Source organism: Drosophila simulans, chromosome X, assembly GCF_016746395.2.
Source record: "Drosophila simulans strain w501 chromosome X, Prin_Dsim_3.1, whole genome shotgun sequence".
Classification (NCBI taxonomy): Eukaryota; Metazoa; Arthropoda; class Insecta; order Diptera; family Drosophilidae; genus Drosophila; species Drosophila simulans.
The window spans coordinates 11,604,107-11,886,205 of record NC_052525.2 but is presented as its reverse complement, the minus strand read 5'-3'; the positions used below and the strand labels follow the sequence as shown (position 1 = coordinate 11,886,205).

Sequence of the window (282,099 nt, the reverse complement as noted above, 5' to 3'; positions counted from 1 at the left end):
CCATCCGCCACTTGCCAAAAACGTCAGTGTCAAAAGAGGTTGCCGTTCTCGGCAAACTTTGTTGGCCCGGCTAAAATAGTTGTATTAACTGCCAATGCAGCTGTAGTTCCTACGATTTCACTAACTGAGCTAGCATAATTCATGAGCCAATTATTAAAATGCGAATATATCCTGGAGGCTTCGAAATGGCCTTACTGTCCTAAATAGTATAAATAGGAAGGCGAAATTTAATAAAGCTGTCAAATAAAGTTTAATCTCGTATTTATTTATGTTTTTCAGTCACAAAATGCAATGCAGAAACGTTGTAAACGAAAAATAAACATGTAGCAATAACTTTAGTCAATGTAGGTATTTTTAAACTGGATATGTTTGTTTTATGCAGTCAAGGATACTCTTTAATTGCTTTGGGTTCCAAGTGAGTACCCGCTGGACTCATGATTTTGAGTTTGAGTGTGGGCGGGAGTGAATGAATGCACTCATGTGGCACTCACTTGGTACTGGAAAGTGTTGTGCTCGACTTAAGAGCATCGTTAAATGTCGCTTTAAAAAGTTTTGTCCCCGTGCCGCGTTTTCACGCCTCTTCCCCAAACCACGCCCCAAAATTTCCTCGACGATTTTTTTTTTTAACATTTTCCACACCCTTTTCCCCATTTCCGCCCTTCTTATCCACCTTTTGCTCACCAACCAGTTACGGCACATAAACAAACAGTGCCAAACAAACAACTCCGATGTACGGTTCCACCTTTCTACCCCCTCTCTCCCCTTCTCCGTAGAATGGCAAATAAAAAGCACTGAGCGAAAATCGATGTGCATAAAAGAGTAGCCAACAAGTGAACAAAACAAAACAAGCAAAAAAAAAAGTTGAAAAAAAATTGCCGAGGAACAGGATGAAGGAAACTTGGACCAGTCCACATTAGCGCTGAACACTCCCCTTCCGTAAATAAAAAAGAAAAATGTCACACTGTTAAAAACCCGAGCAATTTATGGGAGAGCTCGACGGATTGAATACCCATTCTTTCTTTTCCTTCATTATGCTGATGTTATTTATGTACTTTTAATTTTTAAATAGGTCTTAAAGTTATATAAACCAGTTATCTTTCTAAATAATAATTGTACTTAAGCTATTTTTAAGTACGATTTTTTTCTTATTTATAATATATTACATTACATACGACTGATATACCCAAATGATTTTGGCTCGACAGGGTATAAAAAGGCAGGAGAGGAGAAACAATTTGTAGGGCCGCGTTTTGGCGACCAACGCAAACACTTGGCACTTGGCACTTTTTGATGTTGTTAGTGGCCATGTCTGCTCTCCAGTCTGGTTCTGGATGGGATTGGTTTGTGGGGCAACCGGGGGGAGTGGTGTGCTGTAGCGGGGTTACTGGAGGATCCGGATCCGGGCAGGACGCCCAGCTTGGGGTGACCATTCCTGCAGGTGTCGCCGCGCAGACTTGCAAACTATGCACATGGCGGTAAATACTCCGCTCGCCACGTGGCCAAAACCGCGTTCCATTGCCGTTTCCGCTGGCCAAACTGGTCGGCTCCTCAACTTTCAACATCCAACTGGCAACAAGGAGCAACTCCTGCCGGGCGCTTAAATTTACTGCCCTCAGGCATTTCATTTGGTTTCCCTACTAAATGGGGGAGGAGTGTCTGCCATTTGACACAAAAAAGAAAAAAAAATACAAATAAAAAATGGAAAGAAATGGTAGCAACAGCAGCTACAGATAGGTTAGCATTTTTTGGCATTGGCACTGGCTTAAAATTTGTGGAAAAAAACATTTGTTTGGACTGGCAGTTAAGCCTTATAAAAGATTACATTTAAATCTATAAATTGCTTATTTATACTTACGACTACAACGTTTGTTAAGTTAAGTGTGACACAAATATGGTTCATATTTAAAAAGCAATAAAAATCAAAAGTACTCGATTCAATAGATTTCGATTCGATTAATTTGGTTTATGGCATTCATTCGATTTATTCGACAGACGCAAAATAGCGACATCGACGTCGAAGTGCTGGCATTTCAAATTGCAACGCTCATAATAAATTGAATCAACCTTAATTCGATGCTCCAACTATGGGGCCTCCGGATAGTGAGTTTTGCCCAGAACTTGGATATTTCACCGCCACCCACATCATTTCACGCGGAAATCAAAGACGCTTCCTTATTTTTCTTTAGTTTAAATTGCAGGAAATTACTTTCCAGTGGCAGAGTGGCACTGAAGGAGGTCTTGTCTCGTTCCCCTTGCCCATTTTCCCCATCATCTTTTCCCTGATATTAAACTCAAAGGTAAGCCGGTGAAAATCGGGCGAACAACATGGAGGAGGGGTGGAAGCTCTCGCCTCCCTTTTGACCATGCGGATATTGAGAAGAGCAGCGAAATCTTAACTGCTACTTATCGAGTCGCGCTTTCATTTTGGCCCCGTTGCCACGGAAATTCATCAAAATCATATAAACTTGTTCCCTGTTTGCTTGACTGCCCCGCCCACTTTGCCGCCTTTCCGCCCCGCACGAAACTCATCTCTCGAATCTGAAGTCTCTGGCTCTGGCAGCATTGCGGTCTATCGTTGGCCAAAAACTTTCCTTTGGACCATCTGCATGTTTTCTTACACGGTTTTCCACGATAATCGGCTTGTTGTTGTTGTTGTTGCGGTTGCTGGTGGGTGCGGCTGCCAGTGGCACTTGAGCAATATTTGATTTTCCTCTTTGATGCCATTAGTTTTTCTTTTATTCGCTTTCCCATACCCTTCGAGAGAGAGCCACTCTTCTCTCTGCGGCAGTTTTATCTTCTATAGGATGAGTTCCTTTGAGGCATCAATGGCATCAACATAGTATATTTAATGTTAAAATCTTGATTGAAGAATATCATTTAAATGTATATGCATAAAAAAAGCAGTTTTTTTAAATTTTAATTTCACTTTTAGGACATTGTCTTTTGTTTACATACGAATTATATATACGTTTAATGCATGTTTACTTTTCCTTGATAAAAATGTTCTGCTAAAAATACTTTTAAATAATGCCACTTTAATCTTTTGATTCCAAAACGCAACTTTTGAATATTCCCACTCGCAAAGTAAGGGTATCCCAAGTCTCGACCTCTTGAGTTTGACATTTGATGGCTTGATATTTTTCGTCCTGAGCCTCGTCCTGGTCCCGATCCTGGCCGTGGTCCTCCACCTGAATCTGGGCCTCCTCCACCTGGTTCCACCTGGTCGCAGTCGCAGTCCGTTTCCTGGCGCAAAACGCGCACTCCAAGATAAACTTTTGTAAATGAAATTGCAAAATATATTTCTTTAGCTTCGCTTTGCGCTCTCCACTTGCCGCATTTCCCGCATTTTCCCCGATTTTCCAGCCCGATTTTCCCCCGATTCACAACCGAATCTCCACCCCGCCACTTGCCACTTTCCACTTGACAGCTGAAGCAGATAATGCGTTTTGCCACTGTTGCATTGCCCCAGAATGGAACCAAACGGAATGATGAGGGGACTGACTGCTTGTAAAAGGATGGGCTGTTCAGGACGAGATGATGGGCGGCTTGGGTGGTGAGTGGTCGGGGTCCCCTTTTGGTGCTTAGAAACCGTTCGAGTAATCAAAGCTCGACTACTTGCAATGCCAAAGCAATCAGCTGTCGGGCCCAGGGAGCACCTGGAATAACAGTTTCCGCAGCCCCACGCGCACCTTTCCCCATCTATATCCCCCAAATATGTATGTGTATATATATTAATATGTGAGTTGGCAAAAACACTCACGACAACAATCTGATGTGTGTGCTAGTGATGTGCAGCGCCTCGTGACACGCAAATATAATATAATTATTATAATAATTAAAATTATGTAAAAATTGCTATGTTTTGTTAAAAAAAGATGTCCTAAATGGATCTAGCGCTTGAAACGCAAGAAAATATATATAGTTTTATATAATATTCAAAATATTTCGGTGGCAATATTTATACTAGCTTAAACTTGCATTTATTCATTATAATAATTTAATCTACAGTTTTAAAAATTACAACGCTGTAACAAAGCTGTCATATGTAAGCTTAAATTTGAGTTGTTTGTTTCAGCAGCACGAAACTAATATAGTGATGTAGTGGCACCACAAGAATAAGTGAACGAAAAAATGGAAGCAATCTTCAGATTTATGCACCTCAACTAGGCAAAAACATCGTCAAGTTTTCCACGTCTGCCGCCATATGAGAAAAATGTTCGTTGGCTGCACAAATACAAATATGTGCGAGCGTGGGTGTTTGCAGGATTTTCACCCAAAAAGCAGCTAACACACGTGGAGCAGCGCGCAATCTCAGTTGCATTTTAATTACCGAATCAAAAATCAGGCAAGCGGAAATACTTATGAATTTCTTATGAAGGAGACGACGACCAAGAAGGCGTCGCAGTCGCAGTTGCAGTCGACGTCCGCGTCGACGTCGCAGCCAGCGTTAATATCAAAAAGATGGCCAAAAAGAGCAGCAAGACTTTTAGCAGGAAAAGCGAAAGAAAAAGGCAGCAGCTGCTCGCATTAAATTCCCCAACCCGCCCACGAAACTGCTTTAGTTTTTGGCTGAAAACGCAGGGAGGAGATCGAAAAGTTACGGGATATTCAGAGAATATTTCTCCTAGATGTAATAATAAAGAAATAAAATAACAGTTGTCTTTTGGTTTTTGGTTTTTAAAAGATCTTAAAATATATCTGTTTATATCTAATTCATTTAATAGCTGTTTTTTTAGCATATACTAAACGCTAGAGTTGTTTTTCATTCCTATGTTTTAGAACATTATTTAATGAAACATTCAAACTTTTGCTTATATTGCTTTATGTTTTGCTTTCAGTTAGTTAATCTTAATAATTAATAATAATAAATTAATAATATTTTGTAACTGCTTGATCTCCCCTCGATGGGAGAGCCAAAAACAAGAACTACAGCAGGCTCACCAACACATCTGCAGGCAGTCAGACAAATTGGTTTAACACACACATATCTACACTCGCACACACATGCAGGACGTGTGTGTGTGCGAGTGTGTGGGTGCATATGAAAGCAGGACTCAACGTACAATTGCGAAATGTGAAAGATGTTTAATTCAAGTGCGGGCGTTTTTGGGCCAGCTTCTGTATTTGTATAGGTATCTGTGTTTGTGTCTGTGTCTGCCACCGAAAACATGTGCTTGTGTGTGTGTGTGTGTACTGTCTGTGTGTTTGTCTGGGGGTCTGGGTCTAGGCCACGCCCCCCCTCTCTTCGGCCGCCCCTTTGCGGCTGCTGCGGTTGCACTTCACTAAAAAATGATATACTACTGACATTTCGCATGTCTACTGGCCGGGACTTTGGCTGCTTGTTGGATATCCTTGTTGGATACTCTTTAGGATCCTTTGCATTTGAGATACTTTCGCCACATCTGCAAGACTCACTCGCATTCACATTGCCACTTGGGCGTCCATTTGGGTGGAGCCCATTCCTTTTCGTCCTTTTGCGCCTTTAAGAGCTTGATGAGCCGTGACAGGCGGTTTTGGATTCAGTTCGATTTGGTCTGTCTTCATGGCTGCTCAATTACGATATCCTTTGTGTTCGGTGGCATGCAATCAAGTGCACTGAAGATGCTCCACTTGGGAGCTAAATATCAAAGCAAGAGGCTATAATAAATTGGGGAAAAACTGGTCTTAAACTTTCCAAGACATTTTAACACCAGCTCTGTCCGGCTGAAGTAGTTTTCACTGTGGCTGCCTTAGTGAAACTTGCCTGTGGCTGTTGCAACACCTGTAATACATACATAAAGATTTGCCAGTGTGTGGGTAGAATTTTACATTCGTAGACCGCGTTTTTGTTTTAATTTTTGTACTTTTTTATTTCGTATATTTTTTTTTTTTTCGGAACGAAGAACTTTTGGCAACATTTTGAACCGTTGGTAATTTGTCTGCTGCTGCCAGTGAAGCTACACACATTTGTGCTTAACAATTATTTATTTATGAGGTAAACATCATTCAGATGCAGCGACGGTGGCTGCTTTATGAATACATAAATGACACGCCCCCATTAGATTGGCTGGCTGGCCAAATGACCGTTGCGAATTTGATTGCATTTACATATGCAGATACAGATACTCGTGCACTTTCGGGTCATTAGGGTTGGGGGGTAAATAGGATAAAGCCGACGTCATTATTTTCGCTGACATGGCGGGTTTATCCGCGTTACCTCATAAACAAGTGGGCTAAATCAAATTAACATGGTTCGCAAAAAAGTACTTGGGTAGAAGTAAGCCAGAACACATATTGATATGCCAAGGTAGCAAACAAATAGATATGATTTACTTAACAAAAGCTAGTAAGAATATATATTGTAATAATACAAAATTAAAGCTATATTTAAGTATAATAGGCATTATATTCTCCTCATTTACTGGCCCGCTGATAAAGTCCGATTTTTGAAGCCCCTAAATGTACGAAATATACTATCTTTACCTTAATCCAGCTTAAGCCTAGCCCCACACTCTATCCATAAGTCCAACGACTCCAAACGGAAACATATTTGAGTGGGCCAGCGCAATATGTGGATTTTATTGTGCTGGGCGGGATAATTGCTTCGGAGGCAACACCATCCGCCATCCCATCAACCCTAGCCAACCGATTCGATTCCATCTCAACGCGAATCTGCGCTCGTCTCCAAAACGCTTTTGGCCCGTGGCCCAAAACATATCGAGTGGGATATCCGGATGGATATATAGGGACTTGGCCATTGTTTGGCTGCTGCTCATTTGGTTTTGGCTTATTGGAATGGCGAATTGGCAATTTGCTGCACTTGCCGCGCGTAACAACTGAATATTGAATATGAAGCGATTGCTTGGCGGCTTCCCCTGGCACGTCCATAAATATTTGATGCCGCCCACTTCAGCCCCGCCCATTTCGCACACAGTTGCAGGGAAAGCTATACAGACACATGCGAATGCAGGAGGAAAAATGTGTGTAATTGTGCACTACTCATATGCGAAGATACGGATCGTTAGGGGAGGCATTTCATAAAGAAGAGCAGCGCCTAAATTCAGAAATTCATTGCGAAGCCCCAACCCACCTATGATTATGCAGAAGCAGCACCACTTCTTACACTGCAAGAAATGCACTTCAATTTAAAAAAAATTCGAGGAATTACTTAAATACAAACAGCTAAAGAAACCAATGACATTTGGTAAATTATTATCGAAATTGGTAAGGAGTTGTATGGTTGAAAAAGCTTAAATACACTTTTAGAGAGTAATGTAGAGAAAAGCTTATATTATATATATTTTATACTAAATAACATTTCTTTTCAGTGTCTATGTTTTATTCAGCGGATTGGGCTGTGGGAGTCTGTTATTGTATATCGCAATATTCTTATTTAGTTTCATTGTATTTTCTTCGGTTATCCACCACAAGGGGCATAAATATTTGAGCACCTTTAGTGCCCAACATCCTGCGAATTCCCATCATCCTGTTTTCCCTGCCCATTCCCAATTCACCGTACCACTTTCCCCCTTTCCCCTTTCACCTTGCCTTTTTCCGTTTGGCGCCAGGAAAATATTTTGAAATTGAATCAAGTGCGAGTGCGAAAGAAGATTAGGAATTGGCTTAGGCCAAATCAAATCGGCTAAGAAACATCATTATTTTGTGCAGAGTTTCAAGAACGTTTAAATTGTTATTTTCCATGGCAGGACTTCAATAAAAAATGATTTTTTAAGCTAAAAATATAAATGTTTCTTTAGACCACACACATGCAAACTTCTAAAAGTTGTGCGCCCTTTGAAACGTATGAACAACTGCTTTAAATACCTAAATAGCGGCAAAGTTGATGGAAACTACTCCGATGTAACTCTCGAATGCGAAAGGATATTTTGGCTTGAAGCGAGTCAAAGCCAAACCGAAATCGTTTAAAAGTTAAGGCCAAGTTTCTGCTCTTTCAAGGCTCTGCGTCTTTTGACTGGAGACTAATATCCCTAACGAGATTTTTGCGATGATGGCAAAATGGTTGCCTCGACTTTGGGGTCATTAAATCGCTGGAATGCGTGGCTGGCATTTCTTTTTTTTCTTTTGGTTTTTGGGAAAGGTTGCGGGAAATGGGAAATGGGAAATGCGTTTGCCAAAAATGCCGACCGACTCATAAAATGCAATGCTGGAATAAAAACAAATTCACGCGGGTGCGACAAACCAAATGACAAGCCCATTAAGGACTTACCAACAAACACACACACGTGTGCAAACAAAGCTCACCTAGCCATACACATAGGACGAGAGAGGGAGGGGGATGGAAAGAGAGAGACAGAGAGAGAGATACCCACGCACACAGGCACATGAGGCAGGAGCACGTCTGTATTCGTAACTTTTGCAATGATTTCGCCATTAGATTTTATTTGCACTTTCGTTGACATTTTGCGCAGCCCAAAACAACACAAAAACAAACAACCCAAAAAGGATATGGGAATGGGATTTTCCGAGGGTTGGGGCCCAAAGTGGGCTGTCCTGTGGTGCATAACGTTTTAAAGCGGCTACAAAATCTCCAAAGCACACTTGAGTTAAATCCAAGGAATATGCCACGACCTGAGACAGGTGCTCCGGCAACATCGAAGGATGTCGAGGTGGAGTACTCCTGCCCGGACAAATACGGAGCAGTGGATGTGCCATTGCCACAGTCAGACAGATGGAGATACATCCAGCAACCACATATGACACTTGTTAACCCGGCAACAACAAGGGACTCCAAAGTGGGTGGTCGGGTTGGGTTTTAAGGACGAGTGGAGTGCGCATCCTTGAGGGGGCCGCTGAAAATGATATGACAGTGCTGGCACTTAGCTAAAGAAAATTAAGAATAAGCTGTTTATATAAAATAAATGTATAAAATTTAGAAGAAAGAGCTACTCTAAGTTAAATCAGTACTAAAGGCCTGCTGCATATTTGTAAACAGTAATATATTTAGAGAACTTGTTCATACTTTTAGTCAAAATTATTTAGTATTGACCTTGCTTCTTCGGACATCCTTGCTTTTAATAAGGATCACAAGCAATAAGATAAGTGTAAGCTACAAAATAGCTAAGCTAACAACACGAATTCGAGAAGAGGTTTATAGAACAGGGCTTCTAGAAAGGCGGATGGTAAAGGGAAGCCAGGGGACCAAAGGACATTACATATGGAACTGGACTAGTTCAAGACGATTCTCGTCAGGATTTTGGACAAACATCAGCCAGGAAAGAGACGACGGAGGGGTTGCAAGAGGGAGACGGACTGAGTGATAGGGGGCTGCGACACACGCACACCAATAAAAACAAACGAAACGATAGGACATTTGGAATCCTCATTGCAACGAAAGTGATTTTAATAATAAATGAAATTTTTCCCTCTCACAGGAGGGGCCGCAAATGGGGGCGTGGCCTTAACCTCAGCCCTGTTTCGTGGCCAACTATCCCCCTGGACACCCGCTGAATCCACGCGATTTTTAGGACTCTTTTGGGCCAAATCAGGCGACTGCCGCATCAGCATCGAAATATTGGATGGCTTGGTGGTACAAAAATGAGCATCAGACATTTGGAAGTCAATGAGGACACTTTTGGTATTCCGCAGAGCCGCAAAATTGTAATATACGATATGAAATTCATAGGAGAAAACAACATAAGAACAAAGATCTTTATTGAACTGGCCAGTAAATTGGACTTTAACTCTAGAAGTGGGATTAATTCATTGAATCTACTAACCCATCTGTCAATTGCCGGCCACATTACTCATTCGCCTGTTGGCCAATGTTCATCCAATTACTCGAAAGTTTCCCCGCAACTCGACGCCTTCGAAATGGACTGTAAACTAATCCGAGACCGCGAAACGAAGTGCTCAAAAATTAATAGCCTGCCAGCGAGCATAACCTCAAAGAGCCTAGACTAGAAGCTCATAATTATGAGTGGGCGGGTGGGAAGAAGGGGGCGGGGCTCCCTGGCTCGGCCATAACTCATAAACATAAATTTAAATTAGAAAACAAATGAAAACCGCGCCGTGTCGTTAATTTTCTCAGCCATCCCTTACCCATTTTTTGTCCACCCCTTTCGTTTCCATCCCCCGCTTTTACATTTTCCTTCCTTTTTTATGCCACTCACCGCAGGAAAATCCGCCAAATCGGACTATATAGAAATGAATCGGTGAAAGTCAGCGAATCGGGTCAGCGGGTCAAGGTATTCGATGGGTAGATGCTTTAAAGTAAATCAATGGCTCGAAATTATTGAATTTCTGACTGGTCAAATGCTTTTTGACTAGTTATTTGTATAATATACATAATGCATTTTTAGACCAACTATTAAGCTGAATATATATTGCTTAAAATGCTTCTCTTTTTCATCGTTTAGCTATGAACCAAGAGTAAATACTTCTTTTCTCTCTCTTACCATTTTATTTATGCACTTACTTCTAAATAGTGCTCATATCGAGGATATATTAAAACCACAAACGGAGCTAAGCGGATGATGAAAGTTTCAGCAGACCGAAATGGCATACAACACAAACAGCAAAATGCGACCACAATCGATGATTAAGGATGGGTTTGGTGTCCGGCGAGGAGGTGTGGAGGTGCGGAGGGGGAACGGTGGCGACGCTGGGGAGATGCTGAAATAGGAGCTGGAGTGGCCTTGCCTTTGATGTGGCCAAAAAGCAGGACGAACAACTTTTTATTCCATTCCAATTGACTCGACTCCACTTTGCTACGCTTTTTGTTGGCAGATCTTGATTATAAGCCACATTAATGCACAGACATGCCTCGAGTAGTGGGAAATCGGGGGGCAAGAAATGCGGTCGGTGTCTGAAAATGGGAAAACGGGAAAATGGGTAGTAGGGTTCGCACTAAGAGTACCCACAGAACGGAAAACGCGCGGGAAAAACTAGGTACAGCTCTTTGTCGGTCAGCACTTTTAATTAAAACAAAACAAAACAGGACCAAATACGGCAGAGAATGGAGGACAGAAAATAGTTAAATAATGCATGAAGTGCGTGCGACAGGGACGGCACGACCCTAACAGAGAGAGAGAGAGACGGAAGTGCCCAAGAAGACAGAGGCAGTCAGAGTCAAATAAAGAAGTTCCAAGTTCACAGTCCGCAATAAAATGTGGACGCAAAATGTGCGGAAAATGTGATGGTCAACAAATTATCAACAACAATAACCCCGAAAAGAAAAGCAGGAAGTCGCAACAGAATACAGAAATGGGTAAAAATATAAAAAGGGAACGGCGAAAACGAAACAGAAGCGGAAGTGGAACGGAAAAACTGGACGGGTCACAAAACAAGTGGCCGAAAAAAGGCACTACGAATGAACAGCTGTGAACTATGACCCCAGTTTTTTCCCCTTTTCTTTTTAGACATTTAGCAATGCCAAAAAGAAAAGAATTTATTATATGTGCACTGAAACTTATGGTAAATGAAGGCAATTACGATTTTATTTTGCTGTATTTTGTCAAGTTTTGAATAAAGCAGGGTATAATTCTGCGAAGAAATGCAAATGTTTTTCATCAAACTGAACTATTTGCTGTTGTTGTTCGTTCAGTTTTTCGCAGTGTATTTATATCAACATATAAATAAAAGTGGCCCACAAAACGAACGCGAAACAGAGAGCAACCAACTTTTTTGCCCGTTATTTAAGGCGCTTGCCTTGGCAGCTTGAGTTCCTTTTCCCCTCGCGGGTCTTCTAAATTGGTATTATACGGCTTAAGTGGGCGTTGGAAAAATGAGGGGAGGGAGGGGGGAGGCTAGGGTCAAGGGTAACTAACAAAGAGACACCTGATGATAGTTCTTAATAGGGCTTAAGGGAAATGAGCACGGTGCTTTTAGCTAATTTCGAGTAGAGTGTTCTGTTATATTTGATTTTTTTAAGTATTGGGGTTTTGCTATGTACATATTTATAGTCAAATTCAATATAGACTTGTATTCTTTATTCCATTATTGAATACGTCAACCGACTTTGGTTCCCAGAATTCCATCAATGGTTAACTTTTCGGCTTAATTTGATGTTCCTTTCTTCCAATTAGTTGGCCAAAAACCACTAAATTGGCATAGAAAATGTGACGTTATTATAACGAAACGCTTACAGAAATAATTTCAAAGAAAAGACATTTCGAAAAGTCTTGAACTTTGTGAAAAGCGCCAATCATCTGGTAGTTCCATCTATTTCTGCCTCCCTGATTGATGGACTACGTTTCAATATTTCAATGGATTGCCAATGAGGCCAGTATGAATTCAAAAGGGTAACCAAGCTGCAAGCTGTGGAAAGAGGCAGTTGAAATTAAGTTGTTACTTTTGTGGAGCTCCTCTTTCTGAGTTTTTCGTGTGTTTTTTTCCTTTTTTATTACTCCATCATATTGTCCCAGCGACGAATGGAAGACATTGAAGTGTTGTGCATGGAAAGAAATTAACATAGTTTCGGTTTTAATTTTAACAAAAAAGATTATGATTCAATAGTAGCTAAATTACATCATTTTTATAAATGTTAACTGCAGTAATTTAATTAAAAATGCCAAGATGCCTGATAAAAAACTGAACTTGAAAATTAAAGCTTGGATAAATCGCAGGTTTAAATATTACAAGAAAATATATGTAGCAATTTTTTTATTGTAGATTAAATTGTAAAGATCTCGAGATGTCAGTAAAGTCTATAAATCATGGACTGGTTCAGTATTATCTCAGCATTTTGTTGCCGTGTGAAAATAGAGTTTTCCCTGGGCCAAGTCCTTTTTGGCCTGGTCTTTTTAGTCTCGTTTTGCTACCCGTTGACTGTTTTTGCCCCTTGGCCCGGCGAAAAACCTTTTGGCCTTTCATTTCGGTCAGCTTGCACTTGGCCAGCCAGTCGCTGGGAATGTTTATTGTTGCTGCCGTTGTTCTTCGCCTTCGACCCCTCATTCTTTTGCTTTCCCAGCCTTTTTTGTGGCTAAATACAAAAGGCAGCTGGTTTTCATGCCTACCTCCCCATTCTACGCCCCCCTTCTGGCCGCCTCCGAGTAGAAAATGTCTGGCTTTCTGGGCGGTTTGGGCTGGCCGGTGCCCTTTTTTGTGCCGGCTCGGTCGGTTGTTAGTTGCATGAATATGAAGTGGTCTTATAATCCACACCAAACAACAAAATGACCCAAGTGCGAAATTAAAAGGCGAAAATGTGCCATGGGCGGAGTAAAACGGGGTGTGGGCTAGGGTTGGTGAAATGGCAAAGAGGAAAAGGAAGCGGGCTGAAACGTGATGACTGCAAAATGAAGACGTTGGAACCGGAAGCCTCGAAATGAATGCGACACAAAAACAAAACTCCCTCCCACGCCGAACAACAAACAAAAAAGCCGAAACAATATAGTTGATGTTCCGGCTATAAGATAGCTGCTACTCAGGTTGATTTATTGTCTGTGGATTCTCGCCAATTAATAAAACAAGGGCACGGAAACTGTGAATCTCCTACTCCTCAATGCCTAAGCAATACAACAAAATTTGATTCGGTTTTTGGGTAATTAAAATTATTAAATTTTGTTATTAATGTATATTTTTAAGTAACAGTTTCTGAACTGCATGGGAGATCTTAAACCATTTTAAAACACCAAATGGTCATCACCTTTTCACGGCTACAAAATTCTGAAATATTTTTGAATGCTTCAATGTTAAAAACCATTTCTTAATAGCTTGCCATTTTATTCATTTATTGATTGATTTATCGAGTTGTATAGTTTGCAGGCAGAAAGGCAGAATAAATATTTTGTTTGCCCATCTTTTCGAATCATTTGATAAAATGAAAACAAATACTTCACGCTAAGCTTTTGGAAAATCGTAAAGAATTTTTATTGTGTTTTACATACATTAGCACTGCCAGTGATTTGTTGCCACAGGTAATTGAGATTTATATGAATACCTCGAGGATATGGACAGAACGAAGGGTTAAATGTGTTTTGCTGCGACTCAAAATTCAGCTGATATTTCAGATGAAATACCCCTCCTGTCCAAAATAAAATCCGGCAAAATTCTTGCTGTTAACCAATTTTTTTTTTACCAGCGATTTCCCAATTTCTCTCGGATTCTGCGCAATGGAAGAGAAAGAGATTTCTGTTTATGGTTATGGTTATGGTTGGGTGTGAAACTCGGCTAACTGTAGTGCTTGAAATATTGAGAGCTCCTTTCTAAAAATTGAACTGCGCTCTTCACCGCTGTTAATCCTTGAGCCATGCGCTGTTTTGACCTTTTGAACTCTTTATATATTTCTTATATATTTTTTTCTCTTAAATAGCTCTAATAACAACTCAAGGACTGTGTCTCCGCTAATCTATCCTTTGCAGGCATTTTTATTCGGAGTCTTTCATACTTGTTGCTAATCTCATGTGGGATTGAATTTAATTCACCTCAAACATTTCCAGCATTTAATTGGCAAGGTATTTTGATGTGCTGATTAAATTAATTAGGGAATGGCAGCTTCTATCAACATTAAGATTATTGATGACTGTTAGGTATGTCTAAGTAAATTTATACAAGTCTAGACTAAATCAAAATGAATATATGATAAATGATATTTGATATAACATATTTTTTTTATAACAAATGCAAAGTTTTTAAAGGTATTTTGGTTTGCCGTTTACTTTTTAACTTTTGAATTCTTTGCTGTTTGACTGTCTAAAAGAAGTTTATATCAAATTTTATGGCTTATTGGTTTATTTTTATTAAAAGTTGTATTTATTATTATTTTTTTAATAATCAACTTGTATAAATATTACTTATATTAGAATCAATCAATTTTCTGTAAGTATACCTTTACATTTGTAGAAAAATTGAATTAAATTCTATTTTTTTTTTTTTTTTGAAACAACATGATATATTTGTATAAGTCACAAGATACCCATAATCATAAAATTTTTATATGCTAAGAAGTCATTGTAAAATTCATAGTATAAATGAAATTGTATATCTTCTGTTGGTTGTGTAACTGAACTCTACTAGCTTTGGTTACAGACAAATAGAAACTGAAATTGTTTATTGCATAAATATTTTAAACATAAGCTAACTTTAAGGATACTTTATTCATTGTAAAGGTTTTTCATATTTTCCCAATTTAATTTTATTTCAAATTAGAATTCAAGTCATGTACATATACATACATATATAAACATTTTCTGGTGTATTGCATGAACATAAATTCAATGAAAGATAAGACAAAAAAGTTTGAAGATGTAAAGCTAGTGTAAGAGCAATAACAGTCATTTAGCTTAAAGCAAATGTTACTGATCAAATAGTAAATGTTTAACAACGTTGTTTTAGCTTTTATCAACAGAAGTCTGATTACAGAATGAGTGTTTCGAAAAACATCGCTCAGCGAATGCGAAAGCTTTTGGGACACAATAGCTTTCCATTTGAAAATATTCCAGATACCCCCTTTTGCCAGCAAGGTACTTTTTGTTCTTGGCTGGGATTTTCATGAGGTTTTCCCACCCGCAATTGACCACCCAATAAAACCAACCACCCACCGCCCACTGCCCACCACGCCCACAGCCGACCAATCTCTTGGGCATAAGTGCTTGCGTTTCATAATTGCCCTTGTTTGTGGCCGCGTATTAAGTTGTTCTTGTTCCTGTTTCTGTTGCTGATTGTCCGCATTGCGTATACGCCACGTGGCCGCAGAGAGAGATGCAAGAACTTAATAGACAGAGCGAACGACGAGGTCCGAGGGAGACGGAGAGAGATGGCAACACAATTGCATATTGATTACAGCAAAACTCCCCTGTCGACAACTCCGCGGTGGATAATAAATTTCCAATTATGATCGGTCGGCGGAGGAAGAGGAGCAGGAGGCCAACAGAGAAAAGTGAACAAAATGAGGAAAGAGTACGAGACAGCGAAATTTATATGTTGAACAAATTGGATTAATTATGAAACCATGAAAATGAGGTTAATTCCTTGTGGTTAAATAATCGTTAACTATTCGACCCGGCCTTTAACCAAATCCAATCGCAGACCTCCCGCTGCACTTCCATATGGCTGGACACGTGCAACATGCAAAGTGCAATGTGCAACTGCATCGGTTGCAATTACATGTGGCGTTAATAAAAACAAATGAGTTTCGGCCAGAGAGATCGGCTGCCATTAAATGTAATTATTTTAATACGATTTACAGTTCGGTCCACTATACCCATTCCCACTCACAAAACACTGCAATGCGCTCAACGGGCGTTTATGTTTTGATTTTCAATATCTGCAATTAAATCTGTTGTTTGGTGGCGTCTTCCTACAGAGGAAAATATTATAAATAAATATAAGTGGAAAGGTTGAAACAAAAATAGTAATTTGCAAGTTGCATATATTTACAAGATCATTTACAAATAATAAACTTCATTAGGTGTATGCACTACTAAAGTTTACAAATTTGCAAGAATTTCCTATCCACTCGCGTTCAGCCCAACATTTTCGCGCAGTGCACCGTCGATGCTTCTGTAATTAGTATTGTTGCTATCCTGTCTTAACTGATTTCGTGTTACTGTCATTACCGCTATTGCAGCTCCATTGCATTTCGGTGCATTTCGGTGGAGTTTCGTAGGTACTTACAGCTTAGTTGCATATACCAGCTTAAATGCATTTATATTTACAGATTGCTGCCGATTCGGCTGTCATCGACGTTGTTCAACATGCTTTATAACTACTTATCGGCTAGCGACTGTACTTGCTAGGCATTTAAAATATATTGTTATATGTAATTATTAAGAGTGCATTTTCTTACATATGTTGCATTCTGTACCTACTTCTCTAAGCTATATTTTTTTTTGTCGAGCCATTTTAAAAGAGATATATGATTGAGAATTATTTATTTTCACAATATTTATTTCTGTAAAAAGATATTATTATATTATTATTAATATTTAGGCAATTACTTTATATAAATATCTTGTATTATTTATATCTATTTATTTCCTTTTAATAAAAACCCCATATCATTAAAAAGTATTCTTAGCTTGGCATAGCGCCATCTGTTGTCTGAAAAATCATGTTTTCCTCTTTGTACGCTAGGGGGCGTCTTACAAAGCTCTCAATACTTCAAGGTGTTTGAAAGTGCAACATAATTTAAAAATGACAGCCAACTTTCCAAAAGCTATTTACACAAATAATTTCAATCTTGCTGCGTAAATACCACCAAAACTCAACTATCTCTTTACTTATTATTTAATAGTCCCATTCTGTGGAATATTCACACTTTTTGCATTCCAAATTACACCGCATGACTAAACCCGTTGACGGTTTCCCAATTTTTGCATAATTTTCTGGTAGCTAATCAACTGGTAAAAATCCATGCACGAGGATTTTCGGGCGCTTTTCGCTGGGGGCATTGTTATTTATTTGAATGCCTTCAATAAATAATTGTGTCCAACGATGAGGCAGCGGCATGCATAATTTTGCGATGATTGTGTTTTAATTAATGCAACACACAAAAAAGAGAGACGCACTGAGTGGCGGGAAAGAGAGAGGTAAGGGGTTAAAGATCGGGCCGTAATAGTTGCAAAAAAAAAAAAAGGAAATCAACTGGCCAGCAAACTAACTAGCGGCTATTGTTTGGCCACGGCGCCAACATTTACATGCACTTGCATTTAACCCATTCACACATATACACATGTAAACGGCAACAAACACGTATGGGGGTGCACTGCAATAAATAATTAATATTAATAAATATATGTATTTCACTATAATGGTTTCTCGTGCCTTATTAAAAAGGCTAAGTAGGTATATTTGTTTGTTGTCAATATTAGTTGTTTTTCTAGACAAGCTTTTTGCTAATGCTAATCCAGGACTATTTGACATCCTAGCACAATTTTCAGCCCATTTATTAGAAATTATTTAGAATTAATCTGCATGGATTTACTATCTCAAATTGATATAATTTTATTTATTTCCTTGGTACATTTTCAGGTATTATTGTGTTTTCAGTGCACTCGCCTTAGAACAATGGCCTCAAATTAAAAGCTGAAATCAATGGGCCCTCATCGACCCCTCACAAAATCTGTGTGGCTCTTTATCCCCTTACCCCTTAGCCCCTACCCCTCCCCCCTCCAATTTATTCAGTTTGTTCATCGCTTGCATTAAACATAATGCACGTAATTATTATCATTTTGCGGCAGCTTCTACATGCAGTCACACACACACTTTTGGCTTCCACCAACCGAACCGAACCGAAAATACAGAAATCCTCACTTTTCGGTTGAAACTGCCAATTTATACCCCATTGTGAACTATTTATTAGCGCATAACTTTATAAATGAGCGGTATTGGACAGGAGTTTTTGAATTAAAGGGGACATCGCCTGCACATATGTATGTATATATTCCATGGATTTTACCATGATAATATGCGGACCAAGTTAAGTCCGATGGCAACAGCCATCCAGAGTTTGAGGTTTCGAGATCGGATCATTAGCCCTTGAAAGCCACCGAGTGGTGTGGGCGATGTGTAGTGATTATTTTCATAGATTTCTAATTTGTTGCACAATTAGCGGCATTGAATTTTACATTGAATACGAAGCCATTAATCAATGCCTCGATACTCGGACTGGATTGGATGGCCATTGGTTCGATCAAAGTATTGGTTGATTGATTGAGGTTCTGGTTAATTGAATTACTCGTACTGTGTTTACATTTCCGAAAGCTGAGGTAAGTTTTCCTTACTTCTCCATTGCAGTACAATTTATTGCCAATTGAAGGATTAATTGTCTGCTATCTGGCACTTGAATTAACTGAACAGCTCGATTTAACAAAGCCAAATTTGAGTTTCATTTACTAATGAATATGAAATCATTTCTTGGTCCAATTTGACTGTGTTGGTATTCATTTTTCAAGATATGTGGAAGGCTCGTTTGATTTTCTTGGTTCTTAATAAATTCTTTTTTTGTATTTTATTGGCCTTATATTTATTGCATTAGTCTTATGAAAATTGTTTTATTTGAGCATTGAATTTGGTATTTTTTTGGACCTTGGAATCACAGAAAGTTTAAGCTATTCACCTGGCTAAAAAACCAAACCCCAAGGGTTCGGATAATCCAGAGTCAGTGGATCTCGGTGGGGAATAGCCGCCTCAATTGCCGCTGTCCCCGGGAGAAAATAAAGAAAGTCCCTAATCGCATTTGACTTTACCAATGTTCCCAGCTGGCATGCGAGCTGCTTGGCTCGCCCCAGTTTTCCTTTGGATTTTCCATGGGCTTTTCCTGTTTGTAGTTGGGTTTCGTACTGACAAATATGTGTGTGTAGCCGGCAGAATGCCAACAATATGCAGGTGCATATTGTGAAGGCAGATTGTGGCTTGTCGTTCCGAGTGCCTAACAAGTGCCAGCAAATGTACCGTGAAGAAACCATTTAGGATTAGTTTAATATGATACACAGGGATCCAGGACGAGGGGGCTGCAGATGGAGGCGGTGCCTAGATAACGCTCCTGGAATAAGCAAACAGTACTTAAAACTGCCGGGGCAGGACTACTTAAGATGGGGGTGGTCCGGATTCCCGGATTCTACGGCACAAGAAAAAAAAGTTGGGCGAAAAAATAGAAAAAGCCACAAGGAAACGGACAGACAGACTCTGGCAAAATATTGGTGAGATAAAGCCAAGGCTCAGCCCGAGCTGCACAAAGGAAAAAAATGACAAATTTGCAAATGTTAAGACGGAAAGAAAACATCAACATAAGTTATAGGCTTAGTGCGTAATCGTTTTTCGCAAAAGGACCAAGGACTCTCCACGACTCGGCAGGCAAAAGCCGAAAAACTGGAGGCAAAGAAGTCGGTGGTTGTCGGTTGGTGGGCATGTTGGTGGGCATGTGGCAACATGGATATGTATGTCATGCCACCAGCGGTTTTTTCGAGAAGGGACACTTTTAAAACTGGAGCACAGCTATCCAAGGGGCAGGACCAAACAAAGTCGTTAACTCCAAGTATATTGATATCGATGGCATGTAATTGATGCGTGCTGAATGACTTGGTAAATGCATAACAATATAATATCGCAGCAGATATTATTGTATTTTTGCATCAGCTACTTGTGTTTAGAGTGCCAAGTATATTATTACCCGCAGTTGTTATCATATCATGCTATAAATCACGATTCCTCCTCCTGCTCAAGCAATTGACAATCGAAAAATGGCAGCTCCTTTTAGATCACCGACTTATCTCCAGTCCGCCTCCATTAGACATTAGACATGCGGATTTCCCTGACTGTTCAAATTAAAAATTCATAAAAGCAGAAATGCGAAATTATGATGATAAAATAAACACAGAAAAGAAGCCGCAGACGAGGCGACGACCAACGACAGGCTAAAGAATCAGAAAAATGCACTGGGAGAAATGAGCTTTATAAATGTGGCAAATCTATTAAAAATATTAAGAATCATTAAGCTATAATAAGCTATAATTTATAAATAATATAATAATAATAGTATTTCCTCCTTTCTTCAAACACATTTTTTAAAAATATGAATAGCAAATGAAATGTTTAATTAATAAATTATTATAATAGTAAAATTGTTGAATTTATTTTATATTGCACTTTTAAAAATAGTAGTAATGTAATATGAATTTTCCGGCAGTGCACATCCAGATGGTGGGTGGCGAATTGGGTGGCAAGTGGGGGGCGGTGGGTGGCCCTCTGAACGTGACATTGGCCGGCTACTGTGAGAAAAAGCCAGCCGCAGATTCGGACCCTGCTCCGGAGACTTGAGCGCTGATGATGTGGATAAAATAAACATGGGACATTGGTTTGGCCGGGCAGCGTTTACGGTGGGCTGGGAGAGGGGGCGGCGGTGGGCGGTGATGGGCGGTGGGTGGCTGGCCGAGGACGAAAGCGTGTTTAAACATTAAAAGGACCATTAGATACGCCTTAAAGTATGCTTCAAGTAGATTATCTTCCATCAGTTTTGTTTGCTTACTTGGAATTGTTTCGCTTCATTTTTCTCGTTTGCAAACACACACATACACCCACACACCCAAAGCTTGGTTTACTTAGTCAGTGAGTGAGAGTGGGTGTGTGTATGTGTGGGTGCGTTTTCCTTTTGGCCAAGCGAAAGCGTCTTTCGGAGTAGAAAGCCAAAGCCAACGACGAAGACGAAGAAAAGCCCGAGACGAAGACGACGTTATTATAAATTGTGCGCGTGTCCTTGTAAAATAACATCTAGTGAACCCAAAAGGCGCCCTGCACCACTCTAAGCCACCCCGGACCACATTCTGGTCAAGTCGTGGCCTCGGCAATGCTTCTTAAATTACCAAGAAGTGCGCTCTCGGTGGCGCTGCTGCCTCTGCTCCAGCCTTTCGCTTTTGGCCATGGCTCACGGCTCATGGCTCATGACTGATGGCCAAGACGGTGGATGGGGGTGGTGGCAAGTGGGTGGCGACGCCGCCAGCCTTGACTCAATTTAAAGCCCGCCCAATTGGTCGTAAATTTCTATTTCTGTCCCTGGCGCCTCGGATGCTCGGAGATCGAGAGTCCTATCTTGAAAGGACATCGTGGTCTTTATACCTGGCGAAATGCTTAAGCTTCTTGAATCGTATTCTATTTAATAACATTTTAGGAATTGCTATAATGTAAAAAACCTCACCCGATAATCATAATCATGAGCTTTTTTATTAGTTAATTTTATATTTCCCGAAAGAGTATATATATTTCTGATTTATTTGTAAAGCCCTAAAGGTGATTATATGTTTATAAAACCTCAAAATTCTCACTTTAGTAGGAATATCGAACATGGTCAATCAATATTGGAGTCTTGGCAATTAATTAATCATATCAGCCAAGTGCTATCGCCAATTACATTAGCACCGTGGCTCAGATGTCCTGGCTACCAGAGCGTCCTGTCGCGGTTTCCACAAAGGCCATTCAGTCATGCGCCTCGCTATCCTGTGGCTGTTCTCCGGCTGCCTTCTGCCGGGGATTCAGGATGGGATGTGGGCTTCGGTGCGGGCACAACAAACTGGTCGAGATGTGCTCCTCTCGCGGATGGGGAATCCGCAGAACGAGCTCAACACCAGACGACTGGCTAACGCCTCGAGTTATCTGACTAGGAACTACATTGCTAATAGAATCAATACGCTGGTAGTTCGAGAGAACTGTGTGGAGTGTCGATATGAGCTGACCGACCGCCAGCGACAGCTGGTAGACCAGATCCTGGCCAGCCTCGCTCCGGACCTCAGTGTCCTGCTCCACAAGGGCACTGCAGAGGAGACTACCTGGGAGTACACACTCTTCGTGGTCAACGACCACACCGCTTTCACGTGAGGCACACTCCGGTTTTCAGTTTAGCAGAGAAAATATCTATTCAATATTTTTGAGAGCTTAAAATAGTTGTAGGTTTCATTTAATTGTTTAATGCCCTTTTGCAGAGGTCAGGTCTTCATCTTTCCCGACGAGCTGCTGGAGCGCGAGTTCTTCTGCATAGTGGTGGTGTCGGAAATCCAGAGTCCCCAATTTGTTAGGCAGACCGTTGGATCGATTGTGAAATCCAATCTGCGGATGCATTTCGTCAATGTGGTGGTGGTGGCCCAACTGGAGGACGGAACGGTGGGCACCTACAGCTACAAGCTCTTCAAGGCCAACTGCACGCCGGGCATCACGGTGCGGCAAATCAATCACTTCGACAGGATCACCGGAGAGCCGCAACAGAGTATGCCGGACTTGTATCCCGTGCGGAATGGCCACTTGGGCGATTGTCCGTTCAACGTGGGCGCCACCCACCTGCCGCCCCACTTGATCTACAAGCGGTACAAGGATCCACCTCCGGCCAGCAATGAGTCCATTCCGGCTGAGGATCTCTCCGGCGTCGACTGGGATCTGCTCCAGCTGCTGGCCAAGGCGCTAAAGTTTCGCATCCAGCTTTATATGCCCCAAGAACCCAGCCAGATCTTTGGAGAGGGAAACGTGTCCGGCTGCTTCAGGCAGGTAATTTGAAATAAAGTATATCAGTGTCACAACTTTCTGAAATTTTTGAAATTTCAGCTGGCAGATGGCACCGTGTCGATAGCCATCGGCGGCTTGAGTGGCTCGGACAAGCGTCGCTCCCTGTTCTCCAAGTCCACCGTGTACCACCAGAGCCACTTTGTGATGGTGGTGCGCAGGGATCGGTATTTGGGTCGCTTTGGCCCGCTGATCCTGCCGTTTCGCGGCAAAGTGTGGGGCATGATCATCATGATCCTGGTGCTGGCTGTGCTGAGCACCTGTTGGCTCAGATCCCGTTTGGGCCTGAGTCATCCAATGGAGGATCTGTTTACGGTGATTGTGGGCAATCCGATACCCAATCCAAGGCTGCCGGGCAAGGGATTCCTTCGATACTTACTGGCCAGTTGGATGCTACTCACTCTGGTCCTGAGGTGTGCCTATCAGGCGCGACTCTTCGACGTTCTTCGCCTCTCGCGCCACCGCCCGCTGCCCGAGGATCTCAGTGGTTTGATTAAGGACAACTACACCATGGTGGCGAATGGGTACCATGACTTCTATCCCTTGGAGCTCACCTGCCGGCAGCCCCTAGACTTTTCGGCACGATTCGAGCGGGTTCAGAGGGCAGCTCCGGACGAAAGGCTAACCACAATCGCGCTGATCAGTAACTTGGCCTACTGGAATCACAAGCACCCGAACATCAGCCGTCTGACCTTTGTTCGCCAGCCGATCTACATGTATCACCTCGTCATCTACTTTCCCAGAAGATTCTTTCTCCGGCCAGCCATCGATCGGAAGATCAAACAGCTGCTGAGCGCCGGGGTGATGGCCCACATCGAAAGGAGGTACATGCAGTACGAGAAGAAACATAAGGTGGCTTCTAACGATCCAGTTCTCCTGCGCAGGATCACCAAAAGTATAATGAACGGGGCGTACCGTATCCACGGTCTGGTGATTGTTCTGGCCACAGGGATGTTCATCCTGGAATTGCTGGCGGGGCGCAGCAATGGCAGACTAAGGCGATGGATGGAGTGGGTGCATGAATAAATAAATTTGATGACTGTTCAAAATGATATATAATAATAATAAGCTTAATCTTTATAATAAGCTTAAAGCTATACAAAAAATAGAATATAATAAAATAAAGGAGAGTAACTGCTTTGTTTTTAGAGCCAGTTCGTTAATGGCCAACCACCCCTCTTGCTAATTTGTTAATCCTCGGAGTGAAGGAACCACAAATCAGCCAGATGTTCCTACTGTTCAATATCCTTCTTTGCGTGTCCTTGGGCGATGGTGGAACCTAAGTGCTTGGCGCCTAAGCCAGACATGCTGCACTTAGATGGATTTTTGTGCGGTGGCCGGCTGGCCTTAAAAATTGATTTAAGACTTGTAATGCAGCTACTGGATGGGTTGGGGCTTACTTCTGTTCCTTTTTTTTGGTTTTTTTTTTTTTTGGTTTCCCCCCTCTGCCGATGGCTGCACCACTCTTTGCCACTCGGCACCACTCTTAGCCATGTGTGAGCAGCGGCAACTGGCCAACTGGCCGAGCGGCACGGAGCGGCACTTGAGTTAAGCTGTGCAAACGTTTGCATAATCACGTTCCAATTTAAATTGCTCTATTTGCCGGGATGCCACCCACTCAGCACCCATCGACTATCCTCCATCGTCCATCCTTGGCCAGTGGGCGTGGCCCATCGTTGTCGCCTCTTTCGAATTGGAAAATCCGAACCACTTTTATTAGCCGTGGGTGTGCGTACACATGTATGTATGTAGGTGGGCATCTGAACCATCTGTTTGCGGAGTCGAAGCAAAAATGGGATTCCGTTTTTACTTGGTCGCTATCCATCTGTGTGTCCACTCTTCAAATCACTGTTTCCTGTATCGGTGCGTAAACAAAGGGCAACAGTTGATAGTTGCTGGGAAAAAAGCCCATCGGTTCGATTTACATAGAATGCATATGGCCAGCAAGGAATTGTAATGTTGGGGATTAGGGCGAGGTGAAGACTTTCTTTGCTCCAGATGGGGCTAAAAATACGAATATTTATTTTTGATCCAATTAAACTTTGCTCAGGGAAACAAATATTCAAATATTTAAGATATAAAGGTGCAGCTTATTTATGTATGTATACAGTAATCGAAGCAAGTGCCGCTTTGGTTAAATGTTCGACTTAAATAGACAAGGGCTTACAATTGAAATTTTAATACTTTATTTAACTTTTCGTTATACTTTATACTTCCACTTATTATTTATGCATGCAATTTATAAATGGTATTTGTGAGTGACTATTCCAGTAATTCTAGTTACAGGTTACTAATTAATTTAGTCCGACTATTGATTTACATAATGCAAGCTGGAAACTTGACGATTTCTAAGGATTTTTCACGGCCAGTAGTTGCACTTCTCATCTTTGACGATCGGCTCACCGCTGATACCGTCATCTTCCTTCTGTTTGGGTGGAAATACACGCATTCCAATGCCAGGATTTTTCTGAGTATTGTGGAACTTCATCATCAGCATGTCCCAGTCGTAGATGAGACCTGGTCGAAGATTGAGACCATTCCGCAGCATCCGAAACATGCGGCAGATGAAGTCGTAGTTGGGCTTATCGTAGAATCCCATGCCACGGCAGTAGTTTAAGTACATGGTGAACTCGCAGGGAAATCCCTCGCAAAGGACCTCAATGCTCACCGAGATCTTTTTCTCATGTATGCGTTCATACTTCTGCTGCTTGGTGGACGCCTTCAAATCCTGCCACGGCAGTGAACCCCGATTGAAGTACATAAGGACATAGCCAACGGCCACCATGTCATCCCTTCTGGCGGATTCGACACCCGCATGGGCGCCAATCGAGGCGTACCTGGCTGTTCCCGTCAAGGAACGCTCCTCGCGATATGGTATATGCACACCAGTGGTTATGTCAAGGTACTTCTTGGACAGCCCGAAATCGATCAGGTACACTTGCTTGGACATGGTACCCAGACCCATCAGGAAGTTGTCCGGCTTGATGTCGCGGTGCAGGAATCCCCGGTTATGGACGTACTCCACCCGGCGAAGCATCTGTTCGGCCAGGAGCAGAACGGTCTTGATGGTGAATGCCCTCTCGCAGAACTGAAAGAGTCTCTCCAGAGAGGGTCCGAGCAGATCCATCACCATCGCCTGGTAGTGCTCCTCCTTGTGGAAGTACCTAATCCTTGGCAAACCGGGTGCGGGCCTCAGGGCCCTGTAGATTCGCCTCTCGTAGTTGAGCTGCGGATGGCGCACCTTGCTGCTCTCCACCTTGATGGCCACCCGCTCCCCACTGTGGATATAGATGCCCAGATATATATCGCCAAAGGATCCGCAGCCGATCTTGCGCACCACCTTATAGTTGCCGATTCGCACTTCGCGGTTGTGGGAGGAGCGCAGTCGTTCCATTGCGCTGCTTTCTTCCCGGGCTCGGTTTTCTGTCTAATTTAATAAAAAAATAGCTTCTAAAGTTAAATATGTCAGGAATGAACAACTCAAATCCCGAGAGCCCGTAACTGTTTAAAACTAAAGAAAAATTTTGACGACGATTAAAAAGGTAAATCTTTTCCAGATCAGCTACCAACCATACTTAAATCAAACCAAAGCTATCTATTGGCTATTTAATAGAACCGTTATAGTTTGTCTCGTCTAAAGAGACGTACTGCGCGATATTAAGTATCCGCCACGTTGATCTCATCCAGGGTCTGCACTTTAACTGCGATTTAACGAAATGCCTGGCTACGGGCGAGCCCAATCCAATCCTTTAATGTGCCATCCTGCCCGGGCTGTTAGTGGCGTATGTGTGTGAGTGTGTACTTGTGCGTATCGATTATCCTGGCAGACGGCGGCATCCGTAGACGGAGACACAAATGCACAAATGAGAAGCAGACGGCTGAGGAACTCGGGGTTTGGGGCCAAGTGGAGGCGACGAGGACGGATCAACTAGCCAGTAATAATGTCTTTCGCTGACATTTGACATTTTGGCTATATATCACTCACATTGTGACAACTGGCAACTTGGCATTCAAATATAGCAGGAGCACCAGGACCCGGGCTCTCAGATGTTTAAGAACAATAAATTTGTGGGTCTTCGGCCCGTGCGTGTGCCATCTCCTTCTTCCATACCCCCTTAAATGCCACCCGACATGTCCGCCATATCGTCCGATTTTCCTATGCCCCGTAATACACCCATATGTATGTATATGTATATCCCCCTGGCAAATTTCAGTTCGGCAGCAGCCTTACTGGCAGCCTGCAAACCCAATGACAAGACGGAAGCGACATATTTGAACTGGAATGAAGCGGGATTGAGGCTGCAGCCGGGTCCATTATCATCATCGTACAGTGAGAAAAATTAATACAAAATTTCTGGACAAAATATGTACGTCTCAAGGTTATAATTCATCATAACTTAACATAACTTAATGGTCATACAGCTAAAAGAATAACTGTTTTGTAAAGCCAATTGGCATCGCTAATGGCCCATCTCATACAGACTATTATTTTTATAGTTTTGGGCAACAGAAATGAATATTTTATGACAGGAATTCGAAAAACCGGCTTTTGGCAATACGAGGAGGAGCTAAATGCCGCTCGCTACCAGGCCAACATGTACTTTGCCGAGAACATTCGTCTAACTAAGGAGCTGGAGACAGTACGTCAGCAGTTATTAGTCGAAAAACAGCGTGCAGATGCGGCGCAAGATTCCCAAGATTTGTCGGAACTATTGCATTTACCTGGCGACATAATAATAACATAAAATAACATTTACACCCGATACATGAGATTAGGTATCTTAAAGCTTACTCTCGCTCAATCGCACTATAAATGAACATACCATCTATACCATTTTTCGGGTTTATTTAACATAAATGGTTACAAAGTTTCTGATCTCCCCTCGTGGATCATTTGGTTGTGATCGACGTTCCGTTGCTGCTTAAACGAAGAATGCGAGTTCCGTCTGCGGTGTTTACTTCTTGTCGCTGGAGACGGAGTTCATGGACTCGCGATTGGAGGCAGAACGGCGGCGCTTGGCCTTGGACCCCTTCTTCTTCTTCTGCACCAACAGCGTGGCGTATTCGCCGGCAGCCTCCTTGGAAGCGGTCTGGCTCTTCTTCTTGTGCTTGCGCTGCATCACAGCAGGAAGGATCAGACGCACATCCTTTATCTTGCTTATTTGGTATTGCTTCCTGATAATGCTGGAACGCATGGGTCCCGGGCGACGTGGTATACGATCCTTCTCAATCACGATCAGAGTCTGCACGGAAATTTTGGAGTCCATAATGCATCTACGCGTAGTCTTGCACTTGCGCACGCAGCAGCGGCGTGGATGGAAGCACGAGTGTCTCTTCAGGACACGTATACGGCCTGCTGGAAAAGAGGATTGTCTTTTTAGCAGTTTCTTGAGAGCAGTACATGGTTATGATGGTGCTTGGAGAGTTATTAGCTTGAAATGTGCTTGCAATAAATACTTAAGGAAATTTATCCTACTAATTGGATGCACAACTTTGGAACGTACTCCAATCACATAAAGTTCATTACTAGCATTCAGCAACATTACAACTAAATTGTTAGAAATATTCGCTTTGCAGTACTCAGAATAGAGGAACTTACGACGAATGTACACCCAAGAGTTCACAAACTTTTTCATATTTACGTTATGTTCTCTAGATATATTATCACAAGACTGACACAGGTTGCTAGGCTTATGGCAGAAGATACCCAGGTTGCTTGGCTTATTACAGAAGTTTCAAGTTGGTTTTTTTGGCTATAGCTTGACTAAAAATGGTCTCACAGCAAAAAGTAGTACCGTTTTATACTCCTTATAACCAATACTAACAACCCCTTTCACTGTTAGACTGATTTTGTAAAATAAAATGTTGGCCAAATTTTTGCCAAGTTTTTTTTTTTTGGTGTAGAAGCGGTAAGTAGAGGATGAGCTGGCAGCCGAGCATTTACATCATAACATGGCCGCCTGATGGACAGACAGATAGTCAGGCATTACCATTAGCGGCCACCACAATGGGTATTTCGATGATGATGATCATGATGAGAATTGGCTGCGATGATGAAGACGATTTGGATGATTACGATGATGGGCAGATGATGATGAAGATGATGATGATGACGGCAGAAGCTCCTGTTCCTATCTCCTGGATTTGTATTCGGCTTCGGATTCAGATTCAGTAAGCGATTCGCAGACTCAAAGCTAGAAACTCCGTCTGGGCGTGCGGTTTTTGGGTGGGCGTGGCCGGACCTGATGTTGAAACATGCGGGTAAATTATCTTTTCATTTCCATCAACGTCGTCGTTGTCGTGGCTTTTCTGTGCCTGTAACTGTTGTTGTCGTAGAAATCGCCACTTCCACTCGCCCTGCCTACTCCAACTTTCATTCCCACAGACCTTCTCCCCCCATTTCTTCTCCTGCCCTCCTCCAACTTGTAGTTACAATGGCAACACATTCGGGAAATCGGGGGATTGAAAATCGCCATTGGCTGTGTGTTCTTCTATTCGCCACGCCCCCGTCCACCTCCTGCGACGTTTTGAGGCTCATTAAAATGGAATTGGAGGCCATTTAAGAGACGGCATGACACTTGTCCGCCACTAATTAGATAATTAAGATCTAGAAACTGAAATTTAGTAATAATGAGCTAAAAGTGCCAAAACTATTTAAATTTCCGTACCATGGATATGTCGTAGCACACTATTAGAAACGTTTACAAGTGATGCCAGGACTTGTTATTTCTGGCACCAATATCTTTAGGTGGTATTATATAATTGCGATTGCTTTGATTGATGCCGTTAACCTCTGTCGTGGGTCCAGTTCAATATCCGTCGTGAACGATAGCATGCCCGGGTGCAAATGAGTATTAATGAATATGAAAGTTATCCTCTCGCCGGACGAACTAACTTGCCAACGTGTCTAGAACAAACGTGACAAAAGTTTATGTACAGCCGGCAATTGCAGAGGCAGTGAAAGAGACGGATTGCACTGACGTGAAAGAGAGAGGGCATTGGCGGGGCTGATAGAGACGGAAAGATGGCGCTGAAGTTGGATGAACAACAAACAGCAAAATATAAATGACTTTAATAGCTCATCAATGATTCAGGCGGAAATCCGGGCTGTCCAAGTGCAGTCGGTTTATTGGATACCGGAAAGGCATTATGTTGCTCTCTCTATTGCCCACTCTGGCCCTCTCGCTCTATCTTTACAGCCCGTCCCGCTCTATTTGTGTATTTGTTTGATTGTGCTGACTGGAGTAGTCTGTCTGACTTTCTGGTCTGGGGTTTTTGGATCGAAATTGTCGTGGTACGGGGTCTTCTGTCTGCTTAGCTGCAATGATTTTCACGCTGCCTCCGAAAAGTATGCAACAAAATTTGCATATTGTTTTGCTCCTGCATTTTGCCCCTGCAATTTGTCCCGCTCCCTGTTTTCGACACCCCTTCCAACAGCTCATCATCTGCTGTTGCACCTGGAAAAAAATTTGGCAAGTTCAGTGGAAAAATTTGGTCTGAAAGTTTAGTCAGATGATTTAAAATCACGTAACGTGCGCAAAAATATAAATCATATCAGTATTTTCGACGATTTCCCCCCTTTTCACTGCATAATTGTTCATGTTACTGTATAACGTTAGCTTTTGTTTCGCACAGTGCTCTTTGGGCATATGCCGACCATTTGCATTTGTGTCCAAGTCAACTCTCACTTCAATTGCCCCCACACCTTTTACACCTGTTTTCGAGGAGTGTGCATGCAGTGTGTGCAGTGTGTGCATTTGCATCATTATTATCATCATTATAGATGGCACATGGCCAGTTTCCCCCATTGGCCATGTGACAGTAGCCGCTTGGCTTTTGTGTCTCATTTATTATGCAAATCCGAGCCAGGGGTCGAAAACGAGGCGTGTGGCAGGAGTGGGGTTAAGACCGGATGAAGGGTGGCCAGCGGGCTGTGCGGCGATGCGCAGATGTGTGGATGTGAGTGGAAATGGGGACAGTGTCCTTTATTCCTTGGCCGATTGTCCGATGGACCGGACGGTCAAAGAGTTCAAGTTTTGCAACAATTATGCCGCAATAATCATCGATGTGTTGCAGTCTTGCAATCGTGTATGAGCTGTGCCATTTGCCCAGAAACAATAATGCTTATCGCATATTAATGAAACGACAGCAAATATTACAAATCAACGCAATTGGAAAATTTATTCAGCTCCCTTCTCCTTTATGGCAAATGTTATTTAAAGTTTCGACAAACACAAATCGAATCTGACAAGAGGGCTTTCTATAAAATCGAAGCACTAAATACACTTTAAGTATTCTTTTCAAATTGTTTTCATAAAAATAAACAGGCCTTAGTGTAGCAAAGCCCTAGTCAAGAGCATTTGAAATAGTTATGTACTTTAGAGCCCATTGCCAATGTTTACTCACTAACAATTTATCTAGCATTTTAGAGATCCAAGCAAATAAATTCAAGGCCCCCAATGAAAGGCAGTGTATGCATTTGCTGCGAAGCTTATGGAAATCGAATATAGAGGTGGGATTGGGTGGACAATAATAAAAAGTAAATATAATTTCAATTTTTATTCTCGCTTCAATGTTAATCAATTACGTGCTTTAATTGAAATCGCCAAAGTCAATAGCGAGCATCAAGTAAAACCAAAAACAAAAACCATTTTGGCACATATACCCGTATTTATATAGGCGAAACACACATATTATTGTGCGTTATTTGTCTATGAATTTTTAAGCGGCCAAAAGATCCCGGCTGGCCACTCATTTTCACTCCGGAAAATCGACTGTCCGCCGATTGCTGTTTGCCTACGAATTGCTTTTCAATTAACTCTAAGCCGTAAAAACATAATTGAAATGCGGCTGCCCCTTCTCCATTCTGCATTCTCAATTCTCCATTTGCCAGGCCAACGCGCAATAAACCAGTGAGATTGGTCGAGGACCTCGACTTTGAGGTACCCAGTAGTGGAGGTTAATCATATCCATAGGTATACAACTTGCACAAGATATATTTCCAATTTAATTAAAGCTTATTATTATTTTAATTTACTTGAAGATTACATCAGACTAATTGAATAAGTGTAGTTAAGTTTAAAGGATCCATATAGTTTTATACAGTCTCCTCAAGCCTGGAAGGCATTATCAGGGTCTTAATGACCAAGCCTGGAGAAAAGAGGTCAGAAGTGTACGAACCATCGAGTTTATGGAGGCTATAGCATTGAAACTGGAGCCTGGAGAGCTATGCCCCACTCTATGGTTGAACCTCTGGCTGGTGTCCTGGCGCCTAGCATCCTGCTGTCCCTAATGTCCCACTCCCATATCATCGTAGCATCGTAGTGCCTCCACTGAACTAAACCAGAACAGGACTGAACTGAACCGAACCGAACCGAACTCGACGTAACTCGACTCGAATGGGCCTCCTGTCGTCTGCGGCTGTAAATGAAGTTGTGTTTTAATTAAAATTCCAGACTTTATTTCTGTAATTATATTAACTCGCTGTTCGAATTCGTTTGCCGGGCCTTCGCTTTCGCTCTCTCGATCGATCTATGGGGTGTGCATGCTGGTTGTTCGGAAGCGGGGAAAGTAAGGAAAAGATAAAACCATTAACGGCAAAGTGGAGAAATGTGGAAAACGTGGCAAAGGCATGCGGTGTTCTCGGCCCAGAGTGTTTGCTCCTGGTTGCTGGGTCGGGGGTCCTGAGTCCCGTGTCCTGTGTCCTGTGTCCTGGCTCCTGGCTCCTCGGTTCCGAGCCGTGAGTCCTGAATATCCTGCTGTGTCGTCATTGGCATCGGCATCGGCATTGGCATCTTCGGCGGGGTCAGCTCACCCCTTGGCGCGTCCTGCCGAGTCCTTCGTCCTCCGACTATCGTCCTGCTGCCCTGCCAGCTGCCCGACTGCAAATGGTGTTAAAATTAATTTAATTGAATGTGAAATGAAATTTGTTTTGACACACACCGGCACTAGCACTTCGAGTCCAACGAAACCAACCACCCACCCACACCCATTTAAACCCACAAGAGCAACATCAATGCCAACTCGAACTCAAACCCCTGCTGCTACACTGGTAAAATAAATGATGAAGCATTTTGACACTCCAAATGAAAATATCCGAAAGATCGAAACATCTATATTCCTGTTATTCAACAATGGTTAATTTAGCCACTTTCTTGTTTGGTTCATTAAATTATGGTCGGTGTCTATCCCGCTTTTTCGCCCAGTGCAGCATCCCAAGCCGGTCGTGGATTGCTCTGGATTCCTTTTGGCCTCTGCTCCCATTGTTTTCCTATCGCTGCATCGTCGCATTGTCGCACAATACAAATGCCCGCCATTGCATCCTGAGGAATTGCGTCCCGCCGTCGGAATATCGGAATGCGAAAGCCTTGCATAAGTGGGAGCTTATTGGGTGTTTTCCGGAAATGGCAAAAGGGTTAAGTTAAGGGCTAAAGCGCTAGGTGGCAGGGGTGTGGCGGGGAGGGAAAGGATATCGCCATACAAAAAATTAAGTTAATGAACTCTATGAAGTGGGTTCATCTGCAAGATAACACAGATACTATAAATTGTATGGAAACTTTAGAGTCATAGCTTAAAGTCAAGCTTCATGTTCTAAGGATACATCATTATCTGTAATACTAACCAGTCGGGAGAGACATGTCCTTATGTTTCGAGCCGATCTCATTGGGTTTTCCCATGCGATTCCACTAATAGAAGCATATAGATAGTATCCCTTGGCACCCAAAACTCTTGCCACATATGACCGTGTGTGTTTGGCATTGTCGTGTTGTTGGTTGCCTAATCAAAAACAGAAGCTACGAAAGCCGCAAATTTTGGCCAGCGGATGCTGTCAAGTGCATGTGTATGGGTGCCAGTGAATGTGCGTGTGTGTGTGCGGGTGCTGGTGCGGGTGTGTGTGGGTGTGCACGTCCATTTTGTGGCGGCACACGTTGCGTATGCGCAACGCATTTCTATCGGCAGCAGCGCTGAAACAACTAAAAGCAACAATTTTTGTTAAAATTTGCTAAATTTGCATTTTTTGACGTTTTTGCGGTGAGGAGCGTTGTAGCAGCTAGAGCAAATGCCTATGCCTCATAGCCTCCTTCCGTCCATCCGCTCGTCCGTCCATCTGTTTGTGTTGCAAATATAATTTTTAATTTAAATGCAAATTTTGGAAATCATTTTCGAAGCATTATGTGCCCATATTGATACGCAAATTGCTGTCAGCACACGCACACTGTCGCCGCCATAGAGACACACACTCACATATACTCGTACAAACGTATACATGTGTAGGATGCGAGTACGCACACACATGCAGATTTAATAACGCATACGCGTCAGTCAACCGCCGGCAAAAGCCGCAGAGCCAACAGTTTTGGGAGTTTCGGGAGTTACGGGTGGCACTATGTACTCCTCCTTGGGGCACTGTGACCACCACCGAGGAGCTGACAGCGTCAGACTCCGTTTTCCCAGCCAGTTTTCAGTTCAGTTTTCCCGCACCGTGTACCCATGTTCAGTTTTCAGTTTCAGTCGCCGCCCATCGATTTTTGAAGAATCCGCTAGGTGGATTTTAGCCAGATTGCCCAAATGCAGGTTGTCGACGCCTGTTTTTAATGTTTATTGGCGGTGGCAGCAGAAGCAACTGAAATGCGATTAAGGTGCTGTCCGGAGAATCCTTTTAGTTTCTTGGGCAGTTAAGAATAGCAACGAAAAAATGTCTTAAAAATTGCACTTCATCTACAAAAATGGTATTTGCTAAATTTATGGAATAAATTCATAGATTATGGCACAGTATAAATAGGCTAAACATAAAACAATGAGAATTGAAACAAAGTTGCCAAATGAAATCCACTAATGCGGCAATGAAAAGGCGTAACATTTTACCTTGCATCGAAGGGAGTAATTTAGCTGGACACCCCTTTAAATGCCCCACTCCCACCTTCCCTGTGCACCATCGCACATCCCGCAAATCAACCAATCGGTGTGAGTTAGTTTTTTGCTCGGCTTTTGCTCTAATGATTATAATTCCATCGGACTGAACGCCACTGAACACTGGCGCATTTAAAACCATTTCACAAGTCGTCAAATCCGATTATGAACTCATTTCACTATACCACTCTGCTCTCTGTCCGCCAAGTGACTTTGATGTTTAATTTGCAATTTCATTTTAATGTGCCTACCGCGTGCCACGCCCCCCGCAGGGCGGCCAACGCCTTCCTTCCTTCCTTCCGCCATTAACCACCGCCCACGTCGCGTTTTCCGGTTGTGTCCACCTGGGCGTATGAGCAATTCATAAAGGCCGTGCTCCCTTTTCCCCTTTCGGCGATAATTTTATTATTGCCGCCAATGTTGCCGTTGTATTTGCCATTTTGCTATTAGTTGGTTGCCAGCAGCTGGCCATTAACGTCCATTTAGCCAGGCGCCACGCATTTCTAAGTCGGTAACATTTTCTAATTGCCGCAGATGGCCAAAACAGCGGAGGTAAAGCAAATAGCACCATTGTGGTTTGTTACCACAGAATAACTTTCCCAATTCTATATTACATCAAATAAAAACAACTATTGCTGTTTTATTGTTTCACTTTAATTAATGCTTAAATCAGTATATAAATAAAATAAAATAATATAGCTGCTACAAAGTTGCAAACTTATAAACATATTGAAATTATGAATTGATAATTTCCCAGACCTATTATTTTGAGCTCGATAGTTGCTGGTGAGTGGATGGGGTGTGACTTGAACGTTGATTACAACTGACAGCGACAACAGCAACATTACGGGAAAACCGGGTGAAAAGCGGGAGAAAAGCGAGCGAAATGTGGGGGAAAAGCGAGTGAAAAGTGGAGTGAGCGTGGAACTAGAGCGTTTTGCATGCGATGGATGCGATGGCTTTGTTGCCTCTGCCAGTTGCCATTGATTTCACCCACTTTGCCCGCCAGCAATTAGTGCAACTCCAGCAGCAACATCAGCACACCAGCAATGTAAACCTTCAACCTCAATAAGTGCGAGGTACAACGTGAAAGGGTGATCCAGGGGCTATAGAACCCCACCTTATCCCATTAGCACCCGACAAACTCTTTTTGCATTCATTTATGAATATTTTAAAATTCATTGCTGATGTTGCTGCCGTGCAAGTTGTTGCCGCTGCTCCTGCTGTTGTTGTTATTATTGAAATCTAGTCGGAAATTAAGTTGTCCCGCTCGACCGTGTGGCAATAATGGAGTGTGGAACTCCCCGCAAAAGCCAACCGAATGCCATTCCCACCAACGTACTCGTACTAGGGGACTTCCCCATTTTGTTAGTTACCTGAGACATCTTAATGGACATGCAAGACCAAAGTTCGGCCTGGATGCAAGTTGATGTACGAGTATGTACATATATGGTGCTCCGAAAGATGGAGGTGAGTGTAATGGCTTGGCTGGGCACAAAGGTTTTACATTACATTAGTCTGACATTCGAGCCAAAGGTCGAATGGCATTTTTGGCCCAGTTTAGCACGATTTTTTGTGATTTTAACTGAAAATCTTCGACTTCATATGTTGTCCAAGCGTATGTAGCAATTAGTTGAATCATTTAGTGTTTTTCTTATGTTTCATTATATTTTAAATAATATATTACTCTGAGACTTAATGTCGTAATCATTTGAATGCTTCAAAGGAACTCCCAGTGTATGTGTGTAAGGAGCGACAGCATGTCCTTATATCTGGTGCCCGTTTGGGGTGGCGGTCCTTGGATTCTGGCTACTGGTTGGAGGTTCGAGGTTCCTGCTTCCTGGTTCCAGGTCACGTGCAGGATGCTGACGCTCCTCGGGTTAACAAGTAACAAGTAAGGACCTTCGAGGCCAAAGGACGATGGTAACAGAATGGTGTCCCCGACAAGGAAGAGAGAGAGAGAGAGCGAGCAAGCGGGCGAGCGAGATGGCGCGTTAATGTTTCTTTTACGTGCCCACAGTGGCTCCCTTCCCCCTTTTAAGTCATAGCCAGGCACTTCTTAGGTTCTTAGGTAATGTAAGTTAATAGCCATTGTTGTGCCCGTGCCCCTCGACCTTCCACCTTCCACCTTCCACCTGTCACCCCGTGACCCACCACCACCGCCCTTCTGCATCTCCGTTCGCTGCTCAAAAAAATAAAAAAGAAAACGAAAAGGTGGAACGGTCAGGTTTATTGATAATTATTGTGCCCGGCTTCCTTTTGGCGTTCACTCGCCTCCCTCTCCCTTGCTGTTGTTGTGCATAAATTTAATTTGGTTAATTAATTAAGAAAAGCTGCAAGTGCGGGAGCGGGAGGGCAAGTCGCTGGGCGAACGGGATGGGGATAGTGGGTGGGTCACTTTGCGAGCCACTAATTGAAAATAAAGACCAATTTTTTAATTAAACTTTAAATTAATTTATTGAAGTGCTCCTGGAGGGCAGGCAAAGGTAGGGGCGCAAAAAAAAGTGAGGGGATTGTCGGGGATTATGAACTTTGACCCGCGGTCACTTCACTTCCAGATCAAAGTGCTCACTAATTAACTGAAATAAAGCGCGAATCATTCAAACATTCATTAAAATGCACGAATTGCGCAACGGATTTTAGGTTTATCACTCATACGCAGCGTTGCCGTCGCTCAATTAATTCATTTTTCAAACAAAATGGAGTAGATAAGAAGTGAAAAGCTTTATTCATGTTTTCAACGTTGAGATGCTGTTATTACCGAGTTGTTGAATATTTAATTTAAAACTTATGAAATTATGGAATAAACTCTATTAAAATTCCCTCTAAAATCGGTACATGTTTACCCAAAGAAACTTTATTATTCTGGCGCTCTTGGAAGCCATAAAGTATTTCAATTCCTGGAAATATCTACTGTTCACGGATGAAGCCTCTCATCCTAATGGCGGAGCTTAAATTCCGGCTTTAATTTAGCCCGTTTAAGGGGCGTTGATGGCCCGGTCGTTCAGGGGGCGTGGCACAGGGCTCGCTGCACTAAACCAACAATGCGCTAATGCTCATTTAATGCGATTTCGCACGTTTGCATTTTCTATTAGACGCACACACACACACCAACTCACTGGCACAGGACCCCCCACACACACATATGCACTGGAAAGTGGACATATGTGATGAGTTTATGGCAGGTTGAAAGTTGTGAATACATAATTCGATCGATTACCATTAAACTTAAACTTTACTAAACGCGATTAATTAAATTTATTGGCCAACATGCACCAAAATATTTTTCTTGCTGAAATGGCATTAATTTTGTTGCAATATATTGGATAAAACTTTAACGAATCATCTGTTTTACGATCGTAAGTGTAAAGCTAATCCCGAATTTAGTTAGCCCATAAACGGATTTGAACCCATCTGCTGGCCATGCGAGTCTATTGCTAAAACGTATTTATCTAAGTTTTACGCAATATTTGCACTATATTACATAGCCGCATTGTTCCCACCGCCAATGAAGCTCGAAATGAAAAGCCAGCCCATGCAAAAAACGGCAAGGGGGCGTGGTCGTGGGCGAATGTGGGGGCGGGTGGGTGCGGCAGGTTGGCTGCCGTGCAAAAGGTAAACACAAATTGTTGCATGGAAGCGCTGAAGCGATGGCTTACAGTGCGGCAAAAATCGTTGGTAATAAAAAGGAAGTGGTCGGTCAACTTATTAATGTCTCTTGCTGTATAAAACTTTTTATTTTTATTTTCCAAATACGTAAGGCTTTAGAAATGTACAGCTAACTATCTCAATTAAATTGAACACATACTTTTGGGATTATATAAAAATATTTGAATACTTCTATAATTTTGGAAATAATTTATCCTCGCAATCCATAAACTACTGCTGTTTGATAAGAGATATTTCCACGGTCCCTTAACATATTGAAATATATCGCATTAAATATCAAAAAGGGCCGAGAATAGACAGAGTTGCGAGCTAAAAATCTGTGCTGGCCAACCAAAGTACACGTGGAGAAAAAAGGGTGAAAATATTAATTAAATTAAAACCACAAAACCAAGCCCGCAAATATCCGCACACACAAAATGTTGTAATCACGATTTATGCTGAGTTGGTTATTTACACTTTGCACTTAATACACACACTACACACCTACACACACACCCATATCTCGTCCTGGGAGAGGGGGAAGGGGGGATGTGCATACATGAGTGCATGTTGCACACGTTGCGCGAAGCTTTTTGCATGTTTAGCAGAAAATAATATGCAAATTATGCAATTATTTTAGCTTCGTCTGTGTGCGTCCTTATCGCCCACTATCCCACCTGTCCCACCTATCCCACCTATCCCAGCTATCCCTGCTATCCCAGCTATCCTACCCATCCTGCCATCTACCCACCCAACTATCCAGCTATCCAGCTTTCCAGCCACATATCCCGCCCATTTGGCAGGTGACCATCGCCGGACACTGGAGCAACATAACCAGAAGGCGCAGCAGAGTGCAGCAGCAACATGGAGGCACTTTGCCTGATTGCACCCGTCTGCTGGGTGTCCAATTCCATAGTCTAGTGTCTTGCAGCATGGCTCTAATCGCTTTGGAGACGGAACGAGCCGAGCGGCGGTTAAGGATACTTTTTAACCTTCCCGATTTCTGGCAGATCATTTGCCAACTTTGCCAGCCTTCCAGCCAGCTAGCCAGCCAGTCAGCCACCTCAGGACTCACATCCTGTGCAAATTTTTGCCATCCCATTTTTTGGCCAGACAACCGCACTCGTTTTGCCTTTGTTTTTGCGCCTTTGTCCCGTTCAGTTTGGCACGGCACATTGTTTCCCAGCACTTTTGCCAGGACTCGGCCGATCATCCAGCACCAGCTCCGACTCCTTGTCGTGGCTTGCAGGTTTGTCCTGTCGGCGCCAGAAATTTATGACAGCATTTGGCCAAAACATATGCCGGCAGACGGGCATTAGCTGCCTTTGCCATTGCCTTTGCCTGCCGCCGCCGTCGTCAACTTAACCTCAAGCTGGAAAATCGTCGAAGAAGGACGAGGTTGGTCCGCCACTTTGGGCACAAAATGTCACTCGTCCTGTGGGTTTTAATAATGCGAAAATCATCAAATAAATGGCAGTATAGAATTTGCATAAATCGGTTAAAGTTTAAGCAGCTGCATTTTGGTAAACACTTCAATGTATATTTTATATATTATTCATTTCTTAAAGAAAAGAAATTATTTATTTGAATTTCATTTTACATAAATAATACAGTAAATTATTTTTAAACATTCTTTGATTATTTCTTGGATTAATTAGAGATTGGCATTATGCATATTGATCTCGATCTCCACCCATCTCGAGATTCCCCCAAGGAGAACTCTTCCGCTCGAATGGCGAAATCAAAATTCACTTATCGAACTGCCAGCGGAATGGGAGGACACTTCGTTTATTAAGGCGACTCCTTGAATGCCTAATGAGCAGGATGAAATAACGAGGGGAGTGTGGCAAAAATCCATGTGTGTGCGTGGAAATTATTTATTGACTTTCATATGCAATTTGGCAGGCCGGCGAGCAAACAGACAAATAAACGCTAAATTATGCACCCCGCCATCCATCGACGATTTCTCCCCGACTTCGGGCAACACATAACCATAACAAAGTCACTTGTCAAATGCAGCTAAAGTGAAAGCAAAAGCCAATCTCCATCCGAATCCATGTCCAAATCCGAATAATGCTGCCAGAAATTAAAAGACCCGGCAGCGGCAGCAAACACTTAATGCCAAAAATATGGATAATGTCATTTTTCTATCGAATGCCCCACATCCACATTTATTGGGCCTGTCGCTTTCCGCTTCCTGATGTGATTATGATAAAATATCCTCGAGCCGTTCTTCGCTCCTTTTTTTATGATTTATGACTTTGAATATGGCAAACAAAACGGCTTCGATTTGTGTATTGGCAGAGGGGGCGGAACTGGGCCAGTAGCTGAGGAGCTGGGGGCGTGGCAGGACAATAAGCACTCGAGTGCGTCGGCATAATTTATCCTTGTTTGCCCGCCGAGCCGCAATTTCGCATTGGTAAAACTTTTCCCAGCTCTGTTCTTTCTCTTCTCCGCCCCCCTATATGTACATATTTTTTTATATTTCCTCGACCAGCAGCAGTACGATTGCCACCACCTGAAATGGGGGTGTCTGGCCATCCTGGCTGAGTAGCGAGTCCTTCGGAAACAAAACCCCATCGATACACCCGTCTGGCCATCATTTTTCGCGCATAATTTGCTCTATTACGGGTCTCGAGTTCCACTTCCACTTCGGTGTCCTGCGTGTCCTTGTTTCCCCGTATCCTTGGCGGGGCGCCTTCAATTTTCATAATTTGCGACTTTTTGGGGTTGCCACGAGGTCAACTCACTTAGCACTGTCACGCCCAGCAAAAAAGGAAAAAAAAATACAATAAAATCTAAAAGGAGAGGAAGGAGCAAGGAAAAAAGGAAGTTGTGGAAAAAAAGGGAGTTCGAATACTCTTGATCGCAATAAGGGGTGAAATCGTGTACATTGTGTTGGCATATTTGCTTAAAGTAGTAAGCGAAAGAACATCCCAAATATGCTTGAATATAATTAAATTATTTATTAGTTAGTCGTTCTTTTGGAATTTTCAAATATTATTAAATTATCATTAATTCGCTTTAGAATTAAAAATAGTATATTATTAGTTGGATTCCTGTCAAAAATCAAATCATACGAACAATAAAGAAAATTGTCCGTGATCTACTCTAATTCCGAATATATGTAAGATTCAAGTTACAGGGTAGCTTTTCCACCTTCCTTGAAGATTTTCCCCATTGCAAGGTGAGAGGACGCAGTGCATGAATACTTCTAATCAAGCAAATGCAATCAGTTTTCCATCGAAGAGAAAGGCCAAATCAAATCAGGGCAGCACACTCAATTACCATATGAGCCAAGGCGAGTGTATTCATTGCATTCATTTCTGGCGTACGCTCACGTATATATTCCTTTCTCGATTTGTTTGCGTCCTTCAATCTGCTTCAATCTTGGGCCACTGACTTTGCATCCACGCCGGACATGGCGTATACGCCATGTGCAACAAGCCCAGACTGTAACCCACTCCCTCACTGATTTTTCCGTGGATCTAGACGGCTTCGCCCCCACTCCCGCCTCCAACAAAAACTGGCCATGGTCAAGAGCGGCTGGCCTCGAGGGTTGTAAAGTGGTGTTCTGGTTTTGGGTGGTTGGGTCGCATTTGGGCGGATTGGTGGGTGGGCATCTCGTCCGCGATAGCCAACATTGCTGAGTCCCCTTCACGTCACAGCTGACCAAAATTCCTTGTCAACAAGCGTCGAAAGGAGCTGTGTTTTAAAGGCCTTTCTGGCCATCATTGCAACTGCTTTGCTACGCAGTAAAATCATTCAAATTGACAGTAGAATACAAAACATTTATAAGTAAATCTTCTTAGAAACGCAACTTCTTGGAAATAGGAATTCGATGTCAATTGGCTTAATCCTTTTTATATCGATTCTGATTTTGTGGCTGATAATAGGAGAGCATGTCATATTAATATGTCATTATTTTCGTCTATTGAATTCGGCTTTTTAGATGAGGTCGCTGCATTGGTCACGCACAGATGTCAGCCTCCAAAAACCAACACACCCACTCACTCCACCCACCAAATGGCAGACGAAAGGTGCACAAATGAGGACACCGCACACCAGACCAGACATACATACATATGTGCGGAATGAAACGTAATGAATTTGATGATCTATTGTCAAAGTGGGCTGGCACTTCTGGGGGGCCTCGGATTGGACTTCTCGGTGGGGGATGCTGCTCCTCGTAGGCCTCTTTTAAAGTCACTTCGTTGGGCTTACTTTGTATGCGTGTCTCGCAGAATGCCAGAGAGTGTGCGTGTGTGTGTGGAGTGTGTGCATCCTTAGCATCTATCAGTCTGTAGAGCTTCCTTCCTTCCTTCCTGTCCTCCAGAAGCGAACGTGCGGCAATGCGTGTGTCTGCCCCCTTATTCAGCCCCTTACCATCCATCGTTCAGTGTTATTTCGGAATGCGTCGACTGATATGCATATGTGGATGTGCACAGGGAGAAAAGAAGTGTATCAAACGGAATCAAGAGAAATATCATGTGCTATATGTGCTACAGCTCTGCATATGGAGTGAAGAATGATAGAACTTGCTATTGACCACTAGCTTGACATTTTCTATATATATATATATATTTTTTTTTTTTGGTTTTAATCAAAGATATAGGGTAACGTTTTTCGCAGTGCCCGGGTATGCGGATTCAAGCAGGGACAACACGACACAACCACGGCCTCATCGCATCCACACCCACATGTGTGCTCATTCATTCATTCATTCATTTCGGAACCCGGGAACCCAGCAACCCAGCCCTGGAACATCCCGGATTTGGATCTCGGGATCTGCTCTGCTCTGCTCAACTCAGATAGCGGTGGACTGAAAAAGGAGCGCCGCAGAGGCATATATATGAATGGGAGGGGGGCATATTCAATTTAGCAACACACGAGAAGATGACAAAACGATTGCTTTCGACTGCTTGTCATATGGATGATGAATTGTTCCTGTTCCGACCGACCGTCGGACTAGCCAACCAGCTAACCATACAACCAACCAACCAACCAACCAAGCGACCAACTCCCGTCCTCATTCTTATCTTGGCCACCATCCTTACAAAACATCCTTTTGTTTTTGCTGCTGCTGCTGCCACTGCTGCATATTAATGCCCAGTGTGTGTGTGACAAACTTAAAGCGGAAATTAAATTTGGGGCAATTAAGGTGTCTGCCCACCATTCCATTCGAAAGTGAAATGGCAACAGCTTGCTCCTTCAAAGGTGTGACTTGCATAGTTTCCACATCACTTTTTGTGGTGACTGTCTTAAAATGTGTTGGCAATTTTCAGCAGAAGGAATTCATACAATCCAGTGTCTTGGGGCCACACAATCATTTTGTTTTCAATTTCGAAATTGCAAAATATTTTATACGAAATATATTTAATAAATGAATGCGCAATATTTTGAGGTCATTATTTGCCTAAGTTCTTTTCCTTTACGAATTTGGCCGTGTGAAGTAATTGATAAGTTCTTTCGGCCAAGCGTAGCCAACAACTTTTATTATTATTATTAGACCTTGGCTTTAGAATAAGGCTATTTGGAACCATCGAATTAAACCGCTCCACTTCAAAGTGCTTGGGGTTTGTCATTAAAAGTGACAGCCCGCAGCAGCTTTAGCAACTCCTATGGCTTCGGGGCTCTAGCTGAAGTCCTGGTAGCGGTGTGACCCCCTGAACCGGAAGTCCTGGATCCTCTATACACGGGCACTAGCGAATCAATTAGTTCAGTGCATGTGAAGAGCGCAGCGTCGGCTTTATTTGCTCTGGAGCACTTCCGCCGCTCGCTGCCAACAAACAAAACTAATTACAAGCATTTTCATTAACGCCTACGAGTGAGCAACTCCCTCGCATTTGCCCCCACTCCTCGCACCCACCGCCGATGCACTTGCATTTGGCTGGGAAAATGGAAAATGGGGAATGGAAAGTGGGCGGGGAAAGTGCTCGGGTTTCGGCGGGGATGGGGCAACTACTTAAAAGTCGATGCGCAAGCAAGGCTAAAACACTTTTGCAGTCACTCAAGTGACAATGCAGACGGCCAGTGGGAAATTGGGGGCAGGGAAAAGTGGGCGAGCGATGGAGATACCAAGTGTGGATCACAACAAGTAGTCAGTCGGGGACTTGGAAAATATTGAAAAGTAGCTAGGTGTGAGCAATAACAAACTAAAGATCTCAAATATGTTATTAGTTATATGATATTATATATAAACCGCAAATCTACAAGAATAAACACCTTAAGATGCTTGAAAAAATAGCTTACTAGTAGTCCTGGTATTTGATTTGCCTCGGTATAAGCAATATATTCATTTATTATCTGAGCATTGCACTTCGAATTTGAGTTGTCTCTTGGCTAACAACATGCCAATGTCGCAGCACTGAAATTGGGCGGAAAATCGGGGGGTTGGGAAAATGGTAGAGTCACCGGAGACGACGACAAAGTTCGGTGGCGCAAACTTTACCGCCAATGCGGCGCATCCCGAATCTGTGCCGTCAACAAAAAATATTCGACGCGGCGAGCGGCGGCGAGTGTGGCCAAAAAACGTGGGGTGGGCCATCCAAGTCCGAGACCTGGGGTCCAGGAAAGTGGAAAATCTGAAGAAATGGTGTGGAGGGGGCGGACGGACTGGCGGACCGTGTGGAAGGGGCGTGGTAAAAGGGCGAGTGAATTGTCTAATTACAGCTGCCAGCTGCAGGGGAAAACAAAAGGCGGCGCTGTCAGGAGCAGCGGGAAAATCCGAGGCCAACTACTGCGCCTTTTGTCGCCGCATCGTCGCCAAAGCGAGTCGAAAACATCTTAAGCACATTTTTAATTAATTTAAATGCGTTAAGTTGCCTGTCACTTCATTTGGCGCCCCAGTCTCTCAAGGACCCGCCACTCGAGTCCACGTTTCGGCACTTCAGCACTTTGGTTCGTTTCAGTTTGGTTTGGTTTGGCTGGCCCCGGGTTCTGGTGCGAAGGGTCTGTTCGGCGGACAGGTGTCCTGCGGCCAGGACATAGCCGGGAAATTCTGATTCGGGATCCAAAAGGCTCTGCAATCGGATCCGGGACCAACTCCAGTCAGTCTGGATGACGCTGATTTGTCCAAGCAGCCAAAGGGTCACTTGCGTCCTGAAACTTATAAAAATTAATGGATGGGCAATATATATATATTTGCATTTGCATATTTAAGTAAAATGCACCAACTATCTTTGTAACCACTGACCAGAAGGGAATTTCCAACCAACTGATTAAGATGTTCAATTTTTGTTCAGCGACTCGGTGACATTCATCCCCTAACCAACTGAAATCTAAGCCAGGATATGTCGTTTATAGACTTTTGCACACACAGGCATATGGCCAATGGCCAACAGATATCGAGGACTCCATCAAATGGACCAAAAACGCCATTATTTCATTCCATTCGCAACGACTGGCTACAAATTGTCCAACTCAATTAAAGAAACGCTGTCTTACTTTGTAATTGAGCGGCCGCCGCACACGACAGCGCCATCTACCGGTCAACAGAGGCATACATATATAAGTACATATGTACGAATGTATATATGTGCGGTTTGTACATAATGCACACACAGTTACGGCCACTAATATATTTCTATGGGAAATCGACATGAAGACTTTAGCAAATGGTAATACTATTAAATTGTATTTATGGCTATCCGTCTACCAGAAAACAATAGCTACTTTGCACACTCTAAAAATAAAAAGGTTTTTTTTTTGCAAATAAATATATACCGACCGCTTGCTTTTAACATTTCATTAAGCACGAAAATACAAATATTTTTGTGGCGAAATCTAGAGATAACAGCTGTGATTTCCAGGTCAGCCAATTTGCCCGCGGCTGTTTCGTTTTGCCGGCGAGAAGGAGACACGAACAGCTGGCTGTCTCGCTCACGCCTGCAACATTGGATCTACTTCATAAGCTGGCAGAAAAAAAGCGAAATACATATAAAAAACAGGCCGAAAAACAAAAACCAAGTCGCACACTCAAAGTGAAGTGAAAAAAGCGGGGCAATTTCCGTGTGTGTTGACGGCGACAACATCGTAGCAGCAACAGCAGCAACAGCAACTGCAACAAATATTGCAGCTGGGAGGAAAACAAGGGGGCGTGGCAGTGACATGAAATTGTATCTGCACAAAAAAGTGCACCGTTGCTTTTAATTGAAAACGCAAATTGGTCATCAATTAATTTGACATACATATAGACGTTGACATTGCCCGACGGTTCTCTCAGAAGCAAAACAAAAAAAAAAAAAAAGAAATATATATAAAAAAAGTGTGTGGAAAACACTCGGCAAAACCTCCACTTGCCGTCTCTTTCGCTTGCCACGCTGCCCGTCTCTTTCTTGGCGGGTCATTATCCTCCAACGGCTGCGATCAAAGTTACCGCCACTTTTCTGCTTTATTTTTTTGTTTTTTTTTTGCCAGCGAAAGGAAATGCAAATCCCCGAAATTCGTTTAAATGGTTTTGATAACTTCAAAATGCAGCCGCAAATTAAATGGCGGAGAAAAGCGGAAAAGCGCTGCACAAATAAATAAATATATATATGAAAATAAATAAGATGCTAGCCGCGGCTCCCCCAATGATTATCATTACCATTTCTGGCGCTTCCTTTGTCCTTCGCTTGTCTGATGATGGTGGTACCCTGTAATTTGAAAGTGGCATTGATCCTCTAAATGCAGCCTAACATTAATCATACGCCCAGTGAGCTTAAAAGTATGCTACCATCTTATGATTTTATAAGATAAATGTAAAATAAATATGTAAAATCATGCATAAACGTCTTTCTCAATATTTGATATATATATATTGATGATACTTCAAACAAGTACTTATTTATAGAAAGGGTACCACATAGTCTATATATTCGTTTGGCACTTATCACTTGCTGTTGCAACTGCTGTTACTGTTGCAGCTTATGTTGCTGCTGCTGTTGCAAGTATTGCTGCCGTCGCCCCTGGCGCTGCATTTGCAATGGAAATGGGCATGAGAATAGCTCCCATCGTCGCCGTCATCATCATCGCATGCGAAATGCATTTTAAACGCGACTCCAGCCGAAAAAACGGATCGCATCGGTCCGTTTCGCTTTCCCAAAAAGTCGTTGACAATTTGGCGACGATGAAAATAAATAAATAGGCGGAGGCGGAGGCGGCAGCAGGCAAAGTTATATCCCCCGACTTTTCCGTTCCCCCACCCCCCTTCACACCAGCGACGAGGCAACGTAAGCATGCAAATATTTAGATTAATGCAAGACTTTTGCAACAAAATACGCGGCGCGCATATTGCCAAACGAATTTTTATTTATGCCAAGGGATGGAGCTGCGAGTCCAAGTCACTTGTCAGTCGCAACGCCAACGTCGCTGACGAAATTAGTTTTGGTTTTGTTTTTTGCTCGGTTTTTTGTTTTTGGCGTGTGCTTTTCATTTTGTTCCCATTTCCCTTGCCAGGAATTACTTTATATTACATATATATATATATATGTATATGTATATATAAAATATGTATGTCTTATAAATATAATCTAAATTTCCTTATCAAGGAAACTATTTATGTCACAAGCCTAAAAATGCAGAAGTCGTAATTTCAAACGCTGAATTTCCAAATGTTTATGTTTACTATATAGCTGGTATTCCCTCTAAGATGAGCTACTCACACTGCCCCCCACATTCTCCTTTTATTTGAGCATTCGGCTAGTGCTCTCTTTTACTCTCTTTTTTCATCTTTCTCTGCTTTCTCCTGCTGCTGCTTCTCTCTGGAGCTGCCATAATCTCGCTTGAAGTTGCTATAAATGATTCTGTCGCGGGTTCGAAACCTGGCTAAACGTCGATTGAGAAAATGTAATTAGGAACCTAATTTAAAAAAAACTGAGCCCCTGTAATTTGTCTTCAGGATATAATAATGCGTTAAAAGATTAAGCAGGGAAAGCAAATGAATTTAAATTAAATCTCCGTTAATGAAATATATGAATGTTTTCAGTTCCAGTTGGCAGTGATTTTATTAGTTTGCACAACCAAAAATATTAATTTTAATAGTAAATACTCCATGCTAAGAGTCCATTTTATGATAAATTGTTTTGATGTAATGTCGTTTTAGCTCAAGGTTTTAATTTAGAAAAAAAGAACGATTTCTACTAAGTTAAAACAGTACAAATGAATGACAGTTCCCGCGAATCGCATGTTATGTTCCCCCATGTCTATTTTGTCAGTGCCAGGATACTGACGTGGTGATACAGCGATGCATATGTGAATTCGGTTAGCCGATAAACTGGAATTGCACTTGAAACTTAATTACGAACTCGTGGCCGACTGGCAAGCAGCAAAATGCAAATGCAGATGCAGATGCAAATGCCACTGCCAATGTGAATGTGAATGTGAAATCGGAATACCTGACAGCCGGGGAGCTAAGGCTGAAAGCCGAAACTAAGTGCCACTCGCCCCTAAAATTCGCCCCACTCCGAATTCCGTTCCCCCAAGCATCTCTCTACTGCTCCGTCATACATGGCGTATGAGCAATGTGCAATGGGCAAACGACTGGCTGCCAAACTAAATGTGTCCATAATGCCCCATAAACTCAGTCCACGGCACAGCCAGCACATATATTCTGACACACTTATGTAATTAAGTGTCTTGTTAAAACGGAAATGGAATTCGGTTTCGGGTTTTGATTTTAATTTACATTAATTGCAGCTGCAACAGCACAAGCACTTGGATTCGGGGGCCGAGGCGGTTGAATCGAAAACAAATACGGCCAACAGGTAACAATAACAATAGCTTCCAAGCGCTGGCCGAGGTGCTCGGATGATGTCTTTCAGTGTCCTGCTTTCCCTTAACATCTTAAAAATGCATGAAACGAAAGTGGATATTCGGTATTTTGATCATGCCGTTAATCGGCCGCACTCGACGTGAAAGGATTTTGGATGATGCGTCCAGGGGATTCAACTGGATGCGCAAATGCAGCATGCTAAATATTCCATTGTCGTTGGATTCTCACTAATTCATAGGCCAAAGGAAATCAAATCGAATGAATTTAATGCAAGTGTGAGCTTAGAGAAATTTGCATCCGGCCCGGATTATAATGGTTCACACATGGGAGATGATTTTGAGAGGTAATGCCAGGTAAACAGACGAAATTTACCAGCTGCACTGGGCGACAATTGTAATCATGTCCGAATGGATAATACAATTCAATATTAATTCAATATGTGGCACAGGACGAGGATTAGAATGGAAACAGGCCAAGATGCGGATACTTCAACTGCAAGCTGCTAAAGATTCGTGTCACTGGCTGGTCACCAATGCCAATTCATATTTACCGAATTTAATTAACTAATTTATATCATTATACATTATTAAATAGATTTAATGGGACCTTTGTAGTGCTGCACTTTGCTTTTTTAAAAACTGTATATAAACTGGCTAAAATGTAACAGAATTTAATTAACTAATGCAATGTAATGGGAATTTAAGAATTTATGCTGCACTTTTTTCCATCAAGTATGTGGTTAGAATTATGCGGCGGTCATTGAATGGATCCTTAATTGCCATTAATGTTTGGGTTTGGATATTTTCATTGCCTGGCCTCATTTCGGATATTTCCCATATTAACCCTTAGTTGGTCCAGACACAAATAAAACAGGCAACTCACCTGGCTTTGAAGGCCTTTTGCGATTGGGGTGTGTGCCGACCACCGAAACCCCCCTTCGCCACGCCCACCCCCCACAACCACTTCCCTTTAGCCAAGCAGCTTCACATCATTTGTTTGCATATGCATTGACGTATTTGCCGAGGCCAGCGAAGCGTGTGATTAAATTTAAAATATTTAAGCATATTTTACGCGTTGGCCAAAATAAAAAAAAGAGCAACAAAAACGTAAAGAAGGCAGGGAAAAAAATGGAAATCACACAAAAAGCGAGCCATTGACCAGTTGCATGAGAAGAGGGGTAAAACCAGCAACAATGAGCGCGAAAATAATAACAATAAAAAAATTAACTGCAAGTGCAAAAAATGGCGCGCAAATTAAAAAGAATAAAAATCCAATGGAAATTGCTCTCTATAAAAATGTAAAAATGCGCGAAGCATGGAAAAAAAAATAAACGCGAAAAATACAACAAAAATGGAAACAACAAGATACAAATAAAACAACAACAAAAAAGCGCAGTACAGTGAAGCCAAATAAAAGGAAACTGTAAGCAAACGGCGCTGAAAATGCGCAATTGTTTATGGCATGGTTGGGGAAAAATGAGGGGGGTGGCACCGAAAAGGGGGACACTGATGCCCGCCGGCGCCTCTGGCGTGGTGTGCGTGTATTTGAGTGACTGCAAAAGCAGGGGGGGGGGGGGTGGACTGAAAGCGGGTGGAGCGGATAGGTTCATGGGTGGTAATGGCTGCAGGGTCGCAGTGAAAAGGGGGGCCGTCGGTAGGGGGGTGGCCGCCCTTGTTGTCTGCTAGGCATGTGGAAAATCAGCGCCAGCCAAGCGGAGACGGCAAGGGGGGTTCGTCAAAAAGGGGCGCAGGGGGTGTAGCCAGGAGGGGGGGTGCAAAAAAATGGGTAGAAAGAAGAAAACCAAACGAGAACGAGATACCGAAGCCAGCACACACACAATATGTTTCCAATGTAGCACATTTAATATTAACTTTTCGAATTTATTTTTATTTCCGCTCGGCGCGAAATATATTTGTGTGCGTGCGTGTGTGCGAGATCGTGTGTGTGCGTATGTGTGTGTATCTGTGTGTGCCACATTCATTTCGCTTCATTTCTTGCTTTCTTGCAGGAAATTACAGCATGTAATTTGCATTCAGTTGTAAAGTGAAATGGAATAATTTCACGAAGCTGCCGCCGTTGATGGTTTCTTCTGCATGCCCGTCTGCGTATGCCTGTGTGTGTGTGTGTGCCATATATGCGTATGTGTATTAATTTCTCAATCATTCAATCATGCATTCTCGCAGGCATTTCGCACTCCCCATCCAACCGCCCATCTCATCGATTCCCATCTCTCGATGTGCAAAAATTTGACATGCTTTTAGTCAAGACGACATTACATCTTTATCTTTATGAGTGTGCGCCTGTGTGTGTGTGTATGTGCGCTAGTGTGCGTCTGCGGAAGTTGACACTTTCGCGTCTAATGGCGGCGGAAGGAAGAGGAAGGCCAACACCAAAGGCCAACCCAGCAAACCAAAATCCCTGTTGCCTAAAGTCTTGGTTTTCGTAGCCTAATTTTCAGGGACATTCATTCATATCTTTATTCTGTATATAATGTATTAAACTATTTATGAAAGCATAATTCCCTAAACTAGATATTTATTAACTAACTAAATATATGGCCGAGTTAAACACAATTTACTTAAATGGGAATTAGAGGGAAATGCATTTTTAATTAAATGCCAAAATTTTTAGTCTGAAATTCACTATTGAACGGACACTTTACTCCCCTTGACACCGTCTTGTAAACCAATTTCCAGTCGAATCGAAGTCTTATTCAAAAATATTAACTTACTGCCAAAAGCAAAGGGTCAGGAATAAAAAGTGGGACAGTAACCCAATTTGCACTCCCAGTTGGCTTAAATGCTTGGAAAACTTGCGCCTTTAACAGAAAGTTTTTATATCCCCCCTCATCCACCACCACACTCTCCCGTCATCGACCTCTCTTTTCAACTTTCTTTTCTCTCCCTTTCTTTCTGTATCTCCGTGGTCAGGATATATATGTATATTTACATAAAGAAAGCCATTTTGCGAAAGAAATCAAATTAAGTGCTTGGGGCAGCCATTTTGAGCATACGCTATATCAAATTATGGCCACATATATGTACGAGTATATGGTTATATAATGAACGTATAAGTAAATCAAAGGGAGTGTGTGCGAGAGGACCAAGAAATGCATATCCTTTCTACCGTTAAACGGTCAACAGTCGCGGCCGTGCCAGCGAATGTTCATTCGCCGTTTAAATTTTTAATTGAAATTACAAATTGATGTCAGCAATCCACTCTCCCCTTTTCACCTTTCACCTGTCAAAAGGACATGCCCGCTAAAAGGACACCGCGCAAGGGATGGTAAGCTGGACAGAGCGGGACGGTGACAAAGGACACACATGGGCACGCTTTTTGCTTTTGTGTCGCTGGCCACTTGAAAAGGTAAACGGAACAAGATCAGCCGCCATTGCCATTGCCAGCTCAGCCGGATCCGGAATGCGGAATCCGAAATTCGAAATACGCAGTCCGGCAATACAGCGGTGCTACACAGAGAAAAATTCCACACTAATGACACCTATTAAAGCTGTTTACTATGTATAATATTGCGCGATAAGATTACTTTCCGAATGATATACATCACTTCAAGCAATATATGTGCTACATTCAAAACAAAGAGAAGCAGTAAGCAAAGTTTCACCAAAATAAACTCTGCTATTAAACTATTAGTATAATAACCAACCTATTGCATACTCCAATCTAATTCTTTTCAGTGTCGCTACAGCTGCAGCTACAGCAACAACCGAAAGAAACCGCTCTTATTTTTTGTTGTTGAGGTCAGAGCCGCATTTAATACCAACACGCCTCGTTCATTATTAACAGCTGACGCCAACGCTACCCACTGTGCTAAGGATTGAGAAGGATACAGGACGATTGCAGGAGTCCAGGAGGAGCGAGTGGACAGCATGGCCAGAGCGGTCCAGAAAAACAGGACAATAGTGGCTGGCCACGTCATGGCATTGACAGTTATGCCTGCCTTTCGGAAAAATTAAAACCTCCCGATTCAAATGTCAATTTTAGCATGGCAAAAAGGTAAAATTCGAAGAATTGGACGCTATTTATTTAAAATTTAGACGACAAGATACGAACATTTTTGGTAAATTCCCCTGAAACTGAACAGTGATGTCATTTATTGTACAAATTATTAAATAACTATCATTTTAAATTTGGACCTAAGCAGTTTAAAGTGCCACCTGTTGCCCCAGGGGAAATCCGTTTTTCAATTACGCCTCTCGCCCACTCAGATCCATCTTTTTATTTCACACACTTTTCTCGGCCAGGGGAAGTCGGCTGTTTCGGGCATGAATGTTTTGTTTAACACCTTCACGTGATTCCGGCATTTATTAAATTGCTTTGTACTTTGTTGCCATTTCCGTTTCGCTGCACGACAGAAGCCAAACATGCGACGTGACGAATGCGAATGCTAATGCCGCGATCCCTTTTCCAGAGGCGGGGGTTGGATTCATTTTCCTTTTTTTTAAGAGGGATGGGGAAGTCCTCTTCGCGGAGAGGTGGCTTCCAGGTGAGTTAGGCCACCGCAAGGAGCGGCACAATAACAATAATGAGGTGTACTTACAAATGCATCTCTGTCGCTGAGCTCGAGTGTCCCCTTCCATTGATTGTAATGATACACTGGGGAAAATAGTTGGGATTTAGCAACATAATGTTTCAATGAAAGGAAAATATTGTATACACATATTGGATATATAGAAACTATATCCTGAATCACCGCTTTATTTAAATGATATACTTCATGACAAATGTTGCAATGTAAATACATATTTTTTTCAGGTGCACAGGCACCTATTCGGCACCTTTTTCATCGCCATACCCTTGCCATCTTCATCAGAGTCCCGCGAGACGCAAATTTGTCTTTTAAATTATGCCCATCTCTGGGAATATGGGCATGGGTGTACTATCATGGGTGGGTACTACGTCCATGGACCAACGGTGGCAAAGGTTGGTGCAGGAGGGCGAAGGGAGGGGTTTACCACGTCCTGGGACACCGGCGCGTTTTAAAATGCGACGCATGACTTTCATTTCACGTTGTTTACTTCGCATGCGGTCGCGTGATTTTCATACGGCGGCGTCTCAGATCGTTTCAAAGGGGTGGGGGGGGGGTAGGTTTTTAAGAGAGGTTTCAGCCGGGAACGGGGTGGTGGTGCAAGGAGGGCGAAGGGGGCGGCGTTAAGGCCGCGGCACGATGCGGCACGTGTCAACAGTTGGAAATGGGTTTTTAAGGCGCCGCAACGTATGCTACAGTTTCTTTGGCTACAACTTTTGTTTCAATTACGATTACCTGTTACCGCCCCCAGCCCCTCGAGCCTTAACCCCCTGAACCGCCCTTAACCCCCAGCATCTCGCACTGCATTTGCATGGATTGTCACGCTCCATGATACCACCCCCTCGCGCACCAGGCCCACTCCACAATAAGTTTGTTGATGTATTTTGATGATTATCTGTGCTGCTAATACGTGGCCAGTGTTGGTAAGCAACTGCGACGGCGATGGGGTGGTGGGGGGATAGATCCTGCGGAGTCCTTAGACTTGATTAATATATATAAGAGACTTTATGTGGGTGGGGATTTTGTACCAAACTGTTGGTGTGCCTAGACTTCGGGGATTTAACTTTTGATTCTTTTTAATGGCGTTAAAGTTTTCGATTTCATGCAAGTTTTGTAAAGGCGAATAGTTTTGTTTAGTTGAATGCAAAACTAATTGATCACTAAAATGCAAAGCAATACTATCAGGTTTTTTGCAAAGCCAGACAAATATGAGGAGCAGTAACAAATTTCTAAACTACAGATTGCAACTTCGTTGGGGAAGCCACAAACATTTGTGAGGTATAAATCACCTTGGCTTTGCATTCTTTCGGCACTTCCTTTTGCATCGGCAAGGATAACTCTGTTGACTCCGTTTAATGGGTGTGGCAACCCTGAAATTGGATACTATTTCAGTTTGCCAAAATCTGTGCAGCCTTCGTTTATGTCACCAATTGCCACCAAAAATGCTGGAGCACCGAAATAATTCTTTGTCATATTTTTCGAAATCCCCCTCAGCAATACGTGTGAGTGTGACTGTGATTGTTAGTGTGTTAGTGCCAGTGCACGTGGCATATTATACACCTAAATGCCGCCAGAGCCATTTGACTCCGATTTCGGTCTGTGGCCAAGTGAAATTTATATGGCCAGACATAATGAACTTGAGGCACCGGCACGTACACCCCTTCCCCGGCTCTTCCGCAAGCCCCCCTACCCCTTTCCACGCCCATGTACTCCGGCAAGTTTGGTAACATTTCACTTCAGCCCAAAGTGCAGTTTGGCTGGTTGACTGCCTGGATTGTTTGGTCCTTTTGGTTCTTTAGGCATTTCGTCCTGTCTGGGGAGAAATGGAGGTCTTGGCAACCCTTGTGACAATACAGAGAACGATACCAAAATCGGTTCTATAGTCAATGAAAATTCATGGATAAATTTTCTAAGCTTACATAAACTTATTGAAACGGCATAGAAATTCGGAATATTTCGATTTCTCTTTCTTATTCCACATACGCTCTTAGCAAAAAATATACTGGCAACATAGCTTAGAGCACTATACTTAGGAATGAAAAATAATATAAGAAATACAAATTTTACAGTTTAAATTATTTTTATTATTATTTTGTGGTTTTTGAAGATTTAATTAGCTCGTGATTTATACCGCACAATGAACCATTCCATTTGTAGACATATTTTGCCAGTGCATTCATTCCTGTTCGTGTGGTGCAGCAGCTCGAACGGCAGTTGCCAATGCATTTGGAACATAAACTAAACTGCGCTGTGAGGATTCCCTATCATGCTGCTGTCCTGTTCCTTTCCTCAATCCCCACTCGATCTATCTCCCTCTCTCTTCAGCTTCTGCCCCATCTCTACACCCATTTCTTTGGCTGTTCCCAGGGAAAACAGCATGAAAATCATATTATAAATAAATTATGCAATTATAATTACACAAGAAAACTACTTGGGGCGAAACACGTTACGAAGAGGGACCGAAAGAGACTGAAGCATTTTGCTGGAAAGAGACAGGTAGCGCTGGGCAGAAAGAGAAAGATAGAGAGTGTTGAAGACTGGAACACACACACACACACATGGACATTCAACGCCAGAAGCCATATGTATACGTGTGAGAGTCCTGGCTTGGGCTAAAAATCCTCAATGTTGTCATGCCAGGCGCGTGAAGCTTTCCCATTTCCCAAACTTTCTCTACTTTCCCACCCCCTCTCCTATCAACACAGTGCATGTGTGTGTATGTGTACCAGTGTGTGAGTGTGTGAGTGTGTACATGTGTGCGAGTGCCGGGCACAAATAGCACAAGTACAGGAAAATAATTACATTTTACGTGTTCCTATTAATCTTGCTGAGTTTTTAGTTTCAGTTTTAGTTTTGCCCACTAATTCACTTGCCTTCCATCCCTTTTACTCCCTTTTCAGGACCTTTCTGCACCCTTTCTCGAATTCAATTTTCTTGGTTGAGTTTGCTTTTTACTTTAGTTCACTTTTCCCCCCATTTTCTCTGAAATTCTTTGGCAGTCCAGTGACAAACAGCTCGAAGTGAGTCATTTTCAGGGGGTTACTTCAAGGGGGAGTTTTCCGATGGGAGGAAGGTCATTCGGTGGTTTACGAAAGAATCATATATAGCACACACACACACACTCGCACAAAACAGTGGTAATCACTTAGACAGCTAGCAAATCAAATTAATTTGTCCCTGCCTAGCGAAAAATTTACAAAATCATTTACCGTAATGACAAGTCATAGTTTATGCCGAATATCTCAGGCAATTGATTAATTACTTGACTGGCAAATAATTAAATGCACAAGTCGTTCATTAATAAAACTTAGAGACAGAAATACAAAGGAAACGTATATGCCAAGCATGTAATAGTCATGCTAGGAAAACGATTTTAAAATTGAAATCAGAAGATTTTAGTAAAAATATTGATAGCTGTATATGAAATGATTCATAAGGATGATTGCCAAACTATTCGGCTGTATTACATCTTAATAAGTATTATTATATAAGTATTATATTGAAACGAATTAAATTCCATTGACACGGATTTTATTTTGTAGAATATTTTATTTTATATATGACTTTCAATCAGAATAAATGCTTTCTTCAATACAAAAAAAAAAACAAGAAGCGAAATGAGGTGGAAAAGCTGCACAAAACCATTTTCAGCTTTCGGCTTTAATGGGTTTCCGGAAAAGTCCTTTTCCCTTTGATAAGGGGTGGGCGGCGCCGAGGCAAGGGGGCGTGGCGTGGTGTGTGTGTGTCAGTAGCCATGATGTTGCATGCAACTAATTATGCTTTTTACCATTCGGTGGTTTGCTCTTTTGCCACTTAGCAACAACATAAGCCGCTTAACCCACTAAAGCCGCAGAATACACGAACACACATACACACACTTATATTATACACACTTATGCACCCACACACACACACATTGAGAGGGAAACACACACGCAAATCTCATTAAAGTTGCGAACATGTTTCAAAATTAATTTCAGTAATTCTCCACTTGACTGCGGCTCTCGGCGAATGTGTTCACCGCTCATCGCATTTGATGTATCCCATCGCCCTCCATCTCGCTCTCTCCGGCCATGTGGCGACTCTTTCTCGGCTGTCCAGGAACCCGATCCTTCAGCCGTGCTCCGCCATTCGGGCTCGAGGACATGAGCCGGACCCAGGGCAACCGCAGTTCGAATGCAGCACTCGCAGGATAATCGCATCACTCGAAAGTTTCACCAAAACGGCAGCAAACGAAATTGGATTGCAATTTCTGGATGGTGAAGGGGATACAAATGGCCCATACACATATCTGCAATCCGGATGAATATACGAAATACTTTGGAGCGCCAATTAATAAGTGATATTAACTGATATCTGGCAGAAAGCTTTCAATAGGATGTGGGCAATTTTATCCAGAATCTTCGGGTTTCAACTGAAAACTTCGCTTAATAATAATTTATTAAGTAATTGCTTTATACTGTGGCCTTTCAATTAATAAATACTATTATGTCATCGAAGCTATTGTCGAGCTAGTATCAAGACTTTCCTTTACTTAAATAAACTCTAAGGAATAGTTGAAAATAATAGCAAATTGTCCTTTTAGAGCATCAATAGGGATTCAGGCTTAGCCGCCGACTGAGTGGTGACCCCGATGCCCGCAAAATGGCTGCTCCGTGCGGAAAGTGCCCTTTTAGATCCCATTACCACTGCAGGCATCCAGAAATGGGTGGCCATGGTCGGAGAACACACATAGAATGACATGTGGTGGCTGCGGAGTGGATGCGGTGACCTCCAAGGTGGACCAAAAGCCAGGAGACTGCATCCAGCATCCAACAGCATGGATCCAGGAGCCAGCAGCCAGCAGGGCGAACTTCACTTAATGTCAACTTAATTGCATTGTTTCAGCCACAAATTACAAAACGAGTTTTGCACAAGGCAGCAAACATGTCGTCACTGGCTCCAGTTTCCAGTTTCCAGCTCCACCCGCTCCCGCTGCAGATCCCGCTTCTCCCCTTGATTCTCCACACTATTCTCTATTTTACCTAGTCCTGCACTGGGAGAAATGTACTATCCCACAGCGGGTATATCGGGAAAACATGCATTAATGAATTTAGATAGTACCGAAGAGGAAAACGTTTTTTCTCGCTGTGCAGCTGCAACAATGGCATCCTGTGTGTGTCTGTCTGTGGGAGGTGGCCCGGTTGCCAGCACCTGTAAAAAGAATCAATTGTGTGTGACCAAATTAAGTTCACTGACTCGCGGGAAGGGGCAGGAAGGAAGGGGCACGCTGCCATTGTCAAGTGGAAGCCAAATGGGGATTCATTTGAATAGAGTGGCGGCCAATGCGGGATGTTGACGGGAACGGGAATGGAAGTGGGTATGCAGAAATGACTGCAGGTCGTCCTGCCGGGCTCTGCGAAACTCCTCTCTCTCTAAAAAGCGGGGGCTGCCGTGTAAATGGAGAATGTAACCAAATTGAAAACAGAACAGAGCATCACTTTGAATGCACTCCCACGGGAGGAAGGAAAAAAGTGTTGGGAGGAGAGGCTGAAACACAGGACTCGGAAGAGTGGAGGTCCTGGCTCATCCATTATCAGACCAGGTCAGAAGCGTCCGACAGGCAAACGCTAATTGAGGCTGCACTTTAAACGGCTTTCGATCTCAAAGAACACAGCTTGATCAGCCTGAAATCAAAAGGACTTACTACATATTCTAAAAACTAATACACGCCGGGTTTTCCGTTTTCGTAAAACCGCAAAACAAAACTGCTAATGAAAACTTCAGAAGTAAGTGTTCATCATATGTAACTGAAAGCAATGTATTTTCTGTACAATTAAAAAAACATTGATATTATTAATTACAAATATTTCTTACAAGCATGTTAATCTTCCACATCTATCTAGGTTTAATTTAAATTATTTTAGCTTGGAATTCAGGTAGGTTTCTTTGGAAGAGGACAACTCTTTGACCAGATTTAGAGTCCACATTCTCGGCAGCCTTGGATTCCTGGTCTCGAAAGGATTCCTGGTGGGCTAAGGTAGGAGGGAGGGAGGTGGCTCGGATTTCTCAGCTTGAAAAGGTGAGGATGGTAGGTGGCAGGTCGGTTGTTGGGTGGCTGTGGGGCAGCACTCTGGTATCTGGGCCTTGGCAAAGTAGAGGTCGTGTGCATATGACAAAAGCATCTGCCTTTTGTTTGGTTGGCGCGCCCTTGGCTTTTTCCTTCTCTTCCCCCCATTGCCAACCCATTTTTCCGCCCACCCGTAAGTCTGTGTGTGTGTGTGCTAGCTGAAGCATTCAAATAATTAAACTCATCAAGCCGGCTTCTTCTTGGCCTCCGCTCCGTTTAGTCTAATCTTCTTTGTTTTCTTTTTATTACAGGCCCGAGTCCTAGGAGCGCTTTTCCTCCTCTTTCGCCGCATCCGGAAAATACACACTAGCAAACTCACACACGTACACGCTTACATGCCCATGGACTGAGCACGCATAATCCTTGATCTTTTGTTAGTTGTTTGCTCAACTTCTGGGTTTTCCCCCGGCTCACCCTGTTTGTAAGAGGACTTCTAACCACCCTGCTGCTCCTGCTCTAAATTATTAATTAAAGTATTTAACAAATATGCTAAAGTTTGCCATGGCTCATGAGTCTGTCATATGGTTTCCCGGCCTCATCGTAATCCTGGTCTCGCCCAGGAGTTCATTTCTTCCGAGTTAATAATGTGGCCAGTGCGTGTGTGTGTGTGTGTGTTGACATTGCATCTTTTTGATGTCCCGCTGCCGCATCAAAGACGAAAACCAAAATAGTTGACATTTCGTTCCTTTTGTGCCAGATCGCCTGGGAATTCCAGGGCTTTCAAATCCCTTTTCCTTTTTCTCAGTTTGTCACAAGAGAAAAGTGCTTTAACACCGGAACAACGCAAGTGGATAGAAAATTAAGTTACATATTCAACGACATTCCAGTTTTGGACAACTATTTTAAATGCTATTAAAAAAACTAGATATTAAAAAAAAAGAAACGAACAAAAAATGTTGTCAAAATTCGTATATTTACAAACGGGGTTTTCTCCATAACTTGGCCACAAAAGGAGGTAAAGCTAAAATAAAGACAGTTTTGTGCTGCTAATAAACATGCCTAACTATCCCTATCGCAATTTTTATGATTTTCGAAAATCAAAATTTTTACAAATTTTCGCGTTTTTTATAAGGGGTACCATCATCAAAATTTGCGAAAAATGGCAAAAAATTTTATTTTCCAATTTGGAATACAGGTCGATAGGGAATTTTGCTACGAATTCAAAGAGGTATGACATTCCACTTTTGGACAGCTAGTTTTATTGCTATTGGGAAAATACTGATTATTTTTTAGCAACAAAAAACAAAATAATAATATTGCCAAAATTTGAATATTTACATACGGGGTTATCTCTATAACTTTGCCAAAAAAGGAGGTAAAGCTAAAATAAAGACACTTTTGTGCTGCTAATAAACATGCCTAACTATCCCTATCGCAATTTTTATGATTTTCGAAAATCAAAATTTTTACAAATTTTCGCGTTTTTTATAAGGGGTACCATCATCAAAATTTGCGAAAAATGGCAAAAAATTGTATTTTCCAATTTGGAATACAGGTCGATAGGGAATTTTGCTACGAATTCAAAGAGGTATGACATTCCACTTTTGGACAGCTAGTTTTATTGCTATTGGGAAAATACTGATTATTTTTTAGCAACAAAAAAACAAAATAATAATATTGCCAAAATTTGAATATTTACATACGGGGTTATCTCTATAACTTTGCCAAAAAAGGAGGTAAAGCTAAAATAAAGACACTTTTGTGCTGCTAATAAACATGCCTAACTATCCCTATCGCAATTTTTATGATTTTCGAAAATCAAAATTTTTACAAATTTTCGCGTTTTTTATAAGGGGTACCATCATCAAAATTTGCGAAAAATGGCAAAAAATTGTATTTTCCAATTTGGAATACAGGTCGATAGGGAATTTTGCTACGAATTCAAAGAGGTATGACATTCCACTTTTGGACAGCTAGTTTTATTGCTATTGGGAAAATACTGATTATTTTTTAGCAACAAAAAAACAAAATAATAATATTGCCAAAATTTGAATATTTACATACGGGGTTTTCTCTATAACTTTGCCAAAAAAGGAAGTAAAGCTAAAATAAAGACAGTTTTGTGGTGCTAATAAACATGCCTAACTATCCCTATCGCAATTTTTATGATTTTCGAAAATCAAAATTTTTACAAATTTTCGCGTTTTTTATAAGGGGTACCATCATCAAAATTTGCGAAAAATGGCAAAAAATTGTATTTTCCAATTTGGAATACAGGTCGATAGGGAATTTTGCTACGAATTCAAAGAGGTATGACATTCCACTTTTGGACAGCCAGTTTTATTGCTGTTGAAAAAAAGCTCGTTATTAAAAAAAAAAAGAAACGAAAAAAATGTTGACAAAAATGTTGGTAATGCTAAAATAAAGACAGTTTTGTACTACCCTAATTTTCGCATTTTAAAAGAAGACTTGTCTGAATCTGGATCTTCAAATTGGCATAACTTTCGGCATGTTTAAATTCTGGATAGCAATAACTTGGGGACTTTGACTATGCCACTTCATTTGCGCCGGTTTCGTGCCATTTATGTGTTTTTTTCGTGTCAGATTTTTTGTTTTTGGCTGAGTGTCAGGTCTAGGCTAGAAAACAGCTCTCGAGGCAGAGGTGCATACTGATGATGCAGATGATGGCAATGGAAATGGGGTGATGGGGGTTGCCAGCAAGTCTGTAATTGAAATGCAGAAAATGGAGAGCAGCCTCGACCTGGGAAAGGTGAGTACCGTCCCCTTTCTGCCGGGGATAAATAATGCAGCAGGTCTGCACAATTGTGAGGTGCAGGAAGTGGATGCTTTCTTCATCTGTCTCGGCCTGAGCCGCTGTTGACACATAGTTTGTAGTTGGTAAACAGGCAACACAAAACTGCTCAACGAGCACCTGAAGATGCTTTGTATAAATTTGAATATTTAACTGCAGCTGCAGTTGCAGATGGAGATGGAGATTGGAACGGTGGTGGGGGGATGGGGGCTGTGGTGATGCACTGGCTTTGGCTGTGGCAGTCGTAGCAGTTACAGGACCCACGAAACCCACCCACAAGTAGCAACATTTCACTCAAATCTAGTACAGCTGCTGGCTCCGGCAACGTGGCCTGGCCAAATCTTTTGGCAAAAGCCGGAGCGACCCCCAGGCCCCTCAGCCCCCGCAAAACGCATTTGGCATGCATGTGTGTCAACGCTCTGGCCAAAACAGCAGCAACGTCGCAGCAGCAACACCAACTGAGTTGATTATTATGTATGCATTTTGGGGCTTAACTTCCTTGGGGGCCAAATGGTTCAACTGACATTCACCCGCTGCTTCAATGATCACGTTTCCAGGGTATTTAAGCAACGCTATTCATGAGCATAGTTGCAATATGTACATATATGCACAGCTGCAGGATCAAATTGGGTGTAACTTTCAAACCGCATCATCAAATTATTACAAGTTTTATTTCAGGCGAAAATAACTCTTAGCATACTCAGAAATAGTTATTTGTTATAATAATCAGCTTGAACAATTTGAATACTTACTTTTCAAATATAATCCGCATTCGGTGGCTGAGATAAGTGAAGTTCAATAAAAACACAGGGGTATAGCTTCACATTTAGTTTTCATATTCATTTATTTATTTTTAATTAATTCATTAGTTTTATTTATTCTTAGACCCTTGATATCCTCAGAAGTTGTGTTGTGTGGTTTTCTTTTTTTTTTTGTTTTGGTTTATCTTTACCGCTTGTCGCATGTTTTTTGTTTTGTTTTTTATCCATTTATATATTTTCATATATAATATAGTTCAACTTAATACGCTTAAAATATTCTCGTTTCGCGTTGAAATCATTACATATATGGTATATCATTATCATTATTGCAATAATTATCGTAATTACCTTTAGTTTATGTCATTTTAGTTTACTGTTCTGCTGTGGTAATATAATGCCATATATAATTGTTCATTTACCGATAGATACATATATGCATATGCCTAGGGGGTTCTAGGTGATGAATGGGGGTTATCGTTTATCGTTTGCATTGACAATGCGGGGGTTGCAGAGGGGGCTGTCCGCCCCGCCGACCCTTGAATTCTCCACTAAGCTTACACAGACAAAAAAAAGTTGGGATGTTTTCTGTTCGTTTCTCAATTAGTTTGAATTTGCCCTACAATATTCCTTAGGTTTGCTTGGTTTGCCTCGGTTTATTTACTATTTGTGAATTACATAGTTCGATATACTACAGATTCATCTTCTCTGCTATTTTGTCTAATAAATATAATTTGTTCTTCTTTTTTTTTAAATTGTTCTCCTCTGCGTTTATTTGTTTATAATAAGTATTTCAACTTTTCTTGTTGCGTCGCTGCCTTTTGGTTGGTTTGTTTATATTATTTTGTTTATTTGTTTATTATATCTCATAAATTCTTGTTGTTGCTAAATTTTGTTGTTTGCTTTGCTGTCGAGTGTATATGTACTTGCATCTGTATTATGTCGGTGTATGTGGGAGGGTGTGTTTGTATCTGTGTGAGCTCTGTTATAGTTGTTGTTTAGCTTGTTTATTTTGTTTGTGGTGTGCAAAACGTTTAAATGTTAATTTATCTCAATTGTTTCCCTGTTTCTTTATTTGCTAAGTATTTCTCATCGTTTTTTCGCCTTTCAACTTTAGCATTATTTTAGTATTAAGTTTAGGTTTAGTTGTAAGTTAGTCCTTCGGTTTAAGTTGAAGTTTGTGTAGCTCTAACATAAATATCCTAAAATACTTGGGTTTTCAGTTATGTACACATAAATATTTCTTGCTGCGTCTGCTTTTTGTTTTATATTTTACTTTTACTTTATTTTATTTCGGTTTCTCCGTTCTCAAGCCATTTCATAGTTTGCTCTAATCAATAATATTTATTTTAGTGTGCCATTTGTTTATCTTTTTTTGTTTGCTTTTGAAGCAATTTCATTTCGTTTTTTTTTGTTTGTTTTCATTTTGTTGCTTGTTTGCTTTTTATGCTTGCCAAATTCTAATAGGTAACTGACTCCTGCTCTTTTTCGAATTGTTTTGGTTTGCCAATCAACGAAACGGAAATGGAAACGAATCAAAAACCAGATGGGAGAAATTCGAGCGGGAAGTACAGTGGTACCCCGCACACGTACAACTAACATGTAGACTCCTATACATATTACATATATTTATTTATATTTATATATGCCATTTATCCAATAGTTTGTCTCGTTTATTTTACATCTAGTTAGGCGCGACAACGATGGAGAAAAAAAAGCCAAAAAAAATGTTCGCACACTTCTGTGTGAGCTTGTATATTTTGTTTTTTCTTGTATATAACTAGAGATTACGATGCACGGTGCCATATACGATATAACACTAGTTTACCTTGATTAGCCTTAATATATATACACAGATACTCCGGCAAATGTCGGGCGACACCGAATTTCCATTCATATTTTTTGATATAACGCTATCGCACGCACGCGGACTCTTTCTCTCTACCTGATGTACGGACAATATTTCTTTCTTGAGCGGACATTGTCTTCTTGAGCGGACATTTAGCAATATACCTGTCGCTCTTCGGCGGACAACACTCGCCTCCATGAACGGACACTCATACGGACACTCATTCTGCTCTAAGCTGCGTTCTACTTGGCTGGCTCCCCATGCTCCCTTCTTGTCCAATTGATCGATCGTTTTGGCCTCGTTTTGTGGTCTGGTTTTCGAGTTGGTAATTTTTATAAAATTTCGTTTTCTTGCTTGCTCGCAACTAATTCAGCAATCTTTTGTTTTCCTTTTCTACGGTATTTTGTTATTAGCAATGTTTTCCTTAGTTTCTAGGAGGCAAGGAAACGATCAACTCACACACGCAATTATTTAACTATACCTACACATATAGTTGTGGCAATAAATTCGATAAGCACCAATTCATGGAAAATAAGTGAAATTCGAGCTGCAAAAAGTGGGGTTTTTCTAAAGCGAAGCAAAATTGGTCAACTAATCCGGTCAAATTCTACTTTAATTGGCATCTAATATCTGTCTGGATCCCTGGCAATCTCAATCAAATTGGACGGAAAGCTCAACGATCTCGATCTGGGTTCCAAAGCTGAAATCATATATCTATTTCGTGTTTGTGTTGTTTTTAATACTGTTTTTAAGCTTTATTTATTTCGATTCGTTTTATGGTTTTGAGTTTATTTGGGCCGCATTGAGCTGAGTTCGAGAAAAGCAGACTTACAAATAATAACAAAACATTTCACTTTCCACATAATAATAGCATTAATATGTATAATTAAAATTAGTTCGATATAAACTTTTTAATATTTTTTTTTTCTTTTTTTTTGGATTGTGGATGTGTTTGCCCTTGCCTCGGCCATATATGTATGTATGAACAATAATAATGAATAAATTAATTAATTAAGTAGGACGAAACTTAAACTTATCTATAAGAACATTACAGCTATAGGTTTCTCGCTATAAATATGTGTGTGTGTGTGTGTTCTATATTTAATATATATCATTTTATATTTTATTAAAAAAAAAACACTTTACCTAACAGCTACATTTTCTTGTTCGATCTCTATAATTACGTTTCTTATTTTCTTGTTATCCATTTAATTTTCAAAGCTGACACTGTGCAAAGCAAACGAGAGAAAGCTTTCGCTAAGCAAAAATCTCCCACAACCCCAAAACCGGTTGTCTAGTGTAGTGAGTCCGTCGGTGTGTCTATGTGTGTGTGTGTGAGTTTTGGTCTGGGCCTGTCCTTCAAAATGTCCACTTCCGTTTCCGTTCCCGCCACCTCTCTCTCCATTTCCGCTTATGTACATTGGATGGTTGGTATCAAATGGAAGATCCAAGGGATCACCTCCTGAAGGTCCGTCGGTCAGTTGCCGTTCAATTGGTTTTGTTTAAAACTATGCCAGTCTCAAAAAGCTCGAGTACCACGAAAAAAATTAGATACGCCCATTCCCATAAATTTCCCGCCCCGCTAATTTTCCTCCTGCGCCCCTTATTGTGGTGAGTATGCATGTACATATGTTCTGTATGTATGGTACGCTTTATGCTCGTATGACTACTACACTATACTATCCATTATCTTTATATATATATACTATATATATATATATATATAAATATATATATATATATGATGAATATATATATATGATGTATATATATATATGTATCTGTATATCTATAACTTCGTCTATATCCGCGGCTGTATCTGTAATCTGTATCTGTACTGTAAATGTATCTGCGGCTTAGCTGACGTCACACACACACACATATATAAACGTACATGCAGCTACATGGGATTATGTTGGCATGTCGCTTTCTTAATTTTCATTAATTTTCTTTCTTTACTTTTCTCTAGTGGCTAACAATAAAAAAAAATATTTTATGTATACGTGTATATATATATATATATAATGTTCCTTGACATCAAAAAACTGGTTCGATAACATAGATTTATGTACTATATATATATATATATATGTTTATATATATATATGTATAAATATAAATAATTATGTCTCCTGTTCTTCGGTTTTCACTGCGCTCCTCGCGATTTAGTGGCTGGTTTTTAGGGGTTTCCTACGGAGCTAACAGTCGGCTTCGCGGTGGAGCTCCTCCTCGTCCTCCTGGATTAGATCGGTGGATCTGCGGCGTCGACGTCGCGAATTGGGCACTCCCGCCGCACCGCCGGTGGCGCCCTTCTTCTTCACGAACTTGATGTTGTACGGATCCTCCGCCAGTTCCGGATAAAGATTCACATCGTGGATGTACTCACCCTCGTAGTTATTGGCATAGCTCTGCTTCAGGATCTCGTCGGTCTCCTGCTGGCTCCACTCGAGAGCCGTGGTCAGTCCGCTGCGGAGTGCCTCCTTTTCGCGGTGCCACGCCTTTCGCACCGCCGTCAGCTTGGCGTGGTGCATCAGTCGCTGCTGCTCCTTGGCTACGGTGGTGCCGTAGCGCAGATTAATGATGGCGTGTGCCCCGTGAATCTTAACGTCCAGATAGTTGCCCGTATTTGAGGACGAGCCACCACCGGATGATGACGACGAGGAAGATGAGGAGCCGGCACCACCACTGGCTGCTCCCGCTGGTCCACTGCCCACAGTCGCCTCCCTTGTGATCTCATGGAACGTGGTGTTCACCTGACCCTGCAGACGCTTCAGCTGCTGCCGGTCCTCGGTGGCCCGCCAGGCATCCTCCTTCACGAAGAAGAACGAGTCCTGCTGTGCATTGTGAACCACAAAGGTGAATGGCAGTAGTTTGGAACGATTGAATACACTAGTGTAGACATCCCGGTAGATGGCGTTCGCCGCTGGTACACTGGACACTATGGCTTGGCCATCGGCGGTACGGGAGACGACAATGCCCTTGCCAAACGGTGGCTCCGTATCGGATCCGATTGTCTTGGGCGATGGATCCATCACATCGCACTTGAGGGCGGAACGCGGTGGTGCCGACAGCTGTTCGAAGTCCGACATTCGGCGCACGTTTAGGTGAGCCAGGAAACCGCTCTCCACCGCCATGGTGGGAATGTTATCGAAGGGTCGCCGCAGATTCAGGGCCACCGGATTGGCGGGTGGTCGGCCCCAAAGTGCTGGCGGTTGCCACAGATCCCGGGCCAATTGAGGCACCAGATTGCCCACATTGTAGCCCAGGGTGCGCATCCAGGCGGCAAAGTCCTCTGGATAGTGACGTTCGTGGCCGACATTAATGGGATCGTTGCCATTGAATCGGTACAGATGCAGGCGCGTCGGTGTGATGATCCTCTCGGCAACACGCTGCCAGTCCGGCGACATCCACTGGCCAATCAATGGATCATATACTCGACCATCGCCCATGTGCACCAGCGTGGTCACCTGATCCAGAATGCCGCCGCAGAAATCGATGGGCAGATAGAGATATGGATTTGAATCGTAGACAATGTGGCCGAATGGTGAACGCATTATCTCCCGAATGCCCTCACCGTACTGGTTGAAGAGCATCAATGGTGTGCCACTCTGATCCGTGGCCACATAGTACTTGTGCCGGTACACCTGTGCGTAGATAAGATGACCCACATCGTCGTAGGTCAGCGACATTAGCTTGCCATCCCGCGGCGAGTATATCTGGCTGACCTCGTAAGGTCGTTGCTGGTTGGTGTAGAAGAACTGTGTGACATTGCCAAAGTTATCCTTTCGCGTCGTCAGACGCTTCAGATGATCGTAGTAGTAGCGTACATCGAAGCGACCCCGCTTGGAGGCCCGGACGAGCAGACCCTGGGTATTGTAGTGGAACCGCTCTTCTCTGGCATTTTGGGCCACCAGACCCCTCGCATCGTACTTATACTGCCCCTCGCCGAACTTCACAATCCTGTCCTGGGCATTGTACTCCATTGGTATCGTGTTGCCTCTGTAAGTGAGCGACAGCAGATTGCCATTGTCGTCGTACCGGAAGCCCCACGGTTCCTGGGCCTCCACGCCCACCAACTGGCCATCGCAGTCCCATGTGTAGTTTTTCACATTCGTATAGCTGTTTACCGCCATGTTCCGCGTGTAGGTGCGCGTCTGCGAGATCCTGCCGTGCACTCCATACGAGAACTCCATGCGGAACACCTCCAACCGATGGATGGCTAGGGCCATTCGCTGCGTCTGGAAGCGTCCATCGACCGTCCGTGTGAAGCTGGCGGTTCCGTCATGCAATTGGGTTTGATTCTGGGCCGGCTGCGAGAATCGGAACTGGCCAATCAGGCTGGGTCTTCCCGTGCGCGGATCGTAGGCAAAGGCCTGTGTCGGCAAACTCTGACCACCGATCCTGCCCTGCAGGGCCACCACTCGCAGCTGGGAATCGTACTCGTAGCTAAACTTGGCATTGCTCAGGCCCGTTTTGGCCACATAATCGATCCTCTCCTCGGCGAGCAAGCCGGCGGCATACTCGAAGTCCCATCGGTATTCCAATTCCCGTTCCGTGTGCGAAACGGTGCTTGGCATTCCGGTGGCCTCGTTGTACTGGAATTCACTCCTTCCATCTCCATGGACCACCTCCGTCAACTGGCCAGCGGCATTGTAGCGGTATACGATGCGGGCCCCATCGCCCGGTAGGATCGTCTGGAGCAGGGCTCCCGCATGGCTGTAGTGCTGCAGATAGGCCCTTGTGCTGCCCGGCGGCGTGTAGGTGCAGCGGATGAATCCAATCGAGGTCTGCATGCTGAAGCTGTGGCGAGTCCCGGAGGGCAGGACCACATGCCTCAAACCGCCGGCATCATCGTACTGCAGCACAAACTTTCGCTGGCTGGCCAATCCGATCTCAGAGACCAGATTCCAGTCATTGTACACGAAGGACACGATGCCATCCTGCTGCGAGGTGATCTCCGAGAGCAAACCATGTCGGTCATAGCTGTACTTGAGCTCCGCTGGACCCCAGGCCCAGCCCTCGACGCGATTGAATCGATCGTAGGTGATGTTTACCGGATAGCCATTGGTGGGGTAATAGGATTTGGGCAGACCAGACTGATCGTAGGCCACTATCAGGATCGGGGTGCGTCGGGCATCGTAGAAGGTCTCCCGGTTGGTGAACTGATCGAACTCCACGCCAATCACCCGCGACTGGTTAACCCAAATCTCACGGTTGAGCGTCTGCTGCGGATTCCTAACATCGCCCACCAAACTGTAGACGGAGTACATTGAGTTGGTCAGTCCCTCGCCCATGGTGACACTTTGATGTGACCACATGGCCAGCATTTCCGCCTCCACGGGCAGAGCTGCCTCCAGAAGGGGGTGCCTGGCCACGGCAGAGGCCTCCACCACCACGCCATTATCGCCATGGATCACCAGGGTGTTGTTAGCCTTCAGTTCCGCATCGGCGTGGGCTTGTCCGCGCTTCAGAAAAGTGGATCGCACTCCGCCCAGAACCAGCAGCTCATTGGCCTCGCCGGCGATCCGTTCCCTCGAGAAAAGGGACTCCACGGAGGCATGGACGTACACTGTGAGACCCTGGCTATCGGCCAGCTGGGAGGTGATTCTCACGATCTCACCGCTGGGCAGTATCATGCCAGTGACCCGTCCAAACTCATCGTACTGGTAGATGTATGTCTCACCGCCAGAGGATCGCGAATTCAGCAGACCCGTGTTACTATCGTAGTCCAGCTCGATCTCCTGGCGACCCTTCTCGCTCAGCTTGGTCATGATGCCAATGCCATTGATCTGGATCTCCGATTTGTGATCCTGCGTGTTCTCAATGGAACTCACCACATTGCTGTAGTCGCGCAGGAACTGGATCTTATTGCCGGAAGCATCCGTTACCGTTGACAATCGGCCGAAACTGGTGTTCTTCGAGTACAGGAAGCTATAGCGCGTCTTACCGGAGGTCAGATCCTTGGTGGCCACGTGCTGGCCATATCGGTTGAACACGTATATCTCACTGGACGGCGGGAAGGGAATGTGGAACTCGCCGTTCTCATCGTGCGAGGGCAAATAGTGCTCCAAGGCCAAAACGTGCAGAGATCCTGAAAAATTATGGGTAAAAAAAAAACATGACGATGTAATCATAGAAAAGTAAAATATAGTATGCATTCGGACTATTTGATCTTTATATTTATTAGGTATATTTTGTTTACATTGACAGTATTGGAATAACTTTTAGCACCTTACGAATTAATTACGAAGAAAGAGTTGCCAATTTGATGGGTCGAGTTAATTTTGAATGTGCGCCGAGTTAAAGGAGCACTTTACTGGAAGTTAAAGGCAACTTTTTCTTTACAAGCGTAGCTTATCAACTTTATTTACTACCTAATGGGTGGCTGGAAATGCTGGAAAAACATCTGCTCGGCATTTGATTACCTTTTCCCTCGAACGCTGGGAAAAGTCGTAAAAAAAAAGTCGCACACTCGTTGTCCTTGCCAGATAATTGACTCATTTATTCATTCCCAGCTCCTTGGGCCATTCCTTTTAACTGGTCATCAAATTTATTCGCACTTCCTTAACGGTCCATTCCCATTCCAAACTCGATTTTCCCTTGGTTTGTTGATCATTTGCTTAAGCTAAACGCCAAGTTCCTGCAGCTGTTTGTTTTTACTGCTCTGGATTTTCCCTTCCTCAGTTTTCACTGCACTTTCCCCTCCCCACCTACCATTGAATATTACCCAACACCCCCCGTTTTTCAGTTTTTGAATCACTGCAAATGCACAAATACAAAATGGCATAGGTAAGTTCTGTCTGCAAGCGAGTGTCTTAAGTATTTTTGTGCAATTTGCTACTACTACTGCTACTACTAGTCATCCTGCCTCCACCAGCCACGCCCCCATTTTGTGCGCCCCTGCGAAGCGTTTCATTTTAGTTAGTGTTGAAAATCGCTTTGGATTTGCATAAATTTGCTTGCCTTACGCCTCACAGCTCCCTGGTATCATCCCCTTTTATTTCAACACCTCCCAACCCCCTTTTTCCTACGGCTTTGCATTGCAAACAGACAACAACAAAAGACGATGATGACAGCGTTTTGTATAAGAAACTAAGTGGAAAAGCGGAGAAAAGTGGGCGATGTCTAGGTGGGGTTGGGGTCTGTGGAACACATTAACTTTACATCATTGCCCGCAACTGCATTCATCTTAAAATGCCACAAAACTTGGTCATTCAAGCTGCTTAAAATGTTGATTTTTAAAGCAAACGAGTGCCACAATCATTGGAACGACTATATAAAATAGTATATTTACGCTTTATACGCAACTGCCGCGTTAACCACACACTCTCCACAGCTCCAAAATCATTGCGCAGCAAGGACCTTTTCAAAATCCACCCCACCATAAACCTCCGTTTCACGCAATTATTGCATGCAACAATTCACCGCTGATTGCGATTTATTTGCCAGTGTGTTGCTATTTGCACATATCACAATAAAAATATTAAATACATTGTGGCTTCTGGCTTCTTCTTATTGCGGTTCGGGCAGTGTTGATTTGATTTGATTGCGTTACAGTTCATTTACCCGAACCCGAATCCGAATCCGAGGACCCAAAAGCACAGCGGCAGCGAGGCAGGATCCTTTCCAGCCAAAGACACATGACCCAGACCACCGCCACCACCACCACCGCCCACAACTCCACACAAAATCCGCATCCACCCCCATCTGTGACCTCGTGTAGTTGGAGCGTAAGCCATTATGGTCTCATTTTAGAGGAGCTTTTCGGTTTCGGGTTCGGCGTGTTGTACTGTACAAAATATTACGAAAAAAGTGCATCGCATTTTGACCGCTTCAATTTGATTGATTTTAATCGGAAATAAAATGTTTGTCTTCCAATTGTTGAACTATTTATTTATCTAATTAAGTATTGATAGTCAAATTCTTGACTTATTTCCATTCAAGGCGGTTTTTTCCACAGTGTAGTCGTCTCGTTTTCCCAACTGAAGCTGGGGCATTGGCATTCGAATTGGCAAAGCGCCAGGCCAGCGATTGAGCGAATTTCAATGCAATAAATGTGTGACGCTCAGCTGGAGGTTACCACCCACCGCCTCCCCCCGCTAAATACATACGTGTGTGTGTGTGTGTGTGTGTGTGTGCGTGGGTGAATTGTAATGTAATGGTAATGACCCCATAAACTGAACAACTTGTTTGTGCCCAGTGCAAAGGGTTGTTGCCATTGTGTCGCCGAATGTTTGTTGCTCCACCGGCCCCACAATCTGCTAGGTCTTTAAACCATCCTTAGTGGGTTTGTTTTACACACACACTCACACTCAGATCCCGGGGTGTCCTGCAATTGTCCTGAGCGTTAAACAGTCGCCATGGCCAGCTGGCATATGTCCAAATCGCTGGCGAAATTGATATCGACGGGGATTGAGGATGTTTAATGGAGAGCTCCACGGTGTTCCCGATTTGCCAATGTCGATATGAGCATGTTTCTGCACAGAACTTTTCCTAATTTTCCCACAATTATGAAATGGTTCAACTTGCTCTAAATTCTGATGACAAAAGTCGAATTTGTTGTCCAAAACGATAGAAATATTGGCCTAAAATAGGATTGTCATACCTCGTTGAGCTCGTAACTTAATTTTCAATCAAAAATTTTTGGAAAAATTGGATGGAACGTATCCCTCAAAAAAGATCGAAAAAATGTTGAAAATCTTAATGTTTCTAAATCGTTTAGAAAGTGGGTGTGGTTGTTAGCCAAGGTTGTTAGCCGTAATGAGCAGTCGCGCTTTTTGCTGTGCGTCTCATTTTGACAAAGTTAGAACTAGAACAAACCGATATCTTTAACAGTCTCAGTTTTTCTACTCATTGCTGCTGTCACTCTTCGATTCCATCGATATTTCTTTATTTTTAGCTCGATTTTCCTTCATTTTTTTCCGTGGCAGGGCAATTAATGCAATAATTTTTCACATGCTCGCCGGGGAAAAAGGCCACTTAAGCTTGCGAGCTGCTAATGAAGCTTATTTACGTTTTTCCTTGGCCGGCAGCTACATTTGTATGTGTCTTGTCTGCCGCCACGGATGCGAAACCACCCACACACCAACGCATATTTCTACATTTATATGTAATATATATAAATGCGTGTGTGTGTCTGTATGTATTCCTGATTAATGCTGTGTAGGGGCAGCGCGTTTTTTGTTTGGAAGGGGGCGAAAAGTTTTGCCAATTCAATGCCGCGTAGGTAATAAGATTGATTTTCACTTTTTCGCTTTTCACACTCACACAGCAATCACTCACACGTGTGCACACAGCCCACACCACCACCAATGCAGACTAAAACTTGATTAATTATAGCCATTGATTTGCTTTCCACGGCTTCGGCTACAACAACTCGCCCAGCCTTTTCATTAATTTCCGCGCCGAGTTGATGATGATCCATCCAGCCAGGAAGGAAATCCAAAAAAGGAAACGACGCCACCCGAAAATCCACCCTTTTGTCCATCGTTAGGGGAGTCATACACATCCGAGGCACCCCATCCCATTGCTTTTGTGGAAATTTATTAATTACGTTTTTGGTCTTATCAAATTACGCTCTGCTAATGCACTCAAATTTATACCTTCCGTGCTTTTTTGAGCTTTAGCTTCTGCAGAGGACTCTCTAGTTGTACACTGAGAAAAAGCGATTAGGGTTCATGTTTTCAACTGCCTTTCGATGCTTTAAAAATTTAATTTAAGGCCATTTTATATTGCATATAAATTAAATTCAAATTCAATTCAATATAATTTGTGTACTCATTTTCTTTAAATTATTAGGATATTGAATATTTTAAAATATACAATTTTCCCCTGTGCGTCTTTTCCCCCATTTTTCTTGGCTCTTCCGTTTCCCCAAAATTTATTGGCGGCCATTTTGTTTTGGGTTTTTCTTCAGTTACCTGAGAGAATGCGAGTGTGTGTGAGTGAGTGTGAGTGTGTGTGTGCGTGTGAGAGTGGGTCCTAATTTGTCGTCGTTCGAATGGTAACGGAAATTGGTTTCGCTCTTTCCTCTTTGGCCTGCCCTCCTTGGCCCCGCCCACTTTTCCACGGCTCCCCAGCCCCCTTTGGGCATAATGGCCAATTACAACAACAATTGCTTGTTCCTACGCAGCTTGTTCATTGTTCAAGTTTTGTTGCCATTTCCGTGGCTGTTGCTGCTGTTGTTGCTGTCATTATTATTATTGTATTTGCTGTGGTTGTGTTTTGCAATATGTCGAAATTCAACTTCCGGGTTTCCCGTATTTTTCCGTTTGTTTCCTTCTTTTTTATACGATACTCTACCATCCCAGCAGCAGTTAACATTTTCTATTTTTGTTCCCTTTGCCGCTTGTTAACACAATAACATGGCGAAAGAAAAGCAGAAATAAGAAGAAGTGCGAGTTGAAGAAAATTTGCCAAAGGAAATGTTCCATTTTCCATGCTGTTGTGTTTGTGTTGGCGCGTGTGTGTGTGTGTGTGGGAGTATGCAATACAAAAGTAAATTGCCGGGCCCACCCACTCACACACACACCCACACACACATAAGCCCACACACATGTGGGAAAACACAACCAAGGAAGATGACAAATTTGCTGTATCAGATGACAGTTGTTGTGCCCCTCTGTCAGGATACTGGAAAAGCAATATGTTTTGAGGGGAACCCTTAAAAATCCCCCGAAAAACGGCTAAAAATGCATCGCAAGTAATGTGAACTTTGAACTGAAATGCCTGTTTACTTTATGCCTTGACTGCAGTACCAATGTTCTAAAGATCTTCCTAAAAAGTGAACCATGTTTTGTAATTTGTCTTAAATTCGTACTGTGTTGGTCAATAAATATATTGATAATTATACCAGGTAAGCCAAATAATTGTTATAAATTATAGAAGGCACTTACCTTGATCGGCCACATTGATGACTCCATCCTGCGCCACCGCAATGGCGGATATGGCCTGGAATCGGGCATTGGAAGACAGCAGCGTCTCCGCATTGCTGAGCGTTCCGTCGTCGTTCAAGGTGGCCGCTCCTATGCCCGCCGCCGTCGTCTTGGCGCCCAGTAGCACCGTGGTGGTGGTGGTGGGTCCGGTGGACATTAAACCGCCGCTGCCGACGATGCTGGCCAGGGTGCCGGCGCCGTTGCTGCCGGAGCTCGATCCGGAACCAGTGGACAGGGCGATGCCGCCCGCACAGATGCAGGCACCTCCGTTTGCACCACCACCGCTGCCGTTTGAGCCTCCCACTGAGCCACCGGCCGAGGTCGCCGACGAACCGTTGCCATTTCCGCTTCCGTTTCCGCCCGACGGGGTGGTGGGCGTGGTGCCGCCATTCGGACGCGTTGGATTGACGGTCGTCGAGTAGGCGCCGCCGCTGGCCCCGCCCACTCCTGAGTTGGCAGCGCTGCCATTGCTGCCGCTTCCAATCGCACAGTCGCACGTCTGAGATCTGGTGGGGAAAAGGTGGAAAATTGAGGGAAATGCGTGTTAGATGATATATAATTGAAAATACACTAAGCGAGCATAAATATAAGTTGCATTTAAATTCAATTAATTAATTCTATTCTACTTCCAAGATAAAGCGACTGTATAGGCTGTTCCTGGCCAACTTCCAGTGTGCTTCTGCAGCAGATGTGGTTCATATTGTACGAAGGGTTGAGAGCCATCAACCCATTGCTGTCATCCTTATTCTTCCTATCTCTGGCCGCACCCTTTCTTCGGGTCTTCCTGCAGGATTTCCCCTTCTTTTCTGGCTGCTCGGGACGCATATTTATGATGACATTGTTTGTTCGATAAACAGTCTAAAGTAAAGCGAACTCCGGGTGCCGCTTATCGCAGCCACGCCCACGCAACAGACACGGACACAGACCGCCCCCATCCACCTAGCCCGCCGCCCTTAACCCTTAACAGCCCCGCGAGCTACCCCTCGGGCGCTTAACCCTCTTTGGCCACCTCTCGAAAGATATAGCTCCACACAAAAGACGCCGGGGGAAGAAGCGAAAAAACGAGTGAAAAGTTGATTTATAGTTTCTGTCTGTGGCGCGACGGCCGCTAATTACTTTGCCACGTCTGCCGGCCACGCCCACTTCAATCGTCCGCCGCCCGTATCTACGCTTTAACCCCCTGACACCTGACGCCATTCGCATGACCCCACAAAATTCAGAGCGAATAAAGTTGAGCAATATATCCTTACTATGGATTTGGTAGGTATTTTAGATTTAGATTAGGTTAAACGTACGATTATTCCAAAAACTTCTTTAAAAGTTTATTTACAAATACTTTGTCGTGAATTTAAGCAATTTTATACGAAGAAATATGTGCGAAGGACTGTTTCTTTTTTACCCCAGCCATAAAAAGTTATATTCCTCTTTCTTTGTACTTAATGCTGAAATTAAACTGACCAACACTAAAGACCCATTTTACAACACTATGTAGCACTACGTTTTTGCGCTTGGCAACGTGGCATAAAATTATTCCGTTGGCGTCAGGAATTTAAGTTCATTGACTGCTGTTTCCGTTTCCGTTTTCTGCCCCGCTTTAATCAATGCACAAAATGCAAATGGCTTTAGTGCCTCTGGTACACGAACACATTTATAGAAACACATGTATGCATACACACAGTCACACATACGTATATGTTGTGTACTGGGGCAATGAAAAATCAGACAATGAAATTCCCCAATGTGAGAATTCCAATTAATTTTTGGTCACCGTTTTCGATGCCTTCAAAATGGGTTAATAAAGTCAAATAAAGTTAACATGACTGTGGATGGCTAAAAGAGCAGAAAGAGCTGAAAAGAGATGGATATTTTTGCATACCGGTACTATTGCATTTATATGGAATAGAATGGAAGCAAGAGAGAGACGGGGATATGGTACACTAGGGGGTATTGCCTAGTTGGCCTGACATTTATGGCCGTTTTGGTGCATTGGCAATTTTGTGCTGCTCTTGCTGAATTTTTATTATTTATGCCCCACTCTACGGTCGAGTATCCTTTCCCCGTCCCGCTCTTGCTCTCACTCCATCCTACTCTATCTCCCTCTCTCGCTCTTTCGTCCTGTGTGCGTTTTGTCCCGTGTGTCGTTTGGTAGACATTTTGAAAAATTGGCTGATATCGCTCGGCAATATGCAAATAGCCCGGAGCTCACTTAATTGGGTCAAGTATGCGCATAAACAAGTCCGAGTGGAGTCAATCTACCCACCCAGCCAACCCATTTTCCTGCATGCCCTTTACACCATCCACATCCACACCCATTTCATTCGTTCGTTCCATTCGATTTTTGGCCAGCGGCCTGCTGACCAAATTCCCTGTAATGTTGACCCAGTAGCCAGTCAATATTTGAGGGCATAAAACAACTAAGAATGCAATAGTCGGGTATTCCAACTACATATGCCATACCCACACATACTCGTATACATAAGTACCCAAGGGAGCACAGCTAACTATTGGGAATTATTTATTTTCAGTGCACTTTGATAACTCGGCAAAGTGCAAATAAGCAGCCCCCCAATGACAGCGAATTGGGAACCCTTTGAATTATAATTTTCCAGCTAAGCGCACTCAAACTGCATGAATTATTGGTTATTCAACTTTGGAACAATATTCATATTTTAGATTTAGGATAAAACTAATGGAAAATAATTAATGTTTCCCATTGTTGTTAAATGGATGTGGCGTAATATTTTAAATTAGCAAAATATGGCAGCGAACCTAATCGAGTGACCCAAAATATTATTTAGTACGCATAAAAATTATACGTATTTTAACTTAAATGCAACTTTATCTATGGAACTAACGATCTATGGAATGGCTTCTAAACAGTTTTAAGTATCTACTTACCCCGTGCCCTCTTGTTTTCCGGCAAAGTATCGCATATTGCCGGCCGTGTCCACTACGCGAATGGAATTGACCCTCCTCGAATCGCTGTCCGCAATATAGAGATTGCCGAAGGGCGAGAAGGCCATGGCAAGAACGGTGCCCAGGACATTGTCCGTTCCCGTCTTGTTCACCCGGCCATCCTGTCCGCCATTGCTGCAGTGCAGCGGTGTGCCGGCCACCACGCGGATCTTCATGTCCGAGGTGAGTCGCAGGACCAGTCGATCGTCGATGAAGTGCAGGGATCCGTCCAGAGGACTAAGGGCCAGGCCGGTGGGCCATTGCAATTGCGCCTGATTGGCCATCAGGGTGCCGCTGCAGGGAGCCGGACTCCAGTGATTGTGATGGCCATGGTGTCCGATCAGAGTGTGAATGACGCCCTTGGGATCCACGGCGCGTATATTGGTGCCATCAGCAATGTACATGGTGCGATCGGCTGCGATTGCCAGGCCCTTGGGATGCGAGAGTCGGGCCAATAGGGCCGGTCCTCCATCGCCGCAGTTGCCCTCGTCACCAGGAATGCAACGCTGGCCACTGCCCACCACGGGATCACTGTTGATACTGGGATCCTTGACCTTCTCCAGTCGCACGAGTCTCAGGATCTGATGCCTCTCCGGATCCGATATGTATAGATGGCCATCGGCTGGCGAAACAGCCAGGTAATACTGATACGACACCTGGGTGGCGCTCAACTGCAGAATGGTGTACACCTTGCCGTCGGGCGTGATGCGACGCACCAGATTGAAGTCGCCCACATAGAGACTGCCGTCGGGTCCGGTGGCCAGGGCGATGGGCGTCAGCAGCTTGGCATCCTTGGCCACACCATTGCAGTAATCCGGGCAGGTGAGTGGTCGCTGCAGTCCGGTGCCCATGACCACCTTGACGGTTCTCGGGTACTCCTTCATGTGCAGCGTACTGCCGTCGCCCTTCTGCAGTATGCCCTCGTGGAAGTTGTAGTGGTGGTGTATGTCCAGTCCCCAGCCTCCGATATCGGATATATCCACATCGTAGCCCTGCAGCTTGGCCGTCTGGGCAATCCAAACGGGCGATTGGCAGGTGCTGTGCTGATAGCCCACCGAAATGCGTGCCACAGTCACTCCGTACACCTTTTGCCGATAGACATTGCGCTTGTTCCACGCGAAGGTGTGCACCAAACTGGGATCTGCCTCGTAGGTCTTCACATGTAGGGCTCCCTCGATCTCCACACCCACATGCACGTGGGTCAGAGTGGGCGGAATCGTTTCGCCGGTTAGGCGCATGCGCACTATGCTCAGATAGCCACTGGCCTGCGAGGACTGATAGGTCAGATGGAGGTCCGAGCCCGGAATCTGGATGGATTCTTGGACGATCTGTGGATGGAGAGAGGAAGAACTTGGTTAGCTAACAGTGGTTTAAGCAAAATTATTGGCTTGTTTTCTTGTTTCCAAGACCCTAGTCACTTTTATCATCGGCCTCAGGTGACAGTTAACTGCGGGAAAAGTTTATCTAGACCTGGAGAAATTACCCTCGGACCTAAGTTGGGAAATAGCGCCTGTGGAAAGGTAATGGCAAGCAGACATCGGTGGAGGCAAACCAAGTGTCTGCTGGTCTGCTGGTGACCGCAGCTGGACAGGTTCGAGTGGTGCAATTAAACGCATTGCGAATCCGACGAGGGCCAGACCTTCGAGGAGGGCTTCCACGCTCTCGGCCAGAATTAATGTCCACCTCACTGGCCCTTTCACCCAAACGCACCCAACACCACTGCCACTGCCCCTGCCCCGGCCACCAACACCAGTCTCCACCTCCCCCCCTTTTCAGCGGGCAGATGCAAAGTTATAATGTCATTAAGGCAAACTTTAAATTAATTAAAACTGCGCTGCGTCCAGCATCTGCTGCCCGGACTGCTAATTAGGAATGGCATTAGGGACGGGCCATGCTATAGTAAATGGTAAATGAGGGGCACTCCCGCCACTCCCCCGACCTGGTTGTCCACCCACCTGAGTCTCGGCAAAGATGACCCTTTTGCCGGGCATGGCGCCCACTCCGTTGGGCATCCAGGTGCTGATCAGCTGGGGACGCAGCTTCTCGTGGTCGTGATCCATGCACACCTTGCTGGCATCGTTGGCCTCGTCCGCCGTGTGGTAGTGGATCGAGTTGAGGAACGTCAGGGCGGGATTCAGTGGAGCCACTCTGGAAGTAGAAGCATGGGTATTAGTAGGGATATTTATACAAAACATTTATAACGCATGTTTCCGAGAGTTACTATAGCTAAGAAACAATGATTAGAACCATTATATTATTATGATGTTGTGATTAGATATATTTTCTGAAATGAAAACAATGGATTGGAGACTTTCCGTCGAGTCCCAAGATTAAAGGGTTTTGAGTCTCAGGTGATGTGATTAAGACTATTTGAACTGCAGACAAGCTGCAGGATAATTTCAGGTGTTCAGGTATGAAAAGCTGAAAAACTCACTTGATATTCCTGCTGGTCGTCTCGTCGTCGTCGCTGAGCTGCATTTGCACGGGCGGCAGGACCACGATCCGGTTCCAGGGCACAAAGACGGTGCGGGTCAGAGGTCGGAAGGGGGAGCGCTGGAATTGCAAGGTCACCGCCCCGCCGCCATTCACCAGCACATCGAACCTGCAAGTGGAGTAAGTGAGTGAGTGGTTGGCATGAGAAATATGAAACGGAATACGAAATTAGTGCAAAAGTTGCTGGCAAACATGCAAATTAATATTTTAATGAACTTGAAGCGAAGGGAATTGCGCGAGAGATTCCCACCCCGCAACCTAATGCCAAGGTGGAGCCTCAGATAATACCTCAATTGTTTGTGGGAAATTGAAAAACTTTGGATGCTGCAGAAGGTATAGAGCACAAGTTAAGATCCATCCATGCAGCCCCCTTCCAATCCCCTTCCCTTCCCTTATCATGCGTTAGCCGCATTAAATATAATGATGGCGATTGCGAGCCGCCGCCATTATTACACGAGAAAATTCGCATTGCAGCTACGGGAAAGTTGCACAAACTTCTGCCAAGAGGACGAAGATGTTGGAAAACAAAGGGACAGAACAACAACTGGGGGAAAACGAAACTTGGGGGGTGGGGGTGTGTGGGGCGAGAAAATCCAGGAGCATGAGTTCGAAAAAGCACGGAGTGGGTGGTGGGGGGTTGCTTTACAAAGCCAAGTCGCGTTGGAAACTCAAGAAATGGCAAAAACTTTTACTTTTGAAATATTTAATTAATGCGATTTTTAATTGTGTTTTGCGCGTGCGACAGGGATAGCAGCTAGCGAGTGAGATAGCCTGCATCTGGAAAATGTTTCAATGCCCCAGTCGCATTTTCCGCCGAATCAAATGACAAAACATTCAATTGAATTGCCTCGTAAACCAGACGACCAAAGCTGCCCATAAACATGTCCATAAACAAGGACATGCATTTCATTAAAAATAAAGTGGTTACAAAAAATAGCGGAAAAAAGCGACAAATATATAAGGGCATTTTGTGAAATTGGTTACAATTTTTGCTAATTTAATTTAACTGTTTTTGCCACTGCAGCTGTTAGCCGTTGCTGTTGTTTTTGGCTGCTTTTATGGCCTGCATAAAGTAGTGACACACATGTGCATACGCAATCCGATGTAATCGGGCTAAAAGTTCAAATGCTACGCAGTATTCTTTTCAATTTTCCAATTTTTTATGTATTTTTACTCGTTGGTATCAAGCCAAAATAAAGGCCAACAGAATCTGTTCTTTTGTGTCCACTAGTAGTTCCTGGCCCTATTATATTGTCCGCAGCTGTGTGAAGGCCAAAGTCCGTCGTGGCATTGCATTTATTCATTTGTAATTGAATTGGATTTTATGAACACGAGCAGAGCGAAAATCCGGAGAAATGCGAGGAGTGGCCAGTGGTGCGGTGGGTGGTTTAGTGGGTGTTTTTGTGGCTGCTTTTGTGGGTGGTGTAGCATTTAGCGGAGGCATCAACCCAAAAACATATACCCACCAGAGAACTGCAGCCCGCCACTCGCACTCTACGTCCACCCGATAAACACTCGGTACTCTAGGCACCCCGTTTTTTTTGACACCCTACTTGCGGCAACACAAAATACTCGAGTGTTTTACCGACGTTGTGTTTTTGTTACGAGTAAAAAAACCACCCGAGGCCTGCTGCGCAATAACTATTTGGGTGAGTGGACGCACAGTCAACGATCGGCCGCACGTCATTTTTTGTATGCGGGCTGCAGTTCTCTGGTCATTTTTTGTACGCCTAAAATTTGTATGGGAGGAAGCGTGACGGGTATAAGAAATGAAGGGTAAAAGGGAATACCCAAGAAAAATTTCGTGCTCACGTCTTTGATGGACTCAATGGGTGCCACCCGTTTCGAATCATTCCGTTATTAATTTTTCACACGTCGCTACCTGAATACTCTAATGACAAATATTCTTATATAAAGTTATTTTTGAAATGAATTTTGTGACATTATGACTATAATCTATATTTAAATAATAATAACGTAAATAATATATATAATATATAATAATATATAATATAATATATAATAATATATAATATAATATATATATATATATATATATATTATATTAATAATATATAATATAATAAAATATAATATAATATATATAATTATAATAATATATAATAATAAGATGAAGGGCATATTTTACAAAGTATTCGACAAAGTCTAGAGTCACGCCGAAAGAATAGTGTGTAAACGTATGGAGTGTAAAACGCATGGAGTTACGCATCTTGTCTGTGACTCGATTACCTACGAGACCACTCGAGTATTTTTGGAAACACCCGAGTATTTTTGGAAACACCCATGTGTTTAACGGTATACCCACAAGTGTTTTTCTCACTCATCCCTTTTTAGGCAGTGTGTGATCGGCACCCGCGACGCGGAGCACCGTATTGATTCGGGTGCGCGCACAACGGGGTGTCTTGTCTACATGTTCAGATTTATACTGTGTGTTTGTAAGTACCCGCGATGTGCGTGGCGGGTAGCACCCGCACACAAAATTGTAGGGTGTGAGTCGAGTGGTAAAAAAGTGCCACCCTTGCAGTTCTCTGATACCCACACACACATACACACACACACGCACACATAAGGACATACGTTTCGCTGGGCCAACTCTAATAATACTTATGCAATAAAAAATGCCAACAATAATCCCCTGCAGCACAATATAATGACTTTTATTACCTTTATTACTATGACAACAACAACCAACAATGCATGTCAGCCAGCCAGAGCAACAACTACAGCGCAAAAAAAAAAACATAATAAAAAATAAAAAAAAATGAAAAAAAAATTAAGCAGGACAACAAATGGCGGCAGCCAAAAGAGCAACAGAGAAAAGAGCAAAGTCGGTGCGAAAGGAAAACGGAAAATGCGGGGGGTAGCTAATAAAAGCATAGAATTGAAATAAACATTATAAATACAAAACCATAAAATCCTGCAACAGACCCAAGAAGCACCAGCCAGCTACAACAATCTGAGGCCAAAAGTAAGAGGATACACATATGTGTGCAAAGTCCCGGGAAAGCCAGCCAGTGGCTGGGCGGAAAATGAGGGGGCGGCGACCCGCTAACAACACACTGTTGCTTATTGGGCCGCATAACATGGCACAGCAACAGCAGCAGCAGCAGCATTAGCAACAGCAGTAGCTACAGCATTTTCAGCATTTTCAGCTGCAAAAGGCAGCATGCCATAAACCAAAATGAATTCAGGAAAATAACTCCTATTTAGCTACACAGAGAAAAAGAGTTTCAAGAACGTTTCTGAATACGAAAGAGCACAGGAAATTCCGATCAATATTGTTTCCAGATTAGTTACTGTAGTGTAACTGCAGTTTTCAAGCCAATTTCGCAACATGTGGCCTAACAAACAAATCAATAGCAGTTGTGCAAAAGCGTCACTAATTCCCTGGCTGGCAGTGTATAAAAAAGCCAAAAAAATAAGGCGAACATAAACAGGAATTATTGCGAGGCAAAGAGCGAGAATAAGAGAATAAGGCGAGCAGCAGGGATATAAAAATAACAAGGACATTTTTAAAGACCCCTTAAAGGACCGAAAAATAAACAACGACACATATTGTCATAATAAAAATGCATAAATAAGAGCTGAGGTATTTATGCCGGGCCAGGCAGGACCTCCTTTTTTGTGGCCCAGTAAGTAGTTGCAGTTGCGACATTTGGCAGCAACATGCAACACATCGCTTACTTGGCCATTGGCCTAATGAGAAATTATGGCCAACACACACACACAGGCCCAACTGTGTGGGCCACAGTCTCGTTTCCTTTTTATTTTCGGAGCTCAGCACATGGCCCAGAAAGATATGCTATGCTATACACCTGCATATTTGTCTAGGCTAATGTGCGAGTGTGTGCGAGATTGAAATAAACAAAGCGTGAGTATGTGTGTGCCTGTGTGTGTGTGTGTGTGGAAAGTAAACACAAATAATCATCAGACAGTCGGAGTTTTGTCTGTCTGCTGCACAGATTCTGTTTGTATTTCTACGCTTGGCCATAATAAAATCAGGCAGAGTCGGGTGCGAAATGTTTATTTAAATTGGCCAACACACACACACACACACACACACACATGGAGTAAAAGAAAATGGCAAAACAACAAGGACAGCAAACAATGTTGCTGATGGCAGCAAACGGAAATCCTTTTTACAAAAAAGAAAAACAACTGCAAAAATATTTATATTAGATATATTGGATTGCCGGCACTTTTCCTCCACTCAGCTCCTCACCGAATTTTGCCATCCGTTCACAGTTGAGAAAATATTCTGATTTTGATTCAGATTTCGGTTCCGTCCTTGCATCTTTGATGGGCTCAATTAGAGCAAAAGTTCTCCGAGCATTTGTGCTTAAAAAGCAATTCGAATGAAATGTCAAATAATTGAAACTAATGTCCATCCCATTTCCCCTTGAAAGAATGACAAGAAACTGAACCACTCAACCACTCCTGCGGCTTTTGGCCAATTGTGGCCTGTCTGCTCTAATTATGCTAACCACTTGTGTAAGCTCGAGAACTTGGCGACAGAGGACAGAGCATGGAGGATGGAGGATGGAGGATGGAGGACCTCCAAGAAGTTGGCCGCACATCAAAGCGAGAGATTTAATTAAAAATATGATAACTTGGCCTCGCCGGCGCATCTTCACCTTCTATGTTCTCACATTTTTATTTTATTTTTTTATATTTTGTTGGCCTTAATTTTGGACTGCGCAACTGTGCTTCTGGCCATCGGCGGATGGCGGATTCCATCAGCAGAATTTAATCAACGAAAAAAGCTACCCCTCGATGGAGCAACTCAACCATACGTAAGTAATTTGCATTTGCCGCACACAAGTACAGTGGAGCATCGGAGGAGGGGACCACTAATGTTATCTTCAGTGAATGTAATGTATCTTCAAGTTCAAAATATTTTGTAGTGTTACCTCTTGAAATCGCACTTTTAAGATAATAAGAAATATAAGGGTTACTACTCACCAGCCTCCTTGACGAGTTAGTGTGAATCCAAATCGGGAATCGCGATCCACGGATACCCGAATGCCAACAATTCCGAGTCCTTGGGGAGTGATCACCTGTCCACGCATTACGGATACACGGCTATTTGGTTATCCAATCGAAAGGAATCCACGTCGAATTTCGATGGGGTGGGGTTTTTTGATTTGGTAATTGGGATTATTGCAAAAGACAAAAATATATATGTTAGTTACTTGGCAAATTTGCGTTCGAGTTTTTGCTTTTGTTTAATCTTTTTCTTTCTTTTCTTTTCTTTTCTTTTCCGTTTGTTTCTAATTTAGTTTTGTGGTTGAAATCATACGTTTTAAAAAGGTGAAGAAAACATTGAGCAATTGTCTGTATTGATGGTATGGGAAAACTGAAAAGCGACTCGATTGTTTTCTCAGCACTTGGCTCTAAGGACAAACCGAAAAAAGTTATGCAATAATTTGAGAAAATATTTATATAAATGTATATATATATATAATATATATGTAATATAGCTATGTTTCGTATGCATATGTATAAGTATTTGTATTTCAACTAGAATTGTATGTATAAAGATAGGGAGAGAGAGACGGAAAGAGCGAGCGAGCGAGACGGAGAATGAGAATGTAATGGGATGAGTTTCTAAGAGTTTTGTCACCAGGAATGCGTTTTCTACTTTGTATCTGTATCTGTATCTTTTGTATATTTGTATATATATATTTCTGCAACTGCAGTGTGTCTATATCTTTTGTGAGCGTGTGTTTCTGTGTTCTGGGAAATTCTTTGCGGGACAATCTCAAAGTGTTTGCCTGGCTTTGGGTAATTCAATTATTGGAACTGGGTGTGAATGTGTATCTTTGAGTGTGTGGAATGAATCGAATGAATGTCCAACAATGAGCTACGGAAAAAAGAGAGCGAGGGAAGAGGAGGAGATGGATTTCCCCCATTTTCCTACTTTTCCCGGGGTGCAAGTGCAAATGGCATTTGGCACGCAGCTTGGATGGGGAAAATGTGAGGTGGAATGGCGGATAAGGGGTATATTCTAGACCCGACTTTGGAATGCCAATATATATCGAATCCTTCAACATTTCTCAGTGAGTTCATCAGAATTTCAAGTTGGTTTCGGTATTAAATGGAAGCTGCGACCAAATGAAGGGAATGGGAGAGTGCAACGGTTGATGGTCTATCGATCGGTGGGTGAATGTTATCGAAGGCATTCGGCCTCAGTTTCCTTTGGAGAGTCAAGCGTGAAAAGGAATTAAAATTAATAAACATTGTTGCGAAAACAAGTGAAGTATATATAAGAGCGTTGGAAACATACCCTTTAATTTGTAAGAAACTGTAAAATCATTAGAAATTATGTGCCTTCATAAGTCGCGGTTAATTTGCTTAACCACAGATTACATACTATCGATAACTTTCCCCACCGACTTTGGCACCACCAAACGTATTTAACAAAATACATGCAATAACTGACAATAAGTAGTATTAGAGAAAAAACTATTTTAAAATTGATTTCGATATATAACGCATTCGCTGCGATTTTCAACGATATTCGATAAATGCGACTAACGGCTAACCAGGCCAAAACGATCAACTTAAAAAACAACGAAAGTCAAACCAACAACACAAAAGGGCCCAAAGCTGTAGGAAATCAAGAAAACATTTGACCCGATAACGAAAATCGATTGGCGTTCGGCTGCGAAATGCGATACTTTCCACGGGTCGAAATGCAAACCAGTCAGTTGCCCTTGCAGTGTCCTCTGGCAGTGTTTAACCCTCCACGAGTCGCCCCCCTTTCGCCATATCTATTGATGAGGGACGCAGCTGCGCGGCCCAAAATCATTTTCATTTTCATTTTCATTTACATTTCCATTTAATGAGAAGAAACTATGGCAACCCGCTTTCTTTGTCACTTTCTTCGAGGAGACGGGGTCGTGCACCGATATCCGATTTCAAGTTTGCCAATTTATTATGACAAAAGAGCGCACAAAATATGCTTTATATTTCCAATAAATGGAATACAGCAGCGGTCCCTTCTGTCTATATACATATATATGTATGTATATGCATATACAAATTCTTCTGAGCTGGTTCTTCAGAGCAGCCAGCAGACGCCCCTTGAAACAAAATGCCGCAGTGAGGCTTAAAAGGCAGGGGCGTGCGCCGAATGGGGGTTTCCTTTTTCCTTTTTTTTTTTTGGGCAAAGTTACCAAGGATATCGGAAACGAGCGCAATTGTTTGCACTAATTACTGCTGCAGAGTTGGGGGTTTTCGAGGGGCTTCCCAGGGGGCGTCCTGTCCCCCCGTCATCAGGTGCAGCCTCCCATACCCCCCTTATGCCCCTCCATTTCCAGAGTCCGAGGACTGCAGTTGGCCTCTTTTAACTTTTGTGCCAGCAGCGCAAGTTCTCGAAAACATTTTCAAGTTTTCAAGTGTTGCAATTTCTCAGCCCCCATTCCCCCCACAACCAGCCCCCTTTTTACTGTTGTTCGGCCGCCCTCTCATCTTTTTCCGCAAAACCCCCCGTTTCACCACTCTGCTTTTTACTTCTAACAGACATAAACACATAATGTACAGTATTTGGGTCAGAGTTTTATGTGCCCAGTTGCATTTTTATTAGGAAGGAAAAGAGAGCGGAGGAACGCTGGGGGCGTGAGAGTAAGAGGAGTTCCCACCAGTGGGTGGGCCAAAGGTCGCCAGGGAGTGGGCGAGGGGGGATGGCTGGGGCGAAGGCCCATTGGAATTCTTGGAGAGCAGCGCACTTCTTCACTGACTTCTAATTGCAATTGACCAAAGTCCGAGGTTCCGTGCTCAAAAGTCATGCCCAACTAGCTCTTTTTTTTCCGAGATTGCTTGTGTGTGTGTGCCACGCCTATTCCGCCCACAGAAGTGGGCGTTTTAGCAACGGTATTTTACCCACAATTTCATTTTTCTGCCTCAATTCGATGCAATGAAGCAACATTTTATTTGAAATCAAGCCGAAAAGCAAATTGCATGGGTATAAGTACATTTTTTATGCCACATGTGTGTGTTCGTTGAGTAGGTATATATATGTCTATATATTATACATTTATAATATATATACATACATATATAGGTGTATCACGAGTCATTGAAGTGGTGAGTGCCATTGATTTTTATTCCGCATTTGATTCGTTTCGTTTCATTTATTATTTATTTGATTTATTTGCACTGCTGTAGCGAAGAAGGAACCTTTTTGGCCTGCTCCTTCGTCTGCTGGCCAGGTAAATCACTCATACGCCACCGACACTTGAATGTCTTCAGCACATTTCGTTTTGTTTGCTCTGCCCCGCTTTCCTTGCGTTTCGTCTCGCTGCCATTCAATTCAATTCGGTTTGATTTGGTTATGAGAACAGTTTTCACTTTGATTTTGTTACCATCGAAATGGAAATGCTGCACTTAGTGGACGAAAGCGGAAGGGCTTGTGGGGAAACGCCTCAGCCGTCGCCTCAAGGACTCACATTACGTATACGCAACACTTTGCGCTAGGAATTTGTTTTGTAAGCAGAGCTTCGGTGATTTCGTGTCTAGTAGTTTTTCATTTAATTTGGAAATTTAAAAATTCGAAAGCAAATTAATTCAGAAAGTTAATAATTTAGCATGGCTCAAAAACTCTATATAAGATAGCTTATAGAAAACTATAAGCTATTTATAGTAAAAACTTTAAACATGAGTGCCACACATTTTTAAAGCTCTGTAAGCCAGTGAGTTACTCAGCAAGTTTGTTGACATGTTCTTGAACCCGCCTCCTTTTTCAATCTTTTCAATCAGCTAAGCATAATCATCATTATCAGTAAAAGCCACTCAAAATTATGAGGCAATAAAGGCATTTAGCCAGCGAAAGGAAATGGATAAGCCAGACTGAAAGAGATCGGGATATATATGTGTGAGTGTATATATATAGGAGAAGCAATCTCGTCCGATGAAGTGAAAGCAATGCCACAAAAATGTTCTAATCTCGAAAGATGCGCGCCCTTTGCGCCGCCTTTACCCAATTTTACCCCATTTCCCCAACCATTTTCTTTCGCCCACCACCCACCGACTAATCGCCCTTGCAGCGAATGAGCAATAGAAGGCAACAATGGCGAGGGGGTTATGGGTGTGGGTGTGGATGTGGGTATGGGTAGCCTAGAAAGCTAGAAAGGACCAAAAACCAGGAGCCAGCATTGTCGCCACTGCACCTTTTGTGTCAAAAGTGCACTTCCATTATTAGCGCATTGTGTGGGCGCGAGGGGGTGGAAAATGGTGAAAAGCCGGCGGGGAAGAGCCGGGCTGGAAAATATGAGAAGCCCGCGCATAAAGGAAGTGCATTTAATTTCTTTTCTTTTTGCCATTTTTTGTGCCTTTCTGCGAAAGGCGGAGTGTGGAGTGCAGCGGGAAAACTCTGCCAGACAGCAAGAGTTTCAGAATGGGTGGCTGGTTGCTTTTTTTTTTTTATTTTTTTGTGGCCATTCATAAAGCGGCAGGCTGCCATTCATTTGCACCACCGCCATACCCCCTACCCTTCGCCACCTTTTGCTAACTTGGCTTACCACGGCACACAAAGTGGCGACGGCAGCGTCGTCTTGCCATCATAAAAATTGAGCACGACTTAGTTGACTTTTGTGCATACAAAAGGACATTCGCACTCCACACACACACACACCGAGAGAAAAAGGATATAATTTTAATTTGGCTTTATTTTCATGACGCCCACGAGGATGCAGCTTTAGAGGAAGCTGGCAAGAAAAACAAAGCCAGGACTGCAGGCGATTCGGTTCGGTTGGGTTTGCTTGGTGGGTGGATGGTGGGTTGGTTATTCAAGGAGATGGTGGTTCGGCTCATGCCATCGGTGGCACAGTCGGTGGTGCTGGAGGTGGTGGCCCCGCTTTATGTTCATTTAGCCTGAAACAGTTTTTGAAACATTTTTCAGGCGAAAACCCTGGGCCACACTTTTCTTTTACGCTTTTGTAACCACGATAAATGTGCTTTATGTAGCGAGATGCCAGAGATGAGACCATTTCCATGGCCACCGAGGGGTTAAGGAGGCGTTTGTGTGCCTGTGTGTGTTTGGCTGCCTGATGAAATGTTTCCTGCACTTTCGCCATTTCTTTTGCTCGCTTCTGTTTGCATCTTGCATCTTTTTCATTACAGCAAGAAAGATCGCACTGAAAAGGACGAAAGCGAAAAGCGAAGAAAGTGGCGAGAAGGCAGGCTAAAAAAAAGGGCTAAAATGAGAAGTAGTTTAGGCGGAAAACCCACGACAAAGGACTCATTACAATTGCATCTTTTCTTGAAACAAAAGTTTTAAGTAACATTGTTTTCTAATCGTAAACTGTTGAACTGTTTTGATTTGTTTAATATTTTAAAATATTATGTTTCTTATACTTAATAATAAATAGTCTTGCTTTATCGATATCAAACGAATTTCCTTGCTTTAATTGAAACCGAAACTGATTACCCTTACATTTCTGCCATCGTTCAGCAGGCGAAGATGAAAGCTAAGGAAAATCCCTACACATTATAAATAAATAGCAGCTGCAGGGCGATTCTACGGCAAATTGCAAGGAGTGTGTAAAAAGGTGTGTGTGGAGTGGAGAGTTGAAGCTGAAATAGGGACACAACATACAACATACAACACACCACACACACACACACAGGCAGAGGCGTGTATAGAAAAAGTTTGAATAGCATTTTTAAGTTTGCCATTTACCAACACACAGACACCGTCCGATAGGAGAGCAAAGAAAACCTTTAGTAGCGTGTAATTTGCACTTTGTAAATTTGCATAAAAGCTGCACACAAACAGCGGGGAAACGCGGGCAGAGGGGAGTGGGGAGGGGGTTGGCGTTTGGGAAAACTAAGGGGAAAACTGGCATAAGTCCAAGATAGAGACGATATGTAAATGCCATGCCATGTGTCGTCGCTTTAAGTAAGCAACTCTGGCAAAATTAGGGGGTGGTGACCGGGTGGTGGTGGGTGCTTGGGAAAACACGCCTGCATAAAATGCCATTCATTGGCTCCAACATTTCCATTTAGTTTCGGGGTTTTTCCTTCCATTCCGTTCAGTTTTTCATTACAGATTAGCTGGCGCCACCTGGCGGCTAATGCTGCCAGCTCACCAACACAGGCGCACCGGGAAAACTCGCACACACACACACACACACACATGCATGGATGCCGGAAAAGCATATCTACGCTTTCCACATTTTGGCTGTTCAATTTGATGCACACAAAACAAATTTCATTTGGCAGCATTTCACTGGGAAACTCCCTGGTCACCGGGTGAATCGAAGGAGGCGGTGGTAAGGGGTAAACCAAGGGGCTGGGAAAAACCGAGGACAGGCGGAGCAGTGGATTGCATGACACTTTTGTCCCTAAGAAGATTACACTTGGCACCTTTTGCCACCTGGCTTTAAAGGCAATGCAATGGCAATGGATCGAATGTTTTTCCCATTCGAAAAAACGCTGTCAGAAAAAAGCTAAAAAAGAAAGGGTTAAGAAAACGTTCACTTAGGGGCTTTTGCACTCAACAAAATGTGCGCAAGGATTAAATGAATTTATTGTTCATTACAACATGCATAAATTGATGAAAGGTGAGGTTTCTGAAGTCGCTAAATTCCAAAGGCCAGTGGAATAGATTTCTCCCTCTGTACAAGAAAAACGCTATTGTGGCTAAAATAAAATATTTCCAAGAATCGCCTGCAACTCCTTTCGATGCCCACCTATGTATTCATTCCATTTCCGCTCATAATCATTCGGGATCTTGGTGGGCGGACTGCACTGGGTGGATCGCCTTCATTTTATACCGCAATCAAAACAGTTTTCATCAACTTTTGCCGCAATGGCCGCATGCAACCACCAGCCACCAGCCATGAGGCACAACCCACCGCCCACTCATTTCTCATGTCGCCGCCACAATGGCACACGGCTTATACATTTTATAGTTATATGAAGCCATTACAGTGGTCTGTCCGTACAACAACCGCCCATTTTTCAGCCGGAGTGGCACGAAATCCAGTTTTGTAGCTCTGCAGTTTGCACTTCACTTAAATGCGCCGCACGACGACCGTCAAAAGAATAACAATAACAAAAATGTAAGCTCACCAAGCCATCCAACCCAACCACCCACTCAATGGAAACTTATGACCGACCGACGATGGGCGTCATTTGGCGGGGGGTTGGCTTGGTTTTCCAGGCGTTTTACGTTGGGGCTCCACTGCCACTCCGCCGCAGGCCATTAAAAATTTTGTGCTGATGTCGAATTAGCGAGCGCGGAGCGTAGACTGCAACTGCAACTGGCTTTATACTGGCCGCTTGCCCACCAACAAACACATAAATATATCTAATCTCACATAAAAGTAATTACTTTCAGCTGCCGTCGTTGTTGCTATCGAAAAATATTAAATTATATTGAGTGCACACACACACACACACAGGCTGGCGGCAGGACATGGGATATAGGATATGCGATATGGATACACCGATATGGATACGGACCACGGCCACGGATTGTAGAAGCCGTCGACCGCAGACCATAACTATGGCAAACTACTATCCCCAATGTTTCCCTTTTGGCCCCGTCGACATATTTGCTTTTTTCTCCACATTTTTTGTGCGACTGCAGCGAAAATTCCGCGAATTTCTCGTCGCTTTTTTCCAACATTTTCCCTTTTTCACTGGATGCCAAAAAAAAAAAAAAAGAAGAGGAAAAAATGAACAGAAATCGCGCGAGAGAAAAAACGGCATGGTAGTGGGGGACTCTTGGATATATGGACTTTGGCATAAAGTTGGCAGCGATCAAGCGATGTATACATATATGGCTTATGAGAATATATATGTTGTATACGAGTTCAGAATATTTACAAAGGAATCGGTTGACAGAAAAGTTCTGCGAAATTAACTGAAAAGCGTTACCATCGTACGCGTAATCCGGTCATTCTGATTTCGAATCAAAATATCGAGAATATTGTAACTTTAATTAGAAAGAATCATAGACATGTACTACAATCCAGAATAATTCACTTCTGAATATTGTTATTATTTTTTTTTACAATATGATATGGTAGTATACGCATCAAAACAGCCATTCATTCAATTGCTACTTGATGTTATATCACCTTTTTATATAACTCAATCAAAAAGCCTGTTTTAAAACCCAGTGCTGTGAAGTGCATTCTCTGTTCGAATTAAATCTTTCCCTCTTGATTTTCACTTTGTTTTCATGGCGTTTTTTACGGGGCCTTCTCGTTTGGCCAGTTGTGTTTTGCCCATTTCTATTGGCCACGTTGACTGGAAAAGGCTGTTGGCTGAAAGCGGGCTAACTATCCTTGCTCTTATCCGTATCCGTGCAGCTTTTTACTTTTTTTTTGCACTATCACATACTCGTACACCTCGTACACTCAAACTGTTTGTAACTTATATGGGTATTAATTTTGGTTTATGTGCAACTTGTACGCTGTAAATTCCTCCTCCCTTTTTTTCTAAAGCGGATTTTTCTCCTTTTTTGCCCTCTGAGCAAACGGATGGCGATAAGAGCGGCTGCCGCTCTGCCAGCACCACCAACAATAACAATTCCGGTGGAGCTATAGTCCAGGCAATGGCCCCGTTGATAAGACCAGAAAATCACAACAAGGACAACGACAACTGCCTGTGAAAACATTCGGACTGGCGCCTTTTTAATTTATATATACACTATATCTGCATTCGAATGCATGGCACAAGCACATGCGGAAAATAAACAGATATATATGTATATATATGTGGCACATATTCAGGATGTATCTCTACCCATAAGTCTTGGCAACTTGAAGTTAAAAAAGAACGGATTGCAGTCGGAAAATATACGGCAAACGAGAAAGATTCAGAAATGTGAGATAATTTTGCAAGCAGAATTTTCACAGACTCAAATATTTCGAAAATAATCGTTTGATATCTCATATTTCACAATGAAATGTTGAAAATATCTACCGGAAATTCGGCTTTGTAGCCATCTAATCCATTTGTATATACATTTATATATCCTCATTTCCCTTTTTTAGCGCACAAGATCAAGGATCAAACGCTTACGACACTTGACAGCCAGCAGGAACCGCAAAAAGCAGCTTAGGAAGGCGGTTGGGAAAAGGGGTTGCCACCGAGCAACTCTGTTGGCGACAACAACCTTGCATCCATCCCTGCACCACCCACAATAATCCAGCGACTTTCTCCAGTAGCCACTTGATGACTGCCAGCAAGTTGACACTAATCAGTTTAGCTACAGCCCGACGCAGACAACTTGATTTGCATACACAACTGTGCATGGCCGGGGGCGGGGCGATTTTTCCAAGGGGTCGGCGTGGAAAATATGGTGGAGAAATGGTGGGCTGGTGGGAAAACCACTTAAGCGGGCAACTAGCCACACCTAAACAGGCCGTCAGTCAGTTGGGACAGCAACAAAAAAAGAAGAAAATAACGAAAAAAACCGAGAAGAGAAGAGAAGAGAAGTCGGGGGCTTTCCCTTAGCCAAGCTCACACTTAACCCCCTTTTTTGAGCGCCCTTCCTGGCTCCATTTTATCCCCTTTATTTTCGCAGCACCCCCACAAAATGGCAGCCAAAACAGGAAGTAATCTATAGTCGCTCCGCCATTGTTTATTGTTTAATTTTTAGTCAACGTTGTTGCTGTTGCTCAACTTTTGACTCCGGCCAAGTCTCCGTTCTGGTTATGCCTGCTTCCTGTTCGTCCTGCGTCCCACGTCCTTCTTCCTACCCCAATCTCCCCTCCCCCTTAACCATCCACCCACCTAGCTCGGCGTTTTCTTTGCCCGTTTCTTCTTGTATTATTTCTATTGTTAACAGTTTTTGCATTTGCCGCTGCAAGTAGCGAAAACTTTTCACAATGGACCTTTGTTCCATACCCGCTCCACCGCTACCCCCTGGCTCCACCTCTCCAACTTAACTGCCCTGCCTTTCAACGATGCCACTTGAGCACTACAAAGCCAAAAAAAAAAGCGAGTGGAAAAGAGGACACTGAATGGAGGAACTGAGGGGCAGAGGAACGCAACAGCAGGAACAGACAAAGACGGCCCGAAATGCCAAAGACGAAGACGTTGACAACGGCGGCAGTCTTGCACCCCCAACAGCCCCAAGCCACCCATAGCTACCCATGGCTACCCATGGCCACCCGTTGCCACCCACTAAACAACGCCTCCCTGAAGTCATGACACGCCCGTATCGCATTTACTTGGATTTCGCTTTATCGGAGCGGCAAGGAAAACAGCAACCCGCCGACGACGACAACAACGTCACCCAGTTTCCATGGCATCGTCATCATCATCTGGTTCTTTCCGCTCACCCAACACTGAAAACAAATAAGTAGCTCTCAACTTTGGGGTAGGGAACTCTAGTTCCTATCTACACGATCCTTTCAATTTTAAATTTTTTACTCTGATTTTCTAGCCCAGTGTTGTTAAGTTCTTTTCAATCGAATACTTTCATTAACTTATGTCTCTTCTTTTTGGTGCTTAAAAAATTGCGAAAGTGCGGAAGAAGAAATGTTTTCTTGGTGTCTTGGGTAAATTTCTTCTTATTTTTTAAACTGATATTCCAGCAATTTTCTCTGGCCAAGGCAAATGACTTATAATTGCGTGGCGGTGTCTACAACAGCAATATTCCAGATATAATGGCAATTTTACCAGGCAACGCGTTTCCCATTTACCAGTTATTAACTTTAGTCCCTTTTTTTGTATATGAGGGAAATAGTTTGACTAATCCCTCGGCCGATGAAACCACTTAATTAATGCAGTGAAAATCAGTTCATTACGATGATCGGATGGCTGTCAGTGCAACCCGTTCATTAACTTAATAAGCACACTTTTTTGCCATTAATACCCACACTTTTTACACTTTTGCACAATTAATGACCATGGTTGCTGACACATTATATAATATTTTCTTTTTTTTTTTTGGGCCCATTAATAAAATTACTCTTGTGACTTATTTTAATAGCATTTTTTAGCTCAAACCATAGAAATACCCAATATTCACACTGCGTTACTCGTATTAGATACCCACACACTTTATTTCATTTGAAGGAACTTCTGCAAGGGCATTTTATAGAACTTCGGTATGCCGAAGAAATTATTATTGCATTGACAGTTTGAAAATATATATATACATACATATATCAACCGAAAAAAAAAGAATAATTTAAATGCGGAAAACGTAAAAAGAAACGCAAAAACCTGATGGAAAAATTTGCATTAAGAATTGTTTGTAAAGAATTTTCTGTTTTTCCTTAATTATTATTTTTTTTTATAAAACTTTGATATTTTTCTTCTTTTTTCTGGTGAAGAATTTTCTGTGTTGGAACGGATGTATGCGTGTGGTTGTGTGTGTGTGTGTGTGATTGGGTGAGTTTTATTGTATTTGGAAAACATATAAACAAATGGCTTAGACGCAGACAATTAGGACATTTAGGGATACGTTTGGGGGTTTTGTAGGGATGTTTTTTTTTCGTTGTTATTTTTTTGAGTGATAACATATAAGGATATACAGATATTTTCTTTCGTTTTACTTGCATTTTTATTAGCTTTGATTGGTTCTTTCTTTGTCTTTGTTCTGCTGCTGACCTTTGGGTTTTCATTTCATTTTATTGGATGGGAAACCTATCGAGTTTCTGTTTTTTGTATACATAATTCCTTCGTTTGGTTAACAAAACATCAACAGAGATATTAATCGATACGAAAACTCATAAAGTGATTTATATTTGATGAGATTTGTTTACCATAAAAAGCTTTGATTAAAATTCAAACGAATACAACCGAAAAACGTAAAGAGATCAAGAGTTTGAGAGAGATGAGGGAAGAAATTGGTGGAGTTTCGTTGATGGAAATCAAAACATAAACGATTTAATAACGATCGGGGGCAATTTGTGATGGGCAGACATATATAGAGAATGTGAGAAAGGGTGATTTGGAGAAACGGAGAACCTCGGGAGAAATCAAACAAAATTCTGCTCGAAATGCTCACATGCCAAACTATGAGTAGAGTAGAGTAGAGTAGAGTAAATAATAATAACAATAATATTTCGATGACTTTCGTGGGTAAATGGTAAATGGGTTAGTATGAGTGTTAAAATCGCTGGCTGATTGGCAAAAGGAACAAACACAAATCGGAAATCAAACTAAATACACATATAGACACGGTACACATAACACATACAATTATTTATCTATATATATATATATGTGGATATATATATCGAGATTCTTTCATCTTGCCCTATAAAGTATGCCAACGAAAAACGATAAAAAAATAATGAATATGGAAAACATACTCATGATATGCATGTGTTTATTTTTATTTTTATTATTTTTTTTTTTTGCGAGTGTGCGTGCTGGTGTGTTGGTGAGATAAAAAATTATGAATGCATTTTTTCCGTTGTTAATTTATATTTTGTACTTTTTGTTGTCTTCACTCCTCTTGTTGTCGTGTTTTATTTACATGAATGATTTGTTGACTTTTCGATCTCTGGGTTTTGCGGTTCTCAGTTTTTGTGTGTGTGTTCAAATGTAATTTAAAATCAACAAAATGGCAATATATGCAAGCGAATGGTGCGAATGGGATAGGTGCTGGTACAATTATAATGCAATTACAGCCGTGGGGCATTTAAATGTTGATCAGCAATTTGGAAAAAATGCAAAAGTCAATTGCAGGCGTTTCAAACGTATTTCCTTTTCTCTGCTCAATATGTCAGCACTTTGGGGTATTCAAAATGGAGGTTTTGGTTGAATTTAAATATTAGCTGATACAATTGATAGCTCTGCTCTTTAGATCTAATCTAAGTTCTTCATTTACTTCAAAGAAGATTTGACTTGAGTGACTAAAGACTGCATTGACTTATAGAATTTAGAAAGGTACATTTATTTCTTAACTGGGAAGAGGAAGTGAGTGATCGAAAAAGAAGTGATGAGAGATGCCGCCTACATTTGTGAACCAAAGAATCTCGTGTGTGATTTTATGGATGCATATATTAAAAAAAAAAACCGAAGGCAAACAAAACTCGATGCTTTTTGTGGATGGACAAGTGGATGCGATGGATCAATGGATCAATTGGATGCTTGGATGAGGTGAACATAAAATTCAGAATCAACTGAAGAAGATGCGACTGTAACAAAGATATTCGTTTTGTTTTGGTTTTCTTTTTTTCTTTCTGGTTTGGAGTACCCAAAAAATTGTACGTCTGTGTTTCCTTTTTTTCTTTAGGTGTTTTGTTTTCGACTTACCAAGGTGTGAACGAGCTCCAGAAGAGACTACAAGTTCACGGGTTGAAACGTAGGATTTTTTGTATATTTTTTGATTTTTTTTCGATTTTGATTTGCATATGGGAAATGCATTTTGATTTGGTGTTGAAATTTGATTTGGATTTGATTTTTTTTTTTTTGGTATTTGGTTTTGGTTTAGCACACAACATGAAGGTATCGAGCCACAGCAACAGAGTAGGACAGTACACAATTAATTGACAGGACAATAAAAAAGAAATTAAAAGACAAAAATGCGTTTCGTTAACGAATTGATCAAACTTTGATATTGCTTAACAATTGGTAATAATTTTTTTGTTTAGATTTACTTTTAGCATACCTAAGGTGGAGATTTGTACTTTCATAGCTTAGTGAACCAAAGACAAATCAAACGGAAATGGAAACAAAACGGAAATGGAACGAAAACGACACGCTGAGAAACAAGTAACGCAAAATAACACATTTGACGAACACACTTAGTCGGATGATGAGACGAAGACGAAGACAGAGACGGAGGCGGAGATCGGCAGACATCTTCGGGGCTTGACTGACATATCATCTTGGTTGGTTTAGTATGGTTAGTTGGTTAAATGCGGAACGGAACGAAACGGAACGAAATGATAACGAAACGATTGGGGGAACGGGGGAATCATCGGAACGGAAACGGAAACGAAAGAGAAACTCAAAATCAATTTCGCTCCTCGGTCATCCTCAGTTTTGGGGAATCCTCTCCTCTTGGTCTTGGCATCGGCGCAGTTCTCTTTTTTGTTTTTACTTTTTTGGGGGGTCTTCAAATCAGAATCGAAATCATAGCAACAACTAAAGAGACACGCTATATAGGTAATATATAGATACAATGACAGACTGTACTTCGCTTAAGAAACCAAACGAAAGCAAATTAAATTTAAAGTTAACTATCGGTAATGTAACTAGGTCTGTTCTTAGTTATACACTCGATCTGATCGATCACTTACTTATCGATGGAGGCCTAACTTTGAGAGATTTTTTATATCATTTGTTTTTGGTTATATTTTATATTTTGTATATATTTCTTTTTTTGGGGTAAGACGAACACAAGGAGGTTTAACACTAGACAACACACATACTCAATGAAGTGCTATCATTATATATTCGCTTTTCTCATAATGTTCTCATCAAATAGTTCTGATTTTTCTTTGCTCCATGTAGAGTTCGAGAGAATGAGAGAAATGAGGCGGCAAGAAAGGAATGGAAATGAAAAGGACAGCAGGATCAAGGATCCCACGACTCCAAAACTCAGGAGAATCAACCAAAGGAAAAAAGTATGGTTTTTTTAGTCGAAAAAAAAAAAACAAACAATGGAAATAGATATTATTTTCGGGTTTCTTTCTTTTGCGCTGGAAGTAGTCATCATCAGCGTCTGATTCTTCGCATTGGCTTGGCATTTCCCAGGCGGGCAAGAAAAGAAAAAGCTCAAACTAGGAAAATGTCATTTCGTTTTCCTCCTCTTTTTTTTTTTTTTTGTTTTGGGAGAAATCAGGAGAAATAAGGATCCACAAAACTGATATATAACATAACGAATCGATATGGAAACGGAACGGTTGGGAAGAGAACTCAGAGGAACGAGAAAAAAGAAAACTTTGAAAATTCAACATTTTCACTTGAGATTCTCACATTCTCATCTCAATATTATTTTTTAGTGTTTTTTTCTTTTTTGTTTTCAGCGCATAAATGATAGACTCATTGAGGGGAGAGAGGCGTTCGGGATTGTGGGAATGTGAATGGGTTTAGATTTTCATTTCTTTTGCTTCTTCTTGATTTTTCTTTTTTCGACTGATTGATTGATTGAGACTACTGGCAGTGTGTTTAGTTGAAGTTGGTATAAAACATAAACAGATTCTTTTTTTCATTTTCTTTTCGTTTTGTAAAGCATAAAGTAAAAATATTTGCATATATGTATATATAGGTGGTCAGATAGGCCATGGGTATCTAGTATCTGGTATCTGGTTATATACACATATATACGCTTCATATAGAATAAATTTGAGCTTTTTCCCTTCATTGCACCCGTAAAGCTTAAAGAATAATCACACAGAACCGAAAACGGAAAAAGTTCAAACGCAATTCCAATGAAAAATTTCTCAATCGCAGATCGAAACGTCCCCGTATATACATAGATACATATATATTCAAGATATACGCGGGACACTCGCTGTCTGCAACTCAAAAACGAAACTCAAAAGATCAAACTGGAAACGAAAAAGATTTGAACTCAGGTAGGAAACTCAAGAGTCGCTCAATGGCAGGCCCTCTCATTTTAAATATATATATATATATGGTATATATATGGTCATTTTGGAATCCCTGCGCACTAAGAGTCAGACGCATACGTATATGTATATATAGGCTATACAGATATAGGGGCGCTACGAGATAGTTCTTAATTCTAGGGCGAATCACTTACTTCTCGCTGTACTCGTCCATGTGGGCGTATGACTGCACCGAGTTCTCCTCGATCAAAAATTTGACCCTCTGGTAGAAGGATGCGGTCACCGAGGGCGGTTGTTTTCGCAGCAGGACCTCCACGGGATCGTTGGACGATAGGCACATTATGTGCTCCGAGCAGGCGGGATGTGAGCAGCACTCGCTGTCCGAGCAATCGGTCATTCCATCTATATAAAATACAACATTATCAGGATCAGGATATTGAGGATTTGAAAGAATGACACCTCTGTGGGTTACGACTAATTGCTATGCTTTTTAAACCAGATTTCTATACTTCTTTTTCCAACTTACCGCCATCATTGTCGATATTATCCTTGCAGTTCAGCTCCAGTGCGATGGAGCAATCACTTCCGGCCCATCCTTCAATGCAATCGCAGCGATATTCGCCATTTTCCAGGGTACACTGCCCATGTCGAGAGCAACCATTTTCGCAGCCAGCTGGAGGTATTTAAGTGGTTTGTAAATTAATATGGTTAAGTCGCATATCGATGTTGTATCGTTGTGATACCGGATGCTCTAAGTCTTGTATTTCTATTACTGAACAATATGATTTCGAGCGACTTGACACGCAATCGAATTGGCTTTTGTATGCCATTTTATTTAACGGTCTGGTATTTTTGTGCCAATGCCTTGCTGTAATTAAGAGTAAACTGTCCGGATCGAGTGGCGCTTCAAATTGAATGATAACACCCTGCCCATTGCCATTTGCACGGGTATTTCCATTTAAAAACCCAAACCCAAGCCCCAGCTACGTTGGATTCCCGTGCTCGGCGAGTCAACATCATGAATATAAAAATAATGTTGATGTTTGCTCTCACTCTCAGTGGCAGTTAACCTTTGGCAGAACACTCGGCGAAATGTTGGGCAAACATAAAAACCCAACGAAACGTAACCTAACGATAGATGATTTGGCCCCATTTTTACGTTTTCTGCCTTCCTTCTACTTCTTTTTTTTTGGCTTTATTTGTTTGTGCCACGACAGCATTTGACGCAAAGTTAATGTCACTTGACATGTGTCATTTGCGAAATGGGGTAAGGTAGCAGCAACGCCCTCCTTCCTTTTTGGCCCTTACACACCATTTCGATGGTAAAAAAAGAAGAAAGGGGCCTGCTAACTCAGCTTCCGGCATGTTAAAAAGTTTGCGGCGCATAAAATGACTTCCCTGGTTGTTACTGCCTTCCTGTTTACGAGTAGCCCCCTCTCTTTCCGCCACCATCGTGCCGTCTCTTTCCGTTCGAGTGCGTGTTTGTGTGCACATATTGGCAATAACTTCAAGTGTTCTTGCAAATATTGAACTCCCGGGACGGCAGAAACGGGGGAATATGTCAAATCTGTTGACTGGATTAGACCTCGAACTTTGGAGAACTATAAAAACCCCGGCGAAATTGCCAACTTTACTGCATACAAACCTGATTTTAGTTGAACGAAAACCGAATAAACGGCACAAAGTTGTACTTAATATTTAAAACCACCAAAATCAATCAAAACAACTGTCTGGACATTTTTAATGCAAAATAAAAAAAAAAAAACACTAAGTGTTTGTTTTTTAAAAACAGTTTTACAACTGAAAAATATAAAATATCTGCTACTCCCTTCGAAAATTCCGCAATATGAATGTCCAACATCGCTTTGGAAAATATTTATATAAATATAAACCGATTTACCAACCGAAATGAAATGTGAATTCATTATTAACCTTGTATTTTTTGCCATTCATATTCCCATTACATGTTTTTTTTATTTTAGAGTTCAAGCTGCACTATTTTCTTTCTTTATTGTATTTAACACAGCAATGTCTGCCATTGGCTTTTTACCAACCATTTACAGGAACCTCCCTGTTTGGCTTTTTCGCCCTCTGCGCAGCTTATTTCCCCTCTATTTTATCACTTTCGGCGTACAAATCCCTCGTTTTTTATGCCTGGCCATTCAAAAAATTGTTGTAATCTCCCCAAACACACTTCTGCACATATTTTACAATCCATAATAAAACCCCAGCTAGCAAGAAAAAAAAAGAAAATGCCGGGGCAGAAAAAAAGAGAATCGGCGATGGGAAAAACATTGTAAATATTTGAATGAGACGACGGGTTATAGAAAAGGGAATAGAACTGGATGGCACGGGGTTTGGGCAACTAAATGTAACTACTACTATCAACTATGCATGGGGCTTTCGGGTGTCTGTGCACCTAGAAACTCCCCATTTTGCCCCCCGAGGAGGGCCAATCGAGTGGAGCTTTCGGTGGCGCGTAATTCGCTGGAAATCTCTGTTTCGAATTCAATCAACTATGCCGCATTGAAGTCGCCGTCTGAAAGGTCTAATCTGTGCAGAGACCCTCCTTTTGTATGCACCCCGCCCAGTTTTTCGTCTAATCTGCACTGTCTTCTTTTTGGCAAATTTCTAGCTAAAAATATGAAGGTAAAAATGAGACTATCAACCAATAACTATATATAGTTGAGCAGGAAAGAAAGCTTAAAAATCTGTTGTATCTTTACGAAATATATACATTTTGTATATATAAAGCTAATCTAAAAAGTGAGGTTATATTGAAATATGCCTGTTTGTTACTTATAGGCGACAACTCTGCGGCAAAGTCGTTAAGTACTTTCTAAAAATACGAGGCCCTCAGCCAGACACAGATACCATATAGTATAGCAGATAGCCCCCCTTTTCACTCGAATCGATTGAAAGAGTGTTTCCCAGGGGACAAAAGCAGGGAGGGGGGAGGGGACCACCAAGATTGCTTGTGACTCTGAATGACGTCGGAAGTTTTATTGGTTTTGCACACGTCAACGAAATGCTGATCGCGGGTAGGGGGTGGTTTTAGCCCCCCCCAAAAAGGGGGCTTGTAATGGCATTACATGCATGCCTGCGCTGCCGCCGCCGCCGCCAGGGGGCGCCACACGTTTGAATGTTTTTGTAACATGACTGTTTGTTTTTAAAGTTTTAATCACTGTCAATCGATAGCTACTTATCATGCTGCAGTGCCGGCTTTTCGTTCTAGGGAAAAGTCGTATCCTGCTGCTGCTCCCTGTCATTGGTGTTGTTTTTTGGTTGCGTTGCCTTAAACAACATGGTTAAGTCATGGCGGCAAAACTGTCAAACGCACTTCCAGCCAAAAAAAAAAATAAAAGCTGGGGATATAGTAAGCAACAAATAAAGCAGGAAAATCGCAAAAGAGGGGGAAATCAAAGGGTTTGGAACGTTGCAAAACTGAAGTGGGTAGCAAATGGCGTAAACATGTACAAAATACTTTGGTGCATCGACTCCTGCCAGCGAAGAAAAAAGCCCGAAAAAAAATCGGGATTGATTAAAAGCACGCCAGCAACGTTGGCAAAAAAAAAAAAGGAACTTAAAAACAGCCACGACAGCAGCTACATTGACAGTGGGCGGGGGCGGTACCGGGGGCGTGGCAGCTGCAGAAAACACCGCAATGTTGCTGTTGTAAAGTAACTGTCTGTACTGCCTAGAATTCGGCAACTGCCAAAAAGGAAATTGCTAAGATTTTGAAGTTGAGCTTTAATTTAACGTTTTATCATGCTATCATGATGAGTTACTGATTCTAAAAGTGACCCTACTATAAGTACATATTTTCTTTTGAGTTTTAACACACTTTTTGTGTCAGTGTACAAATCTCGATTCTAAATTCCAGTGAACTTACGCAGTGTGCAGTGACGACCATTCCATCCTTGGGAGCAAACGCAGGTGCCATTTTTGCATTGTCCGTGTTCCGAGCAGCGGGAATCGCAGGGCAGCTGGTCACACAGGTTGCCCGTCCATCCGGAATTGCAGCGGCATTTTCCGGACTCACACACTCCGTTCCGGCCGCAATCCAAACTGCAGACGGCTGAAAAAAAAGCAAAATACAAATATTGAATCAGACATGGTTGTATTATTTTAGGAACTTTAGGTGAATACTATTAAAGTGTTTGTTTAAATATGACATTTGTCATCGGTTTCCGTATTTCTTTTTTTTCTCTTCTAGTTCTCTACCATCCAATTTTCATAATTTTCCATGTGCGCATTTAAATTCATTAAAGCTTCTGCTCCGCTGGCTCCTTCACGTAAAGTGGCCGGAGTGAAAGGCGTTGGGGTGTTGGTAGCCATAAAAACAGCATTATAAATGTTACATTTACGTGGTGGCACACTTTGCTAACAAGACCCATACCATTTCCATCGAGCATCCCCTCGTCGCTTTTCCGTTTTTCTCCTAAAGATGTCGCTTTTTCTCGACTCGACTGCGGAATTTTCGACTGGGAATGGTCAACGGTTCTGGTTCATAAGTTGGTTCATAGGTTGCTTGTACGATTTCTTCATGGATATTGATTCAGCGAACATGACTTGGTTGGCTTAATAATATGAAAAGGTCCTGGCACTTTAAGGATTGAACAAGGAAAGCTGGTAACTGAAAAGCTCGCTTTAAAGTCAGTCAGCCAAAAATAACTTCATGTTTTATTTAAGCTTTATCTTGGCCAAAATTTTGAATTATTAATTTTTCATTGCATTGGTTCGGGCTTTTCTTGTTTTTCCGCTTTCCCCCCAACCAGCTTTAATTTATGGTTTAGTTCATAATCTCGTTTTTCGGGGGTTGCTTTACAAACCCATGACTTTTGTTAGCAAGCGTAAATTTATTTTATTTGCTAAAAGAAAGAGAGAGATAGAGACAGAGAGGGCGGTCGGTGGCAAAGCCAACCTGCGTATTAAATAAATAATGAATTTTTATGAGACTCTGCTTCATTACGCCGGGAGGAGTCGTCAACTTGGTTTCCCGACTGAGGTACTATATACATATATATATATGTATCCGATATAGTATGCACCCCAGTCCGCTCATTTTCCTCCTTCTGGTGCTAAAAAGTTAAGCAAATTAGGAGTACGTGTCCTTTGGCCTTCGGTGGCATCGTAAGCCGCTTGTTTTATTGAGCCCCTGCCCCGAAATTTTCCACCGATTCTCTGCTGATTTCCCTGCTCTCAACCACGCCGGATGATTATGGACCTCGGCCGTGGGCCTAATTGGAAGCTCCGGCTTTATGGCTCAGCATTCCATTCTAATTTCGGGTTTAGTTGTGGCCATAAAACATCATCATATTCGGTGGAGTGGCACCGGCGGAGTCTGGCTCCATATCAACTGACAGATCTCGTGAGTGATTGCCCTTCTATGTGTACCTGATTTTCCGACCGCCACTTTATGGCCACTACATAAAATACCCTGTATATTAGGGGTAGACCATAAGGCTACCGCTTGCTAATCAGGACTTGGTGACCCAAAATATCTGTTGTGAAGCTCATAGTTTGCTAATTTAAAAGTGGAATTTTTTCTTAGGTTAACCCTTCAACATTGTAACAATATATATCTAAATGAAATAATATCGTGGCCCAACACTAAGTAGCGGGGTTTTCTTCATAACTTGGCCAAAAAAGGAGGTAAAGCTAAAGTAAAGACAGTTTTGTGCTGCTAATAAACATGCCTAACTATCCCTATCGCAATTTTTATGATTTTCGAAAATCAAAATTTTTACAAATTTTCGCGTTTTTTATAAGGGGTACCATCATCAAAATTTGCAAAAAATGGGAACCTTGTGTATCTTCCAGGTTTTAACACAGGTGGATAGGGAATTTCGTTACGACTTCAACGAGGTATCGCATTCCAGTTTTGGACAACTATTTGTTATTATTTCAGCACAAAGTCTAGATAGTTTGTATCAAATATTTTCAGTTTTCAGTTCAACATTTTCTTTAATATTTTGTAGTGTATGGAAACAATGAGGGCAAACATTTTAAACACAGTTACTAGCGACTGTTAAGGACATATTTGGGTTTAAGGATTACAACTCACCTTGGGAGCAATCGGGGCCCGTCCAGTGGCGCTCGCACACACATTGTCCCGTTTCCAGATCGTAGGTTCCGTGCTCGGAGCAGCCGGGCAGGCACTGGTACACCTGCTGGTCGATCGTGCCGCAATCCTCGCCCTGCCATCCGGCCTTGCAATAGCATTGTCCGGCGACGCAGGTGCCGTGTCCGGAGCACAATGGATCCAGGCAGTCGTCTTCATATCCATCATCATCATCATCAGTGGGTGCGGAAGTGGGTGGTTGTGGTGGTGGTCAGAGGTCACAGGTCAGCATTTGGTGGTTTTGGGGAAGAGAGCACAAAACGATTGTTAGTCAACACACAAAACAGACGAGTGGCATATGGGTACAGTGAATAATGCGTAGGATGGACATGTGTAGGCAATCTCTATCACTTTATACTGACTATTTATAGTGGAAATGTATTTATATTATGTTTAAGTAATATATTCTCTAACAATAATTCTTAGCCCTGTTTCTATCAGCGAGTTTCTACTGTTTTTAACGAAAAAAAAGAGTTCAGGGGCAGTAAGAGCGGAAATGTATATGTATATATATTTGGAGGGGCAGTGAAATCGTGACAGTCGTGGCTAAACAAAAAGCTTTCCGCCATGAAGGACTCTTCCCCTCTCGCTCCATCTCTTTCTGGGCGCCTCCCTCTCGCTCCCGCCGGCACGCATACATGCACACATGACATGATTAGTATGTTGGACACGTACAAAAGTGGTCATTAAAATGAAATTCCAGTTTAGTTCAAGTTGGTAATTTTGCGCAGTTGTTGCAATTTTTCTTTTGGCCCGCTTTGTTCAGCTTTTGTTTGTTTTTTTCCCGTTCGTAATTTTTTTTTGGTTGGCTTTTGGCCATGCTTTTCCGCCCACTTTTCCTGTGGCCTCCTGGTATTTTACTTTTCCCTGCATGTGTATGAGAAATATGCTTCCAACATATAAATTCGATTTTATACGTTTTATGTTTGCTCAACGGGCTTTCGTTCTTTTTTTCCCCTGTGTCTTGGTTTATTTTTTGTTTGTTTGGTCCTGTTTCTGTTTCGGATTCTGTTTGTTGTTTGTCCTTGTTTGTTATCACATGCCAAGAGTCCGATGCACACATACACAGGCACACTCAGTGCGTTGTTGCATGTTGCATATTTCATAAGTCATTTTTTGAGCCATTCTGCCATGGGGTATATTGCTTTTATGGAATTTACTTTCAGATCCATAATTCAAATTCATCAATACTTTTAAAATGCCGGTTTGCGATTTCTTTAACTTAAATATATTTGTGCCTTGTTCGTACAATATTCGACAACTTTTGGCTGCATCCTAAAATTCGTTTCGATTTCAGTGTCTGCTTTAAGGCTAATTCAAAGTTATTTGACCAAAAAAATAAAATATGTATAAATAAAATGAAAAACAAGGCAAAAATTGTTGGCATTTCTTTGCCTTTCCCTTTGTCAATTTAAGGCCCACACACAAAAAGCGAGGACAGAATATTTTTGGCCAAAAGAAGTGCAGACGACGGTGTCGTCGGCATAATAACTGAAATATTTTGGCATCCACTTTGGGGCAGCCACCCGCTCATCCGCCCATCCGCCCATCTCCGCCCACTTGTCCTTGTCCGCTGGCCTTATCGGCCAGTGTCAACATGGCCCGGAACCGAGAGGCTGGCTCCAAATTGCAAACAAGGCAAATAAATAATTTTAGCATTTTTATGCCAAGTCAGCAGAAAGCTCACACTCGCCAGACATCAAAAAAAAGTGTGTCCCTTATCTTTCAATTCCACCTATAGTTTAAAAGTTTTCAGCAAATACATTATCTATTCCAAATTTTTTGCACAAGGCCCTAAAAAGTAAGCTGAGTCTTTAAGAGTGAACCAATGCAATAATATCTTTAGATATTTCGGATATCCCGGTATATTCAAGGCATTTTCCATTAGTTTATTATTATTTTTTTTAAGTGTATTTGTGGGCTAGTCCTTGACACTTACGTTGATCGCAGTAGGGTCCTTTCCAGCCGCGCTCGCAGTGGCACTCGCCCTCGATGCAGCGTCCGTGGCTGGAGCAGTTGGGCACCTCGCACTCGCCCACCGGAATGTCGCACTCGGCGCCCTTCCAGCCCTCCTCGCAGTGGCACACTCCTCCGCCGTAGTGTCCATGAGCCGAGCACAGAACCGGACAGACGCCTGGAAGAGCAGAATGGAAAATGCGGTGAGAACAAGGGGAATGAATAAGGGAACAGTGGTTCAAGGGCCAAAAGCTGAACCCAAGTGATATTTGAAAAGTATTTTCTTGGCCAAATTAGTATGCTCTTAAGCATTACTTACTCTTGGAGCAGTCCACGCCCTGGTAGCCATCGATGCAATCGCACTTGCCCAGATAGCAGCTTCCCCTGCCGGAGCAATCGTTGGGGCATGTGGTACTGACGCCCTCGGCCTCCTCGGCCAGCAATGATACGGAATGGGCCACCAGTTCGTCATTGTAGACGGATATGAACCACAGGCCGGTGTCCAAGTACTGCAGCAGGGATACGTTCACCGTCATGGCATCGACATCCAGAGCGGGCAGGCCATCGCCAGCGGATCGTTTGTTCACCCAGTGGCTCTGGGGCTTGCCAATCCGCTGCAGATGCTGTTTGGCCGTATCGAGGGGTGTCTCCACATCGTACGACTCGCTGGAGTCGAAGCTGCGGCTCTCGTCCTGTTCCGAGTCCTGATCCTGAGCCGATTCCGCACTCTGGTCCTTGTCCTGGCGATACAGCTCCACATCTTGCCCAGTTGTGGTGGCATTCGCGGAGCTGCGTCGATGTCTCAGGTGGCTATCCAGTCGTCCGCCCTTGATGAACTCCACAAAATCGTGTTGCGTCACCGAAGGCGCCACATTGCGGCGCGAATAGACCGCAAAGTGTGCGCCCCAGGGCAAAGTGAAATTGAAGCGAATGAATGCGGGATGTTTGTTGCGGAATTCCAAGGTCCAGAACTGGTAGGCGGGTATGGTGGCATGGTAGGCCTCGTTGAACTCCTTCAGCTCCACCACACCGCCCAGTTGCGGCTGCAGCGCCTGATGGTGGTGTCCATTCAAGCCGCCACCCGGTTGCTGCATCAACTGGCCACCCAGTCCGCCATTCAGTCCACCATTCATCATGCCACCGCCGCTCAGGCCAATCCCGCCAACACCACCGGGCAGTGCGCCACCGTAGGTCAGCTGGTGGTGATCCTGCAGATGGGTATTGGTCGCGTCCAGCGGTGTCAGCGGCTGGTTGATCGAGTGCGGCTGCTGCTGCTGCAGCAGCAACTGCTGCTGGATGCCCGAGTTGCTGCCTCCGCTGCCCGCCGACGGGTTCATCAGTCCGTGTCCATTCTGGCCGTGGTCCGAGGTGCTGGTCTGGATCGATTCCTCCGTGGGGAAGGCCGTGGCCACGCCCTTCTCATTGGACTTGGCCAGTCCGCCGCGCAGATCGTGGGGCTGTGACTTGACGTCCTGGACTAGGATGCAATTGGTGCTGTCCATGTTGGGTTTCATCGAGCTGACAGCTGCAAGAGGCAAAGAAAATTTCATTATTTTTATTGTTTAGTTTATTGAATATCTAACGTGCTCAATTAGTCAGATCTTACAGATACAACTTATTGAGTATATGTAGGTGTTGTTTCATCTTATCTGCCGACAGAAAGTGCAATTAAAGCTTTTGAGATTATGAGACACATCGCTCGTTCGGAATACCCAAGCAAACTATATCCTTCTGTTTTTGGCTGTGCCCCTTGGCTGGATTTTCGATTCGGCTTGGCCAAATGTGCGCCCATAAATCGACAGACAGAGAGGGATATAGCCAGCCGGTTAGCAGGCTGAGCGGGGAGAGGGAAGGGTAAGCGAGATGGCCACAGTGCTGGCCATAAATCTGGTCCTCATGCTGCCATTTTGGCCAAGAGAATCGCAATAATGTCTTCTGTGGTGCTGTAGTTGGTGGCTTCAGCTGCTGCACCGCCCTGTTTTTCACACATAAATTTTGGCATCATATTTTAACGCCATATTAATATGCACACGAGTATAAATCAAAAACTACTGCCGCCCTCTCCGCTGACCCCTTGACCCTTGCTCACACACGCACACGCTCAGACACTTACACACTAACATACACACACAGACACAAAGTGGCCGTTGTTAACACGTTTGCATTTTGCTGCTGGAAAACGGAGCGGAAAAAAAGGACCCCTCCCGGCTATCGTTTATCGATAACTATGGCCGGCGATTTATGGCCATTGGCAGTGGGAATGCGGCGCCAGCAGGTCCTGGCCACCAGGACATCGAGAAAGGAGGGCTGGCGAATGATTGAAGGACTCGCTGGAACGCACAGCTTGGGCGAACAAGGGTTAAACAAGTCTGGAATGAGCGCTTCCCACGGTAGAAGGATAAGTCTACGCCTTTCTTTAATCTTGCCTTAAACTATTATTTCGTTAAACGATATAAGATTCTAGATTAAATGTGCTACTTAATTTTTCTAACATTTTAACAGATCCAAAAATAAGTTCTAACATAAATAGCCGGAACTTGCAATAATCACTTTGCACATTAGAGCGGAATTCCGTAGAAACTAAATCCCGTGCGAGCAATTAACCTTGCCACATTTATATCGATTGAAATTATGTTAATGGGGCGCATTATATGGACGCCACATATACGAGCATTAGTGTGTGTACAGTGCGGACTGCCACAAGCAAACGTTTTGGGGACGAGAGAGCGTGTGGATCATAAATATATGAGTAATGGCTGCAAATGCTGTCGGTTTGCTGGCTTGTTGTTTATTCTTAGCCCAATTCCAATTCGGGACACTTGACAGGACACACAAAACATTTCGTTGACATGTAAACTAATGCACCCCATTCCCATCGATAAACTGGTCAGAGTCCTCTGAAAAGGAACAATGTATACTTATATATATGGCGGGTATCATTAATAAATTAAGAGCTCGGCCCAGTTGGTTCTATTAAGTTAACAAGCTTTTCATTCGAGTGTCCTGTCAGCCCGCACCATCGCCAAATACAAGACCCTTGATGGTGGGAAGCTTCCTTGAAATTGGTTGGGTTTCCCTTCCGCTCGATTCTAGTCGATTCGATTCGATTCGATTCGGGTTTCCTTCACTTCGCGTTGTTTTTCGTTCACCAATTAAATTTGATTACAATTTGTTGCCCCATACCGAGACACCCACCCGACTTACATCCATCACCACCCCCACGCTTTACTCACGCTAATGGTTATTTAGTTGGTTTTTATATTCCTCAAGAGGAAGCCAAGTAAACGTGGTATAGATTTTATTTCAGCTCTGTAAGTCAAGTAGCATACACGGAGAAAATGTTGGGAACAATATAAAAAAAACCTTATGATGTGATGTGCATAAATCTATACTTTCGATAGAGAATCAAAGTATTATAGTATTATAGACATTTTGCCAACTTGCAAGCTGACACTCTAGGTGGGCAAATCTTGTTTAGAAATCACACTTGATATGATCAAAAATTAATTACCAGCTGATAGTTTTTTTTTTTTTTTTTGTTTCCTGCTCATCAACATTTGTGCTGCACATCATTAGTGTGACACATGTCGCCCAGGTTTTTCCTCAATATTCATGCCCTCACTAATTTATTTTTTTAAGCATTTTCCTAATAAACCCCATCCATGTGGGTGGGCGGGTGTTGTGGGTGTTGTGGCACTCCCTTGGCTTTATTTTTAGACCCACTCGAGTTCTGCTCCAGTTGCTGCTGGCTCAAAGGGTGTGCAACGGATGTGTTCGATTAATTATTTCCGCCCTTCGTCCGGGAAGTGGGCAATAAACTTTAGAAGGAGCAGAAGCTCCACTTTCGAATCCTGGGCGTCGTCATGAATAAAAGAGTTCTTGTCCTCGTTCTCGTTCTCGTCCACTTTCTTCTGTCCTCCCGCCTAATGAGACACATCGTCAGGCGTTTTGGACCAGGACCAGGACTAGGACGACTAGCACTAATTGCTCCTGCCGGGCTGGAAAACTGAGAGAGGAGAAGCGCCGAAAAACCATGTCCAAACGTCCAGTGTCAGGGTCAGGCAAAAGTTACAACCGGCTGGGAAATTTATGAAACATTTTCTTAATTGCACTTCCTTAAGGAAAATAATTTATTTAAACGACATGCGCACACCTTTTTCGGAGAAAGGCGAATGGAGCACGCCCAGCGGCCATTACAGTTGAAAGTGACAAATGTCCTTTTGCGTTTTGCGTGTGTGTGTGTGTGTGCGTGAGTGTGTGTGTGCCGGCGCTTGTATGCGATGTAATTTAAATTGAAATGTCTTTCGATATGCTTGTTTTGATGGCGATTTTAGGCAAATTGTTTGCGGCCTACGCATTAATTGAAACCATCTAGCTTGTTGTTTTCCTCCTATTTTTCCGCCAACATTGTTCTTCGGTCTTTTCCTCTGCTAATTGACTTTCTTTGTTGCGGTTGTGCGTGACGTTCGCATTTCCGGTTGATTGGCCTACCCGACGCCCTCTTCCTGCCACGCCCAGCCGCCCAGTGTCCAGTATGTTTTTACCATGTTTTTGCAGCCCTGAAAAGGAAACACGAAATGCGAGCAGGACAATTTCCGAGTGCTTTGCATAATTCGTTAGGCGCAAAAGGAAACCGCAGAAAAATGAACAATTCCATTCACTAATTGGCAGCTCGGTACAGTGAAGCCCCCCATCGATCGAACGATTCTAGTGCATTTGACAGGACACATTGCGGTTGACAAGGGGGGCTTTGGCATTTGTCTATCCCGAAATTGAAAAATAGCCAGGGCAAAAGTCAATTACTGCGAAAGAAGTCATGGAAGTTCATGTGCCCACAAAGCAAAGAAATGTGCGAGTAAATTGATTCAAAATCATGCAAGAGAAAAGCATTTGCTCCAGCATGAATATTTTCCGAATTCATTTTAATTGTGGAGCATATCCAACTAATATTCTGCAAAGCTAAAATATAAAGGTGAAGTTTCATTTTATATACTTCATACTTTTCGACAACTTTTGCAGCTAAGTTGCACTGGATTTTCTTCGATTTTCCCTCGCAAAAAGCCCGAAATGTATTTTCAAATCAGATGCAACTCCAACTATTTGGCCGCACCTTCCGTTGACCCTCGACTACTTAAGTGCATCCCGGTAATTAGGCGCCCACTCGGTCGGTTAGTTACCTTTCCAGCGGCTAAGACGACATCCTAGTGGCCATAATAACAGCTGGCATAATCCGATTACAGTTGGCTGGGCTAAGGAAACCGGCTGAATATTCCATTGGCATATGCATTTCGATACACTGCATTTTGCGGGATGGGGCAATGGGACTTTGCCCACTGTGCGCATCTAGTTCGCATTTTCCGTTTGGGTTCGGAAAATGTGGGCGTGGCTCTGGCTGGGATAACCGCAACACAGAGCCAAAGGCAGCAACAAATTAAATTTCCAGCAAACCGCAACGCAAAGTGAAATGAAAATAAAATCGCATAAACTACAAGGCCAGCTGCTGTAAATGACAACGCCGATAAGATGTTAAAGGGGGTCAGTTGGTGGGTTTTTCTACGGATTTTCCAGGGTGGTCAGGCCAATATATATGTATGTATGTATATCCAAGTATATATAGAACGGAATGGCAAATAAAAGCTGTACGGAATAAGCCCCATGGGGTCATTGCAGCAGTTATATATAGCACAGTAAGTGCAATAGCAAAGGCAAAAGCAAAACCAGGAGCAAAGGCAGTAAGGCATGCAACCACACACAGCTGGTGGTGCATGGACGTAGCCAGGGGGGTTTGCAGCAGAGCAGGTTGGACGCGTCCAGGGGAAGGGAGGGGAGTTTGGAGCACTGGAGTTTCAACACAGATGGATGCACGAACGCACTTGGCCAGTTGGCGTGGCCAGGAGCACAGTGAGAAACAAGTGGCACTCAATGGAAAGCATATTTCTTTATATTAGGTATCTAAGATATACTTAATCTTATTTAAATTTTGTTTTAATTTTAATAATAATTTTTTAAGGTTAAAATCGAGTGAAGTATAAAATCTCTTTCAGTTCCTTCTTTTTCTGACCGTGTATTCTTGAGGGGGGAAACAAGCCATCGGAACGGGGGGCGTGGCCGGCCTCCATCTGTCTGTGAAACAGTGCATATCGAATGAGTTTCCGATAGTTATCTGCTTAAAAATCGATTAACCTATTTCCGATAACTACTGCAATGCGCATCCTGAAAGGGCCAGCTGCCAGTCAAGCATATTAACTGTTGTCCGTCTGTCGGTCGGTCTGTCTGTCTGGTCCGCTGTCTCTTTCGCACTGGGACTTGCTGTCCTGCTTCGATGCTCCTGCTGCTCCTGCTGCTTTTGTTGTGATAGAAAGTGGCACATTTGTAAATCGCTGGGCAAACATTTATGCAACTTTATGGGCGGCGAATGCTGATGCTTTTGCTTTTGCTGCTGCTGATGCGGTTGCACTTGTCACCGGCTCTCCCCTCTCTTTCCCGCCCGCCCCAGCCTCTCGCTCGCACTCGGCTGACACTGCGGTCGATTATCGGAACAGATATGACAGCTGCATGCAGATCGCTATGTGTGCCTCATACGCAAATGTGCAAATGTGCACTTAAAGCTGCTGTCAGTCGTCATCACTTTTCACAGCCAAAAGTGGATAAGTTTAAAGCATAATACTCGTGACATAAAAAGTTTGCTTTAAAATCTGTAATTATCGGCATTAAAATATTCATAAAATTGTGCACCTCGAGATTTATTTCTTAAATAACTATAAACTATTAAGGCCTTGCATTGATAAGTTTATTGGTTCGTCTGTATCAGAATACAATACAAATTATACAAATTACTCTTGCACGCAATCGCCGCAAACATCTTCCGTTGCGCTGCGCTCATAAGTAGGCAACGAAAAATATTCATTTTATTTTCCCAGCTTTTTGTGCTTATTTGCTCGAAGCCTGAAATCTTCCATCATCATTTGGGGCGGTGGGCGGTGGGAGGCGTGGCAAATGGAGACAGTATGTAAATCAAATTAAAGAGAACAACTCGTGAGGCTGACAAGGCAAACAAGCAAACGCAAGCTGTCTGCCTGTTAATTAACTGACAATGGGCCGCACATATTTGTATATAATTATACAGTTTCCTGAGTGTGCTTGCACATACACACATACATACATATATGCATACATATACGCATGCATATACAAGTGTATATATATTTTAAAATACCCAAACAGCTGGCGCCCCTCAAACCGCAATTGCTGGCTAATTTTATGGCGAAACCCTTAATTAATAGAAAATTATTAAGCAAACACGAAGGGCGAAAAGTTTGACTGCAAAACCAAAATATATACGTATATAAAAATGAGGTAAATTAATTTTTGGTTCACCTGTTCCCCAGTCGGTATCTTAACCCCACAGTTTCTAAAACTATTCAACCATAAAGCGACCCCCAAGCACCCAAACACACACACACACACACACACCCACACACACGCACACAAAAAGCTTTTTACACAAATGAGTTTATGGCGGTTAAGAAACGAGGGGCGCCACAAAAATTAATACATTATTTTTAAAAGATAAATTTCAAGCATGTGCTACTGCTGCTGCCACTGGCTGCCAACAATTAAATCAGTGAAATCCACACGCAGCAGCAGCTCCCCAAAAATGCCAACCACCCCCCCACCCGAATCCACAAAATGTTCACAACTTTTCAACTTAAATTCATTTTGTGCCAAAAAAGGCGAGGGGCGTGGAGTGCGGAGTGTGGAGTGCGGCGGAGGGGAGCGATTGAGAGGGGGCTGCCATGTGCCAAGTGGCATCACATATATTTTTCCCGTGGTTTGTTGTAAATTTGTTTTCGTTCACTTGCAATCCTGTGACACCGCAGCCCCATCAGCAACAACAACAGCAGGAACAACAGCGGCACCAACAACCTTGCCGCCCAAAAACCACCCACCAGCCACCCAAAAAGCACCCACCAAACAAGCCGCAGCTTTTAGCCAACTGTAAATCAGTGCCGCCGTCTCACGAGCAGCTGCTGCTGCTTCTTCTGCGTAGATAATAAATTAAACGCAGGGAGAAAGTGCGAAAATGGAGAGGGAGAGAGAGAGGGGGGCGGCCCGCGGAGAAAGTGCGCAGAGGAGCAGGCAAATAGGGGAAGAAATGAGTGGCTCGAATTGGTAATGAATGGCACTAGCAAAACAATCCGGGAAAAGTCGTGGATGATGATGGAGCAGGAATAAATAATGTTACTAAATAAAAAAAAAATAAGTTATTTGGGCTAATTCTTGGTTTCACAACAGCTTTGATTAGAGCTTTACAATTTAATATAATATATATACTATAGAAGAGATAAATTCTATTAAAGGCATCGCAGAATTTCCGCACTGGTTCGATTTTTGTATGACAATTGTTTAGTGATTTCCGGCCAACTTGTTTACCTGAAAATGTCATGGGAAAACAACGCAAATCACTCACAAAATCCCCTAACAAATTTCGGCACACGGACACAAAAAGGCTTCTTTTTGGTCGCTAAAGTTCAGCCACATAAATTTGAATGCCTTCGCGTAAGATTTATCAAAAAAAAAGAAAAAAACAAGAAAACAACAGAAAAAAAACAGTTGGCAGTTGGAAAACCCCCATCGGAAAAAGTGAGAAGAACCTGGCAGCCCAGATGTCGACGCACAGACGCTAAAAGTGTCCAAAAAGTTGTGCCAATGTTTCACTAGATAAAATGCCGGGGCACAGAGGCCACCACAGGAAAATTTACAGGAAGGGGGGTTTCAGCATGGCCGAAAGGTTGGGGCCAAAAATGGGTGAAAAAAGGGGGTGGTGACTCAGTTTTCCGAGCGGTTTTCTGGGGGATTTTAAGGTGGCTGAGGAGGCGTCGTCATCGTCGCCATTGCCGTCAACGGTTGGCGAGGGCTGACTGCCTGCCAACCGTCAACCCTTTTGTTTCAAATTAAAATTTACATATTTTAATGTGCAAAGTTTTTGCCAGGGCAAAACAACAGCAACAGCAACAACAACGATGTTGTTGGGTGGCCAAAAAGTGATGGTGGACGGGGGGGAAGGGGCATGGAAAGCCAAAGGTTCGCCAGAGCAGAAAAGAGAAATGGGCAAAAAGAATTAAATTGACCTGTAAATATAATTTGGAAGGCAGCACAGCCAGGGACGGCACAAAACGTGTTTAATTATCAAGTTGTAAACAAAAAGCAAAATATATATATATAAAAAAAAAAGAGGAAAACATCAGGAAAAACAGGAATATAAAAGGACGAGCAAAAAACACGAGGGGAAAAAGCATCCTTCGGATGTGGCAAGTGCAACTTGCAAAAAAAGGGGAAAACATTAAAAAGCCATTTTAATATCTGTTGCCAATTCAGGTGAGATTTGCCAGGAAAAGCATAACTTTTGTCATAACTCGTACACGAGGAAATTGTTTTATTTTTCACCAAGCATTAGTTGGAAATTTATCAAAAATTATCTCGAAATGCAATTATACGCGTTTTTAAAGGTTCTTAAGAAGTGCCCACTTCAACTAATGCGAATTAAATCTGTTTGCCGCTAAATCAGCAATAGCTAATTAAATTTTGGGAGCTTCCCAAGATTGTGGGCATATCCTTCAATCATGGATTTTCAATCGATCTGGCGGTTTTTCCGATGCCATCGAACTTTGGGGACTTGCGGATTCTAATTTGCTTGTCAATTGTGCAGGATGCACCACCAGCAGTTGGCACATTTATCAATTAACATTTAGAGCCAGCCGAAGAATTTATACACATATATCATGTGCATACACTGAGAAAAATAATGAAAGGCACTCAGTAAATCTATATTTAATAAATTAATAAATATTGAAGCAGTAAGAATTGAAAACTTTAAAAGCTATCGAAGTCTTGTAATTTAACAAGTTTCGATGGATCATATTGTCAATTGTTTTCTCAGTGTATGGACATGTACGTATGTGTTTACCTAGGCCAATGCTCCGTGTTTCTTAGCTGGCCAAAGTGTGTGTGTGTGTGTGTAAGTTAACACCATTTAACGCTAATGTAATGCAAACACCTTGATGTATTTGCCTTGTTATAGCTTGTTTGTAGTTTGCACTTATGTATACACTGAACGAATATTTGCAAAGGTACGCGCATGTTTGTGTGCGTGTGTGTGTGTGTGCGAATGGGCTTGTGTATTTTTCATTAACTGTGTTGGCATTATCACAATGTCCGATGTTTTTAGCCAGAAGTTCTTACCTGCAAAGTACGCCAACATGGCGGTTAGGACGACGGATACGAATATTAAGGCGATGCTCAAGCATTTCCAGGAACATCGGTGCTGACAGCGTTTATCTATGTGAAACCTGTAAAAATACACATGGAGAAAAGAGTATGATGATGAGATAGCAGCGTTAAGCAAACTGAGCAATGCATTTGTAATTAACAAAAGGGGTGGGGTGGTGCGGGGCGGGGCATTGAGACCGCAAGACAGGAGTAAAGCCACTCGCCTCCATCGCCTCCATGTCCTTTTTGTCCCCCACATATCCCGTACTCTGTCCTGCGGCTTTAGTCGCTTGACATATCACAAGGACCACAGAAACCATCCAACCAAACAAACACGTTTCGCATAGAGCAAGTAAAATCAACGGAGAGCACGGAGAAAAATATACTAGTTTCGCAACAGAAAGGAAATTTAAGCTACAAAATAATAAGAAATAATGAGCTATAGTTTTAATTTGATCATTTGATCTTAATTTATCAGTGAGACCAATGGATGCGCATAAGGCAAGCAGCCAGTGTGAACTGATCGTACAATGACTATTTTTTAATAATAAGCAACTTGAAAATAAGTTAAATTTTCATATTTTTCCCAATGCAAAAAACAAAAACGCTGCGTGGCGCAGAGTTAGTACGCCAATGAGTTTGTCAACTGCTGGCAACAGCTGGCAACTTTTTTAATAAAGCCCCCCAACCGAAAAGGCAACGCATGCAAAATGATGCACAAGACCGAGGACAAGGACCACTGCTCCCAGCTTCCAGGCCAGCGTGCCCCAATCTCGACCCAAAAAAAGGGTGTTAATCACACATACAGCCAGCCAACAAGTCTAAGCCGCCGCAGGCAGAGCTGTCAAGTCTTTCGGCGTGGTCGCCTCTAATTGCGTAAAAGTTGAACGAAACGCTGACGGAGGGAGTTACGAAATTTCAATGGGGGAAATATGGGCAAAATGAAGAGGGGTAAGTGCTGGCGAAGGGGGCGTGGTCCCAGCTTAAAGAGAATTAACAATTCTTGAGTTGGCAACTTTCGAAAGTTGGCCCAGAATTGGGTTAGACTCAAAAGTGTCCGAGAGTCAGGCCTTCAAAGGTGATTCAACTCGGTGAAGGGGAAAAATAAAAAGCAACAGGGAAAAGAGTGGAAATCTCCCTGGGGGGAAAATTCCTTATGGAGTTAGGCACTAACTAGGGAACTCTGAACTGCACAAAAAAGTTTCTGCATCACTTTGAAATACTAACTAGACGAGTCTTTAAGGTCGTAAGTATCTCACAAGAAAACATCAACAAGATGTAAGATATTTAAAAGGAACAGAAAATGATAAAAACTATACGAATTATAGTTCGTATAAATTATACGAAAACATTTATATAAAATGTTATATTTTCATGATTAATGCCAAATGATCATGAATTACAGAGGCTTTAAAATCAAAATCTGTTCTACTCAACAGAAGATCAGAGCATCCCCAATCATCCTTGGCATCCACAGCTACTTGACGGACGTGTCGAGTTTTCGATAATCAGAGGAAGCTTCTGTCGGATGTCGTTGCAGACATTCAATGGCCACCAATATCTGAATAGGCGGTTATATTTCTGCGCTTGTGGAATAGACCCCACGGATTCCAGATATTTGACGGATGTCGTGGTCCTATCATCGACATCGCTGCGACCGGAATTGGAATCGTGTCCTGTAAACTGGATCTCCTGTCGGCGATGCAATCCCGGAATGTGATCATCCGCTGTCTCACGTCGCCAGCGGGCAACGCACACAATGTGGATCATATGAGCGGTTGCTAAAACGCCCATTACTATATTTAGATATTCCAAAACTTAAATCGATTTTCTTGTGTTAACAATTTTGATGTAGAAAAGTGGGAAGTTAACCAATTACTGTTCTAACATGAAAGTCAGCGGCAACTTCGATGTGTTTGCTAAGCTACTTGGTTCACAAAAAGTTTTCTGAATAATAAAATAATATCAAATAAATGTGAGAATTAACCTTAAATGTGCAGCACATCCTCGATTGCTGCGCGAGCGAAAAAGCCGCCTTCTCTTGAACAAAATCAGTTGACTGGAAAGTCATAACCAGTGCACCACCACTGTTCTCACTCAATTTAACGCTCATTCACTCGAGGAGTGTTCACTGTGACCCCCGGGGCGAAAGGTCCAGATATACACCATATTTTGGGGGGCACCCCTTGTTCCGCAGCTCCCACCACCACCACCAATGCCACTATCACTATCACTGGTACTACCAATACTACTACACATCCGAATGGATGTCAACTTACCTGGATGGCGAATATGGCGAATAGTGCGGTGCATGCGCTGAGTGGGAATTACGCAACGGGAATCCGGGCATGACCAGCGGCTGTGAGCCGCTTATCTGGCAATTGCCACCGTTACCGCTCCCGGGCGGACCGACGCCCACCTGGGGTCCTCCACCGGCCACGCCCCCCGGTCCACCGCCCACACCGCCGGGCATCGTGCCAGCGCCCATCGGCAGTCCAACGCCGCCGCGATCGATGCCACCATGGCCGATTGTGTTGCTGCCAGTTGACATACTCTGCGGCATCTGTTGTGGATGGCCGCCCAGTCTGCAAAGAGGAGAAAATGCAAGGAAACTGGGTTATCCACTGGCTGTCAATTTTTGGGATGCACTCGAACCGAATTGTGCATGACACTTGATTACTTATGAATATAAATATAACTCCTAATTTTAAGGTTTACAATTCTAAGTTAACATACTAACTTAACTTTAGAAAAATCCACTGTTTTAGTCTGCACCACTAAAATATTATACAACTAAATTTCTAACTTTTACTTAAGTCATTACATTTAATTTCAGCTGAATACTTAATTTTGTTATGTGTGTTTTTAGTTTATGCATTGGGTTCCACATTTTTCGCTCAGTGCACTTTGGCTTGTAATGCGGAAATTAAAACATGTGCAAAAGTTTTCGCCGCTCGCTGCTGCTTCTTCTACGCGTTTGGCAATGTTACAATATTTAAATCGCATCCTCGTGGACAATGGCTTATTGTTGTTGCCGCGGCCCGCTGTTATTGTTATTATTATTTTTAACGGTTAAGTGATGCGGAAATTTTAAATTAAAAAACATAAATCAATGCATGTGTGCACGCCGGCCATTGTATGGCGAATTGTGAATGGAGAATGGCGAATGGCGAAGGGCGAATGGGTTGCACGAAAAGCAACAATAAAAAAAAGAGAAAAAAAAATAGCAACCAACCAATGTAAAAATAAAAATTACAACAAAAAATAACGACGAGTTTCATTATCCCCGACCGGCAGTCGGGCGATTTTTGTTGCTGTTTGTGTTTTATTATCGCTCAACATTAAGCGGAAATGCAGTCGCTGCTGCCATTTCTCGATAACTGCCGCCATTGTTGTAAATTCCTGTGCGCGCGTGTGTGTGTGTGTCGTCTGTGTGTGGTTCAGAGAACTGCAGCCCGCCACTGGCACTCTACGTCCACCCGATAAACACTCGGTCTCTAGGCACCCCGTCTTTTTTGACACCCTACTTGCGGCAACAGAAAATATTCGGGTGTTTTACCAACGTTGTGTTTTTGTTACGAGTAAAAAAACCACCCGAGGCCTGCTGCGCAAGAGCCGTATGGGTGAGTGGACGCACAGTCAACGATCGGCCGCAGGTCATTTTTTGTATGCCTAAAATTTGTATGGGTGGAAGCGCGACGGGTATAAGAAATGAAGGGTAAAAGGGAATACCCAAGAAAAATTTCGTGCTCATGTCGGGTGCCACTCGTTTCGAATCATTGCCTTACTAATTTTTCACAAGTCGCTAGCTGAATACTCTAATGACGAATATTCCTACATAAATTCATTTTTGAAATGAATTTCGTGACATTATGTACATAGATTCAGCTATTAGCATTATTACTATTACTATTATTTTTAATATAATTTACATTTTAATAATACAAACGTTAATAATATATATAATATATAATAATATATAATATAATATATATATATATATATATATATATATATATATATACATATATAAGAATTAAATTACATATATATATATATTTATAATATATAATATAATAAAATATAATATAATATATATAATTATAATAATATATAATGAAGATGAAGGGCATATTTTACATAGTATTCGACAAAGTCTAGAGCCACGCCGAAAGAATAGTGTATAAACGTATGGAGTGTAAAACGTATGGAGTTACGCATCTCGTCTGTGTCTCGACTATCTACAAGAGTAGATAGACTGATAGAGACTATTACCCGAGTATTTTTCGAAACACCCGAGTATTTTTGGAAACACCCATGTGTTTAACGGTAAACCCACAAGTGTTTTTGTCACTCATCCCTTTTTAGGCATTTGTCTTTTTCTGACTGTTTGCCTTCTCTACCCTCCGTTATGGGTGCCGAGTATGATCGGCACCCGCGACGCAGGGCACCGTATTGATTCGGGTGCGCGCACAACGGGGTGTCTTGTCTGCAGGTGCAGACGTATACTGTGTGTTTGTAAGTACCCGCGATGTGCGTGGCGGGTAGCACCCGCACACAAAATTGTTGGATGTGAGTCGAGTGGCTAAAAATGCCACCCTTGCAGTTCTCTGGTGTGGTTGCCATTTTCAGCAGCCGCCCGCAAGTATGCAACAGAAATTACAACCTTTTCCAGCCGCCAAAGCAGAAACGCATTTTTGTGAACCCTCGCGATAGATTTACACACACTGGCAAAGATAAAGCCACTCTCCACTAATTTCCTTCAACAGATTTAAAATTATTATTTTATGGCTTCGATATCTTTTCGTTTTTCTTTTGGTCAATAAATGCCACGTTGTTGTTGGCCAAGCAAATACCTTAAAGGCATAAAATGTTGTCTTTTCGGAAAAATGCCCTCAGGCCGCAATGTATTGTCTTTGGACAAATATTTTGATTTTCTGAGAGCTTATTCTTCACATTTGTTTTGTTTTCCTAACGAAAGACGAAGTCAATTATAGAAAGTCTTTGGACTTGAACTACATGGCCTGTAATTGGAACATCTTGTTTGAGTACAAAATTAAATATATATTGCTTAGATTTTAAACGAATTGTTTTAAATATTTTAACATTCTAACTTGCCCCACTTGCTTTAATTTGATTTGATGCATTCAACGTAATGGCACTGTCTAAACCGCATTTTAACCCATTTCGAGGAGCTTTTCGCTGACCCACGATTATTTTTATAAATTCCCCGTCCAACCAACTTCATTGCCATTGTACCGAGCTCATCGTCACTTGCTGTTGCGTGTATTTGACATATCACATTTGGCCCTATTCGTATCTCTTCGTTTTGCTTTTGGTTTGGCCCGCTTTGCTTTTTCAGAATCAGTTCATTTTTTTTTTCATTTTTTTTTTTTTTTTGGTTTTTTGGCTGCGGCTCTCTGTCGTTTTGGTCGCCATTTTGGCTTTGTTATTTATGGCCATGTCAAGCGGTCGCCGGCTGGTCAAGCGTGTGCCACGCCCCCAGCCCCTAGCCCTCGTTCGCGGCGATTTGGCCTGCATTTGACATGCGGTTCCTGTGTGCGGGCTTCGTTTATTTGTATTTTATCTTTCCCCCTTTTTTTTTTCTCTCATTTCTCAATTGAAATTTTAACTCAGTCGAGTGAGATGGCCTTATGAATAGTACACAAAGTTCTGTATGATATTTCATATTCAAAATTTTAGAAAACGAAGTCAAAAATAAAAAAACGAAATCAAAAATCAAGCTGCAAATTTACGAGTTTTTGCCACAAAAGTTACTAGATCAGTGTAATTTATAGCGGGAAAGGGACGGCACGAATGCAAAACAGAACAATGAATGGCACCCTGGGGTCGCCGGAGCGAAAGAGATGGCTGTGCCTGCCGGAAAAGAGACGGGAACAGAAAGCCGCTTACACCAGCAGGCACAAGACAAATGTGCCTCTCACTCTGTGCGTGTGTGTGTGTGTGTGTGTATTTGCGTGTGTATCTATGTGAGTTTGGGACAGCTTAGCAAATACTAAGCCAGCCAGCGAGCAGCGCAAGCTGTGCCTGTGATTTATTAGCAACAATAATAGAATTAAACAATTTAAATTAAGTTGTAGCCAAAAACCATAAACAGTCTGGCAGGCGGGCCTGCGGACTGTGCCCCACCATCCCCCCCACCATCCCCCCCACTCACTCAACACTCTCGCACACACGCAACGTTTTGTTCCCACTAAGTTTGATACCCTCGAAAGTCAGGGTTATATAGTTGACAAGGCAATACGTCTGAGTCAGTTGCAAGTTATTGTTTAGTTATAAAAATTCTAAGGTATTTAAAGAAATACAGCCAAAGGTAAAAAAGTAGGACTTGATGACGTCTATAATGGATATATATTTATATACAATTGTAGACAGCGAGAATTTTATTTATTTATTTAATGATTAAAAGCAAACAGACTAGGACATATATTTTTATGAGCTTTATTTATTTGGGAAATAATATAATTTCCAACAGTAACCTTCTAGCCGAAGTAATATCATGTTCGTGGTGCCAAATTCGACTGAAATTCCTTGACCAGCAGGCGACTGAGCAGCAGCGGAAGCTCAGCTGGGGGGAAAGTTGGGAAAGCGGTGGCCAAATGGAGGGGGGCATGGCCGAGGGGGGTGGGGGGAGCCAACTTGGTCGCGCTGCTGGCGGGGCATTACAAATGCTTCCTGTGCATACATTTGGCAGCAGTTTGTGTGTGCCCATTCCGCTTTTCCACATCGTGTGTATATTGTTGCCATTATTATTGCCGTTGACCAGCCGCAGCAGCAGTTCCACTTTCGCCCCACTTTTCTCCATTTCAGCTACACCCCCGTCCCCCCCAAGCAACGCTACTTTCCACCACCACTACCATGACACTCGACGAAAGTTGTGCACACGCAATATGGAGTGGTGCAAAAAGAGCGCACAAAAAATGTTGCATACTTTTAAGTGCAGCGCATTTTGTAACTCAAAATGGCAGTTCGTTGCTGAATGCATGTGAGTTTGCGAGTGTGAGTGTGAGTGTGTGCGTGTGTGTGTGCCAGCGCGTGTGCTTGATTGTTTAATTTAATTTGGATTTAAAAGCAACGCATAACAAAGATTGCTAGCAATTATTTTTTGCCCGACGCTCTTGTTATTCAATCAAATAATATTCATTTCATTTGCAATCAACAACAGCAGCAGAAGCAGCTGCAGAAAAACTTTTGCTTTTATTAAATTTTGTTTCTGTTTATTCCGCTTTGTGATAATAAATACTGTTTTTGCACTGTCCGTGGGGAAAACAACTGAGAGATGGCGATAGTTTGCGTGAAAGGGACATAAATCCAATGGGGACAAACTGAGCAGAAAAAAAACAAAAAAGTATATATAAATGCAGTTGGGAACAGCGTTTGAGAATGAATTGAAGGACTGACTACTTTATGCTATCGTCATAAAGTGAAAACCTGCCATTAATGGTATTGTATTGGAACATTTCGTATTTTATAGAAGTATCAGTATCACTGATTAAACCATCAAAGCCAACAGTGCGAAACATAGTAGTTTTCCTCCAAAGGATTTTTAAACGTAAGAATAAATAACTGGCATGAATATTTTATTACTTTTTGCAATTTTAAAAATTGTTGTCTTAGATCTGCCAACATTAAGTGGAATATTTCCCCTGGACGGAAGCTGTTAAATAAATTTGTTTAATTTCCCTCGTTTTCCCATGACTTTTTTCCAATTTTTCTAGTATTTTCCGTCATTCGACTTTTCGTCCATTTTAGTTGGTTTTCTCCTACAAAAACGATCGAGCCTCGAGGCTATTGAACATTTTGTGCAAAGTTTTCAATGGGCCATCCACACACACACACACAAATACATTCATTTATAGAGTGGAAGTGGAACAAAACTATGAATTTAGTTTTTCTGGCATTGTTGGGTTAACGCTGCCCCTTTAACCCTTGGCTGCCCCGCCATCGGATTCGTGCCGCACAAAGCGAAAACTAACAAAAACGCCCACCAAAAACGTGATTTTCGCCAAATTTCACAAAAACACACACACACACAGTACCGCACAGAATATTGAAGAGGCGAAAGAGAGGGCACGAGAGGTGCAGAACGAGATAGCAAGAGGCGGCACCGAAGAAAAATCCCAACGAAATTACACGCTGTGTGTGAAGCGCTGAAAACGTGCTAGAAAAATGAAGCGCGAAATCAATAATAACACACAATAAAAAGGGACAGCATCGGCGTGAAAGAGATAGCCCTACTGCTAGCGAAAGAGACAGAGAGCTGGGGGAAAAAAATAGGTGAACAACAAACTGTGGCAAAAGGCTACGGCAACATTATCATCGGCAACTGCAACCAAATCAGAGCAATTGCATTGTCCTGTCACGCATGCGAAAATAGCTAGAATTTGCCAAGGCAAAAACACAGATTTCTTCCAGCGAAAAGTGTCAAATAATTGTTGGAAATAATGGATTCGATTTGTTGAAGTTTAAGTAGGGTATAAAAAGAAAAACACAGCACAGAAAAATTTGCAAGCAAATCATAAGAAAATGCAAATTCATATATAAACCTAAATTGTAATATTGAAATAATATTCGTTTTTATTCAAAAGGTTTTTAGTTTTTTGTACCTCAAACTGCCTTTTCGGACATTTATCCATCTAGTTTTATGGAAAAACAATTTTGCCGACTTAATACCAATACCGCTCGACTTTAAAATGTTTTCAACAACATTTTTTTTTTCTAGCCTCAACCGCTTTTTCTTTGAGCATAATTTTCTTTTCTTCCTGTCTGAGACAAAAGGCAGCGAGATGAAAAACAAAGGGAAAATCGCAACGATGGAGCAGACAAAGAAAGTTTTGGGGGAACATTTTGCGGCGGTGCGCGGAAAAGCGGGAAAGTGTGGGCGGTGGCAGGGGGGGTGGGGCAAATCAATTTAATTAGTTTCTGACTTTCATTTACAAATTATGCATAAATCTGTAGACAGCGCCCCAGAGACCATAAATTAAGCGCCAGCGCCAAACTCAAACTCTTGGTCAAAAATAAAAGAAGCAGAGAAAGAAGAAGCAGAAGCCGGCGAAAAAAAAGGCGAACGGGCGAAAGAAAGAGAAAAACTTTTACGGAAAACACAACACAAACAACAACAAAACTTGTATCTAACTACAGCAGACGAAGAAAATGGGAGGAAAAACGAGGGTTGGACGCAAAATTAATTTGCGCTTTTATTAAATTTTCTTTTGCCGCTCTTCGCAGGACGCGAAGGACGTCGCAGGGATCGGTGGGCGGTGGGCTGCAGGGAGGCAGGTAATCACGCCCACAGGGGAAAATACACACACACACCCACACTCGCACGCGTATGAGCAATTTTTATCGAGCGTAAGAGCAACAAGCGAATAAAGGAGCAAAAGGATATCCAAAGCGCAGGAGATACAGGGGCGGAGGAAAAGTGGCCGAGAGGGGTGGAAAATGCGGGCCAGGATGGGGGTGGTGCTGCTGCTGCTGCCGTCAAACAAAAATGCAACCCCTTGAACAATTTTTTATACACGATTTATTTCCATTTTCTGCTATCCCTTTTTTTTTTGCACAATTTTCTTTTGAGCAGTGTTTTGGAGGGCAAAATGCCCCTCAAATTTTCCATGCTCCAATGCACGCAATATTATCAAGGGGGGGCACATGGAAATTATTACACAGAAATCTCCCCAAAGATCAATCACTAAAATGATTGATTAAAAACTATATTGAAAGCACAGCTTCTATGAGTTTTAGTATAAATTCTAATTATTAGAATGTAACAAGAAAATATTATTTCCCCTTTTTACCAATTTCTTGCCATTTATTTTAGGGGTAAAATCTCAGCTTGCAGCTAATATTTAATTAACAATCTCATAAATCCCCACCGGCAAAGTCTTGTGCATTTTCCCCCATTTTATTGCCACATTTCTCTCCCACTTAAGACCCTCAACAAATTGCAAGTTCGCGACTAAGCCGTAAGGTAAATGATCTAAAAATGGCAACTAAGTGGGGTGTGTGTTGCCCCACCCCCGCCCCCTTTTTTTGTTTCACCGTCGAGTGGGAATATATATCAGTTACGCGCTCTCATGGCAGATGATTCTGCAAAATACGAAAATAAAAAAAAAGTGAAATGGTAAAGAGAAAACCCCGGCCTTAACCCTCCGCTGGCCCCATGGGTGAAGTCGGGCGACTAATAACACCCCGAGGGAGCAGCCAGTCGCCTGGGGGCGTGGCCATGGACGTGGGCGTACGGGGCGGCGACGGCCAATGATCAAAGAATTTTTTCCACTGCGCTCTGGTTCATCCTTTTGATTCTTTTTTTTTTCCTTCTGGTTTGCCCGCGAGTTGCCATGCTAAATTTTTGTTATGACGGCGGAATTAATATTATTAAGGGTCGCGCAGACCGCTTGGTCCTTTTCCCCTCTGTACGTGTGTGTGTGTGTGTGTCTGTTTTCTTTTTTGCAGCCGTTGAGTTGATAATTTCGCGATGGCACACCAGCAAGGAAGGAAAAAAAAAGAAGGGGGGACATTTTCCACGACGTCATTATCAGCAAATGCCGCACGCCGCTTTGTTTGACAAAGGCGGCACCACCCACCCAGCCAACTGCCCAACCCACCCATCATTTTCGCTGTTTATGGGCCCTTATTAAATATTTACAGTTTTGGCAAGTTTGAAAAGCGCCTTTAATTGCTGTCACTTCTAGATTAATTATTTACACAACCCACAGACATAGACACACACACACATTGCCGCTTGTTTATACCCTGTGAGAATAAATTGAATGAATTTAATTAGAGTTTGCGGTTTCGTGCAGTTTAACTAGGGAATAAATAATCCATTAAAGTGTCGTATTTTTTGTGAATATTTTAGAAAAAGCTTAGCTGGCTAAACAAATTATATGTGTGTTGGTTAAATTCCAAATGTTTACTACAATCCTGCATTTTTAATATCAACGCAATAATCGATATCAAAATATCGTTTTCAAATGATGTATTTAATTTCGATTGTATGCGTATCATGTGTATCACATCTTCCTCCTGCACACAATCATTCACTTTTTGTAGCATAAACTAAAGGTAGTTAGAAACAAACTAAATTAAAGTTTCCTGCTGCACGAACTCCTATGCAATTTCCTCCTCCATCCGAGAGCATTCTCGAGTCGACGTTTTCCAATTTCCCCTATTTTCCCTTTTGCCGGCTCTGCATTTGTCTGTCAGCGAGTGAAAATCGGGAAAGCGAAAAGTGTGGGTAAAAATGAGGAATGGAAATGGGGGAAAAACGGCCTGAAAAGCGTCGCGCGATAAGCGCCTCAAACATTTTTCCAAGCGCTTATTAATTGTGTTTGTCGAGTGACGACGGCTGCTTGAGCCTGTGCAAAAAGGATACGTAGGTAACGAGGGTGTTTGCCAAAGGATTATGCAGCGATGTCGCCGACGCGGCGCTCCAAGGCAAACACACTTCACGCCGGCGGAAGGAATGGAATGGAAATGAAAAGGAGCGGAGAGGAGAGGCAAGCAAAAGAGAAAAACCTTGGGAAAAGCGGCTGGAATTTAGTTGAGCTCTGCCATACTGCCACCTGCTGGGCGGCAGGCGAGAAAGATTTTTAATATTTGCCAGAAGTGTGGCAATAAAATCAATCGAGCTAATAACGGATATTGCCGCAGGAAGAAAGGCGGAAAAAACGCAGGACACAAATTCGGGAAATCGAAAAACGCAGCGGGTCATCGGCCGGCGAGCACGTGGCCTCCTCCCTCCCCCTTCTATAAAATGTATATATATATATATATATAAATATATATAGACGCTATGCCTGAATTGCGATTTGAAATGGCATAAATTGAATTAGACGGCATGTCCCCGGTTTTCGGGGATTCCTGCAGCTGCAAGTGCAGCGAAAAGTCACCACCACCAGCAGCAGCATCCCCGATATTTCGCAACACCCTCACATTTTGACCATAAAGCAAAGTAATATGCTCGCCCATCTGGCTAATAATCAAATCAATGGGCGTGGTCATATTTTTCGATTGCCAACACAGCCCGCTTTTTTATTTCCGGTCCATCAACTATCGAAGGAGAGATTTCTTTCAAGAGATATCGAAATGGTTACAAGTCAACCAATTGTAGTTATATTAGCCATATGAGTTCATATAGTCGCTATGGGATAGGCGAACCTTTTATCGCGACGAGCAACGTGCAATTAAATAATCTGGAAACTGCCCTTCGTAAGCATATTAATTTTCTGCCATTTCATAACGCCGCTGATGATCTTCTGGGGTCCAGTGACCGCCCTCAAGTTAATTTGCAACATAATCTTTTAATCTGGTTTTTGTGTCAAGCGCAGACCAATGAACATTGCCAGGGCTATAACGGTTGGTGGGTGGGTTGCTGACGGGATGGCTTTCCCATTTCCCACTTACCATTTCCCATTCACCATTTCCCCCGAAAAGGAAAACCCACCCCATATCGACTGGGCCATTCAACCCTTGATGATGGCGAACGGTGGATGGGATTTATGAAAAATTCATTAGTTCCGTGTGCGCTTCGCATCTATGGGATGACATATGAACCTAATGACGCCCCAGGCACCCACACACACACGCACACACACACAGCTCGCAGGACATTGTCCACTTGATGGTCGAGAACAACAACAACAGCAATAAGAAAAAGAAAAAATCGGAAATATGAGCAATGCATTAGCCAATAAATACATCCGCCGTAGACCATTAATCCGATCCAAAAATCGCATTGTCTGCTAACGACTGGTAACTTTTTTTAGATTTTTGCATTTCCTGGTTTTTCCATTTCTGGAGGCCAACAGGAAGAACCCTTGACTTGTGTAACAATCCTTTAAAGAATTTATTGCTTTAAAACTATGAGTAACTGAGCTGCCATAAGTAATTATAATGTATAGCGTTACTTCAAAATGAAATACAGCTGTATATATTGGGTTTCAATCTACAGAATGATTGTGTTACTTTGCTAAAAATAGGCCTACACAAAGTTCAGTATTCCTTGCCGAATTAACACATTTTGCAAACTCGATTCGAACGGATGATATATTGTTGTTTGTTTCTATGCTTTTTCCGGTTTTTTTTTTTTTTTTTTGTTCAACCTGAATTACTTTAATCTCAATGTAATTTTTGTGTGCGCAATTTTCTTCTTTTTGCGGCCTTTTTTCGGCGGGTCGCTTATCAATGAGCAACAAAAACGAGCTCAGGAGCATCAAAAAGGAAGAAAAATTGATGTGTGTGTGTGTGTGTGTGTGTGTGCGGCACACATATCAGCATAAGTCAGGCAGGATGCGGATATACATGTGTACATGTGAGTATCAGTGTGTAGCCGAAATTCATCAAAATCCAATCAATCTTTCATTTAAACATTTTCATTTCGGCTCGTTGCGTTGCGCTGCATTCGCATTGAATGGAAATCCATACAAAGGGCCACGAGGAGCGGTCCAAAAAAAATAAAAAAAAAGCTGGGAAAATGGCAAAACAAAGGGTGCGGGGGAGTGGGGTGGCGGTAAGGAGGAAAATCCGCAGTAAAGCGCAAATATTTGCGCGTATAAATGGGGATGATGATAGATGGAAAACCAAAAGGCAGGAAGAGTAAAAAAAATGTAAGAAAAACAAAAAAAAGGAAACCGCAAAATAGGGACAAAAAATCAGTTCTGCCGAAGCCGGGATATTTTCCAATCAGATAAAACTGTTGAAATCCAAACTGAAGAAAAACATATTTCCCAGCTGCTTTAAACTTTGATCCACAGATCTTGTCAATTAGAAAGCTCAAATATTACACACACATATTATATATATACGGAAACGGAAGTGAAAATTAGCAAACGAGGAAAATGTTTTGCCGAAACTAATAGAGAGGCCAGATGGTTTCGGGTCAAAAGGAAAAGTGGGTGGCCCACTTCTGCCCACAATCATCTAAATTAGTTGGCAAAGGCGAAGGGAAACGCTATAAATAAACAAAAGCCACAAACAACAGAGCGAACTGAAAGCGAAACTTGAAATTAATTCCGAACGGGAGCTGAGGACCATGCTCATCTGCAAGTTGGTATTTGGAATTTGGAATCTGGGCGCAAGTGGCCGCCCACTGAAGCGAATGATGAGCCTGTATAAATATCCGGGTACAGGCCAACTGGAGGGGCATAAATCATATGGCCCAAATACAAATTTTATGACGCATCCCCAAACAATTTCCTCCGCTTTTCGCCGCCGCCATCTCCTTGTGCCTTTTTTCATTTCTCATTTGAGAAATGCCAAGGCAAACAGGCAGCGCGTTGGGAGCTGGTAGCTGGGTGTTTTCAGGAGAAAGTCCTGCGAGAAAAGCGGGCGGCCAAGGCTCTCTGCTTGCCGCCTTTGCATTTAAAGCTTAATCCCAGCCAAGGAAAGCATGAATTTATAATTAAAAGTAAATTAAAAGTAAATAAAACCGAAGAACCCACGAACAACAAGAACAACCAGAACAGAACCCCAAAAACCTTATCCCAGGAAACCAGCAAATTGGTTTGGGTTCGTATAGCCCTCTGCAGCCCTTCAGATACAAGATACAAGATACAAAATAATATTTGACCAAGACGAGAAACGAAGGCAGCGCGCCGAGCACAAAGCCAACCGTCTAAAAATAGGCTTTTATGTTTAATAAATAGCTAAATACTAAAGTATGCTGTAAGCCAGTGAAAGTCTTAGTAAGGCTGAAAAACTTAGAAATCTATACAATGGTCTTTACCTATATGAAACTTTCAACTGATATATATTTTAAATACTTTATCCTATGCTGGAAAATACGAACTTTTTTGCAAGTAAAAAGGGGAGAAAACCTAAAAAGTTTCCTCGAGCACACTAAAAGCAAGTTGAAGTACAATCCCACAATCTCTCCCCAAAATCAAATTGGTGTCAACGCATAATCAGATGCTGACCCCCCTTGCAGCTGACACATCCCCCCCCCCCATCTCTCTGCCACCCCCTCTACTACCATGTCTTTCGACAAATTTGAATATCTAACAAGGATGAGGAGCAACATTAGCAAAAGACGAGAAAAGAAGCCGGAGGAAAATGGCGCCCAAAGTAGGTTAATGTGCGTCGATGTCGATAAAAATATATATTGACTGTAGGACATCTACATACACTGTTTTATTTTCTATTTTTGCATACATAAAATACGAAAATAAAACTGAATCAATATCAGTTTTGAAAGCCCGTTTCAAAATCTGGTCTTTAGATTTTATTTAAGCTTTTACTAAAATTTATTGTTGAAACAATATCAGCTAGAATTTTATTATTTTACGCAAATTTTATTGTAATTTGCTATTTTTTTCTCAGTGCCTTTGCATATTTATCAAATAGTAAGCTTCAATCTGCCGATGTCTAGGCAGGCGAAATTTAAAATTCTAATTGCTCAACTGGGATGTGTGTGCGTGTCGTCTCCTTTCCAGACGGAATGAATAAAACATTAAATCGGATTATAGAATTTTTGCATTTCTTGAAATTAACATGTTTATCCTGGCCCAGAAAAACGAGTGATTCAGGGGGGGTATGAATACAGACAGAATTTCCCATTGAACTGCCATTCAAAAGCCCCCGCCCCCTCCACAGAAAAACCGCACTCAAAGTGTTCGGCAAACATTTCCACTTGGCAACTTCTTGGCATTTCCCATCGACACATCGCATGCAAATTGCACAAAACCAACAAAAAAAAAAAATAAAGAAAAAAATCGAGTGAGAATCGGGTTGGGAAAAGTGGGTGGGCCACTCAACGGTAGCAATTAAGACAGACATTCGGAGCAAGTGGGCGTGGCCTAATAGGGTTAAGCATTATCTCGAGGTGTGGGAAAAAGTTTTTGGCAAGGCGATAAGAGATCGATGAGAATGCAATCAGCCCGAAGAGAAGAACGTTGGCAAATCGGGCAAGTGCAATAAACTTTTACGACGAGTGGCAAGTGTCAATCTAAATGCTGTGCAAGAATTAGAAGTTTGCGAAATCTTTAAGGCGCTAACTGCACTGAGATACATTGCGATTAGATATATCTTATATGTGCAAATCTCAGTTTAAAATCAAATCTTCAGCTTTGATTTCGAGCAGATAATATCTGACCTACCTCGAATTTCAAAAGAACTCCCCCAAATATACATCCCTTCATCATCATCATCATCATCGTCGTGGGTTTGACGTAATCGTGCAACGAACGCCTGACTGGCATCCATTTGAAGTGCCATAATGGGATTAGTGTCTTAGCTATAGGGTTTTCGATTCGGCATTTTCAGATTCCAGATTGGGCTGATAATATGCTGGCTTGGAGGGTTCCGGTTTTTTTTGTATCTTTGTATCTTTGAGTTGAGCGCCCAGCTGTCGTTATGCGAAGTATGATATTGTGATGAGGGTGCAACAGTTGCCGGGATCGCGGCCCGTAATTAAGTTGAAAGACTTTCGGGCGATAATTACAGGTTGAGCGCGCTGCACGCACAACAATACACGGCGAAAAAAAAGGGGGCATCATATTTAATATTATTATTATTCCAAAGGCATTGACGTAATGACATCCATAAGATGGAAGTTTTCAGCTGATACATGCCACAAGATACATATTTCCCCCGTGCACCGCCGATCGGGAAACTACACCTTGGGCACTTATGACGCAACCTCCATCGACACTCCATCGACATGGCCGCATGACAAATAGCCAAATAACCACTTCCCGAACTGCCGGCGCACTCAGTGACTTGTGACTGGCATGTGTAATTAGCCTGTCAACGTTTGCACCACCGCCACCAACATCGCCACCACCATCACCATCACCATTCCCGTTTTCCCACCTTACACCCAAACCCAAGCCCATCCCACCGCCACCCACTTTTTGGAGCATTGTAATGCGGTGGTGCGAGCAATGATGACGACGCCAACTGCAGGCGATGGCAAACATTATTTGATTGCCGAAAATGCAAATTGTCGAAGCCATTAACAGTTGCTGATGTGGCCGCAACACAACATTCACAACACAGCATTCCCAGCGTCTCACATCCATCCAGCAGTTGCAAGATGAGCAGGACTTGTGCAATATGTTGCTGCATTCCGGTTTACCAAGACAGGAAGTCATAGAAAGTCTGGCGGAATTGAATCTAATTTCATTGAGACGCAGTATAAAAAACTAAGGGAGATGTATATAGGCTATAAAGATGTAACATAATATATATCACATGGACCTATCAATGGACTGCTGACACAAGGGACTGCCACAAGGTGTTTACCCATGCCCACTTTTTCCAGCGCCTTTCTATCCCATACGTATTTGTCACGATCCTTATCGCAGGAGTGTCCTTGTTGTTGTCCCGGCTCCTTCTAATTTCTAATTATGTGGCCCATCCTGAGCGGTGCCAGCTTGCATATCAATGCGATATCAAGATGCGATTTATGCGCCTTGCTCACCACGAAGACACCCTTATACATATATACATGTATGTATCTATGTATATCCTCTGACTTGGCGTGTGCATGAAAAAGTCATTAAAATGTAATAAATTAGGCCACAGGCAAAGAAGCCGCTCTGAAGAAAATGGTGAATCACAGATGAATCAGGGTGCCCACCACCAACTCATCCCATTTGTTTTCCTTCCTTCTTTTCCTTTTCCTCTGCCGGCAGAGTTGCCACCCCACCCGAGTTTCAGTCCCAGATGAAAAGTGTATTAAATTGATTTCACTTGATTTTCCCGCTTGTACTTTATTTATTTTGTTAGAAGGGTGGCGCGGAGGGTCCAGTGTCCTGATGGATGGGTCTTTCTACACCCCCGACTCCCCCATTTCTGCCCTCTTCGCCTGTGTGTGTGTGTGTATTCATTTCGCATTATTGCAAACTCCACACGAGCCGAGCGTAATACATTTTTCCTTCATGCCACACCTCCTAATTTAATTTTTTTTTTTTTTTTGTTGGCCTGTGCCTTTGTGGATAATGAATATCACGCGCTGCTTATTAAACCTTACGCATCGCTGCGAATCTAATAGAAAAAGTCAAAGAAGGAGCAGGAAGAAGAGCTGCACAGCAAAAAAAGTAATGATACTTTAAATGTAACTAAAGGATATTGGCAGTTGACTATGAAATAGTGTTCTTCAAGTTTAGTATTTAAAAATGTTAGATTGGAGACTCAGAGTTGGACTGTTCTTTTTTTTAATTAGTAAAAAATTATTAGTGTTGGCTAGCTTTTTTTGGGACTGAATGCAGTATTATTTACGATATCGCATTGATTAGCCAGTAAGTTTCTTCCTGTGTAGGGAGAGGAGGCTTTTTCGGTTGGCTTACAAAACGTGCCAGTTGGGAATTTAAGCAAAAATATCAAAATGAAGCCGATGAAAGCAAACAGAGCGAGAAAGAGAGAGCACGATGGTCGAAGAAAGAGAGAGGGCCAGATGGTGATGGTGTGGTGAGAGCCAGAGGTGGCCTTCCGAGGTGAACCGAGGTGAAAAGAGTGAGTGAGAGTGCGTTTCTATTTTATTTCATATCCTTTTCCTTTCTGTTTACCTGTATAAGTGTGCTGTTCCTGTTCCTGGGCATGTGTGTGTGTGTGTTTGTGTGTTGTTTTGGGCCAAATATTACAAAACACAAACGCCTGTTTCCGTTTTACTAATTCGTATGCTGTTTGCATTTGCATTTTGTTGGCAGAGGGAAATGGATGCCACACATGAGTTTGGGTGCCGAAAAGTGGGTGGCGGGCAGAACGGTCGTTGTGTGGGGAAAATGAGTGGGGGGAGCTGTGGCTGTGGGCGGAAAATGGGGTATGCGTGCGTGCGACATGTATGAAAAATATCCTTGAGCTTGGTTTGAGTCCCGCAAAAGGAGGCAAAGTAAACGCGAAATCGAAAATATCGCGAAATTTACGGAGGGGTTTAAGGGGTGGTTGGGAACCCCCTTGGAACCCCCCGAAACACCCCTCTCTCACACACACACACTCACAGGAACAACAAGCTGCGCCTTGTTGTCGTTCATTTTGCATAGCTCAAAAGCAAAGTGCCAAAATGGTTTGCGAACGCAATGGAGATGGGTTCCAAAATAAAAAAAAAACGGTCGGGGGTTTCGGGGGTTTTGTGTACCCAAAGTGCAAAAGGAAATTCATGCATATGTGAGTGGGGGGTGGGGTTGGGTGGAAAGGAGAAAGCGGAAAGCGTTGAAATGTGCTACAAATTGAATTTTATTGAAACGTGTTTGAAATTTTTCGTCAGGCATTTCCACCGTTTTTAGCCCCCCTTTCCCCATTTGGGGCAAATGTGCGAGATGGTAGAGAGAGTTTCTGATGGTGGAAAATGCGAGAAGGGAGACGGCTAAATCGAGGGGTGGCAACTCTGCTTGTTTTGGGTCCATTGTAGAATGCAAACACGGGCAATCGCCAAGTGTCGCACACTCATTCCACACACATCGCCAATGGCCAACTATTCAAAACGGGTGGGGAAGTGCTCATCCCAAAAAGTGGGGGTTTCCAAAAACCATAGGTGCACGAAACGGAGGGTGGCCCAAAACGAACGGCTGTCAGGCGAACAAAAGAAGATGCCATCGCCAGTGCGCCACAAAGCAGACAACCAAGCGGCGAAAGAGACTAAAAAGCTGGCCAAAAAGTGAGCAAAAACCTAATCTACGGCAGGGTTGTCACCCGCATTGCAGATGCAGCGCAAAAAGATAGCTGCGGCTCACAGAGTTGCCTTTGTTCGATGTGACACAGTTGAAATATTAGCCAGCTAGTCCCTTGAGACGAATGGCAAGAACATACAAAAAATACCAAAATACATACATAAACAAAACCTCAAAATCATAAACAAAAACATATCGAAATAATTTTGATTTAGTCATTGTTGAATGGCTTGATGACTATGTAAGCAGTTGGGGAAAGGGGTTACCATCTTCATCTATGAATCACCGCACATAGGAATGCATAATTAAAAGTTTTTCAAGGCTGGCTCCGTTGCTGCTATCATTTTTGTATGCCATGCATAGTTCTGATTTGAATTCGAATATTTTTTGTTCGATTTAAGTGCAGTGGCAATTCAGGTAGCACCCAAATGCTTTTTATATGGCCTACGATCCATCGATTCGATGGCGTTTCATTAGCCAAAGTGCCGGTAACCTGGCCAAGCGACAACGACAGGCGACATTGACAAATGTCTGAGGAATGGGAGCGGGAGCGACAGTAGCCGAAAAAAATATTTCACTGCCTCCAATTCTATTTGAAGTCACCTGCTCACCATTCTGTTTCCGATTTCTATTCCTCCTCCTTTCATTTCCTATTTTTTTATATTTCATTAAAATATCGGCAAGTTGGAAATTAGTTGATTTGTATATGATAAATCAGGAGGGGTTCCACTGCGAGAAAATGTTTGTGTTCAAAGACTATATACACATTTCAAAAACGAAAATGCTGTTAGTAATAGGTTTTTGCTGTTGATTTGATTGATTCAACTAATATTCTATACTTTCCTCAGGCCGAGTTTTCTTTCAGCGTAGGTGCTGCGCAGGTAGAAATGAAAAGCTATGAGCAAGATGTTCGGGGACCTTCTTGGCCCGACTTCAATTCGGGTTTTCTGGGCCTGAGTCTTTGCCTTGTCAATCGGTGACTAATGTTCAGCAATTTGGCTAAGCGACAGACACTGGAGACAACAACGGGAATATGAGAAGGAGTCAGGCAGGTAGGTTGGTAGGGATGAAAGAGCCAGAAACGAGCTAAAATGCCAGGACAAAATCGTTAAAATGTTAACAACAAACTGGCTAAAATAAATCAATGCGCTTTTCGTTATTTATTCCCTTTCAACTTTTATTTCACTTCCATTTGTATGTGTGCCCCCAGGGGCAGAAGCTACCCTCCCATCTCTCTCTTTTTTTTTCTTTCTGTGGGGGCAAGAGTGTGGGGACAAGTTTCTCGGAATCCGCATTCAATTTGTTTATCAGCAAGAAATTGAGTGAGTGTCACTGAATGAATCAAGTGCCAAAGTGCCCGAATCGGTGCACAGTCCTTGGATTTCCACCCAATTCGATCCCCATCCCCCCTACCAAACCCTCGCAAAAGTCCAACCCCCCTCAGGTGATGGTGTTTTTGTCATTAGTTGCATTAACTTTCCGCTTGACAGTCAATTTCTTTCGTTTCTCTTGGCCTTTTCGGGTATTTTCTTTTCGTTTTTGCCTCCTTAGCGTATGCAAATTTGTTTTGTTTCAGTCCCCGATATGCGAAATGATAAAAAAAAAATACGAACCCAAAAGCGATGACAACTTGGTTTAGCAGACGCAATTTACCAATTGATGGAGGGATCCTTTTTAAATTGCTGGATTTCCAAGGAAAAATAAAAAGCCTTTTAATACACACACGTCTATAGAGGCAGGGTTGCCATCCGCGCATTTAATCAACCTTGCTACGATTTACAGAGTTGCCTTGACAGAATTTGAGTGTTTTACAGAAGCTGGTTTATTGTCTTAGAGATTTTCTACGAAAAATGATTACTAAAATGGAAAGCCCTTTCTTTTTTTTTTGGTTTTTGATAGCCTGAGTCCTAATTGGTCCCCAAATTCCGAGTACCTCTTAAAACAAACTTCTTAATTCATGTTCTCCCCTGGGAATGCGTGAGTTTTTTGGTATCTTCGGTAAGGGATTCAATTTTCTGACTCAGTAAGAGCAAACGATTTGAATGCAGCCAGTCACCTTTGAATACAACGATAACACACATGCAATAAATTTTGTCACTAATTTTTGTCGCCTCCGCTTTCCTTTCCTTTTTTATCCCCCTGTCCTCCTCTCCACCCTTCGCCGTAATGAAGCCAGGAAGCAATAATGAAGGGGGCAAAACGAAGGGAGCGATAAATCAAAAATGTGAGACGGTTAAAAACAAAGACAACATCCGAAATATGTCAAATGATTCATATTAAAGTGCGCGGTTATGTTCTCCTCGCTTGGTTATAAATCAAGCAAAGATACAGATACAAAATACACACACAGTTGCAGATACACGGCCACAGATACAAATGCACAAGTGCGTAGATGTCGCCTGCGTTTGTCATTGTCGTATTCGGTTTTTGGCTTTGTATGTAGTACATCCGCAAATGGAAGTGAGGTTTGGAGCTTCGCCTGGATGGGAAACATTCTGGGGGAGCCCCGAAAACCGAACACCGAATACTGAAGCCGAAATTGGGGAACGTTGGTTGTTGAATGTTGGATGTCGCGTGCAAACGCGTTGATATATCGATTTGGCCCGGGCTACTTAATCAAAATAATGCCGGGCAATGCGAAGCGCTGACAATTCTCGGAATTTTGATAGAGTTGCTCCAATGGATTGCGGTTCTTGTGACAAATCTCCGCCGGAATGGAGTTTCGTGGTAAGCTAATCGAAAATGTTGATAAATTGGTTGGGGATTGGGGGTGCTGTAGTATCGCCGAAAATGCAACAAAGCGCTTTATGTTTATCGATGTGTCAGCAATTTACCGTTGAAAAGTACAACGATATATCATCTGATCTTATTTGGATTTTAGTCTTTTTGAGGCTGACATAGGCCGTCCCTAAAACTAAAGTCCTTTTCAGTTGCCATTAAATATTTTAAGTATTTGGCATTTTCGTAAAACGGAAGTTCGCTGGCAACTTTGCCGCTCATCCAATGGCTCAAATAGCCCAAAATGTTACCCAAAGGATCCCCGAAAGTACAAAACAATTGAGAACTCGCAGGATAAATTCGGCATTTGCAGTTGCAAAGTTGAAGTTTCGGCCCCATCTCTCCACCGCCAAAAAGGCGTCGTGTAAGCGTATTTAACTTTATTATTTATGCCGAAACTCCAATGTGTGTGTTTGTGTGTGCGAGTGTGTGTGTTTGAGCGCTTATTAATTTATAATACACTGCGGCCTTGCCTTTTTGGGGTGGCCCCCAAAAACTTTGTATTCAATAAAATGCCGCCGTTGTTGTTTGCGTTGCTTGTGGGTTTTGGGGTGGGCATTTTATAGTTCTATTTTTTTTTTTCACCACGCAGAACTTTGGGACTTTCGAGAACTAAAATGTTTGGGAGTTGAGATCCTGGAGGCAATGTGTGTGTGTGTGTGTGTGCGTGGATGCAACTCATTTGCATAAAATGCTGCTGAAACATTTATGCCCCACAGCAGTCAGTGGCACACTTGAGATAATTCTAATTAATGTGGCTATAGTGAACCAAACTGGCCGTCATCCATTTTCCTCCTCCTATATTTTCCACCATTTTCCCTTATTATTTGCAGTCGATGTGGAAAATACACGGCACTTGGTAATTAACATTAAAGATCTTGTTAAATTTCAAACCCGCCTCACCTGTTTCGTTGCCAAGCAAAATTACATCAGAATTCTTTCTAAATTTCCAAATTTATCCACGTCTAATGAGTCAATGAGCCACAAAGGAAGAACACACAATCCCAAAGGCAGTTAAAAGCGGAAAATTCTGGGCTTGTTGGGTTAACCCTGACAATGGGCTCTTCTTAGCTGGAACTCCTTGAGCCTTAAGATGCTCTTAGTACATAAAAAAACAAACGAATGAGCAAAGCGTTGCCAAAATGTTATGCGGCCAGAAAAGCCAGAAACAAAAGGGGCAGTGGGAAGTGGTGTTTTGGGTGGCGGAAAATGGTTAGGGGAAATCTCCGACCAACACGGAACATAATGGCATAAAGCGTTGATAACAAATTTGCGCATTTCAACATGAATGAATCCTCTAGAGTGGCGGAGCACACACATGAAAGGGGCTTCGCTCCCAAACTCAAAAGGGGAGTGTGGGTTTGGGGGGGTGCTGTTCACTCGCTCAAGGATTTTCCAGGAACAGGACGACAGCAGGGGGATGGAATACCCCTTTGGGGGTGGCTCGCTGGCTGGCTGGTTGGCTGGCTGGCTTCTTCTTCGTCTACTGTTCTTGGGTAGGTGACATTGTTGCCTTAAGTGGCCAAGCGGCAAAATGACAAACAGACGGCCCAGCGACGTGAGTGGATACGGATTCGCCCATTCCCCATACCCCATCACCCATCACCCATTTCCATTCCCCAACCCATTTACCGTCTCCTAGGACCATGTAACCGAGTGTCCGGATACGGATCCATGTCCGTGTCCATGTCCATGTCCGTGTCCAAAAGTCCAAAGTCCAGTCACGGCTTGCTGCCAGCATGTCAACATTTGCTCCGGCGCCTTGAGAAAAGGCCCTAGATCCGTGGGACATACGGGGGAAAAGTGGAGAAATGGAGCAGCCGGGGAGGGGACATCAGCCTGATTTTCCGGCATGGCCTCTGTGATTTTTCGGCCGCCGTCGAGACAAGAGATGAGAAACGCTGACGCAGCTGAGAGGAAGGTCGCAGGGAAAGTCGCAGCAAAGTCATCAGTGCACTGAGCGAAATTGCATGCCAGTTATGGGAATATAGACTAGGTACAACCAAGATGTAGAACATGTTGTTCCTTAGACTTTGGTTGCAACAATAGATTCTTCTAACAAGCTATTAGAGCTTGTATTGCAGAATCTTTAATCTATTGAGATTTGCAACTAGGATGAGATTTTTTCCAGTGTCTTCGGCGTAGACAAAAGAAATCAGTGTGAGGAGGACAAGGACATCGGGAACAATACGTGCAGGCTGCACAGGATGCCCTCCCCAAGGACCCCACATCCTTTTGTCCCGCTCCCACACGCTCCTTCTCGCTCCCTCCCGCCTGTTGACGTTTCATTTATCGTAATCAAGTGCGCAATCAATGCGAAGAGTATTGCACTTAACTACCCCCGTCTCTTTCCATCGGCCATCCAGCCGTCTCTTTCTGTACTTGTTTTGTGTCTCCAACTTCTAATTTACTTTGATTTGTTTGGCTGGTAGAGATGGAGCAAAGCAGGCCATTTGGATGACTGACTGGCTGACTGACACCGACATTGATCTATCCGTGAACTTTTGACCCGAGAAAGTCAGCAAAATGATTGGCAATGGAAGTAAAGTGACTCCAAGGTTGTGAACATAACGACATATTCACAAAGGCTATTTCGAGCATATGCCTACAGCATTGAAAGTATTTAAATTACTTACGAGTTGAGCCTTAAACTTAAACCCAATCGCTTGCAACTTAAACTGCACCCAAAAAAAAAAAAAGAAAAAATGGCCAAAATTGCAGCAGTTTAGTGCCGGATTTGTCCCCTTTTAGACGGCTTCCCGAAAAAGCCCCACTGATAATGACAAAGCCAGCCAAAAAGGCAGCGAGCAGAAGAGCAGTACAGTCAGCACATTTTAACGCTGACTGACTGACGAAACAAAAAGCTGAAAAAAAAGCTGGGCGAAAAATAGAAAATGGTTGTTTCGCTAACCGAAAATCGTGCCCAAAAGTTTGTGGCCGAGCGCTTGACTGGCGGGTAACTTTGCGGCGGTCCAAATCCAAGCCCAGGCCCAACCCATCCTCATCGGAATCCCAATCCCAATCCCAATCCCAAGCCTCATTCCCATCCTCTCCTGCTCATCCGAATCCGAATCCGTTGTCAGTTTCGCTTCCCTTTTCCATCTATCTCACTCCGTTTGGGTGTGTGGGTGTGCGGGTGTGTGTGTGTGGATTGCTGTGTGTATGAGTGTTGGCCAGGACAAAAGGAAAAGCGAGGACATCGCGATATTGTCAGCGGGCCCAGAGAAAAATGCAATTTCTGCAGAGAGCATCGCACACCAAAAATTTCCTCGACGACAACGAAAATTGGATGAGCACTTCTTCTTTCTGCCCCTCAGATGCAACAAAAAATTCCAAAAAAAAAGGGAAGAGTAGATATCTATATATATATATGTATAGTGGGCGGGAAAATAGAAAATGGGAGTGGCAAGTCCCTGGCAACTGGCAGACCGACGGAGCATACAAAATAACCACAAACCCAAGCTGCACATTATCTATGAATGTGGTTTTTGTTGTGCAGCCTCGGAGTGCTGGGTGCTTTTCCTGGGTGGTTTTCCCAGCCCCCTCCCCCTTACAATTTCCCCCCCTACTACCTTCTTCTCTTCTATATATTTCTCTTTTTTTTTTTCGCCAGCAAAAATCGCAAAGGGGGCAAAGCCAAAGCGGAAATTGTTGAACAGAACTTAAATCTCAACGAAATTGTTTTTGGCGACAGTTTGTGCATGCCCGGCCTGTTCCACTGTAGTGGGTGGTGCCCAGCCCCCTTTTATCCACCCCCCGCAACCAATGAAGGTCCGAACCTTGTTAGCAAGCAGCAGCATCAGCAGCCGGCGTTGTGCATGTGCAAGTTACAAGCTGCATGTGTGTCCACAAAACCCCACCCACAACCATCACCCATCCGGGAGCCACCTCATTTGGAGTCGCTCTAAAAATTAAGCCAGGTGGTTTTGGGCTTCCATTTCATTTGATTCAGAAGTTGGTAAATACAAGTGTATCAGTAGCTGAAGAGAATCCTAAGGTCAAGATCACATTGGGTTGTAATCCTCTCGGTGAGAATAAAGTAACATTACTTTTGTTACAACTAAAGTCTAGAGTTTTGGTTACAAGTTTAGCCAGTTTGGCTAATACCAAGTAGGAATACCTACGAGCAGTTGCTCTGCATCCTAACTTTAGGGAAGTTTGGAAACTTGATGGTTTCTGGTAGCCCAAGAATCTGGAGAGTGCACTACTAGGCTCTTCTAACCGAAGCTCTATAGGCTGATATTCCTCTTCTTTTTTTCTTTTTTTTTTTGGGTGAAATGGGTGGCTTAGCTGGTTGGGTTGCCTGCACCAGCATTGCAGAGATTTGTTGGCTTGGAAATTGCCCAACAAATTTCTGTTGGCGGGCCACAAACAACACGACACACGGCTGCTGGCTGGAAAATGTATGGCGAGTGGGTGGCTGAAAATGGCGAGGGGATTGGGTTTGGATGCCATGTAAGCGCGAATCTATGCATACATCTCCTCTGCTTTTCAGTCTGCCCGTGTGTGCGAATGTGTGTGTTTGTGCAGATTACTTACTTTTGGAGCGCTGCTAGTCGTTAGTGCCTTTATTTCATAGTTGCCGTCACGCCCAAAACCGCAACTGCCACGCCTCCCAACCGCCTCCTTTTTTTTTTTTGGTGGGGGGGTGGTGCTGGGTGATGGGCTACTTAGACGACCAAGCCGCACAAAAGCGCAAAAGCCGTTCATTGATAATGTAAACTCAGCACAAAAATATCTGGTAGGTAGGTAGGCTAGCATGAAAATTTGCCAGAGCGGGAAAACTGAGGAGAAAATCCAGAGGTGGAGGTCATAACTAGGTGGCAAAGTGGGAGGGGGGAAAGCTCACCACACACACACACACGCTCACAACCATTTATGAAGCCTGCGAAAAGTTTTGCCTCTACTGGCCAAAAAATTATGTGGCTATATTTAAAGTTTTCGTGGGCTTTTGGCCCATAGTTGGGCACTAGACTGCGTAATACTTTTTCAGTTAACTAACGCAAACTTTTGCCAGAATATATATCTATATCTAAACTATATGCTCATGCATATATGATGTGCGGTTGGCCCATTCGTTGGCCCATTCTGTATGTACTTAACCATTTTGGGATGACCCACGGAGTCGGTCTTGAATTTTGATACATACCTGAAAGAAAAGAGATGGGAAAATATTTAATTTACAAATATGAAGCGAGCTTATTAACTTAGTCTCTAAATTAAACAATTTTCAATTTCATTATATATTTAGTTAATATTTGAGACCTTTCAATCATTTTCTACCAGTTCATCGTGTATTTTATATACTTATTAATGCCAAGCCCCTAGTTTAATATCCTCTGCTCGTAGAATTACTGGAGTCATTATGTGTCACATTAAATCCACTCCCCCTTTTTCTTTTTGGGTGTTACACAAACATTCGACTCATTTAGCACATTGTTCAAATATAGACCGGCATAACCTCAAAGTGCTGAATAGAAAAACAGCAAAACAACAAAAAGGAGTTGAAAAAAGGCAACAGAACACGAGGAGTTTTTTTCCCCTTCATGATTTGGTCGTGTTTTGATACCCACTGATCCTAGAGTTAAAGGGTATACTAGATTCGTTGAAAAGAAGAAAGCGCTTCCGATAGTATAAAGTATATATATTCTTGATCTCTCTGGCTAAAATGAATTAATTTATTATTTGTTTAACTTTCTCGTTAGCACTCCCACTGGGTAAAGGGTATCTGATAGTCGAGAAAATCGACTATGGCGTTCTATCTGGCTTTTTTTGTGCATTTGGCTTTTCCCCTGTTTTTCTGTTGAACCGCCTCCAACGCTCGGAGTAATTTTGCATAAATTAAGCATCGACAAGGTCCGAGACATAACAGTATTGCTAATTACAGCATAATGTCCGAATTCACAGACCAAACTAGGCGAAATTTGGTATTGGAGTTGGAAATAAAAGGGGTGGGCAGAGCAACAAATTAGCATAATAACCTCTAATCATACAAACGAAAAAATTAAATAACGAAAAGAGGGATGTGGTGGGGAAATATGCTAAGTAGGCACACGACCGTACAATTTTTTGGCTTCTTGGTTTTCTTTTTTTTTTTGTATCCATATCCCTCGTGTTTTTTTTTTTTTGTGTTCTGAACACTACAAGCCATTAACGCACATTAGCAGAACTTATAAATTTATTGCCGCCCGTCTCGATATGGATGAATGTTTCTCTGGGCTTGGGTTTTAATTCGAGGACCTCGTCGAGGGGTTGTTGCCACTGAAGGAAGCCCCTCTCGATAAACAATGACCACCAAAAGGGGGTTGCTACTTCTACATTGCTGTGAAAGTGAGCGTGAATTCAAGAGGAACTCGAATTTCAATCTTGGCAATACAGTGATTCCACAATAAAAACTCTTTTTATGCTGAAATAATAATATATGAATGCCAGTTTGATAAGCTTAAAATAAAACATAAAGGTCTATAACAATTAAGTATAAAAAAAGGACAGAAAGGTTATATTGAGAGCCATTTTACATTATAAACTATTAACATAATTTTACAAGTTTTTAATCTAAATACAACACATTTCACACCACTGTCTGGCATTTACAGATTGCACAATGATTTTGCTAATTTGTTTGTCAGCCCGTAGAATGTTGTGTTGTGCTCGCCCTTTTTTCCAACAACTAACCCTTAACCCGTACCCTCCGCTCGCCGTTACCCTTAACCCAAGGATGCCTACGAGGGGGAAATTGAGGCGGCACACGTGCAAAATCTCTCAAGCCAAATGCAGTTAGCCGGAGCATTTCCCATTTTCCAGCCACAGAAAAACACAGCAGCACACTTGTGCTGCCGAAGAAAATGCAATACAGAATGAATATTTCAGCAGGTCAGTGGGCGTTGGGAGGGTTAAGACTGGCGGGGAAAGCCAGAGGGGGCCACTACTGTTGAAATCAACGCTATCCCATAAGAGGAAAATTGCATTTCGCATTTATCCCTGGAATGCCAGGTGTGTGCTTCTCCCTCTCGTTTTCAACTTCCCTTCTTTTTTTCTTTTCGGCCACCCCCCTCTTTTGGAAAGGCCCTCTTTACTCCGCATAGTAGTGGTACAAACATTTAGCTCGTGTTTAACCCTCGGCTCGACGAACAGCTGAGAGGTATCCATAAAAACCGGGGTAGTACTATTGATGGAAACAGAATACCCCGAAGAACGGTTAAAATGGGTAATAAAGCAAAGAAATGTGAAGGGAAGAGCCGACGGAAGAAGGGTTAACAAGGCCATGGTGGAAAAAAGAACGGTAATTCAACAGCAGGCATCCCCAGGGAAGAAACTCATTGCCAGGGGGGAATTCTTCCGAAAAAAAGACTCCCTTTCTTCGAAAAAGGAGCACGGGTCACGTTCTAGGGTTTTTTTTTTTTTGTTTGGGTGTTTAGTCTTAGGGTTCGTTGTCCGTTTAAAGAAACTGAAGAGCCACCTGTTGCGCAGGGAGATTCCCCTTTTTCGGCTGTCAATCACTAGGAATTTCATTCATTTACTTCATTTACTTATATGGTTAAAAAAAAGCCAGAATATTATCATGTTATAATGATCATCTACATTCTGTATAAGAAATCGTTTATGATCTTAAGAATTGATCATTACTATGTTACTCCAAGTGCGCCTATTAATAGAACTTTTAATAATTTCTGTCGTATGGATTTACGACTTATAACAGTAACTAGCTAAGGCTTATCTTTCGATCTTTCACGTGTTTCGTTTGCCTTTCTCCAATCATATATATTCTCCACACTCACCACACCCCATCCCCCTTCCCATTTCTCTGGCTTTACTTTCAACCTTCTGTTTCACTTTGTGTGCACTGCAATTCCGTTATTTATGCGCGGACCGTTTTCACATATCCCGATATATGTATGTATATGCATATATATTGTGCTATATTATTATTATTATTATTCTTATGAGACAGCTCCTGCTGTTCCCGGTTACTATACTGCCTTATTCCTTGCCGCTGCCACTGCCGCTGCTGTCGTTACTGCCTTTTTTACTTTTTATTTTTATTTTTTGTTTGCGCCCCATTTGGCTGTTTGTATTCATTTCGAATCTTCATTGCCTTTGTTTTACAACAATTGCATGCCACATTGCTCCTGCTGCCGCTATGGCTGCTCCTGCTCAGATACCCTAACCAGATATCCAGGCATTGCTCTTGGAGTAAAAAATAGATAATACTAATCATATCATACCATCATAATGATACCATATAAATGATATCATATTTCATCATTATGTAATACAATTATAGATATATATATGTATCTTTAAGTATATTCAAATCGCTCTTTTTTTGTTTCGTTTCGAATACAAATCATGGTATCATGGTCCTTTGATCATCATAAAGAGCATTCCCCACTTCGGCTTTCTACTACTTTGGTCGTACTTTTTTTTTATTTTCGTACTTTTGCTAAACTCAGCATTTAATTTTAGTTGGCCCAAAGGGTTGAGACGACGACGGCGACAGTCAGTTTGGGTTCTCTTCTCTTCAGTTCAGTTCGGTTCTGTTCAGTTCGCTTTTGACTGCAGATTGTGTACGGGAGTACGTATACTCGTATGCTCCTGCTTGGGGTAAAATGTTTTGCATTTTATTTTTTCTCGTTCTCCTTGTTTGCCACAATAAAAAGGGTGAATTTTTATATATTTTGCCATAAGTTTTTATGGCTTCCGTGTGTGGCGGCTGTCGGTAGCTGTCCGCATGTCCGCCTGTCCGTTTGTCCGTTTGTGTGCTGTCCGTTAACTCTTGACTGGCCTACACTGCACAAATATGCTTGTAAATCAAACCTTTTAATATGATATGTTTAATTTGAAATAGGTCTTTTTATCACTGCGAGTATGTTTTATTTCATTGGCCAAAAAACCAAACCTCTTTAAACAACAGCGCATCAGTTTCTTTTGAAACGTAAAGTGTAGCCTGCCTGCTCCTTTCATTTTTTCCACTGCTTTTTGTCGACATTTTGTCAAAAGTTAGTCCAGTCAACCAGGTTTTAGGGGCGGCGGGGCGTGGCTTGCGGTGTGTCTAACATGACGCGCCTTTACACTTAACTGTTTTAAAAAGTTTTCCCATCCTGCGTCCCGCTTTTCCATTTCCCCCCCTCACTTTTGGCACACTCTTTGCATTGTTGCTCTCCTTGTTTTGCACTTTTAATTCGGTTTATTTGAGCACAATTTATGAGTGTCTGTGTGTGTGTATTTAGATTTTAATCTACTTTGCCGCTGCAGCTGCAAAAAACTTTTTGGCAGCACCACACCCCAAAAGAGGACTAAAAACACTCCATTCATTTTTCGTTTTTTTTTCATACATCAAAAATTAAGCAAAAACGCCTCGTAGTTTGCAGTGAATTTTTTTTTTCGAAAATCGAGGGACGAACTCCTAATTGGATAACAAATTTCGACTGTAATTTGATGGGCTCACACAGTCACAAAAAATAACAACGAGCAGCAAATAAAAAAGTCAACGTTAAAAGCCCTTTTGTATGGTCACAAAAAAGTGTGTATACAAAAGACTTACACCGAATCGCAACAAACTCCCTTTGATAGTCATTCAAACAAATTTAAAACAAAATCACATTTGGTATTAAAAACTTTTCGCAATATTTGTTTTTTTTTTATTTTTGTGTCAGTTGCAGTCGGTTTTTTCAGCATTTCAACAATATATTTGATTTTACTGCCGCGATCAAGCGACAAACAATTTATTAATTTGTAAAGTTGTTGCTCTAAATCTGTCAAGAACATTTGGCTAACGAATTTTCAAATGCACACACATTGTGCAGTATGTAGGCCAATTAAAATTCAATTTCATTGTTGCTTAACTTCTCTACCGAAATGTGTTGCACTTTTTGTTTTAATATGCACAGTCGAGGGGTAATAAAAGTGTTGAAAATCATCTTAAAATGCTGAAATTGTATTGCTTCTGCACTTAAAGTGCAGCTAAACGCAAAACAGTGGTTATAATTAGCAATATTCCCACTCCGCTTGCAGTGCCCATATATTAGAATACTATGTAATTTAACCCACTACTACCCCACTCCCCACCACCTCATTGCCCACCCCACATTTCCCATAAAATTACACTTGAATCATTCAGCGAGTTGGGAATTGCTCACATTTGATTGCACACATTAATTTAGTCGCTGACTTTTGCCGACTGCCCACACACAAAGCGCCACCAAAGAGGATGGAAAATCGTGGGGGAAAATCAAGGCGAATCGGGGGGAAATGCAGCGGGGCGGGGCAAGGAAACGATGGCGGGGAAATGAAGGAGCCAGGCGGAGATCGGAGCCCAAGAAACGTGCTTTGCAAATGAATGCAAGGGCCAGTGTTAAATTTCAATGCCAATTGCAGTTTAAAACGGAGAATTGCCCGGGGAAATCGCGCCGGCTTTTTGCCTCCATTTGTATGGCTTTTTAAATGCAAACAATTCTTACATATTAACATGCATGCTGCACAGGCAAAGCACTCGTAATTTCTCTCGGTGCACGCGGCTCTTTTGTCGATGGCACTCGATAGATGCGATGCGGGCCATCGTCTGTGATTCCTCAAGTTGAAAATTTCATAAGTATTATTAACATTGCTGCCATAGTCTCCCTCGTTTTCCATTGCCTTTCATTATTTTCCACATTATTTTTTTTATATTTTCTTTTTATTTTTTTTCTTTGCCTTAATTAAAGGGAAAGGTTGGGGGGTTTCGGAAGGAATTAAATGTTCGCTCAATTAGCAATGCCGAACATTTTTCACATCCTTATTAAGAGTTCTTCTTAAGACTCTTTTGTTGGCAGATTTTCCGCCTCGTACAATAATAAAAAGCAGAGGAGCCAATGCGAAATAAAAAAAAAAAAATACCCACCGATTGTTTGATTGCCGCCGTTTTATGCACATCAATTCTTCTTTAATCTTTGCTTTTCCTTCCATTTTCCTTGCCCCTTTCTCGCCGGATTTTCCACTCGCCGGACTTTTCACTTGAGTGACACCACCCAGTGCGTTTTATTGACTTGGGCTTTTCGGAGCAAACAACATGACCAACATGAAACGGCCCGCATCTGACACATCATAACCATAAAACGATTTCCACTCCGATTCCGATTCCGAATCCGAATCGAACAAAATTTTATGGAACGCCCAATGAATTTTTTTCGTTTTATATGCAAATTCAAATGAATTGGAATTTTCTCGCTCTCTGTTTTTTCCTATTTTTTTTTTTTTATTTCTTTTCATTCTAATCATTGGCCTCATAATCATCAGCACTGAAGTGGCCGAATTAACGGCTGTCAGGCGATCGAAACGAGAACTGAAAAAAGGCTTTGCCCACATGTTTATGGCTTTTTTTTTTATTTAGTTCAGAAATTTGAGTTGAAAATATACGTATATGGAAATAATTTCAATATTATTAAGTATAATATAGCGCACACATGAACCTCTTTAACCCCCAAGACCAGGAATGTCATTCAAGGCGCGGTTAATTGCAAGTCAAACATGAAACCCAAGCCTTTGAGCCAATCAACCCTTCAACACACAAATATACATATGTATGTATTATAATTTGTATATGCCATACTTATATAAATCAAATTTCGTGTCAATTTTAATTGCAATTTAATGATAAACGATGTCCGAAGTCGCGACCTTTTCACTAAAGGGTTAAGTTGTCTTCAAGGGCTCGTTGGCATCAATAAATGCGGGTGGTACGCCCAAACCGCCCATCCTTAACCCCATACTGCCCACACTTCTTCTTCGGTCGGTGGAGGTGGCATTTAATTCGCAGTTGCTGATTGAATGCCGAGACGAATTCCCATCAGAGTTCAAACATCGGCAATCGAAGAATTATGATGAGAGAATGAATTCCCCATTGCAACTGCCGCATCTAAGGCCCCCATTCATGCCGTACATTAATTCAATTAAGCTCTTTCAATTTCAACTTCAGTTCCAATAATCAAACAACAACATAAATATACACAGAGATAAGCCCACACACACACACAATTGTGTGCCCATGGGAGAGGAGAGGCACTGAGAAAAATAGCAGGAAACTTGAATTAATGCCGTAAAATGGGGCCTTTCCCAACACTACTTTCAAGTATAATCTAAATTATTTAATTATTAGATATATATGTATATACATTTTTTAAATCATACTTATTTAACATAAAATCCTCTATTTGCAGTGCACAGAATTCCAGCATTCGAGCTCCCTGGCATTCCCTTCCTAACTTTTTGTTTTTGTTTCCCCACTTTTACATACATACATATATATTTGTAGTTATGTATACATTGGAGTTACCTATCGGCGTTGTCTATATGTTTTTTCTCTTTTTCCACTTGCCCTGTTTCGTTCACACAGCAAAGTGCAAAAATACGTTTTTAATTGATTTTTAATTAAATGTTAAATTGTCAGTTGCAGTCGTGTTTGTTGGCTGCGTTTTGTTGGAAGGGAGTTTTTATGAGTCAGCAAAAACTCCGCATAGCATTCCGAACACAAAAACACTCAATTATTTTGCTTAGTCGTTTTTTGAAAAAAGGAACTTGTACTAAGGGGGAATTTCTCAAGGGAAATAGATTAGTCTGAAAGCAAATTTGTATCTAACATACCAAATAAGCTAGAAGTAGACTTTAAAAGATATAATGCACACATTATCATCTAATATTTTCCAATAGCTTTAATCCACACGTTAGATCGAAGAAAATCCAATCTGCGCTGGCAAAACAAAAGCTGCTTAAAAAGCGTCAAATGAAAACAGGTCAAAATTTCCAATCTGGCCAACATAAGATCCCAATGTCAAGTCTCTTTAATCACATTAAGCTAAGAGGTCTGCTCATCAGGCAACATAATGTTGCCAAGAAGGGGGAAGGGATTTTTTCATATAGAAAAGTCGTGGGTATCCAGTTGGTTGGGGAGGGGGAAAGTGATAAGGGGGAGCATGGGGGCCAGAGGAAAAAAAAAGAAAAGTTTTTTGTTGTCTGAAAAGCGTGCACACAGGTGGGCCCGATGCTTGTTGAAAGCTGTTGTCGGCGCAAAAGTTCCCTTCAGCCTTCATTATAGCCATTACCAAAATGATGATTATGATGATGATGATGATGATCAGCAGGCGCACCAGCATCGGCATTATGATCATCAACGCTATGCTGATGATGATGATGATGATGTTCATCATTGTGGTGCTATGTGGTATGTGAGCCTATCACGTACATTCGCCATCAATAACGCGACGATTTAACTTGTCTCGTTCTGGACCCGGGCACGTAGTAGTTCGCCAGTAGGTTGCCCCTTGGCCTGCCGAACTGAGCCACCCAAAAGCAGCCATCACCCGAACAGCACCACCCAGCACCACCCACTTACACCGACAGCTACGGCACCACCCAAATCCTAAAACCCACTCCACCACTTTTTCAACAACAGCACGTACGCGTAGCATACACGTGGCTTTTGGACTAAGTCCCCATCCATGGAGCTCTCTCTTTCTACACTGCAAAAAACACAATCGATAGACGCAAAAATAAACAGGTGGATTTGGCGGTGCAACAGGGATATCAGTAATAGGATAAAGGTAATAGGTATTACCAACATTGAGCTTATGACTATAATGTATATGCATGATACATTATTTTCTCACAGTGCCATTGAAATCGCTGATGTTTATTCCAACTTTGTTTATCGATATAAATATTGGCAACTTTTTCACATTTCGACCTGGCACGTAACACCGTTACAGACAGTTGAGAGCCCCACCGCCCAGCCCACCTAAGCACCCATCCACCCAACCACCCAACCACCCATCGCACCACCCATTGAACCACCCACAGCAACCCGAGGCTAAGCTTACGGTCTACAAATCCACTTAGTTGCTAATTGGCGGCAAATCAGCTGGCTAAAGCCTGCTCTTCTGTTTGGCTTTCTTCTCGAATCCAATCGAAACGAATCGAATTGAGTTTGCAGTCATCGGAGTCGATACCTTGGACTTTAAACGCGGATTTCTTCGGAAATTGTAAGGCAAAATTGTAATGCAAATATTAAGACATTTTCTACAGCCAAAGGAAACCCACCTACGGTTTGAAAATGCTAAATATCTTCTGGGATATAAATATAAAACCTATTTCTCATCTAACAAATAATTAAATATTTACGTTTGATTTGATATTGGTACACATACATATTTTCTATTTCACTTAAGTTCTATTGACTTGGCTACTCTGCGATGAAACACAATTGGCAGCACTGATTGTTCTACTTGTTTTGGGTTTGTATCTTTGTATCTAAGCCAGTGAGGAATCGCATCACGTGCATCATGGAGATGCCCCCGTCTCCCCCGTCCATCAACGCCTTTTTTCTCGCACTGTATCTGTTTTTTATGCTCCCTCTATTTGTATTTTTATTTTTATTCCAGCTCTGTGTGTTTGTGTTTCGGTCCAAATCCATTTGAGGCAGCAGGAGCAGGCACTTTTTTTTTCGGCTCAGGCTCTCTGTGTGGCTTTAAACCTAAACCAGAACCGAAAACCAGAACCAGGAACCAAAAAAAAAAGAATATATATATATATATATACATATGATGATCGGAGGGGCGAGGCAACCAAGTCGCGGCTCTTGGGCGCCTTGGCTTTTGTGGTCAGTCAGTTTTGGCCGTCTGTGATGGTCGTAAAAATACCCAAGAGATGTCGAAGGCATGTTGCAAAATTTCAAGCTCAAGTCGAAATGGCAGCCAAAGTCTGTTCCCCACACACACGTAGTACAAAAAACTAAAGGAGCACACACACACACACACACACACACAGAGAAAAGTTGCCTGTTTGGATTTCAAATGGTCAAAATGTGGACATTTGCTTAAAGAAGAAAGAAAAAAATCCAGATACCAAGATACTTCTTTGTGTCCCTCCCTTTCTCGCCGCCCTACCCCTCTCTTTCGCACGAAACAAGTCTGCTGAAGAAGAGCTTGTTTTCGCATTTTTATGTCCATTGCAAAATGCGGTTTGGCCCATTCAAGGAGCTTACATAATGCCCTACCACTGAGCTTCTTGCAGTTCAGTTTGGTTTTCAGCTAATTAAAATATTGAAATAATACTTCTATCTGCATTTGGTTTCAAGAACAGCATTACTTGTCTTTAAGATACATTTTATTATATGGAATAAATACACTTATTTATGCATTGGCTTATTATTACCCCTGTGTACTTTATCCATAAGTAGCGCCCTTTGGCAGTCGACCCAGTTGAGTGCCCTGGAAAATAAGTTGGTCCACAAGCTGTGGTGGGGCCAATCTTAAGCTCCAGAACTCGGGACCTCTCGGCTGCACTCGTCGTCTCTGTTTTATCCAATCCCTCTATCACTTGCACGCACTCACACAAAATTCCTCCTTTTATTCTTTTTTTCCCACTTTTTTTCTACTTTTTTTTTTTAAATAAAAGTTTGCGTTTTAGCTTTAGCCAGATTTATGTTTTCCTGCTTGCGTTTGCAGAATTGTTGTCGGAAGTTTTTTGTGCAGCATCATGGCACACACACACAGAAAGTTCTCAAAAAGACGTAAAAAAAAGAATGGAAATAAAACAAGAAGGGAAAAATGAAGTAAGGAAAAGCCGGGCTCTGTGGCAGCTGGAAAATGGAAAATGGGTTGGGCCGGGCGAAGTGAGGCGACCGCAAAATATGCTCAGTAGCATTGATGCGCCTTTTGACCCGGCCTCTGACTTTGACACTGAAACCGAAACCGAAACTGAAACTGAAAAAAGAAGCAGCCAACATGAAACCAAGAAGAAAGGGCTTTTCCCTGTGACTTGGCATTAGTCGAGCAGGAGTGCGTCTTATTAGCAGTTCCGTATAGGGCTTACACAGCGAGAAAATGCGTGTGCTGAGCACCTACAATTTTACGATCAAAGTGAATAAAAGGGAGAGCAGGTTTCCCCCTTAATTAAGCATAATAACATTCTTTCCAATTATAAGAAACCACATGTTATAGAATTTATAAAAATGTACAACCAACCCCAGTTTTCACTTTCAAGTGACCCAATTTTATGGGTCATGTTTATTCTGCTAGTGTGTGCGAAACGGTAACCTTTCCCGGCAGAAAGAACGCCCGAGGCCAGGACCCCCATTTCACTTTCACTTGTCCAATTAGCTGTCGAGAATGTACTGGCGCAATCGGATGTTTAGTACTCCAGATGTCATGTAGTTCGTTTGGTTTTCCACCTCCGTCGACTCGGATTTGCTTTCATTTGTTCTGGTCATCACACCTGGCCTCCGGGGAAGTCCCAATGAAATCGAATCGAATACACTGAATTGGACATCATTAGCAGGGGGCGTGGGTGGTGGAATGGGGGGCAGTAGGTTAAGGAGTTCACCTTGTGAAAGTTACCCCTGGAGGCAGGTGGAATGACCAAAGGAATGGGCAATTCGCAGGGCGAAGATGACTCGCCCTCTTCATCTTTCAGTTGGACTGTATGGACTGTGGGACTGTGTACGACTGTAATTGAGATGGGTGCACAGAACGAAAGGCGGAGAAGTGGTCCTTCTTCTCGTCCTTTGGCTCCTTTTGGTCCTTGAGTCCTCCAGTCGAGTGGACCCAAACAACAAGATGTCATATCATCGGAATGGCAGTCTCATTACGAGACTTTGTTCATCGCCTTTTTGTTCGCTTCCCTTTTTCTGTTGTGTCTTTTGAGCCGGCATTAATCAAAGGTCTTAGGGTTAATGTTTCGCCAAGCGACGTGGTGGGGATATCAAAACGATTGTGCTCATAATTATAGCGCTGGGAATAGGAGATGATCCAACTGCCTCGGGGGAAACTTCGAATGCAAATGCGGTGATTACGCTTTTGTCAATATAATGCCTATAATTTTCGATTAAAATCGCTCCATCCAGTTGATTTATATCCCATGCTGTTCGATTTCTGTGCTATTTTCTTGACCACTGCTGTGCATATATACGATTGGTAGTGTATACTGTATTTATTTACCACACACACACACACACACACTAAACTAAGCGGCTGTTAATGACGCAATTTCCGCAAACGTAAACGGAGGCCTTTGGCAACCTTTGAGGGTCAGTTGCTTTGGCCAACTTCTTGGTGTTGTTGGCCAAAGCTAATTAGCTTAGCGCGTTTAAATCGCCCGAGCATCGCTCATTTCTAAGGCATCTCTCTATATGCCCACACTCTCTATACATATATACTGCCTATATATAAAACGGATGTGTAACCCCGGAGAAATGGCTGTCGATAAATAAAATGAGGGGGGAGTGGCTCATACAAGCCACAAAATACGAAAACAACAACTGGGATAACCCTTTTTTTCTACACACAATTCCAAGCCATTACACTGAGAAATGTGACACAATTTGAATAACATTTAAAATATAAAATTGAGCATCAATTCGGTTTGGATTCCGGCTTTTTTCCTCCTCGTCTTTTTTTTTGTTGATGGTTTTTGGACATACCAACCCAACTCCTTGAAGTGATGGATTTGCCTGAAGAGAACATTTTCTTGGGCCTTTTCTTTCTATTCCCGATTTTTCCGGGCCGTCTCTTCGTTGTTGTTTGTTTTATTTTTTCCCCGCCACGACTTTCTGTTCTTTTCTTTTTTACTTTGTCTAAATTGCGTAAATTATTGGCATATGTTGTCTTCGCAGTCCTGTCGAGAGAGGCAATGAAACATTTTTAACCCTTTTCCTTGGAAATTGACAGGGGCGTAGGTTGGCGTGAGGGGTTGGGGGGCTGGGGAAAATGTGGATGTCGGCCTGGTATTTTATTCCATTTTGCCGTCTTTCTCTGGGATTCTCGGGTGTTCTCCCTAGTATTTGATGTCCCCCCCCAGAACCCCACATTTTGGGGCGCCTCTGTCTGGCTGCCAGTTGGCTGTCATTTATCCCCACTTCGGGTTCAGTTTCGGCTTCCACCAATTTTCTCCCACTTTCTATCTTTCTGTTTTTTTTTTTTTTTATCATTTATGGCCGTCGTTCTTTGGCTTTTTATGTGCGCTATTTCGCGAAGTAGAACAATAGCCGCCCGCCAGCTCATTCAACCCACTGCCAAAGTCGTGGATCCAGGATCCCAGGATCCTGAGTCCTGAATCCTACTGTTCCTGCTCCAGCTCCAACTTCATCTTCGTGTGCTTTTGTTACAGCAAAACGGGCAGGGTGAGCCACTACTGTCCTTCACTATCGCTCGTTGCGCCCTCGCGCTACTTTATTGTCTTGCCAAAAGAAATAGACTTTTAATATACTTGGCCATTCAGAGCACAAAACATGGAGCGAAGCTCCCAGGGAAAACTCCTTTTTCCTTCCTCAAAAAAAAAAAAAAATGCCAGCAAACACACGGAAAATAGAGGAAAAAAGGACAAGTGTCTGGGAGTGTGGAAATATTAGGCGATTTTGCCAGTTCATTGACTTGCCACAACAATAGTTTGAAGTTTGTCTGCCAAAATATGAGAGTCCGAATAAAATGGAAGCAATCCGGGGATGGGGACTCGTAGGGGAGCGACGGAAAACAGAAGCTAAAAAGTTTTTCACTTTAATAGTTCGACCAATTTGAGAGTGGCTAAAAGGCCAGGATAATGGCAGCACAGGGAGTGCAAATAAAATCGTACTCCGATTTATTTGTACTTTTTGTTGGGCGCAATTTCTGACTGGATCAATTTGAAACTTGGCCATTTTATAGCCATCATTTCGGATCAAAATAAAGCCATGTTAAATCAATTTTTTTTATCCAATATCTAAAACATGTTGGCCTTGATTTTAGTTGACTTAAGTTCGAACAGCCATCGCTTGATTATCTCAGTTTAAACACGACACAGTAACTGAGCACAGCACAATAGAACAAAATTCCCAAATATTGTTGTTTCAGGTCTAGGAAATTCAAAATTATTCTTTTGTTTTTGATAGAGCGACTGAGGATTCCCTACTTTCAAGACTATATCCAAGAGAACCTCAAGCTCTAATCTCAAATAAAACATGGCCGAAAAGAAATCTCAGGACAATAATGATAATGCCAGTGGATCCCAGAATCGAACGAGCCGCGTGGAAGCCCACGTTCGCCAGCAAGAACAGAATAATGCTATATTTGCTCGACTTTTCGCAAGTTTGGATGCCGAACATCGTAAATTGAGGGAACTGGAAGAGCGCAGATCGCAGCTAATTGAAGAAATGAAATATTTGAGGTCTGTACTCTTTGCGGAGAATAAGAAACTTCGGCAGACCGTTGCTCCCATTTCGGGAGGAGATCCATTACCAATTCCAGCTACCACCACCCGTGCTAGTCCCGTCGTGAAAAGTGGTTCGGAGAAACCTTCCGGCTCTAGGACCTCTCCCATCATCAAGTCAGCACGTTTGGAACGTCGACCTTCCAATAAATCGGTTACAATTGCCGATCCACCAACACAAAGTTTAAACACCAGCGCAAGACCCAAGGCAAGTAGTTCACAAGTTTTAAAGAAAAAGGAAAATCGACGCAGTCTCATGGTTCCAACAAGGAAAAATAAACATAGAATTACTTTGGGTAAATAATTTATCAGCTTGTTCACATTCTAATTTAATCAAACCAAAACGGCATTCATTTTCTAGATAACCTATCAAATACCAGGGAGGACATGTTAGACGAGATCGATGAATCCGCATTGGCAACTTCTGTGGGCTCCAACTTGCGAACTTTGGAGCAGCGTAGATCCAATTTAGAGGAACGAGAAGATATAGACGAAGTTTTGGTCTCGCTATCAGCATTATTCAACTTTATGGATTCACAAAATACAGACCAGGCCATTTTGCCAAGTGCTGTTGATACCAATGATTCCAAAACTGACGAAGTGCTTCCCAATACCGATCAAGATCCGAGTTTTTATCTCCCAAGTGCCGATTCTTTGTTCAAGGACATACTAGGACCGAATTCACCACACGTAGAGGTGAATTTGCCAGAAGAATCACTTGAATTACAACCAGTTGGCATTATCGAATGTTCAGCGAATATGGCGGAAATCGTTGAAAATGAACACGAAACGGAAACGGAAACTGATTAAAAGCCCCGTTTAAGGGTTTTTAAGACTATTCTCATGGCTAATTAAACTTGGAACTGCAGCTATTTACTAGATCTGGCAACAATATTAAACAAATACAGACATTGAAGCCAACAACCCAGCCTTTTTATTTTAGCAGATAACTCTGCTTAAAAATCCTATAGTTTCAAACTTTGAATAGCTGAATTGCTCACCGCATGACTACTTAGTTTTTCAGGGATCAAAGGCAAACAATTTTCCTGTTGATGCTATCAAAAATGTGGCAAAATATTTACGGACAAGTGAGGGCCTATTATTTTTGGGGTGGAAGAAAATCTGCACATGCTCATGGCATATTCGGTCGACTTTTCTCAGCATATCTTGTGCTTTTTTTCTTTTTTTGTTTCTTATTCAATTTGCCGACCCTTGGTCCCCTGTCTCAAATTGAAGTCCTGGGGGTCGAGGACACTCTCGACATCCATTTCAAAACAAATTAGTTGCCAACTGTCCGAAACAAATGTTGTCTAACGAGCAAAATCGAGTTGTCTCCCATTGCTATAAGAATACACATGAACTAGGTATGGTATACACATAAATATATATAATATATATTTGGTATAGGTATATATACATATGTATGACATGTCCACTTCTTGGCAGTTTTGTGCGACTTGTTTGTCCAACGAAATGATATGAAAAGCTCGGCATTTCAATCATAATGTTCATCACGATTTTTTCCTGTTTTCCTTTGGGGTTGGAATAGAGAAGATGGTGGGGACTTATTGATTGGACTGGGTCAAGAGGTTATGTTTTGTGTGTGGGATTTTTGCTAGTGAAATGCACTTGAAGTGCAAAACTAAACTTGCAAGTCAAACCTGAAGCTAAAAAAAAAAAAAATAAAAAAAAAAATGGTAAACTCGAGAACTGAAAACTGAACTAAGGCAAACCGAAAACTAAACAAGTTTCTGGCTACCAAAAAAACCACCTGACCCATACGAGCACACACAAATTACTTATGTGCGGATGGTGGGTGGAGGTTCAGTGGGTGGTTACACATTTCATTTTTTCTCTTCTTTTTTTTTTTGGTTACTGTTGTTGTTTGTTTTCAAGTAGGTCATTAGAGAGGCCTTCGCCCTTCGCCCAGCCACTTGAATTATTAAATTCCCCCGGCATTTCGAAGTTCTGCTGTTGAGCCAAGCGAAACGAAGCGCTTTTCCTGCCCTCGCTCCTCAAATATGCACATTTTTCTATACATATACACCCATCCGTCCATCCATCCATCCATCCATCCATCCATATATACATTTATACATATATAGTAGGTCCTATTCGCATTCGTAATCGTATTCCAGGTTTGCCAGACTGTTTCCATAACTTACCTAAAAGTGGCGAAAAAAGAGAGAAATAGAAATATTTATTGTAATTTTTCTGTTTTGAATTCGCAGCAGCAGCTTAAAAATGGGAAACTTTGACATTCAAGGGGACATAAATCAGCAAAGAGAAAAAGTGCAATATTTTAAAAACATATAGGTCAGGCCGAAAGTGTATATACATTTTAGATCTTCTTATTCTTGTTTCGCTTACAAAAAGCTTGAGCATAGATTTGTCACCCGCAAAGGTACTTTCAAACCAATTCCAGTGGCATTTTTTCAGTTTCTAGTGCTCTGGAATTTAGTATTTAACTATTTAAGTTGGAGTGAATTCTAGAGCACACCCTGTTGTGGTCCCGCGTTCGGCTGGCAGTCCCATAAAAAGTAATTGGAATTTTCATTTAATATAAAAGCTGAGCGAACAACACAGGCAGCGGAACACAATCTAACCCACTTGGCAGCTTGCAATCGCACAGCAACCAAAAACTATGCATATAAACGGGGCCACTGATGTTAGGATCTGCACCCCCATTTCACAACTTGCTCCCCCCTTTGGGAAACCCTCTCGAAAAATCCATCTCTTCCATTTTGAACTGGAAAAAGGATACAATGTAGCCAGTGGAGCATCCTCATACTCATGGATATGTGTATCCCCGTGCAGGCTCGGCTCGTTGCTCATAAAACTCACTCAAGTAAAAGTACGAATGGTTTTCGATATGAAATGCATGAAACTGACAGGCAAACATATTGCGCCGCATTGCCGAAACCCGCCCACGGCCACGCCCACGCGACCCAAACGCCCATACGCCCACATTTCCAACCGACTACACCGGGGAATAAAATCATATAAGCATCTTATTTATTTTCACTCATTTAGTTTGCATCCAAATATTTCTCTTTTTTTATTGTTTGAATCTCTGGCATACGGATTTTTTCAACTTTTACGTTTACTTAGTGCTCAAAGTTTGCTCGATTTTAATATGAAATCGCGAAAGCAGTTTCAATCGCATGCAGTCATTATGCAATATACAAAAAATAATAAATAAAAAACAATCATAATAAATTTAAAAAAAAATTTAAAATCGTTGAGCAGTTTTCATTCTTAAAAAGTTTAAATTTGAATTTTCAAGAAATGCTAATAGCCATTGAAATTATTTTTAAAAAAATATCAAATCATATTTTTTTCTTGCACTGATAAATAAATAAGCAATTCCTTAACAGGTGGTATATTTTTTTGCAGTGCAGCCAGTCTCTTGTATCAGTTGGCTGACTGTTGGTTACCACTTGGCCGTTGTTGCTCCTCATCCACATTCTCATCCACATCCACATCCTCATCCACATCCATATCCTCAAGCTCAACCTCCATTTCGTCCTCGTAAGCTCTTCCATCTGTGTGCCCTCGTTACCGCCCCTTCACCCCTCCGGTCATTGTTGTGGGCTGTCTATATATGTATATACGAATTTAACTATATATATATATATATATATACATATATATATATTGTATCCCAGTGCGAACTCCGCACCTCTCGCCTGTCTATTTATTCAGATATGAAAATGCATATTGTACACTCGACTCACGCCGCTCTATATGGGACATTTCTTTATCATCCGCTCTCCTCGCCTCCATCTGCATACACACACAGATATATTTTATCCTTTTTTCAATATGCAACTCTGTGGCATGTGAGTGTGTGTATGTGTGTGTGCGGGTAAAACGGACCGAAAAAAGGATATATGGATGGGTACAAAATATAGGAGCTACTCATCGAGGCGTGCGTTTATTGCAATTGTGTTCCAGTTTCTTGCGTTTGAATTGGAGATGATTGCGCCGACGAATGGAGTCTCAAAAAAAAAAAAATAATAATAATAAAAAAATGAAAAAATGAAATGAAAACAAAGCAACACCTTCGGGTGACACGGCAATAAAGGAACTGTTTTCTTTTTGATAAAACTCAATGGGTTTAAATGCTTTCTGGTTCAAAGTGTTATTTCCACATGCTCCGATTTATTTTAGGCATTATTAGGTGCAATATTTAGCACAATTCTTGTTTATTTCTGTATTAAATCATTGCATTTTTCTAAGGCACAAAACACTTGAACCCCATGCCATTATTCAAATGACTTGTTGTTGTGCTTGAAAACACTCGAAATGTAAACTGTTTAATTATGTTACAAAGCACTTAACTCGGCACTTCTGCAAGTTATATTTTCCTATTGAAATTTCCGTTTAATTAGGGCTTAAAGCACTTTGCCCTTTGAGCTAACGTTTATGCTGGCGACTCACATTGCGTTTCAAATGGCTGGCATTTGCCCAGGATTGCTTGTATTTTCTAATTATTATATGCATTTCAATGCAACGGCGGGTACCACAAGACTCGAGGACTCGATTGTTAATTAAGTCTTAAATCTGTGGCAATATTTCGGTAATGATATCACGGCAACGCAACTCAGACAGCAATGCGATACGGTTGACCCGAGTTGACCTGTGCATAATCGCCATTTTGCCTTTGTTCCCGGCATTTTGATGGCGTTGTAAATTCGCGATGACACTCGACTTAATTACAATTATTTGCACAGGTGTGCAGGTGAATGCACTTGCAGAAAATTAAGTCGAATATTTAAGTATTTGGTATTTTTCAAAGTTTAGTTTAGTTTAAATCTACAAATTATATGCAATTTTGCTTATGGATTTAATTTAATAAATCTTTTTAAACTTAATCCAGTTTGTCTTAAACAAAAGAAGCTATTTTATGAATGAATATAAATATTTTATGTTTTAATAGGGTGATTTTAAATATCTATATTATATAGAGTGAACTAATGTCTTTTATTTCACTTTTAATTTTTCTTTGACTTAGCTTTGCAATACACTACATAAGTTGCAGAGAATCTTAAATTGCATTTGAACTATATTTTTTTTCAAGTGCATCGAGTGCATTATTTACCTGCTGGAATGGTTCGGCTCGTGGGCAAAGGGCTCAGCGTAGATATTTCGCACGGGGGGCACTCGGCGGGGCAGGGGCGGCGGCACCGGATTGTAGCCATCCATGATGGTATCACAATCGGAGTACTTCATCGATTTCATAGTCATTTTGTGTCTGGTGTTCACTGTACCGAGAGTGCGAGAGTGCACTTTGCTTAACGATTTATGTCGATTATTTATTATTTAATTATGCGTTTTTATTTCGTTTTCGCGACGTTGCGTTCCGCTCTTGTCGTTTATTAATTGTTACAACTATTATTATTGTTAATGGCAAGCGCAGGATTTAACCCTTCAGCGGCGATCGCGAGTCGTCTGCACCCCGTTCGATGCATGGGCAGGGGCAGGAGGGGCCCACAGGGGCCTCGGTGGCATTGCCACCCGCGTATGGATATATATTCCCTGTGATTCAATGAAAATCTCTGCGTCGAAATCCCTATCTATCGGATTTCCAATCGCTCTGGATCGCCGGTTATCTGTATCCTTAAAGTGTTTTTAAATCTTTTTCATGGCTGCCAATTGGTTATTTTCGATCTGAATGGGAATAGAAAATATATGGGTGAGTAATTGAGTGGGGTTGTCTTAAAGACAACAACCTTGTGACCTTTCGTTACGCTTTACTAAATCCATTTTGTATTTCTCTTTTATCAAGTTTTGTTAACCACTTTTGAAATGTTTAGTATTTTATATAATTATTTGCATTTATCAAAGTGCATTTTGTTATTTTTCGCATTGCATCTTATCTAATATTTGCTGGTAATTATTTATTCTATTGTTTATAATTAAAGTCGAATTAATGCGGATTTGCTAAACATGTAAATCGACCTTTTCATTCGCAATTTAAGTAAACACTTAATCAAGCGTGTAATTAAAAGCAAAAATTGCAACATTTTCCCTAATTTCCCACATTTGCCAGCGGCTGGCAAAACACTCTTAATACCGCTTAGCAAATGTTAATTGTTTTTCCCCTGGTAACAACGATTGCATTTGCCTAATCTGTATCTGTTACCATCCCACCCGTTTCGCAATCTATATATCTATCTATCTATCTATCTATCGATTTCATTCCCGAGTTCTAACCAAAAATCATTCTTGGCTCCGTTTCAGCATTTTCAAATATCCCAAAACTGGTTTTCCTTCGGCCAAAATGGAAAAATCGAGGGGCGAATAAAGTGGAGAGCGGCTGGCTGGGCAAACAATCAGAATAAGTGTGGATTCCATTTTGGTATCTGGCAGTTTGTAGTCCCATGTCCGACTGACTGCCAATGGCCAGCATATTTGTTACACTTGCCGCCCTCTTTATCCGATTGGACTGCTGGTACTAGTAGTGGCACTGGTGCTACACTGCTGTATGGCTCTAATCACAAAATCCCACCCATGATGTGCCCAGACAAAATATTCAAAGTCATCGTGTAATATTGGAAAAACACTTGGAGCTGTGTGGGGCTTTTGGATTTTCGATTGGGGATTGGGGATTGTGGAGCGGGCGCCGATGCCAAACAATTTCAAATGTAATCCGTTATTGTGGCCAGGCCGATCGAAACGTTTTCGTATCTCAACCTGTATATGTATCTGTATCTGTATCTGTGGGATACAATGGACCAGCACGGCAGCAGAACGGGCTTGGGATAATGCGGCATATCTTTGGGATTTTCATCTCAAATTAAATTTATGATATGGCACAAAAATTGAATAACACCCAGCCGGGCACGAAGTGAATCAAAATCAATCAAAAGCTGCCAAACCAAGGGAAAGGGCAACCTGGAGACAGAGGAGGTAGTAAGACTAAAGGCTCTTCAACGGCAGACAGCAGACACCTCAAATGAACCGCAGAGATGCAAGTGCATCGATGCAGATGCAAAATACGGAAAACAAGGCAGTGGCGTAGAACGGATTTTATCAATGGCGAAGGGGTTCTGAAAATGATTTCTATTTATTTATAATCAGTGAAGAAAACTTGGTTTTTTTTATAAAAAAAAATCAAACAAATATATTAATTTTAATGTGCAAATGCAGCATTTATTTAACTTGAAGTTAAGTAAATTATCCATTTAACAAAACGAAATCCCCTTTCTAAGCCACTGACTACACAGCTGCGGTTGCAAGTGCAGTTGCAGTAACAGCGTCTCGACCGCAAAATGGTCAATTCCTTGCTGCATTTTGCATTGCCATATAGACACAGATGTATCGTATCTTCCGCTATCCTGGCAAATTTCTCATTAATCAAACATCGAAACACTGACTGATTTTGGGAAGCATTAATTAGCACAACGCAATGAACTAGCACATTCATTCCACGCCAGCGAATCGAATGCCTCAATAGATACAGATACACCATCCGTATCTTTTCTCACAGCGGTGGCTAATGAAATACTTTCAATCATAAACGAAAATAATTTCACGTTCATTATGAAAACAGCGAACAAAAACAACACGAGCAAACAAGAGAAATAATAACCCAACAAAGAACTGGCATATCCATTGCTGTTGCTCAAATATTTCAGCAACACGTATCAGATACGTCAAAAAAAAAAAAAAAACATTAAAAAAAAACAACAAACAAGAATGGCTTGTAATCGCATAATTGTTGTTCGAAAAGCGAACAAAAAAATAAGAAATATGAACGAATTTTGAGAAGGGTGAAAAGTATGTTGTCACCACGACATGAAATACAAAAATTTTTGGTATTTTGGCAATCAAATTGTTTTAATTCCTCAAATTAATATATGCCTCGAAAAAAGAGAAAAGGGGATTCCTGATATAGTTAATATTAATCCAGCCAGGAAATATATTGTTTTATTATCGTTTTTGTTAATTACAAACACTTGATAATGCCTTTATTTTACGACCATATTTTCGGTCAAGGATTAACAATTTCCGCTTCCTATCATCCAAATCGCATCTTGCAGACACTGGGAAATTTCTGTTTGTTTTTCTGGAAAATCTCTAGCATTCCTATGATTGATCCCCGTGGCCCTGTGCTCCATGCATACATATATGGCTTCTCGGAAATCCCCGGACAAATATCTTCTGGTCCAAAACGCATTGTGCTGATATGAAATCTACTAGTTGGTTTGGCCGAGTCCGAAAAGCAGCTAAAGATTTACTGGCCAAAGGCACGAATACCGCTCCCCGTTTTTAGCTTTCAGCTTTCAGTTTTCCAACGTTCGGCGTTCAGCTGCCCAGAAATATTCCAGCTGAGTTTGTCTGGCAGCGCATTAATCTCCAGCTTGGCTACCAAGTTCGCTGCACTCTCCACGCGGCCTACGCGAAAAATGCAGCGCGAAAAAGAGGCAGCAACGAAAAGGGGGCGGTGGCAGGGAGGTACTTGCACTGAAAAAAAAAAATATGGGGTAGACAACTCTATGGGCAATCAAAACAGTGACCATAGAAACCCAACTCAAGCATATGATAACATATTAAAGAAGGAAGAAGGGTATATTTTTTGCACCTTTTTCCACAGACAACACTCCCCCTTTTCTTGCAGTGCATTTAGAGAGGAGCGACTGCTCCTTAAACATTTTGTTGTTTTGTAGTGCAAATCATGTCGACGCCCCTCCGCCTGCGCATTCGAGACCCTGCCCCTTTCGCCCACCCAAAATGCTACCAAACGAGTTCGCAGCAAGTTGCTCTGTCGAACAGCAAAAACAAAAAAAAACCAACGACAAGTTTCCAGGTTTTCGTTAGGATGCAGCTTAGCTTATAAGAAAACAAAAAATAAACCAAGAGGAACGTTGGAAAAAAATCTATATAGGAAAATAAGAGGAAACCAAAAGCAGAGCTGGAACTGGGACTTAAACTGGGACTGAGCCTCCGACTTGGACTTCAACTGCGACCGAAACGGACCATTGAGCATTGGGGATTGGGGATTGGGGATTGAGGATTGGGCAGAACTGGTTTTCATCAGAAAAACCAGAAGAGGGCCTTGGTTTGTTGTGCCCCCCTTTCTTGCCGCCCCCTTTATTCTTTTTTCGCCGCCTGTCAGGCATCAAAATGTCAGCGAGTAAATGTAATTAAAATTGATTTTATTTCCCTACGAACGCCACAAACATAAAACAATTAAATGGCGTCTAAGCCAATCTCTTTGCCCATTCCCCGAACTTGTGTCAACAATTTTTGATTGTTTATAAATAGTAGCAGAGGGTGAGAAAAGTATGTATGCCCCGACTCTCTTGAACATTTGCCACAAATGTCAAAAGTAATCATGATGGCCAACACGGCATGTCATTTCACTCGCTCACTCCAGAAATTCTGAAATCCCGAAGATCTTCAACCAAAACCAAAGGGTTGCCCAACAACATTTTTATGGTCGCCGGGGCAAACAAAAACACACATATATGTTATTCTCCAAAAATGTTTCCAGTTTTTATGAGTGGGAAGTGCGTGCCACATGAACAACGGGGGGATCTTGTGGCGGGGAAACGCGGGCGGGAGTCCCGAGAAAATCGGAGGGAAAAACGAAAAGCCACAGTCCATATAAAATATGCTTTTCCAATTAGCGTTTATTTGGTTTTTCATTTTCTGTTTTATGTTTGCCCAGATAAACAAGCAAACACCACAGTTTCGAATAATTAAGGCACACTGAACTTGATAAAGTTTACTAGCTGTAGTTTTTGAATTAACAGCTCTCAAATTAATATTCTTTTCAAAAATATTCAATAAAAGAAATTAGCAATTGCAATAGAGAAATAATTAAGTTTAAATACTAAATTGTATAATGAAGAAGATTGCATATAGTTCGTATTAACTCTAAGAATTATTTTAATTTCAAGCATTTAAAAAAATTATATTTAAAAGTTGTTATCTATTTTTTTCACTGTTTATGGAAAGGATGATTCCCCACTTGGGGCATTCGATTTGGGGCCAAAGCTAATTGGCCAAAAGCCATTGGTGGCGAGTGTCACAGAAGATCATGGATCATGATGCATCAAACAGCTGGCATTTTTCCAGCTGAAGATTTCCCCCAGCGAAGAAAATCCAGCGGGTTCAAGCATCTTTTTCCAAGAAGATCACTCAAAATAATCATGGGACTTGCAGCGAAAGCTCTTGTCACGATCGTTTCGTTTTATGGAATTGGGAGCAATCTGTTCGATCGTTTTTTCGTTTTTTTTTTTCGGCGTTGTTTGTGGAGTGAGATAGACAAAAAAAAGATGAGTGCTTCAATGTGCCATAAAGTCACAACTGAATTATGAACTTATGAACCAGAATCACACTGGCCATTCAAGCTGATTATGGTGGCCATAAATGCTGATCCGCCTGGATAATTTTATTGGCAAAAAGTAAGGGATTCCAGATGCAGCACGCAATCAGATCGGCGCAATCCTCGATGGCAATGACGCACATGATCGTCCAGCAAGTCGGTATCCCCCCTTTTCAAGTCACACATAAATTAACGCCCCTGTCATACGTAAATATATATATGTACGTATACATACAATGTGCACTGTGCATTTCAAGGTCTGGGGATGTATGGTATGTATACATATATGTACATATATCCAGCAGATCGAGAAACCGCACGCACGCGTCTCGCTGAAGTAATGAATTCCCCCCTTTTCTTTTTTGTTTAAATATTTTGCGTGCCTCGAGATTTATGTTGGTGTCGCAACAACAATTGCATGAGGCAAGCCGCATTTATTTGTCTTGAAAGTTTTATTGCTTTTAAATTTATGGCCTGGGTTCTTCTGCTCTTGTTTTTTTTTTTGTTTTGGTGATGATCATGTCACAGGGCGAGTGTTCACACCTACATAATTAAGGAAAATATTGTTCAAAACAACTGAGACACATCTGCCGATGGACTTCCCCTTTCTCGAAATCTTCAAGAGATTCTTATGGTTTTATGACCCCAAGAATGAGCCACATTTCGTATTTAGAATCTCAAAATCTAATACTTCGAATTTGCTCGGAAATTTGTAGCTATTTATTAAAGTTATCAATAACACACTTTATAAGAAGTTATATGTTCTTGGGACTTTGTTTTGAGATTTTCAGGTATGCGCTCTTGATTATGAGCTCTACATGGAGATTTTCCGCATATTTTCCCTTGCAAATGAAAAGAACTTTTGCTTAGCTCACACACACACACGCACTCAAGTCACGGTGTTTTTTGTTTTTCTTGGCATGTCAGAAGCCAGGTTCTTAGACTTCGTTGATAAGTTATCATGGCCAAAACAGAGGCATCCACCTCCTGGGGCTTTTAGCCTCCGCTCCTACCAATTCAATGAGATTAAAATCTTTGAAGACATTTTATAAACATGAAAAATGTGCGTCAAGTAAACTAAATATAACAAAAGCCACGGGAAGACAAAGGAAAAGTCGAAAGTTTTTTAAGTAAAATGCGGGGAAGGTTACTGCCCTGCTTTTTCCAGAAAATGTTAATATTTATTGAAAGCATAAAATAGAAAGGCGACACAAATAAACTTATTTTTTTTCTCAGTCGCGTCTCCTTAACCTTCCCTTGAATTTCCTTTTTGTACTCGTACTCTACTGCTACTGCTTTTATTATAAGAAAAGCTAAGGAAAAAAGTAAAGTGCACACACATAAGCCAGCCTGCATAGACATCATAAAAAAGTTAAGCTCACAATACAAAGACGCAGATACACACATGCACACACAACAAAAGAGCAATTTGTTATTTAATGAAACTGAAAATGAAATAAACTCGCAGGCAAAAAGCCAGCAGCAGACGAAAAAAGCAGAATGTATCAGTAAGATGAAAGCATTAACGCACAGAATGCTAATATCTTATGCACACAACACAAGACACGCAGATACATTTACAGCCTCAGCTGCAGATACAGATACAGATACGAATATATATGTGGGCACAGATATATATGGGGCGCTTCTGGGGAATTACAACGGCCTATGAACTGAAACCGAAACTGAACTCGAAGTGGATCCCAACTCAACTCGAACTGAACTGAATTTTGTCGTGTCTTTGATTATTATCTTAGCACACGGGAAAAAACGAGCAGCGTTCTCAATCGTTTTTATAAAAATTTTGTTTCGTTCTCAAATGAAACTATATGTGCTCTGCAGAATATTTATTTTTAATTAAATATTTTTAAGTATATTTATGCTATATTTAAATTTGAATTTTATAATATATATATGGAAAGTTTCCAAAAAAAACACCCGATTTATTCAAGTGCAGCTTAGCCCGCGATATGCGCTCATAAAACCAAAAACACACACACATGGTCACCCATTTGTATCTGTATCTGCATCTCGCACATTAACAGAGAAGCAAAAAAAAAATAGGAAAATAAAGAGAATAAAGTTAAGCTAACAAAGCAAAGCGCCGAAACTCAAGAGGTGGGTTTTTCCTCCCGCGGAAAGGGGGCGCTAGGAAAATGTATGGGGGGATAAGTGAAAAATGTTGTAGGACAATTTCTGTCGTTTGCCTTTATGGATTAACAAAAAGAAAAAAAAAACAAACGAGGAAAGGGAAAATAAACCAAAGTCACAGAGAAATTTAATTTAGCTTGCTATCTCAAAGTAAATACAAAGTAATGATTGTCCAGCTTAAAGATAAAATCATCCTATTGTATTAATCGCACGCTAATATGCATTTATGGCAACGCAAAATCATATTAGATAATATGCCTATTTGATTTTGTTTACAATGTGCACAAATATACATTTTATGTATGCATGCATTTAACAAATTAGACAAATCGCTAATTACTAATCCCATCTAAATATGCATTTATGGCTTATTTATTCCTCGATTTGAAATCACATTTGATTTTATTTACAAACATTGCAATTAACATTTAATGAATCCAAACAACCGAATGGATGGACATGTAAAATACCATTCCCACAATTCAGATCTCTTCAGCAACGAAGTTATCCACAGCCATTTGCCAACACTTGGCCAGTTGATTGTGTAACTCATCGCATCTATCAATGATTCCCATCGATTTCGAGCTAATTTCCACTTCCTCTTCGGCTGACACTTTTTCCCCCACCACCACCATCACCATCGCCACGTTACATTTCCCGTCTAAAGGGCTGACTGACTGACAGCTTGTTAGGAAAATACAAAACCCAGACGAAAAGAAACCTTGGGATGCATCTGACGATCCGATACGATTCGAATCGAATCGCGGCGATCTGCCCACACGAAAGACACCCAAAACGCAAGAGACCAAGCCCCGAGTGATGATGATGATCAGCTAAACCCTTTTTATTGTTGTCTGCTGTTCTCCCACCCCTTCCACCCAATTTTCGATCTCCACCCACTCAGGCCTGCTACACAGGCAAAAAATGTTAGGTACTTCTGATAAAGTGAGTATCTTATGAATATACAAGCACCATCTGTACTTAATTTGAAGCATCTTTCTTTCATAAATATTTATTTGGAAAGACTTAACCCTTTTTTGTCACTGTGTAAATTCACAAATCAGTAAAAGACTGTAGCATTTATTTGTCGCTTCGGCAAGCACAGAAATTGGATGAATTCGATGTCTGGGTCTAAGGAAAGTTCCGCATCAGTAAACCCCGCAACATTGTTGCATTTTAACAAGCCATTTTCAAAAAAAAAAAAAAAACGAGGAAAAATCGACCCCACACATGGATCGTTAACGGTGCAACAACAGCTATAAAGGGGGAATATATCTTTGGGATCCCCGAGATCCGATCCGATCCGATCCGAACGAGGCGATTCCCAACTTGAAAGCCTTGTAACTGGCTTAAAGATGTTGATCGGCTTATCGCCGTCGATCGTTTTGCATTCGAAATGAGATGCAATCCGCGGGTCTTAAAAGTATCTGTATCTTTATATCGCTGTATCCATCCGCGGCGACCGCCTGCGAAACGTTTTACACCCAATAAAGGCGTCAAGAGCGCCATAATAATTATCACAGACACAGGCCAACATTCCCATTCTCAGTTTTCCTTTTCGCCGGGCGACTATTAAAAGCCAACAAAAACAAAGACGACGGGGGCAAAAACGAAAGGAAAACGATGAAAAACCAAAGATGCAGCCCATAAAATGAGTATGGTAAATAAAACAACAGTTGCCGGCGAACAAAAAAAAACAAAAAAACATCAAGAAATGTACACAAAAAAGTGACTAAGTGAAATATGAAAAGGGGGCGAAAGGAGTGTAGCTACTTGGGCTGAGATTTTCTTGGAATTAATTACACAGATGCAACATGTTTTGTGGCCGAAATTAGTAATGCTCTAGAAGATGCAATTAGCAAATACCTAAATACATTTATACTGGCACTTGATGTTAATATTTTTAATGTGGCATTTTATAATGACCAGAGAGAGCACTTAAATGCCGTAATTGTAAGAAGCACGAACGCAATATATATACTAAATATTTTAAAACCATCTAGGTTTTTGAGAAGTAGAAAGAAGGTGATATAAGTTCTCAAGATTGTGGTGGGTGTTAAGTGACTTTCCGCCCCAGAAATCATTTACACCTCAAGCCAAAGGAGAATCAGAGAAAAAAGTATCTGACAAATGAGAAAGTATCTGACAAATGAGCAGATGCTGGGCGGGGCAGGTGAAGAGGTGCAACTAGGGTGTTGATTGGCATCTTCGGCTGCGGACTGCAGTTAGGCGGCCAATGCACTTTTCCTCACTTTTCCCTCCGCCCCGTTTTATATGAAGAGCACTTTCTTTCGTGTATTTGGCAAGTTGATTTCCATTTTCATTAGCTGCCTTTGGGCTTATTTATTTTGTTCCCTCTCTCTCTTGCCATTTGCATTTGCAATGAATGAACATTTTTGCGCAAGACACGCATGCAAAACGAGAGGCAAAAATGCAGCCCAGTTGGCCCGAAGAACTCACAACTTCTTGACAACCGGGAGACAAACGTGCAACAATAATTGGCACACGGCCAGATATTCCAAGTCCATTGATGAAAAGCAGCCACATCGGCTACAGATACAGATACCGATACAGATACATATGCAGATACACGCCACATGGATGCGCATATATAACGATATGCCAGATGAAGATACAGCAGATCTTAACCCAGCGCTTTCGATTTAATTTTAGCCACTTGAATTTCCGCCGTTCGCTCGTCGTGGTTTTTATTTACTTTTTTTTGGTTGTTGCCGTATTTTTTTTACGACCTCAGTCCCAAGTCGACAACACAAAAATGTTTACAAAATAGAAATAAGAGCATAAAATATTTTGTCGACTTCCGCTCGTAATCACCAATTAGTAATGCCACACTGACAAATATGCCAAACCGAAAAACTTGGACAAACGGCAAACAGCCGCTGGATGATTGGATAAAATGCTGGCGGGAGGAATGGGATGATATATTATTTGTAATAAATTGCCGTCGCAGCCCAAAAAGACGCTGGAATCCTGCAAATGGCCCCAAAACTTGGGTCACACTTTCATCATTAGTCAGCCAACTACGGACTACTAAATTCAAATGAAATGAAATGAAATGCCCAGAATCTGCAAGATACATTTGTACACAGGCGCACACACACACACAGCATGGATACAGCTACAGATACAGACACTTTGCGCATTGTCAAATCTACCAAATCGAAGTGTATCCAATGGAACGCCATTCCCAGGGGAGCAATTCACGCTTGGCCGTTAAAATGTATCTGTATCTGTAGCAGCGACGCTCTGTTCCTTTGGCATCGAAATGAAACCAGAAGAAATTAAATAAAAATAGCAAAATGGCCGAAAAGCGTTCGATAGGCCAAAACGATGTTTATGCGTTAATACAGCTAAGATTAGCAAAGTGGTAAATGAATTGTAAAATGTTAATCGAAAACTCCTTAAAACTACTGTTTAAATATTTTAAAAGGAAAAACTATACTTATTGGATAGTTTTCTTTGCCATTTCGCCTTAAAATCGCACGCATAAACATGGGGAAATTTCGGGAAAACTTTGGCATTTGGTTTTCCTTTGCATTTTCGCTCCATTTGGCTGCCTCTTTCGGGTTTCGCACTTCAATTGCTCCGCCCAGCCATCTTACACATTCGCAGTTTTACCCAGGCTGACCAATCAATCGATGTGTATTTTCCCCCCAGTATTTTCCTTAGGTTTTCCCTTGATTTTTCGCGGGGCTTCTTCTTCGGCCGCCTCCTTTTCGACTCTCAATTCTACAAAAGAAAGATCAAAAGCGGCGAATAACCAACAAACAAATGAAAAAGAAAAAACGCCTGGGAAATGAGCTCAAGTGTTTGGTCTCCTCTTTGATTTCTCGAGTGGGTGTGGGTCGGTGTGTGTGTGTGTGTGTGTGTGGGTGTTTGTGTGTGATTTTCCACCCCTCGGTGGAAAACGTGAAAAGTGCCCATACCGAATTGGCTCTTCTATGGGATTTTAATGCGTCGCGTTCTAGTTTCACTTTCACAGATTAATGAAGATTGTCTAATCGCATTGATTGATGTCTTTAGCGAAAAACTTTTCTTCGCGCGGTTTTCCAAGCGCCGCTGCACGCAAAAATCTTGTTAAGTCTTGTGTTTTTGCGGTTCGTTTGTTGTGGGTTTTTTGGTTCAGTTTTTGGTTTTTCGGTTCTCAAAAAGCTGACTGCACCGCGATATAAATTAATGAAAAGCGCTTAAGCGTCTGTCTGGATTTTATATATGTATATGTGCGTACTAAAGGAAAGTTGCCCCGAAAAGTTCGATGTGCGGTTGGGATAATCTTTGCAACAACCGCAGAACGAGAAACAGACGGAAAACAGGGGCAATTCGGTTTTCGGCAACAAGAAGAAACACTCAATGGAAATTAAAGCAATTTCCTGTAGCAATTTGAAGATGCTAAATTAAAATACAAACGATGGCGCACAGAGCAAGGGGAGATGCTAAAATACTCTATACTCCATCTGCATGCCGCCATTTGGCAAATCCGGCAATCCGGCAGATACATAGATACAAATACACCAAACAAACACACACAAGTGTTCTACGACCGCCATTCATAGATATTTAATTAGCAGAGTGCCGGGCGTTAGAGGGAGATGGGCAAAAAGTGAGCCAGAGAGACAGGCGGCTTGTAAATTGGCAATAATCTCAAACCGAATCTGTGCACTCGAAGAAAAATTCCAACTTCATAACAAAGTTATTCCAGGCATGAATGCATTTAAAGTTGCATTGCAGAAATAATTATAAGATTTTCATATAACAACATTTTTAGATGTAAATCTTTGTAAAGTTTTAGTGCAACTCCATATTCATTGGTAGATTTTTTTTTTGCAGTGTATCTGGTGCACAGAACAGCAACCGAACAGTGTCATCCGCAAAACCGAAAAACGTCAAGAGACGGCAGCGACAACAAAGTAAATGAAGATGAGCACTTCCTGCAACAAAAGCGACAACAACTGAGCTGAGGAAAATCGCAGGGAAATGCGGCGGGCGGGGAAAACTGAGGGAAATGCGGCTGCCGGGGCACACACGAAACATTTTTAATCGAGTGCAACGCCATGAATGAGCAGAAGTTGGTTCAGGAAAGCAGCTGAAGAGCCCATGAAGAACTCGCCCATTTGTTTGTGCATGTATGTATGTGCATATGTATATGTGCGTGCAGCAGAGTTACAGATACTCGCGGTTTTTGTATCTTTTATACGAATGAGTTAAATGCTATGCTCGAGTTGAGTGAGTGATGCATCCCAGGGCGCATCCGTAAGATAAACAGGCGCAGCACGCAACGTTTAACTTTTCATTTGCAGCCCTTGCCGCATTCGCAAGTATCTGTATCTTGTGTATATTGTATCCTGTATCTTGTGGGTGCCGCGACAAAGGTCACGGACATGCTCCGTTGCACTGCCGAATGCCCCGTGCCCAAAAAACAAACAAACATGCGCTTAAATTGAACAAATCATTAAAAATATTTAACGTAGGAATGCGGCTGCATTCTGCGGGGCGGCACAAGATAAATATGGGCGAAATAATAAACAAACTGAATAATGTCAGCAATTACGGCATTTTACAAATATTTGTGCATGGATTTTGGGGCCAACAATGTGGCAAGACTTACACGTATTTGTGGCATTTTAAGATCATGGGTAATTTCTTCAAAATCACAAGCAAACAGATGGGAAACTTTCTAAATAATCATGAACTGATAAGGTTAATAACTGAAATACTATTGAAAAGAACTACGAAAGTTAATGAAATTAGTTTAAAATAACTGAATGGAAATTTCGAAAAAAGAAACTTTAACTCGAGTTGGATATACTCATTATTAAGGAAGTCAGTTGGCCAATAATGAAGCAAATATTTGCACACCCAATAACTGAGAGCTACGAAAATAAAAGTCAAACTTCAGTCGGCGAAACTTTTGTGTCTTCTTGTTTCAGCCCAACTAAAATTCGGTATAAGCCAAGTTAAGAAAGCCGAAGATGCTTGGGTAAAACTTGAGAAGGGGGCTGGCTGGGTAAAGGGGGTATTTCATTTTTCGCCGAAATGGTGAATCAAGTCAAGAAAACCCTCAAATTTCCAAATGATTTAACTTGCCAGACACTTCAATCGGCTCAGACGCTCTCTCTTAAAAACTGCTGAAAGTGAAGCTACTTGAAATGAATGTGCGTGATGTGAGCTGCTTAACCCCGCAGCAGCATACCCTTTCCTTTAACCCTCTGTCGCCCAACTACTTATCCCATCAAAACGATTGAGATAGAAAATAAGACAGACATTGGGCGTAGGGTTTCGCTTTTTATCTGGCCTCAGAAAGGCAAAAAATACAAAAAAAAAAAGGAAAGAGAAACAAACAAAACAATCTTACAAACTTGCTGGTGAAATGAGCTGAGAGGATAGGCGAAGCTTTGGAGATTTCTTCGCTATTCTACGTATCAATTTGGGCATTAAGCCCATATGCAATTGAAGCCAATTGAAGCTAATCATTTGCTACTTAAATACGGGAATAACAAAGCGCTGAACCCAAGAGCTCGAGACACGGCTGCAATAGATACAGATACATATCTGTGATCTAGAGTGCACAAAATGACAAAACAGACACAAACTGAGAGAAATTTCGACAAGTATCAGTTGTGTCTTAGATATTAAATAAAATAGAAATATATCTGTGCTTGTATATTTATTTGTATCTACACATTTATTTGATAGTGTTTTAAATCGCCATGAAATCTTTTGCTCATTTTACAACACACCAGCATTTTCTTTCTCTGCATTTCAATGACTAGATAGGTAGTCTAGACTCTATTGGGGGATATGGTGAGTGAAATAGGGGTTACCAAGTGGACATAACTCACTTCGAAAACCTCAACGAAACATTCCACAGCATGCGGAAGTTATGGAAGTGATCTCATCTTTATAAGGGTGAGAGTTATAGGGGAGCACAATGATCTAGCTAATAGCCTAGTTAATATATTGCTGTAATAAATCCCATTTAATTAAATTGAGTAGCTAAAACGCTAGCACAAAAGGTGGAGTTAAACTTATGGATTTAGCCAGAATCAATCTCGGTAGAAGCAGCTCTCGAAATGTTACCAACCGCCTTGGAAATTCTGTGAGCTGCATTTATTGCAGCCAAGGCATTTTGCTCGCGCTCAAAAGTTTTTCCAGCTTTATGAAATATTGTTCAGCGGCAAAATCTCATCGCCTGGCGAAATGCATTCCTTGCTGAGGGTTGAGTGTGGGTGGGTGGTTTGCTTTCTGGGGCGATGGGTGGTGGGCGTTGGGCTTTTCCTTGGATTTCCAAATGGGGGGGTTACTCCGGATGCAACACCAGTTGGATCTCATATAGCCGCTACAGTTGGCTGCCAAATTGAGACTCTCGCATTGGCACGCGTCCGCATTGCATTTGACCTCGTTTTCGCCTAAGCTATGGTGCCATAAAGCCCGCAATTTCTGGCAAGCAAACAAGTTCTGATGGAAGGAGCTGGGCATCAGCATTAAATTATATTTTATGCGCAAATTATTTAAGTTGAGCACAAGTTGGCCAAAAATAGGAGCATTAAGAAGAATTTATATATATGTACATTCGAAATTCGGTGGCTCATTATTTGAGTTGCATTTCTCTGGCGCTCGGCTTCTTTTTCCATTTTTTTTTTTTCTTGGCTGATGGCCATGGCAAACAAAGCCATTAACTGGGCGGAAAAAGGGGGCGGGAAATTGGGTTTGGCAATTGACTCTTTAGCTTTTGATTTCGCCCCTCGGAAAATGCATTGATGCGTTGCATTTTCTATTCCTTCCTCTTCTTCCGCTTTTTGTTTTAGTTTTTTTCTTTATTTTTTATTTTTTTTGGTAATTTCTGTCCTTTTTTTCTTTGTTTTTCGGCTGGAATTTGTTTTTTTTTTCATGCGAAAAGTTTTCAATTGCTCTGGCGTCACTTTTTGATTGCTTTGATGTGTTTTTCTCGCACATTTCCCCAGCCTCAATTCATGACAAAAGTTTTTCGGCGCAGCGACAGGGAGATCGGGCTACTATATACATATATATGTTATATATATATATATATATATATATATAGCTAGATGGAACTAAGCAAAGTTTGCCGTGGAAGGATGAGTCCTGCGGACAGACAAAAGCTGAGAACTTTCGCTTTGATTTTCAAATATCTTCTCCGGCTGCATTTTCCTCATTTTCCCGTACTTTTCTCCATTTTTTTTCTGTATTTTGGGTTTTGCATTTGCGGCGCCTTGCCACTACTGTGTGTGTGTGTGTTTGTCTGTGTGTGTGTGTGTTATCCTTGGCCTGACAGAAAAATGAAAGTTTAATGCGTTTGCCAAATACAATTTTCACAATTTTTTTTCTTGCACACGCACACACACAATACATATTTTTTTCTTAGTTGAATTTAGTTTGGAAATTGAGTTTTCCCATTCGCGCGCTCGCTTCCTCTATCTCATTCTATATAAATATACTATATATATGTATTTATATAAATATATATTTCAATATATGTATGTGCACTGTGTTGGCCGGAAAATGTGTGCGTCTGTGCGGAAATTGCATTTTTCACCCTTTTTCCATTCTGCCTTACTTTTTCTTGTAATGCGATTTTTTCCCTTTTCGAATTTTACTTGATTTTTTTTTTTGTAAACTTTTTTTTAGCGCATTATCCAAGGGCGCAAAAGGGAGGCCAGTGCAAGTTTAAATGGTTTAAAGTGCTTATAATGCAAATATTAAAAGAACCAAGGGGATGGGGCGAAAGTTAAGCGAAGAGCAATATAAAAGTTCAAATCGCAAAGGGTTCAAAAGTATCTTTCTGGGCAATAAAAGAACACTTAATGCCGTCTTGCCGCTTGATGATTTATTCAGCATAAAACAAATTTCACAGTCGATTGATACGTAAATAGATGGCAAGAATTTAGATTTTAAAGTGTATCTTTAATATTTTTAGCCTGATTTTATTGAAAACGCTTAAGCTTTTAATTATTCTTAAGCGTTTTAAAATGAAGATCTATTCCTTTATCATGCTCAATTTATTCAACTCATTGCCTACACACTATATCTTCCAAAAATATTTTTGTTTACTTTGTCCCAGGGTTTTTGTTCATTATTTCTTTTGTTTACCCGCTTTCCAATGCTATTTTCTCGACATAATCCCCAACTTGATTTGCATAGACGCTCAATCAATTTTAATCAATCTGCCCTGTGGGGAATCCCCCACCACATTCCACCCTCCATTTTAATGCTCAGCTAATTCCTTAATTCATTCCTGCCTGCACCTCCCCAAATAAAACCCTATATATATTGACCGATACAAATTACGATTTCGTTTAGTTTTTAATTGAACATTTTTCCTCGAGCACGAAGGACTAACCCACGTGGCTATTACGGCGAAAATATCCGAAAACAAAACAAAACAAACAGACACAGGAACAGAAACTGAAACGAGGGAGTACATTTTAATCTACAAATTGAATTTCCCTACAGCAGGACGAAAAAGAAATGGAAGGTCCTTTTAATTGCCGGCCGAAATGTTTACATTGGCGGTACCGGGTTGATTCCGAAGTCCCTTGGGCACCACGAATTTGTTGGCTGTCAAATAAAACAAGACGCATCAAATTATTTCAAATTTATCGCGACAAAGGTGTCCTGCAGAATCCTTGTGTGCATTTGTGTGTGTAGAACTATATATCCTGTCTTTTCTGGCAGCTGGTCGCGATGCCAACGAGCGATTTTCAACCCTGCAAATCGTGTAAATAGAAAATAATCCACCCCGGTGCCCAACCAAAGCCAGGCACAAAAACTATTGAAAATGTTGTCACAGCCCATCCGTATCTGGATAATCAACGAATCTGGGCGATTCAGGTAGATAGAGGCGGGGGGCATATATTTAGCCACAGATTCGTACCGCAAAATGACAGGCCAACGACAATTAATGGCCATCCCAAAAGAACAGCTCGAACCGTAAATGTATCTAACACACAAAATGATATTTTGACACGCAGCAGCGGGCCAAACTTGCAATTAACCGAACCCAAAAGTGGAAAAAAAGAAACGAGGAAAACTAGGGAAAAAAATAAGTAAAGAACCATAGATTGTGTATATCTTGGCTTTTGTGCAATTGTGGGTTAATGGCACTTTAAACTGCGCTCCACACCGAAAACCGCACAGGAAGTGGACGAGAGTAGAGTATCTTGTGGATACGTTCTGTCTTTGATTCATATTTGGCACGCAATAATGCAATCACGAACTGAGAAGACGAGAACTTACAGATACAATCTGAACAGATCTTTTCAGAGGCAACTTAAATCTAAGAATTGTAAGGTTTTATCTTACGTAAAATAAGCACTACGCTTTAAAATATATGAAAACATATTACATTTAGTTACTATTTGCAGTCTGCTAAAAGGATGGAGAATGAGTAAAGCCAGATAAAATCGTGAGATATCTGTATCTCACAGATACGAGTTTTGAGGCACCTTGAAAAGGCGATTGCTCTGGCTAGTATATGACTCAGAAGAGGGCGTTGTGGGCGTGGCCATTATAAATCATCACGAATGTTGCAGAAATTAACGAAACGCGGAGAGCTTAAAATGCAATTTAGGCGATGCAATTAAGCGGCGACCATGACTCAGACAAGGGCCATACATAAAACCCTCTTCCATTGCGCCTTTTTTTTTTTGGCCACGCCCTGTTCGCGCCATGGGTGAGGTGGGCGGTGGGTTTTGAAAGAACCACGCCAAAAGAATACAAAAGCGTCGACTGATTTTTATCAACTAACCAAGCGTAACGCAGACAAACACTTCCTAAATCACTTGAGTGCTCGAACGGAGCTCCTCGCTCTTGTCTATTTTATTTTATTTTATTTGGGAACAACCCCCAGAAGGCAACGCTTCCTGTGCCACATAAAACATAAATTATTTAATTTTTCCCTCTTACTTTGGGGAACTGTATCTTTTTTTTTTGGTTTTGTGTCTGCTCGTTGGGGGCTGCTTATCGGAATTTTCGATGGCGACGGCGGCGGCGCTTAGAATTCGAAAATTATGAAACACTTCGGTTTGGTTTGGTTTGGTTAGGTTCCTTGCTCCTTGCTTATACGTATAAATACATATATAAATATATGAGCATTTTCTTTGCCCTCGCCAGCTATCATTTACTTCATTAATTTCTTTATATTTATTTGGCTTTGTTGGCTTTTTTTCGGTGCTTTCTTTCTGCACTCGAATTTCATTGGGTTTAATGCGTAGAGAGTATCGAATTCTTGGCGAATTCAGCTGCGGGCATCAACACAACTGGAATCGGGTTCTAATCAAAAGATCGCGCACAAAAGGTTTCGGTAATCCGATCCGCGTAGGGATCCCCCAACACAGCGAGAAAAAATCGGCATTAATTAAATCTATTATTACTACTTTGGCAAAAAGAAAAAGGCAAACACTATTAAATGGGTGAAAGAGCAGAAGAATATCTTACAAAGTTAGAACAACTATTTTAATTAAATAATATTAACCTTTTCTTACACTGTTCCCTTTTGAATTAGTATCTGAAGTGTTCATAAATGCTTGTTTCTTGATATGATTTAACGGATTAATTACCATGTTTTATTACGTTGAATGGTTTCATTTCAGCTTTGAATCAGTTTTATGTTTTCGAAACCAAACAAAAACCTTTATATTTAAAACAAACTGAAATTCCTGAAGGAATATATCTTAAAGGAATAAAACTTTAGCATTCGTTTCTGAAATCTTTATAAAAAGCCATGACTGCGTGTTTGATTTATAAACATTCAATACCTAATGCCAGCCTCAATTTCAACCCATCTTCATTTCGGGGATCCTCTTTTTTCCGGCAGATTTTTCCCATCCAAGTCCCCGCACACAATTCAATCAAACTTTGGTGGGGCCAAACTTTATGACACCCCAAGTTTTTGGGAGGAAATGAAAAACTCGCGGCATATGAAGAAGGCTAAAAGGAGAGAAGTCAAACGTTTTGCATGGCAAATGGGCGAAAAGTCGGTAGAAAGTACGTCTAAAAGAGGGGTATATACATACATATATATACGTTTTATATATGTATTTTTAGGGGAGTAGGTGGCAGCGACAGGAATAATAAATATTCAGTTTAAGTAAATGGGCTTTTATCGCGCATCTCTGGGGTGCCATAATTTGCCATTTTTGCCAGCCTGTCTGCCTGCGTTCTATTTTCTGCCCCTGCTTTCCCAGCTTTTCCTTACATTTTCCCTTCGTTTTTTTTTTCTTTCGCTGTTTTTTTTTTTTTTTTTTTGCCTGTAATTGATTCAACAAAACGACGCAAAGGTGCAAAAGGGAAACCAAAAGCGAAAACTTGGCGACGAGGCAACAACAATTATACGCATAATATATTTCCAGTCATAAATATGCAATGGTATACTTATGTATGTACGTATATACGTAAACAAACACGCGTGTACGTTGGAAAATAAAAATTATCAAAACCAAAGTCACGCTCAGAGCTTCAAACCTAACAAAAAAAAAAGAAAAAACATTGCCCATAAAATGTGAAAAATTTGCCCTGGCATCTTTTGTTTCAGCTTCTTCGTTTTTTTTTTTTATTTTCCTGGCACCGGGGGAAAGGCAAATCACTTCAGCGTAGAAGGAGGCAACAATTTAGCTCATTTATTTTTATACATTTTAAGAAACAATAAACCAACGGGCCATAAAACACAAGCCACCAAATGAAAATGATTTAAGGGGCACGAGAATTATTTCCTTGGAAAAGTTCAACAAAATAATTGCAACGTTTTGTTGGATTTCGTTTTTTCCGCCGGTGATTTATACTACCAAGTGCGTTTTCATAGCCCTGGCAGTGTTGTTAGGCGGCCAATTTTGCGGCAAAGTAATGTTTCTTCTTCGCAAATATTGTAAAGTTACATATATTTTCAAATATTAGTTATCAAAACTATTTGAAATGATATCTTGACACTATACCATTTCTTTTAGCTAGTGCACTTTTCCAGCCAGTGTTGTACTGTGCTGACTGTCAATTCAGCCAGCTATATGCAACTGGAATTGAATTAAGCCTGCTTTGGCCATCCAATTAGTTGGCCCCGTTTTTAAAGCTGAGCGGACAGGGAATTTGTCGAGCGGCGGCGGCAGCCCTAGTTAAGTAGTGGCATTAGTGGAAGTTTGGCAACTCTGGCAAATGCAACGCTGTCATTTAATGAGTTTTCCGCGCACTATTTTGTGCAGCAAAAGCTTTTCCTTGTCAGCCTTTAAATCCGCTGCAAATATATATATATGTAGGTATGTACATATATATTTATTTGGCTCTAGATTTTTCGCGACAGGATGCTGAGCTGGGAATGTGAAACTTGAAATTTAATTATGCCGCCTGCGTTTCTCTTCGGTTTGTTTTTACTGCGAGCTCCTGCCAGCGATTTGCCTGCAACGTCTTGAGATGCAGGCGAAAAACACACAGCAGCCACAGCCACTTGACTTCTCGAGTGGCACTTTTCCACCAGCATTTTCCCACACCGCCGACATTGCCCCACTCGCACTCGAAATGCTTAAATGCTAAACACGCCTGGCAAATTAGCTCCTTGTTCGCCCTTTTTCCTCAACAGGTTCGCCACGTAAAATTCTCCTTATCCTTCATCGCCTGTCACTCTTTACGTTTGCCAATCCAAAATACACACTGGCTTATCAAATTTCCAAACTTTCAATTGCACTTCACAGCTCGAGCTGATATTATTACTCGATTTGATTACATTTTGATTCGATTTCGATCTAGAATTTCGTTTAATTGGTCTCCGGGAAAAGCAATTTCGATTTTGGTGTCGCTGCTCTGTCTTCGGAAGATTTACGATTTACGATTGCACCCTTTATCACCATTCAACACCAACGCCCTACCATTTTCCACACGCTCCAATTCATTTGGAAGCGATTTGTGTGGATTTATGGTTTGTTTGTCTCATTGGCAACTTGCTGCATAAATTTCCAATAATTATGGAAAATAAATCCAGCTCTCTCCGTCGTCTCCTTAGACGTTCCTGTAGTGTTGTGTAAATGCAAAATCAACAAGAACAACGCGAAATCATTCAAGTATTTTCCATCTTTCGTATTTCCAAGGCAAGCAGCCAACCAGTTGTGCTGATTCACACAGGTAAAAATGTAGAAAAATGTAGAGAAATGTATAAAAAAAAAAACAACAACATTCGGGCGAGAGGTGTGAAAACGGTTTTGGAGGCGACTCGAGAGGATGGAGCACTCCTCGAGTGTTTGGAAAATAAACGATGTTGTCTATGACAAGGCATGACGGTAATGACCAAACCAGCCAACGCCGCTGGACCAAAGATTCTACTCCTTCTTGGCCAAACCAAACCTAACCGAACCGAAACAGCCTTCTTTTCGTTGGCTACATCTGCTGCTTTTTTAGCCGCGTCATTGTTGCCAAGCTCCTCGGCAGCTTTGTTTTTGATTTACTTATACAAGAAACACTGAGACAAAAACATAAATAATTTATTGCTAACCTAACAATTGAGAAGTTCGATTGCCTAGTGAATAGTATAGAATTTATAGACTATGTAATGATTACTTTTACCAACGGAGTTGCCACTAAAATATAGAATACGATTCCATTCTATGATTAAAATTTGATTAAAATGTTCCGCTTTATAGTCTCGTATTCGATTGCATAAGGACTTTTGACAGTTTCTTTAGTTTATGACCCTATTTTTGGGCAGTGCAATTTGCACATATTTTTGCAGGCATATTTTTGTTTTGGGAATTTTTCAATTCAAGGTTTTGGCCCGGTGTGCTTCACACCTTCAACTAAGTAAAATGAAATACGAAAAAAAAAGGAAACCTCCCCGCCTTCCGTGTTTTTCTCCGTGTTTCCTCTTCCTTGGGTTTTTGTGCAGCATCATGGTCTTAGGGCCCGTTTTTCTGGGTTCCAGAGATCCCGAGTTCCACAGTTTCTGAATTTATCCGAGAGGCTGCTGACTGAGGCTGCCTGCCTGCCTGCCCGCTATCAATGGCAAAACCTTTTTGGATTGTTATTTTTGCTGTCTGCACTTGTGCGAGGAGCCGGAGAATCGGGCTGACTGGCATCATAAATCATCTCAAGTGGCTGCCGCCGCAGCAAGCCCTCAAAATCCAGCTATTTCGGTTCCCTTGTATCCATAACTATAACAATTTGCAACGAACAGATACACAGGGCCGTACATACACTCATGCCGCGTACTGTCTGTCTGTCAGTCAACACATTTGACATATTCGCTGCACTAATTTGCGCACTTGAGTAAAATTATACTGTCGCCAGCTGGAGATGCAGATACTTGTACTTGTGTTTTGAATACAATATCAATTTGTGCGCTCGATTTTCTATGGCTTAATCAGGGAGTAGATGTAACTAATGCAGAAGGTTAATCGCCTTAATTATCTGCCACTTACATCTAAAGAGTTTAAGGCAACATAAGATGCAATTGGATTATTTACAAGAAAATGTAAATCATTTAATCAGCTCGCACGGTGAGATATATCAGGTAAATTAGTATTTATACAGTTAAGTAAGCAAAAATGGTCTTTATGGGTGATAATAATGTGCACACTATTTGATTTCATCGTTTTAATTTATCATAAATATCTAGAAGTATAATTTCTTTATTGAATATAAAACTGAGTAACAACAATTCTGCGGCACTTTATTGAGTGTTCTCTTTCATCTGGAGATACAAATGCATCTGGTGTGTCTCAGATACAATTTCAAATTCTAAAGGAGCCCTTTCTCAGCGTTTAATCCGGGCACAGGTAGCTCGAGATACTTGGCTGCATCCATGAGATACATTTTCCATTCCGTGGCGTTAAACTGACAACAGCTGTGCGGCACATTTGCGAAACGATAAAGGAGCAGAGAAAGAGAAGAACTGATAAAGATGCGGGGGTGAAAGAGCAGGATTTTGGATTTCTGCACTTTTCAAGCAGGTTATATACCCTATATAGCATAAGCTATAAGCGACCTTTTCCCGATTTTATTGCCCCAGAAAAGCGGCAACGGCGCATCAAGACAAAAAAAAAGAATATAAAACAGCTGTTGGAATTCCTAGGGATTTGTGTATCATTTTCGGGAAACCCGAGAAGATCACGATTGAAATTGATATTTCAAATTGGTTAAGTACGATCTTAAAACTTACGAGAATTTTGGAGAAGCTTCTTCTAACTAATGTACAATATGTAAAAACATTTTTTTATCCATTTGAATGCTATTAAAACAACCTATTCTTCAAACTTCATTCACTGATTTCTTTCCACAACAATTTTCCATATTCCTGATGCAAAAAGTAAACAGTTTTTCATTTGTCTACTTGTATCTTATCTTCAAACATTACGAACTGTTTATTGCAGCAAAAATCAAGCCTTTTTAACCCTTTCCTTCCTAATTTTAAATTTATGGGCCACAAATATGCCATTCAATTAAGCTAAATATTAAGAAAACTTCAGCTGATTGAGTCGATTGTTTTCGGACTCTTTCAACAATTTGCTTAATTGCAAAACACCACGACTCACTTCACCATATAAATGGCAGAAAAAAGGGGGTAAAATAAGGGGCTGCCAGGGAACTATTCTTCGTACTCAAGATCGGCGGGGTATATAGGCTCTATATGCCTATAAATCCATCCGCTGATTGCCGACGGCATTGATTTATGGCCACAAGCGGCGAAGATCGCGGATGCCAGCGATGGCCAAAGATACAAAGATATTAAGATACATTTTGAGAACACATGGCGGAGTTGTAGAAAAAATAGGAAAAAAATACACATGAGCCTCGGCAATAACCATTTGCGTTTGTCCATTAAACAAATGCAAAAAAATAAATAAATAAAAACGCCAAAAACGTCAAACTGTAAGGCAGTGGAAAATAAACAAACCGGCGCACAAATTGAGCAACATTTTCGAGCCGAAGAAAAAACATTAAACACCAAGCACAAGAACTAATGAATATAAATTATTAACTATGTTGGCACTTTGGCTAATGTTTTCTTGTTTTTTTTTTTTTTCTTGCCGCAAGTAGTTCCGCCATCAAAAAGTCTGGCACTTTTACACAAAATGTGTTTAAAGGATGTCAAAGTGTTTCAAGTTGTCAAAATATGGGTTTACTGTTAGTTAATAGTTATTTGTTTGCTAATTTAGGTTTACAGTTGCTGTCGTATTTAATAATATTTTTTATTCTGTGGCAGTTTACTAACGCTATTAATTCTACTATGTATCTTTTAGTCAACAATGTATATTACGTTGGATTTTATTTATCTGAAGCATTATTAATTGATTATTTTGGAATGAAGGCTAAAAATTATTCCACTTGCTAATTTTTAAAATTTTTAAATCTCAGATATTTACATTTGTAATATTATTTGTTTAGTTTTAACATTTTTTCTACTAAGTTGTTTTTCTTTTATATTCAATAGACTGAAAAGATAGGAAATTTGTAGAAAATCTCATTTACTTCATTTACAACATTGTTTAGTTATCCTTGTAAAATTGAATTGCTTTTCATTAAGAGTACTTCTTTAAAAATATTAGTTACAATATGTAACCCAATCTCTAATTTGTTTAGCTGTTAAAGTTGGTCAACAATTATAAACTAGGAAAAGTGCACTTCTGTTGTTTCTAGAAATACAATGTGAAATCGATTTCATAAATATTAAATTGCATATCGCATGTTTTCATTGTGTAGTGTTGTCCAGTGATTACACTGGTTATTTATTATTCCTATATTTTCCCCCATAACGTATAGAATGTTTTTTCATGTTTTTGCACGCTTTCCCTATCCTCGCGCTTCTTCTCTTTTCGTTTGCATTTGCATTTTTGGCAATTTGCAGAAATAACAAAAGCGAATGGCGGACTGCAAGAGGATGGGCCGAGAAAACACCGTTAGAATAATAGTAAAGCGTAACATTGCACAAAGTTGTTGTTATGTATATGATTATTTCACAGTTTGCGACCCTTTTTTTTTTTTTGGGCCAAGGAAAAAGGAAATGTTTTTGCATTTCTTTTTTTCCCTTTTGTTTATCAGAGGTGACCTACATTTTGTTGTTGTTTTTTCCAAAGTAATTGCAAATGCACTTGCAATCCAGTTGTTGTTTTTCTATCTCGTGCGCTTTTGGCTTTTCTATATGCTTTTCGTTTTTTATCCAAATAAAGATGCTGCTCTCAGTGATTGTAATCCGTTTCACATTGATGTTTTGTTTCAAGAAACTTGCATTTTCTTAGTGGTTTTGTTGTGTTTTGCGTTTTATTTGTGTTTTTCGTTATCTTCTTTCGTATTTGTTGACTTTTACACTTTAGCACTTGAAAAAAAAGAGGACGACACAAAAAACAAGAATTGATTAAAACCAAATTCGAACGGGACATAAAATCGAAAATATGGCGAAATTAAAAGGGGCAGTAACAAATTGAAAACAACAACAAATGTTCCGCAAAAACACACAGGCTCACGCACACGTACACAAACACGGGGACGCCGTTACACACACGTGTGCGAGCGAGAGGCAGTGATGATTTGCACGCGCTTACACGGAGCCGCATAAAAAAAAACACACACACACCCGAAGAGTAGCGGTAAACGGCCGCGAAAGAACCGTTCGAGTTGGAGCTGAGTCGGCGAATACGACGACTGAAATCGCACTGTTTCCGGTTTCCGTCGCTTGCATTTGCCTCAGTGTGGCCAGTCCGAAAACGCCGAGGTTTGTGCTCTCTCGCTGGTGTTGTATTTTCGCTGGCGGCCCAAAACGGTCACTCTCCGCTCTTACGACGCCGCTCTTTTGCTCTCACGCGCGACGAATGTTGTGATAAAACGCAGGACGCAATCGTGGAGCGTGTGGTAGGGAAAGGGACAGCGCGATATGGCTGATAGCGTTGCGTTTTATGCGAGCGAAATTGAGAGAGTGTTTGGCTCTCTCTTGCCTAACAGTCTGTTGGTAAACATTGGTGGGCATTAACATGAGTAAACAGGATTTCATTTAACATTATGTTAGCCGCCACAGGTTTTTGTTGTTCTCTTGCACTTTGTTATTGTTGTTATTAACTGGCATTATCCTTTATTTTGTTTCTCGAACAGCTGTTTCATGTTCTTATTTATTAAGTAAATTTATATTTAAAAGCAATATAAGAACGACAACTACCAAGAGTTGACCAACCGTAAAAGTTATTCATTCCATTTAAGTATTATATTTACGTTATTTATTCATGCACTGTGGTATTAACTTATGTTTATATTTCTCAGCTCTAACAAAAGTCCAGTTGCAATATTATTTTATTTAATATTAACAATTTTAAGCTTTCAGCCAATTCAAGGAGTTTCTTATACATTAGCTGTAGTAAATTTATGCCTTTTGCTCGTTAATGTTTTATGTAACTATTTACTTTACTCTTACAACTATTCCTGACTCTCTTTTGTCGCGCTAGATTTTACTCTTTCCTTGTTCTCTTGCTTATCCTTGTTGTATAACAGTTATACGCGCTACTCTTATACCAGCATCCAAAAATAGGTTGCTAACTTGGCTATTTTTCGGAAACAACTTGTTGAAGGATTTGCATTTTTATCGCATTTATTTGGCTTTGCCATAATGTTTTGGTTTTTATCATAATATCTTTAATATTTTGGTTTCTCGTAATTTGCATTTTTGAGCTCTGTGTGATTTTTTATGCCTGTGCGCTTGCAAAGATTAATTACACCAAATTAAAAGAGGAGTGTTATAAATGGCTATTGTAACGTGACACTTGGACTTGGAAATACAACGAATATTCGGAGAACAGTTACAACATTTTAACAACATTTCTCACAGCCAAGAAACAAGAAAAAAACAATAATAATAAGGTCAATCAACGGACTCAGCGGGCGGCGACTGCGCTGCTGGCGTCGCTGTCAACAGCTGTCGCGCATGCGCGTAAAAACGAAAGAGACAGCTGCAGAAAGAGAGGTGGTGAAATGTACAGTGCACTGCGAAAAATTATGCAGTCATTTATGCAATCACCATGCTACTAGTGAAACTGCATGTCTCTCTAATTATCAAAACTAATTATTTTGGCATATTCATAATTTTTAAACTCAAAAATATTTGAAATAAATCCATTTCTTTCAGTGCACCAGCAGCAGATTAATTGCATAGTCGTCGGCGTGAATTTATGAATTTCCCATGAGTGATGGGATCTCACTCCAGTTTTTTTTTTCGTCAGCGCCACTTGAGGGAAAGGAAAAGCAAGAAAAAAAACAAATTTTCAAATTTTCCTATTATTTTGTTTGTTGTTGCATGTGTTGCGTGGGCCCGCATTGTTGTTGCTTTTCATATGGTTGATAGTTGGCCATTTGTTATTGGTAAGCTGATCCGTTACGGCTGGTGGATATGGATATATATCCACCGTAAGCTAGATTGAAAGTAATGGAGAACTTTCAACCATTCATCAGGGCAATTCAATGGAAAGCCATAACGATCGATGAAAATTTACACAAACTGCACTGCATTTTGTTTATGATTATTATTCAACGTTTAGAATAATAGCACAACCATTTGCAATTTAAATACTCAGTTATAGTAATACAATTGAAAGTTGCATTGTTATTGGATTTGTTTTAAATGCTTACAATATTTTCAACTCATTAAGTTGAACATGTACATCCAATCACGTGGTTTGGTTAATTTAACCTCCGGTTGAAAATGTCAACGATTTCCGTTTCGAGTTCCCACAGCCAGCACATTTTCGCCCCCGATTGAACTTTCAACTTTGTTTTGACATCCAGAGACAAATTCAATTAAGCCAAATCAGTCGACAATTAAACAATTGAGCATAATTACGCGAAATTATGAGCGCCGGCGAAAGAGAAGGGCGCCGAAATCGCAGATTTACAAAGCTCCAAAATAAAAAATGCCTAATTAATAAAGAAGTGAGCTGACGAAGGTCTTCGGGAAGGTTGCCTTTCGAGGGTCCGAAAAAAGTGAAGAACCCAACTCAGTGGGACGTCTTCGCGGTCAACTCCTACTGCTTTTGGTCATATTCTCTGGCCAGCGCCAGTTCCCGATCCCTACTATCCAACCATCCATCCATCCAACCATCCACATATACCACATACCATGTACGATATATGTACCGTCCATTTGTTTGCCCTGCCACCTTTTCAACTCCTTTAATGAAGTGGATAAGCAAACCGAAGCGGGCATCCCACAGCGTTTGTATCTGTATCTTATGGATGCTATATCGCCTGGCGGATGTGTGTGTGTACAGTTATAATTAAGTGATACACATAAACGGGCGCCCCAGACAACCACTTCGCAGTCCAGGTCTCAGTTTCTGTTTAATGATTGTTTTCAATTAGTCTGTTCGTTTTACTCGCCTTTGATACCCGTTCTTTGCCGTGTCTTTTGAGGTATACCACAATGTTCATATTGTTGGATTTCTTCACGGTTTAGGAGATCACATTACCTAAAGATTGAGTGGCTGAATCTCGTTTCTTCAGCTAGGAAACAAATCGAATTCGATTTTGTAAGATAAGTTGACTTTAAAAATATAGTTGCTTAAAAATCTGGTATTCAGTTTCTTATTTTATATCCATTCAAGGTATCTGAAGGTTCAAATCCCCGTTTTTCAGAATCCCAGATGATTCTGAGATCTCATTTTCTGACAAACAAATCCGTAGAAGTGAAAATCCGAGCCAGTCACTCAGCAAGACACTCACTCAATTCCTGACTCATTCAACGAACAAAAGTGCGAGGGCGTTGGAAAGGTTTTTTGGTTGTTTTTAAATCACTGCCCCTACCATTATTCAAAAAAAAAAAAGAGGCCAAAAACGATTGAGTCAATTCGGTGTGGAGCGCCTTTTAAGTGTTTACGCTTGTTTTATTAATTCCCATCATATATCTTCGACTGTCAGCGATCATGGGCATCTTCGAGTTCACCTTCAACATTTTACCACATTCAATGATCACTCGTTAACGATGTGCCAAGAAAATCAGCCAGTTGATATTCATGATGCCCTTTTAAATCCATTTAATTTCATGGATTCCATTAAATTGTTTATAGAACTAACGATATATACAAATTTAGCATTTGAAGTTTTATTTTTGGGATCTGTCGCTTTTGGTTACCGACTGTCATCCGCTTTGGCCGACAGTTCAGACCCAGATCTGCCAAAGACAACTGGCCCGTATGACGGCCCCAGTGCAGTCAATTGACCGCTAACTGTTGCAGGACTCTCGCCATTTCATGTCCTTCGAATTTGTGGCAGCCACAACGTGTGGCAGACAGCTTAAGACTCTGGCTGACAGGATGTGAACATGCTTGCTACACTCGCAGAAAATAGTATACCCACATTCGAAACTGATTCAAATGCAGGGTTGAAACAGTTGTTAATTTATAAAAATTAAATTTATATATAAATTCTTCCTATAAATAGAAATCTTATTTAATGAAATACATCTTTTGAACACTTTTTTTGCTACATTATTTTTCCAATTTATTTGCCATGAAGTCTGGCTTTTTTTATGGTGCAGGATAATGTTGCGGGGTTCGAAAAGTGGGAGTGGGTCAGGATAAAGGCCGTGTCGTTGACAGTCGTCATGCGCAGCTACTTAGACGGACATAAAATTATGATTACAGCAAATGCCACATGCTCCACATGCCACTCCCCCTTTTAGGGAGAGATAAAAAAAAAAATATATATATATACATATGTGTATTGAAGCTGGCGGTAAACGGAGGGGCGGAAAAATCCGAGGCAATTCATTACAATAAGCTCACGAATGTGCCATAAAAATGGCAGCTATCTTCCTGCGGCACTGCACTCGAACCATGAAATTGCCAATTCCAATCCGGTTTTAGTTGTAAAAACTTTCATGATCCCCACATTAATAGAATATGCCATGTACTCCGCTCGGTCAGCCCACGATAATCTCTCATCTTTTGGCCAGGCCATTATGGATTGTTCCCACCAAACTCAGACCCAAAAGCCAAAAGAGGGTCCTTTGTGCGTCTAGCTGTTGAGTTTATCTTCGTACTAAGCAGCATTAAAGCTTGTATTAAATGTAGACGCCTTTGAAAATGTACTCCCTTCGATCAATGTTACATTTGCTTCCTTTGATTGATTTAATAATTTAAAGGCACTTTTTTAATCAATCATTTAATCATTTAAGTGAACAGCCTTCTCAGAACTTCAACAACTTTCGAGCTCTTTTTTCAAAAAAATACCTGTCTCCTTTTCGTTCTATATCTTACTTACACCTGACATAATTAACCGCCCAGAAATCTCCACAAAATTAAGACTCTCTTATTTTAGCCCCCCTTGCGTATTGCAGTAATTTAGTGTAAACAAACCACTTGACTATATCTTGTCTCCCCGGCGAAAATCCACTGGTTCCCTCCACTGCCACTCACTCACTCACTCACTTTTCTCACTTTTTAAGCCGCTGCCATTGTTTGTGGCCCATGGTTTTCATTCCATTCAGTGGAATATCCGATGCTCGAGGAGCTACTCCTGCAGCTCCAGGAGCTTCGCAATCATTAGCTGTAACATTAGCGTCTGTCTTGCGGTGGAAACTTTCGGCTACCTGAAACGCTTTCCCGCCTCTTCCGCTTTTCCTCCTTTTCCTCCCCTGCAGGCTTTCACCGTTTTTGGAAAATCCACCAAAATGTGCAAGAAATACCAAGTCCTGCCGACAAGCTGCGAGGACGAGGGAATCCAATGGCAATGGTTAAACCTATAAAACCACGTAATCTCCAAGCGAGTTCTTTAATTATGCTGCACACAGCCAATGGAACTGGAACTGGAGCATCAGGTGGCAGGTGGGAAAATCGGGGGGTAAATGCCTGCTGCGGGGGCGGTGGACAAACCAGAGGGCGTGGCAGGAGACAGACACACACACACACACACATACACAAAGAGGCCGCCTGAAGGACGAGAAATCCAGAGGAGCAGAACAAACAAAATGCGAGGCGAAAGCCGCTTACAAAACCGCAAAATGCTACGGACATCTTTTTGCCAGATGGGTTGGGGGGAGGGGTAAAATGGTCGGAGAGTGCAGGAGTAGAAGGGTCTGCGGGCGAATAGGTTACCCCCTCCGGAAAACTGAGGGACAAAAAAGGCGAATCCAATGGCCACCAAAGGCAGCCATTTTGAAGTTTGGCGCTGCGGCTTTGGTGTCTCCACATCTGCCCGGGATTACAATGGAGCTGCACTTGTAGATGAGATACGAGACTGCGGAAAACCCCGGAAAAGCGGGAAAGGCCGCAGGAGTCGGAGATGGAGCTGGAGCGACCAACTGAGACGGAGTACCGAACCGATAGACTGACGGACACGATAAACAAACAAACTGCGATCCGGCGAACACGTATGCCAATGCGAAACCATTTTGCGAATTTAATTGCCGTTAACATGGAACGAGCTTCATTTTACACCGCACTTCCGGTGCACTGGAAAAAAAACTGCATGCAAATCCCATAAGCACTGCATTTGCAATAGCTGTAGTTAAGTGGAAGTTGTGTCAATGAATTAAGTGTGGTTTTCTAATAACTTATAAAGGATGCAAAAGTTTATATATGGAACCCATTTTTGAATTTAACTAACTATTACTTCCGATTTTTCCCAGTGCATCTGTTGCTTTTTGTCTGGCCGGGCTTCGGGTAACATGAGCTTCAAAGAGTTCCATAGTCCAGCCGGAGATTAGAGGGCAAACGTTGACAATGTGGAGGTTCCTTCGGCGCTGTTTTTATCCAATATGCTTCTGTCTTCCCGAATGCGAACAGAAAACTCCACATCACCCACTTTGGTCACCCCAAAAATTTCACTTGATGGATTTAAGTCGAGTTTCGATGACAGAAACACAGCACACAGGGTGAATAATCCAAAGAAAAAGAGCGGGTTAAATCAGATTAAGCTCTTGATTTCGAAAAGGATATTCCGAAAAGGAATATTGTAGTCACAGCTTATGAATTAAATAATTTGGTTTTATAATGAAATACGTTTAAACAAGTTGAAGCTTAGTGATTAATGCAAGAGTTAATCATTTTAACATAAGATAAGATAAGTAATCTAAATATGGTTGATTCCCCTGAATGTCAAAGTTCCAACAATTAAGAAATATATTTTTTAATAAATTATGAACTGCACTTACCCATTTGAGTCGCCTGGTGATATAGGCTTAAGTTGCTGATCTGAACGGAGGTTATCGCTGAGAATATAATCTGTAAGAAATAGCAGAAAATAAAATAGAATGTAGTTAATATTTTGTATATGGTAAATGAGCTTTTAAAACTTGTCCTAAGCTTTAAGCACTAACATAAATGTAAGTAAGGCGAAAATTCTGTTAAAGGTTTACTTTGCCACAGGACGAAAAGCTTTCCTCATTTCGAAAAACATAGCAAGCTTACAGAGTTGTACTAAAAAGCTTGGGACTTAAAGCTTAAGGGATTTGCTGCAATTTCCCACTGTTTCTATTTCCTTGCCTAGTTGGGCAATTTTTCCTTCTTTATTTCAAATGAAATCTGCGGTTACAAGTTAAATAGCTAGTTAAGGTATACTTTTTTCTGAAAATCTAATTAATTGAGGACATTTGAATATGATTTGAAACATTTGATAATGAGTACTTGAGTACTGTGTAATTTGCCTTATATGCTTAAAAAGTCATCTTTCAATACTGATTTAAGTTAGGTTTATTAAGATAGGCATATGTTTCCAGCCTGAACTGAACCCTTTTTGGAGCTGAACTCACCCTTCTGCAGCTGACTGGTGGGGATGAACTCCTCGTGCTTCTGGTCACCCTTCTCCTCGTACTTCAGCTTGTAGTCGGAGTGCTTGCGAAGGGACATGAGTAGGGATTGGGTGCGCGGCGGGATTTCTGGTGGCGCCGGTTCCGGCGGCGGTTCCTCCGACTCCCCGCCACTGCTGCAGTTGCCCAGTTCGAGGGAACCCAGACCCAGGACGAACTCATCATCGCCGCTGTCCTCCGGCGGCAGCATTTGCTGCTGCTGCTTAACTGCAGCAATCTGCTGTTGCTGCTGCTGCGAAATTTGCAGTTGCTGCTGCTGCTGCTGTTGCTGGTGGTGGGTCTGTGAATCGCTGCTGGAACTGGTCATGCCACTGAGGCGATTCAATGCATTCCGATTGCGATGGCTGCTGCGAATGCTCGAGGACGCCGCCGTCGAGGAGGAGGCCGATGGTTTCAGCATATTGATATTTTCCAGGCCGCCATCCTCGCCGGCGAACTTGGATGAGCCGTTCAGGAAGGGATTTGTGCTGCGCGGCGTGTGGGCGGTGACTCCATTCTGCACACTACTGCCGCCGCTGCTGCTGCTGTTGGGAAACAGGCCCAGATTGGCATTCGATTGGTATTTGCCCGCCGAAACGGTGGACACCTTCAGTGGTGACCCCGCCATCGAGGAGCGCTGCTGGTGCGGCTGCGCATAGGTCACCTCGGGGGCGGCGGCCACGGTGGGCGGGGCATCGCCCAGGGGCGTGTCCTCATCCTGGTGACGATCGCGCTGCCTCAAGTAATCCGGCTCACAGTCTGAGTTATAATGCTCCATGCCTGCGAATATGCAAAAATTCAAAAGCAACATTAATGAAAATTCAATATATGTATTTATAGGGTATTCTAGGGTATAGAGTATTCTTATTTATTTCTATAACTAATTGATGACTTCATTGATTGATTCTATGGAACCCAACTTCCCTGTTTGACCCTAGAGAATCCATAATTGTATTTATTTAAGGTTTTCATGCCTACACTGCGATCAAACATTTACAATTTCCAGGCCACAGGATGTCGCATTCTGTTTGTTTTGTTGCGTGGAAATTGCGAAACTGTGAAATTGCGCAACTGGTAAGTTGCGTAGATGGTGGGGGAAAAGCTGGCTTTTCACTTTTCCCGCAAGAGTAACGGCCGGCAAACAATTTGCGAGAAATCGTCGCGCCCGTCCGAGCGTTATTAGGTTGTAAAAAATGAATCGTAAATTGCATTAAATATTAACAGACAATAAAACGAAACGAAACAAATGCAGGCGGCCCGTAAAAAGAGCATTTTCCCCGCTGAAGTCGCTGCGATTTGCGTTTTATGCTTCGATTAAGTTCGCTGCGGGATAACTGGCAGTGGGGATTGGGGGGAGGGGGTGTTGGAAAATTGAGCGGAAAAGCGGTGGGCGGTGGGCGGTGAGGTGGTGTAATATCAGAGAGGATGTACCATTGTATCGGCCATTAGGCCGGCGCTGCCAACTTGATTGTAATTGAATTGCACACTGCTGACGTTCGCGGTGCTGCCATCGCAGTGCTGTCAAAGTACAGTGAAAACTCGCAGTTAAGCGACAGTTTTGCGATCCATTGCGCTTTATGACCGTGTAAAAGGGCTTTTGCTTTAAGGGAAAAATGTGCAACAATCTAGCTATCATAAAAAGTGGATACACTCAAGCCTATTTCATTGAAAAATAAGTTCAACTGAATAAATAGGAAATCTAAAACTGATATGCATTTATTAATAAGAGTTTAATAACAATTTTTTCTAATAATTGTAGCTTGCGTTTCCCTGTAAGCTACCTTTACTGTGACCCATCGTTTACATCGGGCGATTTAGTGAATTCAATCAGGGAAATGTCAGAAGTGCCCCCCGTATCCCGCCCCCCCTCAAAATGTATCTCAGCATCTTGGCCAGCTCGATTTCAATGGCCAGCAATTGGAATCGATTTGTGTGGCAGGACCTAAGCCAGTCGGTTATATGGTTACTCCGACATCCTCGACACAGTTGCGGCAGCTGAATAATTCAATTAAATAAAATAATGAATATTTACTAGCCTGGCCGACTGGTAAATCGCATTTGGTTCGTAACATTCAACCCAAGAAAACCCAACGGATTACACTGTTTAGAAAAATATACCTAAATACATATCCCAACTATAATTTTAAATCCCTAATACATGCTGAGTGCATTACACTTTCTTCAACCTAGAAAAATACTACATTTCTTAAGCGATTGATTTGGTTTTCTTTGTGTGTTATAAATGGCTTTAAAATGCATTTCTTCGAGTGTATTAGCCGTGGTACTCACTTGCCAATTGCTGACTCTGCAGCAGCAGCTGGGCGAGCAGTTGGGTATCGAATGCCGTCGCCTGTCCGGTGTTCTGGTACTCATCCTCGCTGCTGCTCCCGTAGCCGTGACCCATGCCATGACCCAGTCCATGACTCAGGCCATGACCGTGACCGTGACGACCGTGACTGTGCCACTCGGCGGAACGCTGTCGACGCAGTTGCTCCCCGCCACCGCTGCCGCCACCGTTCGCGGATCCCAGTCCGCCGGATGCGTAGTAATATTCACTGCCGGCCGCACTGCCGCTGCCCACGCGTTTACGGCCAATTGTTCCGGAGTGACTGCTGGACATGATGGCCCTGCTCTCGATGTGGTAGCTTTCCGGATAAATGGCAAATCCAATCCGGATGTGGGTCGACTCAGACTAGGCAGGTGCTATTTGTCCAGCGGTCTTGTGCTCCTCCAATGGTTCTTGATGAGCACGCTGCCGATGCCCAAGATGCCGATGATGATGATGATGTTGATGACGATGATGTGGCTCCTGTCAACGCAGCATCGCTCCAGCTCCGGTTGGCCAACTGCCAGTCCATGTGGACCTCAGTTTGCTTTAAGTGCTTAACCGAATTAACGCTGAAACGATAAAAACGACAAAGTGTCAGCAGAGTGGAAGATAAAGCCATAAATGCACGAAAATGAAAATAAATAGCAGCCGGTACCAGGGCATATACATATACATACATATATCCAAAACACCCTCCCCGGTACTTTCACTTTGACTTCTGGACGTAAAGTGAACTTAATAGCAATTGCAGGAGGAGGACATACAATTCCCATTTACCATTGCCCAACAAAACCAGCGATGCCCACCATCGATTACAGAAACAAGTTTAGTGAGGCATGGAAAATCTATGATCTACAAGTATATATATTCTTTAGATCCTGGTTAAGTTATCTATTATTCTATATAGTATGCAAATCCTATATAACTTCTATTAACAATAGTAGGTATTCTTGGTAAATTTTTCTGTCTGCAAGTATTACTATACTATATTATATATTTCTTAGAATTTATATACATTGGTTATCACTTTTTGTTTTCCTTTAGTCTTTAAACTTGATTATAAAAAGCACCAATCCTTGTTTGGCACCCTAAAATTCTACTTTTTACGATATGCTCTGGTCAATTTTGTTGCTCCAAATGAAATACGCTGCATTTGCGTTAGCTATAAAACAGCCAAACTGTCAGCGCAGTGGGGCAGCTTTCTGTTTATGGTCGCTGCTGGCTTGGCTTAGACAGACAATTTGACTTTTGATTTTGATGAGTGAGCATTTGAATGCACTAAAACACAGGGGAAAAGGGCTGGCAGCACAAGTGGGTCATTACTGACAGCCTCCGCTCGATGCGGGTTAAGGCTGTCTGCTCAATGGCCACGCAAAGCGTTTCAAAAGGACACGGAGCGCAAAGGTTATCCCTGCTGAGGACTCAACCTTTCGCTGGCGAAGCCTCAAGGACTCAAGGATTGTGTGTGGCAATGTTATCCACTATGAGTTTCTAAGGAGGCGGAGTTGCTGTGGTATAAGAGGATGTGAATCCATTCGAAGGACTTCCAAATATGTCCTGTCCAATCGGAAATCTCAATTAGAAGGACTTTAACCCGCATGATGGTTTTGATTTTGGAAAACTAGATAATGACAAAAGTTGAGATATATTTGATTTATATTTTCTTTTCAATTCAGAAATTCCAAAACCAAATTTATTAAATATTAAAACATATTTAAAAGGCAGTAAAAAAGTGAAGATGTTCAGAGTAGCACAACTTCACTCTTGTTTCCTCGAACAGCTATACCTTTTTTCGGATTCTTTAGCAGTCATTTACCGGCATTTACCATTTTACAGCATGGAAAACGCTTGGTAAACAGGAAAAGCCCAACTGCAGTGTTGTAAAGTGGTGTAACCTAGTGTTTGGCTTCTTGGGTAAACAGAACTTAATCGAATGCAACTGCATTTGCAGTCGACTTCAAGTCAATTCGTATCGCCCAATATGTGACTCATGGAATCATTGCATTTTTTTTTTTTTTTTTTTTTGTTTCGATCTCCCTCCGGTTGCCCCGCCCACACATTAACCCGCACACGCCGGTCAACTTTTCTCCATCGGCAAATGCACAATTTGGCCTGCAAAATGCATATTTGTGGCATCCATTTGTATGGCTTTGTTGGTCCGTAGTCCGAACCGAAAGATAATCAAATACGCATTTCTCTTTCTCATGCTGCCACTATAGCGTTCTCCCTCTAATGAACCAAGATAGAGTTGCCAATTTGGGCTTCCATTTTTAAGAGAAAATTTCATTTTTAAGTTATCAAGTATTTCGTATATCTTATGTTACATTAAGAATCACATCTTATGGCATCTAAAAGTATAAAATAAAAAATTAACCATATGTTGTATCTTAAAATATGAATTATGTATCTTATGGGCATATAAATTTTAAAGGTCAAGAAAAATGCTTTTCACTTCAAGTAACTCTTAAGGGATTATGCCCGATTCTAGGTATTTGTGAGCCTAATTTGGCTATATGTTTGTCCTCAACTTTTTGGCTGGCCAACACTGTTGATGGCTAGGACCAAATGGAAAAACGGCACAGCATCAATTGCAATTTTAAATTGAAGCCTGCATCGGCTGCAACGAAACTTTGCTAACGAATTAAGAGCAAAATATTATATGCCTGGCAAAATGTTGCATAAGGTGGCAGTTGGGTGGGTGCGGCACTGGATGGGGGCTATGAGTGAAATGGTGGCGTGGGTGTTGCGGGGTGCACGCAATTATTTTGCATGCTCCATTTTAACAATTTGGAGAAAGAAATGTGAGCCAGTGAAATGCGAAAATGAATGAATGAATGGGCGACTGAATGCTAGCTCCATCCCGCCTCCACTTCGCAGTGGAAAGTGGGGCATTAAAGCCTAGAATCCGACATTTTCATATGCATGCTTAAGTACGTCGAGTGTACGAAAGCAGCAACATTCACATTCACATCTACATCCGCATCCACCAAGTGCCACCACAAGGAGCCAAGAAAATATTGAGTTAACCCGAGCCGTGTTGCCCTAAAAGTATGCAACGAAATGTTATTTTGCTCATTTCCCAAATAAAACTTTCTCGCCCCGCCCCCTGCTTAACCCGCTAAAGCCCCGCCGCCTTTAACCCACAGCGAAACTTTGCCGCGTTGCAGCTGCTATTTTAAGATGGTCTCAAATTAAATGAAGCTCGCGAAGGCAATGACCTCAATGGGATAATAATTATAGGTCAGATGGTTGATTCGATTTCATATCTTAAGCATTTTAGTAGTATATATACATATATATATATATATTATATATATTTTGCAACCTAACAGCTTAAATTTCAGGCCACATCTTCGCTTGATTTCCTTTAATCATATCGCTGAAAGCCCAGAAATTTGTGTAGTGCTTCGCTCTTTGACACTAAATGAATTACAAATTGGGTTGGGTCTTAGTTCTTTTGTGCGCTATTTCGCCTTGAATATCGCTTCATTTGAATTCAGCATTTTCACTCTGTTGGGTTTTTTTTTTTTCGCAGGACGCATTTCCTCTGACATCAATCGTTTTGCTGCCGCATTTCATTGTTTCAGCCGCAATATTTATGCAGACGAGTGTGTAACAGATATGTACTCCATCCACTGTTCATGTACTATATGAATATATAGGACTATGACTATATGCATGCTTGTGGCATATCGGGGGCTTCGGTTCGGCTGCGGAGGTTCATTTATCCAATGACAATGGAAAATGGCTCTGCGAACCACAAGCTCTCTATGTGTGCCCTCTTTCTCGTGCCGTTGTCAACCGCAAAACGTTTAATTACATGTCAAAATGCGAAAATGCATTGAACAAGACAGGAACCATAACACTCAGGATCCCCGCCGACGGCACGCCCCCTAAACGCCCCGTAATGCCCAAAAATTTTCCATTTACCATTTACCATTTTCCACTTCCTCCAGCATCGCAAGCACTTCCTGAGCCGCTGCGTCATCATCAGCGTTGTTTTATAGATAAAGCAGCGTTACAGCTCCAAATTTCGTATTATGAGTGAACATGCAAAAACAACCTCATTACGAACACAGAACATAGACCAAAACATGACGCACACACTTGTGGAGGGAAGCGCCACCCCCTTGTAAAAACAGCCCCTGGAAATAACAACACCCATGTAAGTGAGGCAGGGGCGTAGTTTTCGGGAGGGGCGCCCTTTAATGGCAACTAAAAGCTGAGTTTCGAAACACTGGCTGTCAACAGAGACAGAGATTTTATCAGAAAATTATTTTTATAGACAAGACCATGAGAAATGTGTAATGTCAGACTTTTGAATACTCATATGTATAAAATATCTGTGCGCATAGTAATTTCGCATTATTGTTTTGTTCTCATCAAAAGGGTATAGTCTGTTGTGAGCACCTAATTACGCAATTGTTTTATAAAATCAAATTTGGGCAAAAATATGCAAAAAAAATACAATTTTTTAACACAGTGCGATTTGGATTTAAATAACGAACTCAACGAGGTATGACATTCCTTATTGGGAGCATTATTTCCAATGTTTTGATCAAAATACCGATTATTTTTTTCACAAAAAATCTGGAAACTTATTTTTGGCAAAAAACTCAATTTTCAATTTGCCTTATTTGGCGATAACTTGACTAAAAATGGTCACACAGCAAAAAGGATTACCATTTTATACTCCTTATAACCAATACTAACCACCCCTTTCACTTTTAAACGGATTTTGTAAAATTAATTTTTGGCCAAATTTTCGCATTTTTTGTAAATTCAAAATTTGCGAAAAATTAAAAAATCCTAGAATTCCCAAACTTGAATGCAATTCGATTGGGATTTAAACAACGAACTCAGCGAGGTATGACATTCCATATTCGGACCATTATTTTCAATGTTTTGATCAAAATACCGATTATTTTTTTCACAAAAAATATGGAAACTTATTTTTGGCAAAAAGCTCAATTTTCAATTTGCCCTTTTTTAGCTATAACTTGACTAAAAATGGTCACACAGTCACACAAATAACCGATTTTAGAAAAAAAGAATTGGAAACAAAAATTCAAGAGGCATTTCATACGTTTTTTAAAAATGATCATAAAGATATAGATAACCGTTTTTATCGGCTAATTACCAATTTTTACCACCTCTTTCACTTTTTTCAGATTCTGAGAAAAAGTAAAAACGAGAATGAATTTGTAAGGGAGCTTACTAATTTAAAATCAATTTAACAACTAGCTCAGTACATTTTGTATAGTATCAATTTGCAAAAACAAATAGGGATTTTCGTTAAACAAATGCAAAATACTGGTTGAAAAGATTGCTGCTTTTTGTTTACAAGAGCCATGCAAATGGTTTTTTAATGGGGTTTCAGATTTATCAACAAAGTGAAACTGTAAACTAAAGTAATAAAAATTCCATGAAATACACTGCTCTCAAAAAAAGAGCAATAATAAAATGGAGTGTTTGAATATGATCAACGAAAACAAAAAGAATTGAAAATCATTTGAATTTCCGGCAACGAAAAAGTTTTATTTGCATACAAACACAGAGCCGAAGAAAAATAGCAAAAATAAGTAACTTAAAAATGGAAAAGTAGATCGAAATAGTATATATTACTCAATATTACTACTCTGCCAAACAAATAGAGATTTTCAGCGAAAATGTTCAGCGCATAATGTTAGTATTTATGTGGGCTACAATCTGCACCCCTGAGCCAGGGCCTTACGCTTATGTACCTTGCTGTACCGCGTGTTCCGTAATTGCTTCCTGAAAACACACAGTTCCCTTTCTGCCTTCTTGTTTCGTTATTTTTTTTGTTTTTTTTTTTGCATTTTGTGGTGGCTTGCCAACAAAATTATTGACAGCATGGTGGAAGAGGAGAGGGTCCTGACATGACGCTGTGTTGCGAAAAGGATACGCCCACGGAATGTCTATCGATGTCATCCAGATAAAAATAACCCAAGTCAATTAATGGTAGCTCGGCAATTTTTTCCAGAGAAGAACTCAACGTTGCAACACGATTTTTCGATGGCAAAGTTAGACACTTAGGCTTGCAAAAAAAAGGAAAAATGTATAATTAAAAAGAATACAGTTGAAGTGAAAAACGTAACAGTAGAGGAAATACAATAGGCTTAATAATAATTGCTTAACAAATAAATGTTTTTCCGCAGCCAATCCTTTGGTGATCCACCAGTTGCAGTTGCTATTGATCAAAATAGTTTACTCCATTCATCAGATTGGACTTTCTCGCCCAATCTCTGTGAAATTTGAACTATGCCAGGCACATGTTTTGCTAGCCACTAGTTTCGGCATGTGTCTGAGGCCATGTCGGAAATGCGAGCATGTGGGCGTTGGTGGCATGTTGACCCCATGCCCTGTCCCCTTCCACTTCTCTGGCCCCCACCCCCCTGCTAGCCCCTCGGGCACACAAAACAGCTCCTTTGTTTGCTGGTCATACGGAATAGGGAAACTGTAAGGATTTGCGAGGCAAAGTTCCTCAACTTGCAGGCTTTGGATGCACTGAGAATTCAAAAAAAAAAAGACTATATACATAATTTCAAGCTTCTTGCATTTTTCGGTCAGTACGTATTTAAAATATGTTCATTCAGCCTTTTTCACCACTTCGCTCCTGCTTCCATTTCATTTTTTTTTCTATCTTGAAACTTTGAGCTGCAACGAAGTACTACGAAATCCATCATCTTACTTTTGCCACAAATCAACTTTCCAACTATTAAGTGCGCAGTGTAGAACTCTTAACTAACGGTAAGCACACGCATCGTAATTCACAATGTAATTGATATAAATTTCGAGTGGACCCCGTTGCCCTTTTGGATATTGCCCCACTGTGGCCGCAACTTTATTATAACAAGTGAAGGAGCAGTTTTCATGCCACGAGGAGCGATGGCCAAACACGGGTCTAAAGCAAAAGCTAAAGCCCAGGCTAAGGCTAAGGATATGGGCAAGGATAAATGGTGGGAGAGGGGGAGGGGGGGAACGGGTTGGGAAAGGGAGCGGTACAGTTGCAGTGGGTTTATGAAATTCATGGCACGCGGCACGTTCCTGGCATCCTGGAAGTCCTTTAGCACCATGGAACTGGTACCCCGAAAAATGAGAGGAGTGGAGAGATGCCAAGTGCTTGCGTAAAAATGCATAACGGCGCCAAAAGTCAAAGGGCAAAAGTTATTTTATACACATTTTTAATTTTTTGCTCCTTTGCAAGGACTCCACACACACACTCACACACACACACACGACACATGGATACAAAATGGTGTCAGCAGTGGTTGCCATTCGCAAAGAAGAGAACGAGGAAAGGAGAAAAAGGATCCTGGCCGGGGGTGTGGGGGGTTCGGAAAAAAAAACTATTAGAAGGTGTTGGCTGGCAACATTTTGCAGACATGACTTTCGGGGGAAAAGGGTGGAAAACCTGGCACAAGGATGCGCATAAATTGCAGGCACCATGCATAAATGGAAGGATATTGCTGCAGCCCGGCCAGCCTTTGAGCCTGCTCCTCGCCAAAAAGTGTAAAAATGGAGAAACATTCAAGACTCGAGGTGGATAAGCTCGAGCAGGGGACGAAGTCGACACGAAAGAATTGTGATTACAGGGAGTGCGGAGCAAAAAAGGGCGGCTTAATTGATAAGAAAGCCGAGATTGAAACGCGTAGGGAGAAATCAGAATACGGAATTTCCGTTTGCTCGAAATGAAAAACAGGGAAAGTTACTCACTGCAAATTGCCAAGATGCAACCAATAAACATTTTTGTAGTTACTGTTGCTGTTCATTCATTTATTTAAGAAATACCGTTCTTCAGATTTGTTAAACTTAAAGTTCCATCCATCCAGATTCCCTCACAGCTGCAAACCATTTATATGGATCAGCACCAGCAAAAGCACCTCGATCGACTTGATGACTTTGCCCATATCTAGTGGGCGGGATTCGCGGGAATGAGATTTATGATTGCCTTTGTGCAAGTAGCCCTGACTTGGCCTGGCACCTTTCAGCCGGCTGCCGACTCCGACTGTCTGTCCCTGTCCACCTGGATGTCTGATTCGGATTTGGTTGGAGGTGGAGATTGGGCAGTGGTACTGGGCGGTGCGAGATGATTACCTAAAGCAAACACAGACGGGAGGGCAAACAGCAGCTGACAAACCCACTCACGACCATTGTTGCAGAATGCTGTCGAGCTGCTCTTCTGCGAGTGAAGAGCATGTGGAGAACGTGTGCCGGAGGATGAAACTGGGGTGGATGAGGATGGGAATTGGGATGGGGATGTGGATCTGGGGCTGTTGATGGTGATGGCCTCAAGGCTTGCCAACAAAAGGATAGGATGGATAGCCTGTCCTCTGCTGGGTCATCGGCATGGGCCAACGCATGTGTGAAAAGAAATGCGAGCAAGGAACGTGAACGTGGCAGGGGAAAGTCGACCAAGGCAGACCCCCCTTTTTGCAGCACACGCGGCGTATACGTAATGCATTCAGGTGGAATGCATATGTGTGCACTCAGAGCCACACACACACACACACACAGACACATAATCACATACAGACACAAACGCACTCAAAGAAAGAGACAGACACTCTCGTAGCGTGTGTGAACAGGCACTTGATTGTGTTATTATTATTGTTTCAAGTGTTGCTCTCTGTTCTCGTTGTTTATCCGCATGCATTGTAACTGTAGCTGTCCCAAAGAGGTTGGACCATTCAGGAGGGTGCAAAAGGGTTCTGGCACAGTGGTTAACTAACAATGGCCGTTGGCCTTTTCATAACCAACAAATCAAATGAGCCGGCCGACTCTTGCCCAATAAATTTAACACTTGTGGCGCCCAAATTAAACCTCAACTTATTTATACTTTACAAGCAAAATACGCTTAAGCAGGAAGTTTTCTGCCGAAATTTACCATTCTTGTACTTGTACTATTGATGTTTTAGTGCCCAGCGTGGGCCATACTCACCCCCTTGTCCACAATTTGTCTGGGCTGCAAATCATCAGCATTTGAACGCATTGTCATTGCCCATTGTTGGCTCCACTGTACTTGCGCTAGTACAGTAAGCTGTGCCCCGCCATCTCCTCCTTGCATTCGATGCCAGCATTGTAGCGAGCACACTTGAATGCACTTGAATGTTCAGCGAACCGGAGTCGGGCAAACGACCCAGTGCCCCTCTGCCACCGCCGCGTTTTTATGGTGCCACACTTTTTTGTACGTCCCGCATCGGGTGTTTGTTCCAATAATGTTTTTATTATACCAACTACACTCGATTGTCAGTGGTGAATGTTAATTGCTGACGGAATAACACGGCTACCGTATGGATTTAATTGCTTACCAATCAAGTTGCAGCTTCCCTTTTGCAATAGCTACCATACGTTAATGTCAATAGAGTTTCTAGAGTTCACTTTATCGATTGTCCACTTCATATGCTGTAACCTATTTATATAATCTATTATAATTAATAACATAATTTCACGCTGGTATTTACATATTGTTGAAATTCCGCATATAATATACGTTCACGGCCCTTAGCTCATGCAAATTATGTATTTTGAACTCGTTTTCGCGCTGTTCAAGCGAAATCTGTGCACTTATTGGATTCAGTTTAAAGCGAATCCGGATTGACCTGAAAATGGGCGGAAAGCCGAGCACGATAATGTTAATGCCGTGTCTGCCGCATTTTCCATTCTCCCTGACTGCCCCTTTTTGTAAGGGGTTATTTATGAAAATGACTAAACGAATGCGTGCAAATTATGCCTTTTCTGGCAATGCCAAAGAGCCTGGAATATGGGTTAAGTGCAGCAGGATGTTGGTCTCGCCGGATGCCAGCCCCTCCCAGTTTTCCCACACTTCCGCCCGCCGCAACGCAGCTCCTTTTCGCATATCTTTCCTTCTTAACAGTCGTAAACAAAAAGGTAGCTGTCCCCGGTTCTCCGCCCAGCATTTTATTTATATTATAATTATACCCTTGTGTAGGGTATTATCATTTTTTAGAGGAACTCTAGAAGAGAGTTTCTAAAATGCATGCTCTTTGGCTGAATTTAAGCTCAACTTTTAGTCCATTAATCAATAAAGTTTACCAGTTGGTAAAAGGGCTTTCGACGCTCAATTTCTTAAATAGGGTAATTATCGGGGTCATTTGTCCGTTGAAAATGACTAAAAGTTGTGGTCGAGTCAGGATGCCCGGCACTGGAATCCTGCCTGGCATTAGGGTATTCCCCGTTTTTATTTTAGCCTTGTGTTTGTTTCGCTGCCTGGCTGTTTGCTGAATGCAGCTGGCCTGAAACTGAATCTGAAACGGAAGGCACGAGACGATGATAAAGCGGCAGGATGACTCCTCGCTGGCAGATCCTTTGGCTCCTCGGTCCGCCTGCTCATTAAAAATTACCCTTCTTATGGTGAAGTGGTATTAAAATCGCGTCAGTTGGCAGCGGCGTGTGGCGCGCAAACTTCTTTTAACTGTTTATAATACGCAACGCTGCAAAAATACACACGCTGCCAGACAGAGACACAAATATGCATGTACATAGCGGTGGAAGCGAGATGGCTGCTGGTGAAGCGGGTGAACAAAGCCAACGTGAACAATGAATTAAAAACACAAAGCAACTTTCTTTGCCACATTTCTTTTAGCCCCCGACAACTTTCTACACCTCCTACCCACGCTTTTTTCACTCTATCTCCATCCTTTTGTTCCTTGAAACACAGGCAAGTCTCTGCTGCACTTTGGGTTGCAAATTCCGCGCTATCGATAAGCTCGCACGATAGGCAAACATCGATAAAGTGCTGTTTTGCATACCTATTATCCTTGGCTCGAGAACTTCAAAGAAATATTAGCTCTGCTTACAGGTAAGGCAAGGTAAGTATTTCAATATTTCTTTACCATTTGAAAGTACCATTCTTTTAGTTGTCAACAACGTACCATCTTTAATGAGTGAAAAGTCTGCGTGCGTATTCAAGTGAGCTTTACTGTACCATCCGCCCGAAAGAAGGCGTGGAGCGGCAAAGCTGGCTCCCAAGTCATTAGGACTAATGGCCACCTAAGCGGGTGGCATCCCTGCAAAGCCGGAATCACTGGGTGAGTTGGGCTCCACGAAGGAGTTGGACCGGGGAGTGGGGAAGTCCCGCCCCTTCCCCCCTTTGAAGGGACGTCAGAAGGAGAGGGTCCTGTGGCTGCGGCCAGCACAAATAACCAAGTAGCTGTAGCTGTTCGGCGGTTTTGATTTTGCAACACACGTACATACGTTGTGCGACTACCGAATCGCGCGTTCTATTGTTCACAGCTCGTCTTTGCTGTCGTCTCTTTCACCTTGTCTATACCCGTCTCTTTCGCCGGCAGCTCGTCCGTCCCTTTCTGTGTAATTAAGCACTTCAGCTGAGTTGTAAAATGTGCTCGACGCTTTTCGCTCCGCCGTTGAATTCGGTCGGAAAACAATTTAAGGCAACCGTGCGGTTATATGGCGGCCTCGTTCCCTTCCGTTTCTCTATTTATACACGTTAAAAAAAATTAAATCACAGAGATTTCAGAAAATAAGAATATTATACCAGCAGCAGAGCTGCGTAATTTCAAAAGAGATCTTAGTGTCATATCTTAGATTTATTACATAAAAGATACAACATAGATATAAGACTTTCTATGGCAAATTCTGCCTCAATTTTTCTTAGTGTACCAACATATCTCTATTTGCTTCTGCTTCTTTTCTAGTTCATTTCAGCGGGCTTTAGCATTTTCGCTTTTTCCACTTTCGTTGTCTGCCTTCTTTATCGACTGGGTTGCCATTTTCTCTTTTTTTGGCTATTGAGTTTTGATGAACAGCCTTCGATGGGCCAGACTCTTGGCCAAGGCCGTCATAATTTGGCCCAAAAAAGGGAATTGCAATATTTGGCTTTACCACAACATTCCATGCGGCTAATGGGCAAAGTTGAAATTGAAGTTTTCCCCAGAGAAGCGCTTTGGAAAATGGTTTTCGCTGCTTAAAAAGGCTTACAAATCCTTTACCACAAGTCGATAAAGCATTTTTGGCAAACAGATTACATCGAATAATATAGTTAACTAGAACTTTAAATGCAAATTTCGATAGTAAATATATAAATATTAAAATAATACAGAAGCTGCTCATAACTTCGAACACTATGCAATTATAACGAGCAGTAGTTAGCTGCGTAAAATCCTGGCAAGCACTCAGGGAACCCTTCATGTTTTAGTTGCAAAGTCAACTGATTAGCCCAAATTGCCGGCTCGCAATGGTGGAAAGTCCCAGGTCCCCGAACTACTCATCAAGTACCCCCTTGATTATTTCGCAAACTCTCCGTTCCGTTCGCACTTTCGCGAGTGCTCTGATTACTCTAGAGAAAGTTGTGCGAATTGTTTCCGGCTTGACAGATTGTTTGGCAAATTGTCGTGCAAATTGCTGGCGAATGTGTTTCTTTTGTTTTTCATTTTTTTTGCAGCAGTTATGACATGTGAAGTTTATTTTTGGTGTCGCTACATATGCACACACACACACACCCATTTATTCTTTGTCTTAATGCAATTATTTCCGTGTAATTTATTTGCATTGCAAGTGGGATGTCATAAGTGCATTGCTGCCTTGGGTTTTTCGGATGGTTGGTTGGTTGGCTGGTTGGAGGTGGAGATGCAAATGGAAGTGGAGATGGAGGTGGAAATGGTGGGATTCTGCATTCATTAAGTGCACCGTGTCTCCCCTGGCGCTGTCAACAAGCCCCTGTTTTGTACCTCCATTTTTTGCAACCCATCCCCTCATGGTTTTTTCTTTTTTTTTTTTTTTTGCCACATAATCGTCTGTCTTCATCACGGTGAAAGACCGGGCAAGAAGAGGGAAGAAATTTATGCTTGACATAGAAACACGATTTTGCCGACAGTCGGCCATTTTATTCTTATTCCCCGTTGGCGCCTCCATTTCGCTTGTTTTTAGCCCTTTTACGAGGTACCACACCTTTGGTCGCCGCTCTCGTATTACCATGATTAATTGTTGTGCAAATATACCAGACACTTGGCAACTTAATCCCCAAAGATCCCCCGAAAGTCTCTGCAGTGCAGGAGTATATTTTAAAGGGTTTAAGCCCAATGGTATTACCAAATCGATGAGTCTGTAATGTTATTAGTATTATGAGTATTATATAATTTTTACTTTATGTGAAAGAGTATTTTCAATTGTAGAGTATTCCACGTTGTACCATTACTTTTTACACATTTCGCTTTCCAAATTGAGTTGCGATGTGAGTGGGACAAAAATAAAAGTAGTTTAAAAAAGCTCTCAAATTAAAACCGGAACCGTGAAACAAACAAATATTACTCCGGCTGGCTGTCTCTGTTTCTATGTTTGATGTGTTGTAATAAAGCCTAAATTAACAGCCAACCATGGGTGGTTATAAAAGTTCTTAAAAAACCATAAAAAGCCCTTTTAAGTAAGACAGTACATTGCCACACAATTATTTAGTATTATTTAGAATTATATCTAAACTCTTATCTAATTTGTTAATATCAAGGAAGTACTTTTCATTACTAAAATGCGATATGTTAAAATGTAAATACCATAAAAAAATATTCTAAAATACTTTATGTCCGGCCCTCTGTACACGTAAAAGAATGAACGAGAAAACGCAAAGAATGCGACAAGAGCTCAGTTCAGGTGAGTGGATAAAACGTGGGCTTGTGGGGCTGGCTGAGTGGGTGGATGGGTGGTTGGGTGGTTGAATGTACTGGGAAGAGGGTGGGCGGGTTGGATGGAGGGGACAAATGTGGGTGGAGCAAGGGGTGCAGTTGGGCTTAACCCAAGGAAGATAGTGCTGGGTGCCATGCATCATGATGACGACGCTGTTGACACTTCATAAATACATGAGTTGCAGTCAGAGCCTCCACACACACACACAAACACTCGCACACGCACATACAACAGAATTCCAGGTAGGGGAAACGTGGACGTTGGAAGCATAGTACCGCAGGGACTTCGGGATTTTCACCCCTCACACAAAAACTTTGTTTATACCAAATAAAACATGATAAAAAAATATCACACGCTCTGAGAAAACACAGTAGGCAGCGCAGAAAACGTATAATTTACATTATCGTCGTAGTGTCACATCTTACTTGGCAGTCCGGGAAAACTGTTGAAAAACACAGCGCACAAAACTAAGTTCACAACCTGATTTTCCGTAAATACTAAATCCAAACCAGCGAAAAGTGATTGAAAATGGACTGGGAAATTGGAGGTAATCGGGCCGCAACGCTGTCGATGCTCCTCGCCAGCAGTTTGCTGTTGCTGAGTGCGTTCAAAGTCACCGATTCGGGCCGGGAATGGGACGACTTCGAGGATGGTGAGATGCTGGCCTATGAGAGCCCGGTGATCGATGCGAAGAAGTTCCATTTCGCGGACCACTTCGACGACGTGGAGGCGTCCAGGAAGAGGTGGGTGCTTTCGGAGGACAATAAGGACGACAACGCCGAGGAGATCTCCAAGTACGATGGCATCTGGAACTGGGAGCCGCCGCAGCGCAGGGTTTGGGCAAACGATCTGGGTCTGGTGCTTAAGTCGAAGGCCAAACATGCGGCCATAGCCGCCCCCCTTCAAAAGCCGTTCGAGTTCAAATCGGAGAAGCCGCTGGTGGTGCAGTACGAGGTCACGGTTCAGAAGGGTCAGGAGTGCGGCGCTTCGTATCTGAAGCTTTTGTCCATCGGAAATGACACGGAGCAAGTAAAAGGGTTTAATGACAAGACACCCTATACCATCATGTTTGGACCGGACAAGTGCGGCAAGGATGTGAAGATGCACTTCATATTCCAGCACCTTAATGGCACCATCACCGAAAAGCACAGCAACAAACCAAATAACAGTTTGGAGGAGCTATTCAAGGACTATCTACCCCATCTCTACCAGCTGGTGGTCCGTCCAGATAACAGCTTTGAAATTCGCGTTGACCACAAGATCATCAAAGAGGGTTCCCTGCTGACCGATTTCAAGCCACCAGTTAACCCGCCGGCGGAGATCGACGACCCCAATGACCATAAGCCAGATTCGTGGGATGAGCGAGAGAAGATCCCGGACCCCAATGTCCACAAGCCCGAGAATTGGAACGAGAATGTCACACTACAGCTGCCCGATGCCGACATGATTTTCGATCCAACTGCCACCAAACCCGAAGATTGGGATACCGAAATCGATGGCGAGTGGAAGGCTCCATTGGTAGAGAACCCAGTTTGCAAGAAGGCCCAAAGCTGTTGCACTCAACTCAATCCCAACTACAACTACATCGATAACCCAAACTACCAAGGCAAGTGGGCCCCCCGGAAGATAGCCAATCCAGACTTCTTTGAGGATCTCAAGCCCTTCCAAATGACGCCAATCAGCGCTGTGGGTCTGGAGCTGTGGTCCATGTCCAGCGATATTTTCTTCGACAACCTGATCATCACAGACGACGTGGAGGTGGCCCGTGACTTTGCGGCCAACAGCTTCGACATCAAGCGTCGCTACATCGATCTTGAATGGCACTCAATTGTGAATAAGGTAGTCGAGCTAGTGAAGGCCAATCCCTCGGGCCCGGCCATTGGCCTGCTGGCCATTGTGGCGCTGGTTGCCCTCACCATCTGGTGTGGATCTGATACCTATAAGGTTCAGTACTTGGATGCCAAAAAGGATAATGCCGAGGCCAAGAAGACCGACGACCATCAGCCCGAATTTTTGCCGATTCCGTGGGGAGGGAGGATGAGCAGAGCCCCAAAAAGGATGGTGGCGATACCACCAAGAAGAGCATACAGCTGTCCGCTACCCCACAAGAAGAACCAAAAGTCCAAGGCGGCGAAGAACCAAAGCTCTTTCTTAGATGACAAAGTATGGGAGAGAGGAATCTAACACTGAGAAGTAAGCGGGCATTCAACCGCCAGCGGTTGCAAGACAACAAAACAACCAAGTTACCAAGCACACTACACTACTTGCTACGCAAATCGAGAAACGATCTTGTTGCTGATCGGAGCATACTTTCCTGGGCTGCTAATGAGAATCCCTGTTAAAGGTCAAGGTGCAGCTCAACAACCAAGCAGGACTTTGTTGCTGTTTTGCCAGCTTTCGCAGTTTAAGCCGCCTTTATCGTTTTGTCGAGTACTTTAACAAATTTACACCTGCATTACTCATACGCGCTGTTGGCATGCCATTTATATGTAGCTACAACTAAGCCCTCTTTCCCATATTTCTACGGCTTTTTTACGGCGAATTCACCGGATACGGGTACAATAACTACAGCAGCAACACAACAAAAGGCCGAAACGAAGTTTAGTTAATGAATAAAAAAGCAAACGCTGGCGAAATGCTCTCACTTTTGTTTGAATCTGGGGTATACACACATGTGAAACATGGGGTCGCTTTTAATAATAATTAGGATCATATTTTATAAACAAAAAATATGCTACGCTCTCTAATGAAAATTCTAAATAAATATATAAGGCATTTTCCAATTGTGATCAAAATTTAAATTTTTATTCTGCTCTAAAATTAAAATATTGTGTTCTTACAAAATATAATATAGCGAAACACAAATTTTTTGTCTACTTAAATTCTATTAAACAGTAATAGTAGTAAACAAAAAATCCATACAAATCAGTTATATCATTTCAATTGTTAACATATTAGTGGCAAATTAGTGGTGGTGCAACGGGAAAAACAAATTTGTTGCCATACTTTTTCGGATGGCAAGTGATTTGCATGTGAAGTGGAAAGCGTATTTCAAAGTTTGTTTTTTTCTGGCACACAGTTGGGAAACTCGAACACCGTGTTCCCCACTTGTTTCCCACTTGATATGACCCCAGGGTTAAGGGAGTGTGACAAATGGGTTATGCCAGCAATAGTTTTCGGATTGCCCACAGAGAGGAAAAATGTTTGAACTTTAGATATATATATAATATATATTTAATATTTTATCACATACTAGAAACAAAGTAGAACATGTTTTTAATCGAATGGTAATATTTAACGTATCCATATTGCATTTAATAAAAAATTGTAATGTGATTTCAAACTTACTCTTACTTTTACCTAATAAGAGTAAGCTTAATAAAACTAAAATTTTTTTTGCTAACTTAGAAAACTTTCAGTGTGTAAACAGTTAAACAAAGCATTTAATAATGTAGAAAATTTTCAGCTCAGCTCGTGAAGGTAAAAATAAAGGCGGGCTCAACTCCGAGCTGCAGATGAAGAAATAATATCCATGTGGAAAATGGGCAGGCGGTGTGTGATGGGTGGCATGTGGGTGGGCGCAAGGTTACGTGGGGGAAAATGGAGGGCAAGAAAAATGAATCACCGACAAATTACGGCAAGAATGAAGGGGCAAATGGCGGCAACAACATTCCGTTATGGCACATCAGCCGCCAGCTTCCGTCTTTTATTGTTCGCCGCCGCAGTCGTCGGAGCTCTTGAAATTTACCCGGCCCCCTTATTTCTGCTTTCCCCGCAACTACAATTCCATCTGAGGTTGTAAAAATTTAACCATAACTCCCAGCGAAAAGCGAAACGAAATGAAAAAGGTCTTATGAAATATGCATATGATCATTTTGGCCCACGTCCAAAACTGCCGGGGCTCCTGTGTCGAAGACCCAGGCCCAATCTGGGCGAAATTTCATTAAAGTTCAAGTGAAACATTCTTATTGCTCAACTTTAAGATGGTCGCACTGGGGATTCCCCAGTGAGCCGAGACTCGCAAAAAAAAATAAACAACCAACAAAAAACGGAAAACGAAAAACGAGAAACGAAAAACAACATCCGCAATGTAAAACGTAAAAAAGTTGCTAGCAGCGAAATTACCTGCAACGAAGGTAAACAAATGCGCCGGCAAAAGATGGCTAAGATGTCGAAAGCTGGCCAAAAAGCGAAGGAAAAGAGTTTACGGTGGCCGAGCAAAACTTAAGTCGTTAGGCAAGCCCGGCCGGCCAGTAAGCAATTCACGGCATGTCTGGAATTTCACTTTGCTCTCCAAAGTGCTGGACATCCTGGCATCCTTTTGCATCGATCGAGCCCGGAAAAGTGCGCCAGGGAAATCGCTGGGAAAAACTAAGCCTCAAAGGCTGTTTGCAAATGCTCGAGGTTTTTATTTATATTTTTTCATGTTCAATCTATTCTTTTTAAGTATTTCATAATAATAAGCACATACAACGACAATCAATCGTTTTGACGTATTTAGACACATCTTTGACCATTTATTATTTCTCAATAATAATTTCCCTCAAACTCAATATCAGAATATTCGATAATCTTCAGCCCTGGGCAATTAATATCGCCCGACATATGTATATCCGATTATTAATGGTGCAATGGCCTTGAAGTCGGGCCCAATTGTAATCCGAAAATTATTTGCCCCGAATGCCACACAAACGGAATTCCCCAAGGTGTTTCCGTTCCATTCTGTTCGTTTGTTTTTTTGGCCAGCTCGTTTGTTTGCATGTGCCATTCCATAAAGAATATTTATCTTTCGGTTTTGTGTGGCTGTCATTATTCGGCGACTGGACCAAAGTCCCACTGTACCTACCGTTCTTCATAAATTATGAGCGACAGGCAGATATCACTGCGAGAAAAATATTGTTTAAAATAAGTTTGCAATTAGGAAGATGTGAGCTATGCTGATTTCAGTGGAATCATGTGGCAACTTTGCTTTCAAAGTAAGATATTAGGTAAGTATAGTAAGTACAATATCAAACTGTTCCACCTTTTCGCTCAGTGCACACACATTAAGCACACACACACACACTGGCAAATTTCTGTTGTAACGCTGACGTTTAAGTATTTATCACAATGACAAAATCAGTAAGGGGGCGTTATTTGTGGGCGGGGCGGAGGCATTACTTTAGGGTTTAAATGTAACACATTTACAAATTGTTTACAAACACACTGGCAGATGGACACGCACACAGCAGCCCACACACTCACACACACACACATAGACGTGTGCTCAGCCTGGTGATAAATGATAACAAATTAGCGGTTTGTCTCTTAAGCGAAAAAGGGGCCACACACACACACACATACAGCGGGGCGATACCACAAAGTTACCGCACTGCAATAAATCACATCACCTGAGCGCACACACCTTTCCCTCCCCACACACACACACACACACACATACATACGCAACGGGGATCTAACGCACAACAAAGCCAAGTTAAGCACACTCAACAGACTTTGTACATTCGAAATATTTCCATTGCCCCGTTTTATAATCGCCTAAAGTAAAATACGAACAAGCTGATGTTTTCATTTTAGTTCAAAGGAATTAAAGTTTAGATGTTCATTGTTTTATATCTATATTAATCATTATTAAATCACAGGCGAATTTAAATAAATATATAAAAGTATCTCGATCATATCTAAATTATTACGCATACGCAGTGTAATCCCGCATAGAGAACACTCCTTAATAATAACAAAGCTCGAAAATATATATAAATATATTAGTTTCCAACTTTTTCTTGGTCCAAAAAAAGACATAATTTCCAAAACCTCTGTCTTTGCTACCTTGGCAATCTTCATGCCATATCACGCATACGCAGTGTTAGCCAGCAGTTCAAATCACCTGCTTAGGCATGCATACGGCCAGAGGGAAATGGAGGGAATATGGCCAACAGATGAGGGTTTTTCCTGTCGGTGGGTGTGGTGTGGGAAAAACGAGTTAGGCAAAAGGGGTGGTGGTAACTGAAAGTGGAATGCTGGCGCAACTGAAAAGTGGTAACTGAAAACTGGTAACGAGACCGTGGCACAGCATTTATGACTTGCAGCAAAGGAGTTGTTGCCACCTTCTGGGGACCTCGATTCTGGTCGGGATTCGGATTCGGATACGGCTACGGATACGGATTCGTATTCAGATTCTGGCTCACTTCGTTTCGCTGGCTTTTTGCACCGGGTGTTAAGTGGCGCTTGGGCATAATTCATGATGCACGGCGGCTGCCTTTTCCTGATTTTGCCGCTTTTCCTGCTACTGCTGGGAGCATTTTAATTATCATTTTGGTAAGCAAGCAAAATTTAATGAGCTAGCCGGCGAAATTATGGCCAAACAACACACTCCCTCGTTCGCTTGAGGGCCAAAAGCTCCGACACCTAAAATTCACCCAACAGCATTTGGCTCCCCCCGACTTTCGCTGAACTTATTTCATTACATTTAAACTAGCCGCACGATATTTGCTTTACAGTTTTGCACTCTAATGAAGAAACTTTGCGGCTGCGTTTGCCTGTGGGTGTACTTTTCGGTGTGTGAGTGCCAGCGTCACTCTGCATATGTATTTGTATATGAACGTGTGTGTGTATTGGGGTCACCTTTAACCGAACAGAGTGCAAAATCCTGGCGCCCCAAAGTGTGGGAAAATCATTGAGCTGCTTATCTCTAGACTTAGTTTGTTTAATCTAAATAATTGCTTGCTCTGTAAAAGAATTGTGGGGTAAGCACAAAAGGATGTGTGCTTATGTTCACAAAAGCTGGTAATAATGCTATAATAATGGTATATATGGATGGGTCTCCCAAGTAGCCAACACAAAAATGGGTCAAAATAATTGATCACCATGAGAATGTAACAAATGAAAGCAGTTTGTTTGGAATCTAAGCCCAAACAACGAAGTTTGCAAATTTGAAACAGGGTATTAGATAATCTGCATTATGCAAAACTTACAAATTTCGCTTTAATAAAATGTAATTTAAATCTTTGTTTAAACAAACTTGTTTCGGCCATTCTAAGATGTCAATTTTCCAAGCAACTATTTAATAAATAATGCTTCTAATCCCCAAACTTTAACTGTTTTAAACCACTTTGGCATTTAATCACTTTCCACAAGCACCATGTTTAATCAACATAATCAAGCAGAATGGCTAAATCTAATTTTAACATGCATAAAGTGTGCATCCCTTTGGCTTAAACGGGCTTTTGAAGTGGTCATAACCATAAAAAAAAGTGGTGACAATGTGTGCGATATATATATTCCCTGGGAATAGCCATGCCCACGCAATAATGATGCCGCACATATATGCCGTATAGTTCGTATTGCGAGTGGTTTGGTATGAAGGAAAACATGGACGATAATTTTAATTTCCTGTGCCAGCAGGTCGAATGCTTCATCAAATTTATGATGAAACTTCGAGCCGGGCTAACTCTGCACCACCACTCTGGCCACCGCCAACCCAACCGCCCAATCATCCGGAGTCGCCTGAAACCACCCAAAAGGCCACCCGAAACCACCCACGAGTTCATTGCTCAGTGGGGCGACGCATAAAAGCGCGCTTCACTTATTTCAATCAAATTACGGCCAATGAATATTGAACTATCGCCGCATACAGAGCCACGCTTATGTCTATGTGTGCGTCTGTGTGAACACACACATAGTTTTTCGGTGGGTGGTGATAGTTAAATATCCTTGCACACACACACACGCACACTCGCTGCATTGGCGACGCTTGCGAAAATTATCGAACAAAGTGTGCGCCTCGAACTCGTTGCGAAATTCGATTATAAAAATTTCACTCGCATATTTACGCATATTGCATTCTATTTGCATGCCAATGCTTATTTATGGGGGCGCATGCATGTCGTAATACTTATCCATCAAATATTTAAGTCCGTCCATGTGCAAAAAACCAGGTAATCAAACGCAAAAAAGGTCAATTCGATAGCCGGCGCCCATCGATGGCTTTTGGGTTTCTGGGTAAATATTGTGGCGTTACATTTCCATTCCCATTGAGCCCACCTGTCCACATCAAATGTTGCGAAAATTGTGACAAAATTAACAATGTTAGGCGAAAAGAGCTGAAAAACTCTATTTGAATTCAATTTTTAGCTCATCCCTGATTTATGTTGAACAAAAAAGATGAATATCGTACAAAGAAACCATTTAAACCAATATTCGCTTATATATGCCCTTAGTTTTAATCAGTTTTTGTCATATTCAACCCACTGTGCGTCATTTTAACCGCGGCTGTCCAAACGGTTAGCCACTTTTTTTGGGCCACGTCGTGTGTTCATTTGTCTGTGTGCAGCGGCATCGTTTGGCTTTTGCCATTTGACTGAGCGCACAATAAAAATTGGCACATATTTTTGGTTTCAGTGTGTGTTGCATGGTTGCTGCCCCGGCTTTTATCGTTGTAATTGTAACTGTTGCAATTTTCAGTGCCACACATACAAATTTATATGCGTACGGAGTGTACATGATGCAATTGGGTGCCTTCATTCTTCGCCAATTTCTTTTTTTTTTTGCAATTTATTGAACGCACACATGGATATTTCGCTGGATACTTATGCATAAATTATGGCAATCGCAATGCGTTGACTGTCAGTTGGCCAGGGATCGTGAAATGGGCGCGCAAAAAGTGCAACAAAAACGGGAAATTAAAAGGAATTGCGATGGGAAATAATGAAAAGTAAAGAAAAGGAATCGCTGGCCGCAAGGAAGATGCCCGGTTCCGGCCAACAGAGGTCGCCACCTGACAAACAACGGACCCGGAAACTGAAAGATATGGGGTCATATCGGCACCAGAAACACTCTTCTTGCAAAAACATACATTTTCTTGCCTTTTAAATTGTACAAAATTATAAGATCTTCGCCTTGAAAAACACTATTTTAATAAGCTTTTTTTAATTACAATTTGAATTGAACTTGGTCACTAAGAAACTACTACTTTCAATCTCTCGAAATGTGTGTGTTTATCTTTTGGGCAACAATATCCTTGGTAAGGGCATCGAATATCCAGCGGAAGTGGAAAATAAAATACAAAAAAGGAAAGGGACGAAAACATATCCGTCGACGCAATTAAATTGCACAAACACACAGATAGTGCGATAGTGTGAACGGAGGAGCGCCGTATCCTGGAAGTCTCCTTTCAGTGTCCTTGTCATTTCGCCTCGTTTCTCGCATTGTTTATTGCCAGCTATTGGCCATTTTTCTTCAATTGTGATAGTACACAACAATTTTAATTAATAGAGTGCGAGAGCAAATACTCCGCTAAACGAATGGCTTTTTAAGTATGAACTTGACTAACATGTGAGTGTAAATTACACTTATGATATTAATCTGTTTATTCCTAGTTTTTTTTTTTTTGCGCATATTCTTCAATAATTTACCATACCATATTGGAAAGTTTTTTGCTGACATCGTGCTGGTTGATACCATGGTACCACATCCTGCGATTCCCGCATTCGTTCTCCTGCTGGTTGTTTGCTGTTTGTCTGACTGAGTGACGCCCGCTGTCCGGCTGTCCGGGTGTCCTGATGTCCTCGTGCCTTCGTGTCCTTATGTCCATGTCTGTCTGCCAACTGCACTCCAAGGGCGGAAAATCAAAGGGCGGGCCAAAAGGAAAAGCATCGACCCGGCAACCTAACAACCCATCGACCCAGTGACGTTGCCTTTAGCTGGATTTCACTTGCATTAAGTGCTTCCTCCACTGTCACCGAGGCCGACTCAACGAGCCCGTCTCCAAAGTCCACACTCCCGACGCCCGACTCCTGAATCCTGAAGCTCGATTCCATAGTCCATGGTCCGGACATGTCTTCTGCTGCGACGTCTGGCATCGGGCAACCACTTTGTGCCTCCACCTTCGTGTCATTCAAATTAAAACAAGAGAGTCGAGTTCCTCGCCTATCACATACCCATTACTCAGCTAATGGGAGTGCGAGTATGTATTTGACATACCGATAGAAATTGGCCAAAAGAATACTTATAGTTTCAGAGATCTCGACGTTCATACGGAGAGACAGACATAGAGATATTGACTCGGTCAGTTATCCTGATCAAGAATATATATACATTATAAAATCCTGTGACGTGTTACGTTCTTTTTAACGAATCTAGTATACCCTTTTACTCTTCGAGTAACGGATATAAAAGAAGTAGTTCCATATACGAATATATATGCATTTATAAAAGGGGCGGTTCAAGCTTGAAAATGAAAAAAGTAAAGCTCAGTTCGTGTCACATACGTCGCTCTTTTTTGTGCAAAAAAAAAATTATTATTAAAAACGCTACTGAGTTTCATGGAAAAAATTATACTGCAAAACACGGAGTTTAAGGTTTTAATAAAATCACTCATCAATTCTTTGAAATGTGAAGCAATTGTGCGCTTTCGTTTTAATTATTTTTAAGCATCAAATAAATTTCTATAATACTTAATACTTAGTTTAAGTTTTTCCTCTCCTTAGATGTATACTGTTCATTTTTGTGGTCCTCTCACTTGGAATATCATATGTTTAAGTGTAACATTTGTATGGCTCCGCGATATTACAGCTTTAATCATGGACTGGGCGCGGCTTTACTTATGCCGTTTGACCCGAGGCCCACAGTCCACAGCCCAAACCCAAACCCAATCGCAATCCCAAATCCAGAGCCAACTGCAAAAGCCAACTCCGAAAACCGAGCCGAACTCGTATCCAAAAAACGCAGTTCGTCGCCAGTGAGCTTGGGCCATGTCCTGTTTGTTGCTCCTGCATGTTTGCGGATTCCATGCATGCAAGTGTCCTATTACGCCTAGCATGTCCTTGCATCCTGCTCATTCGGCTTTTGTACTTGTCTCTGCATTTAACCCGAAACCCCTTTATTTCTGCCTGAGCTGGGAGCTTGGACATTTTATAGGATCTGGATCTGGAGGGCTTCACAAATTGCCTCGGTCAACCAGATTTCCTGAAAATAATATTCTGGTTTCCATATTTCTAAAGCCCATCGCTTTTAAATAAAAATAAGTGCATTTACTACACTTTTAAAGCCAAGTGTAGGGTACATTATGTTTTATAAAAAATTAATATGATTAAGATTCGATGATGAAAACTAATTATAAATTAGATTCTTGAATAAGTTTAAATTATATATTTTCTTTCATTTAAGATCAAACTGTATCTAATTACTTACTTACTTTAGTTGAATTCAAATATGATTTAAATTTCAGTTAAATTTTCTTTAAGACTTCGGCTGCAATTCGCATTCAAATTAAATTAAACGAGAAACAAAAATGCGAGAATATTTTGCATACATTTAAATGACAGCTTTAACCAACTTTTTCGCTGCAAATGTCACAATTTTTGGCTCTCGATTTCCGGCAACACTGCCGGCATTTTCGACTCCGTTGGTCCCGTTTGCTTTTTGGCCCCGCCGGTTGGTCTCGGTTTTATTCAGCATGGCAGCAAATTATTTTTAATTATCGCCATAGCTGTCCGCCATTTCTGTCCGTTCTGTCCAATGTCCACTGTCCACTGTCCGCTGTCACTGCCGCTGACGCCGACCGCTCTGCCCCAAAGCAAAAATGGACAAAACACCAAACAAAAAAAAAGAAAAAAAATGGAAAAATGAAAAATAACTTGGAAACGCGAACAAACGAATGGGAACCGCAGGTAATTTCCACGGCTTCTGCCACGACAGGTGCACAACAATATAAAGCTTATCGGCCTGGTTCCCAATCAAGTCTAGTTTTCGGTGGCGATCACAAAATTTGGTTGTCAATTTCGTTTGGCAAAAAAAAAAAAAATAATAATAAAACACTTGTGAAAGTTTGCTACTACTGATATTTTACTTGCTATTACTAGAAAATATTATACTGCAATATATAATTTATATATAATTTCTTTTCTACCCTTTTCTTACCCAATTAATTTGAAATTTATCGTTCAAACCAATTGGTTTTCCAACTGCACTGATTCGTACCCCTAAATATTCGATAAATTTGTGGCAATCTTGCCAACCATGAGTAGTAGCACAAATAATGGCATTTCAATTTCCCATATTGGAAAACTTTCGTATTGTCGGCGTGCAAGAAGTCGTGAAAAGTGAAAATGCGAACGAGATTTTCCCCACTGAATACGAAAGTGCGAACGAATTCCGAGCAGTTGTAATGTAAGCATCGCAAAACATTTATGAGTCCCCACATGTAAATCACACACACACAAACACAGACGTGTAACACACATGTACAGACACACCCACACAAGAGCAAGAACAGCAACAGCAACAAGGAGTTGCCCAGACACCGGCCAACTGGTTATCCCTTTAGGAAATCAACTAAGCATTTTAATTAACTTTGCCGAAAAACGGAACCGAAAACAGGAAAAAAAAAACTAGAAGAAATGCCGAGAAACCGGAAAAACAAAGGGGGGGAAAGCCCCAAAGAAGAAGAAGCAGCTGAAAATATGACCAAAAGCCGCAAAACTAAAGTTAAAGCCGATGGTAAAGGATGGTAAAATGCATGGGGATATCATGATAATTTACTGAAAGCGCAACCATTTGTACACAGATACAGCTACAGAGATACCCACACACGCACACTCACACTCCCACACACACACACACACACACATACAATCAATATTAAATTTCCGCTTGCCACATCTTTATTTGCTTTTTGTTGTACCCCAAACAATGAGGGGCCAAAGGGGCAGGGGTCAAAGGGCAAGTGCCATCACATGCCTCTGCAGCCCCTCCCCCTTCTAAACACACACACACACACAGAGAAGCCCCCTGGAGTGTAACGTGAGCAAAGTGCAACTAATTTCCAAAAGGCAAATTTTATTATATTTTTAGCCCACATATAACAGTGGCAAAACGAGGAATGCGGGCTGAATTCCCAAATGCACATCTAAACTGCCTTTGGCCCACAACACACAAAACAGAGTGAAAAATAATGTGTCCAAAAGGGTTTTTCAAAAGAAAAAAGAAAAAAAAATCATTTCACAATCAATGCAGTAATTGGTTTATTGGCATTAATTAAAATAAAATCCATTTATATATGATTTAATTTGTTGGGTCATATATTTATAAATTACTTTTTTTTTATGATAATGTAAAGCTAAAGCTCGTTTACTAATTAAAGAATTATATAATAATCAGTCAGCATTTAATTTTTTCGTTTTCGTTTGTAATTCTTAAATCGTTTGAAATGCTTGCATGCCATAGTGATAAGTACCTATGTTTTTCTCTCAGTGCAGGCACACATTGAAGGTGATGCACACACTGAGCACTGAAATGAAAAAGGGGCAAGGCGAGCGAGAGAGAAAGTTTGCCAACTCAAGTTGAGGCCGATGATGAAGAGTTCAACGTAAAACTTTCATTTTATTTACCATGAGTTGGCAGCAAAATTGCTGGCAAAAACTGGAGCCCCAATGATTAATAAACAACCAACAAACGAAAGGAGAGCTCTGTTCGACAAAACAGCAAAAAGCCAAAAAAAAAAAAAAAAGAAAATGGAAATAGTAAGAAAAACAAGCAAACGTATTGATAGCCATGCTGCCAAAATTGCTGGCAAGCCATTAGAGCCAACGCAAAATGGTCAATTATCAACAGTATCAGTGGAAATTGGCCAAGCATAAGTTTGGAAATATTTTATAGAAATAAATGCACTTGATTCTTACATGTAACATAGATTTTTGGAGATTGCTTTTTAACAGTTAAACAGCAGGAAAATATTAATGCAAATGAATTTAGGTATTTTATGTAGCCCAATTAGTTGTTATTTATTGGTAGTTTTCGATTAAGTGACTCTTTGGGCTAATATCACCTATATTCCTTTTAATTCCTACCAAATTATTGATAAAATATGGGGAGCCTATTGATTAGCAGGCCTATTTTTTTAGTATTTATCGCCTGCATGAAGTTTTGCATACTTTTCCGCTGGATTACCCAGCTTGACCCAGTTGATCCTGGCTGGCAACAGAAATATTAACTTGAGCAATTTAATCCTTGCTCATGCGAGTGTCCCCATGTCAGCCCCAACTCCTCCTCTGTTGCCATCGCTGTCCCTTTCGGAACCTTCCGTCTCTGTCAGGCTTAAACTGCAGTCATAACAATAAATTTCATTTGCACGTTCCGACTTGGCCTGGAACTCTTGGCTCCTTGACTCCTTTACTTGCACTTCGTCCTGCCGGCAACTGCTTCTGCTTCTGCTTCTGCCTCGCCTAGTTCTTCTTCTTCACGTTCGGCTTGAGGTCCTTCTTGGAGTGCTTGTGGCTCGTCTCTTCTTCACCCAGTGTCGACCGAGAGAGGTGGAGGTCCTTGTTGTTGGCTGTTTCGGTTGGCTGAGCTTGAATTTGACATAATTTCCCATGGCCAAGTGTCGTAAAGCTTTCACAGCACAAACATTCCTTTTTTTTCGTTCTCTTTGCCAGAATTACTTTATGATTTATACACATTGCGATATTGATACAGCCGAAGAGAGCTCAGCGACTTAGATATGTTGGATATATTTTTGGTTAGATAGCTAGACAGATGGATAAGCCCTCGTCCTTTGAGCCACACTTCATTCGCAGTGCAAATTGCATTTTTTGACACTTGACAGCGCCAATTTGACTGCCAGAAATTTCAATTACCCTCTGCGGAAAGCGTGCTTCGCTTTCGATTTCATTTTTTCAACCTATTTTCAACCTTTTTTTCGCCCGTTTTTTTTTTATTTTTTTTTTTTCCTTTTTCACTGGCTGGAAAATAAGTTATCTGTTTTGGATTTTGAGTCGGTCTGATTCGAAGTTTTGTGTGCGAACGCGTATGTGGCAAATATTTCAAATGCATTTGGGGCCGCGAAATGAATTGAATTTGTATCGATTGCAACGAGAGTATCGAGCGCAGTCATCTATATGCAAAATAAAACTAAAAACCAACTGTACGAGCTCAATTCACAAGATAAATATAAATGGAAAGGAAATAAAATCAATCAGTAGTCAAATGCTATATTCCACGGGCGGGCCAAAATAAAATTAAAACTTTCTTTATGGCCCTAAATTTCTAAATTAAATTTACTAGATGTGAACAAGTTTAAAGTGGTGCCGAAAAATATAATTAGAAGTTAATAAATGAGGAACTATGATCTGCGAAAGAATACATTTTAAATTTAAATTAAATGATGAGGGAAGAAACCAAAAACTTATTACATTAAATTTAAAGTTGGCAAGTATCTAAAAAATATGAAGTTGCTTGCCAACTTGTGCGATAAATTCAAATGAAATCCAGCTGAAAAATGCGTTTTTTTCAAGTGGAAGTTAGGATGGACGGCTCTTCTTGGTTGGCATATCGATAGCACACTATTTGCATTCAGCTCCTTTCATATTCACTTTGTTCAGGCCAACTTTAGCTTCTGGCCAAAAGCCTTTGCTTTCGCTTCGTTTTGGATAAGTAAAGGCGGCAAATGTTTGTTCCTCTTTAGTCTAGGCCATTTCTACTTTTTCGCATCTGGCGCTGTCATTGCTTTGCGCTTTCATTCTGCCATTTTGCCTCTTTTTTCTAGCTTTTCCTTTTATTTTCTAGTTTTTCCTCCTCGTTTTCTATTTTTTTTTTTTTTTTTTTTGTTTTTTGCATAGTTCAAGTCATGTTGCCCAAAAGTGGGTGGGTTTGCCAACTATTTTGTAGGTTATTAGGGCGTAACGCGCTCGCTCATACCCATACATTCAAGCATTTCTATAGACAGACAGTAACGCCCTCGCACACACATGCACTGCGCAAAATACTTCATACAGAATGGAAAAAATTGTATTTAATCTTTAATTCATACCAAGTGTGAATAATAATCACAACCATGGATTCAACAAGTTATAAAGCATTTATGTTGAATATTTTGATCCATAAAATAGTAAAAATAGCATAAGCTTATTTGTGTAAGTCATAAAAAAAATCTTAAAATTAATATTTTATAATTTTCTAAAAGTAAAATTTGTTTTTCCATGTGCACGATATATGAAATGATGTTTGGGGGATTTTCTGGGTGGACTAGTGGGCGGCATTGTGGAGACATAAACACGGATTTAAGTTTGCAAAAATCTGGCATTGTTTTAGTTGTTTGCTAAGGCAGCTGCATTTGCATTCGCATTCGGATCGTCCCTTTAGGGGGCTTTACCCCAATGGATATTGCACATGACTTTGGCCAAGACTATTTTCGCTGGGCTTCGGTCCAATAGTAATAGGATACAAAACTAAATCAGAGTGCTTGTAAGTTGAAAATGACCCAAAAATATTTAATAGTTTCCTATTTAGGGAAATGCCACAGCACGTTATTACTTGGAATTTTAGTTTGAAAATATAATAACATATAATGGAAAATAAACACTTAATCAGCTTGTAGACATCTTTAAATAATAAATAGAGCTAAAGTTTCCAATCCATTTAAATAATAAATACAATCAATAATCAAATCTTTTAATTAGTTTAAGACCTCATTTTTCATCTAAAAAGTTTTCTGGATAATCACTCTTGCGTGTCCTTTCCCCGTCCAAAGCGATTAATATCCAACGATTAATTCGTTTTTTGTCAACATTTGGCCTTTAAAATTACACTTGGCCAACCTCTGGAAGTAAAGTTTCTTCTTAACACTAACCATTCCAAAAGTTCATTTATTGTGAAAGGAAAATCCCGCAAATTAGCGAGGGTCATTGTCCGGCTTTTCCCTTTTTACCCCGCCATCATTTTTTATTTTTCTTTAAGCCAAACGAACCAACAAGTCGTTCATCGATGCTTATCGAGTGGGAAGCCCCTTTGCCGAAAACAAAGCGAGAAATAAAAAAAAAAAAAATAGGAACCCAAAACCTGCGACTGTGGGAAAAGTTGGCCGGCTTCTCTGTTTAAAGCGGATTTGATGCTGAATATTATTTATGGGGATGCCTTTTATTTCCAGGACGAAGGGGACGACCCTTAAGAGCCATGGCCCATGAATGTCTGTGTCCATGTGTGCGGTTTCAAAAATATTTGCCAACATTCTTCGGGTATTTAAACAAAGATTTATTTTATATTTATATCGTGTGTGTCCTGTTCCATCCCCAGTGTCTGTGTGTCCGTATGTTTGTCTCTTGCTGTGTTGTATATATCCCGTCTAAAACGAGAAACGGACAGCGAGCAGAGGAAAAACGGACAAACGGAAATTGCAAGTAGAGCGTTGAATCCTTTTTGCTTGAACACGTCCTGCACACACACACACACACACACACACTTGCATGTGTCTATCTGTTGGCCATTGTTCGAGGATTTGTTTGGGACTTGTTTCATATTTTACGATAACTCCATTTATTGCTGCTCCTTCATCGTCGTTGCGGGTCTTTAAACATGAAATAGGGTTATCAGTTAGTGGAGCATGACACTTTCGGTTAGCCATTAGCCGGGTGGCATGAGAAGCGCCGCGGAGGGCGGCGTTATCAATCATACGCACTGTGGGCGGGACGGGTTACGCGCTACAGGCGAGCGGCTTAATTGATGCGACAGCTGCAATGTGCATATTTTGTCTATTAATTTGTGTTTGTGCATAATTGGGATTAATTATGCATAATCGTGATTAACAGTCCAAATGCAAATGGGCTGTCATAATTAGCCCGCCCACACGAGTACCGCTTATCATTTCCCCCCCAGAGATTTGGCTTTCTTTCAATGTGTCCGTGTATTTCAAATTTACGACCTTTACACGTGACCCCGATGCGTATAATTTTATCTTTTGCAACAGACACACACGAACACTCACGATATGGTTTGGGAATAAAATAGATAAATGCCGGGGAACACAACGCGAATTTGTACGCTGATATATATACATATATATATATATATTTTGATATTTTGACCAGCTGCCAGTCGTTTCGCATTTTCGCTGATTACATTGGGGACTTGGCCCATTCAATGCATTTATTTCAAACTTTTGTTGCTGCGGTTTCGTGAATTTTTGCCTCAGTTTTATCGAATATCCTTTAATACTCTTGTAGGTGTACTTTAATTAACAATTGACAGATGTAATTTTTGATACATTGCATTTCTCGTTCTCTTTTTTCAGAGCTTGCCTAATTTTTTTCGTAGTTTTTCCCAGCCGAACTTCATTGGCTGCCAATATGAGTAGATCAAGGGCTTGTGACTACATTCTTTAGATTAAGTCACCGATTAGCTTTGATAACTCGCAACCTACTTACTCTGACACCCTTTCACATTGTTTTAGTTTTTTCTTTTTTTTTTTTGTTGGCTTGGCCCCAGCCCAAGTAAACAAACTTTTGGCACCCGAGCGAAAGATTTTCGTTGATATTTAGATGGGGGGTACAAACAACTTTTATGGGCTAAGTAGAGCCCCAGCCATAGCGTACAACACCCCCAAAAACATTATCCAGGGAGAAACCGAAAAATTAGCGACCCTTTTTAGCCGTTTATCTCGCTTTTTATTTGGCCAAGCGCTTTTGGCACACAGCGCTGCTCCGAGTTTTTCCGTAATTTTGTTTATTAAAAGTTGGCTGACCCCGCCTTAAGAGTGATTCCCCCTCCGCTCTGCTGCTTTTCCCGCTGGCTGGGAAATTAATTTTTCTGAATTTCGTACAATTTTCGGTGGTTTGCCAAGTGTCATTAGTTTGCTGTTTGGCAGCCAGCTCGGAGACATAGTTAAATTAGCTAAACATTGCGGTGGGTGGTTCATAAAAGGTTGGAAAAGGGGAAAATTGGAAAGGAAAATCAGCAGCAGCAGCAGCGAACTCCAACTGAGTTTCCCTTTTGCACTTCACTACACTCGAAAAAGGCGAGCAAAGTTTTCGCATAAAAATTTAGATAATGTTCGTGCGGGCAGAGTGGGTGTTGGAAAATGCGGAATGCGAGTGTGAGTTCTTTTCAAAATGCACTTAATGGATTTCGGTGTGCTGGCCAAAAGTGGGCGTGGCCACAGTGCGGTTGCAACGCCCCTTTGGCGAAAAATTTGATTTGGCTACAAAGGAATTTAGTGGTGGTGGCGTTGAAAATGTTGGTTGAGATGTTGCCGCAGTGATGGAAATTTTGCATGTTCATGTTTCCGAGCGTTTTTCGACAGTCAATCAGTGTGGCCATGAAATTGGGTCAATCGCAAAATTAATTAGGAACTGTGGGAATTTTTGAGGCCATTACATCAATTATGGTATTAGTAAAATTAATAAACAATGGATTTTCTTTCATACAAGTTTGTTCATGTTAGCTAGTTCTTTATTACACCAATTAATAGAATTATGTTTCCAAACAAAAGCCATTCCATGTAATTGATGCGTTTTCCAATTTAAAGTATTTTTGAGAGGCTATATTTCTACTATATATTTCTTTAATTAGTGAAATCTAATCTCTAATAATTATTTCCACTAAAATAGTATACACAATTAATCATTCTAGGGGTTGTGTTACATAAATTAAATTAAATCCGTATTGAATACAAAATAACACGTATATTAGTAACAGTGAACAACCCTTCCATCCACTTGAGTTTTTCCCTTCACAGTGGCTTAGGTGGCCCAATCAAAGCCAGTCGACTTGAAGCCATAACGTAGCCGCAATGGTGGCTCAATACAAGTTAAATAGAGCTAACAGGAAGCCAAATGTCAAAACAATATTGCATTGGCTAACACTGGCTCAATCGGCCAGACTTTGCACAGCACTTCAGCAGAAGCAGCTCTGCGGGAAACTTCGAGGAAAACTGGGAGAGTGGGGGATGAAAATCAAGGAAAATCAGGGACGAACTCGAATAGCACTCGAAGGAGAAGCGAAAGGAGCCCAAAAGGACGAGGACTGGTGTGAAGGGGCGCCGTCACTTATCAACCATTTATAAACAATAAGCGAATATAAACAAGAAACTTTGAGCCAGCTAACGTCAAAATGCATTACATCGAGACCGAGGAATCGAAGCTGGGGGGTAAAAAAGCTCAGATAAATGGCTGAAATATGGCAAGCAAAATGGTCGAAGGGTGCGCAAATTGTCGGCAAACCGGGATCGAGACGAAAAGTCGGGGGAAAAGTCGGAGGAAAATTGCGGGGCTAGCTCCAAACATGTCAATGTGAAAAGTTCTTTTCTTGTATATTTCGTTCCCTCTCTGATTTCTCCAAAGTTGTTTCCCTTATTGCAAGTTATCGCAGTAAAGTTGCGCAAAAAAAAAGGAGGAGAAAACGACGACGTAAAAAAGGCAGAGAAAAGTTCCACGTTGATGTTTTGTTTACGAAATATGAAAGGGAAACGTATGGCCCAGAAAGGTGGCAAATAAAATTCCAAGACGAGGGTGTTGTCCTGGCCAAAATGGCTGGCAAGTTTTGGCCAAAAAAGGGCGAAAAAAAATATGGATGGGGCTGCCAAGTTGGCTTAGCGAGTGGACGACATTGTGTGCGCGTCTATATCAAAACGTATTTCATGCACATTAGTTGCGCTTTTATGAACTTCAAGTTGTCATTTGCCCGGCGACCCAAAACAAAACTTGATGTTCGTTTGTCTTGCTCAACACTAGGATAAAGTTGGGAAAATCGTCATACGAATGACAAAAGTTTAAAAATAATATGCTTGCAAGGATTAGATGGAAACAATTGTACTTCTATATCAGATTGGTTGAGACTTTCAGCTTAATTCATTAAAATTCCTGCGTCTGTGGCCTAAAATATTTTTAAAAATATTTATTTAAAAAAAAAAACCGAATTAAACTTTATTATCTTTATATTTTTTAACATTTTCTTTAGGAATTTAATTTATAATTGGCAGACTTTACGAATATATATATTATTTGATAGTTATTTTTCGGGTTTCCATCTTCTCTGCTATGCAGTATTTATTTTTTCTGAGTGCACCTCGACAGGATTCCCTTTTGATGTGCCATATCCTGCCGTTCGTCCTTGTCTTGTCTCGCAGCTGCAAATGACAAGAATTTGTTGCTACTTCGTGGCATGTAAATATTAACTTTAAACAGAATGCGACAGGCCACGCAGTCACGCCCACTTTCTTCGGTTAGATAAAACTTTTTACTTTTTTTATATATATAAATATATACCTCCCAGTTCGCCCAGTTTGTCCGCAAAATTTCTCGCAGAGCGAAACAATTTTTTGTTCAAGTTTATGAACACCGCCTGAAGTTCAGCTCAGCTCCGCTCAGATACTTGTTCGTATCGTTCTCGTCCTGGTTTTAATCCGCCAACTTTAGCAAAACGAAAGAGGAGAAGGAGGCTGGAATGGATTTGGCTGGGGCAACTTGCAAGTTTTGTAATTGTTGGCGATTGCAGTCACATCCAGCTTATGGACACCCCGGCAAAACTGAGACGCTTCATTAGGGCGACGTTATGACACTTTGCCCTATCAGAAAGAATGTTGCCATCCAGGCATCCAGGCATCCTGGCCCTTGGCCCTTAGCCCTTAGCCCTCGATAGCCAACGGGGTAGACAAAGAGCTACCAATCCCTTTCCTATCCCTGCACTGTTAACGCTCTGGTACACGTGCCAACGTTGCGTATGATTGATGAACTGGGCGGAGGTGGACGGGATGGCCATAACGGCCATAACAATAACAGGCAAGGACACTCGACTGCGTGAGTTGTGTGCGAAACGGCGAAAAAGGACGCGAGCAGGGGCACTGTGCAAAAAAATGTGCAGAAACTGCCAATCATTATGGTCAATCAAGTTTGGAAAGCTGCCAGTATTATTAACGTAAAAAATAAACAGAAAATATATTCTTTTAGCATATTCTTTAATGAGTATTATTGCCATTAATATTACTATAATTTCTCAGTGTTAAAACGAATATGTGGCAAAATATGGTGAAGTCAACAATGGTAAAAAAAAACAACTTTGAAATTTCGAATACTCTGTCAGAATAATCAAAAATGTTGATAAAGCGATTGCATGACACAGGAATCGTAAACAGTTTTATTTTAGATGCAAAAAGGTAGTTTAAAAATCGAATAGGTAGCGGAAATAGTTTTGTATTCAGGCACAAACAAAAACAACAACAAAAAAAATGGTAAAAAGAAGCACGTAAAATGCAAGGGCCGTCAAACAAGAAGTAAGACACAATTTCATTAAATGTCCAAACGAATAAACTTCTGACCGTCGGAAAGCAAATCAAATGCAGAGGGCTTACATAAAAAGGGAAAAACTGGTCACGAACCGACTAATCGAATCAAATCTAGGAGAACGAAATGCCAAGAAAATAAAGACATCTTGCCACTAATATTATTTGAGGGCTGTTGCCACAATATTTGCCTCAATTTAGCCAACTTCTCGCAATCCTTAAACACACAAGATAGTCACGCATAAATTGGAACTATTTTATTGCCCTGCACTCGGATTGCAAAGACGACGAGCAGAAAATCAATGGAGATTCAACTCAATTTGGCCGAGTTGCATTTTATACTATATATAAAATATATATATGTGTGTATATATGTGGGACTTACAGTTTATCCCGCTGTTTGCTCACCAATCGAGGCAGCAAAAATAAAAGCAACGTGAGTCGTTGTATAAAAGGCAGGTGTACATACATATGTACGTACGCTGGCACACGCGGCGTATGCGCAATTTTCCTTTAATGCACAACAATGACAATTTGACAATCGACAAAGGTCCCCGAAGACCGCGCAGTGTGGAATATTTATAGAAAGCGAGACAGGAGTGGTGCTCCGCATGTTTATTTATTTTGATTTTGATTGAATAAGTGCTAAGGCAAGCCCCGATTTACATCCATTTTTATATAGCAGTGTTGTTGATCCCGCCCTTAAGGACGACGATTCCTTTGGCATATTTACGCGCCATTTCAGCCAAAATGCACAAAAAAAAAAAAGAAATGAAATGAAAAGAAAATAAGAAGAGAAAACTGAGAAGAAGATGAGTTGGCAACAAGGAGCAACAAATTCAGTTTATATATGGATTTGGTTTGTTCTTTCATTTTCTTCTTCGATTTTAGGACTTATAAAATATTTAAATTTTGGCTTTTTTCCGACTGTTTTCATGACTCGGTGACAGGCAAACAAATAGGGAGACAAGTGCAGTGGACAGGACAAAAATAGGAGACTGGCAACAGGACACAATCCGAACAGGACTCAAGGCCATCAATCAATGGCACCAGATTTAACAGGTGAAGCATTGGAAATACCTGGTTGAAATTCTTTATTTTGGTTAGGCGACAACAAATTTTACGACTACACATTAATTGTAGAAGAAAAATCAATCAATAATCAAATTCTTAATTCTTTTTCGATGCATAAGTTTTCAAAGGTTTCCCTCTTTTGACTGGATATATATTTCAGTAAAATATATTAAATTTAACAAAGATTCACATACCCAAGACCAATATCGACAGCAAGCAAAACGAATAATCACTCGGAGATGCCAATCAAAGGACTTCCCTTTTGGAAAATGCAAAACTACAGTCTGCCCTCGGCAAACGGCACTCGGGGCGAGAACTCTTCAGCGGGACTTTAAAGCAAATTAAGTGGCACACAGCGAGAGTCTGCGTATTTTCAGCTGTTCCCAGTGGGCGGTGGTGGCATGGAAATGTGCACGGGGAGTTGGCACTTTCCTGCTCCTGGTTTCTTATTATGCATTTTCCCAGGCACACACACACACACATACACACTCAAACACGGCCAGTTCCGTTGACCTCGCTTTTATTCTTATGGCATACTACACCTATACTGCACTCTCTGCCGACTTGATAGCACACTATTCACCACTTCACTTGCTGCAAACTTCCTTCCGTCGCCGGTTGTTTTTTCTTTTGCCTGTCGGACATTTCAGAAGGAGTCTCCAGCGGATGTCCCAATGAGTGATCAACGATCGTCAGAAGTAGAGGGTTTCTCCATTCCAGAAGGACAATAATTTTAATGCACTAAGAAATGTTTAAATATTTAAGGGAGACCCTTAAAATGCTACCCTTAAATGTACATCGCACATTAAAATAACTTTAAAATTTTTCTTATCGCTTATAAAAGCAGAATTCCATAATTAATTTAAATAAAATGTCCCTTTGAAGTGCCCCGCGTACATTTTGAATTAAATTAAAATCCACATGCCTCAGTGCATTTCGCCCAGTGAACAATTAAAATTGGAGGAAACGAATTAAATAACAACAGACTGAAGTTGAAAGCATCAAACAACGAGAGCAGCGAAAACAACAGCTCCGCAAGGTAATTATATAATCAGGTGTCCATGACAGGCATCAGTTCCACCCACACTCACCTTTCACCTTTCGCCACCACTCGATTCGCAGTGCCCACCCCCGGCGTGACCCCTGACCCGCGGACCCATTGGTGCGAGCGAGACGAAATACAGGCCTGGCACAAATTGTAACCTTTGATGAAAGTTTTTCGCAAAAACTTTTCGCCACGACAACGAACTCGATTTTCATTATCAGGCAAAAGTTGGTCGCATTTGTAGCATTTTGTTGCCGTTGCCTTTTGCATTTTGAGCGGTCTATGTGGGTGACTGTGCGTGTTAGTGTGTGTGTGGGTGTGGGTGTGTGTTTGTGTGTGTGTGCCACGCTAATTAACAGGCCTGCCAGGCGACCACTCTCTATTTTGCCATCCCTACACTGCGAGAAATTCACTTAGCACCAAGTTGCAAAACACTTAGCATCAAACTTTTAAATCTAATAATAGCCAAATTAATTATTAATAAAATATAACATATATATTTAATGTTCAATATTTCAACACTTGGCTATTCCAAAAAAAAACTTGCCCTTAAAAATATATGTAATTGAACTCGTTTGATTGTACTACCAAATTGTATCACATCCTAATACTATTATACTAGATAAAATTATGAGAAAAGTAATTTAATAAATATTCCCTCGTAAATTAAAATTCCTTAGAAATTCATATTTTTATTTTTGTTTATTTTTTTCAGTGCACTCTTTTTGTATGGCAGCAAGGCAGAAAACTTTGCCGCTTTTTGCCTAATACGCATGCATACATAATTGAGGAAAGGCCACCACCACCCACACACGCACACACACATGCAGACAGCCTCATCTATTTCCATATGCATATCAATACGCACACACACACACACACACAGACATTCAGCAACACTCTAATAAACACAGATACAAAGCCTAACGCACGCACATTAATGCGGTGAGCCCGAAAATCATTGAAGCAACACAAGTAGAAATCCTGAAGAGTTTAGAAAAATCATGGAGCTTAGTTTGATACCCTATGATCCCATAAAACAAAAGAAGCTGAGTAAAATCCGATAATAGTTCAATATTTATAACAACGGCATTTAAATTGTAGCTAAAATTGTATAGAAAACTTAAATGTTATTGATAGTAAGCTTTCTAGTTAAGTTTTAAAATATTCGTGGCAAAGGATTTTTGTATCTAAAAAAAGTCCTAGTTGCACATTGAGAAGTCCAACAAAAATGCAAGCAACTTAATAAAATCATAAAGCTTATTTAACCACTCAGTTCGTATAACGAATTCAAGGTATATTCGCACATATCCCATTATTCCGATGGCGAGTGTGTGGGGTATATAAAAAGGCACTTTACTTTGTCGACCAACCTTTTGTCCATATGTGTGTGTGCGTATGTGTGTGTGTGTGGGCACTTTGTATCTATGTGCGCCTGTGCTTTGTGTATCCTTTGGCTGTGAAATTGCATTTCATGAATGGTAATGTGCTATGATGCGAGCCTCTCACCTTGCTGCCCACAGCACTCCGAATGCCGCCCAACTCCCACCCATTTGGTGACCTTGCTGAGTGGTCGGCATATCTGTGGCCATGGCTCCATGGAGCTCCAAAAGGTTCCACACCCAAAAAAAAAAAACAAAAATAATGCAAATTGAAGCTAATGCTGCCAGCTGGGGGCTATGCGAAATTCCAATTGAAGTTGAAGGCCGAAATGTTTGATGGACTCAATCAAGATGGAAAATAAATGATGATGATGCGACTTGTTGGTCGAGAAACTGCTTGAAACTTACACACAAAAAAAAAACCAAATTTAAGAATGTAATATCAAGAATTTTATAACACTCAAGTTTCATTGATATTTTCAGTAACATCTTGATCTGCTTATAGGCAATTTAAGTCTACTTAAATCATGAACTTGCATTGCGATATGGATTTTCACATCAGTTCTTGCTACAATTGGCCAAATGGAACCGAGATGTTCTTGTTGTTTATTAAATGGGTGAACAATTTCAATTTTACTCAAATCGAATTCAAATCCCAAGGTTTCGACACGCTTTGAATGTTGTTCACACAGGATTCTGTCGTTGGGGCAACTGGGAAAATGGGAAAATGGAAAATGACCTGGAAAAGCGATGGGTTGGGGTTGTTGGGTGCCTGGGTGACTGTTTTGTGGTGGGTGTCAAAGAGCTGTTGTTTGCCTGGCACAAGCAATCGAATTGAAATTGTTGTCCCTATTTCGATGCGAAGTATTTAGCACATGCACAAATAATTGAAATGCAGCTGAGTCTTCATTTCCTTTGGCTTTCAGCCATCATTGAGTGCGCTAATAAATAAATTACTCATAACCCATCCATATATCGCATATATCGTCAATTTACATATGTGTATGTGTGTACATATATTTGGGCACTCTGGGGTTTTACAGGAAATTATCGAAAATTGAATGCAAATACATAATGTGTATAAAACAACAACAGAAAGCCGGACAACAAACAGATATAAATAGATGGACAATTTGCTTATTGTTTTGCATTGTATTGGGTATGCAAAAAAAAGGAAAAAAATAATGCACAGAAAAGTAGAGAGAGCAAAAATTTAAATAAATAATTTCGCATGATTTTGCCGTTGTGTGTGCATTATTTATTTACCAATTTGTTTTAATTTCCCATAGAAATCCATCGAAATCATAAATAAATGCATGCAAAATCAACCGGAAAACCCAACGCTCTTCTGCTGCGCATTGATGCACGTACGTGTCACAAATGGCTAAAACCGAAAACTAAAACTCCAGCTACAAAAAACAAACATGATAACATCTGCTCAGCTAATTGACTAAAGTGCCACTGCGTTAAATGTTAAATGTGTGTGGCATAAAAACACACTTGGCCCCATTCGAAACGCATTTGTCACAACATCGAGTGCCTGTCATCCATCTCTTTTAGCCAAAATACAAAAAAAAAAAAGTAATACAAAACAAAGCCATAAACTAGCCACTTAATCACTTTGTCTAAACAGATGCTGGCAATTGAAAATGCCAGAGTAACTATTTCATTAGAAACTCAAAGTGATTAAACATTCGAAACACTAAGCAATTAGTTTCAGCTTTTTATACAACAGTAATGTTATAAGTAAAATATTTTTTAAGTAAAGTCACTCACCTTTTAAACAAATAAATATACGATCAGAGATATTCTGCAAGAGATATAGAGAGAAAAATATATATTAATATTTAATTATATAAACAAGAAAGCTATAAATACGTATTAAACATTACTTTTTAATATAATAAATATAACTTTTTAGTTAAACGAGTAATACTAAGTCACTTACAAATGCAACATAAAGTTGAAACGATTGAAAGTAAGCCTGATTTTTTTTGGGTTGCGTGGGAAATGGGCTTCCATTTCTATATGAATAATAGAAAGCTGCATAAAAAGTGCAGCCGACGCAGCCAGAGCATTATGCAAATATGCGAATAAATATCTCTAAAACATTTGTTTCAATTTCCCCCCACCACCACCGCAGTAACCCCTTTTATAACCCCGTAATCCCGCTCAACCAATTCCACGGATGTCACATCGGATGCCCCAAAAAACGATTGGATCCAGCCGCCCCTATATCAACCCTGCAATATCATTCCATTCCATTCCCTTCCCATTTTATTCCATTCCATTCTATTCTATTCTATTCCATTCCTCCTGATGCTGCTGGCTTGCATAAAATGGTTTTGAGCCTGGTTTGGTGGCTCGAGTACAAAAGATTTTTGTGTGTCCCATAAATTTGCAACGCTGTCAGGCGCGTTTTTTTTTCTCTTATCAATGGGTGCGGGGGGTGTGGGGGTGGGGTTAGGGTATAGGGGATAGGGGGGGCGGTGTCAGCTAACCCCCATTTTTGTGTTGGCCTTGTAAAACATAGCAATCGAGATTTGTTTTAGGCAGCAGGGGATGGTGCACAAAAATGTGTTGCATACTTTGCTGCATATTTGTCGATTGCCATAATTAAGCCGTAAATGAGGCGCAAAGGGGGTGGCGCTTTCAAGGGTGAAGGGGAGGGTGGGGTGGGTAAAGTGGAAGTGGGTGGCTTGCCACATCATTTAATGCTCATTAAAATAACTGCGACGCGTATCCTTCCGCTCTGTCTGTCCCACTATCCCCAGCCACCCCCACCTGCATTTTCCACCCACTTTTCCCCACTCTTTCTCGCTTTTCCTCACTCTCTCTCCATCTTTCTCTTTCTCTCTCTTTTTCTCTCCCTCTCTCTCTCTTTTGGCATTTGCAGCACTTGACATTTTGCGGCGTTTTAATTTGGCGCACGCTCAAGTGCTCCTCCTCGTATTGCCAACAGCACTGGCATGGGTGGCGTGGGAAAATCACAAAACGGGATCCGTATGCAACTGCAAAAAGGGGTGATGGCCGGGAGCTAAGCTGGCAAATGAATTGCTATAAGGCTAACGGCATGCCCCAGCGGATAACGAGCTTTGATTGCCAGTCGAGAGTTGATGAAATATCATGCATGGCCACCGCACTCATCATCATCATCATCATGATCATTATCCGGATTTTCATCGTCATTAGAGGCAAAGGTACAAGCATTTGGTCTTAAGCCAAATCTATCTGGTAATTGCTTTTGAGCTACAGCACTCGTAGTCTCAGTCAATAGTGCATTACAAGTTCCTAACACGTTGAATGTTCAGCCAATATTGCATTTGGTTCATTACAACTCAAACAAAGTAGGGCAGAATATTCTTATATAATTTACTAAACAAAAAAAAGAAACCCTTCAATTCTACCACTTTCTCTTTTGGCAATCCACCAATAATTTTCTTTTCTTTTAGATTAAAAAACTCAAGCTTTTGAGCTCTTAGGATTAAATCATAGTTAAGCAACAATTTAAAAAATGTTGCGCAATTTTTGAGTTATTCCAACACACTTTATTTTAATAAATATTAAATCAGCACCCCTCCACTAATTGTGCGATTTAAAAGAGAATATTTAAGCAAGACCCCTGGCAAAATAACTTAATACCATGGAGTTTCACATAATCCGCAGTATTTATCGGCGAATGCCTTTCAAAAAACAAATTCCACTGCATTCCTTGAACATTTTTACACACCCCACCCACCAGCAGCCACTTGACAAGGCAAAAATATGAAGTTGATGTCTTTTGGCGCATTCCGCCTTTCAACTGGCAACTGTCACTCATAATTTGGACGAAGATACATTAGTGTGATGTGAGTGGGATTGCGATAGGGATTGAGGGCTTGGAATGGGTATGGGGATTCCGATTGGGATTGCAATAGGGGTTGAGGGTACTCGGTGCCTGGGGGGTGAATGGGGTATTCCTTATACATTTTGAATGCCAGCGACATTAGGTAGATGAGGTGGGTGGGCGGTAAGAGGCTTTGGTGTCTTTTATCGCCTTTTCATCGAAGTTATCTTGCATATTGCATGAGTCGTTCGCCATATGGAAATTTATGTGCGCACACACACACACATACACTTGCGCGAAAATCGTTTAAATTTGAACGTGCTCGAGTGTGTGCGTGTGTGTGTGTGTGTGTGGGCCACAAACATGTCCTTATACATCCTTATCGATATGTTGCCGCTTCTGCTCAGATGTGTGTGTGTGTGGGTGTATGTTGATGTGGCTTACTCAGTTATAGATTTCTTTGGGGACCCTGTTTATTATCCTTTTTTATATCCTAGCTGGCTTCTCCTACGTTTCTTTTTTATTTATTGATGTTGTACATTTGAGTTAAGGGCGCAAAGCGTCGCCGCATTCGTTAGCCATAACTGATGCCGTTTTTCTCTGCGTCCTGGAGGTCCGCGTCTCTCTCCCTTCCCCCCTTGCCATATTTTCCTCCATTTTCCACAAGCACACACACACACACACATCCTAGCACGACCTGCACTGCATATGAAACTGTAATACAAATATTGCGCATACCAGAGAACTGCAGCCCGCCACTCGCACTCTACGTCCACCCGATAAACACTCGGTACTCTAGGCACCCCGTTTTTTTTGACACCCTACTTGCGGCAACACAAAATACTCGAGTGTTTTACCGACGTTGTGTTTTTGTTACGAGTAAAAAAACCACCCGAGGCCTGCTGCGCAAGAGCCGTTTGGGTGAGTGGACGCACAGTCAACGATCGGCCGCACGTCATTTTTTGTATGCGGGCTGCAGTTCTCTGGTCATTTTTTGTACGCCTAAAATTTGTATGGGAGGAAGCGTGACGGGTATAAGAAATGAAGGGTAAAAGGGAATACCCAAGAAAAATTTCGTGCTCACGTCTTTGATGGACTCAAAGGGTGCCACCCGTTTCGAATCATTCCGTTATTTATTTTTCACACGTCGCTACCTGAATACTCTAATGACAAATATTCTTATATAAAGTAATTTTTGAAATGAATTTTGTGACATTATGTACTATTATTTTTACTATAATCTATATTTAAATAATAATAACGTTATTAATATATATAATATATAATAATATATAATATAATATATATATATATATATTATATTAATAATATATAATATAATAAAATATTATATAATATATATAATTAATAATAATAATAATAATAATATATAATAATAAGATGAAGGGCATTTTACAAAGTATTCGACAAAGTCTAGAGCCACGCCGAAAGAATAGTGTGTAAACGTATGGAGTGTAAAACGCATGGAGTTACGCATCTTGTCTGTGACTCGATTACCTACGAGACCACTCGAGTATTTTTGGAAACACCCGAGTATTTTTGGAAACACCCATGTGTTTAACGGTATACCCACAAGTGTTTTTCTCACTCATCCCTTTTTAGGCAGTGTGTGATCGGCACCCGCGACGCGGAGCACCGTATTGATTCGGGTGCGCGCACAACGGGGTGTCTTGTCTACATGTTCAGATTTATACTGTGTGTTTGTAAGTACCCGCGATGTGCGTGGCGGGTAGCACCCGCACACAAAATTGTAGGGTGTGAGTCGAGTGGTAAAAAAGTGCCACCCTTGCAGTTCTCTGGCGCATACGCCACATTGGCCCAGTGGCCACAGGAACTGCCCCCAATATCCAGCTGCCAGCTTCTAGCTTCCAGCATCCAGCTTCGCAATCTTACCGGCCAAAAAGGCGATCAAAAGTCGACGTCAAATGCCAGGCCACATATTGGTAACCAAACTGTAGACATATATAACTGGCTCAGGTAACCAAACGGGTCAAAATGTTATTTACTTTTTCGAGCAAGTTTCCTTAAAGGTGCAGCATACACATAAATTGCCAAAAATTGAACGCAAGACGTACGTATTTATTGTTTAGGCGAATGGCCAAAAAATAAAAGAAAGAGAACATTTTCATGGCCTGCAGGCAGGTCGGAAGCTTCGAAACTTTCCGAACGGATATTGCAGATTGGGTGTTCGAGTGGAAATAGGCAAAAAAAAAAAAAAAAAACATTTGAAAATTCCCAATCGCTTAAAGTTGGTTGTCAACATAGCTGGGTTTGTAAGGCAAATATTAAAAATTACTTGTTTATGCTTAGTATGCAATTTTAGTTATAGTTTTTGGGCTTATCGGTGACCAAAAAAAAAAAGGCTGGCGCTTAAAGTGGCATCATGGAATTGGGTCACTGCCCATTTGATCGGCGGATCCCAGTGACATTTTGTGATCCACTTGGCCATTTCCAATTCTCCGCATCACTGCCAAAGCCAAAAATCATAATTGATTCAGTTTTAATTGCTGCAGCAGCACAAACGCAGCAAGAAAAAAAAAATGAAACAGAAAAACGCTGAAAAAAAGCGGAGAAATAAAGCAAGACAAATGAAGAAAAAAATGCAGCAAAAGGCCCAAAAGCGACAGGCCAAAAGCAACGATCGATTTCATGCCAGTCCGACCCCTTCTGCTCCAGCTCCTGCTCCTGCTCCAGCTCCTGCCCACTCTGCGCCCATGAATCTGCTGCAGTTGAATCAAATTTAATATTGGCGTGTCACGTGAATTTAACTGTGCCAAGCTGACATTTTGCTGGCTCTCATTTCACGTTAGATTGCACAAAAATAAAAAATAGAAGAAATGCCAGCGATGTGGAAAACGGCAAAAAACTATGAATGAAGATATAAGCGAGCCGAACAACAAAAATGCAAATAATGGGACAAAGTAAAACATGCATTTCTTATTGGCCCAAAAGCACAGGGGGGATTTCATAACCACCTGCCAAACGCAAATCCGAGATCAATTTTAAAGCTGGTCACACTTTATGCTTAGAATGTGAAAAATGTTGAGCTATTTTTTAGTTTATATTATTTGAAATGCAAGTTTTAAGCTCTAAACTTGTAATCATTTTTATTACTTTCATTTTCCATTTAATCCACACACATTTTTTTCTCAAAAATTCCATTTAGATTTCACTTTCGTTTTCATCCTCGTTGAACCAGACCAAAAGTTAACTCTTAAATCTTGGCCTAATGCACCACGCCCCCAAAACCAATAAACTCCCACTCGACAACAATTTCGCACGCTCTCTTTCTTCGGCCACTCGCCATCTCTCCGTCTCTCTCTCTCTCTCTGTGCCATTAAGTGCAACACAAGGACGTGGATGACATTGCTACTCGCGCATTTTGGCCACTTAAGAGTGGGTGGAAAAGTGGGTGGGCATGGCAGCGGAAGGGAGAGGGCCAGCTGCGAGTGGGCGAGATGGGTATACCGAAGGTGAACTGCGGCTGACTGCAAGGGCAATAAATATCAAAGCATTTGTTTGCCGTCAAAGCCAACAGAGGCTGTGAAGATTCACGCCCACGTTCAAGCCGATGGCCAGAAGTCCGCCCACTTGCCACGCCCGCCCATCCCATCAGTTGTGCGGAGACAGTAGAAGCACTGAGAAAAATTACATTTACATTTCGCATTGGTGTTTGGAATAAATTAAGCAAATTAATATATTAATTAACTCATCTAGTAGAAAATTTCAATATTTCTCCACCTTATTTGTATTTTAAAGTGAAACATTAAATGTTTTTTTTCAGTGCACTCACACACATTCCTCCAAGTCACTGGCCAAGTAGCAGTCATTGTAACAGCAACAGTAGCAGTCGCAGTCACGTGCAGCGTAATTTGCACATTTAACATTTAAAAGCATTCCATGGAACACGAAGGCGTATACGCAATAAATTTTACGACCCGCCATTAGATACATGGCCTACCTATACATTATATATATATATGCATATATACATGGGACCTATAGGTAGTCCCATGGGCAGCGGACGAGGGGGGGGAATCGGTAGAGCGAGTGGCAGGTCCCCCAGGTTAATGATAAATTGACTTAATTACTGATGTGCCAAGCAGCTGAAATACAATTATGAATGATTTGCATGTACTGCATTTTCTTTTCAAAGCGTCCAACGGGCAGGGAAAACTGAGTCCTAACACGAATAATAGCCAGGAAAATAGTAGAAATTAAATGTGAATTTTTAGCATTAGAATTTTGGAATTTATGAGTGTGCTTGAATGAGTTTAAATATAAATTTTGGGTTACATGTTACATACTATAAGCAAAAGAACAATTAAGCTAAGATATTTTTTATGAACTATATGTTTTCGTACACAACATAAATCTGAAAATTTCAGGACTCACTTCATACAAAAATAAACAAAAATGTGGCTTAAAAAACAATGTATAAAGTTACCAATTTCACTGAGCTCCCATCCGAATAATTCGTAATACCTCAATAGGTGTGCTAGCGTATGTGATGATGTTTACTCACGCAAACCGAAAAGTTGCCCAAACACGAAGTAAATATTTCCATTATTTGCCAACATTTCTGGACCATATCCGACGAGATGGCTTTCATCAGCAGTTCGAGCACGTTCTCCACAACGAAGCGAACTGTATTTCTTGTTTTATGTGCGAGAGAGCCAAACACCAGCGACATATAATTGAATCCATATTCCTAATGACTGTACGCCCGAGTGCGTCCTCTTGAGTCGAGATCCTTTACACCCCCTCCCATACTATAGTCGTACCTTTTGCAGGATACCGATTACGATATGGCCAAAAAAAAAAAAAGAAGAAGAAAGAAACCCCCATCCCTGGAGCCCTTGTTGGTAGCCGATTTTTGGCCCACTAAGCAGGCTGGCTAGAAACACGTGCCAAAATAGAAATCAACTTTGGCAAGTTCCGTTTTCCATTTCGTATGCAACATGCGATGTTGGAAGCAGTAACAACCTGCAACATTTTTGAACAATTTAATTTATTTATTTTGTCACATTTTTGTTGTCGCAGTCAGCTGGCCTGACATGGGTCCTTCGTCCTTAGTCCTTACTGGCAATTCTCTGCCTCCGTTTCTGTTTCAGTAACTGTTTCAGTTGGTGTTTCTGTTTCAGTTGCCTTTGCTGTTCCTGTCCTGTCCCAGATCGAAACGCACTGATAGGCGCTGTCAGTCAGAGGCGAACGGATTTCGCCACCGGATGGCAGGCCGGTCGATAGCGCCGGCTAATCGGGTCCACCCCAAAAACCAAAGGCAACAGCGAAGGCCCCACTCAAATTGAAGAGCCACACCAACCAACCACCCACCCCCATCACACACACACAAACACACATGTCCGTATAAGTAGGTAGCAATACCATGCCCGTTGCGACTGCCCACTGGATTCAATTAAGTTCACGAGTCTTGAGCAATTATTGCAGCAGACTCTAGACATTTGGCAAAAAAAAACAAAAAAAAAGTATCTGAAATCCGCACTGAGATTGAAGTGCTTGTGGACGAGAGAATGTCCTGTTGATGCGGAGGAAGGGAGAAAATCAACGATTTTTAGCTTGTTTTAAAATATCAAATTCATTACAATGAAATACATTTATAAAACACGTTATTCTGTTTCCAATTTGTTAACTAAAATATCGCATTGTTCGTGCTTATAGCTTTTTTTCTATAATTAAAATAAATGAAAGGGCAAGTATTTTTAGTTCAAGTGCCTTAATTAGCAAACATGACCCATTCTAATGTCAAACTAATTGTGCCACTTACGTGGGTAATTAAGCGGTAATTGGTTGCCACCTGTATAAGTACGTTTCCAAAATGATGGTATTTAATTACGTGGCAGCTTATCAACATTTAATTATATATGAAATCTAAAAAAAAAAAAACAAGATTGTACCATTTATGATTGCGCAGCTTAACTCATTTTTTATGTTAGCCAGCCCGGGGGGGAATTAGTCTTATCTCTTGGTCTTTTGTTCATTTAAAATTCCCGACATTTCTGGCACACATTGCTTTGAAGGCGATTAATTTTTGTGCTGAGAAAAGGGAACATTTTCCCTTTGCACACACATAAATTTGCACCCCCTTTTTTGTGTGGCACATCGCATTGCGCACTCGGCTGGTTAATTATGGTGAAAATATTTCACTAATTAGATCATTTAACATTTTCTATGCATTTTAATAAGCATTTTCAGGGCGAGAGATGACGTTCCCCTGTCGTCGGACCCTTTAACCCTTATCATATAAATCGTTGGAGCTGCTTAACCCACCCCCCCTCCCCTTTTTGCATTGCCATTTTCCTTCGCACAACCGCCGTGGAAAACGGAAAACTGTCTGTGTTTGTGAGTGTTGGTCCTGTAATTTATTTATGGCCACATAATAAATCTGTGCATAAGACATTCCCTGACCACTGGTCAAGATGGCAAACGGGGGTTGGAGGGAAGGGGATGGTGAATGGGGGCTGGGAGATGGGGCATGGAGGATGGGGTCTATAAATGGGCGGATCGGGCGGCTATATCCTTATGTGCGCCTGCCTTATGCTCGCTGTTTCCCTTTTAATGTTTTTCCTTCTCCGTTGCCATACTTTATTGCAGTGTCATTTGCGCAAACTGTTGTTAATAGCCTTGTGGCGACACCACGCCCCCTTTCCCAACGCCCCTTTTGCTTTTCCGCTAGATCTGCCCGATGGATTTGACCTATCCGAGCTACTTTCTCATTGCCCAGCAATCTGCTGTGCTTTTATTAAATTGAAGTTGAAAGCTATCTGTCTGTGAAATGCTCCAGTTTAAAATCTCCTCGAGTACTTATTACATTTTTAAAATGAGAAATAGTTTGTAAATTAACCTTAAACTAATGCACATTCTACAATGCGTTTTAATTGCATTGATTATAATTGCCAAAGCACGATTTAAGTAGCTGCGTTGATCTGTGCGAATATTTTTAAAATGTATATTAATTTGTATCCTTTTACTGCCTTTTACTGACTTTTCCCACCTCGATTTTCCTATCAACCTGCGCGATTAACTCCGTTTCATTAAATCCCCCCAATTACTTTTTCCGGATTCGCTTCATTGAGACTCCAGCACTTACCCTTAAATGGAATTTACTGGCTTTTTCATAGAAGTGTTGCCTCATTTGATTCGTAACCAAAATCAATAATGAGCTGTAACTAATTCTGCTTAGTCAGTCGAAGGCGTCAATGGAAAAGGCAAAAGCGGGTGGTGGTGCGATATATATATATATATATATATATATATATATAGATATAAATATATATATGTGCGTATTCTTTGTGCAGCCTACCACTCGGTGGCCTTTTGTTAATGGTAATGATAATGACGATGCCAAAACCCCATCATCCCTATCATGCTCATTATCATTATCATTCCGGTTAACTGTGCTCGGCTGTTGGTAGTCCCCGATGAGTTTTCAGGTCATTTCGTTTGGCTTTGAGGCTGGACTTTGGTCAGATTTGGGTGTCTGGGTGATTGGGAATGTGTGCTTTGGGTCAAGTATACTCGCAGTGCACACATTTTGCGGCTAAGCTGACTTACAAAGGCCTAAACAGAGCTGCTTTGTGTTGACTTAAGGCGCTTTAAAGGCTCAGGATCAATATGATACCGCACACGCACACACACACACACACACACACACACACACACACAGCCATTGAATCAACAGGAAATAATCTCCTTAATGCACTCGCATCAATATTTTTACTGCCCCCGAGGACTCGGAAAATATCATCCAATTAATCCCCGCCCCGCGCCCTCTATTCCAGTTGATCCTTAAAGTGGGCAGCAGCCACACTTCAAGACACTTTGACAGGTCACCGAATAATTGATATGATTTTTTAATGAATTTTCTTGCGTAAAGTTTTCGCTCACTCATTTGTAACTTTGCGTTTTGGGTGGCATTTTCTTGGCGTACTACAGCAACCACACCTTATTTTATTTTCACACTTTTAGCTTTTGTTTGTTTGATTTATATGCATGGCAGCTTAATGGGGGAAAGCCAACGGGTTGACAACTGTAAATTTTCCACATCGGAATTAAGTTTTCCGCAGTTCTTGGACTTTTAGTAAGACTTAAGAGGGATGAGACCGTGTCACTTTGGTAAGTTATTACTGCATTACAATATTATCCGGAAGATTGCTATTTTTCATAGCACGTAATACTAAAATAAATCTATATTTTTTTCTGATTATTTTGCCGCTTTCTGATTATTTTGTAAGTCCCTGCAGACCGAATGCAAAATTGAATCCCGCTCCCACCTCTCTAGCATGTAATTATAATTCAACTTGAATTGATTTCCACTTGTTTTCCGGACCAAATCGAAACCCATTGAGTTTGCCATCCGTCGACGGAAAAGGGATGAAAATTCCGGCAGGGATTACGTATAAAGCGCCAAAGAGTGAACCGACATTTTACGACTTCATTTGCCGCGTTACGTGATAGTGCAAGTACACAAATAATCAACAGCAAACCAAAAATAAAATAAATAAAAAAAGTAAAACTGAAATGTAAAAAAAAAAAAAAAATGAAAGGGAAGGAAAGCCAACAATAAACAAAAAACAATCAAATGAAAAGGCCCAAAGCAACAGCGTACAATTCTCGTTGCGTAAAAGTTGAATCCACGACAGGTTGCAAATGAAATGGCAACGGGGCAGCGGAAGTTGAGGCCGGTTAAAGGGAATTTAAGTTAAACATAAACGCAAACGGAAATAAGCAGCAAAAACAGCGGCAAACATTTTTAGCGTTTTCTGGCACGCGATTTCCGCGAAAGTTGCAAAAACAACAGCAATTGAGAAAGTGTTTTGCCAGCGGGGAATCGACTGACGGATGATCTATGGTGCCCCCAAATGTATGCTACGCTTTCTTCACGCAACCAATTCGTGCGAAAGTGTTTATTATCATTATGATAATATGGCCAGATAGAGGTATTTCATATTATTTGACAGTTTGATTAATTTGGGAATTGAATTTGGGAAAGAATTCATCTTGCGTTCGGTATAAATTGCAATTCATATTCAAAAGATATAAAGATATAAAAAAAATTTATATAATTCATATAAAAACCAATTCACAAACAGAAGCCCGCACAAATACATAAATACTGCAGTACTTTATAACAACTGCATCATATTGGCTATTGGTACCAAGCTACCCCGAATTACCCTGCAAATTATCTGGCAAATAAAGCATAAATCCAAAGCCCTTTCGCCAATATCAATACAACTGAAACGGGAACTGGGATCATAGATACGTAAAGTGCATTTGCAGATATATGTATGTTTATTTGTGTGTTCACGCCACGTGAGTGTGTGTGTGTGTGTGTGTATATGTGTGGTTGTGTGTGTCTAGCACACTGACACACTGGAAAGATGCCAAAAGCGGAGCCGCAGAAAATAAACAAAAATTGCTGCACAAAGCGAAAGAGCAAGTATGAAAGCGAAACGAAAACAAAAGAGTTTGCCCAAAAGCAAAGGAGAGAACGAGGGAAAGGGATGCCAAGAAAGAAGTACAAATATAGAAGAATAAAAATAAACAAAGAGAACACGCAAACAGAAAGTAAAGTGTATTTATTTTTTTTAACTTTATCAATGGGTCATTCAAAGTCGTAATATCAAAATGTGCCTACGTACTTTAAAATTAAGTATTAAAACAGTATCAAATATTTGCAAATAAACGATTATATTTACCTAGTGCTTATGTTAAATTAGCGAAATTTTGCATTTCCATTCAAATGTGCTAGATACCATAAATTATTAAAGTGCAGCCCACAGATTATTGAACCCAGTTATGATGCCAAGACTCCAGTAACTTCAAATCCTCATTGGCCAGTTCGTAGAAACAGCAAATATGTGGAACCTTTATGGGTAATCCCACCTTGTTTGCACAATGAAAGTGATTACACACAATTAACGCTAATTTGCTTCCAATTTATATGGTCTCAAATGCCTTAGCTTTGAATTCGAGCGAAAACCATCCCGAAATGCTGGCTCTTGCTGTGCATTTGGGCTTTTAAGTTATATACACACAAGGCTTTCAATTACAGCTCGTCAATTAAGGTACGTTTAATTAAAACTAATTGTACGAAACTATAACCCTCAGCTAAGGGTGCAAATTCAAAGATTCAACACTTAAAAAGGAAATTCAGATTCTATCGATAACTGATATCTGAGTTGGGGAGATAGCTTACATAACTTATTGATGCACTTCTTAGTACAGTTGTGCTAGCAATCAATTTAGCTGACACTGCAGCCCCAGTAATCGATATGCCCAATGCTATCGATAAATTACCCTGGCGCGCTGGGTCCGATTCAACTGGTACAGTTGTGCTCGGCACACTTAGTCAGTCCGTCACTCATTGAATGCTTTGGGAAATCTTTTTGAGAGCCAGTGCTGTCAATAACGGTGGCTTGGGCTTCCAGATTTCTCCCTTCCGAAAACGCTGCACATGACAAAGGAAATTTCGTGGATTTTTTTTTTCTCGATCCCGTTTTGTTTTGTTGGCCAAATGTTAGCGGGTTGTACTACCTCGATATCCCTAAACTACTTCTGAAAACTCCGCCAACTGTCTGCGTTTTTTTTTTCTGTTTTTTTTTTTTTTTTTTTGGACGTCACGACCGTAACGTAAAAGCGGCGCGTGCTCGGCTGCAACACACTCACACTCTCAGTGAAACACCGATGCTGTTTCCTGTTTTTTTTTTTTCTCTACTTTCTCCGCTTCGTAAAATTTTCCTGGTATATGTACATTTACCGTTATTTCCATTCGCATTCAGTTGAGAAAGGTATTAAGCCGGAAAAACACGTTGCACATCGATGTACGAACGTATCTATGTGATCGTTTGCCGTTTGTACACATAAAGAATATGATAACTATTCAAATGTAATGATTCAAATTAATTGTAACCGATTGAAATTCTTTTAGTTAGAATTATACATAAGTATTTGTGAAAAAGTGTTGATATTATAAACAAAAAGTAACTGCAGGCACATTTATTTCTCGCTGTGTATGGCTGAACATGTGTGAGTGGATAATATTCCTTGGTGGCCAGCGAGGCGATGGCACGTGTATTTACGTGAAGTCAACGTAGCCATACCTGAGAGATTCGCCAGGACAGTCGTTTCTCCTCAGGAAAAGTCGGTGGAAGTGGGCCAAGAGCAAGCGGGGAATTCCCGAGGGAGGTAGCGGAAGGACAGGTTGCCTCAAATGTTGGCCAAAATCAAATGAAATTAGCGTCGCAGTCGGTGCCGAGATGATTTCAAGATGGTATGCGACAGATATATACATACATACATATATACTAGACACTGGATAGTAGACGGTGCGGCGATGGGCGGTCACAAGTTAATTAAAAGTGAAGTCAGCACTGAAATTAGTTAATTAATATTAAATTCAATTTGAGGCGTCGGGCCTGGTACAATTGAGTTATCAAACGAGCGCCTCGGGTCTTCCGTTTTCGCGCCGAACGTGACACTATTAAAATGAAAGGAATGCCCAATGTCCTTTCCACTGTAAAATGAGGAACGTGTTCGCCGGACTCATGAATCTCATTTGGTTGAAGAAAAACCGGAGAAGGACCAAAAAAAAAAAACAAAAAAAAGTAGCTGGACAATCTCATGATCGCAAATTAAGCTGTTGGCTAAAAAAAAAAAACGTTACACGCAATCAGCCGCTTGAATTTAAGAGGATGTTCGGGATTTGAAATTAGACTAAGCTGCTTATTTCAACTTTTGCCTAATCTGTCTTGCGAATTGTGTGCAAGCATATTAATAGCATATTAAATCACCTATTTATGCTGCAACTTTCCAAGCACAATATGCAAAAGTTTAGCTGCTGATTGAAAACAATTACCATTCGTTTAGCTGCAAGGTTCGAAATTTCCGGCACAATGTGGCACACATCTCACCGTAATTTGTTAGAAATGCACATTTGCAATTAACCAATGAACCGAAAGGATAACTAGCATCTTGAAACCATCAATTAGGATCGCCCACTTGCGGTTACTCATCTTCGCCAAAAGTCCACATATACCATACATATATATATAAATATTATATATATACATTTGGGCACACATCCATTTGCATTCCATGGCCATGAATCTGCAGGCGAGGTTCATGCCTAATCTTATTTACCCTTGGAGCCCGAATGTATGTAAATTTTGCAATTTGAGCACGATAACAAGGTTGATTGCGGCCGATGGCTTAATTCCCATTACACAGAAATGGGTACTAATAAAAAAAAGGAGGAAAATTAAAAAATGTCGGAGTAAAAAGTGAAATGTTTACAACCATTGAGAGCATGCTATCTGCAATCTGCAATCTGCGTGCAAATGCACTTTGCTTGTAGAACAAAATCAGTGCCGGCACAAGATCCATTAAAGAAATCCCCATGCTAAATCCAAGGTAGAAGCTCGGCACCTCCAGGAGGGAATCTGCCACGTGTCCCGTGCCGACTGAGCCACAGGCTAAGCTAAGCATAAAAAGTGGCACCTCGCAACGTGCAACATCGGTCGGCTATGTGCAACATCAGTAAAAGTCCGCGGCAACATCAAAAGCTCAGACACAGAAGCGCAGAGAAAATACTACAGAAAATCTATCATTTTCTAAGAAACATTTTAACAAACAATTAATTTCAAATGGAAAATCATTACAACCAATGCAGCGTAATTAAGATATATCAATTAAAGTTCATTATTATATATTTAATATTTATATCACAAGAATCGACTTAACTTCTAAAATACCTACAGCTATTTGTTGAATAGAAAATGCTAAAACAAAAGTAAAAAATAAAACACTAATTGCACACACAGAATTATTAGTAATTTTTTTAAATAATATTCAGCAACACAATCATCAATTGTTGAACCACACAAGATATTCAATCCGACTTTAAGGGCAATTTGCTCGAAAACAATAAGCCAAACACAAGTGGCATGTATAACAACAAAAAAAAACCAATTAAATTTGTTGCAATCAGAAGAGAAAAAAATATTATATAAATGTTTTGCTTGGAATGCTTTTTTGAATCAAATGCAAATGCACAAAAAATATAAAGTAATAGTTGCAACAAAAACGAAATGCAAATGTGACTTAAATTGATGCAACAATAACATCTTTCATTTTTTTTATAAAAAATTCAATGGCCAAGAGCAAATGGTGTAATTGGATATACATAGATATACATAAATATATGCAAAGTGATAACAAAAAAAAAATATATAAACAAAAATATGCAACATTTAAAACTTAAGAAGACCAGCAGCCAGCTTAAAGTAAATCAATGTTAAATAAAAATGTATGCATTAAACATGTAAATAGTTTTCATTCTGCAGCTACAGAATCAACAGACAAAGCTGTCGTAAAACAGAAGAAAATCGATGACAGGTAAAAAGCGGAACAGAATTCCTCAAATTCAGTAAGTAAAATATAAATAAATAAAAGAAGCTTTGAACGAGCAGCAGCGTAGTAAACAAAACTGAGTCCCATTGTTTACCATTTGCTGCAATTATTATTTAATTTTTTTCGCTTGCACATTGCACTGTGTTCCTGTGCATTTTTCCATTTTTCTTTGTGGCAACAAAAATGCAACCCACCCACAGTGCTGCACTCGATGTTGGTTGTCAAAGGAAGTGGTGCAGCCAATCTGCAAGCCCCGATCCCCGATCCCCAATCACCAATCCCCTCCAGAAAGTGCCCAGTCCAGCGCCACTGTCAATACATTGAGCATTTCGCCTCGCTCAAGTTGTCGTGGCCCCCTATAGTTATCATAAATATTTAATTTTCATTTTGCTGGCAATTCTCCGCCCGAGGAGGCAATTCGCCCACTCAACTGGCATCTCTTTATTTTCCGGGCTAATTGAGAGATTATGTAGAAGGCGGGGTAAATATGAAATTTGTATCTCAATCAAAGACGGCAGCTGCAGCTGCAGATCAGAACTTATTTTCCATTTCAAATTAGTTTGCCATCTTGCGAAAGTGTGTGTTTCAGTCAGGCATTTTAGTTGCTTTGGTCGCAATATTGATTTAAATACAAAATGCACAGGCATGTTTATGCACATATTTTTGTTTTGTTTTAATTACTGCATATTTCGGAGCATTTAAGGGGGAATTTGCAAAGGGCACAGTAGAACGAACGAACGAACATTTGTTTGCTTTAATTATAAATAATATTTAATCTAGATATTTCATTCGAATGGTCGCCCCGAATGGTTGTAAGCCGTGTTATTATTATTACTTGTGTTTATTATTATTATTGGCATTTTTGTGCCTCTGCTGCTGCTGTCGCTGCTGCTGCTGCGGCTTAAGTGCATAAATAAACAGATTTTAATTTAATTATTATGAAATTCATTGGCCCCCGGCCGGGCTCCATTATTAACGGCATTCGATTCGGCATCCGATGATGATGGAACTGCCACCGGAGGATGCGGATACCTCCAACTAGGATGTAGTCCATAAATCAGGTATCGTGTAAAATGCTAAATATATCGCCGGCCAAAAACTAGCACACACACACATTCATTCATTCAGTTTGACCTTATTAGCTGCAGTTGACCAAATCGAATTAGACCCCTGGGTGAAAGCGTTTGGCAAACAAATTTTCGATTCGTTTACAGCGGCCATGGCAATTGTGCGGCTCGGTTGATCCCCGGAGTTTTAAGATGGGATATAAATTATATATTTTCATTGCAAAATATGAAGGAAGTATTTCAAATAATTGTTGCATACCATACACAGATTATATTTATTGAAAACTATTAAAATCCCATTTCAATAATCCGATAATAAGTGTGTAACGGCAATTCAACGATTATGATCGGTAATCAGTTTTATTAAGTGACATATTTTTAATTATTACTTTTTAAGTGCTATTCATTTACTGCAATTTCTTTTTAATCACGGCATTTATAATAGTTTATTGTCAATCAATGCCGTAATTTGCACTTACCAACCTCAAACGAAAGCGATAGTGAAACTTAACTACGGCAAGCCGAAGTATGTATACCCTTTCCTTGATATTCAATGCGCTTATTTCCATATTAAGTCTATAGAAATAGATGCTAACGGTTACTTACCTTTTGATGTTGATATTCAAACAAAAATAAAAAGATGACCAAATAATTATTAACCATTTAAATAAATGTATAAAACTGTTAGTTTGGCGGTTACCGCATTCGAATAGTTATGCAATATTATTATTCCATTACTGAATTATGCAATTTTTTCCAAGTGACCCACAGCAAATGTTAATTAACCAAAAAAACCAAGAATCGAAATAGAATCAATCCATAAAAAAAATGAAAAATTGCTTAATTGGTAACGCACGAGTCCCCAATGAACTTGACAATTTTAATGGAAATGCGAAACCCATTGAATTTCCATTAACCTATCAAATCACGAACCCATTTTTTTGGTAATACGACAGTTTGAAGTGCTCATGTCATGTATTTTCCCTTTTGCTCCGGGCGGCAAATGTTTAATGTTCCTTTCTCGAATTACAAATTAGGCAACCAGCAAGCCCAAAAATGATCTAAAACCCCAATGGGCTCAGCGGAAACCGGAGATCGGATGTAAATATTTCCATAACATTTAAACAATTATTTGACGAAACTTACCTTTCCCAAAAACGAAACGGATATGACACGTGTGATTTGATTTCGGCTTGAAGCGGTGTTTTTTCTTTACTTCCTTCCTTTCTTTTCTTTCTTTTTTTTATTTTTTTTTTATTTGTATGGGCGCTTTTAATATTCACCGGCCATTGCCATTCAATTTGTTTGCCATTTATCAATGGTAACCGAAAACCGACATTGCACACACTCTCCCTCTCTCTCCGTCGGGTATATTCACTCACACACTTTTCACTAGGGTCTCGCCTTGGTTATTTGCTGATTTCGTTATATTTATTCCATTACAAATCGAACCCAAAACAAATAACAAAAATTGAGAAAAAAAATCGAGCAAGTAGCGCAGTCGATTAGTGTGCAAAAAAAAAAAAAAAAAAAAACAATTCAATTCGCGCGAAGAAGTCGACTCACAACAAACAAGAGGAAGACACCGCGAAAGCGACGAAACAACACAGACACCACTATTTCACTTCTGTGGGTCAAATAACACGCATACGCACCGTGGACCGTTGGCCGCCTGAAATACGCATACGCACCGTTGGACCGCTGCTCGACAACTGACGGCGCCGCCGATGCGAAACCGTGCAGATACCGACGTTAACTGCACTCGCCGATATTTTGGCCAGGCGAATGAATCCACACGCACATCCCCCGCACCAAAGCCCGACCGAAGCAGTATCCAAAGTTTACCAAGTTCCCGAGTTGCTGTTTTGTATGTTTTCCACGACCCACGACAACGCACGAAGCGGCAACATTCGGTCTTTGGTCTTTCGGGCCTTTTGCTTTGCCCACCTAGCCACGACACGAAAAGCCAAACACACTCGGCTCTTAGCCATCGTATGCAGTGTGTGCGCATGTCACTAGGCCAAGACAAACTCATCCAGGGCCAACTTACTCAGGCTAAGCCACAAAATTGGCGCGCAATTTCAATTAGTTGATGTCCCTCACACATCCATCCATCGTCGCATTTCTTTCGCACTAACCTCTCCATCCCCCTTCCGAATCTTAGCCGGCTTTCCCAGCTTTTCCGGCTTTTCCGGCCAGACGTCTGTTGCTCTCAACCCCGGCACAAAAGTTTTGGCGGTTTCGGCCAAAATTTCCGACCCTGTTTATCGACGCTTACTCGATTTAATTTGGCATTTAAAGTGGACACGTTCAGGCACTCAATGATGAAATCTGATCACAAGTTCCCGCCAAAACGAGCGTCGCAGTTATTCATCCGGCTTCATTTATGGTTAAATAGGGCGCACAAAAGTGCACTTACAAAAATAATTTCATTGTGTGGTAAGTGCAAGTGCTTCTGTCTCTTAATTTCTCAAATTTAAAAAAAAAATTAGGAATAATTTCTAATTTAAAGGGAAAATATTCTGTTAATCATACATAACTTCAACAGTGAAGCTTAAATTTCGACACAAACATTATAAGTAAAATAAAAATGTATTCTATAATACAAATTATGCATTAATTACCCTTATAGCGATTAATAAATTATAATTAAATATATGGCTTCTATATTAAATTAATTAATAGTTTTTTTTGTGAAATGTTAACTGTAAGTAAAAATATTTTTTTATTATTTCTGCCAGTGTCCATTGGCAAGTGTCTTTTTTTTTTAGCATGTATGATGGGGGTTCTCATCCACGGTAGCTCTTTTTTTGGTTAATGAAAAGTTGCCACTGATGGCGGCCAAAGAAAATGCAGAAAAGCCGGCAAACTGGCGTAGTGGATGGCGTGGGTGGCGCAGTGGAAAGTGCTGGGGTAATGGGAAAAGCAGACGGCTGAAGGAGCTGCCCCAGCTGACAAAGCCCAGGCTAAAACAAAGGACCCCACAATGGCTGACAATGGCAACTTGTCGAGGTTTTGGGGTTTCTGCGGGGGTTCATCGTGGGTTCCATGATGGCTTCGGGGAAATTCCGGGGGCACCGTGCGCTAGCTGGAAAAAAGACCAACTCTCACAATAGACGCGACCCCCCGGCTATCCCCGCATTTATCCACCACATGGCGTGAAATGTGGCATTCAAATAAAGGAACACTCTAATAAGGCTTCCTTTTGTTATCGATAGAAAAAAAAAGAGAGCGCCAGCTACCGAGGAGGAAGTGCAGCGAAAAGTGGGGGTCACGGATGGTGCAGAGTGCCCACCTCCTTCGCCGCCGGAAAAGTCGCATCTGCCAAGTGTGAACTACTAGGAGTAGTGCTGGTAGGGCAACAAAAAAACTGGAAAGTAATTTCCGGTTGCGCGTGACGAAATCAGTAGAGGGGTTAATAAAAAAGAAGAGCGCAAAAAGTGCTGAATGAAAGGAACAGTAACTGGTTAATATCTGGCAGCAGCGATTTGACGACGAGCCAAGATTGCATCTGAAATTTGCCTGCCGTTCAAGTACAGTCCCAACAAAACTAACTAGTCATGACCATGCATGTGCACTGCGAACTTTAGCAACAGAAATGATTTAAGTAAATCAAACACATCGAATTCCATCACAACATTTTCAGAAAGTATTTAATGCAATTGTGTTGACTCTGAAGTGACATTATTTCACTTTTTTATCCAGAAAGTAACTGATTAGTTGCACGGGTGTCACGCAGGCTCTAATTGCAGCTCAATGCCGCCGGTTGGGACGCGTATCCAGTCGGGATTCGAGTGCTAGATACGGAATACAGGATGCTGGATGCGGGATGCAAAATTCAAAACCAGCGGGCAAGCACACACACACAAGTCGCTTGACAATATTCCCCAAACAACAATGGCTGGCGGTGGCAAATGCCAAATGCCAGCTCAACCCCGATACCTGGAGCATTTTGAGTAAGCGCAAAATTTGGGGGTTTCCCACCCTCGGAAAAGCTTCGTATGTGTGATTGTGTGTCTGTTCTTCGATTGCTCATAATGTGCTACTAATGCTAATAAGCATTTATGTGTCTGTGCCTCAGGCGTCGTATGCATCAAGGAATCACCCATTGTCACTGGCCATTCCATAAAGAAAGAGAACGAATTCAGATATGTGTATACTTTAAATATAAACTTATCATTTTTATATGGGCCTTTAAATTTAAATCAAGCATTTCAAACATGTTTATTGGTTTAAGAACATTTTTGCGGTTTTCGTTTTAAATACCCCAATGCCATTAGATTAATGTTGCATTCTGCCAAACAAGCAAGTTGAACTTCTGATTTCTTAAGACCCTTGGAGCGAAACTGAATGCGGGAATATCTCTTCGGGTGATTCATAATCCCCTTAGTCGAGACAGACGCAGTCGGTGACTATGACTTCGGTACGAGTTTTACTGCGAGCTCGGCAAGGTCCTGACTAGGAATCCGGCGGAAACTGCAAACGGGTTTTGCCGTAAACACGCTTCCAAAATACATTTTAGTTACACTCGCTGAGCTACAGCCGAGGTCATCGAAATGGCACCTCCTGGTTTAACCTTCTAATTCAATTTCCTCTTTCACCTATGTGATATAGTTCTCCGACTTAAATAAAATTGTAGCCGCAATTTAATATTATCAACAATTGGTAACCCGCTAATAATAACATTTTTTTTTTGTCATTATGGCCTTTATTTGCGAAGTTATGATAAAAATGTCCATGTAGAGTTTTTGCAGTCAGTCTTTTGGTTACAACTTTAAAAGCAAATATTTGAATATGTAATGAAAAATAATTGGTATTTTGATCAAAATATTGAAAATAATGCCCCCAATAAGGAATGTCATACCTCGTTGAGTTTGTTTTTTAAATCCCAATCGATTTGCATTCAAGTTTGGGAATTCTACGATTTTTTAATTTTTCGCAAATTTGGATGATGTAACCCCTTACAAAAAATGTGAAAATTTGGACAAAAATTAATTTTACAAAATCCTTTTAATAATGAAAGGGGTTGTTAGTATTGGTTGTAAGGAGTATAAAATGGTACTACTTTTTGCTGTGTGACCATTTTTAGTCCAGTTATACCAAAAAATCTCAAATAATATTGATTTGATTGCTGAATTTAAGGCGTTTTAATTTTTTTGATAATTTTGATCATACAAATTTTTTCAATCGAAGACGAAGGTTGGTTTTCTTTTCCAATATTCCTGTATATGCTATATGAACTCGTATAGTGGTCTGATCCGTTTCGATTTAGAGAATACCTCTAATAAACGAAGACGTTTGGGATCGTTTAGTGCAGATAACTTTTAAACTGAAAGATAAGTTTGCCTAGGAACGGACGGACAAACGGACCGACGAAGTGACGAACTGGCAGCGTTTATATTCGCGCCTTTTTTAGGCGGGGCAGTGAGAAGTTAAGGCATCGCTTAAACCAACCTACGCAACTCAACTCAGAATGTTCTTTATCTTCTGCAGCGCCACTTTATTGCGATTTAAATTCTCATTATCCTGCGAATGAGAGATGAACTGAGACAGTGTGCGAGCGGGCCAGATGCGTCGGATGAGCGGGAGGGCGCTATGTAGTAATGATAACATATCTAATATGTGCGTGAGAGTGTCCTTTTGTGCCAGTGGGTGAGTGTGTGTGTGTGGGAGAGGCGACAACTGTGCACAAATTTGCGCTAAATAATTTAATTATAAGGGCATCAAAAATAAGAGCGAAAGGAACCGAAAAGTAAATTAAACAAAAAGCTAACACTGCAAAAGAAAGTTTAAGGAAATGTCTTATGTTTTTTGATTTCATAAAAAATTATTATCAAAAAATTATTAAACATATACTATATCAGTTTTTATAAAAGACTTATCTATAATAATGGAAATATTGTTGATAGCTAAACTAAATATAAACATTTTTATAATTTGTTCGAAAATCAAGTCTATTAAAGTCATATTACTACTTACTTACTAACAAGTTTCATACACAAATTCAGTTTTGGGACCTCAAAAAGGATATATTTTGAGGTTAGGGAAAGCAGACGAGGAATGCGAGTGCCTCGAACAATGTTCGTTTTCGGTTTTTTTTTTTTTTTTCAACCCGGCGTCCCTTTGTAAAGCCCACCCACTAACGTCATTAAAAATTTTGCACATAATAGTTTATGCTGTTCCCGTTGTTGTTGTTCTTGCTGGTGTTATCGTATTACGTAATAGTTTCAAGAGCGCTGCCATGCGCTAATTAATGACGTAAAATATTTGCCCATCATCATCATCATCGCGCTGAAAAGGGGAACACCGGGAGAAAATGCGGAGAACAGAAGTGTTGGGCCCTGCGATCCTGCAGCTTGTCGTCAATTATGAAAACTTTTTTAGCACGCCCTCTACCATGTGTATGGGTGTGTGTGTGTGTGTGTGTTGGTGGGAAATTCTCAATGTGTGTGCCTCGCTGAATGTGTGTGCTTTCAGTTACATCCTCCTCAACAAGTGTGTGCTGAACGCCCAACCACCGAAATCCCCATGAAATCCACATTAACACACGAAGAGTGTGCCACCAAGTTGATCTTATCAAAAGCATTGCCTACTCTTAGGCGCTTCACAAGGATACACTTGCCAGGCAATGAGATTATCGCAGATTTATTTAGTCGTTTTCGGATTCCATGAAGCGAAAACGTTATATAGATTGTGTTTATGCGATTAATCAGGAAGCTGCTTCACTTTTATTCTAAATAAATAATAAAATTCAAGCTGAGAAGCATAATAGAGTACAAACGAATGAGTATGCTTAACTTCGATCTTAAATTTGTTTGGTTTCCCAACAACGTGCCACATTGTGCACAGATTTTCTTTGGCTCTGCTTTTGGCTAATCATCTTGGGGGATTCGCGGCCATAAACAGTTCGTTATTCTAGGTGGATTTGTGTTGGCATTAGACTAATGCCCCAAAATGCCACTTTGTCTAAGCCTGGGGTAAAAAAAAAATAAAACAGAAAGCAAGCGGCTAAATCAGACCGATAATGTTTGCCAGATTAATGCGGTTTTTGCCACGCTTTATTCAGGATTTCCACACAAACGCACGAGTAAGCAAACATATTTTTTAATTAAAAGCCAAAAGTGAATTGGTCAAATTGCAGTCGGCCGACCGGAGGAAATGCATCCAATTGAATGCATTTTGTTGACAGCCCGAAATGCCCGAGGGCCTCTTCCGCGTCATATCATGTTAGACAAACTCATTAAACGGCTGCGCCATGCAAAAAAATATGCGAAACTTGACTAGTTAAATACAATTCAATAATGCATTTAAATATGTATATAAAATAAAAGATTTTATAATTAATACACCATAATGGGTGGGATTTTAAATCAATGCTAGCCGTGGCTAAGAGCGTATTTTACTGCTAAGTAATCTCGGCAACTCCACTTTACAGAGCATCCACCGTAAACGAATGGAATTTTGCTTTATTATATGTAAATGTCTCCCAGCTTGTTTGCTCTACATTTTGTGGAAATCCATTTGAGTGTGTGTGGGTGGCGTGTGTGTGTGTGTGGGTAGTGTGTGTAATAATACATAATTGCATGCCGTACACTTACACGAGTGCAGGACTCGTAAGTGACGCAATGGAGCGTGCAATTCCCAAAGCCAAATCATCATCAGATGAAATCATTTTACACTTTTCGTGTTTACTTAAGCGTGAGCCAACTTTATGAATGTTTTTCAGTGTGCGGAAAGTACTAAGACAAACAGCAAATCCACTTGCTCACTCACACAGCCACAACTATGGTGTAAAAACGGTGTAAAAATTCACGTAGCACAGTCACAAAATTGCAATATTTTTTTTTACATTTTTCCTTTTTTTTTTTGCTTTGTAAACCCAAAGAGAGGGCAAGGACACAGGTTGGTACTCGCAAAAAAAAAAAAAACCGCAACGTACGACAATTTTTGGCATTTTCACACTTTATGCGATGAACAGGATGAGAATCTAAGGCAGCCAGAGCAGCCAAAATGTGTGGAGCCAAAAAGGTAAACCAAATTGTGGGGCTACGGGCACTGCATTATATTTTACACAACCTCCCTTCAAACGCACACACATGCAAGCATTTGAACATTATTGGCGTAAATTTGATTGAAGTTTGCAAGTTATTTTGAAAATAGAAAACATGGTATTTTTATAAATTTAATTTAATTCATGTACATGCAATTAGCTTGGTTTTCTTCATAATTGGTCAAAGCATAGCTTAAACTTAAACAAGTGACTTTAACCAACTGAAATACATATGTGCAATTTAGTATCTTATACATCGAAGCGGTAAGAAGAAAAATGCCATCCTTGGACTTCTAGGACTCCTTTCATATCTTCTTTTAGGATACCGCCCGGCTAAGTGCTTTTCCCTTTTTGCATCATCCATCCGAGTTGTGGTTGCTGCAACCCCATCAATCCAGAAACACCATCGACCATTTTGCACCACTCTCGACAAGTCATGTGCAATTCATAAATGCATCTGCAATCGTCCAGCCCATTCGAAAGATATATGGTGTATACTATATGCTATATGCTATTTGCTATATGCACTGTGTCTCAAGTCGGAGCACTTAGACGACCCAAAAAATGGTGGAATTGTGGAGAGTGGAAAAGCAGTATGGACACATGACAGCATTCTATTCCATGTGGCCGCTCTGCTACTCTTGCTAATCAAATCGGGCGCCAAGTCTTTTGTTGTGCAACGGAGGCAAAAAGGGACAGGATGTGTGGTATCTACTCAGGTGGCTTTCACTCCTTTTCCTTGCCGACATTTCTCCTTTTTTTCATTTTTTTTTTTTTGTGGGTCAATCACCAGACAACAAACACACGGTGACATGGAATAGATGTCTAGGCTACATGTTGTCCATGAAATGATTGAATGGAGAAAACACACAAGAGACGATAGAACACGCAGGCAGAGGGGCGGGGCGAAGGGTACGGGGTGTACCAGCACCCATCATCACATATGAAATGACAAGAAAAAATTGCTGAAAATATATTTGAATGAATTGAATGCAAACACATGTCCCTCCATTGGCGCCCAACGTGTTTCCTGCACGGCAAAAGAAAACATGATGTTTTTTGAGAAAATCTCTGAGGCCTTCTGAACACTGGTTAAGGTGTCTAAAAGTATGCAAAACAACTTTCTTTGGATTGTCTTAGATACTTTTCTATCTTAGCGATTTAGCCAAACTTGTTGGAAGTGATTTCAACTTGTTTAAGATTATACGTTTCTAAATAGGTTTAATAGAAACTCCCGAAAATGAAGCGTATAAGTGATTTTCCAAGCCGACAATGCTAGTTTTTTTTTTATTTGCAGTTGCCAAGATTTTTTCTCCGTGCATCCTGTCGGCGCATTTCAAACACGTGATCGATCTTTGGGACGATGGGCGTGGCTGGGTACGGATGAATTTTCGGGCCTTTTGGCTGGATATCTGGAGGATGGGGCACATTGAGGAGGAAAGCCTGCTCAGGTGTCTTTTGGAGCAAGTTTTCGTGCCAAAGTTTGTTCAGCACAAACATCAAATGTTGCGCTTCCCTCTCGCTATCCACTTTGTCGCCTATCTCTTTCACTCTCCAGTGCAGTTTTCTTTTATTTTCTCCGTTTTTGCGCCGCTTTTCATGTTTTCTGTTGGTTTGTTTGTTTGTTTGCCTGTTTGTTTGCCTGTTTGAGTTGCTGTTAGAATTATTTTTTCCACTAACGCAAAGCCGCGCCGCTCACACACACACACACATACACACACGCACGCACACACACACACAGCACAGATACATTGTGCGATAGGTGCATATGTGGCACTCGTCCTTGTTTGCGAGTACATATGAAAAACAAACAAGCATGGATTTAATGCAGCTCTCCTTTGCAACTTCACTTCTCATCCCTCCGCGTCTCTTTATCGTCTTAAGTCGACTGCTTTTTCTCTCTGTGTGCTTATGCTTGTGCCTTTGTATGGGTGTGTGTGTGTGTGTTGTCCTGGTCCAGAACGCTTCGTTAACTTGGCAAATTCCCTTGTCCTGCCATTTATTACCCCAAGACAGTTCTCGTTGTCTGCTGCGTCACTATATCAATCTATATACGCCGGCCAGCACCAACCAAGAGAACGCGAATCCTTAGAGGACCAACGATTGGAATTTATCGAGCCGTAGGATCATCTATTCCCTGTAAAGACAATAACTACTACCTTGCTCTATAAGAAACAAAATGTCCTTACAAGGCCCTGAGGGGCCTAAAATCAGTTCACTCATTGCTCATGCTAAGTATGCACATATTATGCCTACAAAACTAAAAAAAAAAGCTCTTTATCCTTCTTCTTTGAACTGCAGTAATCATGTTTTTATCTTGAAATTAAGCAACCAACTGCTTTATCTGTATCTGTCACTGCAGCTGTATCTGTATCTGCAGCACCTGTATCGCCTGCATTATATCCATGTCCATCACTTGCATAGAACCCTAATGAAGCAATAGTCAAACAGAGAGTGAAATCAGAGAACCAAAACCATTCTCGCACAGGCAAAATGGGGGAATCCCGCCGCCGCCTTTGTGTGATTCCCCTTTTTTGCCAGCTGCAGCGTTTGGCATGCGACCATCACTAAATCAGAATCACAAACGCATATCACTCAAGTTTATGCGCCAGCCTTTAATGCTTTTGTGCGAACAAATGCAGCAAATTATTTATTTGAATTTGGAAAACATACTTAAGCTAAAGATCTGGCGAATTCAAAGGGATGCGAGTATTCTCCGAACTCTGTTCATTTAAGTAAAATATTTAGAATATCAAAAAATATTAAAATCACTTCAAGTACGCTGCTTATTATTTTCAAATTAATTTTGCAAACAGGAGGCGTATAAACGTAGTGTCAGCTGGCTCAAAGTTCACCTGTCAGTTCCTCCTCGTCCTTGGACAAGGAAATTTTACTTTGCTTTGCTTTTGCCTCTGATTTAGTCAGCTCAGGTGAATGATATAAACTTAATTGCGGAAATTGGGTTAAAAAAAAAGAAGAAAATTACGAGTGCGGGATGGGGAAAGGCAGAAAGAACTTTGACACATGTGCGGGTTAAACAAATTTATGTGCGTCCAAGTGAGTGTGCGAGTGTGTGTCGTTCATTGACTTGACTTGACTTTACTTTGCCCATTGGCAGGAATAAAAATGGGAGCAAGGCGAAAGTTTTTCGCACACGTCGCAAAGGAACCCTCTCCATTCTCCATTCGAATGGTGTCCCCCATTCCCCGCCCCTTTTTGTGCCGTTGTAATGCAATTTTATTTCATTTCATTGAAGGCAAAAGTTTTCCCTTCGAATTCTTTTACTTAACTTCTTCCTTCACTTGCCGCACAATCCCATTCTTTCCATCGACTTTCCCGCTTTTCCTGCTTTCCCTGGCAGGGACAAATTTGCCGTTGCCTAACCCACTAAGACGATGTATGCAAATCTTTGATGTAAGTAATAATTTCCTTCCTGTATGGGGGCGAATAAAAAAAGTGTAAAATATGTGGGAATATATATAGATGTACGAGCATGCTCGTATGTATATACATATATGCAGAAAGCCAACCAAATGGCAGATGAAACTTTGCGATTGTAAATTATGAACGTGTGAATATTGCTTTTAGCATTTGCGAAAGTTCCGGCACTGATTTGCCAAATTCGCCAAACGTCAACGGATAAATCATGGGTGGGCGGGTGTTTGGTTGCCAGTGTCGCATAGTCAAGAAAACTTCGAAACGTCATGGTTAAAAGTGGGCCAAAAACAAGATTTCGATGGGCTACGAAATTAAAAGGAATTTGAACATTTTATTATTGCATTTCATATTAGTTTTGCGAGTACGAAATGGGGCTCATCTTTCCCGGCGAATTATCGCCTTGGGACACCAAAGGGCTCTGGAATGCTATTAAATGGCTACTAACTATATAGTATGGCAGAAAGTTGTTTATAGAGTTCCCTTTTGGAAATCATAACTTTTCTGGTGGCGTTGTATATATCAGATACACCAAGTTTGGCAATGTAAACAAAGTGATTCACAGCTACTGTAGATTTCATCAAGAATAGAATGCGTGAAAGTTTGCAAAACAAAATGCAAACAAAGGAAATTCTATGAAATCAAACACTAACTGCTTTATTTGAATGCTCTCGGCTGAAGGATAATTGATGAGTTAACAACTAAAGAATGAAATTAATAAGAACCTTAGAATGGTAAGATTATACTGTAGATGCTCTGAAAGGATCAACTCTAATGGATCAAAAATAGGAAGTAATTACACAAGTTTGGGGCAATATTATAGATTATTATTTGAATATTTTCAAAAATCATATGAAATATATATATTTTCGCCAGCTTTGCAATGGTGTTAGCAATATTTAAAAATTGTATGCATTGCTTTTTGTTTTTTCATTGCACACATCTGGCCATAACAATGCGACACCCAAATGCATGGAATTTTTAAAAATACGAGCTGGCAAACCGAAAACGATTAACGAAGCCAGCTTGTTCAGATTTAGGCCACTTCCGGAATTCTGGACCATGGCCAATCGATGCCGCTGGCTTAAAGCCTGCCGACACTGGCTTTAAAATGCAATTTGGAAACAAACAGCGATCCACTCGGATGCGGGTTTGGTCGACTGCTGTTGTCCACCGCCCCCAACGGCTTGGTTTGCCATTTTCCGCCCCCCTTCAATTGCCGTTTTTACCACCATTTGCACCAAACTGCCCCAACTTTCGAAATCCAAAACCGCCATCTGCCCCTTGCCCGTGGACATTTTCGCACTCGCATAACTTTGACAGCATTTTTGCAGAATTACAATTAACTGCCTAGCCATGAATGGTCATGGGGGGCGAGGGGGGTCTATAAAGGACGAGGGGGCCGGAAAAAAGGATGGTAGAACGAAAAACCAGGAGCAGCAGTTGCAGTTGCAGCCTAAAAGTATGCAACCACACTCACAGGCAAACACTTCGAGTGTGTGTGTGTGTGTGTGTGTGCGGGTAAGTGCTGACGCTTTTTTAAAATAAATGTTAAATATCTAATTAAATACTTAACATCTCTCTATGTATAAAAGCGCACTAAATGTATTTTAAGGCTTTTTTATAATATCACTGATTTCCGCCATGAACTGAAGAAAATAACTACCTTATTTAAATCCCTATAAGTACGCATGCAAATTCTTCACAGAAAAGCTCTTTATATAAATTGCTTTTATAATCGGAATAAAAATTAATTACCTTTTGTGGGGGAAATCTGATTAAACATCCGAAATTTTCACCCAAATCCGGTTGTCTTTATTGTCCTTTTAATGCCGTTTTATTATACCCTTTAGTCATGGCACAAATGGGGGTATACTTGATTCGTTAAAGAGTATATAAAAGTATATTAATGCATCATTCAATTTCCTCTTACTACATCACTCGCTTCGCTGCTACTCTCAGTCTGAATCTCAATTTTCCTGACGCTACATAATCTGACTAACGGGTATCCAATAGTCGAGCATTCGACTATAGCGTTCTGTCTTGTTTTTAGTTCGATTTGTCCTGTTTTTGAAATGGGTCGCCGGCATCACTGCTGTGCGTGTAAGTGTGCGTGTATGCCTGTGTATGTATGTGTGTGTGTGTGTGTTTGTTTGTGTGTGAGTGGGCTTCAAGGAGGGGGTTATGAGGAAATTTGTTCCATTTTACGCTTTCTACACAAAAACAATAAATCGCTCACAGCATCAACAGCGTCAACTTTCCTAATGCAGCGGGTCGCTGGATGTTGAATGTTATATGTAGGATGTTGGCCGTAGGATGTTGGATGCAGGTCCTGTTGGCGAATTGGTAGGGCGGTAAATTGGTGGGAATGGTAAAATGGTGGATGCAGCCGGCGAAACGCCAACCAGGATGCCAGCAATTGAGGCTGAAGCCATTTTAACTGCCACTTGAATGGTAACTGCAAAAAAAAAAAATCATAGAAAAAAATAAACTAAATATGTATGCATGTGTGTGAGCGCGTGGGTAAACGAGTCTTCGGGGGCTAAAACTGTAAATTGTAATTTTCAACTTTTAAGTGGCTACTACGTGTGAGGCTTTCCCGCCACCACCCTTCGTCCTCTGAAAATGATGATGGAAAATGGAAATGAAAATGAAAATCAAGTTCTGCATCTGCCACCCAGCTATTCGCGCCCACTTCAGTGTTGACAAACGATTGCTTTGTCCGAAAAGTACGCAGGACCGGATAATATCAGTGTTGTAACTCGATGTAACTCGAGTGCAAATGTTTGAGCAATTATATAAATAAATGATTAAGTAACTTAGTCTTTGGAGCTTATAATGCTATATTAATATTAAATGTTAAAAACTTTTGTGTCGTCAGTACTTAAGAGAAGAGCTCTAAGAATTACATATATAGATATATACTGTAATGTGCACACATATCGAATAAGCACTGTATCAAATCAGAACATTGGGAACAATCACATTGTAGCACTTTTGCAACAATGTTTATGTAAGACTTTTCAGTTCCCAGGCATATCTTGAGTGCTCAGCAATCTGACCACACAAGAATGCTATTCAGACCAGAAGTGCAGAGTCGGCATAATTAGCATGCGCGACTGCTCGATCTTTATGTGCACATGACTCTCTTAGACAGCGGCGCTCTCGCTGCCAAAGTTAAGTACATAAGAGCAAAGCAACGTCTCTGCCGGCGCAGACGGATTGCATTTGGCTAGCTTGGACTCTTCAAGACCAAGTACAAGGCAGTCGTAAAAGAGTCGTCAAAGAGCCTTCAACATGTCCTAATTGAATATTAATGAGTCTTAACAGAAGTTACAATTTTACTGATATCATACTGAATCTCTATTTCAATAAAAGTAATATAAAGAACACAAAAATGCATTACAATTATTACATGGCGACCGTGACATGGTCACTTAAGCCTGTAAAACAATAATAAAAAGAAATATATAAAAGTTAAAATGCGAACAGTGACCATTAAAAAATAAAATTGTGACAATTGATCAAACCCAGACGACAACAGAAGCCGCAAACTGGAGGACTCTGCTCCTATCGAGCAAAGGGACGCACCTACTCTACAAGAGGCACTAGAGGTGTGTCCAAACGATGGACCACGCCCACTCACAATAGCTGAGTATAGGGCAAGAAGACAGCCGAAACCAAAAATAAAGAAGAAAAGAAGCGGCAAAAGGATCAAGCTTCTTCAACAACGGAGATTAATAAAGGACCTAATAAAGACGGCAACTACGGAGGAAGAGAAAACTAACCAAGCCAAAAATCTGGAAGCGATTGAAGCCAAATTGTGCAGTGGTGCGCAATAACGCAGTTGAGGCTGTATTTAATACCAATGCCCCAATCTGCCTTAATATTAAAAATACATACCTCAAGCCGATGCGTGAAAACGCTGCTTGAAAAATACTAATCTCTGTTAGGCTTTTACTAAAAACATGTGTACGGTATTGAATTATATAGAGCAAAACATTGTAAACCGTACACATGCCCTCTAACTAACTTTTTCTTGGACAGACATACGTGTAGGAAGAAATTATAGCAATATACAATTTTTAATCAAAATTTAATAAATAAAAATAAATAATAATAATCGTTCAATTAACAACTATGGGTTGGTTCGGATCTGACGATAGTCAGACCAAAGACAACACGGCTAATGTCGTGAACAACGTCAAAATTGTAGATCACACAGAAGATATTCAAGCACTGTGGGTTTTACTCCTAATTTTGACAATTACAAGTGTGGCCCAGTTCCTTCTGACGTTGTACATAAAACACAACAAAATATTAAAAAGAAGATATATGAGTAGGGCGAATAATCTAGACAGGGTTTAAAAAAAAAAAAAAAAAAAATAAATTTTAGGTTTACAAAAAAAAAAACAATATATATATTATCAAAAAAAAAAAGAAAAAAAAAAATATATTTTAAAGAATGAGTATATAAATATATACTAACAAGTAGGAATATATAAAATAGTATGGAATGGAACGAGTTATGTAAAAACATAACAAGAATAAGAAACGAATTTGAAAAATCTCATAAATGTTTGTCACAAAATAGACCTATTTTAGGACCGACAATAAAGAAACATGCAAATATTCTGGTAAATTCCTTCAACGAAGCACGAATACTAGTGTATGATAACAAGGAAAGACTAAATCCAGATCATTGGTCTCAGGTATCGAAAGTTCTCATAAAACTTAGATCGAACTTGTTATCTGTAAAATTGAAACTTGGTTTGGATATATCAATACCAACCATTTTAAATTCGCCAATAAAAATAGAATCGGACGAACAAACAGAAACAGAAATAGAAGACGAAGATTTAAACAACTTAACAATTCCAGCTATACTAACACTAGCTGAATTGACGGAGGAAGAATTGGCTGAGTCAGACATAGAAGAAACAGAAACAAAATCTGTCATCATGGTGGACGAAGCAGCTGCCCAGAGGGCATACATAAAAGACATTTCAACGGCGATTCCGGAATTTGACGGTAAAAAGATCAATTTGCGTAGATTTATCACGGCAATCAAGTTGGTTAACCTGACTAAGGGACCACATGAAGCTATTGCCATTGAAGTGATTAAATCAAAAATAATCGGAACAACACTCTATAGAGTACAGAATGAAGTTACAATTGATGCCATAATCAGGAAATTAGAAGAAGTGGTCGTAGGAGAAACAACGGACGTAGTAAGAGCAAAAATGGCAAATGTTTACCAAAAAGGTAAAACAGCCACACAATTTACAAATGAAATTGAAAACCTACGCAAGTCTCTTGAATCTTCATATATAGATGAAGGATTGCAACCAGAACATGCTATCAAATTTAGCACAAAGGAAGCAATCAATACAATGACAAAGAATTGCGATCATGGAAAACTGAAAACAATCCTAGAGGCAGGAACATTTAAGACAATGGACGAAGCAATAAGTAAATACATCCATTGCAGCACTGAGATGACAGGAAGTGCAAGTTCCGTTTTGTTTTACAAGAGAGGACAAGGAAGTTACACCAGAGGTAACTACCGAGGACGAGGAAATGGTCGAGGTGGTAATAATAGAAATAATTATAACCAGAACACCGGCCAATACAACAACTTTAATAATTATAACAATAGCAATGGCAGAGGACGAGGAGGATATAGAGAATATAACTACCAGAACAGAGGCGGTGGTAACTATAACAACCAAAACCGCAATTTCTCAAGTTATAGCCAAAATGGTAATGTCAGACATGCACAAGGCACGTCGGAAAACCAGCAGGCTCCCTTAGGGCATCAAGAACAGTAAAACAAAAGGTTCATACCATCAATCTTAATCTAAATATTTTCATTAAAGTAAAAAATGAACACACAAATAAGATACTTACATTTCTAGTAGACACAGGCGCCGATATATCAGTCATTAAAGAAAACTCAGATGAACTTTTGAATCTTGATCATAATAATATAACACAAATTACAGGAATTGGAAAGGGTTCAATAAATTCAATAGGTTTAACACTTCTCGAGATGAGAACCGGTAACTATATAGTACCGCACAATTTTCATGTTGTGGACGACAATTTTCCGATCCCTGGTGACGGAATAGTTGGAATCGACTTCATAAAAACATTCAATTGCCAATTAGATTTTACTACAGAAAGTGATTTTTTCATTCTAAGACCAAACAATATTAAACAAGCGATACAAATACCAATTTTTCATAATATCGATAACACTGAGATAACCATACCATCTCGTTGTGAGGTTATCAGGCAAATTACCGTAAGTTCGGTGGATAACCAAATTCTAATACCCAATCAGGAAATAGAAGATGGTGTATTTGTCGGAAATTCGATATCAGATTCAAAAAACACGTACATCCGAATACTAAACACAACTAACAGCAATAAAATTTTAAATGTAAACAAAATCAATTTTGAACCATTAACTAACTACAAAATAGCAGACCTAAACGACTCCATAAGAGCCGAATCAATTTTAAGCAGATTAAAGAAAAACTTTCCATCTGCACATAAGAAAATGTTGACTGAACTGTGTTCACAATATACTGATATTTTTGGATTGGAGACAGAGCCAATCACTACAAATAAATTTTACAAACAAAAGATAAGATTGAGAGATGATGAACCAAGCTATATTAAGAACTATAGAACACCCCATTCACAACAAGCCGAAATATCGAGACAGGTAACTAAATTAATAGAAGACAAGATAGTAGAACCAGCTGTATCTGAATACAATAGCCCATTATTGCTAGTTCCAAAGAAATCCTTACCGGATTCAAAAGAAAAAAAATGGCGTTTAGTGATAGACTATCGCCAAATAAATAAAAAGTTGTTAGCTGACAAGTTCCCCTTGCCAAGAATAGATGACATACTTGATCAATTAGGCCGAGCAAAATATTTCTCGTGCCTGGATCTTATGTCGGGATTCCATCAAATAGAGTTAGAAGAAGATTCTCGAAATATAACATCCTTTTCTACGAGCAGTGGCTCTTATCGCTTCACGCGACTACCATACGGATTAAAAATAGCTCCAAATTCCTTTCAACGAATGATGACAATGGCATTTACAGGTCTGGAACCATCTCAAGCATTTCTGTACATGGATGACTTAATTGTCATAGGCTGTTCTGAAAAACACATGACCAAGAATCTTACAAATGTTTTTGAACTATGCAGGAAAAACAACCTCAAACTGCATCCAGATAAGTGCTCATTTTTCATGAGTGAAGTCACTTTTCTTGGACACAAATGTACTGATAAAGGCATATTGCCTGACGATACTAAATATGATGCTATACAGAGATATCCAGTTCCTACTGACGCAGACAGTGCCAGAAGATTCGTAGCATTTTGTAACTATTATAGACGTTTTATACAAAATTTTGCAGATTATTCCCGTCACATAACAAGATTATGTAAGAAAAATGTAAAGTTCGAATGGACAGCTGATTGCCAGCATGCCTTCGAACACCTGAAAAAACAACTAATGAATCCAACTTTGCTGAAATACCCCGACTTTAGCAAAGAGTTCTGTATTATAACTGATGCAAGCAAAGAGGCATGCGGAGCGGTATTGACCCAGAACTATAATGGTATCCATTTGCCAGTAGCTTATGCATCCCGTAGCTTCACTAAGGGTGAGAGCAACAAGTCAACAACAGAGCAAGAGTTGTCAGCAATACATTGGGCGATAAATCATTTCAAACCATATATATATGGTAGACACTTCACCGTCAAAACAGATCACAGACCGTTAACATACTTGTTCTCGATGGTTAATCCAAGCTCAAAACTGACCAGAATGAGGCTTGATTTAGAAGAATATGAATTTACTGTGGAATATCTTAAGGGAAAAGACAATTACGTAGCAGATGCGTTATCCAGAATAACCATCGACCAACTAAAAAATATATCCAAACAAGTACTTAAAGTCACTACAAGAAATCAAAGTAGACAGGAATCCTGCGCAGGAAAAGGAAATAAAAATGATAAAGTAGAATTGCCTAAGCAAACTACTCAAGAAGCTTCTAAGCCCAAAGTATACGGAGTCATTAATAATGACGAAGTACGCAAAGTAGTGACATTGCATGTAAATAATATGATATGTTTTTTTAAACATGGAAAAAAAATTACTGCAAGATACAACGTTGAAGATTTGTATATTAATGGAACTCTCGACTTAGGTCAATTTTTCCACAGGCTTGAAAAGCAGGCCGGTATGCATAATATCAATCAACTTAAAATGGCACCGTGGGAAAATATCTTTGATAACATTTCAATAGATACATTTAAGAAAATGGGCAATAAAACATTAAAACTATTAAGAGTAGCGCTACTCAACCCGGTGACCTTAGTGAATACAAAGAAAGAAAAAGAAGCAATCCTGTCTACACACCACGACGATCCAACACAAGGAGGACACGCAGGCATTACAAAAACCCTGGCCAGGATTAAAAGACATTACTTTTGGAAAGGTATGACTCGGGAAATAACAGAGTACATACGGAAATGTCCAAAATGCCAAAAAGCTAAAATTATGAAACACACAAAAACTCCTTTATCAATTACAGAGACACCAATAAGCGCATTTGACAGAGTCATAGTGGATACGATAGGTCCACTACCAAAGTCAGAAAACGGTAATGAATATGCTGTTACACTTATATGCGACCTGACAAAATATTTGGTAACCATTCCAATCGCAAATAAAAGCGCAAATACAGTAGCGAAAGCAATATTTGAATCTTTTGTACTAAAGTTCGGTCCAATGAAGACGTTCATTTCGGACATGGGAACTGAATACAGAAATTCAATTATCAAAGACTTATGCAAATACCTGAAAGTAGAAAATATAACTTCTTCAGCACACCATCATCAGACGGTAGGAACAGTGGAAAGAAGTCATAGAACTTTTAACGAATACATCCGGTCATACATATCGGTTGATAAAACTGACTGGGACGTATGGATAAAATATTTCGAATTTTGTTTTAATACTACACCCTCTATGGCACATAATTATTGTCCATATGAGTTGATTTTTGGTAAAACATGCAATTTACCAAAGCATTTTAATAGCACGGATAGAATAGAACCCATTTATAATATAGAAGACTATGCTAAAGAAAGTAAATATAGGTTAGAAGAAGCATATAACAGAGCAAGAATTATGCTCGAAGAACAGAAGAAAAAGAATAAAGAATTATATGACTTAAAATTAAACGATATAAGTATATCAATAGGAGATAAGGTGTTATTAAAAAACGAAACCGGACATAAATTAGATTTCAAATATACTGGACCATATACGGTAGTAAAGATTGAAGAAAGGGATAATATAGTAATATCAAATGATAAGAAAAAACCACAAACGGTACATAAGGATAGGTTAAAATTGTTTAGTTCTTAAAAAAAAAAAAAAAAAAAAAAAAAAAAAAAAAAAAAAAAAAAAAATATAAATAATATGGTGGCCACCAGCAAAAAAAAAAAATATATATATAGAGAAAAGAGTTAACCCCACATAAGTGCATTGAATGTAAGAAAACATTTTTCTTTTATCATCTTTGATGGTTGAACGATTATAAACTAAAAATTTGAAAAAAAAAAAAAAAAAAAAACAAAAAAAAAAACCCCAAGAACACGTATGTTTGTACAGAATGTTCCTTAAATTTCCTTAACATTAAAATTACTTCCTAAAAAAAAAAAAAAAAAAAAAAATATATATATATATATATAAAATTTTTAATTATAAAATAACTTCATAAAATTACGTTATTTTCCAAAAGGAGGGAGATGTAATGTGCACACATATCGAATAAGCACTGTATCAAATCAGAACATTGGGAACAATCACATTGTAGCACTTTTGCAACAATGTTTATGTAAGACTTTTCAGTTCCCAGGCATATCTTGAGTGCTCAGCAATCTGACCACACAAGAATGCTATTCAGACCAGAAGTGCAGAGTCGGCATAATTAGCATGCGCGACTGCTCGATCTTTATGTGCACATGACTCTCTTAGACAGCGGCGCTCTCGCTGCCAAAGTTAAGTACATAAGAGCAAAGCAACGTCTCTGCCGGCGCAGACGGATTGCATTTGGCTAGCTTGGACTCTTCAAGACCAAGTACAAGGCAGTCGTAAAAGAGTCGTCAAAGAGCCTTCAACATGTCCTAATTGAATATTAATGAGTCTTAACAGAAGTTACAATTTTACTGATATCATACTGAATCTCTATTTCAATAAAAGTAATATAAAGAACACAAAAATGCATTACAATTATTACAATACAATAAAT

The 282,099-nt window shown here is 41.3% G+C and overlaps 7 protein-coding genes across 13 annotated transcripts; 3 read left to right on the top strand and 4 right to left on the bottom strand.

Annotated features, from left to right (window-relative positions):
- The first annotated feature begins 21,723 nt into the window (after positions 1-21,723).
- LOC6725776 lies at positions 21,724-24,027 on the top strand. The gene is made up of 3 exons (XM_002106739.4): positions 21,724-22,241; positions 22,350-22,905; positions 22,963-24,027. Exons 1-3 carry the CDS (start codon positions 21,853-21,855, stop codon positions 23,944-23,946), a joined length of 1,929 nt encoding a protein of 642 aa, XP_002106775.1. The 5' UTR covers positions 21,724-21,852; the 3' UTR covers positions 23,947-24,027.
- A 1,062-nt stretch (positions 24,028-25,089) lies between these two features.
- Positions 25,090-26,445, bottom strand: LOC6725775 (casein kinase I). The gene has a single exon (XM_002106738.3). It carries the CDS (start codon positions 26,312-26,314, stop codon positions 25,280-25,282), a length of 1,035 nt encoding a protein of 344 aa, XP_002106774.1. The 5' UTR covers positions 26,315-26,445; the 3' UTR covers positions 25,090-25,279.
- A 1,304-nt stretch (positions 26,446-27,749) lies between these two features.
- On the bottom strand, positions 27,750-28,655 carry LOC27206395 (40S ribosomal protein S6). The gene is made up of 2 exons (XM_016173793.3): positions 28,520-28,655; positions 27,750-28,273 (listed from the first exon to the last, which is right to left on the bottom strand). The coding sequence occupies exons 1-2, from the start codon at positions 28,554-28,556 to the stop codon at positions 27,876-27,878; spliced, it is 435 nt and encodes a 144-aa protein (XP_016039079.1). The 5' UTR covers positions 28,557-28,655; the 3' UTR covers positions 27,750-27,875.
- A 34,802-nt stretch (positions 28,656-63,457) lies between these two features.
- Positions 63,458-262,056, bottom strand: LOC6725770 (teneurin-a). 7 transcript variants are annotated; one of them, XM_039297391.2, is made up of 21 exons: positions 261,835-262,056; positions 261,415-261,684; positions 243,700-243,733; positions 202,658-203,266; positions 200,333-201,148; positions 199,736-199,805; positions 122,775-123,080; positions 120,469-120,575; positions 110,546-111,751; positions 110,210-110,404; positions 108,214-108,423; positions 106,039-106,224; positions 102,673-102,819; positions 102,341-102,548; positions 99,883-99,909; positions 86,611-86,730; positions 81,569-81,736; positions 81,090-81,282; positions 79,078-80,462; positions 76,141-76,685; positions 63,458-71,336 (listed from the first exon to the last, which is right to left on the bottom strand). In XM_039297391.2, exons 4-21 carry the CDS (start codon positions 202,986-202,988, stop codon positions 67,444-67,446), a joined length of 10,113 nt encoding a protein of 3,370 aa, XP_039153325.1. In that variant the 5' UTR covers positions 202,989-203,266; positions 243,700-243,733; positions 261,415-261,684; positions 261,835-262,056; the 3' UTR covers positions 63,458-67,443. The 7 variants fall into 7 exon arrangements, with proteins under 7 accessions (XP_039153325.1, XP_039153326.1, XP_044779580.1 ...); XM_039297392.2 differs by having other exon boundaries at positions 261,924-262,056; XM_044923645.1 differs by lacking the exon at positions 99,883-99,909.
- Positions 121,818-122,389, bottom strand: LOC27209307. Its single transcript, XM_016184751.3, has one exon. The coding sequence runs from the start codon at positions 122,287-122,289 to the stop codon at positions 121,954-121,956; it is 336 nt and encodes a 111-aa protein (XP_016039077.1). The 5' UTR covers positions 122,290-122,389; the 3' UTR covers positions 121,818-121,953.
- LOC6725769 lies at positions 161,674-163,031 on the top strand. Its single transcript, XM_002106732.3, has 2 exons — positions 161,674-162,406; positions 162,472-163,031. Exons 1-2 carry the CDS (start codon positions 161,863-161,865, stop codon positions 162,918-162,920), a joined length of 993 nt encoding a protein of 330 aa, XP_002106768.1. The 5' UTR covers positions 161,674-161,862; the 3' UTR covers positions 162,921-163,031.
- LOC6725765 (calnexin) lies at positions 216,787-219,017 on the top strand. Its single transcript, XM_002106728.4, is given in 3 exon segments — positions 216,787-218,405; positions 218,408-218,482; positions 218,484-219,017. Coding segments are annotated over 3 exon segments (1,653 nt in total). The 5' UTR covers positions 216,787-216,905; the 3' UTR covers positions 218,562-219,017.
- Positions 262,057-282,099: the final 20,043 nt, after the last annotated feature.

Excerpts from the sequence above, each read along its gene's own strand:
- LOC6725775 (XM_002106738.3), bottom strand. The coding sequence starts at position 26,314 with ATGGAACGACTGCGCTCCTCCCACAACCGCGAAGTGCGAATCGGCAAC.
- LOC6725776 (XM_002106739.4), top strand. The coding sequence starts at position 21,853 with ATGCGCCTCGCTATCCTGTGGCTGTTCTCCGGCTGCCTTCTGCCGGGG. Across the intron at positions 22,242-22,349 it reads AACGACCACACCGCTTTCAC|AGGTCAGGTCTTCATCTTTC; the intron begins GTGAGGCACACT and ends GCCCTTTTGCAG. Across the intron at positions 22,906-22,962 it reads TGTCCGGCTGCTTCAGGCAG|CTGGCAGATGGCACCGTGTC; the intron begins GTAATTTGAAAT and ends TTGAAATTTCAG.
- LOC27206395 (XM_016173793.3), bottom strand. The coding sequence starts at position 28,556 with ATGAAAAAGTTTGTGAACTCTTGGGTGTACATTCGTC. Across the intron at positions 28,274-28,519 it reads CTCTTGGGTGTACATTCGTC|GCCGTATACGTGTCCTGAAG; the intron begins GTAAGTTCCTCT and ends CTTTTCCAGCAG.
- LOC6725769 (XM_002106732.3), top strand. The coding sequence starts at position 161,863 with ATGGCCGAAAAGAAATCTCAGGACAATAATGATAATGCCAGTGGATCC. Across the intron at positions 162,407-162,471 it reads TAAACATAGAATTACTTTGG|ATAACCTATCAAATACCAGG; the intron begins GTAAATAATTTA and ends TTCATTTTCTAG.
- LOC27209307 (XM_016184751.3), bottom strand. The coding sequence starts at position 122,289 with ATGGGCGTTTTAGCAACCGCTCATATGATCCACATTGTGTGCGTTGCC.
- LOC6725770 (XM_039297391.2), bottom strand. The coding sequence starts at position 202,988 with ATGTCCAGCAGTCACTCCGGAACAATTGGCCGTAAACGCGTGGGCAGC. Across the intron at positions 199,806-200,332 it reads CACCAGTCAGCTGCAGAAGG|ATTATATTCTCAGCGATAAC; the intron begins GTGAGTTCAGCT and ends TATTTCTTACAG. Across the intron at positions 86,731-99,882 it reads TGGAGCTCGTTCACACCTTG|CCGTGTATCCGTAATGCGTG; the intron begins GTAAGTCGAAAA and ends ATAACCAAATAG.